The sequence below is a fragment of the Adiantum capillus-veneris genome, chromosome 13 (assembly GCF_014529385.1).
Source record: "Adiantum capillus-veneris isolate H3 chromosome 13, ASM1452938v2, whole genome shotgun sequence".
Taxonomy (NCBI): Eukaryota; Viridiplantae; Streptophyta; class Polypodiopsida; order Polypodiales; family Pteridaceae; genus Adiantum; species Adiantum capillus-veneris.
The window spans coordinates 17,911,524-18,165,169 of record NC_140943.1 but is presented as its reverse complement, the minus strand read 5'-3'; the positions used below and the strand labels follow the sequence as shown (position 1 = coordinate 18,165,169).

General features: G+C 44.1%; 2 protein-coding genes across 5 annotated transcripts; both read right to left on the bottom strand.

Annotated features, from left to right (window-relative positions):
• Positions 1–72,259: 72,259 nt before the first annotated feature.
• LOC147443660 (uncharacterized) lies at positions 72,260–72,812 on the bottom strand. Its single transcript, XM_086527708.1, has 2 exons — positions 72,757–72,812; positions 72,260–72,596 (listed from the first exon to the last, which is right to left on the bottom strand). The coding sequence occupies exons 1-2, from the start codon at positions 72,810–72,812 to the stop codon at positions 72,260–72,262; spliced, it is 393 nt and encodes a 130-aa protein (XP_086383834.1).
• Positions 72,813–92,276: 19,464 nt separating this feature from the next.
• Positions 92,277–227,355, bottom strand: LOC147443659 (Glyceraldehyde-3-phosphate dehydrogenase-like family protein). Of its 4 annotated transcripts, none has more exons than XM_086526461.1 (13): positions 227,045–227,354; positions 186,505–186,655; positions 186,286–186,369; positions 186,082–186,197; positions 185,946–185,999; positions 185,762–185,849; positions 178,661–178,753; positions 178,508–178,548; positions 178,377–178,430; positions 177,792–177,955; positions 138,637–138,709; positions 92,670–93,098; positions 92,277–92,582 (listed from the first exon to the last, which is right to left on the bottom strand). In XM_086526461.1, exons 1-12 carry the CDS (start codon positions 227,297–227,299, stop codon positions 92,976–92,978), a joined length of 1,296 nt encoding a protein of 431 aa, XP_086382587.1. In that variant the 5' UTR covers positions 227,300–227,354; the 3' UTR covers positions 92,277–92,582; positions 92,670–92,975. The 4 variants fall into 4 exon arrangements, with proteins under 4 accessions (XP_086382587.1, XP_086382588.1, XP_086382589.1 ...); XM_086526462.1 differs by having other exon boundaries at positions 138,637–138,706; positions 227,045–227,352; XM_086526463.1 differs by lacking the exon at positions 92,277–92,582 and adding an exon at positions 126,052–126,097 and having other exon boundaries at positions 92,962–93,098; positions 227,045–227,355.
• Positions 227,356–253,646: the final 26,291 nt, after the last annotated feature.

Sequence of the window (253,646 nt, the reverse complement as noted above, 5' to 3'; positions counted from 1 at the left end):
CAGCACAATGGAAGAACAACGCCAATCATTTCAAGAAGCCTTGGTGGATTTTACCAAGGTCTTCACCCTTTCTTGGGATTGTTTTTATTAAATAATGTGGATCATTTACTCATATGAACAACATATCTTGTTTGCGCATGGTGCATTTTTAATGCATAAGTATGGATCGCTTGAAATTTTTAGCACTCAAGGCATGGAGAAGTCCCATTATCGAGCAAGGGGAGTGTACTTCAAAAATACTTGACATGGTGGTGGAATTGTGCAATCCAATTATTTGGAGGAGATGTTCAACTGGTTTTTTCACACAACATTTGCTCGTAAGCTCACAATGCAGGAGCGTGTGCGACAATCCAAGATTGCTATTGAAGTGCGGAAATGGAGTCGTCAAGAGCATAGCAACAAGTGGCAAATGTCACAAGGTCCCACCAAGCATGCTGCATGGTGGCGATGCAGAGTACGACAAGGATCAAAGTGGATACTATGCGAGTTACTAAACGTGAACGCAGGGTCCAACTCTTAGCGACATGTTTATTTAAAAAATAATAGTGGCTTTTTTCAAAATTAGTGTGAACAAGGCCCTTATAAATATTGCATGCTCTCATAAATCACTCATTTCTTAAGAACTCTTACCAACGAAATGGCGCACACCAAAAAAACCGCGAAAGAGCATCCGCCCGCCAACAAAAACACCCTCCAAGGATGTGAGAAGCCGGCATGGCTTAAAGGCACAAGAAAACGGCCACGAACACCTGGCCGTTCCAGGAACTCTTTTGGCAGTGGGCATGGTGGTAGGGCATGAGAGTCATCGAGGACTGTTGAATCTCCACCTCCTCAAGATATAACACCTAGAAAAAGAATGCAGCAACGTGCCCAGTGCTAAAGAGAAGAACATGGCCAGCAAACAACAGAGTCTGATAGGGAGCAGCCGTCGCACCACCAATCACAAGCAGGACCATCCAGGACTTGGGTGGTCCATACAGACACTGAATCAGAGAGTGAGCCACCATGGCTACGAGTTAAAATACCGCGCACACACCGGGTGGTCGTTGGGGGGAAGACACTGCTTTGAGGCCAGGGAGCTCTCCCACACAACAAGATCGGCAGCCAAGGGAAGAGGATGAATTAGAAGAGGCTGCAGAACCAGCCCCTAAGCATGTAAACAGGTGCAAGTTTAAGTTTTTCAAGAAGCCTAAACGCCGCCCGCCAGAAAATGTGCAAGTGCCCCCAAGACAACCGCAGCGGCACCGAAAAATAGCAAGGGCATTTGCAGAAATCCTCCACTACCAGAAGACTACGGAGCTTTTGATTCGACGCGCCCCCTTTGCTCGCACAGTGAAGGAGGTGCTTCAAAGCTATGGAAATCAGTATAGAATGCAAACAATAGCGCTAGAGGCTATTCAAGAATCTGCAGAGGCCCACATCATTTCGGTGTTGGAAGATCTCAACCTATGCTCCATTCATGCAAATCGAGTGACAATACAACCAAAAGATATGCAGCTTGCATGTTGATTGCGACGAGACTTCGAGCATTAGCCGAAGTTACCCCTCTTTTTGTATTGCACACCCTTATCTTTGTAATGTTTTGACTTTCCAATGACAATATGATCAACAATTGTGTCTACTGTGTCTATTATCTGTGTAATGAGATGACTTTGTCATTTCAAGTTCTGTGTGTAATTTCAGTTAATTTCAGTAAATCTGTGCTTTTTAAGTACCCTGGGGGGTAGATAAGCCTACCAGGGGCAAAAAAGAACCTGGCAACAAGGGCGGGCAAATGGCCCATCCATAATTGATGGTGGGGCCATTTGCCCGCCCTTGTGGCCAGGTTTTTTTTTGCCCCTGTAAGGCTTATCTACCCCCCAGGGTACTTAAAAAGCACAAATTTACTAAAAGCAATTGGTTTTGCAACATTATTTTAGATGGAGCCTTGTGGCCACCCTTTTTTGGCCATTTCAAGCTTTGAATTCCCCATAGGATATCAAAAAAGTTAACATATTGTGAAACCAAGTGTCTATGCAACATTAATTTGGATTTTTCAAATGTCCAATATAATTGGGCTTTTTGGTGCAGGGGTGTACTAGGTAGAGCTAAAGCAGGTGATAGTGTGCTGGAAACTTAAATTCAGAATTGATTTCACCTTTTCTAGTGTCCTTGAGTGTGAACATATACTGAAATTTCCATAAAAAGGGTGCATCTAAATTAATGATGCAAAACCAATTGATTTCAATAAATTTGTGCTTTGTAAGTATCCTAGGGGGTAGATAAGCCTACCAGGGGCAAAAAAAAAGCCTGGCCATAAGGGCGCGCAAATGGCCCATCCAAAACTGATGGATGGGCCATTTGCGCGCCCTTGTGGCCAGGCTTTTTTTTGCTGCAGGTAAGCTTATCTACCCCCCAGGGTACTTAAAATACCTAAATTTACTGAAATTAATTGAAATTACATACAAAACTTGACATTACAAAGTCACCAATTAAAACAATTTTCATATCACCAATTGAAACAATTTTCAAGATTGACAAATCACATTCAAAAGAATTTGCAAGATAGAGAGACAATTCCAAATATTTTTTATTACTTCCAAAACGGTGATTTTACATCATGTATCTAAGGAGTTCATAATTTTCTTGACCATTTCCTGGCGCCTATTTTGCGCGTAAGACAACTCCCCAATCAAGAGGGATTGCGCTATGGCCTTTGGGTTAGTTGAGCCAATGGAGCATGTATCCCTATCTGGGCCAGCACTTTACCACGAAAGCCAGTGCCAAACGTTGTGCATACAAGGGATCTACGCACTAGGAACACTTGATGCGCAGTTTGAGCAATGGCGCTCAAACACAAAAACTTGCTCAAAGCTTCCAACGACCAAGTCATAAAATGGGCTTGGGGAGTAAATTCATTATGGATAATGGCCACATCGCCAGGGGGGAGTTTCCCTAGGTAATGCGCAAGGGAAGCTTGAGGTCCAAAGCCCGTCCGCTTGCCACCCATCCTTGCAACAAAATCATCAAGCTCCACGACATCCTGTCATAAACCGATGAAGGTTGAGAAAAAAGACAATGAAGGATAAAATAGTAACATGAAAATTAGGATACAATTTACCTCCTGCTCCTTGTCGCCCTCCTCCTTGTTGCCCTTTGCATCCAAGTCAATGCTCCCATGCACCACAAATACGATCTTTGGATCATCAGATGGGAGGTTGCAGAATGGCATAGGCATCCTAGCAGCCTTAACCTTGGCTTGCGTGGCTTGGAATTCTTCCTCAGCCACGTGCAACTACTCTGCTGCCAGGACCTCCGCACATACAACTACAATAGTGTCAGCAATAGAGTCCCCAACTCGCAAGAGCTTGCTTTCTAGGGCATCTGGTGTATTATCTAAGGGACATTTGGTGATGTTGCATAGCACGCTCAAGCATTCATCCATGCGCATGCCAAATGCTTTCTCCAAATCATGCAGAAACACATACTCCTCCCCATCCACTACCACCAAGGAGAAGCGGTTGATTTCTACCTCTGGGATAGCCACATCTGTCAGTGGTAGTGGCACTGGAGTGTCACTAGGGCTAGCCACAACTATGGATTTCTCAACCACTTCCTCGAGACCCCTGGCGTACTCGAGCCGGAGTGTCTTTCCTTCCGTTGCAAGGTTCATGGGGATAACCTGCTACTCCTTGGTGTCCTTGATAAAGGACCCAACCTAAAGGTGTGGTAAGCGGAGCTCCTCCAAATCAGGTTCCTCGCTCACCAAGAAGATAAATGTTGCAAGCCAAGAAAGGTACTCTACCCCCAACTTGCGCTTCTTAAGTGCTGACACCCCTGGGGCTTGCTCGTCCAAGTAATGGCCTGCATCGATTGCAATTTCTTGGAATCGTTGCAACCGCTTGAAGAATGGGCGATCACCTTTGTGTATATAGCGCAAAAGATGCAAGGCACCCACATCCCTGCATGTGGGGGGATAGATAAAGAATATTTTATGATGTGCTCCTCCATGAACGCAAAAATCTCGGCAAATGCATCCATGTGAAGGGCAGTTGTGGTGTCAAGGTCAGGGAGACGAGTAAAAAAGGTGTGGAGGTCCAACTTCCATTTGTATTTGGTATCCTCGAGGAAGAGGATGAAGCATGACAAAGGGGTGGATGTGGCTGCAGATGTAGAGGCTGTGGAAGCATCCATGTCTAGCCTGGAGTGCAGATAGAGAGTGGAGGAGATCAAGAGTTGCAAAAGTGAAAATAGTGAATGAGTTAGGTGGCCCCCATTTTATAATGGACCCCTTTTTAAAGACATAAAAAAAAGGCACTTTCACCAAAAAATGATTTCTCATCTCAATGCGAAAAATTGTATTCAAAGGCATGATTTGCCGAAGCAAATCATTTTGATTACATCGGGGATCGTTTTAAAAATTTCAAGAGTTACAAAGTTATAAGATCAATAGCATAGTTCCATCCATCCCCCAGTCCTCCTCGACCTTCAATTTGTCTTCCATTCTCTTCCCAATCTGCGGACATTCATTACAATAAGCATCCAATGATCGACAAACCATGATGTATTGAAAATGTGGTGGAAGGATTCTCACCTTGTGACCTTGTAAACAAAATTGTGCTTGTTGAAGGGCCTCAAAACCCATAATAACCAAATTTTCTCTCACATTACTGAGAGTCAAATGCTTGTTCACTTGGACTGCCTCCAAAGCATCGTTGGGCATCTTCACTGCAATGTCAAAGCTTGCAATAGCGTCGTATACAATCTGTAAGGAAGTCCACACTCCAAGCTTGCACATCCAACAATTATAGTGAAATTGCACAAGGAGGTGTGGGATTTCAAATAGCGCATTCCAATACCTGAAGCTCCAACCTTACAACCGTACCGGTCCCCGTCGTGCATGCCCTCCACAAAACCCCAGTCCTCTTCTAAAAGCCTTCCTAATTCCTTGTAATGCACATCTTTACATACAAGCATTGTGGTAGTCTCCACAAATCCAAACTCTTTAAGAATGTGCACAAAACAATGAATAGGCAAACACCAACTCAAGCCCACAGGCCTAGAAGCTTTAGAGTATTTCAAAGAGTTTTGGACATCTCTTATCATCTTTTGCTTGAAAGATGCTACCGACTACAAATCTGGCACCGGCTACTCCATACTTAATAAGGAAGTTACTTTGATGGGTTCAAGCGTTCCAAATGCTTGTAGAAGTAGGGACAATATAGGAGTGAGAATAGAAGAAAATTCTTCTTTGAACCAATTTGGTTGGGCAAAGATGTGGGAACATTGTTGCTCCAATATCCGCATGTATAGCATTGAATGTGCTGGAGAGACTATGTAGTGGCTGCTCCTCCACCAACGTGGATGGAAATATGACTATAAATGCATGAAAAATCTTAAGTATGAATCCATAATAACATTACACTGTGATTTCACACCTACCTTTTGTATTCTCAAAACATGTACTTACAATGTGTTGGAAATCGAGGTGGTTGTTGCAAATGCATGGTTGACATTGAGAAAACATGTTGCACAATGGCTACGGTCCCCTTGTCTTTGCGGTTCTTGAAGCCAAGGAGATTTCCTTTCCAATGAAGATCCAAGTTTGCACGATTCCGCACACGATGAGGGCCAATACCAGATGGTTGCATGTATACCCAAGCACCTTTGGTGAACTCTTGTGGCACCCACTCATTATCTACATCTCTAGTATTGTGGCATGCAAGTGCTGTGACCTCATCCTTTGGCCGCCTTTGCGAAGTAGAGTTGACCATGGTTGAGCAAAGAAAATTAGGAGCAGGAGCAGGACCTTTCTTGTTGCTACAATGTAGGTGGAATAAAGTGATATGAGAAGGTGGTTAACCCTTGTGGCAATGGGAGGAGAAGGTGGATAACCCTTACTTGGTGTGGCCATGGAAGGTGGTAGGGGAGGAGAGAGGAGCTTCCTTGTTGCAGCAATGGAGATGGTGTAGAGAGCAGGGATTTTAATTACGCGATGACGCATTTTGTTAAATGTTAATTATTGTTGTTATTATCACTATTTTTTTCATGTTAATAACATATCTAATGTCATGACCTACGAAAACCGGTAGAAAACGTAGAACCGGCGGGACAACCAACAATCCCGGCAGGCCCGCAGGGACAAGCAAGAATCCCGCCGGGCCCTTCGTGTACCCTCTCCATATTTGGCAGCTCTATAGAACCCTTCACATCACATCACATCACATCACCTTTTCCTCTAAATTTGGTCATCCTTTAAAATTTAGAAGAAAAACTAAAGGTAAAAAAATGAATAGTCTTTAAAAAAAATTAAAACTTAATGTAACTCTGATCATGGATCATTAGTTCTTTTTTGGACTGAACTGATTCTTGAAAGGAGGTAGAAAGGTGAATCTTTGGGTCGGTATCTCTACATTTGGGATGGATCAATCTCATGTTTGGTTCACCGTTATATTTGCTAAATTGATTGCTATATTGATTAGAACTTCTATCATGGGTCATTAGTTCTTTTTTGGACTGAACTGATTCTTGAAAAAAGATAGAAAGGTGAATCTTTGGGTCGATATCTCTACTTTTGGGATGGATTGATTACATGTTTGATTCACCGTATTTGCTTGCTATTCCGATTAGAGATCCAATCATGGGTCATTAGTTCTTTTTTGGACTGGACTGATTCATGAAAGGAGGTAGAAAGGTGAATCTTTGGGTCGATATCTCTACTTTTGGGATGGACTAATCACATGTTTGATTCACCGCTGTATTTGCTTGCTATTCCAATTAGAGCTCCAATCATGGGTCATTAGTTCTTTTTTGGACTGGACTAATTCGTGAAAGGAGGTAGGAAGGTGAATCTTTGGGTCGATATCTCTACTTTTGGGATGGACTGATCACATGTTTGATTCACCGTTGTATTTGCTTGCTATTTCGATTAGAGCTCCAATCATGGGTCATTAGTTCTTTTTTGGACTGGATTGATTCATGAAAGGAGGTAGGAAGGTGAATCTTTGGGTCGATATCTCTACTTTTGGGATGGACTGATCACATATTTGATTCACCGTTGTATTTTCTTGCTCATGTTTTAGTAGATTGAGGTTTATTCCCTTCAGGCTTCACTACTACGCTTGTGTGTGATATTGATTATAACACTAATGTTTGGTTTGAATAATACTTGAAAGAAGAGATAGTATACTGAGCTAGAGCGGGCCTGGCGGGCAAATAGCTTTACCCGGCGTGACCACTGGGAAGACTCACTAGCCCGGCGGGCCAACTAATTAGCCCGGCGGGCTACGAGCCGGTCTCCAGGTCTCCCTGGAGGTCAAAAAAGATGAATGTCAATTAACAAAATATTTGTTATTTTGCATTTTTATTGTTATTAACCTAAAATTATAGTGTGATCACGTCATTTTGAAATCCCTGGTAGAGAGAGAGTGTGTTGGAGTAGAGGATGAGTGTGATGGTTGCAACCAAGGAGGGGTTGGAAAAGGGGTTCTAGAGAGAGAAAATAACTTTTTGCCTAAGGACTACTTTTGGGAGAGCTTTGGATAGTAAAAAAGATTTTTCAATTGAATTTTAGGGTTTTTGGGTGCACGTTTTGACTTTTTGAGGTCAAAAAATGTTTTCTTGACCATAAAATAGATTTAGGGGGGTTTTAAGAAGATAAAATTTGAGTTTTGAAAATTTTGAAAAACTTCAAATTTTTGGGATTTTTTCATAACCGGATCAAAAAGGAGGGAAGTTGGAGGTTCCATATGGCCCACCCCCCCCTACCCCTCCCCACGCCACCTTCTCACTAGGTAAGAGCCCATTTAAGAAGTGTAAGACTACTTTGTCCCTCTACATTTTTGAGGGCATAGAGTGTGTCCACCACCCTCTTCTCATTGGCTGGCCTATAATTAACTTTAATCCCAAAGGGCCCCTAAAGGGTTCATATTTTTATAAAACAATACAACAAATAGAAAAGAGTAAACCCTAATACTAACCATGCCACTGTGAGAACTCAGAATGTTCATCAGGGTGTTTAAGCCCTTCCTGCCTACGTACTCGCGCTCGTACGGTGTGGGGTCACGTCCTGTCATCGACCACTGTCAAAACATACAAAGAATCCATTATGTTAGAATTTAGAAAACCCTAAACCCTAAAATATCAAACCTAAAGAGCAATGAGAAAACACTTACAAAATCGGCCTCAAATGATGCCCACCCGCCGCTCCCCAAGTGGTGCGAGATCCCTACCTGTACTCGCGCTCTGGCTGACTACTTTTGTTGCTTCCACTTGTCGGGATTCTCGCTTGTTTCTTTGTTCCCATTCTTCCAATATTCTTTGATCAGCCAATCTGGTCTGTTCCACCGATGTTTAATTGCTTTTTGCACTTCGAAACACTTCTGCTTGCAGTATTCGCGCATTCGAACCTTCATCGGGTCTTCATTGAAGCGGTCATCCCGTGTTGAAACGAAAAATTCATCATGCAGCATGCTGATGACTCTGTCTTTTAAATCACTTGGTACTTCACTCCACGTGTTTAGTATGTAGTGTCCAAACACCTGAGAGCAAAGACCGCGCATGCGTGAGATCACCTTCTTACCTTCATCATACAAGATGATGTCGCCGCTGAAGTTAACAGAGTAAGGGAAGCCCTCTCGCCGGTGACGCGTGAACCTGGGTGTCCCAGCAGGGGTCTCTAGCAACGTGTCGATGTGGGTACGGACGTCAGGTGTATCCACTGGAGTCTGGGCCACGAAAGGAGGAGTGTCGACTGGAGTGATTCTTGGAGGAGTAGCTAGTGGTGTGTAGCCGATAGAAATGGCCATCAGCGGCGCAAAACCTGGTGTAGATGGCAATGCTGTGGCTGGTGTGGGGGCGGGCAAAGAAGGGGAGGGTAAAGAGACTCGTCGAACACAAGGCGGTGTCGATGCATCGGTGGCGGCATTTCCACAACAACCGCCACCGCCACCACTAGAGCGTCGGTGCCTAGACGAGTGTGAAGATCGTCTCGTCGACACCGAAGCTTCGGAGCACGCTGAATGCTCCGGAAGAGAGGAAGATGCTAAGGAGTAGGAACGCGTCATGGTGCTCCATAATGATGACGCTCCACGTACCACTATCTCTGCTCGGGTGAATGGAGAAGAAAACATGGACAAGTATAGAGAGAGAGAGAGAGAGAGAGAGAGAGAGAGAGAGAGAGAGAGAGAGAGAGAGAGAGAGAGAGAGAGAGAGAGAGAGAGAGAGAGAGAGAGAGAGAGAGAGAGAGAGAGAGAGAGAGGACTCATAAAGGGGGAGGGATCCCTATGTAGAGAGATTTCGTTGAATTTCTATGAATCTGTAAAAGCACTACACTCCGGGTGCGATGGAAACTGAAGCTACATCACGAAGGTCTATTCATAGAAGTTGCTTGCCCCACCACTAAATCTAATTTATCGGGTGAAAGAGACATTGAGAAGCAGTAGTAGTGATTCTTAGTGTCTCTTTCACCAGATTAACTAGATCTAGCGGTGGGACGATCAACATCTATATTGAGCAGACCAGCAGCTTCAGTCTCCATCTCACTCCGAGCACAATGCTCATCGTCCCTGCTTGTGAGAACATACCTAGAGCATGCGTACCTTGAGTGGACGCAAAGAACATTAAATACAATGATGGAATGACACATATAGACAAAATGGACAAAAAAACACGTGAATACAATATACATTATAAAACGGAGCTAAATTGTTCAAATACAATAAGTATGGCTTTAAGAGGTCTCTCTCTCATCCTTGCAAAGCTCAGCATAACTTTCTACATCTATATAGAGCTCTCCGTTTAAACAGAGGATGCAGAGGATCGACAAAACGAAATGGAGGACATCCTCTCGTATTTGATCGACAAGTCCGGTACCTAAAATCTACCAAATAAATAATACGGTGTCCGTTTTAGGTGATAGGAATGTGCGGTTAACATGTCCCCCTTCCTGATGTAGATTCCGCCCTTGGAAGCTCTTGAGTTGAAGCTCGCTTGTCGAGGTGGAAGAGCGTTTGAGATGAATGTCCTTAGCCTTCTTCATTCATTGCAAAATCAAACAACATTGGCACAGTAATTGCATTCTCATATACATTTGAAAAGCATATGCAGTTGTAGGCAGACAATTTGATCGGTAACAAAATTTTAAACCATTTGTCAGCAATAAACGTTAAGTTTCAATATAATCAAACGCATAAACAATTGTAAAGGTAAAAAATTAAACAAGTATGGGGTTGCTAATTTAACGATAGAAAGGCACTAAAGATCGACTATTAATACCATGGGCAAGCTTCTTAATTTTCTCTTGTCAATTAAGTTGTTTAATCGCAAGAGCCAAGTATTGCATGTCTGAGGGCTGACTAGAGGCTATACCTAGAAGACCTAATAGTTAAGCTACGATAAAAGGAATTGCTCATGAAATCATCGCCTGACTTATTTCCTTTTTTTTAACCCCCTAAAGTCTTGTGTGTGCTTATTGTGTATGCCTGGAGTTTTTTTCTTTTCAAGGAAAAGCACCCACATTGGGAACCTCTAGGGCTCTAGTACCATAGGCGATACATGTGAGTGGAGTACCAAATCAAGCTGAGGTTTCTCTTCCAGCTTAAGATTTTATATTGTGGCACTTTGATTTTTTGTTTGTTCGTTTTCAGCATTTTAATTTTGTAACTTTGGGGGGTCATATAACATTGTTACCCTCCCCAGACTCATCACCCTAGTAAACTCCCTTTATAATACTTAAGCTAAAGGTCAATAGGGACTAAGCCCACTAGAAAGCCCTAGTACATTTCACACAATGCTGCCTAAATCGGATTAAGAACCTAAGTGACCATTGATAATTAGGAAGGCATTCCCCATGGTATTAAGAGAATATCACTAACGCTTAGCTTGGTCAAACTAGCTTAGTCAGAGTGCTTGATTTTTAAACCTAGACAATTGATTATGACAAAAAAGTCCCCCAGAAATTAATGTTTGATACTAAGAAAATGTGTTGAATATTATGCTACCAATCACAATTAAAGTAAACAAACATGGATGCAAAAAGATAAGGGGCAATGCTAATGGACAAGAAACACCTTTTTGTGTTGATGGCCGTGCTTGATTTGAAGTGTGAACGAGAGAAAGATTCCATGAAGGTCCAAACCTAACAACAGCAACACGTTCCTGTACACACTAGGAAACACAAAGAATACCTCTAGGAGGCACATCAGTGGGAAGAAATAACTTTGCTAATCACTCAACTCTAAAACAGAAAACACTCCTATTGTAATTATCTTACCTACCGTCCATCACTCGAGTGATAAGGATCAAAGGTGTTTGATGACATAGATTTCTGTTTCAGTGTACCGGATGTGAATGTGTAGGTCTAATGTTTGACTTTTATTGTGTATTCTCGTTTGCTAATTGCTCTTGCTCTTTATTGTTTTTGTTTTTTGTGAGTATAAGGCTTTATATATACATTCCCTAAGATTGGGAGATTAAGAGGTTAGGGAGGAAGGTTGAGAGGGGAGTGAGTGAATGATGACTGTCAGCAACACTCTCCCCTTCCTTGGGTGCTCGTCACCCTTTGAAACCAATTGTTCCATTTGGTAATAGGTGAGGATTTTTTCCAGTAGTTTTCTATTACCTAAAACTACTACCTTAGGTGCCCCGTCCAGTTGCAAGGGTGGTAAGGTACTCTCCCAGGATCGAACTTGAAGTGGTTCATCAGGTGATTCTTTAACACTCGGAGGTGTGGATTCTTTTGTAGCTTTATGGAGGTCCATTATTGTCGGTGAAGGTTGTGGAGAAGCTTTTACCTCTATGGATTCTGCATTACATGAGGAGCTAGAAGCTTCATGAGACTCCCCCCTTCCTGAGCTAGGTAGAACAAATCGTTCTTTCTTCGATATCCAAACTAGATCTGGAGCGGGTGTATAGCATTTTGTGATTTTTTTCTTTCCGTGATTGTTGATTTGTTTTGGAGCTACGGGATTGGGATCACATGGGTCAAGTGACAAGTAAGAACACAATCTACGTTTTGGCACCCAGATTTGATTATTTCCTTGATAGTAGCCTTGGGCTTCCAATAGTCGTTTAGGAATCCAACGCCACGTTTCCTTACATTTCTTGGAGCGAGTGGGATGTTTCTTACAAAGCTTCTATTTTTTAGCCGCTAAAGAAGCTTTAGGGACCCACTCGTATGTTTTCTTTGTTATATGAGGATGAGTCTTGACAGAAGCTATATACATTGCTTCTAGCATATTTAAGGGTACGAGTGATGGCATTTCATCCCCCTCAGGTGTTACCCAGGTCATCCCCCTATTTCCCCAAGTGTCTATGGTTGCTGCTAGGTGGACCCAATGCACATTGTCCGACTCATCATCCTAAGTAGTACTTCCATATAAGGAGAATCTTTCCCAACATCAATGTTTTCTTTACACGTGTAACAATACTACAATGGGGTTGAGTGAACTGTGGTGTCAGATCTATGATCGATTATAAACCTGTTTCCTAGGGGATGTGCTCGATCAATTACAAGATCCACTCGAATGACAGAATCTTGGAACTGCAGGTAGACGTGGTTTTTAGACCAATCATGCACCATTCTTGCTTCCCTCATGAAAGGACGTCCTAAGATCATCTCCGATGCCATAGTGTGTTTGGAGAAATCCATAACAGTGAAGATAATCCTTATTTTCTAACCAAAGACCCTTATCTTCAGATCTTCTAGCATCCCAATAGGTAACAATAGACCCATTGGACATTTTCACTACTATAGTTGTGGTCGCAAGGTGAGGTCTTCCCATAGTTTCCCATCAATTTTTAGTCACAATGCTAACCCCAGCGCCACCATCAAGGATTCCCTTCAGAGTTAATCCCTTGGTAGTGATTGGTATGATCACATTGGATTCATCACCCTCAAAGTATTGTCCCAACTTGTTTAACAGGTATTTCTATAACAAGGTTCTCATCTAAGTTGGGTTGTGCCAGATCTAAGTGTTCCTCCTCTATTGGCATCTCCCCAGCTCCATTTATCTGGGCAAATTGTGGTAGCCCAAACTTCAGTTCTCCATTGAGGAAGGCTCGAAGAGCTGAGACTAGCTCAGGGTCTTTATATAGTTTGGACATGATGGTGGTTCTAACTTCTGAAGACTTGAAATCCATCAATTTGGCAATGTTTAACGGCACCTTTTGGGCTTTAGTCCCTTGACGTGTGGAAGATGGGAACTCCATTTATTTGATAGGATCAGGTAGTCCCTCTGTAAACATTCTTTCCATCAAGAAGTGAGTACGCCCACTTTCCCATGACTTTAAGTCACTTTTTTCTTGGATGACACTAGGTATGGCTAAGGGATGTGGACCTCCACACTCATAGCATTGAAGAGGTGGTCTCTTAGCAGTGTAATTGATATTTTGGTCTCTTGCCGCAAGAGTAGCTACTTGATAGATAGGTTTGACTTGTCCCCAATAGTCCTCCATGTAGTATTGTGGACTTTCTTCAAGCATATCCATCCCATAGGAAATATTAGGATCTATATCTTCCTCACAGCCTTCCAAACCAGCAATAGATGACTCACAATCCACTTGATTCACATGAGTGATTCTCGGATGTGGTGGTTGCGGTCCTAGCACTGGAGGTGTAAGGGTGTTGTTTGAACAACATTTTGGTCCCTAGGGACCATGTGTTGTGACATTTGTTCAAGAGGTGGGGCCGGCATCAATGCAGACACTCGAGGTGTGTCGGTCCATGCTAAGGTTGGTCTATTGGCCATCGTGTGCTTAAATACTATGCAATCCTTAGCTTGATGACCATACCTCCCCCATAGGCATTGCAGTTCCCATTGAATTTTACTCTAAAAGTAGGGCATTGGCATTCACTGGTACTATGCGGTCCATAGCATATTGAGAACCATTGTTGATCCCTTCTTGGATACATATTATTGTTTTGCGGAGCACGATTGTCTCTAAGAATCTCTTGAATAGCCTTGGTGAGATCTGCGAAAGTCATCTAAGATATCTTTGGCTCCTTAGCAATAGGCTTTAGGGTCATTGGTTGATGCCCTGATGCTTGCGAGCTAATAGATTTAGGCTCAACAGACACTCTTTCTCCTTGAATCATTAAATTATCCTCCAATTGGATCGCATTGGTGGTGATACCTCTAATGACTAGGCCATTGTAGATATCCTCATGTCGTAATCCCCTAATGAATCTATCAAACAATTGGTTATTGTTGAAGCGTTCATTTGGATTACAACGAGAATTCAAATGCTTCAAGCGACTAATAAAGTCTCTCACCGACTCTCCTTCCTCTCGTTGGGCTTTCTGGAGCTGAGAGGCTACACCCTAAAGTACTCCCTCTCGTATGTATTCTTTCAAGAACAGTCTCCTAAGAGTAGGGTAAATCGTTTTTTCTTCCACCCTTAGGTTTCTATACCAATCCCCTGCCTTCCCACTTAAGGTTAGTCTTAAAGCATTACTCTTATGCAGGTCATTGTGTTCTCCTAGAGAATCACATATTTGTTCAAACACTTTGATATGCTTTCTCACATCCCCATCTCCACTAAATTTTTGTGTGAGCTTGGCTATTTGTATTGCCTTACTTCTAGGTTCTCTATCAGGCATGTTACACATATTCTCAGCAATAGATTGACCAATAGCTTGAGCAAATGTTGCCAAGTCACCTAAGTGAGCAGGTACCGTGGGTGAAGGTACTCCCGAGACTACATGTCGAGTAGGTATTGGCATTGGGCTTGGCGCATAGGAAGCCCTTGGGTTCCACGTTGGGTACGATGTTGTGCCATGTGGTGGCCCAAAGTTCATATGTGTGGCCCTAGGCATAGCAGACGTCAGATGTGACATGCTAATGCTAGCCGGTATAGTCCCATGGAAATAAGAGCTTGGGTGTTGTGGTTGTGGAGTATAGGTAGTTGAAACAATGGGAGAGTTAGGGACTACATGAGTACGAGGACCCATGGGTGTATACGATTGCTATAGACGTGTAGGTACTCTTGCAGGCATTGAGCTACCATGTAGCGGTGCTTTACTAACAAATGAGGTCCATGGCATGTTTCTCGGCATGCCCATCATTGGGGTATTCATCATAGCCGTGCTGTCATCAAGGGAAAGATGAGCTAGACTTGGCAAGGTAAAGCTATCACTTGTGGGCTTAGTTTTCATTGAGACCCCTGGCGAAACAACATATGGGGGATCCATCGGACTTACTGAGGGAGTCTCCATATTCAATAAGGATGGTTGTTTAGCCTTCCCTGTATCCAAGAATCTCATGAGACCCGTTGAAGGCATGTGGATCCCCTTGTTCTGTCTCTCTAACTCAATGACCCTATGGATGACCTCACAAACTCTTTGTTGTTGATCCTCCACACTAGTAGCACCCATTGTGGATTGTAGGATATCTAACCAACCCACGTGATAGGTGTGACTCGTGTATAGGTCTGTTAGAGTTTCAATTTGTGTTCGTACTCCCAGTTCTCATTTAAGAACGCTCCATCTAAGCTTGAGGTGCTAGGGGTGTCCTTTGAGCCCGGGGCGGTCACTTTTTAGAATGTGTATGATATGACGTGAGTTAACTGGAGAGGATTATTAAAAGACCAAAATGTATAAAAATGTATACGTACAGAGGGGGGTGGGGGTTTTTTGAATAGGCTCACAGTGTAAGTATAGTATGTATATTGGGGTATTATTAATTACCTCTTGAACGCACGTGATATAGGGGTATTTTGATAAGTAACTACCCCGGGCCTTTGAGCTAGATGCAATGTTTCTTTCTAGGGGTTGGCCCTTAGCGGTTGCTAAGTCAGGAGCACTCGATTGCTCTCTTAGCAAGGATATTGACATAGGTTCTTTCGCTTTTAACCCTCTTCATTGCTCCGCCTTGCGTAAGCTCTCGACTTCCTTTTCCCTAGCCGCAATGATATATCGCTCAACCTCTTGCACTTTGGCAAGGCTTCTACCATTGAGTAATATGACCTCGGAGAGGAATAGCTTTGAAGAGTCAGGAGGTGCAGTGAATGAAGTATTCATGTCCACATTCTCTAAGGGCATAGGGTCTACGTTGGTCATGAATGGAGAATTTACTTCCCCACCCCCCTCATTTTCATCACTAGATCCATGTTCGCAAGTGGCTCTACTAAAGGTTTCCTTCAAGCGGCTAAGCACGCTCGGTCCGGACCGCGGGCCCATGGCATGCATGTCTTGTCTTGAGCTATCGGGATTAGGCATTGGGAAACCCTCCATGACGTCGTAGTCAGAGGAAGAGTCACTAGCCGCTATGTTCGGGTCTTGGTTTGTACTACCTTGGGTCCCCGTCGAGGGCCCAGAACCTAAGGTAGGTGGATATTGAGAACTTGCATAAGTCAAGATTCTCTCTAGTTGCTTCGTCTCTAGCACATGACTAGAGCACAGATGCATGTGCCTTTGGCACCCTACAACTGTCGTTGAATAACCTCGAAGGTTAACCGCTTACTTTTTTAAGCGTCCGTTTTCACTCGTTTTTTTATGTTTTTTAATGATCGGTTTTTTGATTAAAATGTATGATAGCTCAAAATAAGCGTATCACTCAAAGGGGCACCGTGTGCTTTACATCACAACGTTTGGTCACCTGAAGCTCTGTCGATCCTCAAAAAAGTCGATTTTTAGCTACATGTAAAGCTAAAATACGTAATTTTAAAGGGCAATTGAGGCCTAAGCCTGAGTGTGAGCTTGGGCTTGGGTCTGAGCTTGGGTCTGAGCTTGGGTCTGGGAGATATTTCCAATCCCGGTCCTACCTTTGAATTTTTTATTTATTATTTTAATTTAATTTAATTTATGTTTTTTTGGATAAGGTCGCCGCGGCCTGCGCGCGAGCACACACACACTCTACCTACCTACTTACAACTAATACACCTAGTGTTACACACTAACACACTTCATTCGTTCTAACAGATCTACTTCCTACTTACTGTACTTTACATTACATAGAACTAACAACCTTAATACTAACACCTTATCACAGAGAAAACACAGTACCTTTCAAAACTTCATTAACAAAGAAATACACAGTAGCAAAACAAAATCCTTCTTCTCAACACACACACCTTCCTTCCCTACCTTTCCTGGAATTGAAATTGTACCACAAAGAAGCACAGAGTGCCACTCAAGCTTAGTGTATGGCATTTCCTGGGCTGCAAAAATGTGCGCGTTTGTCGCACGTGTCAATGCAAGGAACTTGTCGATACACTGTGTGCGAGCCACAAATGGCTCCAAGCACGCAACTAGCCTAAACTAGTAAGCTCAAAGATGGCAATGGTGTGTCGCTCACCGCTCTATGCTTGCTGTCGTGGAGTATTCCTCGTCGCGAAGAAGAAGGAGTCGTCACTGGGCCGCGCTCAACCGCTTCGCCGCCGCCGTGCCATTGTCTCAATGCTCAATCGCACACACACACACTCTCTCTCTCTCTCTCTCACGCATACACACACACACAAAGAGGTGAAGAAGAAGAAGATGGAGATAGAGCAAGAGCACTCTTCAATTGCACAAATGAAAGAATGAGTGAATTTTAGGTTTAGTTGACTTTTATATGAGCTCGCCCCATTCACAGCTGGGCACCCATGCTTAGCCAGCTAATCCCTTGAATGTTCCAGTTAGAGTGAGCCTCTCATCGACGATCACTCTTACCCTTTTCCTATTGGACCGACAAGCCCGGTACCTGACTCTACCAAATAAGTAATACGGTGTCTGTCTTAGGTGATAGGAATGTGCGTGAGGGTTAACAATGCTCGTTTGGCACCACCTCAGCGGCTTCTGACTGAGCATGTTCTCTGATCTCCTCCATTGATGCCGCTATGATTGGCACATGGTAGCCTTATTACGTCCATGCACTACGAGGGGCTACCTCTATGATGTACCACCAGTTTGATGCAAACTTTGTAGGATGAAATATTACCTGCCAGAGCCACATAACTTACATGAGAGCTTCCAAACACATAACTTCTAAAATTGGATGTTAAATATTTACATACTTACTTGTTCACAATGCTCGGGTAGTATGAAAGTGTCTCTCAAGTCAGTCCATTTCTTAATTGAATCCACCTCAAGAAAAATCTCTTGTAGCGTGTCAAAGTAAGTGAGTTCCGCCACCACAGGATCTGCATCAGAGGACCGTCGTCGACTAGACTGTTCAAATTTTGCCATGATTCCACAATCGTGAATAAAATGCTTTTTGTCGATCCGTTCCACCCTAAAATGTCGACCTTTACACCATGCTATTGTGTATGACTTATACTACAACCAACAAAGATTATGAGTGGCCGTTCAAACATCTAGAAAGTCACTAGTCGTACATTGCAAACTTACCCTGGTCGCACAACCCCGAGAGTACTCCCACTCCTCCTTAGTCACTTCTTCACCGCACTATTGTGCGCTTTTCAATTGGTTGTGCAACCATCTTAAGCTCATAAATGTTGGTAGGCTCTCCATACCCGTCGGATAGTGCATCGGTGGTCGTCTTCCCCATCTCCACTCAATTTGTGCCCTTTGTCGCTCTTGCTTTGCATCCTCATATTGTGAAATCCACCTTTGCATCATTGGATTGTGAAGCATACAAACTTGGTTAATTTTAACCTGTAGATCTTCCATCATCTTCTTCTCAACACCTTGATTGCACATGACAATCCTAGATATGCGCTCATCATCTATGGTTCGCCATAGCATGTCCCGAGCTTTATCAAATCCGTCAGCCACTCTCCAATGTACACTAGGGACTCTGATACCAGCCAACCTTCTGCCATGCTACCCTCTGGACGTGCCTTCTGACGCACATATCCCTTGAGCGTTTTCATGAAACGTTCTAAAAAGAACATCCATCTGGAATGTACTATGCCAGCTATTTCCACCTCATCAACTCTGTGAACAAGAAGATGCACCTGAATGGTTAGCATGGTAGTAGGGATGTGTTTCTCAAACATGCACACAACCTCCGCAGCATTTGGTTTGGCGAATGGTATGGAGTCTACGTTGATCTCCTTTTGTGAGATCCATTGCACCAACATCGCAAGTTTGTAGATTGTGTTACGGACGTCAAGAGACAAACATTCCTCAATGGCCACAGGTAAAATAAATTGCAAAACACGTGCAGCAATGATATTAAAGTCCACACATGAATTTGTTGCACAATTCCCACTATGAACATACCTGGCACATTTTATGTCAGTCGTGTGACTTCAAACCGATTTCTTTAGTAAAACACATTTGGAGCGAGTGCATTACTCCAGTGGGGGTCCACAAAGATCGAATGGTCTCTTTTACTTTGCGTTCTTGGGCTCCTGTGAAAACCCATGGCGCTTTAGGGAGTTTTAGTGATCCATCGAATGCTGTCTACGGCCAATATTGCTCCATACGACACATTTCTAAGGTCAACCATGGCTCCCAAAGTATCTTTCTTGCCGGTCAGATGGTCCCATAGCAGATTACCCACATTCTTGAATATGTGCATTGGATTGAGCAAGTGATTGATCATGAGTTGGGGCTAATATGGTAACTCGTACCATAGAGAGAGTCTCTTCATCCCTTGGGGCAAACCGTCATCACACATCTCCTTCTGCTCTAACCATGCTTGTGCAGACATCCTCGGTGGCTCTCTTCCCAAACAGCCATCGCATAACACATGATTCTCTGGAAGATACGCTTGATGACCTTCATAGATTTTCTTCTTCAATGAGGGTGCCCGACGTGCATTCAGTCTAGGTCCACATGTGACACATGCTCTGTATCCGCTTGTTTGAATCCCTGCATGTATACACATGCTAATAGATAAGCTTGAGAAAAACCAAGATTTATAGTGTTTGAGTTTAAGTGTAAATCACATGAGCATTCTGTTAGTCCGAGATAGTCATGCATGGTCCACATTAGAATGCCTCTGATCAAAGCATTCCGTCAACCTGTGTGTCGGCTCATATCCACCACTTCTATGCCAATCCACAATTGTTGTATCTCTTCCAATAGTGGACAAAGATACAATCCATATTCTTCACTTTATACCGCCCCGACACAATCAAGCTTAGCCATAGGTGCCCCTTCTTCGTAGTCAACCACGGGGGAATGTTGTAGTTGACGATGACAATAGGCCATACACTGTAAGATGTTGATCTTTGACCAAATGGATTTACGCCATCCATAGCCAGGCCTAGGTGCAAATTTTGAGTTTCATGGAAAAATCCGATCATGTTTCATCTATATGTTTCCAGGCTATGCAATCTCCAGGAATCCGTAGCACACCATCCGAAGATTTATTCTCCTCATGCCATGATGCTAGGGCGGCCATGGACTTGCATTCAAAGAAATGCTTGATGCGAGGAAGTAGAGGAAAATGTCGCAAAACGTTTTGTGGAATTTTTGTTCTGTGGAGATCCACTCGATATCTCTCATTTATGACACTTCTCCATGTCTATGTATTCCCCTCTGAAAAGAATGCACTTGTTAGGACAAGCGTGGATCGAATTGTAATCCATCCCCAAGTTTTGCAAGATCTTTCTTGCTTCCTCTCTGGAATCTGGCATCACATTATCAACTGGTAGTATGTGCTCTCTGAGCAATCTACACAATGAAAAAAATACGGTACAATTGTGTAAAAATCTATCAGATCATTATTCATCTAGAGTTTTTTATTAAAGTAAACACATTGTGATAGATCACATGAAAAGCGTTGTGATGCTAGTGTCATTCCATCCAAACTTTGTCTACATGTTGAGAAGAACCAAGAGAGCCTTCAATCTAGAGACACATGCTCCATCATACAATGGCGTATCGGCTTCACTTTTCATATCATCATAGGCAAGCCTTTCTGAATCCATGATCTTCTTGATCATTTCATCAATCTCGGGCTCAAACATTGCCTCGTTGGGAATGTGGTCTACATGATCATCCCCCGAGCTGTCAGAGGCTACATCTTGTGTCCTCACATATGCTGCTTGACCAAAGCACTTGCGAACACGTCTATTGGGTTGCAAGATTGTTGCCTGTTGGCCAGCGGTAGAGTTGACGAGTTATAATTGGCAACAACTCGATCTATAATAGATGGATCGAACTTGCCAAATTCATGACCGTGCTGTAAAGAAACGCGTCTTGTCCGCCACACAGCATGCTTGCATTGAGTACAAGGACATAAGATCCTTGTCGAGAGATAAGTGTTTCGGTTGGACGGCCCCACATCCTCGTCACTACTCATAATGAGGGTAAAATCCTTATAACCTGGACAACAAATTTAATCTTCTATTGGAATTCTTCATCTTCTCTCTCTCTCTCTTCCTCTCTCTTTCTCTCTCTCTCTCTCTCTCTCTCTCTTTGTTCACACTGTAAACTATCTCACATTCTCTAGTCATGTCCAATCCCCGCACACCTGGGTCTAGAGGTGCACGGAGATTAGAACTATCGGGTTATAATCTCGTCTTTATTGGTCAATACCTATATTTGTGGGTACATACCCACGTTTACATGATAGTGCATGTAGTGGACAAAACCCCTTTGCCTCTTCTCTAGTTGTAGCATTTCACATCATCTTAACATCTTTTCATAGTAGATCTTTGTTCAAGGGATTACTCAACACATTATATGTTGGCCTCCAATCTGAGTATCATGTCGTTGAAATATTTTCAGCTTAAGGTCGCATCCGTAGAGAGGAAGAGAGGGATCACCGTTCGTCTCACTCTAATTTTTTTACCATAATCTCGAAGGTAGACTCTAATATAAAAACTCAATCCAAAATCTAACCTAATTGAACATGTGGTGATTAGCTCCATTGAAGGGTAAAAGACATACCAATGGGGCTACTAGCTGCGTAGATATGAATGGGCCTCACTTCATAACACGATTTTAAATTTCAAAAGTTGTTTGCTCTCATGCACGCACGCTCTTGCTCTGTGTGTGTGTGTGTGTGTGTGTGTGTGTGTAATTTAATCTTAAACTCAAAATAAACCTAAATTTAATTTAATCTAACATAAATCTAAATCTAACGTAAATAAACCTAAATTTAATCTAATCTAACCTAAATAAACCTAAATAAACCTAAATCTAATCTAACATAAATCTAAATCTAACATAATCTTAAACTCAACATAAATATAAATCTAAATGTAATCTAACCTAATCTAATTTAGATTTAAACATAATCTCTTTGTCTCTTTGTTTTCTCCCCTTACCTCTCTCTTTCGTCTTCTCCCCCCGCCCCTCTCCCCCTCTCTCTCTCTCTCTCTCTCTCTCTCTCTCTCTCTCTCTCTCTCTCTCTGTTTGGTTTTTTATTCTCTTTCTCTTTCTCTTTGTTCAACAGGTCTTGAGTTCAACTCCTCGTCGGCTAGATCTTTAAGGTCTATTGGGATAGTTTCCTACGACGTTAAAACTTTCTTCTTCTCGGGTGTGTGTGTGTGTGTATGTGTGTGTGTGTGTATGTCAATAAAAAGAGGAAAATGGTATAACCTTTCTATCACCCAAGTGTGGTAGATTGGTTATTCCATTTCCCTCTTGAATAACAGGTCTTGAGTTCAACTCCTCGTTGGCTAGATCTTTAAGGTCTCTTGGGATAGTTTCCTACGACGTTAAAACTCTCTTCTTCTCGGGTGTCTGTGTGTGTGTGCCAATAAAAAGAGGAAAATGGTATAACCTTTCTATAACCCAAGTGTGGTAGATTGGTTATGCCATTTCCCTCTTGAATAATAGGTCTTGAGTTCAACTCCTCGTCGGCTACATCTTTAAGGTCTCTTGGGATAGTTTCCTACGATGTTAAAACTCTCCTCTTCTTCTCTCTTCTTCTTCTTCTCTCTCTCTCTCTCTCTCTCTCTCTCAATGTGTGTGTGTATGCATTCTTTGTTTATGCATGTGTGTGTGTGTGTGTGTGTTTTGTTTATGCATGTACTCTCTCTCTCTCTCTCTCTCTCTCTCTCTCTCTCTCTCTCTCTCTCAAAAACACAATGTGTGTGTGTGAGAGAGAGAGAGAGGTGGAGAGAGAGAGAGAGAGGGGAAGGGAACATGAGAGAGAGGAGAGGTAAGGAGCATACCTAGCTCTCCTTCCTCTCCTTGTGTGTGTGTGTGTGTGTGTGTGTGTGGAGAAGAAAGAGAGAGAGAGACGGAGAGCGCCGGTTATCTTTGCTTGCTTGAGTGCTGAAAACTCAGATCTGAGATCTGAGTTTTCGAGCGCTCTCAGTTTAATTTTTACCCCTGTCGGCATCGCTATGGGCGTCTCTAAGTTACAAGTAAACTAGCGACGACCATAGCAATGCCGTGGGTTTTCACTATTGAGTGTCGCACTGCGAGCGTCGCTAATGTGAAGTACCTCTTGTAGTGTAATTGTTTCTTTAGGATTACTTTGCTTTGTTTACTTTTATCTCCAAACTTTTTTACTTTTTTTTTGTGAAAAGGAGCATCAGACCTTAATCTACAAGTCTAAACAAAGCTATGGTTCAGTTTTGTAAAAATCTGTTATTTGAGTACTTTTCATGCTATTTTTAGTTTTTCATGCCTTTTAATGCTTTTCATCGTCCATTTCCTTGTTCAGGTGGACAAAGAGAAGCCACGGTTTAATTTTAAAAAGAACTGCTTTTTTCTTGCTTCTTATGCTATTTTTAGCTTTTCATGATTTTCGGCGTTTTCAAAAAGCAATGTGCTTTTTAAAATGGACAAAATCTAAAAATGATAATTTTAGTGACCGTTTCGGTTGAAAACATTCATATGATAAAAAGACGTGGTTAAACGAGATTTTTACAATAACTATTTTGATGAAAAGCGACATCGTCAATACATTAGGACAGTACGGGATGTCATAATTTTGCTAGAGTATCGTGGTGTAGCCTACTTTATTCATGGTCACATCAGGACAGATTCACAGACATCCACGGTCAAGTGTGCGGACCTCCTCAACATGTCCATCTATGTGGCACTAAAAAGTGCATTTTTTGTCCGCTCACATGCATAAGGCTTTCACAAACAAGTGCCCACACTTCCACCTTTTTTTATGCTCTTGTGTTCAGCCCACAACTTTGTATTTTTGCAACAACAAACTGCCATCAACTAGATGTGTTCCATAAGTGGAATAACCAGTCCATCATCCTCACACATGTTATGCATGTACTATTACACAGTAGTTTGTTGACAAACCAAAGATAAACTGATCAAAAAATATTGTTTTGCTTGCACCATTTCTCTCTTGACTCATCTGTACTTTCAAAAGAAGTACTCTACTCAATAAGATTCAGATTTCCACATTACATTGAAATAAAGAAGAGAGCACCCAAAACATCAATAGAACCTGGCATAGTCAAAACCATTTCATAATTGACATTGAGCCAAAATAGTTTTTGAGGCAAAAGTAAGACAAACTATGACACAACCATAATGAGCATATTGACACATTTCTAACTGGCTTGCTAGCACAACCTTTATGCTTCACAATCAAGATTTTCTTCCTCAAATGCATTGTCATCATGCAAGTGCCTTCTCAAAAACTCTCTATACATAGACTTTGTGAGATTATCACAAATTAAACTCCCTTTCAATAGGCATGTGAGAACTAGACTACACAAAGTTCCAAATCATTTTCTGTCTTGACAACCCTTCCTTTCCTTTGTTGAATGGAGGAAGCATATAGCTTTGAGCTAGATAGGCACAATCTTCCAAGAGACGATAATGTCCAAAGTCCCCTTGCCTACATGCTTGGCCAAGATCACTGCAAGAAAACAACCCAGAGTCATGAAGAGAACCTGCCCATCCAATATCATAATCTGAAACTCGATAATCAGCCATGACAATCATTTGCAGTAAAATGGAGTGAAATTCTTTGCAATTTCAGTAATTAATTGGGTTTTTCTTCGATGTGATGATTGGGATATGGGAGCCATCCACTACCCCAATGACTTATGGAATGCCATGCATAGCCTCAAATGACAAAGAAATCTCTTGCTTTTGTCTTGCATCAGGCCATCTTATGTATAGATCGTGCAATCGTGACTTTCTAATGGTGGGACAAAAGTTCATGACAATGCCACATGTAGTGCTGGTGGCGCATCCATACATATCTCCAATCTCTTGGAGCAATATTTCAATGGCCAACATTTGCATGGTAATATACACGTGCTTTTCCAAGGGAATTGCAGTTCGCATTTGTGTGTCCCTGTGTTGCATATGCGGGGCCACCTTCATGCAAATGAAATTCATTGTGTCTTTGCTCAGACCCTATCGTACCGTGGCACGTATATAGTGTGAAATAAAAACATTCACCTCACTTTGACACTTCTTGATGCATGGAGAAAAGCAATAATGTACATATTGCAATATATGCTAAAGTGGCTACTGCGGTCGTTATCATGTACATAGCTATCCAGGGAATCGTGGGCTTGGATGTGGCACCTTTGCGTGCTTTCCCACTTGATAAGATGCTTACTTTGGCTTGAAAATATACATACTACATGAGTTCTATAGTGGCACACTCATCTTGCCTACAAAGATTGATGCATGTATCCCACGAATTTAGGGATTTGTTTTACTCCGTTTGGGATTTTTTGTATAAAAATTGCATTGTTTAGGTAAAAAAGGAGTTGAAAATGGCCTAGTTTTGGTCCAAAGTGGCAAAATGTCCCAAACATTGACACATCAGCTCATATTAATATGGAGAAGAGGGAGAGGGATTCTTTTTACTGAAGAAAGTTGCAATTTATCAGTACTGTGCAATAGCTTCCATGGTTGCCCAATCTATGTGTATTGTAGTCCTGCCTCTTTGCAATCTTGTATCTGAGCTTGTGAGGGAGTGAATTAGGGTTTCCCCTTATCAAAACGGTGTCGGGTATTCAACTTAGAAGCTCTTAAATCTCTGCAAAATCATAAAATCATAGCCGTGAAGGTGGAAGCTCGAGCATTCCTTTCAATTGTTTGATGTTACGACTATGTAATTGGGGGCGAGGCTACATGATACCATGAAAGAGGTTTGGGTTTTGATTGAGATTTTTTCTTGTATGAGCATTGAGGTCTCATGGGTGAAACTTTAGTGTATTTAAATCGTCTTTTTAAGTGAAATTGAACATGATTTGGTGATCCTCTCATCATAATCTCAACTACAAAAACAAGAAAATTCCAAGCACAATAGGAAAGAGGGTTTGTGACTTTGTTGTCACGAACGCTCTTAGATTTTTAGTCACACTTAAAAAGAGGGTTGGTGATTTTAAATAAACAATTTTCTTAAAGTGTTTGTGACTCTCATCACGAACTGTCACAACCCCACAAGTCTTGCACCTTCCCATCTAGACCGCACAAATTCCAACATTTCTAGTGAACCCGACGCGAAGCACCTGGGATGGGGGTTCTTTTCTTTTTTGAAAGGTTCAAATACAATAATTAAAGCTATGGATCAGCAAGAGCAACAAGGCATGCGTTTTGATATAGTCACAATGCAAACATTTCAAGCATTCACCATGTTTATGCAACAACAACGGGCTTCAGAAAGAAGGGAGGTATCAACAACCAAAGCCCTTTAAGATATTGTGAACAAAATGGAACAATTTGAAAGGAAAGATGTCACAAATTTTCTTTGTGGTTATGTAAAGGCGATGGAGCTACAACGGGTTTCAGAGGTGGACATGATTCATAGTTTTGAGCTTGTTGTGGTCCCCGAGATTAGACACCATGTAAGGGGAATCCGGGAGGAGCATGGAGAAGGTTGGGAGAAATTAAAATTATCCCTAAAGGAAGAATAATTTATGAAGGACTTTGAAAGGGTTACAAAAAGAAACTTCTTGGAATGGGTTACAAAGCCAAAAGAAGGACTTTCCATCACTTATCTTTTGGGAGAGATTGAGCGGCACTATGCTCACTTGTCAAGAATAGAGCGGGCTACTTTAGATAGTGAAAAGAATGAATTGTTTCTTCAACTCATATCCTGATCTTCAATAGAAGCTAGAGCTACTCCTTCAAGATAAAATTACAGAACATGGTCTAAATGCTGAGAGGAAAGAGGTTGCGGATGCAATCTCATTGCTTGCTAAGAGGCAACGTCGTAGGGAGAAGATGGTGGTGATGGTACTACCTATACTACTAGCATGTCAGAGATTCCACCAAAGCCTACTATTGTGAGTTCAAAAGGTGATAATTCACTTCTTGATGAGCTTGTTAAGGGCATGCAAGAAATGAAGTTAAAGCTAACAAGGCTTGAAGAGAAAGGAAAACCTGCAGGACAAAAATCCCAAAGCAAAGAAGGATTTGCACAAATGCATATGGTATGATGGCACAGACCATGGCACAAGGGATTGTTATAGCGTCACTGATGCCTTGAAAAGAGATCTTGTGTTTTTTAAGGATGGCAAGATCCATCTGCAAGAGACAGGTATGCCATTAGGAACTAACTTTGAATAAAGGGGTATGCGGAAGTTAGTGGAGTATATGGCAACCAATCATGCTATTTCTGCAGTGGAGGCTGCTACCTATGGAAAAAAAAAGCTAATTCCAAAGAAATAATTAAAGTCTACTCAAGATTCTTTTGAGGAGGTTGATAGCTTGTGGCCATATGCAGTAGCCTCAATCAAAAAAGGGAAGGTAACTAAACATGTTTTACATAAATCTGGTGATTTCATAAGCCATACAATAGGTTTGGATGACCCTGTGGACTCTTTATCGGTGCAGGCCTATCTTGCAAAATGCTGTCATATGAAGCAATTATAGAAGAGAAGCGTAGAGTGAGAATGGAGATGCAGGTCCTCTACTTCAAAGTGGGTTATAAGAGCGAGAGGCAGAAAGGATCCAGGTCCTTCTGATGAGGCTCCACCACAAGTGCCTCCTCCTCCTTAGATTCCTATGGAGGAATCATCTACAGGGAAGAAGAAAGAGCAAGAAAATCCAAAGCAAAAGGCCCTACATACAAACTACAATCTAGCATTGAAGCTCCCACAAACGTAAAGCAGGTATTGGAGGAAATGATTTTAAGTAGAAAAGTTGAGTTTACCTTGGGTAAAGTTCTTGGCATTGCTAAACACGAGTTTCATGAAGAAATTATAGATATCATAAAAAGAAAGAGGCAAGCACTCACTGAGACTATTTCTCCACAGTCTGAGGGTGAAGGGGAGTCAAGGCACATGGGATACTGGTCCAAGAGAGTGATTGCAATGACAGTGTGGTAGGATACTACCAGTCTTCTCAAAGAGATGTGCATGGTAGATTTGTAGATGATGATGATGATGATGATGATGATGATGAAGCCTCCTATAAAGGCCACTACTCCAAAAGTCATGAGCTATAATAGAAACTTTAGTCAAGGTGGGTGATCTTGAGGAGCCATATGTTGCATAGATCATGGCTGTGAAATCAATCTTATGTCCAAGAGTCTTTACATAAAGGGCAAGTGGTTGATACATATAGACCATGGGTGGATGATTAGAGCAGCAAATAACTCATCAGTAGATTTGTATGGGGATTGTCCAAATGTGAAAGTGACGATTGGTAATGTAAAAGATGAGCAAAACTTCTTCGTTGCAGGAGAAGTCTACCTATCCTCTTATTCTTGGGCAGCCATACATCACAGCCGTTCGCATGGAAACAAAGGTCTTCAATGATGGTTCTGATTATGCTAGGGTAAAGACAAGAGATGGGAAGCGAGCTGTGCAATTTTTAACTATGTGTGAATCACAAGAGGAACCACAATAGTCTTTGTGATTATCCTCTACCAAAAGCGAACAAAGAGTTCAAAGAGTACAAGGGAGACAAGGGGTTTTGGCATGTACCACTATAAAGTGGGATTGCGATGGTATAAAAAGAAAAAGATTCTCGCCTGACCCAAAGCAAGAATAAGATTTTTCTATAGGTTTCCAGGGATTAACACAGCATGGGTTAGTATGTTTTATGAAGCTTGATGATATGAAAATAAGTGCATGACAAATATGTATATAATGTACAAAATTGTATAAAGGAAATTGGTTTCATAGAGGATAGTGAATGCATTTCAAGTTTCTTTGAACAAGTTTCTCATGTAGATACTATTCTTGAGCTTGAGGCTATAATGGACTCTAGTATGCAAGAGGGAACCCACGTCAAGTGGAAGTATGCTCTATGGAAATGTATGATGTGATTGAGGCTTTTGAAGATCCAAAGATTTCAATGCTAATGAAGGACCAGAAATGCATGTGAGACCAAGTACAAATTGGTGGCAAAAAAAGTGAGTCCAATGGCCTTACCTTTACCATTAGATTGTAGGAAAAATCTAGAGCAAGCTTCTTTGCAGCCAAATCTCACGGATCCAAAAAGAACTGGACACAAGTTCACAATGAAATCCCTAAAAGAGATAAAAGTTGGTTGTGAGGAGTTTTTAACAGAAGAAGAGAAGAAATGCTTTCAATACATGGTAAGGCTTTTGCTTTCCAGCCACATGAGATAGGGTATGTTGATCCTAATGTTGTTTCACCTATGGTGATCTTCACTATCCCTCATGTACCTTGGAATCTATGTCCAACCGGTTTCGAAAGCACATTTGCCAAAGTCGATAGAGCTAATCAATGAAAAGATTAGCATGGGTTTTTGGGAGACTTCTTGTGCGCCATATTCAAATAGGTGGTTCACTATGCCTAAGAAGAATGAAGCTTTGCGATTCATACAAGATATGCAACTTGTAAACAAGGTTACCATCAGGAATGTGGGTACAAGACCAATAGTGGATGAATTTATAGAGGCATTTGTAAGAAGGTCAATTTACTCAATGGGGGATCTCTATTCAGGGTACAATCAATTTCAGTTAGATGTTGAGAGTAGAGATCTGACAACTATGGAAACACCTCTATGGCTAGTAAGGATGTTTACCTTACCTCAAGGAGCAAAAAATTCAGTTTCACATATGATGAATGGGATGAACAAGGTTCTACGTGACTTCATACCTCAAATCACAATGCCATTTCTTAATAATGTGTCCATCAAGGATGTGAAGACAGAGACAAAAATGGAGCTACGGATTCAAGGGGGTGCCATAAGTTTGTTACAAACCATATCAAAGACTGTGAGAAGATTTTGTCAAGGTTGAAATAAGTTCTCACCCTCTTAGGACAAAATTCTGTATTTGGGATTAATGATTTGTTACTTGTGGGGCATATGTGTGGTCCTTATGGTTGAAGGCCTTGTCCAAAAAATAAGGATGCAATAAAAAACATGAAAGAAACATACATAAATGTCACTGAAGTTTGAAGATTTCTTGGTGCTTGTGTCATCTATCTTATTTGGATGCCACATTATGCACATGTAGCAAATCTTGTTTATAGGTTGTTGAGAAAGAGTTAAAAGTTTCAATGGGAAAAGGAGCATACAAAAGCCATGAGAAAGCTAAAGAAGCTACTTCTTTCATCACCAACCTTGAGAAAGGTAGACTATACATGTGAGAAACATGTCATTGTGATAATGGACATGAGTCCTATAGGGATAGGATGGACAATAGTGCAAGATGATGACCAAGGAGAAAAGTATGTGGCGAGGTTTGGGGCCAAGGTTTTGAGTTCTCGCCAACGAGGTATGCACAAGTAAAAAGGAAACTATGGGGGGTAGTTACAACATTGAGGTGTGACAAGGAGTACTTGATAGGGGCACCAGTGGTTGTGAAAACTGATTGTTTGCCTCTTATTGGAATGATCACAAGCTGTTCAACTCCTGATATTGCAATGTTGCGATGGATAGCCTACATAAATTCATTGAACTATCAATTCAAGCATATTGCAGGGAAGGACAATCCAATGGAAGATATGGTATCTAGGGCAAGGTATGAAGATGAACAAAACATGATTATTGAGGGAGATGATGTAGGCACAAAATTTTACACTATTTTACACTATTTATCATGCAAAGAGTATTAATGTATGTTTTGTGTCTTCACTTGAGTCCTTTTTGGAGGAATTATATGAGGATGAATGGTCCTTGATAGGTCACTATCTAAGTACTTTGTAGAAGCAAGATGACTAGACTGAGCAAGAATTTAATATAATAAGAAAAAAAGCATATGGATACTTCTTGATGGATGGATACTTATGGAAGCATCCTAAACAAAGAGTTGGAACACAATTTTGGGTAATATTCAATAAAGTTACTCAACAACAAATCATCAAGGAGTTTCATGAAAGTTTATGGGCAGGACATCGAGGTGTATGGGCAACATTTGCCAAGGTAAAAGAAAGTTATTGGTGGAAAGGGATGTATAAGGATGTGGCTGAGTTTGTGGAGTCTTGTATGACATGCCAAATGTATTCAAATGTACGACATTGTGATGGACATCTACAACCTACTTATCCTTGTCCATGCATTACAAATGGGTTGTGGACCTGATCACAATGCCTTTGGGACTTTGGCAAATGAGGTATTTGGTGCTTGAAAGAGAAGATTTTTCTAGTCAAGTTGAAGGGTGTGCATTGAGGACAAAGAAAACACAAGCTATATGTAACTTCTTACTTGATGAAGTGATATGGTGCTATGAATGTGTGGGAAAGATAATTGCACATAGAGCAGAACTAGATGCTGATTAGGCAAGGGAATTCTTCTCTAGAATGGGCATCAAACTGGCTTTAACATTTTCTTATAACCCTGAGGGCGAAGGCAAAAGTGAAAGAGAGCATCCTCCAATAATCAAAGCTTTAGCTAAGGCTTGTGAAGGTAAGCTTGGAGAGTGGCCAAGGTTACTACCATTTGCATTATGGGCTGACCGTAAATGACAAGGACTCTCTCTATCACTTTCTCTCTCTTTCATGCATGTCTCTCTCGTATTGCATGTCCATAATCAGTTCACAATCAGCCAGCAAAGCATCCCTTCCAGCATGTACTACATACATGTCTTCATAAACTTCTTTCAACATATATCAAATATCATCATCAAGATCTCTCTCTCTCTCTCTCTCTCTCTCTCTCTCTCTCTCTCTCTCAGCAGCAGCTAACACATGCTACACCGATTATGCATCAAGCGGGAGATGTGCTATGGATGTGCACAATATTTCCTACTCACTTTCTATAAGGTCTTGAGCTCCTTGGGAGTTCCAAAGTTGTATATGCTAACTAGAGGGCTCAAACTTAAACCCATAATATAAGGGATTGTAGTGCAAGCCTTTATAAGGAAGCCTTTATGCAAGGAGGCTTCATTCTTGAGTATCCACTCTTGAGAGCTCTCTCTCTCTCTCTCTCTCTCTCTCTCTCTCTCTCTCTCGTGTCCACTCTATGGATGGCCTAGCCTTGAGCTTAATGCCCATGCTTAAGAGGCTAGTGCTAATCCATTGTAATTAGAGAAGCTTTTCTTAATCTAATCTCTACTTTATCCATTAGTCTTAATTCTTCTATTCAATTATGTCATGAAGTAGTTTCACCTTCTCATTATTCTAGATTTGAGTTTGTGTGATGACTTCTTGCTTATTGACCACTCCTATCCTTCTATGACCACTTTGTTTGAGATATTTAACATCTCTAGTTAGGTTGATTAAGTTGGTTCTTAATCTTGTGATTAGTGTATGTGTCCTATTGTTTTCTTGTGTGTGGATGGGTTTAATGAAACTCTAGCACCATTCACCTCGTGTGTGTGTGTGTAGATTTTGATGAAGTGCCTTGATTGGCATCATGCATGTGGTGATTGGAGAGGCCAACACCAATGCTATTAGTGTGTGCTTGTCATGAGTGTGCTTTGGGATTCTACTCTATGGTAAGTCGGAATTTTATGGGCTTAATTTGTGTAGGTGATGTTTGATTGATGATGTGATTAGAGTTCGTGTTTCATGGATAATCTCTATTGCATTGGAAGAGTATTCTCTTGAATCCTCTCATTTGATACATTATGCTCGTGCTTACATGCCCTAGCCGGGTTACCGATCCTAGGATTGATAATTTTGTTGGTCTGGGGTTGATTAGTCTATTCTATGATTGCCATCAACATTTGGCTCCGCTACCGAGGATCGATAACCTAAGCTAGTGAGTATAGGATGTTTAGAATAGAGTAATTTCACTACTAATTTCATTGGTTTTGAGTGTGTGTAACTCAATTTTGGTTTGATTTGATGATGTTTGTGCATATAATTGAAGCTAGTTTTTGAGTAAATCCCCAATTCCACCCTCAATTTCACTAATTTCACACTAACCCTTACTAATTTTGCTTCATTTCCATGCTAATTGTACTTCCATGCTAACTTTTACTAATTTTTGACTAGCTTTGCTAACCTAACCGCTAACATTGAAGTATAATGTATGTTCAATCCCCTTATAATAGGTGGAATCAACACTTTTATTAAGTTAAATGTGCTAATCCATGCCTAATTTGATGATTTGAGTGTTTGATTTTTGACCTACAATGGTCAATTTCTGGGCTAATTTGAAAGAGCCACACATGTGTGTGCATGATGGAATAATCGCGTGGAGCAAGGATGAGCTTGGATGCAACCGATTGTAAGTGCATTGACCTACTCCATTCAAATTTTGAGTGATTTATTTGATTCCAATGCGTTGCTAATTTAGTGCTAAAATTAGGTGTGTAAATCAATTGACCTACCCTTTGCACCTAATTTGATTGTTTTGGAATGAAATTGATGGTAAATTTTGACTAATGATTGATGTGTGTCCCAAGATTGATTAAGCTTGATTTGCAACAAGATTTCATGTGTGTGCATAAATATCATTGTGTGTGTAATGCACCAAAGAAGGAAAAAACTGTCAGAAAATTCAAGTGTGTGTGCACCTAATCTTGCGTGTGTGCATGCATAGAATTGATGATATATGAGTGTGCAATCATATAATTGATGTGAATGCTAGGCTAATTCAATCATTTGATATGCCTATTGCCAAAAATTGGGCAAAATTTGAGTGTGTGTGTCCATTCAAGACCACTTGATTTTCAATAATTGATGGTCAATTGGGGCACCCAAATGCCTTTTCATTGTGAAATTTTCATGAAAAATGTGTGCAATCATTAGGTGTAAGCATAAATGCATTGCCAATCAAGCCAAATTTGAACGTTTGTGCTTAATTTTTGAGTGTGTGCATTGCTTGATTGGATCAAAATAGTGTTAATTTTTTAAAGAAATTGAGCATGCATGCATTCATTTATCCTTCATCAAGTTTGCAATTTTAGCATTTCAATGAGAAATTGATGGATTATTTGCATAAAATTTTGGTCTAAATTTGGGTGTGTGTGCCAATCAATGGCATGTACAATCCAATTTGTAAATGAATAATTGGTATTTTTATCAATAATGATGATGAACTGGCCAAATAATAGATGTGCTATGTCAATATTGGCTCAAAGATTGAGATAGATCACTCAATTGATGCTCAAATTATGAAGAATTTTAATGTATTGCCATGCTAATGATGAATCAAGTTGATGAACATGGGAAAAATGCACTAATGTGTGTGCCTACTCAATGACATTGTATCCAAATTGAAGGTGAATGATTGGTCTCAATCACCAATTATGATGACTAGTAGACCAAAAAAAGATTGGTGTGTGCATCAAGGATGACTCAATTGATATGCAATTGGGGATGATTTTGGGTAATACCATTGTCGTATATGTCTTTATGATTGGATATGCTAAGAATTTCTTAATTTGTGCGTCCATGAGTTACCATAATCACGAGCTTGAAGCTCTGCAAAACCGTAAATGACAGGTCCAAAAGGGGTTTGAGTGATTTTGATATTAGATATGAGCAATTTTGCAATGATTGAATCTGAAGTTGGATTGGATGACCAGAACTTGCACGCTCATTTAGTGTGTATGCACTATGCAGTAACAAATTGATAGGTTTGATGTCAAGTTGGTGCATGGAATTAATGCAAACCAAAGAAAGTATGCCTAGATGAGCACAAAATGAATCAATTTCAAATCAATTTATAGCTTATATCGAGCCTAAATGAAGGATTTTGAGAAAATGATTTCGTACAATGGTCAATATGCAAAAAGACTGCAATGGTAACAATGCTTCATTAAGACCAAATCTAAGGAACTTAGAGTGTCATCATTGAGATACACACACACATACTTGTGTTTTTCCCTTTTGTTCTTGGCCATAGCTTCATAACGACTCATAATAACACTGGTGGAATTAGGGTTGCAGAGAAACGCACACAGCTTGGAGAAGATGAAGGAAGCTCAAGGAACACAATAGAGTGTGTTACTTAGTGTGCAATGAAAAGATAGATAGCCCTAGAGTGATCGGAGTATATACATTGCTCGGGGGAAAAAACCTCCTAAAGAGGGAAAAAGTGCCCTGGAGGTCCTAGTGTGTTCACACACATCTCTACCACATGTATATGGTAACAAATCCTCCTTGGAGTGATGCAGTGAACGAGGGTTGGCACATGAGTATGGGGAAGTTCCATGCCCTAAGGACATGATCAATCCACAAAGGGGAGTAAGCCCAAAGCTTTGTGAAAAGATTCAAGATTCTCACGAGACAACACCTTTGTGAAAAGATCTACAAGGTTGTACTATGTTGGAACATAAGCCAAGTTGATCTCTCCTATTGAGAGTCTCTCCCTGACATAGTGTTAATGCACCTCAATGTGCTTTGTGCGAGCATGAAAAATGGGGTTCCTTGCAACTGCCAATGCGCTATGACTGTAAGTGTAGATAGTGCTGGCAGTGTCATGTTCAACACCCAAATCAACCACATAAGGTCTCTGAGCCATACACACTCAACCATAGCTGTGAAGACTTCCCTATACTCTGCCTCACAGCTCGAAGTGGCCACAGTAGGTTTCTTCTTGCTCAAGCATGATATACATGAACTGCCAAGCATGAAACAAAAACCACTTGTGGACACTCACGTGTCAAAACAACCAGCCCAATTTGAGTTCGAAAAAGCATGTAAGTATGGCGGCAATGATCCCCCCTTGGGATACAACAAGCCAAGATGTAAAGTGCCACTAAGGTAGTGAAAAATCCTATTGAGAGCCTCCCAATGCTTAGAACCTGGGCTATGCATAAATTTGCTGACCTGTGAGACTGCAAATTGAATATCTGGCCTCGTGTTGCATACATTAATGAGGCAGCCAACAGCACTTTGGTAAAGAGTGACATCAACAGGATTGCCATCATCATGTAGACTCAACTTCAAACCTGTTTCCATGGGACTGGCAATAGGTTTGCAATCCTCAAGTCCAAACTTACATAGCAATGTCTCTATGAAGATTTTCTAACACAAGGCAATACCACCATCACACTGCTTAAACTATATACCCAAAGTAATGATGCAACATCCCCAAATCTTTCATCTTGAAAGTAGCATTCAAATCAGCCTTAAATTTAGCAATATGTCTCTCATTTGGTCCAGTGATCAGCAAATGATCTAGATAGAGAACCACAATGAGAAGTACATCACCCTCATGCTTTACATACAATGTGCTTTCTGTTGAACTATTACAAAAGCCTCGTTTGTCCAAATGAGTGTCAGATTTCTCATACCAAGCACGAGGAGATTGCTTCAACCCATAAAAATCCTTCTTACATCTTCACACTTTGTCCTCTTGTCCTTTTATGACAAAACCGCGAGGCTGCGTTACATAAACTTCCTCAAATATGTCACCATTCAAGAAAGCAGTAACAATGTCTGATTGATGTACATCCCAACCAAAATGAGCTGCCAATGCACATAGAAAACGCACAGTAGTCATATGACAAGTGGGAGCAAAAGTCTCTTCATAATCTTCATAATCTATGCCTTTGCAACAAGTCGAGCCTTATGGCGATCGATCTCACCATCCGGCTTGCGTTTAAACTTGTAAACCCACTTCGTACCAATGGACTTTTTGCCAGGAGGCAAATCACATAAAGTCCATGTGTCATTTTCTATAAGTGCATCATATTCTGATTGCATGGCAGCCATCCAATTTTTTGAATTCTGTGCTTCATCAAAAGAGAGAGGTTTCTCAACATCATGTAAGCTAGACATAGCCAAAGCATAACAATCTGATGTATAAGATTCATGGTGAGATCCTGAACGAGTACGACTAGACAAAGGTACATCTAATTTACTGTCGCACAATGTATGCTCATTTTTAGCCCTTTCCTCATCAAGTACATCATGTACATCTACATCAGTAATAGGTTGATATGTAACATTTTCGAAAACCCTCATAGGCTATATATTTGTCTCATTGGAATTTACATTTGAACTTCCACCACTGAAAAGGGGAAACAAAGTGTCATAAATGCCTTGTGAGCTTACATTATTGTCTCTAGTACATGACAGCAAGGGCTGAACAGAATCTTCCACAAGCACTACCTCCCGTGAAACCAGAATACGCTTTTTTTGTGGATGATACAACCTGTAACCTTTGCTTTCAGCACTATAACCAGCAAAAATACATTTGAGATCCTTATCATCCAATTTTATGCGCTATGTTTGTGGCCAGGGATTTCAAAATGACGTGGTCACACTATAATTTCAGGTTAATAACAATAGAAATGCAAAATAACAAATATTCTGTTAATTGACATTCATCTTTTTTGACCTCCAGGGAGACCTAGAGAGCGGCTCGTAGCCCGCCGGGCTAGTGAATCTTCCCGGCGGTCACGCCGGGTAAAGCTATTTGCCTGCCGGGCCCGCCGTGGCTATATAAAGGTGACGCCGGTGCTTGTCTTTTCACAAAAGAGGTACATTGAAAAGTCTTCACCAAACTTTCCGGCAGCTTTCCACATTCTCAAAGCAGTGTAGCAGTAATTTTTTAAACTGTTCCTTATTTTATTGATGTTTTTTTGAAACTTAAAGGTTTAAAATTTCTTTTATCAAATCATCGTACGTGGATGCACTAGAACATGGTTGCAATTGTGGCTAGGTGTGTCATTTCAAAAGCGTACGATGATTATGTTTTATATTACTCCCAGTCGTTCATGCTTCGGCACATGGTTGCAATTGCGACTAGGTGTGTTACTGCTAGAATGACAGGAGCATTTGTTTGAAAGAAGTAACTATGTGTGAATGCACTGGCACATGGTTGCAACTGCGGCTAGGTGTATCATTGCAAAAGCGTAGGGTGATTATGTTTTATGTTGCTCCCAGTCATTCATGCTTCAGCACATGGTTGCAATTGCGACTAGGTGTGTTGCTGCTAGAATGACAGGAGCATCTGTTTGAAAGAAGTCACCGTGCGTTGCGGCTAGGTGTGTCATTGCAAAAACGCAAGATGACTATGTTTTATGTTGCTTCCCATCATTCATGCTTCGGCACATGGTTGCAATTGCGACTAGATGTGTTGCTGCTAGATTGACGGTAGCATCTAATGCATGAATGTGTGCTCAAATAATTTCATAATGCTTCATATGCTTGAATCTTGAAAGAAGACATCGTGTGTGGATGCACTGGCACATGGTTGCAATTGCGACTAGGTGTGTCATTGCAAAAGCATAGGATGACTATGTTTTATGTTGCTCCCAGTCATTCATGCTTCGGCACATGGTTGCAATTGCGACTAGGTGTGTTGCTGCTAGAATGACATGAGCATCTGTTTAAAAGAAGTCACCATGCGTGGATGCACTGGCACATGGTTGCAATTGCGGCTAGGTGTGTCATTGCAAAAGCGTAGGATGACTATGTTTTATGTTGCTCCCAGTCATTCATGCTTCGGCACATGGTTGCAATTGCAACGAGGTGTGTTGCTGCTAGAATGACAGGAGCATCTGTTTGAAAGAAGTCACCGTGCGTGGATGCACTGGTACATGGTTGCAATTGCGGCTAGGTGTGTCATTGCAAAAGCATAGGGTGACGATGTTTTATGTTTCTCCCAGTCATTCATGCTTCGGCACATGGTTGCAATTGCGACTAGGTGTGTTGCTGCTAGAATGACAGGAGCATCTGTTTGTAAGTTTTCGTACGGTGAGGCATTGGAACATGGTTGCAATTGAGATTAGGTGTGTCACTGCAAAAGTGTACGAGATCTATGGTCTATATTGCACTTTTTCTTTCACGTAGAAAAGTGCACTGGCACATAGTTATATTTCACAATGTGTTGTTTGCAATAATACCATTGCAGGCAAAATGGATCCTTCTGCTACTTCAATGATAGAGTTCAAAATGAAAATTAGAAAATTGTTGATTACGATCGTCAGTGCACTAGATCCCAAAGATATAGCGCAGATTGTTGCAGATGAGTCTAGATTGCAATAATTATACAGTGATATTGCCCGCAAAATGTTGTTGTTATATTCAGACAAAACAACTGAATCAATAAACTCATTACTGAGCAGTTGGGTGGGCGATTTGCCCAAGATGGCCTCTGATTTGAAAGAGGAATGCCCTCAAGAAGTAGACAAGGGTAAGCTAGAGCATTGGAGCACTAGATGGAGAGCTAAAAAGGAGAGGTCAAGGCGAGCATCCCACATAGACACACAGTTTGGCCTAAGCAAGAAAATGCAAATGGCTGTCTCACCAGAGTTGTGGGGAGCATCCAAGTTGGAGAACCATTTATTGAGGAGGCTGCCATTGAGGGAACATCGGGTTCTACAATGGAGAGCAGTATATACAATTCTGAATGTAGTATGACTCTGGGCATTCCAAATAAGTCCATTAAGAAGATCAAGAAACTTGGGTCAGGGGCTTATGGCACAGGGTGGCAAGTTCAAATCAAAGGGATCATTTTCCTTCCTGCAACGAATACTTATTGTGCCAAGGAGTTCAAAGGACAGGCCAAGCATCATTGGAAAAGCTTTGCATCAAAAAGTGGGGTAGATCTCAACCATAGAGGGATTGTGAGGAGTATTGACCAATTTGTAACGTTGCCATGGTTTCTGATATTCCCCTACCTCAATGGGGGAACTTTAGGTGATCTTATGGAGACAGTGCCCCATCCGCATGGCCCTTTCACGATGCTTGTAGCGCATCAAGAGGGGAAAGGAAAGATCCCTGCAGACTTTAAATGGGAGCAGCCCTCTGAAGACCAGAAAACACGTATCAAGAGCCTGTGCAATCATGCTCCCTGGTTGATCCATGCCTTGGTGAAGGCATTGCAATTCGCACATGACGAGGGAGTGATCCACAATGATCTCCATCCATGGAACATCATGTTGGACTTTACCAAGGATCTAACTCCCCGTATTGGAATAATTGATTGGGGATTGTCTCTGTGTGTTGGCTTAGAGACACAAAAGACCAACAATACCGATGAAAACTGGCAAAAGCTTCATCCTTGGCGAGCTCCTGAGTTACTAGATGGCAATAACCCATGCCCATGGACCAAGGCCACATATGTGTACGCCATAGGATGGGTGATATGGCAATTTTGTAAGTTTTGTGGAGAGTTCTCTGACTACTATAGCACAGATTGGTTCAAACATAAGGTTTCAGTGGAGGTACAAGCCATATCTAGGATTGTTGTGGAAGGTTGGGTGAGGAAGAAATCCACAGAGAGAAAGACCTTGGCACTTTTGGACAAAGAATTAGAAAGATTTGAAGCCCAGCCAGAACGATGCTTACGCCCTCCCTCTGAAATGAGTGTAGCCTTTTTTTTATGAATATATGATGTACTTTATGAAGCAAGGTTTTCTGAGACTTTTGACTTATAAAAGAACTTTTAAAATTTGGGTTTTATGTGCCATGGATGATGTATGAGTAGTAAAAACACTTTGTTATATCTCAATAGACAACAAATTTTCTATGAGTCTTGTTTTTTCTCTTAAGTTTCAAGCAATAGGCCACGTGGAATCACTGATTGTCATTCATTGATTTAAAAAATGGTGGTTACCCTTATATCAATTGATTGTGGTAAGATGGTGGTTATTCTTATATCAATTGATTGTCGTAAAATGATGGTTACTCTTATAGCAATTGATTGTCGTAAAATGGTGGTTACTCTTATAGCAATTGATTATCATTAAGTTTGTAAGCCGTAACTGAAGTATAGTGTTTAATTAGGATATGGATAATGATAATCAAAGGGCTAAGCGCGCTTTTGAGCATCTCAGATCCATGTGTCAAGGCGGTGGAGTGAATGACACCGCTCGAATTGCAGCTCGTTGCTTCCAGTGGGCCAACCCAGTGGGTACACAATGGAAAGAGGTGAACTCTAGGACTGACCGAGAAATGGTCAAATCCATACGGCCAGGCGTTGCAGATGACAACATCAAGAAAGGTCGACTCAAGCTAGCACAATGCATTAATGCAGACATACGAGACAATGGAGAGAACATATATCTCGATGTTATGGGTCATCCTATGCATCATATGGATTGTCCATTGTGGTTTGCCAAGATTTTATACATGCATTATGTCTTGGGTGAAGCAGTGGACTTCAGCTCAAGGACACCTCATATGACGGTTGAGGACATTCGCAGCAATGCAATCACCGTCACACGGCAAGAGATGTCATTGGCACTAGAAGGTGCATCAATGGAAGTGCACCAAGTTAAGGAGGAGCTTCAAACTCAACTCAGGCAAGCATCACAAGCTACACAAGGCTCTCACGAAGAAGTAACCCTAAATAGAGACTTGCAAAGGGAGGTGAAGGTGCTATCTCGCCACGTAATAGAGTTATGTGAGTATGAGATATCCAAAAATCTATATGCAATGTTCAAAATGTCTGAAGACTATAATAAGCTTAAAGGTGAGCGTGAACAGGAGAATGAAGATATTCTCACAAATATTTCACTATCACTTGGATAGTTTTTGTAACATTTGAAAACATTTACTCGTTGTCTTGGGAGAATTTATTAGTGAATTCAAAATTGTGAATTGTCTTCACTTCAGCTTCAATTATGATATGTGATAATGCAAAGATTTGTCAGGGCTTTGTATATTATGAAGTTTTAATAGTGATTTGTGGCCTTGTAAAGGTTTTTAAGGGCTTCGTTTATTATTAAGCAAATGTCTAAACCTTAAACTAAATATAAAAAAAAGCTTATAAGATAAAAAGTTTCTGAACTTAAACAGAAGTCACTCAATGGATTCGATAATCTGTTAATTAAACCACCGTCGCTTGCTGCGATGGGTCAAAGTTGGTTCAATTTCCAAATTCTCTTCAATCTCTTCGAAAGTACATGTAGTTTCTACTTCACGAGATTCCCCTTGCAGCTCACTGTCTTCGTCCACCTCATCATTGGTTACATCATAAGTCCAGCGCGGCATCTCCTCTTTGTAGTTCTCAGCTTGCACTCTTGCCAATAGCCGATGGTTGCAGTACATATACACCAATTTTTCAGCTCTTGAATTTAGAAGGCGGTTTCTGATGGTGGAATGTACATATTTATATGTACTCCAGTTTCTCTCAGAACTTGAATTGGATGCACATTGGTCTAGGATTCTAACAGCTAGGCGTTTAAGGGTGGGTGCACTACCACCATTCATCATCCACCACTTCCACGTTGGTTGCTCCGTGGTAAGTTTCTGCACAAATTCTGTACCAAACTTACCCTCTTTGAGTTTAAACTTCGTAAGATCAGTAAAAGCTGATGTATGCTCATCAGGATCAGCATAAAACCTGCCTATCACATCGTAAAAGTCTTCCAGCACCTCCTCATCAAGTTTGTCTATTTCCATTGCCCAATACTCTGGATCCAATAAGAAAGCTACACTGTGTAGTGGACTATGTGCTCCAACCCATCGACCATGCACATACTTTCTTAGAATTTCTCTCCTCTTTTGACTGAATGGTGTCTTCCAAGGCTTCACAATTGGCTCCTTGGGCTCCTCTGGATTTGCAAGGCTTTCTTGAACACTCCACCTTGAGTGCTTCCATTGGTGCTTCCATCGGTGGGCGTTACACCCAATGATCCCTCGTCCTGGTTTGATCTTATCGATACCGGGATGTGATGGTCGAAAGTAGAGAGTTTTGATCTTTTGCTCATGGAAATTAGCTTATCAATTAAAGCTTTTAAGAGCATAGCTGCTTCTTCTGCACCTAAGCCCTTGCACTTTCCTCCTTGGATTCTGTATTGCCAACTAGCAAATGATCCCTTATTCTTGGTGCTCCTCCAGATTTCTCTTCACCACAAAAGTTACATTTCCAATCTTGATACTTATTTAAATTTGTGGTAAAATTCCACTCGGGTCCTGGACTTTTTCCACCTGCCTTTCGCTTGCCCTGCGAAGTGGTGCCTTGCGAAGCAGGACCTGGCATCAAGGTAGGAGGTCTCCTCAAGGAAGCCAGGCTTGAAACACCAACATCACCGATCACATTCCCGGTGGAAGACATACTTATTGGATGCTTGCAATACCAATAAACATAGCTCAGTATGCTATCTCTTCTTTCAAGTATCATTCAAACCAAACATTATTGTTATAATCAACATCACACACAAGCGTAGTAGTGAAGCCTGAAGGGAATAAACCTCAATCTACTCAAACATGAGCAAGAAAATACAACGATGAATCAAATATGTGACCATTCCATCCCAAAAGTAGAGATATCGACCCAAAGATTCACCTTCCTACCTCCTTTCATGAATCAGTCCAGTCCAAAAAAGAACTAATGACCCATGATTGGAGCTCTAATCGAAATAGCAAGCAAATACATCGGTGAATCAAACATGTGATCAGTCCATCCCAAAAGTAGAGATATCGACCCAAAGATTCACCTTCCTACCTCCTTTCATGAATCAGTCCAGTCCAAAAAAGAACTAATGACCCATGATTGGAGCTCTAATCGGAATAGCAAGCAAATACAGCGGTGAATCAAACATGTGATCAGTCCATCCCAAAAGTAGAGATATCGACCCAAAGATTCACCTTCCTACCTCCTTTCATGAATCAGTCCAGTCCAAAAAAGAACTAATGACCCATGATTGAAGCTCTAATCGGAATAGCAAGAAAATACAACGGTGAATCAAACATGTGATCAGTCCATCCCAAAAGTAGAGATATCGACCCAAAGATTCACCTTTCTATCTCTTTTGAAGAATCAGTTCAGTCCAAAAAAGAACTAATGACCCATGATAGAAGTTCTAATCAATATAGCAAAATATAACGGTGAACCAAACATGAGATCAGTCCATCCCAAATGTAGAGATACCGACCCAAAGATTCACCTTTCCTCCTTTCAAGAATCAGTTCAGTTCAAAAAAGAACTAATGATCCATGATCAGAGTTACATTAAGTTTTAATTTTTTTAAAAGACTATTCATTTTTTAACCTTTAGTTTTTCTTCTAAATTTTTAAGGATGACCAAATTTAGAGGAAGAGGTGATGTGATGTGATGTCTATAAAATGGTTATATAGAGCCGCCAAATATGGAGGGGGTACACGATGGGCCTGGCGGGATTATTGCTTGTCCCGCTGGGCCCGTCGGGTTTCATATTAAACCCGTCGGCCTGCCGGGATTGTTGGTTGTCCCGCCGGTTCTACGTTTTCTACCGGTTTTCGTAGGTCATGACATTAGATATGTTATTAACATGAAAAAAATAGTGATAATAACAACAATAATTAACATTTAACAAAATGCGTCATCGCGTAAGTAAAATCCCTATTTGTGGCACCAAAGCATATGCCAAACAGCCAAAAACACGTATGTGCTCAATAGAAGGCTTTCTATCATGCCATGCTTCATATGGAGTAATAGACTGCAAAGCTTTCCTAGAACACCTGTTAAGTACATAAGTGGCACACATGATGGCCTCAAACCAAAAAGAATGCAGCAAAGCTTGACTTTTGACCATATATAGTGCCATTTCCATAAGTGACCTATTTTTCCTATTAGCAACACCATTTTGTTGAGGTGTATAAGGCACTGTATATTGGTGTTTTATCCCATGACTAGCCAAAAATGCATTAAATTCATGAGACATATACTCCCCCCCCTTGATCGGAATGGAGGGTGCCCATAGTACATTTTGAGACATTTTCAGCCATAGCCAGAAATTTTTGAAGCACATAAAAACTTCAGACTTCGCTTTAAGTGGAAATGCCCATGCATGCCTGGAGTAATCATCAATGAAAGTCACAAAGTACAGGTAATTACCCAAGGATGGAGTTTGCATGGGCCCACAAGCATCACTATGCAGCACAATCTTTCCAACTCCCTGAACCGGATAAGAGGCATTGTTGGCACAAGTGACTGAATTCCCATGAGGGACAGACTCGAGAGATGTGAACAATTCACGATGTGAGGTAATGTGCTTTGTAGCACCACTGTCAAAATACCATACATGTGAATCTACAGCAATTGACATGCATGCATCATGGACAGCACGATTGTAAGTGCACTCTACACTAAAAGCCCATTCTGCATCAACATCAGCAACAGAATCTCCTTTCACAGAAGACTCAACAATGGCTGCATTTGTAGTGGAACCAGCATTTGCTGTGGAACCACCCTCTTTCTTCTTAGCCTCTTTGGCCTTCAACTTAGGACACGACTTGATCAAGTGATCATTACCTTTACAATAATGGCAATGCATTTTCTTTTTGCCCTTATCACGAGAATTTCTAGACGAATTTCTCCCAACAGAAGCATTAAGAACATAATTTTTCCCACTTGCAACAGAACCATAAGAAGTGGTTGTATTGTTGTTACCACCCTTTCTATTAGAAGCAATAAAATCCTCTTCAACTGCATGCTGCCTAGTCCTATTTTTTTTGGAAAGTGACTCTTGCAATAGCAATGTGCATAATGCATCAAACTTGACAACTTCAGGATTTCCTTGGGTCATAAGTCTCCAGGTACTAGCAAAAATCTGGTAAGAATCTGGTAAGGCATCAAGAACAGTCTGCACAAGGGAGCTGTATGAAATGACTTCACCTGCAGAAATAAGTTGCTCAATGATATCCTTGACACCAGCAAGGAAAGTGTCCATATCATCTTTCTCATGCATAATCTTCGATTCTAGCTCTTTACGCAGCAAAGAAATTTTGGCCTCATTGCGGCTTTCATAAAGACCTACTAGAATATCCCAAGCCTGTTTTGCAGATTTTGTTGAACGAATGTGAGGAACAATGGTGCGCTTCATAGACAACACAATCAATGCATGAGCTTGTGCATCCTTTACATCCCAACGAGCTTGTTCTGCCGTAGGCAAAACAACTCTAATAGCAGCAATCCTTGCAGCAAGACCTGCAACATCCTCAACATCGCCTACATCCTCAGAACCAGGACGTACATCAATGCCCTGTACAATGTTCCAGATGCCCTTTGACATAAGAACATGTTGCATCATATATAAGCCCACACAGGGTAATTGTCCCCATCCAACCTGTCCTCAGCATCAAACATCCAACCTGTCCTCAGCAGCAAACATCTTGAACACATCTATGTTGTTGTCAACAATGATAAATGTTGCACTTGATGTGAAAACTGCCCAAAAATAGTAGAAACAAAGCGGGAAGAACACGTGCTATATAGCACAAATAGTAAAAGACTATAAGGTACCTGTTATGCAGAAAATGGCACTGATAAAAATTTTGCACAAATGACGAAATTGCCTGTGCAAACCTGCCTGTAGTGGAAACGGAGGCCGAAATGAGCGCGAATCAGAAATTTGAGCAGACTGAGCTCAATGAGCACACCCAAAATATTTCTTGACTTGCAGACGCTCGCTAAACCTCACTGAAATTGGAGAAAATGAGGAGGCGTGTGCTGGAGAAGCTGACGACTAAGCTTGGGAGGACGCAACCTGCTCTGATACCAATTGTAATAATTAGGGTTGCAGAGAAACATACACAGCTTGGAGAAGATGAAGGAAGTTCAAGGCACACAATAGACAGTGTGTTACTTAGTGTGCAATGAAAAGATAGATAGCCCTAGAGTGATGGGCGTATATACAATGCTCAGGGGGAAAAACCTCCTAATAAAGAGGGAAAAAATGCCCCGGCAGTCCTAGTATGTTCACACACATCACTACCACATGTATATGGTAACAAACACAAATCACTTATCTGCTTGTGATACAAAGCTCGCCTACACATAGGTGCTTGGTGCCATCATGTATTGCTTGCCTTGAACTCAAGCTCGCAACACACATCATTTTTTAATAGGAGCATCCTCTTGGGAGGAGGTTCCAAGTAAACTTTAAAAATAAAAATAAAAAAACCACACACACGCCTGGCTTCAACGCTCGCAGATTTTGACTTGGCTTGGCCAAGCTGGTGCACCCCGCACACACACACATGTGTTGGCCTTATTCTGAGTCATCTGGCCCCGCTATCTACGCTGAGTCTCACTCGCGAGTCGCAGCTCTTGGATTCTTTTGCCTGCTGAGCCGCGCATCACTTTTTGCATTAAAACACACACACACACACACACACACACACACACACACACACACACACACACACACACACAAAATTCCATTTGTGCCAACCTTGGATATTAACCTCACGACCTCGCATATGGTGCAGGTACATATACGCTCGATCTATAACTCACATAAGCTCGCCCGATCTATTTGCCCACATTTTCGTTGGAAGGTACAATGGTACATCCTTGCTCCCTATTCTCTCTCTATATGCTCCACAATTTTCCTTGCTGCACTATGTGTCTGCAAACCGCCTGATCACCAAACTCTAATGCTCTTGGCCTGCTCAGGAGTCGGGACTGCCACACACACAAACACTCTCTACTAAGCTGCTTGGTCGCTTTTGTTGCCTAATAACTAGCCGATCTGAACCTGCACACTTGCCCTTTGATAACCCTACCAACCACGATGGGACTAGCATGTACACACTACACAACCATGCTCCCGATTCTCTCTCTCTCTCTCTCTCTCTCTCTCTCTCTCTCTCTCTCTCTCTCTCTCTCTCTCTCTCTCTCTCTCTCTCTCTCTCTCTCTCTCTCTCTCTCTCTCTCTCTATGTGTGTGTGTGTGTGTGCGCGCGCGCATATGTCGCACGTGTCAATGCAAGGAACCATGCTCTCTCTCTCTCTCTCTCTCTCTCTCTCTCTCTCTCTCTCTCTCTCTCTCTCTCTCTCTCTCTCTCTCTCTCTCTGTGTGTGTGTGTGTGTGTGTGTGTGTGTGTGTGTGTGTGTGTGTGTGTGGGTGTGTGTGCGCACGCGCATATGTCGCACGTGTCAATGCAAGGAAATTTCGGATACACCGCGTGCGAGCCACAAATGGCTCCAAGAACACAACAAGCCTAAACTAGTAAGCTCAAAGATGAGGATGGTGTGTCACTCACCGCTCTACGCTTGCTTCGTGGAGGATTCCTCGCCGCGAAGAAGAGGGAGACACCGCTACGCCGCGCTCAACCGCCTCTCCGCCATCGTGCCGCCGCAATGCTTTCTCTCTCTCTCTCTCTCTCTCTCACGCATACATACACACACAAGGAGATGAAGAAGAAGAAGATGGAGATGGAGCAAGAGCACTCTTCAATTGCACAAATGAGAGAATGAGTGAATTTTAGGTTTAGTTGACTTTTATATGAGCTCGCCCCATTCACACTTGGGCACCCATGCTTAGCCAACTAATCCCTTGAATGTTCCAGTTAGAGTGCGTCTCTCATCGGCGATCACTCTTACCCTTTTCCTATTGGACCAACAAGCCCGGTACCTAACTCTACCAAGTAAATAATACAACGTCGTTGTAGGTGATATGGTGTCCGTGAGTGGTGAGGGTTAACATGCCCCCCTTCCTGATGTAGATTCCGTCCTCAGAAGCTATTGAGTTGAAGCTCGTTCGTCAAGGTGGAAGATAACTTGAGATGAATGTCCTTAGCCTTCTTCAGTCACTGCAAAATCAAACAACATTGGCACAATAATTGCATTCTCATATAGAATTAAAAAGCATATGCAGCTGTAGGCAGACAATGTGATTGGTAACAGAATTTTAAACCATTTGTCAGCAATAAACATTAAATTGCAATATAATCAAATGCATAAACAGTTGTAAAGATAAAAAATCAAACAAGTCTAGGGTCGCTAATTTAACGATCGAAAGGTAGTAAAGATCGACTATTAATACCATGGGTAAGCTTCTCAATTTTCTCTGGTCAATTAAGTTGTTTAATTGCGAGAGCCAAGTATTTCATGTTCAAGGGCTGACTAGAGGCTATACCTAGAAGACCTTGTAGTTAAGCTACGATAAAAGGAATTTCTCATGAGATCATCGCCTGACTGATTACCTTTTCTTTGACCCCCCAAAGTCTTTTCACAGTGATTCAATTTTGATGTGTGTGCTTATTTTGTATGCCTTGGGTTTTTTTCTTTTCAAGGAAAAGCGCCCACACTGGGAACCTCTAGGGCTCTAGTACCATAGGCGATACGTGTGAGTGAAGTACCAAATCAAGCTGAGGTTTCTCTTCCAGCTTAAGATTTTACATTGTGGCACTTTGATTTTTTGTTTGTTCGTTTTTAGCATTTTAATTTTGTAACTTTGGGGGGTCATATGACACTGTTACACCTCCCAAGGCTCATCACACTAGTAAAATCCCTTTATAATACTTAAGCTAAAGGTCAATAGGGACTAAGCCCACGAAAAATCCCTAGTACATTTCACACAATGCTGCCTAAATCGGATTAAGAACCTAAGTAACCATTGATTATAGGAAGGCATTCCCCATGGTATTAAGAGAAGATCTCTAACACCTAGCTTGGTCAAACTAGCTTAGTCGGACTGCTTAATTTTTAAGCCTAGACAAGTGATTATGACAAAAAATTACATTGAATTAAATGTTTGATACTAAGCAAATGCAATGAATATTATGCTACCAATCACAATCAAAGCAGACAAACATGGATGCAAAAAAGATAAGGGGCAATGCTAATGGACAAGAAACACCTGTTTGTGTTGATGGTCACGCTTGATTTGAAGTGTGAACGAGAGAAATATCCCATGAAGGTCCAAATCCTAACCACAACAACACGTTCTTGTACACACTAGGAAACACAAAGAATACCTCTAGGAGACACATCAGTGGGAAAAGGTACCAACACTTATTGACATAACAAAAACCATAAGGAACCCTAACCTAATTATTTGCACTCCCCCTAGAGAGTCAAGGGAATAGGATATTGTAGAGATTGGGGGGAAACCCTAAGGCTAAACCCCTATCCTCGTCGTCGAGATAAACAAAGTCATCATCCATGAGACCATATATGCCATCTGTGTAGTCATATAAATCTTCTTCTTCATCATAGGTACCCATGTTTACTAAGGTCACTAGACGCCTATAGTCATCTTGGTCAAAAGGGTAGGCTTGTGCAATGGGAGATACACTCTCTACTAAGAATGGATCAGTCGTGGTCAAGAGACGTATCAGCCATTCTAACTCCTCGAAATTCCTCTCACATGCTAGCGTACCTACCAAATCCCATTCACAAGCCAGCACCGAAAAGACCATGTGAAACATTTGTGAAAAGTAACGAGGGTACCTCTCACCCAAGGCAGGAGTGGATGACTCTAGCGTACTAGCCATATCTGTACATGATGGTTATAGTGCAAATATTACAAGGGTCGTGTTCTTGTGCATAATGTGTTTTTATGATTTTGTGCTATGGCTCTTGCTCTTTTACTTTTTTATCTTGTTTTTGTGAGTATAAGGATTTATATATACATTCCCTAAGATTGGAGATTAAGAATTCAGGGAGAAAGGTTGAGAGGGGAGTGAGTGAATGATGACTGTCAGTAAACACTCCCCCCTTCCTTGGGTAGATCATACCGTTTGAAATGATGTTGTTACCCTTTGAAACCAGTTGTTCCAAGTTGTTATAGGTGAAGGCTTTAACCAATAGTTTTCGAACGCCCTATGCATTTCATCTAGTTGCAAGGGTGGTAAGGTACTCTCCCATGATTTTATTTGCAGCATTGTTGTAGGTGGTGAACTTACAACGGAGGGTGCAAACTCTTTCTTGCTTGTATGGATATGTACAATGGTAGGTGGAGGTTGTGTTGAAGCTTGTATTTCCGTATAGGAATTAATTGAAGAGCAAGAAGCTTCATTTGATTTCCCTGTTCTTGAGCTAGGTGGAACAAATCGTTCTTTCTTTGATACCCAAACTAGCTGTAGAGCAGGTGTGTAGCATTCCGTGATTTTTTCCTTTCCACAATCTTGAATTTGTTTTGGAGCGACAGGATTGAGATCACATGGGCCCGGTGACAAGTAAGAGCACAATTTACGTTTTAGCACCCATATTTGATCATTTCCTTTATAGTAGCCTTGGGCTTCCAATAGTTTTTTAGGAATCCAATGCAACGTTTCTTTACATTTCTTGGGGAGAATGGGACGTCTCTTACTAGGATCCTGTCTTTTAGCATTGGCTATGGTCGCTAAAGAAGCTTTAAGGACCCACTTGTATGTTTTCTTTGTTATATTGGGATGGGTCTTGTGTGTCTCAAGCTTTATTTCAGCTACATCAGTTGAAGATCTAGAGAGTTGGGCTATGGGGACATATGGTTCAACCTCTTGAACATGCAATGTTTTGGTTTTTATTTCCTTAAGAGGCAATATCTCAGGGACTATGGCTTGAGTGGCAGGGCTAAGAGTTGGTTTCTGTGTTGTGACACCCCCTGTCCCCCAGTCAATAGTGCATTTGGTGGCTATCATCCACGTGCGTCCTAGATTTATATTACCCTCCATAGTTCCAATAGGCATGACCAAAAAGTCTTGAGCTACAACCCCATTGTCATAACTGACAGAAGTGTGCCAGATTCCAAAGCCCGAAGTTTTTTTCTTGTTGACACCCTTGACTTGGATAATACTTTCAGATAGAGGTGGCTTCCCTAACTGACACCACACCCCATATGATAGCAGATTATATTTAGCACCCGTGTCCAATAAGGCGTTATATAGCACTTTTCCATAGGTGTTGTTTAGCTCAATAGGGTATCGTAGAGGTGTGCCAGATTCCAACCAATCCTCATCGGTTTCAACGTGGAATGCATGTGTGACTCCAAGGTTAGCCTCTCGTTTTCGTCTTATGAGTTGTTGTCGCTCCTTAGCCTCAGCTTGAGCTTGTATCTTCTTCAACTGTTTGTGCCTTGGCTGCCTTTTTCGTATGGATGGCACGTAGCTCCTCTTGGCTTAAAGGATCATAGTATCTTTTAAATTTTCTCCCATTGAGGAATCCAATGGTTTCAACTCCATCAAGAGTCTCCACACGAATGGTTCCTTGTGGGGTTATCTCACATACTCTATATGGTCCTTTTCCCACATATTTCAACTTTTTCTTTTCGTTACGCACTCCCTACATAAGGACTTTATCACCAACATTGATATCTTTGTTCTTTAGATGACGATCAAACCATTTCTTCCTCCTATCTTTCTCCACAAGTGCATTTTGCACAACTAATTGCCTCTCTTCATCTAGCCTTTCAAGGATATATAATCGCTCAACTAAGGGGTTACCATCCCAACCTTCTTGAGAAGCTACTCGAAGACTAGGAACGACAAACTCCCATGGCATAACCGCTTCTTGGCCATACACCATCTTGAATGGTGTGCAGTTAATGGCAACTTTGTACGCAGTATGATAAGACCATAGAGCTGATGTAAGCTTTAAATCCCAATCTGTACGATGAGCTTCCACCGTTTTGGTTAAGATAGAGAACAAGGTCTTATTGGTGCTCTCAGCTTGGCCATTTTCTTGTGGATAATAAGGTGTGGACTTATGGTGAGCTATCATAAAGTTGGTAGTGAGTTCTTTTATTACTCCATTTATAAAATGAGTACCATTGTCACTAACAATCTCAAAGGGACAACCAAATCTTGTAATAATGTTCTCAAAGAGAAAATTGGCAGTTGATTTCGCATCGGCCTTACGTGTCGCCCTGGTTTCCGCCCACTTTGTCACAGTCAGTGGCAATGATAATATATCGAGATTGAGTGCTACGAGCTACCGGACTAATTGGGCCTACAAAATCCAAACCCCATTTTTCAAATGGTTGAGTCACTTTAACAGAATATAGGGATATCCTATCCTTTCGTTGTGTGATCTTGTAACGTTGGCATTCATCACATCCTTTTGAAAAAAGTGATGCATCCTTGAATAAGGTAGGCCACCAATAGCCTGATTGCAACACCTTTCTAGTTGTTAGTTCCCCTGAGAAATGTCCGCCGGCTATACCCATGTGGGCTTCTTGCAGTATGTATAAATACTCATCCTCACGGGCACAACGTCTAAGAATATAATCCTTCCCTAGCCTGTAGAGAGTTCCTACAATGAGAGAGTAAGGTTCACATTCTTTTAACAGTTTTCGAGCTATGTCTTTACGAAGCTCTTTGGGGGGAAAACCATTAACTAGAAAGTTCACAATCTTCTCACTCCATTCAGGTATGGTTTCGACTAAGAATAGAGAAGTATAGGGCAACTCATCATCGACTCCAGTAGGGGCTTCACCATTGGGTATGCAAGACAAATGATCCGCCATGACATGTCTTTTACAAGGTCTCACCACAACGGTAAAATCAAACTAAAGGAGAATTAACAACCATCGTGTAATTCTTCCCGTTGAACAAGGTTTATTTACTAGATACAACAAGGCTTGATGATCGACATAGAACACAAACTTGTTGGCCAGAAGGTAGTAGAAAAATTTCTTCACTGCATAAATCATACCTAAACCTTCTCGCTTTGTAGTGGTGTAGTTTCTTTCGGCATCATTCAACTGACGACTTGCAAAGCTAATGGGGTAGTCCAATTTATGTTCTCCTGGTTGAGCTAGAATACACCCAATAGCAAAGTTCGATGCATCAATATGCACATGAAAAATTACATTCCAATCGGGCACTCGTAGAATAGGAGCGCTAGTCAAGTTCTTTTTCAATGACTCATAAGCATGGTCACACTCCGTAGTCCATTGGAACTCAATAAGAAGCTTGTACAAAGGACGAGCTATCTCGGCAAAGTTTAAAATAAACCGTCGGGTAATAACCAACATGACCCATGAACCTTTGAACTCCTTTATAGTTTGTAGGTGGTGGCAATTCAACAATGGCTTTAATTTTGCTCTCATTTGTGGAAATCCCATTTTTGGACACTATATGCCCTAAAATGACTCCATGTTTAACCCAAAATCGGCATTTGAAAGGGTTTAAGGAGATGCGATACAATCTACACTTCTCAAACACTTTTTGTAAGCATGATAGATGTTCTTTCCAAGAGGAATAAACACAAAGGTCATCTAGAAAGCTTCACAAAACTCCCTCAAAATATTATCTAAAAGCAGTGTTTATTAATCTTTGAAAGGTAGCTGGGGCATTGGTTAAGCCAAAATCCATAACACGAAATGCGAACACTCCAAATTCGGTTATAAAGGTTGTTTTAGCTTGGTCCTCCAGCGCAATTGTGATTTGATTGTAGCCAGAGTACCCATCTAAAAATCTATAAGCTTCCTTCCCTGCAACTCTTTCAAGCACATGTCTGAATATGGCAAGGGGTAATGGTCCCTCCTAGTGGCGGCATTGACCTTCTTGAGATCCACGCACACTCTAGGTTTCCCATTCTTTTTTGGCACAATCACTATTGGAGAAACCCATTCTGAGTGCTCAATAGGGTATATGAATCCGCATTCCACAAGATTTTCAATCTCTTCTTGAACGATTTTTGCATATTTAGGATTCATTGGGTAGGGTCGTTGTTGAACTGGTTTAGCCATGCTATTCATGGGGATTGTCTGTTGCACCACGAAAGGTGGAACACCTTTCATATCATGATATGTCTAGGCAAATATATCCCTGAATTCCTTGAGAACTTCTTTAAGTACACACTCCTCAGTCTCGGTCAAATCCTGGGCAATGAAAACAGGTTTAGACTCTTCTCCTGGGTGTGCTAACTCTATTTCCTTAACTATCACTGGACCGTCATAGACTCCATTGCTCCCATCGATAGGTTTTCTTTGAGCCTTTTTATACACAACCTTACGTTCCTTTGTGGTATAGGATTTGAAATGTTCAGGTGCAGGGTGTAAGTGTGTGGAGTCCTGTTGTTCTGTGGACTATGATTTCACTTCCGATTCCTTTTGTTGTTGAGCTAACTCTCGATTTTGTCGTCTCCTTACAGTACGGCTCAACTTTAGCTTCTCTGTAGCCTCTAGTTGTGTGATGTCAATGGGTTGTGGACTACACCACATAACGCTTTGAAGGTATTCACCCCAGTTGTCTACCAACTTCCGATGAGCATCACATGCCCCTATATAATTAAGCCATTCTATGGTATATTTCTTTTCACTTATTCTAGCACACACATTTTCTCGATATCATCGCCTCTTATATCTCTTACACTTCTTGTTTAATTCTCGCTTACGGCCGATCTCTAGTGAAGAGTCACTAGATGAATCACTACTTGTGTCTTCTGCTCCCTTGGATAGATTGTCATCTAGGGTACCACTGGGCCCTAAATGGTTTGTCCCCACATTTGCACTAAGATTTAACTCAGATTCTTCGTCCTCAGAGTCAATTTCAACTAATGATTTTGACCCCAAATCGTGTGGGCTATAGTCTTGTGAGGCGCTACTGGTTCCAATGCCAGTCAAACTTTCATCTTGTAGATCATCATAAGCTATATGCATTGCTTCTAGCATACTTAAGGGTACAAGTGGTGGTATTTCATCCCCCTCAGGTGTTACCCAGGTTGTCCCCCTATTTCCCCAAGTGTCTATGGTTGCTGCTAGGTGGACCCAATACACATTGTTCGACTCAGTCATCCCAGGGAGTACATCCATATAAGGAGAATCTTCCCCAACATCAGTGTCCGCTTTACACGTGTACCAATACTGCAACGGGGCCGAGTGAACTGCTGTCAGATCTATGATAAATTATAAACCTGTTTCCTAGAGGATGTGCTCGACCCGTCACAAGATCCACTCGAATGACAGAATCTTGGAACTGCAGGTAGACATGGTTCTTAGACCAGTCATGCACCATTTTTGCTTCCCTCATGAAAGGACGTCCTAAGATCATTTCCAATTGCCATAGTGTGTTTGGAGAAATTCATAACAATGAAGGTAATGCTTATTTTTATGTCCAAAGACCTTGATCTTGAGATCTTCTAGCATCCCAATAGGTTTAACAATAGACCCATTGGCCATCTTCACTACTATGGTTGTGGTCGCAAGGTGAGGTCTTCCTATAGTTTCCCAGCAATTTTTAGTCACAAGGCTAACCCCAGCGCCACCATCAAGGATTCCCTTCACAGTTAATCCCTTAGTAGTGATTGGTATGGTCGCGTTGGGTTCATCACCCTCAAAGTATTGTCCCAACTTGTTAACAGGTATTTCTATAACAAGGTTCTCATCTAGGTTGGGTTGTGGATCTAAGTGTTCCTCCTCTGTTGGCATCTCCCTAGCTTCATCCATCTGGGCAAATTGTGGTAGCCCAAACTTCAGTTCTCCATTGAGGAAGGCTCGAAGAGCTGAGACTAGCTCAGGGTCTTTATATAGTTTGGACATGATGGTGGTTCTAACTTCTGAAGACATGAAATCCATCAATTTGGCAATGTTTAACGGCACCTTTTGGACTTGAGTCCCTTGACGTGGGGAAGATGGGATCTCGATTTCTTTGATAGGATCAAGTAGGCCCTCTGTAAACATTCTTTCCATCAAGAAGTGAGTACGCGCACTTTCCCATGACTTTAAGTCACTTTCTTCTTGGATGACACTAGGTATGGCTAAGGGTCTATGGACTTGGTGAGGTTGTTGCTGCGTAGGGAACACCGTGTCTGTAATCTGGATCTGTCTAGGTGCTGGTTCTAGATCCCTTTGGGTATCTTTTATCAAACTCCTTAATTGCTTCACTCGCTCAATCTCCTCTGTAGGGTTTGGATAAGTTCCTATCTTCTTATTGGATCATGGCCATTGTGGCTCATGAAGATCTTCCTTGTTGGTTTCTATCTTAGTGGTCATTTTGGTCTCCATGGTTTCACCTGAATCAGAATCTTCTTCAGCGTCGTTCATATACACGGGGTCGTCACCAATCCCTATGTTGGTCTCTGAACTGGGGTCTGACTTTGCTCCTTTTTGCGATCTCTTTCTTCGTGTTTTATTCTTTTTCTGAGATTGGCCAATTGATGCCGTGTCTCTTTCCTCAAGAATATAATTATGTTTTTGGAGCATCAATCGTGTGAGTACATTTACTGGTACCACAGGTGTTCTTTGTGATGGCTCCTCGGTAACTTCAATCAAGTTTAAGGGCGTGTCTTCGGTGCATTTGGATTATTTGGACATTGGGCAATCAAATGATCTATGCCACATCGATTACACATGAGTATCGGCATTGTAGACATGTTCGCTTGATTGGTTTGCATTAGTGTGGCGTTCTTTTGTAGCCTAATAGGACACTCGTCTACATGATGTGGACCTCCACACTCATAGCATTGAAGAGGTGGTCTCTTAGCAGTGTAATTGATATTTTGGCCTCTTGCCGCGAGAGGAGCTACTTGATATACAGGTTTGACTTGTCCCCAATAGTCCTCCATGTAGTATTGTGGACTTTCTTCAAGCACATCCATCCCATAGGCAATATTAGGATCTATATCTTCCTCACCGCCTTCCAAACAAGAAATAGATGACTCACAACCCACTTGATTCACGCACTGGAGGTGGTAAATGTGTTGTTTGAACAACATTTTGGGCCCTAGGGACCATGTGTTGTGATGTTTGTTCAAGAGGTGGGGCCGGCATCAATGCATTTTGCGGAGTACGATTGTCTCTAAGACTCTCTTGAATAGCCTTGGTGAGATCTGCTAAAGTCATCTTAGATATCTTTGGCTCCTTAGCAATAGGCTTTAGGGTCATAGGCTAATGCCCTGATGCTTGCGAGCTAATAGATTTAGTCTCAACAGACACTCTTTCTCCTTGAATCATTAAATTATCCTCCAATTGGATTGCATTGGTGGTGATTGCTTCCCAAGTGGTGATACCTCTAATGACTAGGCCATTGTAGATATCCTCATGTCATAATCCCTGAATGAATGTATCGATCAATTGGTTATTGTTGAAGCGTTCATTTGGAGTACAACGAGAATTCAAATGCTTCAAGCGACTTATAAAGTCTCTCACCGACTCTCCTTCCTCTCATTGGGCTTTCTAGCGCTGAGAGGCTACACCCCAAAGCACTCCCTCTCGTATGTATTCTTTCAAGAATAGTCTCCTAAGAGTAGGGTAAATCGTTTTTTCTTTCACCCTTAGGGTTTTATACCAATCCCCAGTCTTTCCACTTAAGGTTAGGCTTAAATCATTTCTCTTATGTAGGTCATTGTGTTCTCCTAGAGAATCGCATATTTGTTCAAACACTTCAATATGATTTCTCACATCCCCGTCTCCACTAAATTTTTGTGTGAGCTTGGCTATTTGTACTGCCTTACTTCTAGGCTCTCTATCAGGCGTGTTACGCATATTCTCAGCAATAGATCGACCGATAGCTTCAGCAAATGTTGCCAAGTCACCTAAGTGAGCAGGCACCGTGGGTGAAGGTGCTCCAGAGACTACATATGGAGTAGTTATTGGCATTGGTCTTGGCACATAGGAAGCCCTTGGGTTCCACATTGGGTACGGTGTTGTGCCATGTGGCGGCCCAAATTTCATATGTGTGGCCCTAGGCATAGCAGACGTCGGATGTGACATGCTAATACTAGCCGGTATAGTCCCATGGCAATAAGAGCTTGGATGTTGTGGTTGTGGAGCATAGGTTGTTGAAACAATGGGAGGAGTAGAGACTACATGAGTACGATGACCCATAGGTGCATACGATTGGTACACACTTGTAGGTACTGTTGCAGGGATTGAGCTACCATGTAGCGGTGCTTTACTAACAAATGAGGTCCATGGCGTGTTTCTCGGCATGTCCATCATTGGGGTAGGCATGGTAGCCGTGGTGTCATCAAGGGAAAGATGAGCTAGACTTGGAAGGTGAAGCTATCACTTGTGGGCTCAGATTGCACTGAGACCCCGAGAGAAACAACATATGGAGGATCCATCGGACTTACCGAGGGAGTCTCTATTTGCGATGAGGTCGGTTGTTTAGCCTTTCCTATATCTAAGAATCTCATGAGACCCGTTGAAGGCATGTTGATCCCCTTGTTCTGTCTCTCTAACTCAATGACCCTATGGATGACCTCACAAACTCTTTGTTGATCCTCCACACTAGTAGCACCTATTGTGGATTGTAGGACATCTAACCAACCCACGTGATAGGTGTGACCTGTGTATAGGTCGGTCAGAGTTTCCATTTGTAGTTCGTACTCCCAGTTCTCATTTAAGAACACTCCATCTAGGATTGAGGTGCTAGGTGCAATGTTGCTTTCTAGGGTTTGGCCCTTAGCGGTTGCTAAGTCAGGAGCACTTGATTGCTCTCTTAGCAAGGATATCTACATAGGGGCTTTCACTTTTAACTCTCTTCGTTTCTCCGCCTTGCGTAAGGTCTCGATTTCCTTTTCCTTGCTGCAAGGATATACCGCTCAACCTCTTGCACTTCGGTAAGGCTTCTACCATCGGGTAATATGACCTCGGAGGGAAATAACTCTGAAGAATCAGGAGGTGCAGTGAATGAAGTATTCACGTGCACATTCTCTAAGGGTATAGGGTCTACGTTGGTCACGAATGGAGAATTTACTTCCCTACCCCCGTCATTCACATCATTAGCTCCATGTTCGGAGTGAGTGGCTCTACTAAAGGTTTCCTTCATGCGGCTAAGCACGCTCGGCCCGGACCGCGGGCCCATGGCATGCATGTCTTGGCTTGAGCTATCGGGATTAGGCATTGGGAAACCCTCCATGACTTCGTAGTCAGAGGGAGAGTCACTAGCCGCTATGTTAGGGTCTAGGTTTGTACTACCTTGGGTCCCCGCCGAGGGCTCGGAACCTAAAGTAGGTGGATATTGAGAACTTGCGTAAGTCGAAATTCTCTCTAGTTGCGCCATCTCTAGTACATGACCAGAGAACAGATGCATGTGCCTTTGGCACCCTACAAGCAACGGCGAATAACCTCGAAGGTTAACCGCTTACCTTTTTTAAGCGTCCGTTTTCACTCGTGTTTTTTACATTTTTAATGTTTTTTAATGTTTGATTTTTTTGATTAAAGTGTGTGATAGCTCGAAACGAGCGTATCACTTAGAGGGTCGCTGTGTACTTTTCAACACAATTTTCGGGCATCTAAAGTTCCATTGGTCCTCAAAAAATTGATTTTTAGCTACGTGTGAAGCTAACATTTGTAATTTTAAAAGGCGACCGAGGCCTAGGCCTGAGCGTGAGCTTGGGCTTGGGTATGGGCTTGGGTCTGGGAGATATTCCCGATCCCGGTCCTACCTTTTTTTAAAAACTTATATTTATTTTATTTTATTTTATTTTATTATTTTTTTAAAGGATAAGGTCACCGCGGCCTGCACGAGAGCACACACACACTCTATCTACCTACTTCTAACTAATACACCTACTGTTACACACTAACACACTCTATTAGCTCTCACAGATCTACTTCCTACTTATCACAGTACCTTTGACAACTCCATTAATAAAGAAAACTAACAACCTTAATACACAGAGAATAAACACAGTACCTTTGAAAACTCCATTAACAAAAAAAAACACAGTATAACACAAAATCCTTCTTCTCAACACACACATCCTCCTTCCTTACCTTTCCTACAATTGAAATTGCACCACAAAAGAAGCATAGAGTGCCATTCAAGCTTAGTGTATGACATTCCCCGACAACAGCGCCAAAAATGTGCGCGTAAGTCGCACGTGTCAATGCAAGGAACTTGCCGATACACCGCGTGCGAGCCACAAATGGCTCCAAGCACACAACAAACCTAAACTAGTAAGCTCAAAGATGACGATGGTGTGTCACTCACCGCTCTATGCTTGCTTCGTGGAGGATTCCTCGCCGTGAAGAAGAGGGAGACGCCGCTACGCCACGCTCAACCACCTCGCCGCCGCAATGCTTGATCGCACTCTTCAATTGCACAAATGAGAGAATGAGTGAATTTTAGGTTTAGTTGACTTTTATATGAGCTCGCCCCATTCACACTTGGGCGCCCATGCTTAGCCAACTAATCCCTTGAATGTTCGAGTTAGAGTGGGTCTCTCATCGGCAATCACTCTTATCCTTTTCCTATTGGACCGACAAGCCCGGTACCTGACTCTACCAAGTAAATAATACAACGTCCGTCGTAGGTGATATGGTGTCCGTGAGCGGTGAGGGTTAACACTTTCTCTCTCGCACCGGCTCCACAGGCCCCGCCACACAACCCACCAAGCTTGGCTATGTCAACTTGACACACACACTCACACATAGCCATTCACACAGTGTGATCTCCTAAGGTGTGAGCCCCTCCTACTACTCACACTTCAGATTGCCCGAAAAGCTATGAAGAATTTTTTAAAAATAAAAATAAAAGAAAACCAAGCCTTTAAAAAGAGGGTGTTTCCACCTCCCACCATGCAGCTTCTTGGGTTGACAGAATGAAAATCTTTTGCATTGAAAACAAGTAGGGGCAACACATTTTTGATTAGCTATAAATGGGTCTCATAAAAATTGCCATTAGGAAGAGGATGGGGTGTAGGATGGCCTCTTTATTTGCCATGAGCTGATGGAGGTGGTTAACATTTTGATGAATAGGTGTACGCCATGTGTGCAAAAATGGTGGGTGTGTAAGAGATGTGTAAGAGTGGTCAAAGGATACACTTTTTCCCCCAAAAAAGAGGTGAACAACATTATGATGGTCAGCCTCCCATAAGTTCCACATATGATCTTTGATTTGAGCGGAGATCATAGATCTATAATCTACGCATCGAGCTCTTTCCATAGATATCCTACATGATATGGTTTTACCCGTTAGATTTTAAATTCCATTTTGGGGGGAAACTTTAAATTCAAATAAACTAGCTGTTTTGCCTGTTTGAATTCAAAAGTTGTCCTTTGATTACTTTCTTAATACAAAAGGTTTGACTTCCTTAAACTGCCAAATAAAGAGGCCCTCCTAGACCCCATTCTCTTTGTAATGTAGGGCTTATGGTTCGTGATAAGATTTTTATGCTTGGTTTAATTGGGAGCTTCTTTTATGCATAATCTTTTGATTTGTATGCTAAAATTGCTTCATGCGATTGTGAAAAATCAAAATTTGTGCATTTCATTATGATAATTTTCTCATAGATTTGCATAAACAATGAAAGCTTTGTGTATCATGCCAACTTAATACTTGTTTTGAATGTAAACATTCGGCACTAACTTGGAGATTTTGGCATTGGAATGAAAATTCATTGATCACCTCAAGAGAATTGAAAACTCATTTCATCAATTTCTTTTCTCTCTTTTCTTAGAGATATATCTGATATGCATGAGCAAAGGTTTGAGCAACGATTGAGCGCCTTGATTGAGCTAGTTGAGACTTTAGTGGTTAAATTGAATGAAAAATCATGGGAAAGCACTAAAATTGAAATTCTTGATAGCAAAAGGAGATCACTAAAGTTTGGGCTTCACATTGATTGTGCATTTTTAGTGCTTGATATTAATATAAAATCATTGCATAGCACTAATTGGGCTTCTTGAATGACCATGGGATAGCCTTAAAGTTTGGTTTTGTGGTTGATCTTGAGTTCTTTTAGTGCTTGTGTTAAATTTCCATATTCTTAAGAGCACTAATAATTGGCTTCATTTTTGAAGAGTGATTGGCAAAGTGGAATTCCATTGCAGATACGGGATGTCGGCATTGCATCATATTGCAAAACTTCGCTATTTAGAGCCATTCAATTCTTTGGATTAAAGGTTGTATACATGCTAGCTCATAGCTTGGTCTAAAGTGGAAATGTTTTCATTTGAGCTAGTGTTTACCCAACTTTTTTGAGAGCTTTCAAGTACAAAATTTGGCCATTGAGAGCCATTCACTTTCATTCCATTAAAAATTGCAATCATCTCTAGCTCATAGATTGCTCTTAAATTGTAAATTTCATGTGAGCTAGTTGTTAGCCAACTTTTTGGAGGCCTTTGAAAATGTAAAATTTGGCTTTCAAGAGTAGCTTCAAATTCATTCAAACATTTCATTATTTCTAGCTCATGGCTTGCTTTAAATCTTCACTTTCATTTGAGCTAGAAATCAATCGACTTTTGAATTATGCATGAAAGGTTTTTAAAGTAAATTTGCTTATGTAGAAGATCATTCTCTCTCATTTTGATATGTATGCATAAATTTTTCATCAAAGAGAACAATGTGCATAACCAAAGACACTTTTTTCCCTTGGGTTTTTTACCTTTGGCAAAATTGGGTATTGGAGATACTAGCATTAGGATTTGTTAATGTTTTTTGTGTGTTTTTGGATTTCAAATGGCCTTTGGAGCTTGTGTTTACACTTAGCTTCAATCAGCTTGGATTGTGATAAAAAGATCAAGAGACTTATTTACCAAGTGGATGTTTGCTCAAGGATGCACAAAGAGCATGAATAGATGAAATCCTTTCATAATTTTGCTCTTTTGTTCATCTCTCCATTCTCTATGCTTGGCTTAACGAATTTTTGCTTCTAAGCTATGGTTCTTCCATGTTCAAAAACTAGTCATACTAAAGTTTCAACACTTTTCTTTGTGAATATTAACTCATCAAAAAAATAGGTTTTATGTGTGCTAATCATTGGTAACTCGACCTTAGGTTAATGTAGGATCATTTCTCATTAGTCCTAGACTCTTAGTGATAGTCTTAATACTCCATTCATTTTTTACATGACCTAGGACTATGATTAGGCTTTAGTCCTTTAGTCCATCTTCCATTAGCATCTCATGTTGGAAGAAATAAAAAAGGTGCTAAAAAAATGAAGCAATGAAGCAAAAAAGTGTCAAGAAAAAGTAGCAAAATGCTACTAGAAACATAAAAAGAAAAGTTCTATTATGTTGTGTCTTGTGAGGCCTAGCACCTTATTGACACTTGGCAAGCGAGGGGAATCACCTTGGCTCGCTTAGTCAAGTCCCTAAACCAATGCCTTGGGCTGATAGGGGTTAGCCGTCACCTTGGTAGGTTAGTAGGCTTTTGGAACACCTTCTTGAGGGCTCAAGGAGCCGAGAGTCGTTCCTAAACTTTCCTTGGGGTGGTAGCCTTGTATTGTGCTTTAATGTTTCCTATGAATGACCAAAAAAAAACTTCCATGAGCTTCAAAAAATCTGTGACAATGTACTAATAGATTAGAAGCTTTTTTATAGCCCTAGACATGATAGACTTGAATGATTTATTAAAATTGTTCACATAGTTTTTAGGCTGATAGGTTTACAAACTTTCATTAGCCTAGGGTCTTAATTGATTGCTTGTGTTTCATGCATAAAATTGAAATTTTAAGTGGTTTAATCTTCACAATAGTCTAGGTGTATTTTTTTGCTTTATGTTGTTTAGTTTTTGACTATGATTCACCCATCTTTTAGGAGAAAATAATTACTTTGCATGATTGTTCACTGTACTTCATGTTTTATTTATCCTTGTTGGCCTTTGATGCTCATTACTTGTTCTTATGTTTTGTAGCTCAACATTTCTTCCATGGACTTGCTTCTACCATGTCACCGTGTTTTTCTTCATCGGAACACAAGGACATGCATCAAATTAGAAAGGGGGGAATGTTAACAACAGCTAACATAGGCTACACCAATTATGCATCAAGCGGGAGATGTGCTATGGATGTGTACAATATTTCCTAATGACTTTGTATAAGTTCTTCGGCTCAATGGGAGTTCCAAAGTTGTATATGCTAACTAGAGGGCTCAAACCTAAACCTGTAGTACAAGGGATTGTGGTGCAAGCCTTTATAAGGAAGCATTTATGCAAGGAGGCTTCATTCTTGAGTATCCACTCTTGAGGATCCATTCTTGAGAGCTCTCTCTCTCTCTCTTGAGTGTCCACTCTATGGATGGTTTAGACTTGAGCTTAATGCCCATGCTTAAGAGGCTAGTGCTAATCCATTGTAATTAGAGAAGCTTTTCTTAATTCAATCTCTACTTTCTCCATTAGTCTTAATTCTTCTATTCCATTATTTCATGAAGTAGTTTCACCTTCTCATTATTCTAGATTTGAGTTTGTGTGATGACTTCTTACTTATTGACCACTCCTATCCTTCTATGAGATATTCAACATCTCTAATTAGGTTGATTAAGTTGGTTCTTCATCTTGTGATTGGTGTATGTGCCCTATTTTTTGTCTGTGTGTGGATGGGTTTAATAAAACTCTAGCACCATTCACCTTGTGTATGTAGCTTTTGATGAAGTTCCTTGATTGGCATGTGGGGATTGGAGAGGCCAACACCAATGCAATTAGTGTGTGCTTGTCATGAGTGTGCTTTGGGATTCTAATCATTCTAGTCTATGGTAAGGTGGACTTTGGTGGGCTGAATGTATGTAGGTGATACTTGATTGATGATGTGATTAGAGTTAGTGATTCATGGCTAGTCTCTATTGCATTGGAAGAGCATTCTCTTGAATCCTCTCATTTGATACATTCGATGCTCGTGCTTCCATGCCCTAGCCGGCGGGTTGCCGATCCTAGGATTGATAATTTTGTTGGTCCTGGGTTGATTAGGATATTCTATGATTTCCGCCAACTCTCTCTCTCTCTCTCTCTCTCTCTCCCCCCCCCCCCCCCAAGACGACCTGCAAACAAATTCAAACAGAAAAAGAGCAATATTAACTAGATCTTTACGTACAGGAAGCAAAGACTCAACAACAATGCTTGTGTAGTGAGAGAGGGAGTTGCAAATGGTGGTGTGATTTAGTGGTTCAAAACAATTAGCCGTGTGATATTTTCTTGGCAGGAGTCACGTAGAGCTACTTGTCAATGCCCATCACTTGGGCGAGGTGTGCCCTAAAGTGGAATCACGAGAGGGGCATGTGCTAGAAGTCTACACAGTGCCCATTTTCTTATTTGTAAATGCTTTTAAGGATGTCCGCTTGTATGGAGCTTTATCATTTGATAAATTTTAAATTTGGAGAGTGTCCATGGATGTTTGTGAATCCGCCCTTAGTCAATTTGCAACAAAAACTAAAGGGAAAGGGTGAGATTTAACTTCCAATATCAATTCCTTGTTTTTACCAAAGTTCCCAAACGCAAAGACCTATATCTAGCTAAGAAGGGGATGCTACCTGGTGGCTTGGGGAACACTCCAACCTGGCAAACATTGCATAAAAAAGGCTAGAGTGCGTAGTTTTTAGTGCCGATAGCTGCATAGGCTACCACAAGACTATACATACGTATTATATGGAGTGGTGAAAGATCTCCATCACCATATCCATAAGAGATTCTCTCTTGTTTGTGGGAAGAAGAAGAAGAAGAAGAAGAAGAACACACTCTCTCTAATTTCTTTTTATATTCTCTGCTCATTTTATGGTGTATGCATTCTACATCAACTTCATGGCAAAAACCTATATTTAGCTTTCATCATCGCTCTCTTGTAGCAAAGCCAGAAGCATTTTGACCTACGATGATCACTTCTTGATCACAATAAGAAGCTCTAAACTCCATAGCCATCATCTCTTTCTCTCTCTACTTTTGTTTCTGAGAGACTATGCTCTGGACGATGATTGGTTTTTTGTGTACATAAACATGTTTGGGCTTTTTGAATGTATAAGAGGATGCTCCATGCTTGTTTCATCATGTGTAGCATGTTGATATATACATAAGGTGTGTTTATGATCATGTAGGTGAATAAAAAGTTCTTTTTGGTTCACGTCACATAGGCAATAGAGACATTGTCATAAAATCTAATATCTAACCAACGCCAATGATTTTCTCATATTAAACTGATCATTTATTGCAGGAGAATAGAGGGGAACAAGGGTTAGAATATAGACATGTGCTTACATATCTATCTCAACACAGGGCCAATGGTAAAGGGATCCAAATGAGACATGGTTTGTCAAAGAGCAAGGCTCGTCAATGGAGCCTAAAGACCTTAGGGTTAGCTTCATCAAAGACCTCCAAAGGTTAATGTTAAAAGTCCTTTGACCTTAAGTAATCTAGGGCTGTGCTTGAGGTGAGAACCCGGCCCAAGATTGAGGTGCTTTTAGTGCTTGCTAACTAAGGTGGTTGAGGTGCTTGTCGTGCTTGTTGAGTAAGGTGCTTGAGGTGCTTAGCGTGATTGCTGACTAAGGTGCTTGAAGTGCTTAATGACTAAGGTGCTTGAGGGGATAAGGTGTTCAAAGTCATGGCATATCCCTACACAAGGGGGCCAAGCCCTCATTGTAGGGGCTAGAGAGACAACACACACACCCTCACACAAGGCAAGCTTGATACAAAGAAAACAAATAGGACACTTTTCAAGCTCCTTCTCATGTTGCCCTCATAGTGTGCCTAAAGCCTATTGGTTGGCCTCGCAAGGGGTCCACTGATAATTTAGAATGTTTATTCATTTATCAAGTCCTCTCTCACAAAGGGAAAAGGGGGACACTTGTCCCAAGGCTAGCCTTGTTGCTTGATATGCACTAAGCATGTGACTGGCCAGGCTTGAGGAGGTCCAATCAAGTGTCATATAGTGCTAGAAGAGGGGGTTGACCAAAGCAAGGAGGGGGCTACCTTGAGGGGTATACTCTCCCACTCTCTCTCTCTCTCTCTCTCTCTCTCTCTCTCTCTCTCTCTCTCTCCCCCCCCCCCCCCCCCCCCCCCCCCCCCCCTCATTGTGTGGGTTGCAAGTGCAAGAGATTCATATCCTTCTCCAAGCTAGAAGGGAAGTTGAGAGCCTACACCAACACTCTTGTCTATGGAATGCAAATCCAACCAAGAGCCTTGCTTCAATGCTTAAGCTTATCATCTTCTCCAGCTTCATTACAATGCTATTATCTATGCTAGAAAGAAGAGTGATGATACTTCTTCCTCTTCCCTACCCTCATTCCCTGCTAGCTCTCTCCACCTTTGAAGGTGTTGAGGCCTTGGGACTAAGGCTGGGAATAATTAATGCTTTTTACAAAGTCTATCTTATGCTCGTGATGCATGAAGCTTTCCATTTTCATTGCATCATCTAGGTCACAAGGAAAACAAAGATAGTATGTTATCGAGTCTCTCTTGATGGGAGAATCTATAATACAAAAGCCTATTTTGGAGGGGGGACCAGCTCCACATAAATTTGTTCCTCAACTGTTGTCAAGTTCTCTAAACTCTCTCTCTTGCAAAAGTATTATTCATGCCAAGTTAATCAAGTATTATGGTTAAGTTTCTACCGTTCAATAATTATTTCCATTACATTGGTATCAGAGCGATTGGTTTCTCTTTTCTTTCTTAAGAAAAGACGTCCTTAAGTTTTTCATGAAAGGTTGTACCTATTTATTGCAATAGGGTAAGTGGGAAAGGGATCTATTATCTTGGTTGAGAAGGACTTAGTTCAAGGTATACCGTTGGGAACTATAGTCTTAATAATGGAGCCTCTCGAGGCTTGCCTTTGGCTTAACCATTATTGAGCTATGAGCAGAGCTATGAGCAAGCTCAATAGGAACCATAATCAACCGAGCAATGTTAGACCCTCTCCACTAGTCTTTGCAATCAATAGTGTCTAAACCACAAGTGTGTCTACTTGAGAACTGATTTTCAAAGGTAAAGAAGAGTAGCGACTAAGGTTTTTGAGGGTACCAAAGCACAAAGTAGTCTTATACTTAAGTTTAACTAGAAGCTGACAATAACCAAGAGAGTAGAATGAACATTGATAAATTTGATTTTGCACATGAAGGTGCTAAAGATGATGCCCCCATGTTTGTCAGTTATCTCGTTACTAAGTTGCAGCAAGCTATGGGCAACCCTGCTTTGCAAGCCAAAGTTACTCAACAACTTCGTGCTTATAGGATTTCCCTTCCTATCCAAGAGGAGAGAGAGCTTAGGAGGCCTCTTGATGAGACCCCCAAAACAAGACTCTCTCCCATACGAGAGGAGGAATCCAAATAACGAGAAAGTAATGAATCCCTAAGTCCCTCTAAAGATGTGGCTCCACAAAGACAACGATCTAGACGGTCACCAACTCCTCCAAGGAAAAAGTCAACCCATAGTCCTTCTCCTTGTCACTCCAAAAAGGAAGAGAGGAAACAAAGGAAGAAAAGGGCAAGAAAGAGTTCACCCTCTTCTCCTTCTTCCTTACCTTCCTCCTCTTCTGACGAAAGCTATTGCTATTCTCCTAGAGAATACAAGAGGGGAGGACATCACAAATCTTACCCTGCATAGCAAAGGTCCCAAAATCTCAAGAAGTTCAAAGAGGGAGGAAAGTGTATCTCTTTTCTCACCTACATTTGTCAAGAGCTAATTCATGCTTTCAACCCTCACCCAATGACCTTGATGCTCATCACATTCGGTTGGAGTCCATCTTCAAGTTCCAACTACCAGACATCTACTACTTGCCATCATCACACCAGTGACATCAGCTCAGTTAGATCTCCCAATCAAAGCGTGGTGCATAGGCTGCCTGCACACACATGAAAGATCTTATAAGAACTTTCATCATCATCTTGTAGGGCTCTTCATCCCTACTCAGCTATTCAATGCAACTAGCTACCTCATGCTACCACTCCTGGCCCGTACTTGTCACCACTCGGCTGCCACATGAGTCCTCCAATTGTAGTCTCGTGTGCCACATCATCCCTCTCTTTGTCCTTAGTTCCCACGACCAAATTGTCCCAAATTCCCAATCCATTCACAACATAAGGGCCTATTCCCACACATTAAAAGGCAACAAGTAGCTCTTGTAGAGGGGGCATTCCCGCCAGTGTCCACCTACTTTGAATTCTAAGAGCTCCAAGATCATTTTTTTCAAAGCACAAGGTCTTGAGCTTCCAACAAAAGTAGGATTTTTTGGGCATTCAATCAAGGCTTCAAGGTCTCAAGATAAGGCATCAAAGAACATCGGCGGACCCAAAATCAACAAGGAGTTTTGCAAGTTTCTCAAGGCATTGTCACTATTGAAATGTATGCCTACATATATCTATAAGGCCTTGATTGTGCCAATCTTTGTTAGAGGATTCGACACTGCCATTATAAATGGTAAGACCTTTCTCAAGCGGTGAATGAAAGTGCACTCACACAAGAGCCACACATTGACACTCACATGACGAACACTACACTTGATATGTATTTTATTTTGGATTATGAAATTACCCAAGACGACTACATCCTCTCAAGAATGGACCAATGACATGACAAATGATAACAATGTCACTAACTAGCATCATCATCAGCATGACAATTCTAACATGATGAACGAGAATCACATTACGTAAAGGATGTACAAAGAATCCCTACACACTAAAACTACCCTCTACACTTGCATGATGTATCCAAATGTGAGCAAAACATGATGTGTCAAGTTTGAGAACCATGTTTGTGCATTCAAATTTGAACCCATGCATCTACTTAAGGAAGCCTTGTATGAATCATAACATTGTTGAATCCATTGAGATCCAGGATGATGTATAATAGGTAATACTAGGATGAAATCACGTCTAAGGGGGAAATAGTTGGGGTTAAATCTACATCCAAAATATGCCTATGTGAACTACTCCTAATGGTGCTACTCTCACACACTTTAGTGGAAAGCAACCCTACATTTTTCATGACTACCTATGTGCCACCTACATGCCATTACCTCTCACATAAGAGTGCCACCTCGTATGCCATGTATTATGGCATGTGGCTCAACATGTGGCTTGATGCTACACTCTCATAAGTGCTATATAAGCACACAACTCATTGTACAAAATATGTATCTAGGTCAAAGATCCATTGTTGTTAATAATCGTGATTTTTGCACTTGACCTAAAGTGGGATTTGAGACCATAGCATGTGTGCTTAGGTCTCATAAACATGTCCTATAAGTTTTTCTACGTTTGAATGTCATTTGATGCTATAACGGATGTGATTTGTTTGCCGAAGAGCGATTGGCTTTTGGTGATTTCAGTCACTTGAGTGTAGCTTGAGTTAGATGCAAGTTGTTTGTTGTTTTCCAAGAGATTCACAACCTCTTGTAGCCTCTATGCTACCTCTACAATAAGATAGGAGTGAGGTTAGACACCTGTCCCACACTCACTCACAACTCTCCTTGCTCCTAAAGAGTAAAACTGGTCAATCCTTGACTCAAGTCTTTACCAAGCGCTAAACCCCCTTCTAGATGCTTTACTGCCTAAGTGTAAATGGAATGGGTGTCAAAATCTGTGAAAAAGAAAACTTTTTTGTATGACTAGGTCACTCACTACCTAAGGATCGAATCCCCAACAACGGTGCCAATTTTAGAGGTTCATCGTGACGGATGTCTACAACATAGCTATCTGGCAATAACATATGTCAATACTCAAGGAAGCAACTCGAGATGGCGCACATAGACTCTTTGAGGTTTTCAATCTGAAGAAATGACCCTACGGAACTATGCAATCGACTACTATAGAAAATCTATCACTCTCTAGTCCGAAAATCTACCTATGTCCAGTCTCACTGCTCTAGGTCATCATGCCTTTTTGACTTCCAAACTGTGTTGGTATACAACAAAACTTAAGAGGGAGTAGTACACCACCTAAGGACACGATCCTACCAAGTTTTGTGATCATCAAAGGAGGTACCGAATTCACGATCCATCCCTTAAAATGTGCAAAAAGCTACTTCAAAACGGTAGCTCTATGGCATAGAAACACTCTTCCAAGGTCAAAACATAAAAAAAATAACCATTTTAGCACTCAAATCCATGCATTTAGCTGACAAATAGGTTGTCGCAAACCACAACAAAACTGAGAATGATTACACTTAGATTCAAGAGCAAGAGACAAGGAACACAATGCACTAATCGGAATTGATTTTTGATTTCTTGACAAAGAGAAGGATTGATTACAAGATGTAGCAGATTTGTAGCTCCCGACGTCCAAAATCTCCCTCTAGATAATGATAATGTCACTTTTGAAACTAAGGGTCTTGACCCAAAGACTTGGGACCCTTTACCACGGCCATTGGCAACTTTACAAGGCTTGTAGGTTCTGAGTGGGAAATAGAGAAAAATGGCTAGATGAAAACACTTAAAGAATTAATACTATATAATTACAATGTTTCTTTGGAAAAAAGATAGAGTACAATGAAGTGTGGCTTGTAGCCGTCTCTTTAGGTGCCCGTCCACTGCATCCTCCAAACATCATCTTTGCTACAACCATGGGTTCTCTGTAATCCAATGCACTAAATTTGAGTATATTCAGCTGATCACTTGCATACAAAATTTATTCTTCCATTGCCTTCAACCATAATTGCTCGTGTGTGTAGTAGCTTCAACATGCTCCATAGTAGAGCTAAGAAGAGTAAAATCACATTGCTTTAAAGGATGGTTTGGGAATTAATTCCCTCTTTGTGGATCTCCTTGCTTGATGGTATGCATCCATCACCATAGCATCCTTGCTTCCTTTGAGCTTGAAGTATTTCTTCCTTCTTCCATGCCAAGATTTTGAAGGTTGCTTGACTCCATGTAGACTCTTTCCTTGCTTGCATATGAAATGCTTTGAACTTGCAACCATGCATCCTTCTAGTTCCTTCTCTTCTTACTCAAGCTGCCTATTGAGGAAGGCATAGTGGACCTCCTTTGTCAAAACTTTATGACTTGAAAGAGGGGTTGATCTTCCCTCATCTCTAGTTGAAAATGCTGAAGAAAATCCCTCCAACTTGAAGAGCTTTCCATACTTCTTTCCTTTGGCAATCACTTTGTAGTGATTCTTTGGATCTCTAATGAGAAATTTGATGCCTTCAAACTCTAGTTTAAGATCTTTCTCTATCGTAGCTTCAACTGAGAGTAGGTTCTTGGTAACGGATGGTACCAAGAGAACATTTCCAAGAGTTTCTTCATTTCTATGGCCAATTGAATGTGCATGTCTCCTTTCCCTGCAATAGCACTAGGAGTACTATCTACTGTGTATATGTTTCCCTTGTGAGCATCATCTAAGAGAATTATTCACCATGTGCGGTCATGTGGGAGCTTGCCCCACTATCTATTCACCATGGTTCCTCTTCACTATGGGCTACCATATCTTTTAAAGATAACAATAATGTATCCTCTTGGAAGAAATGTGAACTTCCTTCTCTATCTTCTTCATCCATGTAATTCCCTAATTTCCATTCCAATCAACTAGGTTGCTCATGCAATAATCAACAAGATGCCCATACCTTGAGCATTTGAAGCATTGTGTTGAATCGTAGTTGCCTCTATCTCTTTCTCTTGCTCTACCTCTAAATGAATGGATTTCTCTACCATATGAGGTGAGTTAGCTCCATAGGATTGTTGATCTTGGTTGTTGTTGAGCGGATGTCTTCCTCTTCCTCTTTTTGTGAAGAGAGCCCTGCCAGTGGTGTTTGGAGGTGATGCTCTTCCTCCATCATGTATTGTCTTCATGGATGCTTTCCTTTTATCTTCATCTTTGAGAATTTTTTCCATCTCATGAAGTGATGTCTTCTCTCTCAAGATAATAAGCCCTTGAACAAAGCCTTCAATCCATCTTTCAATCCATGAATGATGATTGTAGAGAGTTCATTGCCTGACATTTTGTCTCCAATAGCTACTAGTCATTGCTCTTCGACTCATAGATGTGTCCAAGGCCTTCTTGGGAGTCTTCACATCCATTAGATGGAACATATTGTCATCTTTGCTCTCAACTTCATCATGTGGACAAGAAACATAGCCTTCTTGTCCCATTTCTCCATCTGCTCTTGAGTATGATATTCTGCTCTTAGTTTCTCTATAGAAATCATCTCCCAACATTCTTGCAAGAAGAGTAGACACTCCATCTTCAGCTTCCATGTTGCATAGTTGTTGCCATTGAGCTTTTCACCTCCCTTCAAGTGTAGGTTGTGTAGACTTGGTGCCATCTTCAACTTCTCACAAGTGATGTAATGAAGGGGGATTTTTATAATCACTCAAACTTAAGATTTATCTACCTAGGCACCACAACCTGCTCTGATACCATGTGAAAAATGCTTTGAAATCATGTGAAAAAGGACTAGGGGAAGAGAGAGAGAGGAGAAGGACACAACTCCAACTCAAACATGAGAGAGACAGGATATATGTAATGGAAAGATTTATTATTTAGAGAACTACTATAAGATACAATTTAAGTACTTAAAGTACACAAACGGATACTTTAAGGTACATTTGCACACTCTGGAGTACCTTGACATGTACTATAAAAGTACCTATGATACATAGTACATGTACTACTAAGAGATTCAATTTATGATCCCCAAACCCAAGCTAGAGTCTAAAGTCTCAGGTACAATGAGTGTGTTTTTCCAACTAACAACACTCTATACAAGATGATATAATGTCTCACAATGTCTCTCAGCACTCTCTCTATTGTCTTTGTAAACTTGTGTCGTAGCAAAATTTTATATAGTTGTAGCTTTCAAGCTTGAGCATAATTCATGGATTCCTTTGGTAGGTAGATGTGCCATAATGTGGGGAGCATTCCCTCTTTACACTTCATAAGGATATCATGGTTGTATCTTCTAGTAGGTAGCTCCCAAGTTGGTATGTTGGCTTCTTTTTGCATTCTATGGCTTTGCAGGCACCAACTTGGCACCTTTACTAGAAACGGTGGATAAACCCTCAACAAACCTTGTAGTTCATATCTAGCAGTGCAACTTCTCTTTGTATTGCTCCACTAGATCATTGTTGTAGGTGGCTGATATCACTCCTACAAATCTGCTTGCTAACCTCTTGAAATTTCCATTATATCTACATGCATGCGTGTTCTAGATATTTTTGTGCAAGTTGATTCTATGATTGAAGGTAGCCAAAGAATGCAATTCCGATTCTTTAAAGTCATTAGCCTCGTGTATGTACCTAATAGTGAGACCAAAATTGATTCAATTCTCATGTATGTACCTACAATTGACCCAATTGCAAGATATCCTCCCTTTGTATGTACCTACAGTTGACCCAGTTGCAAGATATACTCCCTTTGTGAACTCTAGTCCAGCTATGGAGAATCCATATTCAGACCCTGAGTTGTTCCTTCTCTCTCTCTCTCTCTCTCTCTCTCTCTCTCTCTCTCTCTCTCTCTCTCTCCCCCCCCCCCCCCCCCCCATCCCTCTATCTCCCCCAAGCTCATCATGTGTGGTGGGCGCTAGTGCTCACCATACATGATGAGCTTGAGGGAGATGGAGAGAAAGTGTGTGTGTGTGTGTGTGTGTGTGTGTGTGTGTGTGTGTGTGTGTGTGTGTGTGTGTGTGTGTGTGTGTGTGTGTGTGTGTGTGTGTGTGAGAGAGAGAGAGAGAGAGAGAGAGAGAGAGAGAGAGAGAAGGAACATACCAGGGTGAAAGAGGGAGGGATAGATAGTGAATTTGAAATAGCACACTAGATGTGTTTGAGGGTGGGAGTGGAAACCATCCGTTGCTTGCATGATATAGAGAGAAAGTGAGAGATAGAAAGATAGAGTAGGAAGAGAGAGTTAAACATTGGTATGGAAATAGCGAACAAGAGAGAGAGAGAGAGAGAGAGAGAGAGAGAGAGCTAGAAATTAGTGTATCAACAAAGGATAAGAGAGATTTGGTAGGGATTGATATGAAAGATGATTGAGATAGAGTGAGGGAAAATGCCTATTAGCATGGATGTTTCTTAAGTTATGACAATAGGTTACAAACGATGCATTGTAAGGTAATAATCAACTTGTTTGCTAGAGCATGTGTTTATATTCAAAGACTCTCTACATACCTCTATCAAGCTCTTGTCTGGATGTCCTTATGTGTCTCTCTCTATCCATTACTCGCTCTCCCACTCTCTTCTTTCCTTAAGCTCTACATTAAGGCTGAGCTTAAAGAAGGAAGAGAATGGGAAAGCAAGAGATGGACAGAGAGATAATTATGGTTTTTTCTTTTGGTTTTTTTTGTAGATTTTTATGTCTTTGCATTAACATCTAAGGCGGAAGATGGCTAAGAAAAGTGATGTTGGTGCATACATCAAATTTATTTACAATGTAGAAGCTATTGGCGTTGGAAAAATAGATGAGACTTCAAATTTTACCAACCTTCATGGAACCAGATTGCCGGCTAGATGCTTTTTTGTAGCTGTGATGGAGGTATATGAAGGGAAAGACGCTCCTCTACCTCATGTCCCTTCTGGAAATAAAGACATAACTACTTTGAAGAAGGCGGAGAACAGTTTGTTGCATGGCCTAGAATTGAATTTGTAACTTTTGGTTTCACTACACTAATGGCATGTCATTGATATCCTCTACTGAGAGGACTCATGTTATGTGTATATTTGCAATGGGTTGACTTGTTGAGTGATCTTTTCTTTGCATTTTGTTAAATAGCCGGTCACCAAGACTACAAGGATAGAACCAACACAAATGTCACCATCCTTGTTGTTGGCCATTAGACTAGTAGCCAACCAGTTAGTGTTGTCCCATCACCACCTATTTTGTCGTTGGAAAAATATAAAAAGGATACAAAGGGTAAGAAAAAAGTATAAGAAGGGACATCTTCAGGGTTTGTGAGAGATGATGTCAGCTTGGATGAGGATATTGATGACAGAGAGATGGAGGCTTACATGACAACAGGGGCAAATGTCAAGGGCAAGGGGGGGGGGGGGGGGGGTTATTAATGAGGATGTCATTGTTTGTACGACAGGATATGCTGTCGAAGCATCTTAAAACTTTTGAAGGTGATTGTAATCCTTTGTATTGAACTTAAGCGGTGACTTATGCAAATTGAGTTTTTGGACATAATTTGGTTATTGCAGATAGAACATGAGACTCCGTTGCCATGGGTTTCTTTATGCCGGTTGCTTAAACTAGAGAAAGCAAGACAAGTAAGCTGAGATTCCAAGCGTCTCTAGCCACTAGCAGATACCTTTTTGTTGGAGGGATATTATGAGCCCAAGGGATGCTTCATATGCTCTATCGATGCACCTAGCTATCCTAGTGTCAATGTTGACGACGCTATCATGCAAACATGGGATCCATTGTGGAAAATTGTGAATGAAGAGTTTGAGACCAGGATGAAAGATACATGTTGGGGTGACCTTTGTGGAAAAATGCTACATACGTGGGATGGGAACCATAGATTGACTACTTGGATGGAAGTTGTCAAAGAGAGTGAATTTTGTTATCTATGTAGTTAATTTGAATGCACGTTTTGGGGTGAATTGCTACATGATATTTCCTATGATTGTAGGTGTGGCCTACAATAAATATATCGATTGCATCCAAAGGTTCATGTCAAGCTTGTGGCTGTAGATAATTCAAATGAGGCTGACATGCTGAGCGTAGTGATGCATATAAACAAGTAAGAACCTTTAGGAAGTTTCGATTCAAGTGTTGTCTTCAAAAAAAAAAATTATTGTCATTCTATTGTTATCAGTCCAATGTAGATTGAATGAGACGAGATACGTTGCAACATCCTACAGTGATATGTTATGGATGGTGCGGGCAATGGGGTTTGCTTTAAAGGAGGCAATAATGGAGAAACTGCCATGCGTGGTCTATAGTTGGATGCAAGGAGACATTGACAAGAGGGTAGGGAGAAAAGCATGGTATAATGTGCTTGTGGCTCTGATGTCTCAACTATTACATCTTGTGAGTGCCACTGTGGTTTTTTACAATATATTGCGTTAGATATTGCATCTCGCAATATGTAATTAATTAGAATTCAATACATGCAACAAAAGTACACTCTTGCATTGAAAAACATCATCGCCAAGAAGGATAGAATACTTCCTTTGGAGTTTCAAAGCAATCATAAAAAGGCTTTCTTTGAAACAGGTGCACCATCCAAAAAAATAACAAAACATGCCTTGGCCATTGTTGATCTAGCTTTAGGAGATGATTGGTGGGGGTATATTGTTTTGCCCTCTCATGTGCTCAAAAATATGGAATTGATCCTTGTTGGCTTTAATGCAGGACATTGCGTACAATTGAGTGGACTAGTTGACCAAAGTGGCTAACGGAGGAAAGACTATATGGGTTGGAATGTGCAGATCTTTTGCCTATGAATAAAACATTCATTCTTTGTGCAATGTCTTCTAATGACCATGATAACATTAAGAGTTTGGGCATACCATAGGCAGGTGAGCACATTTGGCCATTGTCTTAATAGTCAACCTCTCTAGCTTGGCATGGAATCCAATTGTCATGACAGATGTTTTCACAAACCAAGAGACTCAACTGTATTTATGGAGTGGCTGCAGGTTGATATTTTTTGGGCATTGATTGCAAGAGAAGCAGGGAACGTACACAACAACATCAGTAGTATACATTTGACATCCATTCGTGGTTTGGACCTTGATTTGTTCATCGAAATGCCAAGTTTGCTCATAGGGGAATCAATTGAAGGTGGCAAAAGCATTGGTGGATGCAGGAAAAAGATGCCTTTGCAGGTTAGAATAATACATATTACTACTTGATAAAAATAAAACAGGTTTTTGAGAGCATGTGATTATGTAACTGTACTAGATGGTTGCGAAAGCGTAAGTTCGACACCAAAGGTGTTGCAATCTTGCAAAAAATACTTGAGATCAGTAAACAGAGGAAGTGTTCAACCCTTTACAACTGGCTTGCAACTTCAAGGGAAGAGTTTACCAAGACCTACCTTGGTTCTTGGAGTATGATGAGGGATGTTTCCCTGTAAGCGAGGAAAAAGCACACAATGATGCAGTGAGAGAAAAACAAGAAAGAGCACATGCAGATAGAGAAATGTCCATAGCAGTAGAGTCTAGTGCAATTGCCTGGTGGAGAGGGATTAGATATGACCTCACAGATACCATCATTCCATTGTTTCTGCACTCTTCATTGATCAATTTAGATTTGTTATGAAGATTGAACAGTCCGATCGCTCTTCGGACTCACAACAAGAGGCTTGAATGAAAGAGAAACATGAGTTCTATCAATTTACGTAAGAATTATAGTCTTGATTGTTTAGCTTGTTAATATGGCCTTGCTGTTCAGGTAAAAGAAGTGAGATGTCTGCAGAGGAGGTGTTGGACTTTGCCACGAGTCTAGAAACAAAAATATTGCATGCTCAGACTTGCCACTAGTTACAATACCATCTACTGGTAATTTATAATCTTGGGTGAATGGGTAACCGTTTAAGTATTATTCAAGAGCATGCTTGCTTAGTATATGTTTTGGTTTTGCAGCTAGCAGTGGCAAGCATGTCCAGATTCTGCATCTTGGCTGGGACAAGACAAAGGAAGAGTTGAAAAATGCATTGTTGAGCAATGACAGGTCTCACATGGTTGAGAAGTGTCTCATGCCAATGCAAGATGGGTCGGCCTCTGATGCATCTGTGAACGCATCTATTGTTTTCTTGCCATCAAACGTGCCTATGTAAGGGATATCTAAAACATAGGTCCGTAATTCGAACGAGATGGAAGCATGCCATTTTGGACAACTCGCACGACTTGCATTGGCAATTGTCGATGACAAAGGTGTGTTCGTGGTTGTTTGTCCATTAGAGAATGGTGCATGATATGGCATTAGCTATTGGTTGGTGAGAAGACCACTTGAATGTTGTGTGTAAGACACCTGTGTGCAAGACAAAGAGTAGAACCATGCACATGTTGTTGGTGTCAACTATGAGAAAAGAGAAGACTTGGACTTCAAAGGCCATTGACATTCCATCAGATGATTCTTGGTATGATTCGCTGCAAGAGGATGAGTGGACACGAGAGAAGGATGGGACACCAATGCGAGGTATGGTTCGTCTATCATTGGCTCCTAGTGTAGTTTTCCTTTGTCAAGTTAGTAAATCCTTTGACAAATATTTGTTGTGTAGGGGGCATGGTACGTGGGCATTGGTTCCTTTGGCAATTGCTTGCACAATACACTAATGAGAACGGCATTGTTGTTCAATACGGGGGTGATTGCAACGCATTGTCCTTAATGGGTAGCCAGATGGGACGTTTGATGACAGTATTTGAGAGCAATGAGATGTCTCCAACAAACTAAACAATGTTTTAGAGATTCAATCCCATTGACTACGAGAGATTCAGGAGCAAGACAAGAGACTAGCAGATGAGGTCGAGCGTTCCCTAATAGAAGTATCTCTTGTGGAGCCACATCTAGAAATTGTGAAATGAGATGCACCATCCCATCCCATATAGTAGACTAGTAACAAGATAGCTCAAATTATGTAGAAGATGCTATTTGTGGTCTTCCACTGTATACTCATGCTTTGAACATTTTGTGAATAAATAGATGTGTTCCATTTTCTCGCAAATACTTGTAAAGATGATTTTTATTTGTTGTCGTAAACTATATCATTTACTTTTTGTACAAACTTGTATGTTTTTTGTTTCTTGAGTGTATGTGTATTTTTGGCTACTTTGTAAGCTATGTTAGTCACTATGGTTGTCCTGAGTAGGTGATGTGTAGACCAGAAAGAGACCTTTTTTGTCTATTTGACTCAATCCACTAGAACAAGCATAGAGAAGTCTTTTTTGTAAAAATAAACAATTCTTCTATTTTTTAAGAAAAGCTCCCTCATAAAGCTTCTTCCAATCCTCTACTCGCCTTACCTCAGATATGACTAGATTTGAAACCACCACAGCCTTTGACTTTTCATCTTCAAATGCCTCTTCATAAACATCCAAAATTGACTCAATGTGATGAATCATTTGATTTTTCACTGCATCAGGTTCTTGCTCACTTGGTATTTGACGTTTCCTCTTGATAATGTCAATAATCTCCTCATGAAACTCACGGTTGGAAATTCCCAAGATGTCACCCAATGTGAGCTTCATCTTGCTATTGAGAATGCGCTCTTCAGAAACTTTCTTTAGATATGTAGCCAACTTATGATATTTCAGTTTATAAGAAGGTCCCTTGGGCTTACCTTGCTTCTTATCTTTTGATGCCTTTTCCATAACTACTTCAGGAGTGGATTTGGGAGCAGGCCCCTCATCTTGCTTACTGCTAGATCTGGTTGCTCTTTTTGATGTTCTTGCAATATCTTCATATCTTTTGCTCTTCTCTTCACTATGGATTCATTAGCTTGAGACCTAGCAACAAATGCATATACAAAAAGTGAATATACCGGATCTACCCATCCCGTAGTTCCCTAATGCAATTACCAACCTGACATAATTTTCCATGAGTCACCTTGCCTGCCTCTGCAAGCTTCAAAGCATAAGGCCACAAATCACCTTTTAGTTCTTGCACCTTAATCATATGCATTATTGTATACTTGCAACCCATATGTAGGTGCTTCTACCATAGCAACATTATGTTGTATTTCCTCCGCTAACTTCTTCATACCACCCCTCCCGAAATTCAAGCGGAGCGGCTCACATGTTGCTTTGAGATGAATCTTCTTGTCGTTCCAAAAGACCATATTTTTCTTGTAAGCTTCATCAAAATCTTCATAGTCTCGGTGTTCATGGTCTTTACTATCACACCACATGTAGTGGTCATTGGAATCCTTGCGTGGAGGTCATTGCCTGGGCTCTGAAGTGGAACCCTTGGTGCTAACCTCTTCAAGCTTAATTGCTTTCAAGTTTAGATTTAATTCTTGTATACCTTTTATTAGATCATCAAGAATAGGCCCTTTCATTTTTTGTTTCCTAGTGGCTGAATTTCCCTTAATATCCTCATCTATCGTCTCCATGGGATCGATCACAATCATCTTATCCACCATCATCTGCCGCAACCCTTTCCGGTTTCAATGATCGTTGCTCTCCTATAGATAGCTACTCAAATTTCTTTTCAAATTCTCGTGCAGATAAGTCCTTGTTTTTTTTTGGATCCACTTCATTCAACTTTGCTTAGTTTACCAAGCCCATGCATTCCCTTCATCCCTGATCCCTCATCTGCAGTTGTCCAATCCGGTATAGATCTGCAATCAATCCCAACTTCAAACTCACATAACTTCTTCACCGTAGCTCCGATTGATGAGCCGTAAAGACATGCTCGTGTAGTACCTTGATCACTACAATTCTAGCCCATAAACTTCCATTTTTAATCACCTTAGACATAGAACTCTATCACATTGCACTCTTAACAAGCTTAATGTGATATTCCTTAGGCGCCTTGCAATGAAGTGATACCTCACATCAATTTGCTTTATCTTTGCATGGAACTCTCAATATGGTGCCAAGTTTTTTGGTCTATTTTCATGCTTTGATTGAGTGCATTTTTGTTTCTCTTTCTATCTTTCCTCCAATTTCTTTGTTTCATTAGGATGAAAACCTATCATGAATAGTTGTTTGATCTTGGTTATCTAGAGTATTTTATTGGATCAAAACGAAGCAACCATAGCAATGTTTTCTTGAACACAAGTTCAGTACAAATATGTTTGCTTTCTTCCAATGGAAACAACAACACCTCTTCATTGTGATAAACAAAGTTGCATGGCCATTATAAAAAATGTTGTTTCCATGCATGCACAAAGCACATTGAGATTCATTATGTAAGAGAGCTTGTTTAAGATGAAATTTTAGAGCTTGGGTACTCCTCCACTGAAGACAATTGTGTAGATATCTTCACCAAGTCTCTTAAGAAAGACCAACTACTTACATCTTCATTGATTTAGAGTTTCTCCTACGTCAACTTAGTTCATCTTTGCCTAGACAACGAGGGGGTGTGCTAGTATAAACCAAGGTATAAAATCAAAGACAATCTCAAAACATGTATTTCACTTAGTTGCATATTGTTCATTTATGTTTGCCCCCAATATGAAGAGAAGCCATTAGTACACATATCTTTAGTAGGATTCTGGGTTAAACACAAAGTAACTTTATAATTTCAGATAAAATCCCCATGTGTATGCACTCTATACTAGTGAACGACTGAAAAATGGCCACTAGCCAATTGGTCAATGGTGGTTGATGGACGATGGCTAGTGACCATGGGGGCCGGTGCACAATTAAGGCCACCCTTGCTCAACACTATAAATAGAGGCCATTTCCATGAGCCAAAGCATCCTATGATGGGGACATTTAGCCCTTGCTACTTGCATGTGTTACTAGCTCGAATTACCTAAGTTGCCTTCTAGGATCTATCTTGAGAACTCATGGGTGGACAATGCCATCACATTGTATTTAGTAAGTAATCAAATTTTTTTATTCTCTCCATTATCTAAGCTGTAGTGCTTCTCTACTTTTTTTTATTACGAGATCCCACTTCGATGTTATTTTGACTTATAACTTGTATGAGTAAAAGATTGCAATCATTATTTCTCTCCAAATGGCATAGTCATTATTCAACTACAAATCCATAGGAAATGTGGGTAAAGGAGGAATCTTAATTGGTAGATCTTCAACATTGGATCAAAATTGCGACCAATCTCCCCACTTCTCTTTAATATTTGTTTCATCATTGAAAACCTTGCTAGATAATTCTTCACCAAAAAAATGAATTCTTCTTAGAACCCCCCTCATCTCCATAATTAAATTTCTTTTGGGCATGTGAATCCGCTAGGACTGGTTGAAATGAAGAGATTTCTCTAAATCAACCCAAAACATCATAAACTTGGCCTCAAGAGGGTGAAAAACAACAGCAACTAGCCATATGTTCCTTTTTCTATGACCAAAAAACCCATATAGATCCAATATATGGCTTGCACTAGCAAAAAGGTTTGTCTATCTCAAATACAACTAATTGCAACACGAAGGGAGGCACCACAAGAGTAAATTTGACAAACCATGATCATCAAGATGTGGCAAGGCTACCAACCACAAAGTTCTAGTTAGCCTTTAGCTCTAGGCAGATGGGAGTATAGGGGTTCCAACTTAAAATGTATAAGTGTAGCAGGTGAGTGCACCTAAAGGGTTTATTTGATTTCAAAGAGTTTAAAAATTACATTTACATAACGGTTAAAAGATGGAAATTTGTAAAGAATTTACAAATTTATGAAGGAAAAAAGACGCTTACTTCATGGTGGCGTATATGCAGAGGATTTTAAAAATGCCTCTCTGATCGCATGTGCTATAAGCAATTTTTGGAAGGTGGACCTCAAAAGGAAGTGATACTCAAATCATGGTTAACAAGGTGAGAAAAACTTTTCAAACTTGGGGTTACATAATGAAAATAAGAATTCAATATTGGTGTCGTGCTTTAAATCCTCCTAGATATTGGTGAAAACATAATTGAATTCTCTATTGTCGACTATGGGCAAATGAGTAGATAAAGATTACAAGGACTCATTCATTTGTATGTTAGGATGTGGGCCCAAAAGTTCCCATAAGAGAATAACATGTAAGCCAAATCTATTTGCTAAAGTGCTGTAAGGAGAATATAAACTTGAATAGAAGGAACTTAAGAGGACTAATAAACATAGTGAGGGTTTCTAATTTTGTGTCAATTTTAACCAAAAGCCACTATTTTGTCCCAAAGTAGTTGCAACTATCCAAAGCCCTATTACTCACCAATCCAATTCATAAAACCCTATTTTTTAATTAAGAAGCCTCGGTAAAGGATCAAGAAGCCCAAACCAAGAAGCCATACCATTTTTGAACGCTTTTTGATCCGCTTAGTGTGAACCTTAGATTTTAAGCTTATTATGATATATATCCCATTTCAAGTCATTTGGAGGGTTTAGGGAGCTTGTCATCACAACTTGAGCTTGAGAGATTTGTGAACATCAATGAGATCCATAGCTTACATATCCTCTCATGAGCTCTAGTCTATTTGTATTTCTTGACTCCCACATGCTCCCTCATGCTTTTTGGTTGAGCATCCATTGATAGCACCAATGATTTACTTGATTTCCAGTGTTACGATGTGTTTTGAAGTAGCTAATCAAGGATGCTTGCCTATCTTGTTGTGTGCTATGGTGCCGTTTGAAGTTTCATTTTGCTATTAGGTTGTGTGCTACTTTAGGAGTAGAGTAGAGAACGGCATTCTTGAGATTCATCTTGTGTGTGCACCTACATTGGCTCATATTACATTCAAGAAGAAGCTACATCTCTCTTTCCTTGCATAGAGTTAAATTGCATTGCATTGAAGAAAGGAGCATTGTATAGGTTTTCAAGTTGATTAAGCAAGAGAGTGAGAGCGGTTCAACTTGCAAAGTTAACATGGTGATTATCTCAAAGGCTTCAATGTAATGGATTTCATAAATAGATTCTATGCTCTAAATTAGGCTTAACTTCCTCGTTGATCGTATTGAGTTATACTAGGTCTATTGCAAGCACTATGGTATGATGAAATCATAGCCTTCTAGATTTTCAATCTATGTTCTAGATTCTATGCTCTAGATTAGGCTCAACTTCCTCATTGATCAAATTGAAATCTAGTGCAAACACTATGCTATGATGAAAAAATCACCTTCTTTTGATGCCGTTGTAGATGAATGGGAAAGAACAAGACATATGAGACAACCATAACTTGCATTTGGATTGCTGGTCATATTCTCATTTAGAGATTAGGATTAAATCATGCATTTTCATAATAATCATCTTTGTGAGTTGGGGGAGGCTCCAAAATCCTCACCAAACCTTGCCATTGAGATTCTTTTGAAGTCAACAAGGAGTAAGAGTAAGGACGATTAGGAGTGAGATTAGAACAGGATAAGGTCTAGGGTTAGGTAGCACCTAAGAATATGTAGTGCAAAGTGTCCTAGGTTAGGTAGCACCTAAGAATGTATCCAAAGTGTCCATTCAACTTTTTTACTTTATTAAGTTGTGCATTTTTCTAGGAAATTTTTTCTTGTTTTATTTACAACTTCTAATATAGGGGTTTAAGGGTCTTTATCACTAGTAAGGCTTGCCCTTTGAACTGCAATGTCTAATACATGGGGTTAAGGGTCTTTGTTTTTCTAGTTTTTTGTACTCTACTTTTCATGCAGGGGGTTAAGGGTCTTTATCACCACTAAAATTTTGCCTTTTGCCAACTACAAAGATCCCAAAATCACTCTATGTTGCTCAAATTGTTTTGGCAAGGACAACACTGGGATCTACAGTGGGCGGCGAGGGGTTCTAAGGATTTTCAGGACAAATGTCCCCAATGTTGCAAAGATTGTGGAGAGGTAATATTGCTCCCCCAAAAATCTTGAGACTTCATAAAAGTGTCAAAGTTATGATACCATTCCCGCAATGCCTACTTCAACCATAGAGGCTCCTCTTAATCTTACCCACCAACTTGTCTTTGTCGTTCGCAAACAAAACAAGTTGGGCATCACTTGGTGAATGCCATCTTAAGCCTCACTTTCCATGTAAATGTTCATAATAAGAACATTTGTAGTAACCCCATGTCTTCTTTGGAAACCAAAGCAAATATTGTTTGCAAGGTTGTCATTTTTAGGATTGGCAGTCTTGTACTTTGGCTTCCCATCATTAGGCACGATCGTCAACTTGTAAACTCATTTACATGGAAAATCGTTCTTTCCTTTTGGCAAAGGTAATAAGTTTAAAGTCTTATTATTCTTTAAAGAATCTATCTCTCATTTCATAGCACTCTCCCAGTGAAGTCTATCATCTTTTAACATAGCCTCATCTTGGGAAGATGGCCCACCACAATCCATCAACATAGCATAATATAAGCTCATCACAAACCTCTCAGATGGCCTAGAAACCCTTGTTGACCTTCTCAATGCAATAGGCATGAGGAATATATTGTTCCACTAGTATTTTAACACCACTTGATGTATTGCCACGACTATGTGCATGGTCAAAACTACTGGGAGTACCAGTTTGCACACTTTCTTCATCATGTAGTGCATGGAAACCTCTTGCCTTCTTTCATGAGCAAGTGGTGTAACATCTTGAAATGTAACCTTCTCACCTCAACCTCTTTGGGAGGATTCTTAGGCGTTTTCTTCTCTTTGAAATATCAAATTGCTACTTTGGCTCTAGGTTCTTTCTAAGCTTGTTGGGCACATGTACAAATGCCTCACAACCAAAGATTCACAAAAGATCATATGATGTCTTTTAAGTTCCTACCCAAATGTATGCGTCCATGTGTCCTACAAGAAAAGGTAATTAAGAATTCTCTATGAGTTGCAACATGAATTGATAACCCAACATCCAACAACCAATCTTGGGTAAAAGAGCCATCTTTAATTGTCAAAAAACATGCAGGTATTGAAGAGGCATTTGGATATTCTGCCATCACTAGTGATAGTATTTATTTCCTTTATCTTAGCCTTGCATTTTTTCTCTTTCTTTCCATCTCACTTCGTAAAATATGAGATATATTCAGAACAACAATGCTATCTGGTAGAAGATGCATTAAAGTAGGTGCCAAATAGAGTAAGACATTCAAAATCTGTTAAAGCTTTGTCAAGCTCCCACCTAAATGAAAAGCCGCTTGAATCAAGCATGAGAGGCATAGGAGACAAAAAAAAAAGCCAAAATTACATCAAATGACCATAAGCTAGTAGGTGCTACTATTGTTAAAAAAGAAAATAGGAGTCGAAGCAAAGAAGATACGTGAAGCAGGGGAGTAAAATTGAAAGGGGATTCCCTTTTCGGGCGTCGAAGTAGACATAGAGCAGGAAAGGGCGAGCAAGTATAAGAGGTGACAATGTTTGATGGTGATAGGCAGAGGAGTGTGCGCATGCGATCCACTTGTTGTGCAATTTTCCTTTTAGTTATTATGCTTGCCATTTGCAGCAGCATCACATGGAAGGTTGGTCGGTTATGAGGGTCGCCGTGAATCATTGGCTTCTATGGGTTCAACACTCCTACCTAACACTTTTAGAGGTGGGAGGAATGAGTTCCTCGGTAGTTGTTGAAGGCAAGGATTCAGGGAATCTCCTCAAGAAATGAATAAAATAAATAGAGAGCTAGTATGCATACCTTAGTGATAAGGATGGAAACAATGTAGTGCCGCAATGCATAAACAAGACTATAAGTTGGCTTAAACAATCATAAGTGTAATGTCTCTGTCCCACAACATCAAGAGCATATAAACTGGCATAAAAGTGACAGTTATTAGCTCAACTCACTGAGCATAGCATTTCCATACACTAGCAGAGCTGCATCAATTGCCATAGATGAGCACAATCACCATAACCATGCCATAAATCGGATAAAGCATCAAAATGGTATCAACTCACTTTAAATGCTAAAATCTCATATCATAACCATGTGTATACCATAAACCCGCATCAAATCTCGCCCATCTTGCCATACGATTATAAACAAGAAATATTGCACCCAAAATCAATGCACAGAAGCTGCAAACAAACTGCATCAAAACAAGATGCTCAAAGCATCATACATGGCTCAAAAACTCCGCATAGCATAAAATGCATCAACTTTGTAATAGATGCATAAACAATGCCAATTACAAGAGGGCCCAATGTGATGTGTAATCTTCGGCGATGACAAATGCTAACCTCTTTTGGCAATAACAACAAGAAGCATACTCGAGAATCAACACATAATGTACAAAGCTTGCCAAGTAGCCGATTGCTTTCCGTAAGCACCACACTTGTTATACAAGATCATTATAGCATTTCTCAATCCCTACATACTCATCTTAGATCTTAAACTTCAAACACATGTAGTGCTTCCAAAAGCACATTACATTTACACAACGCAATAAACATATTTTTTGCACCTAGCTAGTACAAAATGGTGCGGAATCCAAAGAATTTTGGAAATTTGTAGATCTCATTGAAATGCATCGGCATTTTGGGAAAAAATTTTAGATTTATATTCTACGAAGAGATCTTTGACCTACAAAACAGGGATGCTATACACACATGCTTTTCAACTCATATCCATGTGAAGTACTGTACCAAACTCTCTATTGGGTTTTCACAAGAACATACATCCATATGTTGATGAGTTTCTCTCATGTCACTTGTTTGGTTGTGTGTGTGTGTGTGTGTGTGTGTGTGTGTGTGTGTGTGTGTGTGTGTGTGTGTGTGTGTGAGAGAGAGAGAGAGAGAGAGAGAGAGAGAGAGAGAGAGAGAGAGACAGACAGAGAGAGAGAGAGAGATGGTAGAGCAAGCCTTCAATCCTATAATCACTGTAGATAGGCTTTACTACGTACTTTTTCTTCACTATGTAGAGACAAGAATAATGGAATGATTAGTGAGGTTAGCAATGAGTGGATGGTCCATTATGGTATCTTCTATGAACGGACAAAGTGTCTAAGGACATTTCATAGACCCTCCTATGTGATAGTGGTCAAATAGTCTACCTCAAATTGATTAGCACTAATTTGGTACAAAAAATGGCACTTTAGTGTCCTTTTTTACGAATCTAAATAGAATGATACACAAGAAATGCTTTTTCAAAATTATAAAATATCAGCCAAAGCACTTATAAAAATTATAATCCCCACTTTTGTACACAACCTCAATAGTAACTACACTCATGAAAAGCACTTATGCAAAACAACAGTTAATGTTTCACTAAAACACGCACCCTAGCCTACGAAAAAAATGAGCAAGGTGCATGCAATAATCCATGGTAACTACTTATGTATGGGCTTGACATTTTTGCAACTCTCATGATTCTTTGTGGCTATAGTAAAATATAGAAAGTCATGTGGGTCAAATGTGCAACAAGTGTGGATTCAATTAAAGGCCACATAAAACATTTCGTTCATCTAAATTTGCATTGTCTTATGTGATATATATACAAGATCTACCACTCCATTACTTAAGGTGATCCTATTTGATCGTTATGCACCACATTTGGTGATTTAAGTCATATCCCAAAAATTGCTCTTATTTTTTAATTTATCAGAGGCTAGTCTCAAAATAAAGTCCACTTTTGGATTTGTTCATTCATTTCATTTATTTTGTATACAAATACTTCATATAGACACAATTGGGGAATGTATATATGCACACTTTCATTGGTTTTTCATAGCAATGGTTGTTGAGTTGATTAACCTAATGTCTTGTAAGCTTGACCCCTAATTGATATGTAATTTTTGACCTTAAGTACATGAATAAGTTTTCACAAGTTTAAAACTAGACTATGAATCCCGACCTCTTATTAACGAAGTTGATGTTTTCCCTTGATGGTTCAGGGGCTTCCTTCTAGGCTCACCTAATTGTCAAGAGTATATAGCCTATAAGGGATCCTTCAGTATCTTCTTAACCTTTCCATCATTGAGCTACAACATCATTGAGTTGTGCTATTTTTTCCACAAAACCTTCACATGCATGAGAGAATTCTAGGCTTTTAGAGAACGCAACCTTTGCATGGGTGAGAAAATTCATGATGTGATTGCTAGTCGAGGGCTAAAACTACAAGTGAAACTTGATTGTCATGAACTACTCTAACCAACTAATTTTTTTGCTTCTAAATGGGAACACTTTGTATTTTCTCCACCTTTGATAGCTTTCATTGCTATCCAAATGTGGGTGCCTTACCAAATGCATCCTTCTCCCACTCTAGCAAGTAATATATATACAAAGTCCTACAACACGAAGTTCCTGAGTAAGATTTCCCTCACCAGGTTCTAGCCAAGGATCTTCCCAAAAATGATTCAAATCCTTTGGGATGGAATCAAGCATAGTCCTTTTTTGTTAATCTTGCAACACTCTCCTCTCTTTGCCTAAAGCAGATTGCAACTCTCAAAATTGAACCATCTAGATTTCTTGTGATTTTGATAGATGACAGAGCAATGGAGTATCTTGTTGGTTCATTCTCATTGAGGTCAATTCCAAGCTTCTCTTCAATGCCTTCTTCTTAATATAAGACTTTGAATCCATCAACATCATTATTGGGGGAATCGCTGACATGCACGACCCCTAATGTTGTTAGTTGCTTAGCCTCCCATTTCTAGTGAGGATTTTCTCTTCAATGGTCACCTAGGAGAGCCGTTTCATCCTTTGTGATGATAATTTGAGAAAGCCCTTCATGACCTGCTCAAGGTTGATTCATTCTAGACAGATTAGATTCCTCATCCAAAGAGCTTCTTTTCCTTGCTAGAAGATCTTGCCCTATCTTTTGATCCACATCTCTCATGGAAAAGCTACATTCGTACGAAAACCTAGTTCTCATGGACTACTCTAACAAGCTCATTTTTCTCTTGTAAATGAGAAGAATTTGTCTTTTCTGTGCTTTGATAGCTTACCAATTGCATCCTTCTCCCACTCCGATATGTCACATGCAGAGAGTCCTACACCACAAAGTTCTTGGTGAGATTCCGCTCTCAAGTTTCTGGCATGAGATCTTCCCAAGGACGATTGAAATCCTTTGCGATGAAATCAAGCATAGTTCTTTGTTGTTGCTCTTGCAACACTCTCTCTCTCTCTCTCTGCCTAAAGTAGATTTTGTCAATGCATCTTTGAAATGAACCATTTGGATTTCTTATGATTTTCACAAAAACTAAAAAATCAATGAAGGTTGGTTCATCCTCATTGGTCTGGTTGACTACTGATTCATACTAATGGGATTACACTCATCCAAACAGCTACGTTTCTTCAACAGAAGATCTTGCCCTCTCTTTGTGGTCCCGTGGTTTAAGGATGGTCAAGAAAACAAAACAAGAAAAATAAAATAACAATAACTAAACAATCTTGTTTTCAAAGCAACACAGTCCTAACATCTTAGGCCTAACGCAAGACAACTGCATGGATGTGAGAATTCACCAATAAGATTGCTATTTGTGGCTACTCAAGATAAAAGTCGTTTTTACCAATGCTTTGGTCAATATGTATACCAAATGTGATGCCATCATGTAACCAAAAACTCTCTTTTTGTACACGATCTCTTGCAATCTGTTGTTTCCAAGATATGTCTCACTTTGTTGTGGCAAGGAAGCTCTAGACCATTATAACCCGATGTGAAGTGAGTATTGATGGCACCATTTCATAGATTATGACAATTGACAAACCTATGTTGTGAAATTGCATTGAACTTTGAATAGTGCAAATACTTGCAAATCTTTTCTTTTTTGATTTTGACCAAAAAAGTTCCAAATGTAGGAAAACATTCATGTATGCATCCTATTCAAATTTAAGACCTTCATCATGTTATTGGTTTCATTGTAATCAACGTACAAAAAAGGTTAGACACAACGCGTACATTTGCAAAGGGAATATTTGATTGTACAATAGTTAAGCAAAACCATATTTTACTCTTGATCACTAAGAACACAGAGATTGAACACAATGGAATTTGCATGTTGTCATGGAAAAGACATGTTCCCACACATTGTAAAAATTGGGGAGGACTCCGCAAACACTAGTGCAAGGAAAATTGTATGTTTTAAAATAAAAAATAAAAAATTGTAACATTAGCATAGAAGCACACACAACAATAATGAGGATACGACCCTTCAAAACTATACTACATTTTTTTCTAACCGGATGTACTTGTTTCTCTACAAGATACACCAGAGCAAGAATTCATCGCCCACAATTCATTGATTGCAACACCGGTGCAAGCAGGATGACTTTCTTCTTGTGCTTTCCTTTCTTCTCTTTCTCTCTCTCTCTCTCTCTCTCTCTCTCTCTCATGCGGCTAACGAAGCGCTCTAGTTAAATGATTTTTGACTAAACTTTATGATTTGTGTGCACCTACTCGAGGTGTTTGTGAGCATATCTGAATTACATATATACACCTTTCACCAATTCTGAAGCCAGTTTGTTGATTTATGTTGAAATTGTGCTCTTAAACTAATTTGCAATTTTTGGTATGCACATCAATCAAGAACAAGCTTCTGCAATTTTCTAAATTTTTATAAAATTTTGGTAATTTTCACTAGTTTTAGAACTTTTTTGGCGCTCCCAAGCAAATCGGTGAGAAGATGAGTCGCAGATCATTAGAGATGGAAACATACTCAATGTAATGCAATGCCAGCATATAGAGATAGAGCATTAAGTTCAGACTGCTTGGCAGAATTTTGACTGCTAAGGAGAGCCCTTTGCTGTCTATGTGACTTAAAATGCACGTCTAGTACTCTTGTGCACTACAAAGCTGTCTGTTCTTCGATTGCTTGCCTGCAGTCGGCAAGCATTTATGCGCTGAAAATAGAGAATCCAAAGATCAATGATGATTCCAGATAAACATTAAAGCCAGAAAAATGGGATGCAAGATATGATTCCACTCACCAGCTGGCTGGATGAATGCCATATGTGGTCATTGATTCCCAAAGGAAGTGTTAAAATTCAATGTTACAGCATCTGTAAGGTATATGCTCTGACAATGTGTATAATGAGTCAAATTGTTGTCACACTATAGCATCTCCAAGGTTAATACTGTGAAAATTCAGCTCTAAGGCATCTCCAAGGTAAAAGATGTGAAAATTCAACTCTAAGGCATCTCCAAGGTATATGCTGTGGAAATTCAACTCTTAAGGCATCTCCAAGGTAAATGCTGTGAAAATTGGTATAATGAAGCAAGTCTTATCACTCTTTTCAAAACAGATCCTGCAGATCCAAAATATCTGCTAAGACTCCACAAGCCGTGGTGTCATTTCCAGCTCCAGCTCCTTGCATAACAAATGGGGATTCCTTGTAGCATCTACTGTAAACCTCAATCTGTCAACATAAAAGCAGCCTCAGCCCAAGGAATATGGAATGCTTGTTAATTTTTTTGACTGAAGGCCCTAAACCAGGCAACCTAATCTGCAGATCTAACGATTATGTGTTCAAAAAACACACAGGCATGCAGAGAGAGAGAGAGAGAGAGAGAGAGAGAGAGATGAAATGATACATAAACGCCTTCAAAAGGCCAAAATGACCTATGAGACCAGACTGATACAAATTGGTGAATCTGATACCATGACTGGGTACAAAAAAAGAGATGCTAAAAATGAAAATGAATGAAACTAGGAGTGCTACTAGTTGGTGCTGTGTGGGATATGTGTGATCACTGATACAATGGGTGCCTAGAGCAAGAGGGTGATATAATGGGTCATGAGTCTATCCTCATCTGTACTCTGAATGTCGAGACAGTATGGCTCGAATCCTCAGCTGCAGTCTCCGTCGTAGCTGTGAAGCTCCTTTCCTTATTCGCGGGCGTCTCAATCTCCCTATCTCCAATGCTCAATGAGAGTACCACGAGTGTGAGTAAGAGCTGAGCTTTGCAGCTCCTCTGTGAGTCCAGTGTTTGATGTGAAGAAATTGGTAATCTGTCTCTAGGATTGTCTCTCTTTAGATCTCCTCAGTAAGATGTCTCTGTGTCTGTGTAACTCAAGTAGATACAATCCAAGGCATCTCTGGTCCTGATAGCTCATGACTCTAGAGAGGGGTCCGAAGCCGTCTCTGAATAGACAGTGGAAGCGACCCCATATCTCGTTGTACGCTGTGCACTCACATATATAATGCATCTCCGTCTCTAGCTCTGTATGGCATAGGCGGCATATCCTGCTGACTGCTGGTATCCCTTTGAATCTACAAGTCTGAATCTCGAGCTAGTGGGAAGATGTCCGCATCTGACCGATGGCACACCGTAACCCATGAGAAAGATGTGTATCCATATAGCTGGGTCGAATCACAAACCCATCCCTTGTGAGTTGGAGAAGATGCTCTTTATAGAAAGCCATCTTCGTACCCAACTCCTTTGTCGGTTCTATCCATGTCCTCTTGGGCATTAGGTCCTCACAAATGAGTCTAGCAATCTCCACCCCTATAACAGACAACGATGGTGCATCCAAGGAGTACTGGAAGGGGGGGCTAACATTCTAAAGGACCCCAGGGCCAATTGGACATATCTATCTCTGGTAGTATCCCATAAGCTGTGCATAAATGAGACTGATCTGGTAAGCGTCTCTATCTCCATGGTGGTGGTGTGGGGGGGGTTTGGGTGGGTGGGTGGGGGGGGCTAACTCCGCTGTAATCATCTCACGTGGTACGGAGGCCTTGGCTCTAATCAACCAAGAGATCATAGATATCAGGGGCCTCTGCATACCTCTCCACCCATCCTGACCTACGGAGGGTCCCCGAACCCGAACCCCATAGAGCATAGCTGAAGCTACTAAGGCATCAAAGAGCCAACGTTTTGTTCAGGGTTCCTAGAATTGAACCTGTGAGCACATCCTCTCCAATCCTCCCAAGGCCACACGCTCCGGTAAGTCTAGTCTTTGCTGCTCTCTTCAATGAAAACCTTGGCCCAATAAAGACTACCCCAAGGTAAGTGTATGCATCTGTGTACTCCACAATCTCTTGACCATATGTGAATGTAGGTGCTGATCTCTTGATCCACTGCAGTGTGGTGTTAAACACCATAACCTTGGTTTTACCAAGGTTTACAAAATATCCACTATCCTTTGCAAAGCTATGTAATGCATCCAAATGTCGTTACATACCCTCCGGTGAGTCCACTATCAACACAATATCATCAGCATAAAGAAACAATGGAATCCATATCCTTGCCAGCTGGGCACCTCTGTCACCCTCTCTGTCACTATAATCAAAAACCTCATCTACATACCAAATATTGTAGGGGACAATAGACAGCCTTGTTTCACTCCAATGGTGGAGTGCACTAAATTAGATATCCCCTTTGGAATGCGTACATGTCCCACCACTGATTTGTATAGAGCCATGATCCACCAAATCAACTCATTGGACACTCCCATCTCCTGTAGTCTGCACATCAATCTGTCTTTGGACACCATGTCAAATGCTTTTCGGAAATCCACAAAGCTACAGTAAATTCATCGCTCATGTGCCCTCCCCTCCTTGATGATAGCTCTTAGTGTCAGAATGTGGTCAAGAGTGGAGAAGCCTCTCCTAAAATTGGCTGGTCCCGCTACCCGTACACCCTCACTCTCTGCCCATCTGCTCAACAGCTGCTCAAGGATATATGTATACAACCGTGCCAATGTGTGTCCAATCATAATAGTACGGTAGTTTCTAGGCTCCGTAGGATCACCTGCCTTGCAGATAGGCACAATAGTAGACAATCTTCAAGTCTCAGCTAGACCCTGACACGACACGATTGAACAGGACTGTAGTGCTCTGCTACTAGGCCATTCTGATCATATGCCCCCCTGGTCTTCATCCTGTCAATAGCAGTCTTTACCATCTCATTGGTAAAGAAGGTACTTGCACATGGGCATGGCTCAGGAGGATATGGAAGGGGTGTCTGTCCAAGGACCATATATAAGGATGTTGCATACTGGCCCCATACATCGGGGGAAGTGATCACTAGGGGAGGGGAGTGCTCACGAAAGAGATGCCATGCCTCTCCCGAATCTCTGCTCAAGAATAGCTGGTATAAGTCCCGCTCCAATTGAGCTAGGAACGCTCACTTCTTCCGTTGCACAAGACGCCAGAAAGGCACATTGAAGAAGATTCATCCTCATGAAGGGCCATACCTACGGGGGCTAATAACTCTCAGTTTGAAGGTATTTTTTCTAGCAAGTAAAGGCTTAGCAAACACACAAGATATATGCTTTCATCATTATGTCAAAGCTAAGGGGAGGGTGAAAATGGAGATCAACGTAATTATCAGAGATAATTTTCTCCACCTGAATTTGAAAACTGGTGGTGTGCATATTGGGAGATTTTTAGCCTTTGAAGGTTTTCCTACCACTTGGTGTTGCTTTTTTGTGTATAAATTGCGAGGCACGGCTACCTGCCTACCTTAGCCCGCAAGCACAGTAGCTTGCCTCAACCTACTTTTGAGCCACACCAGAAATCTGTTTGCATCAAAGCCAACCCTCTTCAGCGTCTCTATATTTGGCTGCCCTCATCAAGCCTCCTACAACACAAACTATGCATGTGCTCGACCTCAAGAAGGTCGATCCCCCTATAGATTCCACTTCCTCAACCCTTGCTGTCATGGTAATTAGCTGGTTGGTTGGCTCATTCACAGCGCCAGCTTTTGGTCCCTGACTGCCATCACCAAGTTATGGTATCTTGGACTGTAAGGATTCCTTTTCAGCTCATAAAGCTCTAGGAAATAAATAGGCTGCCTCAAAGGTGGCGTTTCCACTACCTCATCTACCTGCGGCCAATACAGAAAGTGCAGTCCTGAAGCTTGTTGGTGCTGCTTTGTGCCCTCCTATCTTGTGCCGTGATTGACAGCAGCTTCTTTGTGGAGGTCTGCAAAGCCATATAGACATTGTCTCCTCGGCTCTGGAATCTACCTACTACCAATGACCATCAATGTACTTCCTTCTTTTATGCTCATCTCAGAAGCGAATAGAGTCGGGTCACCAACTATTGCACCAACTCTTCTCTGTCAACTGTCAAATTTCCACCTAGCAATTTGTCTTCCACATAACACCCAGCCCTTCAAATGACAAGATCAGAAGACTACATGAGGGCATTGATGTAAAAAGCTATCCACGAAACTTTCCTCTCATTTGAAGTGGCATAGACTGCACTCCATGCACATGATCTACAGAAGGAAAAAAATTGATATGAACACAGCATCTTTTGAAAACATCATTAAGAACACCTCATTTATAATTTATGTCATATTTGTTCATCAAAGAACTATGGAGATCGGATTGAACTTCTACCCTGATATTTACTCAAGCTTCAAAAATATGTACTTGGATGCTATATTCCATGCAAAGATCTTCAAGATAAAACTTTTTGCAAAGATTGTCCCCTCGCTACACAAACAATGATCATAATCCTTAGGCATCTAAATCCCCTCTCAGGTGCAATGGAATTGAAATGGTGACAAGATTTAGCTCTACACTTCCACAAATCTGTACCATTTTCCTTGCTTTGATGTGTGCTACTTAGCATGAATGATGGTTCTTCTTTTAGAGAGAGAGAGAGAGAGAGAGAGAGAGAGAGAGAGAGAGAGAGAGAGAGAGAAATGAAATGTAATATTAACGTCTTCAAAAGGCCAAAATGACCCATGCGACCTAAAGGTTACATGTGGTGAATCTAATACCAGGTCTAAGTACAAAAAGTAGAAAGAATTGAAAAGAAAATAGTGGGTAGGGGTGGGGTGAAAGCTGATACAAAGGGAATACAAAGGGTGAGCTGATACAATGGAGCTCTCTGACAGTCAAGGCACCATACACATATACATCAGTATCCGGGACGGCACCTATGTTGCGCCAGTATGGTATGGATCCTCTGTCGCAATCTGCGCCGATATCGAGAGGGTCCTCTCATCCGTGGGCGACGGGACCGCCCCAACTCTATCGCCCGATCAAGCAATATGCCTCTGGTGCCTCTGGTTTTGTTATGCTATGGGGGCTGCTCGAACTCCTCTGTCTGTGACTGAAAGAAATCTGTAATCTTCCGCTATCGCTGGATCTCTCTCATTGTGCCCCTCTTCAAGAGGTCCTCTCTGTGTTTGCGAATCTCCAAGTAAGTTTAATCTGAGGCATCTCTGATCCTGGTATCCAATGACTCTAGAAAGTGGCCCAAAACCAGAGAGAGAGAGAGAGAGAGAGAGAGAGAGAGAGAGAGAGAGAGAGAGAGAGAGAGAGAGAGAAATGAAATGAAATGTTATATTAACGTCTTCAAAAGGCCAAAATGACCTATGAGACCAATCAGTTACAAAATAGTGAATCTAATACCATGTCTGGGTACAAAAGAACTAGAAAAGAACTAGAAGTGGAACAAAATACTACTACTACTACTACAATCTAAAACTACGTGGGTGTAGCAGCTGATACAATAGGTACCCGGTAAACTGGATGTAACAGTGTGTGAAACAAAGATGGAAGAAATGGTGAGGATCCATCCTCATCTGCACTCTGGATGTCGAGAGAGTATGGCTCGAATCTTCTGTTGTAGTCTCCGTCGATGCTGTGTAGCTCCTCTCCTCAGTCGCGGTCGTCTGTATCTCTGTAGCTCCAATGCTCGGTCGATGAGAGTGCCAGTAGTGGTCGAATGAGTGTGGGACGAGCTCTGCAGTGGTGGCTGCTCCTCTGGCTGTCCCATATCTAGTGAAAAGAAATCTGTAATGTGTCTCTGGGACTGCCTCTCTCTAGCTCTCCCCAGTAAAGTGTCTCTATACCTGTGTAACTCAAGTAGATATAGTCCAAGACATCTCTGATCCTCATAACTCATGACCCTAGATAGAGGACCAAAACCCTCTCTGAATAAGCAGTGGAAACGCCCCCGTATCTCATAGAACACTGTGCAATGACATATGTAGTGCAACTCTGTCTCTGGCTCTCTCTGGCATAATCGGCATATCCTGCTGTCTGCTTTTATCCCTCTGAATCTACCAGTCTCAATCTCGAGCTGATGTGAGGATGTGCGTATCTGACCAATGGCACAACGCAAACCATGAGACATATGTGTGTCCATGTAGCTGGGTCGAATCACAAACCCATCTCCTGTGAGGTGGAGAAGATGCTCTCTATAGAAAGCCATCTTCGTGCTCAACTCCTGAGGCGGCTCTATCCATGTCCTCCTGGTGTCGAGCTGGATCAGGTCCTGACGAATGAGTCTAGTGATCTCCACCCGTGTAAGAGACAGCGAGGGTGCCTGAAGAGAATACTGGAAAGGGGGCAACCTGTCCATGGTGAAGCCATGCGTCTGAAACCATGAAGTCATCTGTGCATACCAGCATGAAGTGTCCCCCTGTAGAGCTAACTGTCTGGAAGACTCAAGGGCCAGTCTAGCATATCTATCTCTAGTAGTATCCCATAGGCTGTGCACAAAGGACACTGATCTGGTAAGCGCCTCAATCTCCATGGGGGGGGCAGCTAGCTCTGCTCGAATGATCGCGTGAGGTACGGAGGCCTTGGCTCTAATCAATCGGGAGATCATAGATACCAAGGGCCTCTCCATACGTCTCCAACCATCCTGGCCTACAGAAGGTCCCCATACCTGTACCCCATACATCATAGCTGAGGCTACTTAAGTATCAAAGAGCCATAACTTTGTCCGAGGTTCCTGGAACTGAACCTGCGAACACATCCTCTCCAAGCCTCCCAAGGCCGCATAAGCTCTGGTCAGTCTAGTCTCTGCTGCTCTCCCCAAAGAAAACCTCGGCCCAGTGAAGACTATCCCAAGGTAAGTGTATGCATCTGTATACTCCACAATCTCTTGATCATACGTGAAGGTCGGTGCCGATCTCCTGATCCACTGCGGTGTGGTGTTAAACACCATGACCTTGGTTTTACCAAGGTTTACAGACAATCCACTATCCTCTGCAAAACTGTGTAATGCATCCAATTGTCGCTGCATACCCTCTGGTGAGAGAGAGAGAGAGAGAGAGAGAGAGAGAGAGAGAGAGAGAGAGAGAGAGAGAGAGAGAGAGAGAGAGAGAGAGAGAAATGAAATGATATATTAACGTCTTCAAAAGGCCAAAATGACCTATGAGACCAAGCTGTTACAACATAGTGAATCTGAGTCCATGTTCGGAATCAAAAAGAACTGAAACAAAAGATACAACTACTACAAGCCCGGACTGTATGGATGTGCCAGCTAATACAAAGGTGCCTAGTACAATGTATAGTACAATGAGAGAGGGGGGGGAGGGGGGGGGGGGGGGGGGGGGGGGTTATGGTAGAGATCCATCCTCATCTGCACTCTAGACGTCGAGAAAGTATGGCTCGAATCCTCTGCTGTAGTCTCCATCGATACTGTGTAGCTCCTCTCCTCAATCGCGGTTGTCTAGATCTCCCTAGCTCCAATGCTCGGTCTATGAGAATGCTAGTAGTGGTAGTATGAGTGCGGGCAGAGCTCTGCAATGGTGGCTGCTCCTTTGGGTGTCCAATATCTAGTGTAAAGAAATCTGTAATCTGCCTCTAGGACTGTCTCTCTCCAACTCTCCGTAGTAAAGTGTCTCTATGCCTGTGTAACTCAAGTAGATACACTCCAAGACATCTCTGATCCTCATAACTCATGACCCTAGATAGAGGCCCAAAACCCTCTCTGAATAGACAATGAAAACGGCCTTGTATCTCATAGTACACTGTGCAATGACATATGTAATGTAACTCTGTCTCTGGCTCTAGATGATATAAGCGGCATATCCTATTATTTGCTGGTATCCCTCTGAATCTGCCAGTCTCAATCTCGAGCAGATGTGAGGATGTGCGTATCTGGCCAATGGCACAACGCAAACCATGAGAAAGATGTATGTCCATATAGCTAGGTCGAATCACAAACCCATCCCCTGTGAGGTAAAGAAGATGCTCTCTATAGAAAGCCATCTTCGTGCTCAACTCCTGTACCAGCTCTATCCATGTCCTCCTCGTGTCCAGCTGGATCAGATCCTGACGAATGAGTCTAGTAATCTCCACCCGTGTCAGAGACATCAAGGGTGTCTGTAGAGAGAAGGAGGCAGCCTGTCCATGGTGAAGCCATGTGTCTGAAACCATGATGTCATCTGTACATACCAGCATGATGTATCCCCCTGTAGAGCTAACTATCTGGAGGACTCTAGGGCCAACCTGGCATATCTACTCTAGTAGTATCCCATAGGTTGTGTACAAAGGAGACTGATCTGGTAAGCCCCTCAATCTCCATAAGGGGGGAGGGGCAGCTAACTCCGCTCGAATGATATCATGAGGTACGGAGGCCTTGGCTCTAATCAGTCAAGAGATCATAGATACCAAGGGCCTCTGATCTGGTAAGCACCTCAATCTCCATAGGGGGGCCAGCTAACTCCGCTTGAATGATATCATGAGGTATGGAGGCCTTGGCTTGGCTTTAATCAGCCGAGAGATCATAGATACCAAGGGCCTCTCCATACGTCTCCAACCATCCTGGCCTACAGAAGGTCCCCAAACCTGCACCCAATATAGCATAGTAGAGGCAACCAAAGTATCAAAGAGCCATAACTTCGTCCTAGGTTCCTAGAACTGAACCTGCGAACACATCCTCTCCAATCCTCCCAAAGCCGCATAAGCTCTAGAGAGAGAGAGAGAGAGAGACCCGATAGAGTCCCAACCAACCCTCTCAAGGACACCTCACAGCGTTGCCGATGTGGTATTTGCTTTTGATTGCATAAATGGAATGTACACACATGCAATACCTCAATGCAAACTCTACTAACTCGAATGAAGAATGTCGCTGCAGTAACTCTTCAAAATGAAGCACCTTTGGCCCTGATTTGATGCACCTTTGGAACCGTCTCAATGAGGGGTTGTTGATGGCCACCAAAGGGTAGATCTGGGGCTGATTTGTGCTCTTGATGTGAGAGGAATCAAGGGCTGAAAGCTGGCTGCAAAAAAGGAGATTTGGCTACAAAAACGTAGCCGATCCGTCGTGCAAAGCAAGACTAAAAACGCTGATGATGATGGACAGCAACAGGAGCACTCAATGCGGTGAGGGAATGGCCGAGAAGAGATATGGGCTGTCAAAGGTCCGGGTTGCAATGGAGAGATGAGTGTTAGCAAATCTATGGCGTTCTAGCGAGGGAGAAGACATCAAAAGCTGAAAACGCTAGGCTGAGTTGCAAGCCCTAGGGCTGATCTACGATCTGGGAGCAAAACGCCAGGACATGCAAAAACGTTGGGGCTAGACCTCGCACTGGCTCATCTGATCCAAGACTTTGGTTGAGTTGCTCCCTATATAGGGCAAAATACTGGTTATAAACTTTTTAAGACTTAAGTAGGGCAAGCTTGAAAGACAAAGTTATTAAAATAAATCATTAAAATGATTTATTAATAAACTTGACTTCGGTAAAAGTTTCTGGGTGAGATCGTCACACATTTGACTACCCTGGAATTCGATTGACGCGGGAAATGGCTCCTTGGATTCCTAACCTGAAGCTACATGCACGTCATGCCAAATGCCCACCGTAGTGTAACAACACCTGTCAAAATGCTTGTACGATAGGGTTCCAAAACTGGAAAACCTAATCTCCTTCATACATGCAAGCCCTATGAACATGCTCACAAAATTGCCAGTACTAATCCTCCTAGGATTCTAGACACTCCTATTCTAGGGATAGGTGCAAAATTGGCCCTCGAAGTCGATGAACCATGCCCACATGGCACACAGAGCCATGTGTATCTGACATTCCCTCCTGCTTAAGGTGAGGTATAAGTACCGAAATCCATGCATGCCATAAGATGATCTCGAATGAATGGCCTTCTAGATGATGTCCTCCACGACTACTTTTGAGAGAGAAGCTCCCCCCGTGATGTGAAAATGTCTAAAAGAGACGGATGGTGGTGATACATCTACTTGCAAACATTGGACTGCCTCCTGGATCAAGGATTCCCTTGTTGGTTAATGGCCAACCTTTGCTGCCCCAACTCGGATGGTGTGAACCAAACTGCAAACCAGATAGATGCTCCTAGAGCGAATGGTTGGATACACATACGCTAATGCTCACGAAGGTTACCGGCGGCCAGCCTATGCCGCCCCTACACGGGAAGTTTGGTGAGAGCAACGCCGAATGGGAGATGATGATGGATATGTCCTTTGGAATACCCACGAACCATGGCAGGTCCTCTGTATGATGTCTCACAAAACCACTAAATAACTCCTCAAAGATAGAGGGCTTAGACTAGATTGCAGTATGATGGAAGCTTTAGATGAATCCTTGTCTCTGCAACGGATGTGGCTACGAATGTAGGCTCATGATGCCAGCGAACTCCCACGGTGGTTGCCTCAAATTAGAACCCTTTGGCTCCCGATTAATGGCTACCTATTGCTAAGATGCATATCATGTGGACCCAAAGTGCTACCAAAGATGTGTATAGATCAATGACGATGCAATGCCTCTTCTGGAATGATGAAATTGTCCAAGCAGATGTAGGAGATGGTTGTTCAAACAATGCCAAGACTCCAAAGCTAATAGGCTCATCTAGATGACGTTCCTTTGTCGTCATAGACCGCTAGAAAAACCAGATCCGAAGTGCTACCAAAGATGTGTACAAATCGATGACAATGCAATGCCTCTTCTGGAATGATGAATTCTCCAAGCAGATGGAGGAGATAATTGTTCAAACAATGCCAAGACTCCAAAGCTAATAGGTTGATATGGATGGCGCCTTCCTTTGTCGTCATAGACCGCTAACAAATCTTGATACTTGCAATCAACATCTTCATGTTTCCAAAGCATGTCTTCAATGATGCGATTGGTCATGTAGAAGAAGTCATGTCTGCACACATCCATGCTAGAATTTCTTTATGTCGAGGTGGTCAACCATGCACACCAAGTTAATTACCCTCTCTTAGGTGCACCACAACGATAACCCCTAATATAGGATGTTTGCATTTCCTACACTCAAGGCACACGGCCCTATGCGTAGTGGCAGGTTGTCAGTGAGAGAAGCGACCTTGGGTGAAACGCTACTACACACTCAAACACTAGAGAGAAAAAAACTTTCCAAAGATTCACAAAGCTCTCATACCAATGTCGGGTGCAGCCTGATTGAAATGGTGACAAGATCTAGACTTTACACTTCCACAAATCTTTACTTCTTTCCTTGCTTTGATGTGTGTTACTTAGCACGAATGATAGTTTCTTTTAGAGAGGAAATGAGAGAGAGAGAGAGAGAGAGAGAGAGAGAGAGACTCAATGGGGTCCCAACCAACCCTCTCAAGGGCCCCCCACACCATTGCCAATATGGTATTTGCTTTTGATTGCGTAATTGGAATGTATACACATGTAATACCTCAATGCAGACTCTACTAACTTGAATGGAGAATGTCAATGCGATAACTCTTCAAAATGAAGCACCTTCAAGCCTGATTTGATGCACCTTTGGATCCATCTCAATGATGGGCTGTTGATGGCCACCAAGGGGCTGATTTGCGCTTCTGATGTGAGAGGAATCAAGGGCTGAAAGTTGGCTGCAAAACTCAGCCGATCCGTCGCGCAAAGTAGAGCTGAAAACGCAGATGATGATGAAGCCAATGATGGATAGCAATGGGAGCACTTGATGCGATAAGGGAATGGTCAGAAGAGGCTCAATGGGTTGCCGAAGGTCTGGGCTGCAACGAAGAGATGAGCACTAGCAAATCTGTGGCGTTCCAGTGAGGGAAAAGATGCCAAAAGCTAAAAACGCTAGGCTGAGTTGCAAGCACTAGGGCTGACCTACGATCAGGGAGCAAAAACACAAAGGCATGCAAAAATGTTGAGGCTAGATCTCGCATTGGCTCAGCTAATCCAAAATGCTAGCTGAGCTGCTCCATTTATAGGGCAAAATACTGGTTATAACCTTTTTAAGACTTAGGTAGGGCAAGTTTGGTTGACAAAGTTATAAAAATAAATCATTAAAATGACTTATTAAATGACTTGAATTGGAAAACTTTCTTGGTGAAGCTGTCACACATTTGCCCACCTAGGAATTAGATTGATGTGGGGAATGGCTCATTGGATTCCTCTAACCTAAAACTACATGCAGATCATGTCAGATGCCCACCGTAGTGTATTAACATCTATCAAAACGCTTGTACAATCCATTTATGAGGGTTGCAAAACTCAAAAATATAATCTAATGGACTCATCCTGACATGCAAGTCCTGCAAACAGGCTCACAAAATTGACAGTACTAATCCTCCTAGGATTCTAGACACTCCTATCTAGGGATAGGTGTAAAATTGGCCCTGGAAGTCGATTTTCGAAATTCTAGTGATGAATCATCGAGATGGCCAATACCTATGGCCTTCGAGACAATGCATATGCCACTGAATACTTCTTTCCCGTAACATGAACAGTCTGGAGATGGTACTGCGACAAAATGTTCACCCATTTCATTTGCTTATCCAAAAGCTTCTTCTAGGACAAGAATTATCTTAACTCTAATGATCACTAAACACTGTGAAATTGGCCCCAAGCAGGAAATGTCTCCATTGAGTTAGAGCATGTATCACTGTTAACAACTCCTTCTCATAGATCTGTGCAACTCACTCTAGTCTAAAAAACATTTTACTCTCATAGGCTACAATGTGGCCCTCCTGCATTAAGAGTGCTAGCAGACTGCAACCACACGCATCACAATAAACCTCAAAATGTTTTTGCAAATCTGGTAAAATCAATACATGGCCAGTTGTCAACTTTTCCATAGGAGTCATGAACACTGCAATTTCTCATAGTCCCGAAGCAAAGGAAACTCCTTTTTGAGTCAAGATATGCAATGGAGAAGCATATCTGCAAACTTTCGAATGACTGCCTATAGTAAGAACACAATCCAAAAAATCTTTGAACCTCTTGTACACTCTTCAAATCTGGTCAATCCTTGATGGTTTCTATCTTGATGACTGCCTATAGTAAGAACACAGTCCCAAAAATCTTTGAACCTCTTGTACACTCTTCAAATCTGGTCAATCCTTGATGGTTTCTATCTTGGCCAAGTCCATCAGTACACCCTCTACTAAGACGATAAGTCCCAAAAAGTGTATCTCAGGCAAGAAAAACTCGCTCTTTTTCCCGTTGACCACCAATCTGTGCTTCGTAATGCATTAAAAGCTGTAAGAGATGGTGCCAATAATCTGCCTCAATCTTGGAGAATACGATGATGTCGTCAAAAAAGGTGCTCACAAATGATCTATACTCTCTAAAGATCCAATCCATCATCCTGTTGAACGTTGCAGGAGCATTTGTGAGACCAAAAGGCATCACCAAATACTCATACAATCCGAAGGATGTCTTGAACACGGTCTTGTATACATCTTTAGGAGTGATCCTAATCTAGTGATAGCCACTTTTCAGGTCGATTCTACTAAAACACATGAAACCCTGTAGCCTGTCAAGTACATTATCAATCCTGGGCATTGGAAACCTATTCTTGATAGTGATTTTATTGAGAGCTCAGTAGTCGACGCACATTCTTCATGATCCATCCTTCTTTAAAACTAGAAGCACTCGTGACCAATAAGGTGATGTATTGAGCTGAATTAGACTTCTTTCAACAAGTTCTTTCACTTCTCGGCTTTGCTAACTCTATAAGGCGGCCGGTTTAGTGGCGTGCTATTGGGAATCAAATCAATTGTATGATCTTCAGGTCTCTCACAAGCTAGCTCTCCAAGCAAACCTATGAGAAACAGTCCGCTTAAGCTTGCTCAAAATCTTGTCGTTCTTTTTCCAAGTTGGAGATTCGAGTTCTTATTTTCATTAAGTTCATTCAAGTAGATCAATAGACTAGATTTTACTAATTTTGAAATGGCCGAAGCCAATGCAAGCAGGACATACTTGCCCTTTAATTTACATCAAGAGTAATTTCTTTGCCTTTCCCACTCTTCAAAGTGGCCTTTCTTACCTGATAATTGACCACGACACGTTCTTGTGGTACCAAGGGATGCCCAAGAGGACGTCACACCCCTCCAGAGGCATGATGTAAAAGTCCTCGTGCCCTAGATATATCCCTGGCAATGCATTCAAAGTTTGCCTACGAGAGGTGTAATCGCAACATCTCGCCCTAGTGGCGCTAGAACTGCCGCCATCCATGGTGCCATTTCCTGAAGTGTGATTCCAAGTCAAGCTGCCAATTCAATCGAGATGAAGTTGGCCTTGGCTCCTCCATCGAAGAATATAAGGATTTCCTGAACGTGTACTTTGCCCCACCCTCTACACAGCTCTATACTCCCATCTATCTGTTATGGGCTTGTCCCCACAAAAGCTAGAACCAATCTTGCATTTGGCTTCCCTTTCCATGCACACTTATTGGCCCCTTTGGAATTCTCAGGTTTGTCCTTTGTCTGCTCCTTTGATGCTTTGTAAGAGCACTTCGGAAGAATGTGCCCCTCCTCCCCACAGCTGTAACACTTTCCCTCTTTGTAGTACTCAGCACGCTGCTCTACTCACAGTTTCGGGCCGGTCGATTTCTTCTTCTATTGCTTCTCCTTATTTCTTTGTTACCGTTGAACGAATCTTGCCCCACTTTAGTGGATACTGGCTCGTTTGAAGGGTATGTTAGTGTGTTGGCATGCAAACCGAAGAAACCCTGTTTGACATGACCCATAAGCCTTTGGATGGGGTCAGACTTCTTTTGTAGGCAATATCGCCGTATCTCTTTGGGTAAACCGCAGCAAAACCGCTCAACTTATTACTTGAAGTTGATTTTCTTAAAAGAAGAGACTCGTAGAAAAGGATCCCAAAAACTCCAACAGGGTAGACCGCCATGTTTAGGCATTTCCTTTGAGATAAGACGACGCTCTTCAAGTGTTCTGGAAAACCACCTCCCACAAACGACCATGTCGAACTGTTGCATTGTGGGTATCCTTATAGCCTAAAAACGTATCAAGCTTGAGTGCTTACCCACCCACCTTAAAATCCTTAGTCTTCCCGCCCTTCTTCTCAAGATGGCCATACTAGTTTAACCGGTACCGGTGTCTTATCTTATTCCCATACATTGATTAGTATGAGTTAGAACTGTCAAAGGACGAGGTGCCCTCGTCGGTACTGTCAAAGTATTTCCGATGCTTTCGAGATTTCTTATGTGGATTTGCTCTTCTTAGTTTTCTTGTTCTTTTTGCTCTTCTGACACTTTCTAGTGCTTCCTGTCCTCTCCGCGGAAATAGAGGAAGAGGAACTCTCCAAGCTATCAGAAGGCGATGATGAATTGGGATCATCCTCAAAGCGAACAAGCTTTTTGGATATGTTGGCTGCCTCGAAACTAGATTTACAACTTTTGCATGTCCGCACTCGGCTTTTGCATTCTGTTTCATGGCCTGCTTGAGAGGTGATTGGATGGAAGAACCCCATAGTGAATGATTTAAAAACATTGCATGTATGTTGCAGGAAAAGGGATTGGATCCTTCGTAGAAGACGAATTGTCTGAGCTTTGATACCACTGTAATAGACTTGGACACTCCAAGCCAAAGATCTACGGCAACACACGTAAGAAAATTGCAAACAAATGAATAAGAGGGAGAGAGGGAGAGAGAGAGAGATTCCACACGGCATGGCGGAGTTCCGAGCCAAGATGCATTGGCCCCAAAGACTGGCGGCGCCCCTTCTCGTATTTCTTTATTTAACTTTGCAACAGTACAATGTCTGTAACAGACTTGGACACTCAAAGCCGGGAATCTACCACAACACATGAGAGCAAACTAAAAGAACTAAACAAAACCGAGAGAGAGAGAGAGACGACACGGCACGACGTAAATCCTTGTCAAGAGAAACTGGCGCCAAAGACTGGCGCCCCTTTCGGTATTTCTTTATTATTAATGCTTCACAAAGTACAATGTCCAAGGGTCCTCGTCTCAAGAGCGCTCCCAAGCTCATCTGCCCGAGACTAAGGCCCTCGCACTTAATTTTTAGGCCCTGGGCTTCCAAAAGCAATACATATGAAAAGCTTCGCGTATAAAAGCATCTTGGCCCAAAAGCTGGCACTAGGGAGAGCTAGTGCGATTTGCGGAAATCCGCATAAGTGCCACATCAGCAACGCAAATCACAGAAGTGTATATGGCTTGCCATGTCATCAACAAAAATCGTGGGCGTTCATATGTCATCAGCCCTTCCATGCCTCTGTAGCCTTTTGTCCCTTGGGCCCCATTGGATAGGACCCCATAAGTTGGTACAACTTATACAATGGACGTCCTCCATTTTTGGCCTCTCGGATTGGTTCTACAAGTTGGTACAACTTCTTATGCATCTTTCAGCAGGGTTTTGACCCCTCTTTGTCTAGAGTCCGTCCTTTAGGTCATGCCACATCCAAACTTGTCCACATGCTTTTTGAGCCTCAGAGAATAGAAAAACCGTTCCACAGCCTTCAAGGTGGTTTCTATGCAGTGATGGCCCAAAAGAGGACATTGGCACTCTGTCAAAACCTTATTCTGCAACGCTTGTGTAACACATAGCAAGTTTTTCCGCATCAAATAGCCTTCCTCGAGAGAATAGCCCGTACCCACTTCCCCACTCTGCAATCGATCAAAAATGTTGCAAAATCCAAATTTGTGGCGTTACTGATCTACCATATCCTCGAAGTTGTGTTGATGAACCGTCGAAATAACAAAAACCAAGGGGCTTACGAGACAGTGCATCCGCCACCACATTCTTCTTTCCCTAAACATGCACAATCTCAAAGTGGAATTGTGACAAAATGTTTGTCCACCGCATCTGCTTATCCGAAAGTTGTTTCTAAGACAAGAAATAGTGCAAACTATGGTGATCGGTGAACACTGTAAAATTGGCTCCGAGTAGAAAGTGTCGCCATTGAGGGAAACTGCCAAAAGCTCTTTCTCATAATTTGTGCAACCCGTTCTGGTCTAGAAAACATTTTGCTCTCATAAGCTATAACATGATCCTCCCGCATTAAGTGTCACAAAGACGGGCACCACGTGCCAATAGAAAAGAACACACTGAACAAACTTTTAGCACTTCAATAACAACTGAACTGAAAGAGAGAGACGACATGCGACACGGAGTGGCGGAATTCCACCGTAGAGAGTATTGGCCCCAAACCTTGGCGCCCCTTTCGGTATTTCTTTATATTGCATCAACATAGTACAAGCCGGTACTCCAGACTCTGCACCTTCTCCAGGAAGCATGCCAGAGAATGAGCCCTAGCCTCTTTTCTAAAGGCCCTTGGCCTGACAAGCAGTTACAGTAAAAAGCCTTTAAAACTCAAAAGCTTTTGGTCCAAAAGCAAAGCCAAAAAGCTGCCAGTGCAATTTACGAAAATCCGTACAACCTGTCACGTCATCAGCCAACGCAAAACGCGGAAATCCGTACAGCATGCCACGTCATCATGTCAACGCAATTTTCAAAAATCTACCACGTCATCAATTTTTGTGTGTGTGCGGATCCTGCTTTATTTTAATCCTTTGTGTCACTTGGGGCCCCATCGGACGGGGTCCCCATAAGTTGGTAGGACTTCTTCTTCTGTTACTTGTTCTTCTTAGGGTTTAGGCCGGCATCTACAAGTTGGCTCCGTTCTTTAGGCTTTGACACGTCAGCAATCTATTACATCTCCCCTTGTTGAAAGAGAGTAATCGTCCGCGATTACAGCATATCTGCAAAACAACTCAAGTTAGCTCAAATTTTTCCGGAAACAATCAGTTTGCTCTTTTTATTAAGGAGTTAGCTTCTCCTTTCTGCTCTTTTGATCAAGAAGTTAGCTTCTCCTTTCGAATGTTTTGATCAAGGAGTTAGCTTCTCCTTTCGGCTCTTTTGATCAAGGAGTTAGCTTCTCCTTTCGTCCAGATCGGAACTCTTGATATTCTGGCGTAGTAAAATTAGCCATCGCACCCAGACCGTATTGATCTTCCACGGGTGTCTTGATGTACTAAAATTACATACCCAGGCAATCTCATCCAATTAGGAATATTCAGTACTTGGCACATCACAATGCAACACAAATGGTCACATATGCATGTTACAAGACATAGAAACATAAAGCCGTCGATGAACACTCCCCCCGTAAATAACCATCCAGGTCCGAGCCATGAGTTGTTCAACGACTCCCTCATCACTCCTCCCGCAAATAACCTAAAAAGGTCCGGGTCATGAGATATAGAGGCCTTTTACAACCAAACGCCCCCCAGACCGCAGCATGCGTCGTTTGGAGGTGTTGAGAGTAACCACTGCTCAGACTTCTTAATACTCCCTCCGCATAACCATCCAAGTCCGGGCCATGAGTAACAACAACAATACTCCCCCCGTAAATAACCACAAGGGTCCGGACCATGAGTAAAAACAGCACTCTTCAATCATTCAATAATCCCCCCGCAAATAACCACAAGGGTCTGGGCCATGAGTATGAACAAGCATTCTCGAACATCATTTCTCACTACTCCACCCGGGAGGAAAATCACCAATCATTGAAACCAGTATTAAAACCAGAGTCAAACAATTCAAATCGGCACCAAAACAGGTTCAAAACAGATACCATCCATTTCAAACAAATTCCAAACAGGATCACCAAACAAGATCAAACAGAACTCAAACTTAAAAAGCAATCTCGACATTAGTCGAGCTCGAAAAGTTGACTGACTTTCCATCTTCAAAATTGCACCAAAAATTAGGGTTAGGTTCCTTCCATGAGGTCATAGCCGAGCACAACATGGTCCATCAGCTCTTGGACAAACAGTGTTTCTTTGGCGGCGATGGTAGTCCCAAGAGATAGCAATCACATCGAACCTCCAAGGTCATCTGCTCGTGAAGAGACATCTACTGAGAGATGTCAAGAAATTTCAAGTTATAATCTGCTAGGGTTTCCATGGCAAGCATTTCAGAATACCCCACTCTGCCAGAAGTTGCACTCCGAAGGAAGATGTCAAAAACCATATAACTTCGAACAAAATTTTTCTTGAAAGCTTGCCAAGTACTTGGAGTATGCTGCTTGGTAGCTATCAACATCTGCATGGCCCTGCCTCTGAGAAAAACAGTGACTCGAAACAAATCTTGGATCCTTCTTTTGCAAGTGATCGTAATGGCTTATGCCCTGTAAGACATGAGCGGTTTGCTTTGTCTGCTATTTCGTAGGACCAGTATGCTTTCAGAAAAGCACACGCCTGATGCTCTCGATACCACTGTCACAAAGACGGGCACCACGTGCCAATAGAAAAGAACAGATTGAACACACTTTTAGCACTTCAATAACAACTAAACTGAAAGAGAGAAACGACACGCGACATGGAGTGGCGGAATTCCACCCCAGAGAGTATTGGCCTCAAACCTTGGCGCCCCTTTCGGTATTTCTTTATATTGCATCAACATAGTACAAGCCAGTACTCCAGACTCTGCAGCTTCTCCAGGTCGCATGCCAGAGAATGAGCCCTAGCCTCATATTTAAAGGCCCTTGGCCTGAAAAGAAGTTACAGTAAAAAGCCTTTAAAACTCAAAAGCTTCTGGTCCAAAATCAAAGCCAAAAAGCTATCAGCGCAATTTACGGAAACCCGTACAACCTGTCACGTCATCAGCCAACGCAAACGTGGAAATCCGTACAGCCTGCCACGTCATCATGTCAGTGCAATTTTCGGAAATCTGCCACATCATCTGTTTGTGTGTGTGCAGGTCCTGCTTTATTTTAATCCTTTGTGTAACTTGGGGCCCCATCGAACGGGGTCCCCATAAGTTGGTAGGACTTCTTCTGTTACTTGTTCTTCTTAGGGTTTAGGCCCCTCGGCCGGCATCTGCAAGTTGGCTCCATTCTTTAGGCTTTGACACGTCAACAATTAAGACCGCTCCCCCACAAGCATCACAAGACCTCAAACGGCTTTTGCAAGTCTGGCGAAACCAACATTGGGCCAATTGTCAACTTCTCCTTGAGAGTCTTGAAGGCTACAATCTCAGATGGTTCCCATGTGAAAGGAACCCCTTTCTGTGTCAAAGCATGTAGAGTAGAAGCAATCTCCGCAAATTTTCGATTGAACAGCCATTGTAAGAACACAAACCAAAAAAGCTTCACATCTCATGAACATTCTTTAAATCTCGCATGGTCTCAACCTTGGCCGGAGCCATTTACCGGGTGTTGTTGGCAACAATGTGGTACATCACGTCCTATTCGATCTTCTCAAGTTCTTGCATCAACCAGCTTCAGCGGTTGATCATGAATTTTTTGTGGTCAGGGCATGATACGCAGTCAGTACGGGCCAAGGTCTCTTGGCAGGTCATTATACTTCCTCGATGTCGGGGAGGCATCGAGATCATTGACCCAACACGACAGAGTAGAGATCTCCTTGGGAAGCTCATTGTCAGAGGACTTCTTCCAGGAGGAGATCCCTAGAAGGAGCCACTACTACAGAGGATTCAGCACAGAGTTCCATAGACAGGCGGCCTATGGGGCCTGTCTACACGATGGATCTCATAGAGATTCGCAGAGTGGGACTGAGCAGAGGCTGGGAGGATCGCTTTGCATTGAGTATACTTCGCTCTTGGGAGTAGCTCAAAGAGAGCTTAGAGCAACATGAGCCGAGATGCTTGGAGAAGCGCTTCAAGCAGCCACTGATCTAGAACCCCTTGGTTCGCACAGAGAGGGGTCATATGGTAGGGAGTCGGCCACATGTTTCTTTGGGGGCCTTAGCAGAGGGCCCTACCAGTAATTTGGGGGATTGGCTGCACTTCAACTCATTGCCAGAGGAGTTAAAGAGTGACAGATTGTGTGGCATGCGTGGAGCCTTGAGTATGTGCCAAGATGTTTTAGAGGCCATTCCTGCTGACTGGCATGCACCTCTTGCACCCATGGCTCCCCATTTGATGAGTGATTCACTAGACTGGAGGTCTTGATTGCAATCAGGGTGTGCTCGGACAGTGGCATTTGTCTCTTCTTCGAGGTTCAGAGTGAGGGCAGATTGCATCGTGTCCTCTCGGAGCCACCAGAGATCTCAAAGTACTGCTTCCAGCGGATCAGAGTGTTGGGCATTACTGCAAGATCATGCGTGCTGGACCCCAACCCAGCCAGCTTAGAGACAGGAGGGTGGAGACTGTGGGCTTGGGAGAGCGGCCCCATAGCCCATGTTCAGTGGGATCTTGGAGAGTGGTTTTGGCGAGATCCCTTCACTGCTAGAGACCACCCAGGGACTCCCTTTTTTCAGTACACAACCCGGCTGGGCCGTCACAGCCTGACTGCTCGAAGTGAGATCTCTCCAGCAGCAGCGGACCACTGGCAGAGGGAGGGCCTCTTACCTGAGTTCTTGACAGACTTTTGGACGTGTCTCTGGGATAGCTGGCAGCCCAGAAGAGGCACGATGTTCCAATGGCTGTTTGCTCACAGGGCCGTAGCAGTGGGCAGCCGGTTGGAGCAAAGTGGCCACCCTTCAACGTGCTCAGTATGTGGTCATCATAGAGAGACAGAGGCATTGCCTATGGGACTGTCCCATGGCACAACAGATATAGATGCGAGTCCTTTGTTTTCTCCCCTCGCTAGGTACAGCTAGACAGTTTACCTGGGGCTCGGCAGCATGGTCCACCCTCACGAGCCCAGCACTCCAGTACGAGACAGTCACTCAGCATGATGATAAAGATACAAAATGGCTAACCACGACTACACCCAGCCTTGGAGGTGACCCCCCAAGACTGGAGACAGGAGGCCGACGGCCGCTGGGCCCTCATCAGCAGCCTGACACTCCTAATACATATGGTGGGCCCGCTGCTTTTGCATTTTTGAGGACAGAGCAGTTCCACCTTCCGAGACAGTACGAGACATTTGGCTAGAGCTCATACACACCCTGCACAGCCAGTTTTACCAGCTTCATGGTGGATCAGATCGCATGAGGGAGGGGAGCGTCGACAGGCCTTCCTATGACTATGGAGTTCGGGCCCCTTCTTCACTATTGAGAAGGGGACCCCTCGATGGCATTACTGCCCTCCACTGTGGTTCTTCCCACCCCCTATTTCCTGATCTCGCCTACATTTGTACATATTTTCAATTGTAGCCCAATGGGCAATTTTTAACTAATAGAAGGATCTCTTTTCTACAAAAAACAAAAAAAGATGCAATGAAGACAAGAACTGGCTCGCAATCCGGTGGACACCTAGACTCTGATCTAGAACACCTGCAATACCACAAACATGAACAAGGCACATGTGGAGAAGAGAGATCACTAGGGTAGAAGGAGACACGACATCTGAGAATGAGAGAGAGAGAGAGAGAGAGAGAGAGAGAGAGAGAGAGAGAGAGAGAGAGAGAGAAGAAGAAGAAGAAGAAGAAGAAGATAGAGAAGAAGAAAAAGAAGAGGATTTTAACGTCATACGAAACTATCCCAAGAAATGAAATGAAATATCCGACGAGAGTTGAGCTCAAGACCTGCTATTCAAGAGGGAAGTGGCATAACCAATCTATCACACTTGGGTGATAGAAAGGTTATACTGTTTTCCTCTTCTTATTAACACATTCACACAACCCACACACACACACACACAAAAAGAAGAGGATTTTAACGTCGTAGGAAACTATCCCAAGAAACCTCGAAGATCTATCCGACGAGAGTTGGAACTCAAGACCTGTTATTCAAGAGGGAAATGGCATAACCAATCTACCACACTTGGGGTGAGAGAGAGAGAGAGAGAGAGAGAGAGAGAGAGAGAGAGAGAGAGAGAGATCTGGGAAAGGCTCTCGATGCTGATAACAAGCAACTCATACAAGTGACCAAAGCTGGTTCGGCATTGAATTGGCATGGCCACTGGATAGAGCCGAGGTACACACAACTACGACTCTTATTGACATTGCCAACTGCTCTTGCACACGAGACCATTGACACGGTCTCCACATGGGTACCACCTCTAAATGCTTTGAGAACATAGATCTGGCCCACATCCTCCTCACTAGATCTAGATCTGGATCTCGGATGAGAAATAGTACGACTGCATGATCACAATGCCTGTGTAAGACTTCCCAGAGGATGCACTCCACCACGGAGATGATCTTCAAGCAAAGCCATTGCTGCCCATGTGAGGTAGTTTTCTCATATCGGGACATTCCAATAATGTTTAACCTTGGGTTTTGGCTTGGTTCCATGGCCATATAGGCTCTTTGAGAGCTTCGGATATTTGATCCCAGCCTCTTATTCTTTGCCTTGAGCCCTATGGGCCTCCGGTGCCCCGTTCCCATTTTTCTCATATTATTCCCCTAATTTCCACGGTCGGGCAGCTTGATGGAGACCCTATATAGGGAGGGGCATGTGTGTGTGTTGGGGGGGGGGGGAGGTACCTCAAACCTCTCCAAAGTAGTGGCGCCACTTGGGTGCCCCAAGGGGGGCTTGTAACAGATGAGCCATAGAGGGAGCCCAACGTTTTTGCTGCAGTTCAGCCTTGCGTTTTTGCTACAGATCAGGCCATCGTTTTTGTTCAAGAGATCAGTCCTGGCCGGACACAGCCACTAAACAGACTTCACTCCCTAACACCTATCCCTGGGAAAAACTCGCATCGACTAGACAAATCCAAAGAGATGCTTGAACTCTAACACCCCCTCTCATCTCTTGGAAATGAAGGTGGACTAGGTAGCTGGAGTAAGCAATCTGCAATTGTAAAGAGAGGGTTTCGTGGATGAGGATATTTGCTACTAAACTTTGAGGTCGAATAGTATTGGCCAATATACCATTTACCCACTACCCCCCAAAAGACATCCGAGAAGTAACATGTTGTCTACTAAAAAATCCAACTGTATCAAGAATCTCCTCAACTCAACCGACTCACATGACGCACAAGCATCATCTCCAAAAGGTACTGATATTGACCACTGCAAGAGAATGCATCAAAATTGATGATAAAGGCATAAACTACTGGTACTTGGATCATTTCCCAACTCTAAAGTGCTCCACCCTCGAGGAAAGAGTCGGAAACCTGCACCTCCGGTCACATACCACAAGCCAAAATCTCCAAGCTCCTACAAGAAGTCCAAAGAACGGGACAACCGAGGCTACTGAAAAATCAAATGTATGATGACAAAGAACCAAAGAGCTGCACCAACCACCATATACAATGATGAACTGCAAACTAAATCTAAAGGAATTTCATTGGAACTGAGAGCGAAATTGCAATTGATCTTATTATGTCTGGAACACATCCTGAGAGGATATCACTCCACCCAAAGTGAATCGGGAACAAACATTCAACAGAAAGGAACACATATCAATATTGAGATTGTAGCTAATCCTACAAGATCAAGAGACCCTGCACCCAAGCTCTGCAAGAGAAGAACGAGGTGCTATAGAAAGCCACCAAATAGATTGTCAATCATGTCCTCTACACATGGAACCACCAAAATTGAAGGAAGTAGGCCCAAAAACTGACTCCCAAGCTGACTCCACGTCCCCCTCTGAAGGGAGAACACTCGGACCATGGATAACTACCATAACTCTCCAACAGTCTCTACCTGTGTGACTCGATCACCCGAGGTAGGTGAATTCAAAAGAAAATATACTTGTGGAACCTGGAACCAAATCTAGGAGATTTGAGAAGAACATCTCACACTTTAAAGAATGCCATGGCTAGTTCCTACTCCAAGAAGGACCATTATCCACTTGTACAAAGTAACATGCCAACCTAGGGATAAGGGAAGTAGGTGTGTCATGGATGGTACAGTCTCTAGAATCAATCTGGAAGACACGACATAGGAACTACTGCTCGTATGCACTAGGAAGAGCAACCATCACACCACAAATCCAAAAGACGAAGCCACCACTGAAATGGCTAAAATAAAACATCCACCAAGATATTCATTCCATTGTGGGCTAAACCACACTATCCAAAGCCACAAGAAATGGACAAGGAAACCAAGGACTAGAAGACACTGTCCATGGCACTCCGTTGAATGGAGCATTGATAGTCGACTGAAGACAATAACCTGGGAGTCCCTTAGGAAGAAAATTATCCTTAAAAGTACGCTCTAAGATAACAACTGACTCAAACCCACCGTCGCCACGACGGAATAGAGCAGACACTGTCACTGAAAGCTCAAGAGCTAAAGCCCGCCGAGAGCTCTCCTTACAATAGTTCTCACTCAATCTTGGGAAAAGAGAACAAGTACCACCAAAAAGAAATTTAAGAGGAAAACTGCTTCCTGTGTAATTGAATAGAAAAACCTGAATCTCAAAGAACTCGAGACTCAAAGAGAATCACACCATCTGTAAATTCGGACTACTAAGAATCCAAAGACCTAAAAGGTCGTCACCTGAGGATCAAGCTTGCCAAAGAAGCCATCAGGGTCCAACAGGATCTAGCTACTCAGGCAAACTCCCTGAAATCAAACCAAATGTCCGCCACTCCTCTCAATCTTCCAAGATCAAACCTGTCGATACAATCCAAGACAATATGCTAAACTCCATAAAAACTCGAAAGAGCAGATATATTCCCAATGTTCTAACTTGCTTCCTTAATATTTTCACCAAAATTGCCCTTTGTACTTATGCTCAAGAGAATATACCCACAATTGAACTATGCAATCAATATCTTATATACAACATGACACCAATACTTGAGGGAAGAATAAAGGAACTACCTGGGGGAACTGAAACATGCCCATGAAAAATGTTGGGGCTGATTTGTAACATGCCAGAAAGCTGGGCGAAAAAAAGTAAGGGAAAGAGCCTGCTATACTTGCCTATCGTGGCAATATCTACACCCAAGGGGCTGTCCCCAAGGTTGGAACTCTCCAAAGGGATGTATGGAAGAAGCATCCAAATGTTGCTAGCTGCGGGAGTAGGAACTATATGTCCCCACCAACTGCCAACACTACGTGCAAGCCTATCATCCGAAGGATCCCAATACATCTACTCTCGACCATCAAGAAAACCGCCCATGAAAGGTTGCAAACGTGTTTAACAATTGGTACTGACAAGCTCATGAAAGGGCAAAGAACTGACCAAATCTATAGGGCCACACTACCACCAGGGAAGGAGAGAACATGGAGATAGGAGAAGTCCACACTCCAACGAAACCTCCTCGAATTGTTGTCATTGTCAGCTAAGCATCCGGCACCACATGCTCCACCTCTAAACCTCATCCATTGTGAAGTCAAATGATCAAACAAGAATTGGTTCTAGATAGAAGTATCCCCCTATGCCTCTCATAGCCAACTCCAACATCTGGTATGTTGCACTTGATCTGCAACATACCGGATGAACAAGAGACTACTGGAGCAGGAACTGGAACTTCCATCCTTGGATAGAAAACAAAATCAAACAACATCCTCTGCTTCAAGGAGGAAAGAGATCCCCCTCTACCATCCATAATCGACAATCCAGCAACCCAATCATCAACCTGCTACCCATTGGTTAGGTAGCTCCATCGACAATTCCAAGAAAGGCGTGCATTTGCAAAAAGTACAACAAATCTCTCAATCCATCTCCTCAAAGAAAACATAGCCATAGAAACCTACTCGAGAAGTGTTGAAGAAGATCCTGCTGTTCAATCTCTGAAGAAGAAGCTGGAAATAAATAGCTCCGCCTCTAGATGCAACAACCGCATGCTTGCTCCCCTTGCGGGAAGGCATGGGAACCAAAGCAATCCAGGACTACCACACATCCTAAAACCTCCATTGAGTTCCCGTAGAGATCGAGGTAAACAAGGGGAAAGGACGGGAAAGTCATAGACAAGGGTCCACAACCTCCACATACCCAAATTTGCTCCAAACTAGAGAAAAACAAGTAAAAAACAGTTAGCTTCTTCTCTCTCAATCAAGTCCAAAACGGCACAGCACTAGCCAAATCCGAGCATCCAAGGTGGTCAAGTCACCTAGGGCTCTGATACCATGTCAAAAGAGGCAACAAAAGATGCAATGAAGACAAGAACTGGCTCGCAATCTGGTGGACACCTCGACTCTAATCTAGAACACCTGCAATGCCACATACATGAACAAGGCACCTCTGGAGAAGAGAGATCACTGAGGTAGAAAGAGACACGACATCTGAGAATAAGAGACAAAGAGATATGGGAAAGGCTCTCGATGCGCATAACAAGCTGCTCATACAAGTGACCAAGGGTGGTTTGGCATAGAACTGACATGCCTACTGGATAGACCTGAGTGACACACAATTGTGACTCCTACTGACACTGCCAACTGCTCCTGCATACGAGACCATTGACACGGTCTCCACCTCCAACATCCTTTGAGAACATAGATCTCGTGCACCTCCTCCTGGCTAGATCTAGATCTGGATCTCAGATGAGAAGCCATACCACTACATGATCACAATGCCTGTGTAAGACTTCCCTGAGGATGCACTGCACCGTGGAGATGATCTCCAAACAATGCCACTACCCATGAAAAACATTGGGGCTGATCTGCTGAGCAAAAGTGATGGCCTGATTTGCAACAGAAACGCCACGTTAAACTCCAGCAAAAACGTTGTGCTACCCTCCATGGCTCATCTGTTACAAGCTCCCCTTGGGGCACCCAAGGGAGGGTGCGCCCCTTTGGGCCCTACTACACTACTCTAGAGAGGTACCCCCCCTGCTCCCTATATAGGGTCTCCATGAAGCTGCATGCTGACCTGAACCTCAAGCTCCATGACCTGGAAAAAAGGGGAATAATATGAGAAAATGGGAAAGGGGCATCAAAGGCCCATAGGGCTCAAGGGAAAAAATAAGGGAGGATGGGATAAAACATCCCAAGCCTCCAGGAGCCTATATCGCCATGGAACCAAGCTAAAACCCAAGGCTAAACATGGTTAGACTGTCCCCATATGAGAAAATTACCTCATATTAGCCAGGCACAACCACAAAACAATCCTCGCTCTCTAACACCTATCCCTTGAAGAAACTCGGATTGACTGGACGAATCCAGAGAGATGCCTAAACTCTAACATAGTTTTGGGATACCTTTTTGCCATTAGTTTCTTTTCGGAAGATCCCTTTTCTAGAGAAAATGGAACGATTTTGTTGGGATTTCCTGAAGAGATTCGGCGATACTACTTAAAGCAAAAGTCCAAGAGCATTCATAAGCTCATGGAACACGCAAACGACGGATTATCCATGCACTAGGCTCCTTGACTTATGCACCGTATGAGCCAATGTCGAAGGCAATAGGAAAAGAGTCTTCCAAGGAGATGAAGAAGGGCAAGAGACACAAGAAGAAATCCACGAGGCAAATTGATACAAGAGCAACGTGCTTAAGTATTTCAAAGAGGGCAAGTGTTATGGTTGTGGTAACCAGGGGCACATCTTCCTTAAGTGTCCAAAGAAAGATACAAAGGAAAGAGTTGATTGTAAATCAGAGAGTTCCGAAGATTAAGAGTAATGTGTTGTTGGACAGGGAGCCCAAGCAACAACCTTCAGGTCCTAGGGCACAAGGAACAGAAATAGAATGGTAAGCTGGTCCACCAATAATTTGGACAAGAGCAAGAGCTATTCGGTTATTGATGCAAAATGGATGGAGGAGGACTTCGCAGATTCTCCTAAATACTAGCCCTATACCTTGAGGCTTTTAGCCCCAGCACAATCTATTCGTTAAGTGCACGTAAAATCCGCGGGTTGAATCTAGTGTGGTGTGTGTTGCACAAGAGAGAAGCCACTTCACACCTTTGTCATCAGAAAAGGAAGACTCGGGCTCTGCATGTGCGGGTAACAGGAGTCAAAGACAAAGAGAATGTAGATGAAGAAGTGAAGGAACTGCTACAACGCATGGGCATCACAGAGCCCACTCACACGAGTGCATGGAGAGTGGGCAAGAAAGGAATCGATGAGAAGGGAAACGTAAAGGATAGGGCACTTATTCTCCGCTTCCCGAATATAGAAATAAGGAAAGAATTTCTAAAGAAGAGGCCAACTCTTAAGAAAACCGGTATTTTCCTGGGAGATGACCTTACATTGGCACAAGTGGCACACATGCAAGAGTTGATGCCAGAGATCAGGGCTGCACGAGAAAAGGGGAAAATCGCCTTTTAAAGAGGAGGGAAAGTAGTGGTTATGGAAAAGCGCTCAGCATGACGGTGCGAGACCTATGGGACGACGCTACAAATAGCGGCGTAGAATTGTAATGGATCATATAGGCTAGATGTAGGTGCCTTTGAAGACAGCTTTAGGGACAGAGACATATTTTTCTACTCAGAGACACACCAGATACCGGGACAGCGTATGCCACATGTGAAGGGTTATTTATGGGAAACAGCTGGTCGACCAGACAAGAGATCTCTACAGGGTAGCCGGGGTTCAGGAGGAGTAGCAGTCTTATTTAAAGAGGAGCTGAAACCACTACTACAGATTATCAGGAAAGATGAGCAAGCAAGGTATATGTGGGTGAGAATGAGAGCCGAGACAGGTAGATTTCTATACATCGCTATATGCTACTTCCCTCCGAATACCTCAGTCTACTCCTCACCTAAAGGACAATCCCCTTTCTCCATATTGAATAATGACATATGGGAGTTCTCTAGAGATGGAGACATCGTTCTCTTAGGAGACTTTAATGCCAGAACGGCCAACTCTCAAGCAGTATTCTATGATACTTCTGAGGAAATGCTTGCAGAAGTGGATTTATCAAAGAGGGGGCTTACTAGAAACTCCCAGGATAAAGAACACACTCAATATGGGAGACATCTCATGGAGATGGCAACTATACATGGTTTGGCCATACTTAATGGTCTAGAGAATTTCCCGTTATCGGGGGGATTCACATGCTTCCCGCACAGGCATGGGGCCAGTACAGTGGATTATGTCATGACTTCACCAAGCTTTATTTCTAGTATCAAGGAATTTAAGGTGGGACCCAGACCGGTTGGGATTGCAGTGGATCATGCTCTATTGACCTTATCAATCTCCTTCCAATACAATGACTCTCAAGTACAAAGGAAGAAGACACACACAAGATATATTTTCACGCCAGAAACTGATTCAGTCTATGTGGAAAAGATCTATAATAGGATGTGGACAGCCGAGCCAGTATATACTGTAGAGGAGATTACTTCTCAATTAACAGAGATACTACATGGAGCAGCACAACAGGCATACCCACATACTCAACCTGATCAGAAGAGAGGAGCTGGGAACATGCCTCAAAACAGCTGGTATGACGAGGAATGCAGAGAGACGAGAACCCAGGTCCAGAAAGAGTTTACACTTGGGATCATTACATATAAGCAGTCTCGGATTGCTCTTCGGCATATAGTACGTCGCAAGAAAAGGGCATTTTTAGCCAAACTAGAGAAGGATTTATATCAGCTCTTCTTGAGTCAGGACTCACATGAGGCATGGCGCTTATTTCACCAGCCCTCACCGCCTCCGACGATTACTTCTCCTGAGATATGGGGTCAATATGTAACATCATTATATATGGTATCTGGACAGCGTCCATTACCAGATCCACTAGAGCCATGCCCTGCTACTAGTACTTTCTTTACTACGGAAATGGTGGGAAAAGCCATTGATAAGATGAAGACAAGAAGAGCATAAGATCATGATGGTTTAGTAGCAGAACATCTGATCCATGCCAGGGATCTACTTTCAGAAGTCCTTGCTCGTCTGTTGAATCGGGTCATGTGTGAAGGATTCCCTGAATCTTGGAAATTATCTACTATCGTACCTATTTTCAAGTCACGGGATCCAATGATACCCGGGAACTACCGTACCATTATGGTAGGTCACACTTTGACCCGACTGTACGCATCCATTCTTGAACAAAAATTGAGTAGATGGGCAGAGAATCAGGGCATAAGGGCAACGGGACAAGCTGGATTCAGAAGGGGTTATTCCACTTTAGATCATATTCTTACGCTCAGAGCCATTATTGAAGAAGGAAGAGCAAATGGGAGAAGAATGTATTGTTGCTTTGTGGATTTTCGGAAAGCTTTTGATACAGTACCAAGGGCCAGATTGATGCGCAGGATGCAAGAGTTAGGGGTCCCCAAAGAGATTATTTGGGGGATCATGGCCTTATACGGATCAGTAACTGGTTATGTACGTACTCCAGAAGGGGATTCCGACATTGTTCACTCCACAGTTGGAGTAAAGCAAGGATGCCCACTGTCCCCAACTTTATTTGGTATGTACATAGATGAGGTATCGGATTACATTGATAGAGAAGGTGACAGAGGTGCTCAACTTGCAGGGTCATGGATCCCGCTGCTACTGTATGCAGATGATATTGTATTGATAGCAGAATCACCAGATGGAATGCAGAGGCAGCTAGATGCTTTACATAAATTCGCGGAGGACAGTGGACTGTCGGTAAACTTGGGTAAAACCAAAGTTATGGTGTTTAACACCACACCGCAGTGGGTTAGGAGATCGGCACCTACATTTGCATATGGCCAGGATACAGTAGAGTACGCAGATGCATACACATACCTTGGGGTGGTATTTGCAGGACCGAAGTTTACTCTTAAGAAAGCAGCGGATGCTAGATTATCCAGAGCCTCTGCAGCCCTTGGAGGGTTGGAGAGGATGTATTCACAAGTGCAGTTTCAAGAACCACGAACAAAACTTTGGCTCTTTGATACTGTGGTGGCTTCGGCTATGCTTTATGGGGTCCAGATTTGAGGACCATCTGTGGATCAGGATAATTGGAAGTCAATGGAGAGACCTTTGGTATCTATGATTTCCCGAATGATTAGAGCCAAGGCCTCCGTACCACACGCGATTACCCGAGCGGAACTAGCGGCCCCTCCTATAGAAATTGAAGCTCTTACCAGATCAATGTCCTTTATACATGGTTTGTGGGATACAAATAATGGCCGATATACTAGACTGGCCCTCGAATCCTCTCGACAATTGGCAATGAAAGGGGATACATCATGCTGGTATGCGCAACTGTCCTCGTGGTTTCAGAGACACGGGTTCAGTGTGGAAAGATTGCCCACCTTCCAATACTCTCTTGAGGCTCCATCACTGGCAATTACACGAAAGGAGATTAATAAAATCATCCGACAGGATCTTATACAGTTGGATACTAAGAGGACATGGGTAGACCCTACACAAGAATTGGGCACGAAGATGGCCGACTACAAAGAAAACTTCCTACAACTATCTGAAGATGGATTTGTGATTCGCCCGAGTTACATGGATACCCACCTGTCTCATGGGGTGAGATGTGCTATTGGTCAGATTCGTACATCCTCACACCAGTTGGAAATTGAATTTGGCAGATTTAGGGGAATCCCACCTGAGAGCAGAATTTGCAAGTTATGCGGAATGGAGCCGGAGACAGAATTACACTATATATGCCACTACACAGTATACTACGAGATACGTGGGCGTTTTCACTGCCTCTTTAAAGAAGGCTTTGGACCTCTAGATAGAATCATGCAATACCAAGATCAAAGATGCTTAGGCTTGTACCTACTGGAACTACATCGGCACAGGGATAATCTAATGAGAAGACAAAGAGCACTACAGCCTCAGAGGCCGATCACAGACTTCTTCGGATCGAGAGAAGCAGGAGTGGAAGGGGAAGCAAGAGGCCAGCAGCCAACACAAAGGAGTACCCACATTCATACCAAAGGCACCCTAATTGACAGAGCAATTGGGCTTAGGAAATCGAGACGACCACGACCAAGATGCAGAAGCACACTTCACCGGAGGAGACTACAACAAAGGATTAGAAGCATTCTAGCTAGACACCTAGAATGATCCTAAGAAGTTTATCTAATACTTTGTATTTAGTTTCACATTTAAATTTCACACTTAGTACTTCAGTACTAAGGTACCTAGACATTGTAACAGATTCACCACTTTTGTATCAGTTTGGTCTCATAGGTCATTCTGGCCTTTTGAAGACGTTAATATAACATTTCATTTCATTTCATTTCTCTCTCTCTCTCTCTCTCTCTCTCTCTCTCTCTCTCTCTCTCTCTCTCTCTCTCTCTCTCTCTCTCTCTCTCTCTCTCTCTCTCTCTCTCTCTTTTTGTATCACATACACCGCATTGTAACTTTCTGGTCTCATAGGTCACTTTGGCCTTTTGAAGACGTTAATATAACATTTCGTTTCATTTCATCTCTATCTCTCTCTCTCTCTCTCTCTCTCTCTCTCTCTCTCTCTCTCTCTCTCTCTCTCTCTCTCTCTCTCTCTCTCTCTCTCTCTCTCTCGCCACCTGCTGCAGCCCCTCATGCCACCTACTGCTCTGTTGAGCGCTGCCCACGCAGCCCACTCAGCCCCACGCGCTCTCTCTCAGCAGGACAGCAGCGCGCTCACTCTCTCACCAGCTGGATTGCGCCTCCCGCCCCCCCCCCCCTGTTGTGACAGTACGTCGCCCCCCCCCCCTACTCGTGGCTGGACAGCGCCCCCCCCCCCCCCCCAAAGCCCGCAGGTGCATTACAGGGCAGATAGCGGGCAGTCACCTGAAATTTTTCGAAAATTTTTCAGACCTGCAAAATTTACTCAGACCTGCAGAATTAGAAAATACAGAATTTACATTCACATTTTTCACGAGTTGCAGACATTTTCAGAATTTTCAGAATTACATAAATTTCAGCATTGACGGAAATTTGCAGAAAAGGAAAATCTCAAAAATGTACGAGCGATATGGGGAACACACATGTATGCATTATGTAGGACAGGGATGTATGTGTGATGTGGACATAGTGGGTTGACTTGGCAGAAGTGCATTTGTATTTGTATTTTTGATGGAGGTCATGACTGCTTCGCCGGTATGTAAGCCCCATCCGAAGGCAACCTTTGTGCTTACAAACAAGCGGATTACACAAATGGAGAAGGAGATGAAAGACTGGAAAGCAGATATGGAGGGATGGTGGAAAGAAAAGGCCAACCTTCTTCAAATGTTTCTCAACGAAGGCGCGCAGTGGAAGAAAGAGAAAGAAGACCTGCACGCAGAGCTACAAGCACTTAAGGCGGACTCCAAAGCACTTAAAGAAGAGGTCTCAGCTCTCAAGCGAGAACTTGCTGATAGAGCAAGCAGTGGACTAGAGGAGGGGGAATTCCAGCCTTCGGTAGTAGAGGAAATCAAGGTCATCAAAGAGCAGGTACGGATTATCAAAGAGGAGGAGAAACAAAAGACGTCTTCGTGGATGGATGTGATCACGAAGACGCAAAAGAAGGCGGATGAGGCCGAGAAGTCGATAGAAGTCATTAAGAAAGGCAAAGGGAAAGAAACCACATCTGTCCCCACTCCTACAATCATCAACATGACTCTAGAGGAAGAACAACGAAGGAAAACTAGAGCTTTGCATATAAGAGTAACCGGTCTAAAAGACCGAGATGAGGTGGAAGGGGAAGTTGAAGAACTTCTCCGCATGATGGGTAGTGAGGCTACTCATACAAAGGCATGGAGGGTGGGGAAGAAGACACAAGGCAATGGGGAGACTTCAAAAGGGAGAGCTCTAATCATCCGTTTCCCATCCATGGAGGCAAAGAAGGACTTCTTGAAGAAGTGTCCTACACTAAAGAAAACGGGCATATTTCTTGGAGATGACCTCACTCTCACACAGCTTGCGCATATGAGAGAGGTAATGCCAGAGATTCAAGCGGCAAGGGAGAAGGGAAAGACGGCCTTCTACAGAGATGGCCGGATTGTGATTGTAGAGCGGCGCTCCACATGACGGTGCGAGACCCATGGGACCACCCTCAAAGTTGCCACATGGAATTGTAATGGATCTATGCGACTTGATGTGGGCACCTTTGAGGATAGTTTCAGGGGAAGAGACATCGTCTTCTACTCTGAGACACATCAGGCCCCTGGGCAGTCTATGCCTCACATTAGTGGATATAGATGGGAGACTGCCTATAGACAGGAGAAACGATCAGAGCGTAGAGGGCGAGGATCAGGAGGAGTGGCAGTGTTATTCAGGGAGGAGTTGCAGCCATTGATACATATAGCCCGCAGAGATGAGCAAGCTAGGTACATGTGGGTGAGACTGAGAGCAGAGACAGACAGATATCTTTACATCGCTATTTGCTACTTTCCCCCGAGCACGTCAGTGTATGCACCACCTAGAGGACAATCCCCTTTCTCTATTTTGGATGATGACATATGGGAGTTCTCTAGAGATGGTGACATCATCATTCTAGGGGATTTCAACGCTAGGACTGCCCATCATCAGACAGTATTTTATGATACTTCAGAGGAGATGCTGAGAGAGCTGGATGCTACAGAAACAGGCCTATCTAGACTATCACAAGATGGAGAACACACCGAGTATGGACGACACTTGATAGACATGGGGACGGCACATGGATTGGCCATCTTGAATGGCCTACAGAGATTTCCCACTTCAGGGGGTTTTACATGCTTTCCACATAGACATGGAGCCAGCACAGTGGATTATGTCATGGCACAGCCGAGCCTCATCTCTAGTATCCAGGATCTCACAGTTGGACCCAGACCTGCTGGTGTGGCAGTGGATCATGCTCTTGTGTCAATGACCATCTCTTTTCAGTTTAGTGTAGCACACAGGCTACGGACAGCAGCCCCTACTCGTTACACCTTCACGCGGGAGATAGACTCTGTATACATAGATGGGATCTACAGACGCCTATGCACAGAGGAGCCAGGGCGACCTCTGGAGGAGCTTACTACTATATTGACACAGACACTACATGATGCAGCAGCAGAGGCATACCCACATACCCAGCCTGAGCAGAGACGCCGTTCGGGGAGCATGCCCCAGAACAGTTGGTATGATGAGGAATGCCGGGACACTAGAGCTAGACTTCAGAGGGAGGTGCTTTTGGGGGACATCACTCACAGACAGTCACAGATTGACTTCCGACGCCTAGTGCGGTGGAAGAAGAGGGCATTTTTGGCTCGGCTAGAGCAGGATCTACATCAGCTGTTCTTGAGTCAGGACTCACGTGAGGCATGGCGCCTCTTTCAGGAGCACTCTCCCCCCCCCCCCCCCCCCGCCATCACTTCTACAGAGGACTGGGGCCAATACGCATCATCTCTGTACACAGTTCCTGAGCAGCCCCCCCTTCCCGCCCCTCCCGATCCATGCCCACACACATGTGCTTTTTTCACCACGGAGATGGTGCGGAAGGCCATTGACAGGATGAGGACTGGGAGAGCATACGATCATGATGGTTTAGTGGCTGAGCATTTCACACATGCCAGAGATCTACTAGCAGTGATGTTTAACCGTGCCATGTGTGAGGGCTTGCCGGATACTTGGAGCCTATCTACTATTGTACCTATCTTCAAGTCGGGAGACCCTATGGAGCCTGGGAATTATCGCACTATCATGATTGGACACACATTGGCACGGTTGTACGCATCTATTCTTGAGCAGCAGCTGAGTAGATGGGCAGAGAGGGAGGGGATACGCGCAGCCGGGCAGGCAGGGTTAAGGAGGGGTTTTTCTACTCTTGACCATATCTTCACACTCAGAGCCATCATTGAGGAGGGTAGATCGCATGGGAGACGGATCTATTGTAGCTTTGTGGATTTCCGCAAAGCATTTGACACAGTGCCTAGAGCTAGATTGATGCGCAGATTATAGCAGATGGGAGTACCCACAGAGCTCATTTGGGGGGTCATGGCATTATACAGGTCAGTAGTGGGACAGGTACGCACCTCAGAGGGTCTATCCACACCGATTCACTCCACTATTGGGGTGAAGAAGGGCTGCCCGCTCTCTCCTACTCTATTTGGTATGTATGTGGATGAGGTTTCTGACTACATTGAGGGAGATGGTGATAGAGGTGCACAGCTGGCAGGGACATGGATTCCATTATTGTTATATGCTGATGATATTGTGTTGATCTCCGACTCTCCGGAGGGGATGCAACGCCACTTGGATGCTTTGAATAGGTTTGCTCAGGAAAGTGGTTTGTCCGTCAACCTTGGTAAAACCAAGGTCATGGTATTCAATACCACCCCACAGTGGATCAGGAGGTCAGCGCCAGCATTCACATACGGCCAGGAGACTGTGGAATATACAGAGGCGTACACTTACCTCGGAGTGGTTTTTAGTGGGCCAGCATTTTCATTGAGGAGGGCAGCAGAGACTAGACTGACCAGAGCCCATGCAGCATTGGGTAGATTGGAAAGGATGTGTTCACAGGTTCAGTTTCAAGAGCCTCGGACGAAGCTCTGGCTCTTTGACACTCTAGTGGCTTCTGCATTGCTTTATGGAGCTAAGATTTGGGGACCTTCATTAGATCATCACGCGAGGACAGGCCGCAGTGATGGATGGGGGGGCATGGAGAAGCCTCTAGTCTCTATGATCTCGCGGCTCATTAGAGCCAAGGCCTCAGTACCACGTGCTATTGTTCGAGCAGAGCTAGCTGCCCCCCCACTAGTGGTTGAGGCGCTCACCAGATCGGTCTCCTTCATACACCGCATGTGGGAACTTCCCAGAGACAGATATGTCCGCCTTGCACTTGAGTCCTCTCGACAGTTAGCCATGCAGGGAGATACAGCATGCTGGTATGGGGAGATGACATCATGGTTTCAGGCGCATGGGTTCAGCATGGACAGATTGCCTCCCTTCCAGTACTCACTGGATGCACCCTCTCTTACTCTTACACAGTCCGAGATCACCGGGCTCATTCACCAGGACTTGACTCAGCTAGACACCAGGAGGACATGGATACAACCAGCACAAGAGCTGGGCACGAAGATGGCTTTTTACAGAGAGCGTCTCCTCCAGCTTACGGTTGATGGTTTTGTGACGAGGCCCAGATACATGGACACCCACTTGTCTCATGGGATACGATGTGCTATCGGCCAGATACGTACATCTTCACACCAGCTGCGGATCGAGACTGGGAGATACATCGAAGTACCAGCAGAGGCTAGGACATGCCCCCTGTGTGACATCGAGCCTGAGACAGAGTTGCACTACACATGCCACTGCCCCGTCTACTACGAGATACGAGGCCGCTTCCATTGCTTGTTCAGAGAGGGCTTTGGACCATTCTCCAGAGTCATGCAATACGAGAATCAGAGATGCTTGGGTTTGTTTTTGCTCGAGCTACGCAGACACAGAGAGAGCCTGATGAGAGGAGAGTCTTGTCAGTCCCACAGACAGATCACAGATTTCTTTAGAGCTGCCACTAGACACTCGGAGGAGTTACTACCATAGCAAAGCTCGTCGTCTCACACCAGAGGCACACTGATCGACCTAGCGACTGAGCTCGGAAGATCCAAACGCCCACGACTGCGGAGGACTACACAGCATCGGCGGAGGCTCCATCAGAGGATTCGGATCACTTTGGCTCGACATGCACGACGCCCCGTCAGACTACTGACCATGGAGGAGATTGATGAGATCCGCCAGCGACCGATGCTGGATCTCTTGTGATCTAGCTATACCAGCTAGCTGCTTAGTTCACACCTAGTAGTTTAGGATTCCATAGTATTTTATTGTGACATTTGTCATTTCATTTTTGTCATTGTTGTCATCTTGTTACTCTGACTCTGACTTTGTATCAGATCCACCACATTGTAACTTTCTGGTCTCATAGGTCACTTTGGCTTTTTGAAGACGTTAATATAATTTCATTTCATTTCATTTCTCTCTCTCTCTCTCTCTCTCTCTCTCTCTCTCTCTCTCTCTCTCTCTCTCTCTCTCTCTCTCTCTCTCTCTCTCGCTCTCTCTCTCATGTCATCCCCAACCTCACCTATGGCAACAAGCAAACTCAAATATATGCTTCACTCCAAACGAATTTCCATCATTGAATTGGAAATGAAAGCATGGAGAAAAGAGATGGAAGATTGGAGGAACGCGAAGACCGTTTTCCTCCGAGAAAATGAAGAAAAGGAGAAGAGGTGGAAGGACGAGAAGGATCATCTTCTCAACAAGATCGCCACGTTGGAGAATAGCATTTTGAACCTCCACAAAGAAGTGTTGGAAACACGGTCAAAAAATGGGCTTGAAGAGGGGGAATTTCAGCCCTCTTTGAGGGAAGAAATTGACAACATCAATGAGGAGAAGAAGTCATGGGCCGCGGTCATATCCGAAACGCAAAAGAAAGTAGAGGAGGCCGGAAAATGGATTGAGGTTGCCAAGAAAGGGAAAGGTAAGGAAGCTCCTTGTACACCCACTCTTATCAACATGACCCTCGAAGAGGAACAAAGAAGGAGGGTGCGGGCTCTACATGTGAGGGTAACCGGCCTCAAGGACATAAACAATGTGGAAAAAGAGGTCACAAGCCTCACATCAATGATGGGGGTGGAGAAGCCTTCACACACAAGGGCATGGAGAGTGGGCAAGAAGAGTGAGGGCCCCGGAGAATCTTCAAAGGAAAGAGCTCTCATACTACGCTTCCCTTCATTGGAAGAGAAGAAGGAATTCTTGAGGAAGAGACCTACTCTCAAGAAGACAGGTATTTTCTTAGGCGATGACCTCACTCTCTCACAACTTGCGCATATGAGAGAAGTAATGCCCGAGATTCAAGCGGCAAGGGAGAAGGGGAAGATGGCCTTTTACAGAGATGGTCGGGTGGTGATTGTAGAGCGGCGCTCTACATGACGGTGCGAGACCTATGGGACCACATTGAGGATGGCGACTTGGAATTGTAATGGGTCTATGAGGTTGGATGTTGGTGCCTTTGAGGACAGTTTCAGAGACAAGGACATTGTTTTCTTTTCAGAGACTCACCAGGCCCCTGGCCAACTGTTGCCACATGTGGTGGGATACAAATGGGAGACAGCCCACAGAACAGTCACGAGATCTGAGCATGGGAGTAGAGGTTCAGGAGGAGTAGCGGTGTTGTTTAGGGAGGAGCTACAGCCACTACTACATATTGTACGGAGAGATGATCAGGCTAGATACACGTGGGTGAGGCTGAGAGCTGACACAGGTCGATTTCTATATATTGCTATATGTTACTTCCCCCCCAGTACGTCAGTATATGCTGTATCTAGAGGGCAGTCGCCTTTCTCAATTCTAGATGATGATATATGGGAGTTTTCTAGGGATGGTGATATCATCCTCCTAGGAGACTTCAATGCTCGAACGGGCAACTGTCAGACAGTCTTCTACGACACTTTAGATAAGATGCTTAGAGAGTTGGATGTGGGTGAGCTGGGGTTTGACAGATGTTCACATGACAGAGAGCAGACTGAGTATGGGAGATACCTCACGGAGATGACGACTACACATGGGCTAGCCATACTTAATGGCTTACAGCGGTTTCCTGGAGCAGCAGGCTTCACATGCTTTCCACACAGACATGGGGCCAGTACAGTGGACTATGTTATGACACAGCCGAGCTTTATTCCTTGTATTCAGGATTTCACAGTGGGAGCCAGACCAATGGGCGTAGCAGTGGATCATGCTCTCTTGACACTGTCCGTATCTTTTCAGTTTAGTACAGCCCAGAAATCAGGAGGCAGGTCACACACCCGTTATACATTTACACCAGAGACTGACTCGGTTTATACAGAGGCGATCTGGGATCGTCTATGCACAGTTGCTCCAGGCCTCTCAGTAGAGGAGTGCACTACTTTACTGACTGAGACACTACATGATGCAGCATCAGAGGCATACCCACACACTCAACCAGATCGGAGGCGACATTCTGGGAGCATGCCCCAGAATAGTTGGTATGATGAGGAGTGCAGAGAGATGAGAGCCCAGCTTCAGAGGGATCTTCATTTAGGAGTCATCACCTACAGACAGTCGCGGATTGCTTTCCGGCGCCTTGTGCGAAAGAAGAAACGAGCTTACTTGGCCCAGATGGAGCGAGACTTGTATCAGTTGTTCTTGAGTAGAGACTCAGGCGAGGCATGGCGACTCTTCCATGAGCACTCCCCTCCCCCAGTGATTACTTCTCTTGATGTGTGGGGCCAGTATGCGACATCGTTATATACGGTTCCTGGGCAGGATCCCCTTCCAAATCCTACAGAGCCATGTCCACCTACGAGCACCTTCTTTACCACTGAGATGGTAAAGAGAGCCATTGACAGGATGAGGACCAGGAGGGCTTACGATCGTGACGGTCTAGTAGCGGAGCACTTTATACATGCTAGGGATATGCTGATGGAGGTTCTTGCAGTGTTGTTCAATCGTGCCATGTGTGAGGGATTACCTGAGACTTGGAGGTTGTCTACTATTGTGCCTATATTCAAGGCAGGTGATCCTACAGAGCCTGGAAATTACCGCACTATTATGGTTGGACACACACTGGCACGATTGTATGCATCCATTATTGAGCAGCAGTTGAGTAACTAGGCAGAGGGTGAGGGTGTACGGGCAAAGGGACAGGCAGGTTTCAGGAGGGGTTTCTCCACTCTTGACCATATTCTGACACTCAGAGCTATCATTGAGGAGGGCAGGTCACATGGGAGACGGATTTATTGTAGCTTTGTGGATTTCCGCAAAGCATTTGACATGGTACCGAGAGCTCGACTGATGCGCAGACTGCAGGAGATGGGGGTGCCCACAGTGTTGATTTGGGGGATTATGGCTTTATACAGATCAGTGATGGGACATGTACGCACCCCAGAGGGGATATCTGACTTAGTTCACTCCACTATCGGGGTGAAACAGGGTTGCCCATTGTCTCCTACTCTATTTGGTATGTATGTTGATGAGGTGTCTGATTACATTGACAGAGAGGGTGATAGAGGTGCCCAGCTGGCAGGGACGTGGATCCCATTGTTGTTATATGCTGATGATATTGTCTTGATCTCTGACTCACCAGAGGGTATGCAGCGACAGTTGGATGCATTACACAGTTTTGCAGAGGATAGTGGATTGTCTGTAAACCTTGGTAAAACCAAGGTCATGGTGTTTAACACCACACCGCAGTGGATCAGGAGATCGGCACCGACCTTCACGTATGGTCAAGAGATTGTGGAGTATACAGATGCATACACTTACCTTGGGATAGTCTTCACTGGGCCGAGGTTTTCTTTGGGGAGAGCAGCAGAGACTAGACTGACCAGAGCTTATGCGGCCTTGGGAGGCTTGGAGAGGATGTGTTCGCAGGTTCAGTTCCAGGAACCTCGGACAAAGTTATGGCTCTTTGATACTTTAGTAGCCTCAGCTATGATGTATGGGGTACAGGTTTGGGGACCTTCTGTAGGCCAGGATGGTTGGAGACGTATGGAGAGGCCCTTGGTATCTATGATCTCCCGATTGATTAGAGCCAAGGCCTCCGTACCTCACGCGATCATTCGAGCAGAGCTAGCTGCCCCCCCCATGGAGATTGAGGCCCTTACCAGATCAGTGTCCCCTTTCCAGTATTCTCTTCAGGGAACCCTCGCTGTCTCTTACACGGGTGGAGATCACTAGACTCATTCGTCAGGACCTGATCCAGCTCGACACCAGGAGGACATGGATAGAGCCGCCTCAGGAGTTGAGCACGAAGATGGCTTTCTATAGAGAGCATCTTCTCCACCTCACAGGAGATGGGTTTGTGATTCGACCCAGCTACATGGACACACATATGTCTCATGGTTTGCGTTGTGCCATTGGTCAGATACGCACATCCTCACATCAGCTCGAGATTGAGACTGGTAGATTCAGAGGGATACCAGCAGACAGCAGGATATGCCGATTATGCCAGAGAGAGCCAGAGACAGAGTTGCACTACATATGTCATTGCACAGTGTTCTATGAGATACGGGGGCGTTTCCACTGCTTATTCAGAGAGGGTTTTGGTCCTCTATCTAGGGTCATGAGTTATGAGGATCAGAGATGTCTTGGACTATATCTACTTGAGTTACACAGGTATAGAGACACTTTACTGGGGAGAGCTAGAGAGAGGCAGTCCCAGAGACACATTACAGATTTCTTTTCACTAGATATGGGACAGCCAGAGGAGCAGCCACCACTGCAGAGCTCGTCCCACACTCATTCGACCACTACTGGCACTCTCATCGACCGAGCATTGGAGCTACAGAGATACAGACGACCACGACTGAGGAGAGGAGCTACACAGCATCGACGGAGACTACAACAGAAGATTCGAGCCATACTCTCTCGACATCCAGAGTGCAGATGAGGATGGATCCTCACCATTTCTTCCATCTTTGTTTCACACACTGTTACATCCAGTTTACCGGGTACCTATTGTATCAGCTGCTACACCCACGTAGTTTTAGATTGTAGTAGTAGTGGTAGTATTTTGTTCCACTTCTAGTTCTTTTCTAGTTCTTTTGTACCCAGACATGGTATTAGATTCACTATTTTGTAACCGATTGGTCTCATAGGTCATTTTGGCCTTTTGAAGACGTTAATATAACATTTCATTTCATTTCATTTCTCTCTCTCTCTCTCTCTCTCTCTCTCTCTCTCTCTCTCTCTCTCTCTCTCTCTCTCTCTCTCTCTCTCTCTCTCAGCCCGTCAACCCTCTCCCTCTCTCAGCGCTGCCCTCAGCCCGTCAGCCCTCACCTCCTCCTTTTCTCTTTCCGCAGACAATAGAGAGAGAACTCAGAAAACCCTTTCCTTTCCCCCTCCCCAAGGGCAAAGGGGGCCCTTGGGGGAGAGGGCTCACCTAGCACCCCTATGTCAGCCCTAATCATATCCAAATGGCATTAAGGAAAACTTTTGCTGCTACCCTAACCCAGCATACCACACCCCCACCGCCCATATCAAAGCAGTCATCATGGGAGATGTACCTACTGCAGGAGATGAAGAAACTTCAAAGTGAGGTAACCTCTATTAAACGAGAACTCGCCACAAAGGATCAGCAGATAACAGACTTACAGACTAAACTACAAGAGGCAGAAACAATTAAAGAAGCACTCAACAACAATACCGTGGAGAATACTGCACAAGAACATGGAGAGACGGCTCCATCGCAGGTAAAATCTCAGAATTTTGCAAAATAAGTCTGGTCAGTTATTCATGAGAAGAAGAGAGTAAAAAAGTACAAAAATACATCAGAGTGGGTGGACTCCCTGAGGGATGGGAGAAGCCTGACCGGGATGAAGAACACAATCCAGATGAAGAATATTCTATAGCAACAGATGTCTTAACAAAAAGACTGTCCAAGGCAGTCCCTTTCATCGATCTAGGGGATCCAATGACTGTGGAGGTTAAAGGCAAGCGGGCCAAAATTTCTTATTTTGATATGAAAGAAAAGATAGCAGTCATGAGACAAACAAAATCACTAAAAGGTACTTCGGTGTGGATCTCAGATGAACTCACCCCCCTTCAGCTTAAAAACCGAGCATCCAAATTAGCCAAAGTCAGAGAAGCCAGGAAGAATGGGAAGTGGGCAGTATACAAAGGAGGAGAAGCTGTGATACGAGACTCTCTCACCAAAGTACCACCCACCTAGCCTATTGATTAAGGCATCATGATTGTGTGTCTCATTTTGTTCGCACACTGTGGATGATACATGTTTGTAACAGTAAGCTCATGACCATGGATCTCTGAGCTACTGAGTGTCTAGATTTTTCCTTTTATGATGCGGAAACACTAAATTGATGTACTCAATTGGTCCAATAGGTCAATTTCGGCCTCCAATGGACGTTAATAAATCTCTCTCTCTCTCTCTCTCTCTCTCTCTCTCTCTCTCTCTCTCTCTCTCCGATGGAGAAGAGGAGCTACACAGTTTCGAAGGAGGCTACAGCAAAGGATTTGAGCCATACTTTTCCGTCGTCCAGAGTGCAGATGAAGATGGATCTCCACTTCCCTCCCATTTTGTATACACATTGTACTGCATAGTTCACACATTTCACGCCTTTCACCTTTCACACCTATCAGCTTAGTTTAGGTTTCCGCAGTATTTATATTTTGTTATCCTAGATTAATTTATTTTGTTAATCTGACTTTGTATCAGATACGCTGCATTGTAACTTTCTGGTCTCATAGGTCACTTTGGCCTTTTGAAGACGTTAATATAACATTTAATTTCATTTCTCTCTCTCTCTCTCTCTCTCTCTCTCTCTCTCTCTCTCTCTCTCTCTCTCTCTCTCTCTCTCATATAACAAGATATGAGTTCAACTCTCCTCATCGGATAGATCTTTAAGGTCTCTTGGGATAGTTTCCTACGACGTTAAAATTCTCTTCTTCTTCTTCTTCTTCTTCTTCTCTCTCATAAGGCTGGTCGGTTGCCACGTCATCACTCAATGACATTAAAAGACCACAAACCACTCCCACATTCACACAAGGCGTACAAACTACCCACACATGGGAGTTGGGAGAGAGAGAGGGGCTGCAAAAGCAGCCCCCTCTTTTTGCATGTAGCCACACACACACACACACACACCCAAAAAAAAGGGGAGAAAACATCCCCCTCTTGCCTTCGCAAGTCGCAACTTTTTAAAGAAAAAAGCAAGAGAAAATTAATCATAGCAACTGTTCTCCCTACATTCTTATGAGAAGAGCTGCTTTTAAACAGAAAAAATCAGGCAGATTCTTAGCAAGTAAAGCAGCAGGTCTAGCGAGAGATCGGAGAAAGAGAACAGTCTAGAAAAAAAATTATTAGATATACAGGGAAAAATTGGCGGAGAGGAAACTAGAGAGAGAAATTCAATGTGCAGTGTGGGAGGATTCTGGCCTTGACTTAAGAGCTTGGCATGGACCAACTTTCTAGAGAGATAGACCCTCCTTTTAATGTTTTTTCTAGAGAGAGACACTTTGACTAGTCGGACGAAGTTCGAACGCAATACCCAACAACTTGTCACACAATCGACACATTGACTTGTCTATGGAGAATCAAAGCCAATATACAAGATTTATGTTCGATTGTTGATTAGGACTGCGTTCAATTTTGATGAAGCATCAAAACTAAGAGGTGATCTTCAACGCATTCAGTAGGCTTTTGCTTTTTAAGGTGGTTAGGGGAATGTTATCAGATTTCAGCAAGCTGGACCTTGGATATTAACTTTCATAAAGGCCATCCAGGAACGAGCCTAATTTAAAGGTTTTTGGCTCCATGTGGTAGCTTCATGACTCTTTTAACTTTGTAGTGAATTATAACATGTGAGACATTCATTTGTGTGTGTGCACATGCACGTGCCTGAGAGAGAGAGAGAGAGAGAGAGAGAGAGAGAGAGAGAGAGTCACCAGATTGTCACTTCCTTTGAGTTGTCCTAAAGGAGAGTCTTGTGAAACTTCAACCATTCCAACATTACATCTGCTGAAGCGAACAAATACCAGTTTTTACTAAGATGATAGCAATCCCACATCATCTTTCATTAAAACAAACAAGAGTTTACTGACCTAACTATTAATAATGGGTCAAGATATTCATACGGGACGTCCCATGTCGAAACGTACAATACATCTCATAACATTTTCTATTCTAGCGTTTACTTGCTCAAAACGTTTTTTATTCTAATGTCTTTTGCTAGTTAATCAAGTGTGTTTTAGAGCTTCATGGTGCTCGTTTATGTATGCTAAGGTAAAACATTGAAGAGTCAATGAGGAGGTGCATCATCCCCCTTCATTTTGTCCTTATTAAAGTATCATATCTAAAAAAGTTGACATGTTTTCAAAAATACATCTAGTATACAAATTAAATATCCTATCTTGTACCTTGGCTGCTATGATGCCAGGTGGCTATATTTTGTAGGAAAGTGGTTGAAAATTGCCTTAAGGTATTTATGTAATTTATCCTTAAGGTATTGACTTTACTTATTTGACATGATATTGGGTTAAAAAACATTCTGAAGGGGGTTACTGCAAGTCCCCCATGCTGGTATAGTAGAAGCACCCACCCCCATTGTATAATAATCTAATTCATTGCCCACTTAGTTGGTTCGAGCAACACTCTCTCTCTCTCTCTCTCTCTCTCTCTCTCTCTCTCTCTCTCTCTCTCTCTCTCTGAAACCAGCCTGTGGGGCGGTAGGCTTTGGCTTTCACCCAAAATTCTTTACTTTAGACACACACACAGAGCACTTTGCAAAAAGAACCTGCGACCAGAATTAACACTTGAATACACACACGGCTTGGAAGCTAGAATGCCCCGAGCAGACGCCGACAACCTGTAGGCCCCAAAATTGGCGCCCCTTTCGGTATTTCTTTATTCTTTAACGGAGGGAATAAAACATGTGATCTCCTACGAGCTGCCTCGCATAATCCAGGCTGAGAAACACCTGTTCTGGCCCGATTTCGGTAGCATAACTTCACTAGGACGCTTCACAATCAGTATCCCCACGTAATAGATGACTTTCTCGACGCATGCGGACACTTTGCAAAACCTGGCGAGAATCTGCAGCACGCTAAATTCTCTGTTTTCTGCCCCGAAAATGCGCCAAATCACCTCTACAGCGGTCCCCTCGCGTCCCCGAACCTTTTGGGGGTATTAGGGACCGTTTACGGCCGAAACCCTAAACCTGCAAAAATACACAGCAGGCTGTAATTCCCTGTTGTGGGCTCCGTTTCGCGTGCCGGGCGCATCTGTAGCAAGTCTGTAACCCAAATAATTCAAGGTAAAGCTGCAATACATTTCGTGAATCTGACAATTCATGCTCTTCCATCCACTTTGCATCCATAGGCGGATAGTTCTTGAACTTCACCACAAAGCGTCTTCCAACCTGTCCTTTAACTTTTCTGTCCCTACGTGCCAAAACTTGCTCAAGTACCAGGATCTCATCAAGTTCCTCAACTTCTGGCTGATCCTCATCTGGCATATCTTCTGGCACATCACCCACGAAGGGTTTTAGAAGACTCATGTGAAACGCATTCTCAATCTTCCACGCATAAGGCAATTTCAGCCTGTAAGCCACATCGCTGATCTTGTCAAGCACTTGAAAAGGCCCATAGTAACGCATGCTAAGCTTAGGAAACAACCGTTCCTTGCCCTTCATCTTCTTTAACCTTGCCTTTTCAAACCTTAATACAAACCAATCACTAGGTGATAACAGCAATTCACGACAGTGACGTTCAGCAGCCTTTTTCTGTTTTGCCTGAGTCTTCTCCAATGCAACTTTAATTTTCTTATACATCTCATCCATGTTCTCAACATATCGATCTGCCTCAAAGTTCTTGTCCTTTGTATGCAAAATGGGAGGAACCTTTTTGCCGCCTTTAACAATCTCAAAAGGTGCTTTGCCAGTAGACGAATGCACCGTATTATTATACGCATATTCAAGCATAGGCAAATATTGTTCCCACTTGCCCTTATTATCTAGCACATAGCATTTCAGCAGGTCTAAGATAGTAGAATTAGCCTCTTCTGACTGTCCATCAGTTTGTGGATGAAACGAAGACGAGAACTTGAGCGTAGTGCCCATGTTCTCAAACAATCCTCTCCATAACAAACTGGTCATGCGACGATCACGATCACTGATAATCGATTGTGGCATACCATGGTACTTAAACACATTACACATGAAAAAGCGTGCCATCTGATCAGATTTTATCTTCTTCCTGACAGGGATAAAATGGGCCTGCTTGCTGGACCTGCAGATAATGGTCCATATATCATCATTCCCTGTTGGCGTTCTTCAAAGATCAAAGATAAAGTCCATATCAATGCTTTCCCATGGCTTATCCGGAATCGGCAGTGGTTGTAACAACCCTAGTGCCTTTTGCCTGTCAAACTTGACCTTTTTGCATGCTCGCACAAAGGCATCCACATCTCTCCTCAAGGTAGGCCAATAGAAGAATGTCTCTACCACTTTAAGCGTCGCATCCATGCCACGACGCCTTGCATACGGTAGGACATGACTCTCTTCCATGACCTTATGTCGCAGTGGCCTTGTGACACAAAGTCTGCCATGCATCAATCATAAAACCATCTCTGAGGAGGTAGTGCTCATGATGTTGCCCCTCTTGTAACTGTTCAAAGATCCTTGCAAAATCTTAATCAACAGTATATTGTTCCTTCATGTCATCTAACTCATGATGATAAGGAATTGACACAGCTGAAATTTGTGGCTTTCTTGATAATGCATCAGCCACAACATTCTTCTTGCCTTCCACACGCATAATCTGCAGTGGAGCATGGAAAGAATGTTTGCCCATCGCATATGCTTTTCGGATAACTTTGACTGTGTCAAGAAGTATCACAAGGTCTGATGGTCTATCTGGACAACAAAATCAGCACATAACAGGCAATGCTTCCAGCTCGAAAGCGCACGAATCACGGCCAAGAGCTCTTTCTCATAGACTTGCACAGTCCTCTCTGGCCCTTGCAGAATTCGGCTTTCATAAGCTGCTACCCGTCCATCTTGCATTAGCACTGCTCCGATGCTACTGCCACACGCGTCACACTGGACCACAAAAAACTTCCTGAGATCTGGCAAAACAATTACTGGATCTGAACTCAACTTTTCCTTTAAGAGACTAAAAGCTGAAATCTCATTTTGAGTCCATCTGAAAGTGACCTCTTTCTTTTGCAAAGCGTGAAGAGGCGATGCTATCTCTACAAAATTTTTGATAAACCTTCTATAGTAGGAACACAATCCCAAGAAGCTTCTGACATCGTGCACAGTCTTCAAGTTTGGCCATGTCTTGATAGTTTCGACCTTTGAGGGATCCATTCTAACACCGTCCTTTGAGAGTATGTGGCCAAGAAAGTGGATCTCTTCCAGGAAGAATTCACTTTTCTTAGGATTACTGTGACTACGCAACTCTTCGAACACAATGGTCCAGTGACGCCTATGCTCCTCTTCATTCTTCGAATAGACTATCATGTCATCAAAGAACGTCCCAACAAACTGTTGATGCGAGTGGAAAATCCGGTCCATCATTCTGTTGAACGTGGCAAGAGCATTAGTTAAGCCAAACGGCATCACTAGAAACTCATAAAGACCAAATGTCGTTCTAAACGCAGTCTTGTGCACATCCTCTGGCCTTATACGAATCTGATGGTACCCACTCTTAAGGTCTATCCTGCTGAAAATTACAGCACCCTCTAAACGATCGAGGATATCATCAATTCGAGGAATAGGAAACCTACTCTTGATGGTATTGTTATTCAACGGACGGTAATCAATACACATGCACCATGAGTTATCCTTCTTCTGCACTAGGAGCACTGGGGAGCAAAAGGGTGAAGAACTAGGCTGAATCAACCCCTTCTCTAATAACTCCTGAGCCTGGCCCATAATCTCTTTCTGTTGCGCCGCGCTTACCCTGCAGAGAGGTCTATTTCGTGGGCTACATCTTGGCACCAAATCTATCCGATGGTCCTCGGGTCTATCTGGCGGCAATTGGGACGGTAATGAATCAGAAAAACAGTCACTAAACTTTTGCAAAAATGCTGACCTTTCTTTATCTAACACAGATAAATTTGACTGATCACTATCTGAGACATGACCTGCAAAAATCAAGTACACAGAAAGATGATTCTTTATTACAGAAGTGATAGCAGAAGCAGATACAATAGGGACTGACTCTCCTTAAGCTTTACATCCAAGATGTGAGTTTTGCCCCTATGCTGTACAGTGATCTTTTTGTTGTAGGCATCCAAGACTCCATGCACTCGGAACATCCACGGGATCCCCAACAAGGCGTCACATCCTTCCAACACCATGATGTAGAACTCTTCTGTGTCCACATACGACTGAATATGCAGACGTAGCTTTCCAATGATGTAAGTAACACGACACTCGCTACTGTTGAACACCCCCCCCCTCTCTTGTTGCGCCATCGCTGCCCCCCCCCCCCCTCCCCCCCTCCCTCCCTCGCACTGCCCCCCACCCCCGCCTTCCCTTGCGCGCGGCAGCCCTGCCCGCCCACCCCCTACTGCGCGTACCCGCCGCTGCTCCCAACTCGCGTTGCCCGCCAGCTACCCCCCTCTCACGCCGCCTGTCAACCCCCCCCCCCCCACCCTCGTCCCCAAAAACCCCACCCGCCCGCTGGCTGCCTCTTGAGGTCCCGCACTCTACCCGCCTTATCCGATCTTCCCCCCCCCCCCCCCCCCCCCGGGCCTTCTTCTCCCCGAAGCCTCGTGCACTTTGGCTCTGGTAGCACTGTTTATTTGGACAGTGCTCAGTGTGCTCGACTGCAGAGTCGCTTCACCGCCCGCTTCTTCGACACAGCAGTAGACACAAATGGAGGCTCCAGCTCCGCCACAGAGGGACTTGTCCGAAGCCCCCTCGCACGACCCCGCTGAGCCCACCATTCGACTTGCTCTTTCGCCGACAGAGCAAGAGAGCCTAGCCGCAGAGGTAGAGCGCTTGCAGGCGACTTCTATCATCTGCAAGATTCTCGGTACCCGACCTAGCAGAGGAGAGCTGTGTGACCTTCTCCAGGCCCGCCTTCTCGTAGAAGTGGGCAAGATCTTGGACGTACAGATACTTGGACGAGGTTCCTATCAGATCGAGTTTGAGACCTCCTAGATGGCGTCCAAGGTCATCGCCACGAGTCCATTTACCATCCGAGCAGCACGAGCCCACTTTCGACAGTGGAGACATGGTTTCGACCCTGCTTCGGATGTTCTAGTGGAGGAGGCAGACATCCCCATCTCCGTCTGCTTTCCGGGTTTGCGGAGGGAGTACTTACCACTTTTGTCCAGGATCGGCTTAGCCATTGGGACTGTGTTGGAGACACCTCGCACGGCACCCTCAGTAGCTGTCAAGGCGGCTGGCATTCCCTCAATTCGCGTTTTGGTCACAGACACTCACACACTCCCGAAGGTTATTCTTCTGCCTCGGGTGAGTGGGGGTTGGTTTAGACAGAGTGGATTATTCGGGCCTCCCGAACCAGTGCTTCATTTGTCGACAGATGGGCCATCTAGCGAAGGCCTGTCCATGGAGGAGGCCTCGACCTACACCACAGCCTTAGCCCCAACGTGCAAGGGCTGGCCAGCAGACACAGACAGAGACACAGTGCACACATGCAGAGCCACCCTCTGAGCCTGGGGCTCCAGCGGAGGAGGGATGGCAGTAGGTCCGTGGTCAACGACGACAAAAGCCACAGCGACAGCCTGGCACTCAAAGTGGTCCTCAGACGCCTACTCAACAGCAGTGGGTTCCCACGAGGAACCGGTTTGGTCCTCTTGAGCAGGATGAGGTCCCTGCTCCAGCCCCCACCCCAACTTCACCCTCGACAGCCCCTCCCCCTCCAGAGTTCCCCCCCTCTTCCTCATCCTCCCCCACGCCTCCTGCTCCCGCCGCCTTTTCCTCCCGCCCCTCTACCTCTACCACCCCCCCCCCCCCCCCCCCCCCCTCTTCTCCACCGCTCCCCCTTGCTCCCTCTCCCCCCCCTCCCGCTTCAGTTCCACAGTCGTCCCAGGGGGCAGGCCTTCTCTGGCTGCTAGGACATCTCTTGGCAACGCCTTTTCCACGAGTCGCTTGGCAAAAGAGGGACGGCCTTTCTTGCGGCCCCCTCTACAAGTGCAGACGCCCCCCCTTGCAAATATCCCTCGAGGTCTGACGAGCATTGACATTCGGCGCCAATGGGATTTCTTCGACTACGACTTCACTCGTTTTCTCGACGACCCCTCAGCAGACCATGAGGCAACCTGCTTCAAGGTCCATGTTTTGTTCCTTGCAACTAGGGGGACAGAGGCCTTGGACTCAGTAGTTGGCTTCTCCTTTCCCCTCTACGGCAGGGACCAGACAGAGTGGATTCTCGACGCAGTGTTGGGATGGTTGCACACACACGTCCTAGAGTTCTCTCATCACATGGGAGAACTAGGAGTTACAGACTTGCTTCAGACTCTGTGGCCATTGGCCAAGTTTGCAGTGACACCTCCAGATTCAGCAGGATGTAGACACGTGGTTTAATTTTTTGCTGATACACACTGCTTGCCATGCTATGTATACATTCATGAGGACTCCTGGACAGAGGAGGTTCCTTTACGTACGGCTCGCTCTGCTTGGGCTTGGACCAGGCACTCGTTGCAGTCACTCCTATCTAGAGGACGTTCGGATGCGGATTACTCCCCATCCAAGCCAGCCTCGAAGATAGCCCGTCTAGCTGCGGCGGCAGCATCTGTTCTCTCTCGCTCCCCATGAGGATCGTCTCATGGAACGTGCAGGGACTAGGTGGACCCAAGTTTCAACATCAGCGGGGCAACTGCGTCAAGAGCTTCCGCGGGGCATTTGCGTCAGGAGCTTCAGCGCTGCCTTGTGGGAGGAGAGATTGATCTCCTTATGCTTCAGGAGCACCATCTGTGTGAGAGCCGCATTAGACGTTGTGGTCAGCTCTTGCGTGGACGATATGACACTTTTTGGTCAGCTGCTTTTGGACCTGGAGGCATCCAGGGTGGGGTATGTATGACTATTGCGGACTCTTTACAGCAGGCCATTGTGGGCAGAGGGATTATTGTGCCAGGCAGGGCTCAGTGGATTACTATGCAGGTTCAGGGTTGCCTAGTGGGCTTCCTGAACATCTATGCGACCAATGTGGCGAGTGCTCGAGCAGAGTTTTGGTCACAGATTGTTGAGTCTCTGCCGCCGCAGGCAGAACACTGGTGGATAGGAGGGGACTTCAACATGTTGGAGGACCCTTCTAACAAGATTGGTGGTAGCCACGCTACTGTGCATGGAGTTGAGCTGGTAGCTTGGGAGAGGTTTTGTATGACTCTGAGGGTCTCGGATGCTTGGCAGCACTCTGGTTTTGTGAGGCCCCTCGACAGCCTTGCCTTCTCTCGTTCGGACCGCAGAGTGGGAGGAGTGAATCTATCGCGGATAGATTGCTTCTACACTAGTGACCATTTCAGTGACTTGGGAGGGACTGGGGCATTCTGGCAGGGACTTCCTTCTCGGACCATGCACCAGTGATCCTCACAGTGCCAGACAGGCAGAGGAGTGGGAGCACGATGCTTCACATCCCAGAGAGGGTCTTGTTGAACTTAGCACTCAGAGAGCGGGTAGAGGCTCTATGGACAGAGAGCTTGGACAGACAGGATTCTCCTACTGACAGAGTGGCCTCAGGCCTAGCTCAGACTAGCCGTTTTTTTCTCCAGGAGTTTCTTGCTCGCCGGGTTGCAGCGGGAGAGGAGGAGCAGCGTCTCAGACGGGGCATTGCTTCGCTACAGAGGATGCAGGAGCAGCATCCAGACAGTCCTTGATTGGAGGAGCAGCTACAGCAGGCTCGTCAGGAGCTTGTTAGCAAAGAGGAGAGGCGATATAAGTTTGCTTTCCACCGATAGGCAGCTCAGTGGACCCAAGTGGGCGACAGAGTGACGGGTGCTTTCTTTGAGGCAGTGGGACCTCGGCATTCGCATGCCAAGGTCAGTCAGTTGAGGAGGCCCGACGGGTCAGTTGCTTCTGAGCCCGAGGATATGCGTGCAGTTGCTACTGACTTTTATCGTGAGTTACTGTCTGCAGAGCCCCAATCATAACGTCAAGATGCATGCAGGGAGCAGATTTGGGCACAAATGCCTTGTCTTGTGAGGAGATGCGTCAGAGGCTTGAGCTACCACTTCATCTTGAGGAGCTTCACACGGCTCTTAGGGCCCTCCCCCGTGGTAGCTGTCCAGGTGAGGATGGACTGACTCCAGTTTTTTCTTGGAGTACTAGGACTTGCTTAGCCCAGATCTCTATAGTGCTTTTTAGTACATTTTGCACACAGGAGTGATGCCTGACAGCATGAGTGAGGACCTGATCTACCTCATTCCCAAGGAGGGTGGCTCCTTGGATGAGATTCGACAGTGGCGCCCCATCACCGTCCTCAACTCAGCCTACAAAATTCTTGCCAAGGCTCTGAGCTTGAGGATTCAGCCACTTCTAGAGAGCCTTATACATGGGACTTAGACAGGTTTTGTCAAGGAACACAGTATCCTTGACAACATCTTTACTTTTTGGGAGGCTTCTGCCCTGGCACAGCTCCGTGATGAGGACCTAGTGATTCTTCTTCTCGATTTTCAGAAGGCATACGACAGAGTTGACTGGGACTTTCTAGAGGGCACTCTACGCAGGATGGGCTTCTCAGATGCTTGGATCAAAGGGGTGTCAGCTTTGTACAAACAGGCTCACAGTCAGGTACTTTTGGCGGGAGGTAGAGGTGATCGCTTCATGCTCACACGATCGGTCAGACAAGGCTGTCCTCTTGCCCCCTTCCTCTTTCTGTTCTATGCGGAGGCGATGAGCAGGTTTTTTGTGTCACAGCAGGTTGGTCTAAGGGGCTTAGCACTCCCTATTCGGGGAGATGATCTTCTGGATGCTGAGTTTGCCGACGACTCAGCCTTGTGCTTAGATGGCTAGGAGGCCAACCTTCACAGGTGTGAGCAGGCTCTGGAGACCTTTTGTTGTGCATCGGGCGCACTGATCAACTGGAGAAAGCCAGTGGCTTTCTCGGTTGGTAGTGCTCCTGTACCCGATTGGATGCCAGGAGAGGGTTTTAGGTGGATTCCCCCAGGGACTGCAATTCGGTACTTGGGCTGTCAGGTTGGTTTGGACTTGTCTCCCGAGCAGCAGATTGCTCCCCTTTTCATGTCTATCAGCAGAAAGTTGTTACATTGGAGCTCAGCACGACTTTCTTTGGCTGGCAGAGTAGTAGTGGCCAACCAGGTGTTGTTGGCGACTATGTGGTACATCACTTCTTGCTGGATCTTCTCGAGTTCTTGTATCAGCCAGGTAGAGAGGCTGATCAGGAACTTCCTTTGGTCAGGACGTGACACTCAGATAGCCCGAACCAAAGTGTCTTGGCAGGTCATCACTCTTCCTTGTTCACAGGGAGGGCTTGGGATCATTGACCCAGCACAACGGAGCAGAGCCCTTCTTGGGAAGTTCATCGTCAGAGGACTTCTTCCAGGTGAGGAGCCCTGGAAGTTCTTGCTACAGCCGCTTCGTGCTAGGGTGCCTCAGGCAAGAGGCCCCTGGCAACCTTCGACCAGATGGATCTTCACAGAGATGCGTAGAGTTGGTTTGAGCAGGAGACTAGAGGACCGCTTCGCTGTGAGTCTGCTTCGATCTTGGGAGCTCTTGCGGCGAGGCCTGGAGCAAAGACAGCCTACTTGCACGGAGGAGTGCCTACGGCAGCCCCTTGTCTGGAACCCCATGGTTAGCTCTCAGAGAGGCCACTTGGTTGGTAGTCGGCCTCATGTTTCCTGTGGTCCCATGGCAACGGGTCCAGCGTACTCTTTAGGTGACTGGTTAGAGTTCACAGGCTTGTCAGAAGAGGTGCAGGGTTTCCAGCTACAGGGCATGAGAGGGGTGCAGAGCATGTGCCAGGACATCTCAAAGGCACTTCCAGCTGAGTGGCTCACGCCTCTCGAGCCATTAGCACCCAGGTGGATGGGAGCCTTCACACGACTAGAGGTTCTCATCTACGTCAGGGCTTGCTCAGAGACTGTTCCATCCCTTTTCTTCAAGCTTCAGGGTGGGGGACACCTACAGCGAGTTGCAGTAGAGGCCCCGTAGGTGGCAGAGTGCTGTTTTCAGAGGATCCAAGTAGTGGGCATCTCTGGGAGGACTTGTGTCATAGATCCTGACCCAGTAGCTCTTGAGACTGGACACTGGAGGTTGTGGCCTTGGGAGTGTTGTCCACTGGCACGAGTACAGTGGGATCCTGGTGAGTGGCTCTGGAGGGACCCCTTCTCTTCGGCAGACCACCCACGAGTCCCTTTCTTTCAGTACGCTGCTCGACTGGGACGTCATATACTAGCATCACAGAGAGAGGCCCGCCCCGCTGCCTGCGGCACCTCATTGGCAGTAGGAGGGTCTCACAGCTGAGTTCTTGGCAGCCTTGTGGGAGAGGTTGTGGAACTCCAGACAGCCGAGGCGAGTCACCTTGTTTCAGTGGCTGGTCGCACACAAAGCTACAACAATTGGGAGCTAGCTAGTGCATAGTGGTCTCTCGGCTGCATGTGCAGCTTGTGACCATCTTGTGAAGAGTCAGTGTCACTGTCTTTGGGACTGTCCCTCGGCCCAGCAGGTGTGGCTACGAGTTCTTCGGCTGATGCTTGCTCTCTCCACGGCTCGACAGTACACTTGGGGAGCAGCGGCTTGGTCCACCCTCACGGGCCCGGCACATCAGTTTGAGCTATCTTCCACCAGCAGGATGAAAGTGATGCAAGAGGGGCGACCTACACTCTAGCCTGCTACAGAGCTTACTCCACAGGAGTGGTGCAGTGAGTGAGAGGAGTGTTGGGAGCTCATCAGTGGCCTGACACTCTCGTTCATCTGGCAGGCCCGTTGCTTCTGTATCTTTGAGGCTCGCCCTGTGCCATTAGCAGAGACTGTTCACGATTCTTGGCTAGAGCTGATCCATACTCTCAGAGGACAGCTTGAGGGACTACAAGGCAGCTCGGACCGCATGCAGGAGCACAGAGATGTCCTGGGCCTTTTTACACCATGGTCCAGGGAGTACTCCAATGGCATTATCGACCACCTGTGTGGCTTTTCCCTCCTCCCATTTCTTGATTTAGCCCCATTGTACATATGCTTGTTTTCCCATTGAGAGTCTCCCATCATGGTTGTTGTAGCCCTCTCTTGAAGAGGTGGTTGTAGCCCTATGGGCAGTTTCAGTAACTAATAGAAGGATCTTTTTCTCGGAAAAAAAAAAATGATGTAAGTAACACACTCTGAGTGGCCAGGACATGCCAAGCCTGCCTCTACTGTGTACCCCATCTCTTCAAGATTAATGCCCAGCTTCATAGCTAACTCTAAGTGAGATAAAGTTGGCTTTGGCACCTGGATCATAGAAGATGAGTGTCGTCTAATCCCTAACTTTACCCCAAGTCCTGCATAACTCACTGGCATCTATACTGGGCCTATCACCCACCATGTCTGGCACCAAACCTGTCGTGGGTTTAGGCTTCTTGCCTTTCTTATCTTCTTTATCCTTTCAGTCAGCTGGTCTTTTCCTTTGTGGACAATTGGTAACAAAGTGACCAGGCTGCTCGCATATAAAGCATTTGTTTTCAGCCATTAGAACCTTCTTTTCCTCGAGCGACTTGCGTACAAAAGGCTTCCTTTTCTGTTTCTTTGCCTGCGCTCCAGAAGTCCCGGCTGAGTCCTTGTCCTTGGTGGCCTTTTCTGACCCCTGTGATGCTTCAGGAGCCATTTTCACAAAGGGCTTCTTTGCTCGATTTTTCTTTTGCTGCCCTCCTTTGTCGTTGCTCAGAAACCCACTGTCCTCTTCTTTCAACAAGGCAAGACCAGTGTTCGCAACTTCCATAAGCTGAGTGAGGGTAGCCACTTTGTTCTTTGTACAGTAATCGGCGAAGCCCTTTAGGCAGCCCACAACAGTACTTCTCTATCTGCTCTGTCAATGGCATAAATCTGTAGGAGGTCACTGAGAGTAACACTTTACAAAACCTCGTATTGTAATCCGGCAAACTCTTGCACGAAGCAAAAGTAAGCTGGTGCCAATCTGTCATGACGTCGGCTTCAAATTCATTTGACAGCCAAGCAGATACAAACATTTTCTTGAAGTAAACCCAAGTGGCGGGTGTCTTTCCTTGCATTAACAATGTCGTCCACCATATAAGCGCATTGTCCTTTAAGAAAGTGGAAGCTTTCCTGACCTTAGAGGCCTCTGTGAAATTCCCTCCTGCATAAGCTGTATCAAACTGCTGGAGGAAAGTGAGAGCCTTTGTCTTATCCTCGAAGCCACTAAAGGTACTGAACTTTACAGCTGTACCACCTTCTTTGTAAGCTTTTGGCTTCTCCAGTGCCCCCAAGTTGTCATAAGGAATGGTCTGCAACATGGGCACTATAGTAGGAATAATCGGGACATCTTGGCCATTCACATTTTGCGTCAGAGGTGCGATATCTGGCAGCTGTCCAGAAAAACAAGACATGCCAAAATGACACTGTGGCAACCCAAACTGGTTGTGGTTGCTCTGAAAACCCTGCTCAAGCCGATACTACCATACATGGGGTTTGGCATCATGCCTTGCATACCCCCAAATGCTGTTCCTAGCATGCACGACTGATTTCTAGGCGCATAACCAACCATACTTTGGAACACTGATCTACCCCCGAAATACCTTGGATGTACCGTGGGTGGTGGAAAAACTGGGTGCATAGCCTGGTATCCAGTTCCCTATCCATTCAAGATAGCATGCGGACTTTGAAAGGTGGCGGGCTGAACTGGCATAACCTGTGGAATAGGCGTTTTAGCCACCTATTCAAGAACGGGAGGAACCTGTTTTGGAGCGCCTGACTCCGCAACATGCGAGTGTTCCCTATCTTCCTGAGCTGATGAAGTACCTCGGCTTGAGCCTCAACAAGCTCCGTACGCGGCGTAGGTTGCCTATTTTGTTGTTGCACTGGTGGCGCTTGCAAGAATATACCTAGATGAATCCAGGATAAGCCCAGATTCACCCTTGAAGGAAAGTGCAAGGTATAGACCCATGGTAGTCACCCACAAGACAATATAACCATCAGCTTCATCATGCATAGTATTGACTAAATACCACGACATCCCCACTAACGTCGTCAATGCCCAATAGTGGGTGTAGAACTAGGTCCTAACATATGCTTCCCAACACAACACACACTACACGCACGCACACATGAGCATACATCAACACAAAGTTCAGCGTACTGAGTTTCTGTCATGACTCCGGAGATCAAGGGCAGACTCAGCCATAATGAAGCCTAGCACTAAAAGAAGCATGAAATCGAAAAAATTAGCACAAATGAGGTAGTTGATAGGGCATACGCACCACAAAAGATAGAAAGAATTAGCACAATATCAACTGGTCGTAACTCGGACGAAAACATCACAATGTGAAGTCTGCATGTCCGCTATACGACTAAAAAATATACCTAGATGAATCCAGGATAAGCCAAGATTCACCCTTGAAGGAACTCCATAAACCTTGGATTCTGCACGAGCTGCGAAAAGACATTCACGGCGGCAACTAACTACGTCCTGAACACATCATCCTCAAGTTTCCCAGTCATAAAGCCCTGTACTAATGGAGGGTTATTCACATTGACAGGACGTACAGACTGACGTGGCCGTGAGCTCTCGCCAATCTCGAAAATCATAACGATTTCCTGTCTGTTCTTTGAAGAGGACCTCTTCCATAATGCCCTTCCCTTTGTCGGCCATAGTGTAATCCCGCGTTCATGTACTCTGTGTCTTTACCCAAAACAACAGAGGCTCACTTCTTGAGGAAAAAGTGATTGATATCCCGGCGATGGAACCATGAAAACAGCCCGTGGGGCAGAAGGCTTTGGCTTTCACCCGAAATTCTTTACTTTAGGCACACGCAGAGCACTATGCAAAAGAACCTACGACCGGAATTAACACTTGAATACACACAGGGCTCGGAAGCTAGAATGCCCCGAGCAGACACCGACAACCTGTAGGCCCCAAAATTGGCGCCCCTTTCGGTATTTCTTTATTCTTTAACAGAGGGAATAAAACCTATGATCTCCTACGAGCTGCCCTGCATAATCCAGGCTGAGAAACACCTGTTCTGGCCCGATTTCGGCAACATAACTGCACTAGGACGCTTCACAATCAGTATCCCCACGTAATAGAAGACTTTCCCCAACGCATACGGACACTTTGCAAAACCTGGCGAGAATCTGCAGCACGCTGAATTCTCTGTTTTCTGCCCCAAAAATGCGCCAGATCACCTCTACAGCGGTCCCCTCGCGTCCCCGAACCTCTTGGGGGTATTAGGGACCATTTAGGGCCGAAACCCTAAACCTGCAAAAATACACAACAGGCTGTAATTCCCTGTTTTGGGCTCCGTTTCCCATGCCGGGCGCATCTGTAGCAAGTCCTCAAGCTCCCGCACCTGTAGGGCTACTTGCCCTTTGAATCGGGCGAGATTTCTCACGTGAAACCTCTCCGAATTCACCTGTACCTGCTGGGGATTAGCCAATAGCTAACCCAGTACCTGTTCAAGAGGCTCTTGCCTCGGCAATCGCGCATAAACCCACACAACTGTACATTAGTCAAATAAAAAGCCCTCTTGTGGGGCATCACATAACTGCACGTAAGGGAGAGAGAGAGAGAGAGAGAGAGAGCAGTGTGTAGCATGCATGGCATCACTCCTGGCACCACACTGTACATAGAGGGAAGTAAGCACTCCATAGCTCTTAACCTGTGGTGGCAGGAAAACCCAAAAATGAGCCTCCCAGCTATAAATTCAGCGCTACCTCTTCTTTGCATTAGGCAAGTGCACAGAAATGTGCCACTTGGCACATTTACAAGCATTTTCCCGTTTCGGATTTGCCGCTTAAAAATCTCCCGATTGGTTGCTCAGTTGACTTCGCGGCAGAGTTGTAAAATGTTCCCCAAGTGATACCGGAGGCAATGACGCAAACACATTTCACGGCTCAAAATAGCAGTTCCCTAAATTTTAGGAAATGATTCCGTTGGGCTCCCACTAGTCATATGACCATCTATCCTCATTGGGACCGCATCCAAAAGTGTAATGTGGCCCAACTGTCGGATACTTTCTGTTGGCAGTCCCACCTTGACTTTGTGCCTTTATTGAGTTCAATTCCTAGTATCCACCAATTTGCTAAGTGCGACGGGGGGGACCTACATGATCTTGCTCTGAGCCTAGACATCCTCTTACTATACGAATTCCAATGCCGACCACTTCCCATTTGCGGGTGAAACTACCGTTCACATTGGCCATACAATGTCCGACCGTTTGCTACTTCAAAAAGAGGGTCTCAAAAATAAAACAAAAATCATTGGAAAGAAACCAACAACTAAAGTCAGCAGTTGCCACGTCCTCGTGACATAGTTAACAGCTGCCACGTCCCCGTGACATACCTCCCTCTTGAAATCGCAAACGTCCTCGATTGCATACTATAAATACACGCCACTGATGATCTTGTGCTATCGACACTCTTTTATCATCGCACGTATCCGCAAGAAAGGTCGCAAGACATAGATACAAATGACTTAAAGAGACCTTCATACTTTTTTCATTTGCATCTATTACATTGAATTCATATGTACATTTGATGTACTAGCTCTATCATTACCCCTGCTTTGCACACGTTGGGTTGGGGCATACGTAGGTTGTAACCCAAAGGCTTCAAGGTAAAGCTGCAATACATTTCGTGACTCTGACAATTCATGCTCTTCCATCCACTTTGCATCCATAGGCGGATAGTCCTTGAACTTCACCAAATAGCGTCTTGCAACCTGTCCTTTAACTTTTCTGTCCTTATGTGCCAAAACTTGCTCAAGTATCAAGATCTTATCAAGTTCCTCAACTTCTGGCTGATCCTCATCTGGCTTATCTTCTGGCACATCACCCACGAAGGGTCTTAGAAGACTCACGTGAAACGCATTATGAATCTTCCACGCATCAGGTAATTTCAGCCTGTAAGCCACATCGCTAATCTTGTCAAGCACTTGAAAAGGCCCATAGTAACGCATGCTGAGCTTACGAAACAACCGTTCCTTGCCCTTCATCTTCTTTAACATTGCCTTTTCAAACCTTAATAGAACCCAATCACCAAGTGATAACAGCAAAGCACGACGGTGACGATCAGCAACCTTTTTCTGTTTTGCCAGAGTCTTCTCCAAGGCAACTTTAATTTTCTTATACATCTCATCCATGTTCTCAACATATCGATCTGCCTCAAAGTTCTTGTCCTTTGTATGCAAAATGGGAGGAACCTTTTTGCCGCCTTCAACAATCTCAAAAGGTGCTTTGCCAGTAAACGAATGCACCGTATTATTGTACGCATATTCAAGCATAGGTAAATATTGTTCCCACTTGCCCTTATTATCTGACACATAGCATCTCAGCAGATCTAAGACAGTAGAATTAGCCTCTTCTGACTGTCCATCAGTTTGTGGATGAAACAAAGACGAGAACTTGAGCGTAGTGCCCATGTTCTCAAACAATCCTCTCCATAACAAACTGGTCATGCGACGATCACGATCACTGATAATCGATTGTGGCATACCATGGTACTTAAACCCATTACACATGAAAAAGCGTGCCATCTGATCAGATTTTATCTTCTTCGTGACAGGGATAAAATGGGCCTGCTTGTTGAACCTGCAGATAATGGTCCATATATCATCATTCCCTGTTGGCGTTCTTCAAAGATCAAAGAGAAAGTCCATATCAATGCTTTCCCATGGCTTATCCGGAATCGGCAGTGGTTGTAACAACCCTACTGCCCTTTGCCTGTCAAACTTGACCTTTTGGCAAATTATGCATGCTCGCACAAAGGCATCCACATCTCTCCTCAAGGTAGGCCAATAGAAGAATGTCTGTACCGCTTTCACTGTCGCATCAATGCCACGACGCCTTGCATACGGTAGGACATGACTCTCTTCCATGACCTTATCTCGTAGTGGACTTGTGACACAAAGTCTGCCATGCATCATCATAAAACCATCTCTGCGGAGGTAGTGCTCATGATGGTGCCTCTCTTGTAACTGTTAAAAGATCCTTGCAAAATCTTCATCATCAGTATATTGTTCCTTCATGTCATCTAACTCATGATGATAAGGAATTGACACAGCTGAAATTTGTGGCTTTCTTGATAACGCATCAACCACAACATTCTTCTTGCCTTCCACATGCATAATCTGGAAGTGGAACATGGAAAGAATGTTTGCCCATCGCATATGCTTTTCGGATAACTTTGACTGTGTCAAGAAGTATCGCAAGGTCTCATGCTCTGTCTGAACAACAAAAACAGCACCTAAGAGGCAATGCTTCCAGCTAGAAAGCGCATGAATCACGGCCAAGAGCTCTTTCTCATAGACTTACTTACATAGTCCTCTCTGGCCCTTGCAAAATTCGACTTTCATAAGCTACTACCCGTCCATCTTGCATTAGCATTGCTCCGATGCTACTGCCACACGCGTCACACTGGACCACGAATGACTTCCCGAGATATGGCAAAACAATTAGTGGATCTGAAGTCAACTTTTCCTTTAAGAGACTAAAAGCTGAAATCTCTTTTTGGGTCCATCTGAAAGTGACCTCTTTCTTTTGCAAAGCGTGAAGAGGCGATGCTATCTCTACAAAAATTTTGATAAACCTTCTATAGTAGGAACACAATCCCAAGAAGCTTCTGACATCGTGCACAGTCTTCAAGTCTGGCCATGTCTTGATAGCTTCGACCTTTGAGGGATCCATTCTAACACCATCCTTTGAGACTATGTGGCCAAGAAAGTGGATCTCTTCCAGGAAGAATTCACTTTTCTTAAGATTGACAAGTAGCCTGTGACTACGCAGCTCTTCGAACACAATGGTCCAGTGACGCCTATGCTCCTCTTCATTCTTCGAATAGACTATCATGTCATCAAAGACCGTCCCGACAAACTGTTGATGCGAGCGGAAAATCCGGTCCATCATTCTGTTGAACATGGCAAGAGCATTAGTTAGCCCAAACGGCATAACTAGAAACTCATGAAGACCAAATGTCGTTCTAAACGCAGTCTTGTGCACATCCTCTGGCCTTATACGAATCTGATGGTACCCACTCTTAAGGTCTATCCTGCTGAAAATTGCAGCACTGTCTAAACGATCGAGGATATCATCAATTCGAGGAATAGGAAACCTACTCTTGATGGTATTCTTATTCAACGCACAGTAATCAATACACATGCGCCATGAGCCATCCTTCTTCTGCACTAGGAGCACTGGGGAGCAAAAGGGTGAAGAACTAGGCTGAATCAGCCCCTTCTCTAATAACTCCTCAACCTGGCCCATAATCTCTTTCTGCTGCACCGCGCTAACCCTGTAGAGAGGTCTATTTCGTGGGCTACACCCTGGCACCAAATCTATCCGATGGTCCTGACGTCTCTCTGGCGGCAATTGCGACGATAATGAATCAGGAAAAACAGTCACTAAACTTTTGCAAAAATGTTGACATTTCTTTATCTAACACAGATAAATTTGACTGATCACTATCTGAGACAACCCGTGCAAAAATCAAGTACACAGAAAGATGATTCTTTATTATAGAAGTGATAGCAGAAGCAGATACAATAGGGACTGACTCTCCTTTAAGCTTTACATCCAAGATGTGAGTTTTTCCCCTATGTTGACATTTCTTTATCTAACACAGATAAATTTGACTGATCATTATCTGAGACAACCCGTGCAAAAATCAAGTACACAGAAAGATGATTCTTTATTATAGAAGTGATAGCAGAAGCAGATACAATAAGGACTGACTCTCCTTTAAGCTTTACATGCAAGATGTGAGTTTTGCCCCTATGTTGTACAGTGATCTTTTTGTTGTAGGCATCCAAGACTCCATGCACTCGGAACATCCACGGGATCCCCAACAAGGTGTCACATCCTTCGAGCGGCATGATGTAGAATTCTTCTGTGTCCACATACGACCGAATATGCAGACGCAGCTTTCCAATGATGTAAGTAACACACTCTAAGTGGCCAGGACATGCCAAGCCTGCCTCTGCTATGTACCCATCTCTTCAGGTCTCATGCCCAGCTTCATAGCTAACTCTGGTGAGACAAAGTTGGCTTTGGCACCTAGATCATAGAAGATGAGTGTCGTCTGATCCCTAACCTTACCCCAAGTCCTACATAACTCACTGGTATCTGTATTTGGCCCGTCACCCACCATGTCTGGCACCGAACCTGCCGTGGGTTTAGGCTTCTTGCCTTTTTTATTTTCTTTATCCTCTCAGTCAGCTGGTCTTTTCCTTTGTGGACAATTCGTAGCAGAGTGACCAGGCTACACGCATATAAAGCATATGTTTTCAGCCATTAGGTCCTTCTTTTCCTCGAGCGACTTGCATACAAAAGGCTTCCTTTTCTGTTTCTTTGCCTGCGCTCCAGAAGTCCCAGCTGAGTCCTTGAACTTGGTGGCCTTTTTTGACCCATGTGACGCTTCAGGAGCCGTTTTCACAAAGGGCTTCTTCGCTGAATTTTTCTTTTGCTGCCCTCCTTTGTCGTTGCTTGGAAACCCACTTTCCTCTCCTTTCAACAAGGCAAAACAGTGTTCGCAACATCCATAAGCTAAGTGAGGATAGCCACTCTGTTCTTTGTACAGTAATCGCGAAGCCCTTTACCTAGCCCACAACAATATTTCTCTATTTGCTCTGTCAATGGCACAAATCTGTAGGAGGTCACTGAGAGTAACGCTTTACAAAATCTCCTATTGTATTCCGGCAAACTCTTGCACGAAGCTGAAGTAAGCTGGTGCCAATCTTTTATGACGTCGGCTTCAAATTCATTTGACAGCCAAGCAGATGCAAACATTTGCTTGAAGTAAACCCAAGTAGCCGGTGCCTTTCCTTGCATTAACAATGTCGTCCACCATGTAAGCGCATTGTCCTTTAAGAAAGTGGCAGCTTTCCTGACTTTAGAGGCCTCTCTGAAATTCCCTCCTGCATAAGCTGTATCAAACTGCTGGAGGAAAGTGAGAGCCTTTGTCTTCTCCTCGAAGCCACTAAAGGTACTGAACTTTACAGTTGCACCACCTTCTTTGTAAGCTTTTGGCTTCTCCAGTGCCCCCAAGTTGTCATAACGAATGGTTTGCAACATGGGCACTATAGTAGGCATGATCGGCACATCTTGGCCATTCACATTTTGCGTCAGAGGTGCGATATCTGGCAGCTGTCCAGAAAAACCAGCCATGCCAAAATGACCCTGTGGCACCCCAAACTCGCCATGGTTGCTCTGAAAATCTTGTTGCATGCCTGTAGTAATGGAGGAACATTCACATTGACAAGACGTACAGACTGACGTGGCCGTGAGCTCTCGCCAATCTCAAAAACCATAGGGATTTCCTATTTGTTCTCTGAAGAGGAACCCTCTTCCATAATGCCCTTCCCTTTGTCGGCCCTAGTGTAATCCTGCGGTCCTGTACCCTGTGTCTTTACCCAAAACAACCAAGGCTCACTTCTTGAGAAAAAAGTGATTGATATCCCAGCAACGGAACCATGAAACCAGCCTATGGGGCGGTAGGCTTTGTCTTTCACCCGACATTCTTTACTATAGACACACAGAGCACTTTGCAAAAAGAACCTACGACGGGAATTAACACTTGAATACACACATGGCTCGGAAGCTAGAATGCCCCGAGCAGACGCCGACAACCTGTAGGCCCCAAAATTGGCGCCCCTTTCGGTATTTCTTTATTCTTTAACAGAGGGAATAAAACCTGTGATCTCCTACGAGGTGCCCCGCATAATCCAAGCTGAGAAACACCTGTTCTGGCCCGATTTCGGCAACATAACTGTACTAGGACGCTTCACAATCAGTATCCCCACGTAATAGATGACTTTCCCGACGCATACAGACACTTTGCAAAACCTGGCAAGAATCTGCAGCCACGAAAATGCACCTGATCACCTCTACAACGGTCCCCTCGCGTCCCCGAACCTCTTGGGGTATTAGGGACCATTTAGGGCCGAAACCCTAAACCTGCAAAAATACACAACAGGCTGTAATTCCCTGTTTTGGGCTCCGTTTCGCGTGCCGGGTGCATCTGTAGCAAGTCCTCAAGCTCCCGCACCTGTAGGGCTACTTGCCCTTTGAATCGGACGAGATTTCTCACATGAAACCTCTCCAAATTCACCTGTAGCTACGGGGGATTAGCCACCAGCTAACCCAGTATCTGTTCAAGAGGCTCTTGCCTCGACAATCGCGCATGAACCCACACCAATGTACATTAGTCAAATGAAAAGCCCTCTTGTGGGGCATCACATAACTGCACGTAAGGGAGAGAGAGAGAGCAGTGTATAGCATGCAGGGCATCACTCCTGGCACCACATTGTACATAGAGGGAAGGAGTCACTCCATACTACATAGCTCTGAACCTGTGGCAGGAAAACCCAAAAATGAGCCTCCCAGCTATAAATTCAGCGCTACCTCTTCTTTGCATTAGGCAAGAGTCACGTGACACATCCCAACCCTATGTGTCCGTGGACAAGCTACACCACAGCAGGGTTCAGTCAGTCCAGTTAGTTTAGATTAGCAGTGATCTGGCACTTTTGTGAGTCTATTCGTAGACCGTGCATGCCAGTCACTTAGCATAGATGCATATCCTACGGTTGCACACAGTAGGATCAACAAAATTCCCATCAGAATCCATTAGAATCAGTTAGGGGAATTTTCCAGTGCATTTAGCCTATTTTCCCTATTGGTTATTTTCACTTATTATTTTTTAAGTGACTTTCCAACAAAAGTAGTAGGGCAATTTTGCTAAGTTAATATATAAGCAAACCCAAGTTAGCACTTTCTGGCAGAAGAGGCAGCAGGAGCTTCCCGCTCAACAGCCAACTTCTCAGCACTACCCCCCAGCACCCCCAGCGGTTTTGGATTCCATCCTCGCCGGGCCAGTTCCCACCATTGGCGTTTTCTCATTTGCAGACCCTCGCCATCAACCTCTGCGTCCTAGCCGTTGCAAATCCCCAGTATCGCCATCAAACTCCATTTGCTAGCGTTTCCACAATTCAGCCATCTCAGCGTTTTTGCAAGAATCAGCGTTTTCGGATTGCAGATGCAGATCAGCCTAGCGTTTTTGGCTAGCAGCAGGACCTATCAGCGTTTTCAGTTTCAGCCCCTTACCGCATCAGAACCATAGTGTTTTCAGCCTATGCCAGAGTAGCAGATCAGCCCCAGATTGGTTGCAGATGTTCCTCATTTTCAGCCATAAAAACGCAGCCAAAACATTCATTTTCAGCCACTGAAACAGTCCCGAAATTCAGCAATTAGAAGTTCTCATATTTCAACCATCAAGTCATCGTCGTCGTTGTCACCATCGTCGTCATCGGCATAGTCCCATTGCATCAGTCCATTGCATTCGCATTGTACACCTTTGTGCAATCAAAGTAGACCACTCTCGCCGACGAGAGTGGGGCCTTCGGAGGAGGGTTTTACAACCTCTCGGGTATCGTATCTCTTCTCTCTCCTTCTCTCAGTCTCATTCACTTACACACACAATATCCACTCACTTTGTTCGTGATCATAGCACTCTCTACAGGACGGAAGGCTCTCTCCTTCCCTAAGAACTAAAAGGAACCTTGAGCAATAAAGATCACTAATCTTTAGAAAATACAACATTCATTCCGCTGCACCTTACATTGGTATCAGAGCTTTGGAAGTGTTCTGCATTACTCAAGGAAAGAACCACAAGAATTTTTTTTTGCTTGTTGAGGTCTCACGAACCCAAGTTTACTTGGGCGTTGCGCTTCCTAATCGTGTTTTGTCGAAGAGTGACAAGAATCCCAAGAAAGAAGGGCTTGTCCAGCCTCCCCTTGTGTCTCTTTTCACTCATTGAGAGCGGACCGTGCACTTAGCGGCCGGTCAATCGACGTGAGGCAGGAAAAAGCAACCTTGGTGTGAGCGCAAGGCCGCCAAGGGGTGCGCCCGCAGAAAGGAGTAGAGCTCGGGTGAAGAGAAGATCCTTCTCAAACGCGATTTGCAAGCGAAAGGAAACCTCAAGAACCCAAGACCCTCAAGACTCAAGAACCTCAAGAACCTCAAGACCCCAAGATTCTCACGAATCAAGGACCTCAAGAACCTCAAGACCCTCAAGAACCTCAAGACCCTCAAGAACCCAAGTTCCTCGCGAGCTTAAGACCCCAAGATCATAGTGCATGGTCGTCACCCAAAGCGGAATGGATACTTCGCATACAGGTGATGAGCATGAGAGAGGGGACGAAGACTCGTCCCCACCCGGAGATGATTTCTTCAACCCTCCCCCTTCGCCATCTATGCCACCAAGTGCACTAAACCCTATGGAGGAAATGGTCAAGCAGATGATGGCCATGATGGATAGACAAGAAGAAAATCGCCTTGCTCAGGAACATGAGCGCCTTGCTCAGGACCGTGAGCGCGATGACAGAATTGCAAGAATGGCCGCCGACCAAGCAGCCAAAGACCGTGAGCGCGACGACAGAATTTCAAGAATGGCCACAGACCAAGCAGCCAAGGACCGCGAGCGCGACGAAAGAAACGCAACATTTGTCGCACAACAAGAAGAAAATCGCATTGCCTTATAACGCGAACGCAACGCAAGAAAAGAAAAAAAAGAACTACGATAGAAGGAAGCGGCAGCACGAGCTGCAGTCTTGGAAGCCGAGCGTGAAGCGCGACGAGAGCTACGCACTCAGGAATTGCTTGCTCAAGTCCTAGCCTCGAAGACCGAACCACCCAAAGATCGTGGGAGTTCGTCAGGTGGCGCAAGCCACGATGCGGATTCCAACCATCCAGTCACAAAGAAGTTGACTTTCAGTAAGTATGACGGTAAGATGGATGCTACAGTTATTCATTCTTGGTTGCATCAATTTAATGCTTATTTTGCGACAACTAAGAAAACAGAAAATAGCAAAGTTTTGACGGCAGCTATGTACCTTGCCGGTGATGCCATTAATTGGTACCACGCATGGCAAGAGGCACAGCTAGCCGCGCACCTAGAGGGAGCCGACGATTTCACGCCCCTCTCTTTTAGTTGGGCTGATTTCCAAGACAAGCTCGAGGCGCTGTTTATGCCACCTCAGTACCTCGCACGATTGAAGAACGATTGGCGCGCTCTCAAGCAAAATGGTATGCCGGTTATGTCTTTTTTTAATCGTGTTTTGCAGCTAGGTACCCAATTACGCATGTCGGATGATGAACACAAAGAGGCATTCCTTTTTGGATTGGACGAGTATATCAAGTACGATGTCGAGGTACTCGATCCAATCGATCTCAATAAGGCGGTAGCGATTGCTCTCGCACAGGAGATGAAGCGCAACAAGGGAAAGCCTAAGGAGAACAAGACTTCCACAAGTACCTCGCAGACTTCTCAGAACCCTCAGAACGGTAAGAACGGTAAGAATGGTAAGAATGATAACTCTTCTAACCAATCTTCCAACAGCCTCTCATCAAAGAATTCTTCCAATGAATCTAAAGGTAAGGCTAACACAACTGCTAAACCTAAGCTTACTCCAGATGAAAAGGTAGCACAAGGAATTGTAGGAGGATACATCACGTCGGAAGAACAAAGCACTTATTCTAAGGAAGGTTGTTGTTTTCATTGTCACATTAAGGGTCACATAAAAAGAACATGTCCTAAGCTTGAATCGAATGAATCTAAAGAACCCACAGCACCCACTACATCTGTCAATGCATTGAATGATAACACGATTGTGCCCAAAGTTTCTCAGGACCCTCCCATTGATGATTCTCTCATTAAATGTTATGGTCGTACATCGGGGCACCGTTTGTCATATTGTTTCACCCGGATAGTATGCATGATGTGATCAGTTCCTCTCTTGTTGAGAGATCCCGCCTCGAAGTTAGTCCGAGATCTCCTATCGAGGTCTCTAGCTTTCGTCCCGGTATGGACGCTCTCATCACAGAGGAGTGCCTTGATGTGTTGTTTGCAATTCAACAGACTGCCTTCACTAGAAGATTTGTTGTTTCTCCTCTCTCAGGATGTGATATGATTTTGGGCATTCGATGGTTTCGTGATAATGACGCTCTCATGAAATTTGAGGCTATAACTATAACTCTCAATGCCGACAGTGATTCTCCTATTGTCATTCACGAAGAGGACATTGCTCCTTCTCCATCTCTCATTGCTAATATGCAAGACAAGGTTGAAAGGATTCGGGAGAAGGAGATCCTCTCAATCTCTTTTTCTCCATAGCATGACACACAGGATTTGCATGATTATGAGAAGCATGATGATTTGAATGATAATTTGCATGATGATTTGGATGACAATGACAAGCATGATGATTTGCATGATCAAGATGTGATTTCTCACAAGCATGATGATTTGCATGATCAAGATGTGATTTCTCACAAGCATGATGAGTTGCGTGAAGAAGATGTGATTGTTCACAAGGATGATGTGTTAGTGGATGCTTTGTCTAGCAAAGCTAACCTCGTTGCAGATTCGATCAATCACGAAGGATCGATCTTCGCTCTCGAGCCTAGGTCCAGAGTACCCTCACAGGAAGTATTATGTGTTCGCATGATTGATACGCACGCATTGTTCGAGTATTTCATTCGTGAAGGTTTCCTGTATTTTAGTCAACATCGTTATGTGATCCCTTTTACTAGGCATGTATGTTGAGCACATTTCTATCATGGATGAGCACGAATGTATGCGGATTGTTCATGAAAAGCTGAAAAGTTTGTATGTAAGGAAGTCGCATTCCATGTCTCTTCCTTGGCATGACACAGTTTCCGAACGAGCACATGAAAGTGTGAGCACCAAGCATGGGCATTTCCATTGTGATTTGCCACAGTTGATTGATTTCGATCAAACAGAAAAGATTCGACCTCATTGTGTGCATGTGTTTGATGAACGGGTTGTCACTCCGTCTCTATGTTCGTCTACATTGCATACACAGTCTTTAGAGAAGACTATTTTTTTCCTTCACTTTACCTGGAATGGGTATGTTCATGGTTTTGTGTTGGAGATGGTTTCAATCATTTTTAGCCATGGACATTCTTGAATACGAAAGAAGCAGCACTCTAAACAAAGTTGACGCAAGAAAGGAGATTCAAACGACTTTGTGTCGCTTTCGGCGCGGCCCAAAGAAGCAAGCGTTGCAAACCTTTATGAAGTTCAAGTACCGCACGACCCACACAGCAGAGTGGGCCAGCGAAGAGTCCCTTCCAGGATTTCGGATGCTGTTGGCGATCTCCCTCGACGCCATACAATTCGGTACCAGTATCTCACTTTGAAAAGGAGGGGATGTCACGTGACACATCCCAACCCTATGTGTCCGTGGACAAGCTACACCACAGCAGGGTTCAATCAGTCCAGTTAGTTTAGATTAGCAGTGATCTGGCACTTTTGTGAGTCTATTCGTTACCCGTGCATGCCCACTCACTTAGCATAGATGCATATCCTCCAGTTGCACACAGCATCATCATCAGAATTCCCATCAGAATCCATTAGAATCAGTTAGGGGAATTTTCCAGTGCATTTAGCCTATTTTCCCTATTTTTGGTTATTTTCACTTATTATTTTTAAGTGACTTTCCAACAAAAGAAGGTAGGGCAATTTTGCTAAGTTAATATATAAGCAAACCCAAGTTAGCACTTTCTAGCAGAAGAGGCACCAAGAGCTTCCCGCTCAACAGCCAACTTCTCAGCAGTACCCCCCAGCACCCCCAGCGTTTTTGGATTCCATCCTCGCCAAGCGAGTTTCCACCATTGGCGTTTTCTCATTTGCAGACCCTCGCCATCAACCTCCGCATCCTAGCCGTTGAAGATCCCCAGTATCGCCATCAAACTCCATTTGCTAGCGTTTCCACAATTCAGCCATCTCAGCGTTTTTGCAAGAATCAGCGTTTTTGGATTGCAGATGCAGATCAGCCTAGCGTTTTTGGCTAGCAGCAGGACCTATCAGCGTTTTCAGTTTCAGCCCCTTACCGCATCAGAACCACAGTGTTTTCAGCCTATGACACAATAGTAGATCAGCCCCAGATTGGTTGCAGATGTTCCCTCATTTGCAGCCATAAAAACGCAGCCAAAACAGTCATTTTCAGCCACCGAAACAGTCCCGAAATTCAGCAATTAGAAGATCTCAGATTTCAACCATCAAGTCGTCGTCATCGGCACAGTCCCATTGCATTCGCATTGTACACCTTTGTGCAATCAAAGTTGAGCGCTCTCGCCGACCAGAGTGGGGCCTTCGGAGGAGGGTTTTACAACCTCTCGGGTGTCGTATCTCTTCTCTCTCCTTCTCTCAGTCTTATTCACTTACACGCACAATATCCACTCACTTTGTTCGTGATCATAACACTCTCTACAGGACGGAAGGCTCTCTCCTTCCCTAAGAACTAAAAGGAACCTTGAGCAATAAAGATCACTAATCTTGAGAAAATACAACATTCATTCCGCTGCACCTTACAGCAAGTGCACAGAAATGTGCCACTTGGCGCATTTACAAGAATTTTCCCGCTTCGGGTTTGCCGCTTAAAAATCTCCCGACTAGTTGCTCAGTTGACTTCGCGGTAGAGTTGTAAAATGTTCCCCTAGTCATACCGGAGGCAATGACGCGAACGCATTTCACGGCCCAAAATAGCAGGTCCCTAAATTTTAGGAAATGATTCTGTTAGGCTCCCACTGGTCATCTGACCATCTATCCTCATTGAGACCGCATCCAAAAGTGTAATGTGGCCCAACTGTCGGATACTTTCTATTGATAGTCCTACCTTGACTTTGTGCCTTTATTGAGTTCACATCCTAGTATCCACCAACTTGCTAAGTGCGACGGGGGGACCTACATGATCTTGCTCTGAGCCTAGACATCCTCTTACTATACGAATTCCAATGCCGACCACTTCCCATCTGCGGTGAAACTACCATTCACATTGGCCATACTATGTCCGGCCGTTTTCTACTTCAAAAAGAGGGTCTTAAAAATAAAACAAAAATCATTGGAAAGAAACCAACAACTAAAGTTAGCAGTTGCCACGTCCTCGTGACATAGTTAACAGCTGCCACGTCCTCGTCTCTCTCTCTCTCTCTCTCTCTCTCTCTCTCTCTCTCTCTCTCTCTCTCTCTCTCTCTCTCTCTCTCTCTCTCTCTCTCTCTCTCTCTCTCTCTAACCCTACTCTTCTGCATCATCGTGAGTTGCTATTGACACAGCATTAACTTTTGGTCGTCGTGAAAGTGCATCAGCCACTTGATTGTGCTTACGAGCAATGTGAGCAATGTGGAAATTAAATTGTGAAAGAAAATTTGCCCACCTCATTTGTTTGTCGGAAAGCTTTGTTTGCGTCATGAAGTACTTGAGACTTTGATGGTTGTTCGTAAAATGAATGGAGTCCCCAATAGATAGTGCTTCCATGTGTCTAGGGCATGTAGAACAGCTAAGAGCTCTTTCTCATAAATGCCTAAGACCCGTTCATCCGTGTTGAGCCTTCGGCTCTCATATGCTATGGCATGCCCTTCTTGAAGCAAGACTGCTCCAAGGCAATCACCACAAGCATCACATTGGACCTCAAATAGCTTTTAGAGATCCGGAAGCATAAGGACTAGTTGGGAGATGAGCTTCTCTTTGAGCTTGTCAAAAGCACTTTGCTCCTTAGCACTCCATGAATACTTAACGTTTTTCTTTGTTAAGTCATGTAATGGTCCTGCTATTTGAGAGAATTTTACTATGAAGCGTCTATAGTATGCACACATATCAATAAAGCTTCTTAGCTCATGTAGAATCCTTGGATTAGGCCATGCTTTTATTACCTCCAACTTTGATGGATCCATACGGATACCAAACTCGAGAGATGATATGACCTAAGTATTGAATCTCTTCAAGAAAAAATTCGCTTTTCTTTTGATTGAGAAAAAGCTTATTCTCCCTTAATGCTTGAGAAATCACTTGGAGATGTTGCTTATGCTCCTCCAAGGAATTGGAGTAGATGATGATATCATCAAAGAACGCTCCAGTGAACATGCGGTAGGGTCTAAAAATTTTCTCCATTAATCGATTGAATGTAGCTGGTGCATTAGTCAAGCCAAAAGGCATGACTAGATATTCATAAAGGCCAAACGTTGTACGAAACGCGGTCTTTAGGATATCTTCATTCACTATCCTTATTTGATGGTAGCCACTTTTAAGGTCAATTCTACTGAAGTAGGTAGAGCCTTGTAGATTATCAAACAGATCTTCTACCCGAGGTACGGGGAATCTGTTTTTGATAGTGATATGGTTTAGTGCGCAATAGTCCACACACATGCGGTATGTACCATCTCTCTTTTGCACTAAAAGGACTGGAGAGCAAAAGGGAGAGGAGCTAGGCCTCACCATTCCTTTGTCTACCAATTCTTGTACTTGCCTCATGATCTCCTCTTGTCGAGCTTGTGAAACTCGATAGGGAGGTTTGTTAGACGGTGAGCTTCCTGATAGGAGCTCAATTCGATGGTCATCATACCTTGTTTTGGAGGTAAGTCCATAGGGATATCATTAATGAACATATCTTGGAATCCTTTTAGAAAGTTAGACAAGTCTAACTCTTCTTGATTCCTACCATTCACCTTTGATAAAACATTAGGAATTTTTAGGGATTCTTTGACAAAAATCATGTACGCAGAAACTGAGCTTTTCATTGATTTATCAAGGGAGAGAGGATTTACAAGTGGTATAGTACGACCGGACTCATTAGCATCTATATACATATTCTTTCCCCTGTAGGTGAAGTAGATTCTCCTTTCAGGGAACTTCATGCTAGCAAGCATGCGGTTGAACCATGGTATCCCTAGGATAGCATCCTCATGTTGGAGAGGAGAGATAAAGAAGTCTTCTTTGTCGACATAGCTTTGGACATGAAGCCTCAACTTCCCAATCAAGGGAGTAATGGAGGCTTGTTGTCCCTTGAAAGCGGCATCGGCAGTCACAGCATCTTCCATCTCAAAAGCTTGAATGCCCAACTTGGTGGCCAACTCCATTGATATGAAGTTGAGAGTAGAACCAGGGTCAAACAAGATGAAGGCATCATGCTCCCTTACCTTTTCCCAAGCATAGGAGAGAGGTGATCTTTTGCAATGAGTATCCTCTTTTGGAGCTTCGATAGTGGAAGCTCTAGGAGTCTCATTGCGAGCATGTCTTTTGGGGCAAGAAAAATAGCGATGTCCTTGCTCCCCACACTTAAAACATTTGTGATCCTTGCGAAAAGTTTCAAGATCTTCAGGAGAGAGTTTATTTTTACCTTTGTAACCTCCTTTCTCCTTGGATCGATTGTTGTTGTTGTTGTTTGTTGAATTGGCCGTGGGAAAAATTTTGGGCATTAATTTTTCCCTTTGCATCACTTTTGTCTTTATTTTCCATGGGTTTGACATTCCGTCTAACCCTTGTTGGAAATTGATGCGTGAAGCAACCATGGTATGGTGGATTACTGCGCTGATAGAGTCAAGCCATATAGAGTTGACATACCCTGCCATCTCTTCGGGTAATCCCGCACAGAATTGTTGTTTTTGCTCAGCAAAGTCTATCTTTTAAAAGACAGTAGCCTTGAGATGTAAATCCCAAAACTTATCCACATATTTGTAAATAGACTCATGAGAGAGAAGCCTTAAACTCCGCCATTCCGTGAGCACTTTGTCCTTTGCATCGCTTGCAAGGAATTGCTTCATGATAGAAACTCGTAGAGTTTTCCATGTCTTTGGGGCTTCGCCATTGCCACAAGGCTAGCCCACCATTGACGAGCCGATTTTTGGAAGTGTATAGCTACATGGCGTAGCTTGGAGGACTCCGTGAAGCCCTCGTCTCCAAAGGCCGCATCAAATTGTTGGATGAAGGCCAATACTTTGTCGGTAGCACCAAAGGTGCCATCATAGGTGAGAAAAGAGATACTATTTCCTCCCTCTTTGAACTTCTAGAGCTTTTGTGACCTTCGCCATGCAGGGTAAGATTTGCGATGTCCTCCCCTCTTATATTCTCTAAGAGAATAGCCATAGCTTTCATCGGTAGAGGAGAAAGGTGAAGAAGAAGGAGAAGAGGGTGACCTCTTTCTTGCCCTTTTCTTCCTTGGTTTCCTCTTTCCCTTTTGGAGTGACGAGGAGGACTATGGGCTAACCGTTTCCTATTGGGAGGAGTTGGCGATCTTTTAGTCCGCCTTCTTCGTGGAGCCACATCTTCGGAGGAATCTAGGAATTCATTGCTTTCTTGATCTTTGGATTCCTCCTCTCGTACGGGAGAGAGTCTTCTTTTGGGGGTCTCTTCAAGAGGCCTCGTAAGCTCTCTCCTTTTGGAGAGAAAAGGAAATCCCATAAGCACGAAGTTGTTGAGTAACTTCGGCTTGCAAAGTGGGGTTGCCCATAGCTTGTTGCAACCTAGTGACAAGATAATTAACAAACATAGGGGCATCATCATTGGCACCTTCATGTGCAAAATCAAATTTATCAATGTTCATTCTACTCTCTTGGTTATTGTCAGCCATGTTAATTAAACTTATATGTTTACTTAGTGTATGCTTTGGCAATTCAGAACCTTAGTTGCTACTCCTCTTAGCCCCTGAAAATAGGCACTTAGGTATCTACATCCACGGCTCGAATTGGTTAATTATAGAGAGTAGTGGAGTAAGTCTAACATAACGAAGTTGCCGAGGGATAGCTCCTTTCGGACTTCTTATGGCTCAATAATGATAAAGCCGTAGGCAAGTCTAAAAAGAATCCATTATTAAGACCAAAGCTCCCGAGGTGTGCACCATATCTCACATAGTGGGCTCAACAAAACCGATAATAGATCCCAAACCCACTTACCCTAATATAATTAACAAAAACAACCATTAATAGGCTACTTAAGGACCTCTCTTCTTAAGCAAAAAAAGAGAAACCAAATGCTCTCATACCAATGTAATGGAAATTACCTATGAACTTTGAGAGTAGCGGAATTAGGAAATTAGGTGAAGCACTTTTGAGAGATTACTTTGTGAGCATAGCGGGTGAACTTAATTGATGGTAGCAACATAAACATTGTACTTAGTTAACTGGGCATGAACAATACTCTTGCAAGAGAGAGAGAGTTTAGAGAACATGACAATAGTTGAGGACTGGATTCATATGGAGCCGGTCCCCCCCTCCAATAGGTATTTGTATTATAGTTTCTCCCATCAAGAGAGACTTGGTACAATACAATCTTTGTGTTCCTTGTGACCTACATGATGCAATGAAGATGGAAAGCTTCATGCATCACAAGCATAACATAAACTTGTAGAAAGTATTAACTATCCAAAGCCTCAGTCCCAAGGCCTCAAACACCTTGAAAGGTGGAGAGAGCTAGCGGGGAATGTGGAAAGGGAAGAGGAAGAAGTAACATTCCATAGGAGAAAGAAATAGTTCCTCACTTATCATTACTCTTCTTGCTAGCATACATAATAGCATAGCAATGGAGATGGAGAAGATGGCAAGCTTAAGCATTGAAGCATGGCTCTTGGTTGGATTTGCATTCCATAGCCAAGAGTGTTGATGTAGGCTCACACTTCTCACAAGCTTGGAGAAGGAGGTGGTGTTCCTCAACTTTCACCAAGTAAGAATCCCTTGCAAAGGAGTGTGTGTGGAGTATATCCCCCTAGCACCCCCCCCTCCTTGCTTTGGGCGAGTGGTAGCTTTTCCACATGCTTCTATCTCATTGAACCCCTCTCCTCCTAGCCAATCACATACAGCATGCAATCAAGTACATAGATAGTCTTTTGACAAGTGTCCTCCTTATCCCTTGGAGAGAAAGAGAGCTTGAAAATATCTAGATATTTGTTGGATGGAAGTAGAAGCTCATAGGACCTCTCTTTAGCCCAACCAATAGCATTCAAGCACCCCATGTGGTTAAGCTTAGTGAGAGTTTGATATGTGTCCCATGTGCTCTTTTAGAAAAGGGGTACCCCTTGGGTGAGTGGAAGGTTAGATCAAAGATACCCCTAACTTTGGGACTTTTATGCATAGGAAGCTTCTCAAGAAACTTCCTCATTAAGTGTGTAGGGTCTCTTTTTGACTCAAGCATCTTACCCGCCATGCATAGGAAGCTTCTCAAGCAACTTTCTCATTAAGTGTATAGGGTCTCTTTTTGACTCAAGCATCTTACCCTCCATGCATAGGACGCTTCTCAAGCAGCTTCCTCATTAAGTGTGTAGGGTCTCTTTTTGACTCAAGCATCTTACATCCCATGCATAGGAAGCTTCTCAAGCAACTTCCTCATTAAGTATGACAAGTACCTCAAGTACCTTACTCATCAAGCATGACAAGCACCTTACGTGGAGTTCCCACCTCAATCTCAGCCCTAGCTTGCCTAAGGTCAAAGGCAAGTTTAGGTCGGGTTCCCACCTCAAGCACAGCCCTAGCTTGCTTAAGGTCAAAGACAAGTTTAGGTCGGGTTCCCACCTCAAGCTCAGCCCTAGCTTGCTTAAGGTCAAAGGACTTTTAACACTAACCATTGGAGGCCTTTAATGAAGCTAACCCTAAGGTCTTTTAAGCTCCATTAGTTAACCTTGCTCTTTGACAGACCATCTCTCATTTGGGCCCCTTTACAATTGGCTCCGTGTTGGGATAGATCCATAAGCACATGTCTATATTCTAACCCTTGTTCCCGTTTATTATCCCACATTAAATGATCAGTTTAATATGAGAAATCATTTGGGTTGGTTAAGATATTAGATATTTAATGACAGGTACTATCTCTGTCAGATTCTCCGCAAAAACCCGTGTGTAATCTGGGGTTCTTTATGGCTATGCCTCGTAAGACAGAGCGATGAAGACGAGCACGTGCGATGCGCGATGAAGTAAGGGTGGGAGTGGATAGTAAGGGGAGTGGCCACGAAGATACTTTAATAAAATTCCTGTCAAGCGCCCTCTTGCTCCGTCTGCCCTTTGGTAGGACCAGTGTGCTTTCAGAAAAGCACACGATTGAAGCTCTAATACCACTGTTACAGACTTGGGCACCCCAAGTCGGAAATTTGGCACGACACACGAGAGAATCACTTAAAATACTTCAAAAATTTATCACACTTTAAAAATTGGATTTGACATGGCCCTGTGTAGTTCCATGCCCAGAGTTATTGGCCCCAAAATCTGGCGCCCCTTTCAGTACTTATTTTTTATATTAATGCTTGAGCAAAGTATAGCACCCGCGGGACCTCTGCTTTCAGACTCTGCGTCCAGATGCTTTGCAAAGTGAGGCCCCAAGGGTTCTATTTATTCTTACAAGGAATGCCCCAAAAGCAGAACCCCAAAAGCATTCAGCTCAAAAGTTGTCAATCCCAAAAGCATCTGGTCTAAAAACTGTCCCCAAAAGCAGCCAGCACAAATACATACAGCCTGCCACGTGACATGTCAGCGCAAAACACGGAGGTCCGTACAATTGCCACGTCAGCACGCCAACGCGATTCACGGAATTCCGTATTGTTGTCCACATCAGTGGGAAAAAATCTGTACTGCTGTCCAGGTCAGCGGGATCAATTTGTCACATAGGATCCCAATTTCAGCACCAGCGAGGTCAGTTGCGACAGGAGCTTCAACAATGCCTTGTGGATGGTGAGATTGATATCCGTATGCTTCAGGAGCATCATCTTTGTGAGAGCCGCATTAGACGATGTGGTGAGATTTTGCACGGTCGCTATTAGACATTTTAATCAGCTGCAATTGAACCTGGTGGTATCCAGGGAGAGGTATGTATGACTATTGCAGACTCATGGCAGCAGACCATTGTGGACAGAGGTATTACTGTGCCAGGCAGGGCTCAATGGATTACTACGCAGGTTCAGGGTTGCCTCATGGGCCTCCCGAACATATATGCACCCAACGCGGTAAGTGCACGAGCAGAGTTTTGGTATCATATTGTACAGTCTCTGCCGCATGCAGAGCAGTGGTGTGTTGGGAGAGGCTTAAACATGCTGGAGGACCCCTCTGACAGGATTGGAGATAGCCATGCTACTGTGCACGGGGCTGAGTTGGCAGCTTGGGAGCGTCTATGTATGACTTTGAGGGTTTCTGATGTTTGGCAACATTAGGCTTTGTGAGGCTCCTAGACAACTTGTCTTTCTCTCGCTCTGACTGCAGAGTAGGAGGAGTGAATCTTTTCGGATAGATCGCTTCTACACCAATGACCACTTCTGTGACATGGGTGAATCTGTTTGCATTCTGGCAAGAACTACTTTTTCCGACCATCACCAATGATCCTCACTGTGACAGTTAGACAGAGGACGGGGAGCACGATGCTGCGCATCCCTGAGAGGATCTTGCTAGATCCAGAGCTTAGAGAGCGATTGGTGGCACTCTGGACCGAGAGCTTGGACGCGCAAGACTTCGCTTCTGGTAGAGTGGCCTCTTGACTTGCTAAGCTTAGTCGCTTCTTCCTCCAGGAGTCTGCAGCGAGGGAGGAGGAGAAGCATCTTAGACGGGGCGTGGTTTGTGCAGAGGATGCAAGAGCATCACCCAAACATTCCTTGGTTGGAGGAGCAGATGCAGCAGGCTCGACAGGAGCTGGCTAAAGTTGAGGAGAGGCGTCATGAGTTTGCCTTCCATCGACAGGCATCTTAGTGGACCTAGGTGGGAGATAGAGTGACTGGGGAGTTCATTGAGACGGTGGGGTTTCCGCCATGCAGACACCAGTTTCAGCCAGTTGAGGAGGCCCGACAGGTTAGTTGCTTCAAAGCTTGAGGATATGCGTGCAGTTGCTACTGACTTTTACCGAGATCTGTTGTCAGCTGAGTCACAATCAGAGCGTCAAGATCCATGCAGAGAGCAGCTTTGGGCACAGATGCCCTGTCTTGTTACTGAGGAGATGCGTCAGAGACTTGAGCTTCCCCTCTAGTTAGAGACGCTCCATGGGGTCCTCAGAGCACTCCCCCGAGGTAGCTATCCGGGGAGAATGGTTGGACGCCCAGTTTCTTCATGGAGTACTCGGACTTTCTTGGTTCAAATCTTTGCAGCGCATTGCAATACATTTTTCACATTGGAGAGATGCCTAACAGCATGAGTGAGGGCTTGATCCACCTCATTCCCAAGGAGGGAGGTTCCTTGGATAAGATTCAACAGTGGCGACCCATGACCATTCTCAACTCAGCCTACAAAATTCTAGCAAAGGCTTTGAGCTTGTGGAGTTAGTCACTACTAGAGAGCATTATACATGGGACCCAGACAGATTTTGTTCAAGGAGCGTAGCATCCTTGACAACATCTTCACTTTTGGGGAGGCGTTTGCCCTTGCATGTCCTCGAGGAGAGGATCTGGTGATACTCGTTCTCGATTTTAAGAAGAGTTACGACAGAGTTGACAGGGACTTTTTGGAGGGCACTCTACGCAGTATGGGTTTCACAGATGCTTGGATCAGAGGTGTGTCAGCTCTCTATAGGCGTGCACACAATCATGTGCTCTTGCTAGGGGGACAAGGGGAGCGCTTCATGCTCACACATTCGGTCAGACAAGGTTGCCCTTTATCCCCCTTCCTCTTTCTGTTCTATGCTGAGGCGATATGCAAATTTTTGACTTCACAGCAGGTTGGCTTGAGTGGTTTAGAGCTCCCTATTAGGGGAGATGAGCTACTGGATGCTGAGTTTGCCGACGAATCAGCTTTGTACTTTGAGGGCCAGAAGGCCAAACTACACAGGTGTGAGCAGGCTCTTGAGGTGTTTTGTTGTGCATCAAGCGCACTAATCAACTGGAGGAAGACAATAGCTTTCTGGGTTGGCAGTGCTCCTACGCCTGATTGGTCGCCAATTGAGGGTTTTAGGTGGATTTCCCGAGGAACTCCAGTTCGCTATCTGGGCTATCGGGTTGACTTGGACTTGTCCCCTGAGCAGCAAACTGCTCCCCTCCTCCTGTCCATTAGGAGGAAGTTGTTGCATTGGAGTTCGGCACAGCTCTCTTTAGCAAGTAGATTTGTAGTGTTAGGTGCAGCGGAATGATGTTTGAACTTTGCTCAAGATGAGTGCTCCGAACTGTGCTCAAGGTTCCTTTTTATTCTTATGGAAGGGAGAGCCTTCCGTTCTTAATGAGAGAGTGCAATGATCACAAACAAGTGAATGGACACTGTGTGTGAAAGTGTATGAGACTGAGAGATAGAGAGAGAAGAAAAAAGGGCACCAAAGACGTTGTAAAACCCTCCTCCGAAGGCCCCACTCTCGTCGGCGAGAGAGGTCTACCATTGATTGCACAAACTAGTACAAAGTGGATGCATGTGACTGATGCAAGTCTAGGCTAGATCGATGTCGACGACGGACTGACGCTTTCTATCTGCTGTTCAAAACCGTTGATAGGCTGAATTCTGCTAGCGGAAACCTGCTCTAAAAACGCTGATTGGGCTGGTTCTTCATTGCTGAATTTCTGCTCCTAAAAACACTGAAATGGCGGGTCTTCATGGCTGAAATCTGTTGGTCTTTACCTGCTGAAAAATGCCATGGCTGAGGGCGATCATATGATGCTGAAAAACGCCATGCAAGGGGGGAACAAAGGCCTGAAGGAATCGCCCAAGGCTGAGATCTGTTGCGACAATGCTTGGATCAAAAACGCTAGGGCTGGGACTGTCTGTCGATGATGCTTGCTAAGGAAAACGCCAAGGCTGAGGGAGTCTTTGCTGGCGATGCTTGATGAAAAAAGCTAGCATGGGGAGTCTTCTGCTTGGAGGGAAAACGCCGCAAAGGGAGTTTCTTGCTGAGAAGTTGCCTGTTGAGCAGTGGTGCTTCTGCTGCCTCTTCTGCCAATTAGTGCCAGTCTAAGTTTGCTTATATACAAACTTACTCAATTTGCCCTAACTACTTTCCAACAAAAGTCAATTAAAAATTATTACGTGAAAAATGTCAAAAATAGGGAAAATAGGCTAAATGCACTGGGAAATTCCCCTGAAGGATTCTGATGGGAATGCTTATGATCATGCTGTGTGCAACCAGAGGATATGCATCTAATCTAAGTGTCTGGACATGCACGGTCTGCGAATAGACTCACAAAAGTGCCATATCACTTCCTAAATCTGGATCGACTGGACTGACTGAACCCTTGTCGTGCTGTAGCTTGTCCACGGACACATAGGGTTGGATGTGTCACGTGACATGTAGTGGCCAACCAAGTGCTGTTGGCTACTATGTGGTACATCACGTCTTGCTGGCTCTTCTTGAGCTCCTGTATTAGTGAGCTAGAGAGGCTGATCAGGAATTTTCTTTGGTCAGGGCGCGACGCCCAGCTCGTCCGGGCCAAAGTATCTTGGCAGGTCATCACCTTACCATGTTCTCGGGGGCGGGGCGGGGGGGGGGGGGGGGGGGGGGGGCGGCTGGGGATCTTCGATTCAGCATAGCAGAGCAGAGCCCTTCTTGGGAAGTTTGTGGTCAGAGGACTGCTTCCAGGGGAAGAGCCCTAGAAGGAGTTGTTGCTTCACCGACTTCGAGATCGAGTGCCTCATGCAGGAGGCCGTTAGAGCCCTTCCATCAGGTGCATTTTTACAGAGATGCGCAGAGCTAAGACGACGAAGACGAATGGAGCAAGGCAAGGCGAAGATGATGAAGTCGAAGCCGAAGCCAAAGCCGTCAGCGAAGCGGGAGGAAAGGGAAGGGAGGTTTGCGGTCACGACGGGGGGGGGTAAGTGGCGATGGCAAAAGGTAAGGGGGCGGTGCGGGAGTGTAACGGACAGCCAGGCCGGCAGGTATTGGACAGCGCGGGCTGGCAGGCAGGGGCAGCGGGAGCGGGAGCGCAGAGGCAGGAGGCAGTGGGGAGGGGGCCGGAGCAGGTGGACTGACGGGCAGGGGGGGAAGGGAGCAGCCATGGCGAGCAGGATCCGCGTAAGCAGCAGCGAGCGTCTTTTAACCTTCCCAAAGTTATAAATGGCTAGGCAGGCTTGTAAATAGTAAGATACGCAGGAGAGCCAAAGTTTCATCAATTAAGAGTCTCGATAAATGTCCCCTCCAATTTGATCCACCCCAGTCTCAGGTGACATGACGATGAGTGGACAAATTTTCCTTCGCAGTAATTTTTGTGAGCAAGACAATCAAAAACAAAACAAATTGAGTGTGGCATACCTGCCATTAGCAACTGTTGCAACATAGCGTAGCACCTTTCCTCCAGTTTTTGCAGAATTTATGCGATCATTTATTCCCGCATTAAGCAACAATAGACCTTCTTTGAGAAACTCCTCTGTAGACATTTTGCTCTGATCCATATGTGTTGGAAATAGGCTCTCTACCTTTAAAATTCATAGCAAAGTGGCTAAAATCAACAAAAGTTAAGTCATTATGTCGTGCACGGAAGTGAGCTATTCTAGAACAATCAAAATAGTCTATGGTGCAGATTGCTTTGAAAAAGACATCATTTTGACTCCCTCATCCCACAACCAGGAGTTGTCCAATACCTTCATATCCAGTTGGAACTATGAGGTATTTATTAACAACTTTGCTGATTTTCTCAAATCTGTCATTTTCTCAAGACAACATCTTTGTAATCACGGGTCAAGATCTCATAGATTCACAATTCCAAATTCCCCTGTGCGCCAATTTTTGAGAATGGAAATAAAAGGCAAGTTTATAAGAAGAATCTCAGAGCAAGCACCCCCACCACAGATTACCACGCACTCGTTGAAAAATTAAACGGTTGAATGTATTCCTTACCATTACATCTTCCATATTGATAGACCATCCTAAGAAGCGGGCTAGAATAAGGGCCTGGAAAAATGAGATCCAAAACACAGTACAGCAGAGAGGCCACAACTTCCACAAAAAAGAATGAAGGGACAAGTTACCTTCCTAGCAACATCCATGCCACTCAAATCATCGCGTGGGTCTGTAAACATGCAAAACTTGAATCCATGTAAACCTCATAAAATAGGCAAGGACCTTAACAAGGCAAGCATCATGTACATTCCTGGAAATTATAATGTTTTTTTTCACACAACCTGGCTCGGTATAACCTAAAGACTTGGCTTGCTGTACCACCATACTAAAAGGCTTCCCTTCCTGCAAGCCATTCATGACATATCCCAGAGTTCCTGTACAACCCACATTACAATAGTTCCATCTGTTTTGTCGGCTTTTCGTGAAAGAAAACTACTCAAACTTTCCCATTAAAATGAAGACAAACCGTCTTTAGCTGCAAGCTCTTAAAAAACAAGGATCAGTGGAAGAACACTTTTACACAGTTTTCGGACTGGCTCGCTGCTGCTCGCACCTCTCCCCCCTTGCGCCATCGCCCTCCCTCACTCCCTCGCGCTGCTCTCCCGCTTGTCCACCTCGCGCTGCCCCCTTCCCCTCGCGCTACCCCTGCTGCTGTCCGCTGCACTGGCAGCCCGCAGCTGCCCGCTGCCCAGCTCAGCCAGCTCTCCCTGCCGCCCCCCCCCCCCCCCCTCGAGCTACCCCCCGTTGCTGCCTGCTGCCCAGCCAGCCCGAAGCAGCTCCCGCAGTCAACCTCGCCAGCCCGCCCCCTCCCACTGTCCGCCCCCCTCGCTTGCTTTTTACCGTTAGCCTTCTCCCTCTCCATTCTTGCTTGACGGGCGTCGCCAGCACCTTTGACGTGCTCGGTCCAGCAGGTCTTCCCCCCCTTTCTTTCGTCGACGATCCTCCGCCTTTTCTTTACCAGTAGCAGACACAGATGGCGGCTCATGCTCCACCGCAGAGGGACTCCAATGAAGCCCCCTCGCCCGACCCCGCTGAGCCCACCATTCGAGTTGCTCTTATGCCGGCAGAGCAAGCGAGCCTTGCCACAGAGGTAGAACGCTTGCAGGCGACTTCTGTCATCTGCAAGGTTCTCGGCACTCGTCCCAGCAGAGGAGAGCTGCGAGACCTTCTCCAGGCCCGCCTCCTCGCAGAGGTGGGCAAGATCTTGGATGTCCAGATTCTCGGGCGGGGGTACTACCAGATTGAGTTCGAGACTTCCGAGATGGCCTCCAAGGTCATAGCTATGAGTCCATTGGCCATCCGAGCATCACGCGCCCACTTTCGACAGTGGCGACATGGTTTTGACCCGTCTTCGGATGTGCTAGAAGAGGAGGCGGACATCCCCATCTCAGTCTGCTTTCCGGGTTTACGGAGGGAGTACCTTCCACTTCTCTCCAGGATTGGCTCCGCCATCGGAACTGTCCTGGAGACACCTCGTACGGCAGCATCAGTATCTGCCAAGGCGGCTGGCATCCCTTCAGTTCGAGTTTTGGTCAGAGATACCCACACTCTCCCGAAGGTCATCCTTCTGCCTCGGGTGAGTGGGGGTTGGTTTAGACAGTGTGGAGTACTCGGGTCTCCCGAACCAGTGCTTCATTTGCAGACAGATGGGCCACCTAGCGAAGGCCTCTCCACGGAGGAGACCACGACCCGCACCCCAGCCTCAGCCCCAGCCTGCCAAGGCTGGGCCGCAGCCACAGCCAGCGACACAGAGCACAGATTCAGCGCCACCCTCCGAGCCTGGGGCTCCAGCGGAGGAGGGGTGGCAGCAGGCCCGTGGCCGTCGACGCCAGGGGCCACAGCGACAGCCTGGCACTCAGAGTGGCCCCCAGGTGCCTACTCAGCAGCAGTGGGTTCCCACGGGGAACCGCTTTGGTCCTCTTGAGCAAGAGGAGCCCCCTACGCCAGCCACCACCTCCGCTTCACCCTCGCCAGCCGCTCCGCCTTCCGATCTCCCCTCCTCCTCCTCATGCCTTCCCCCACCCTCTGCTACCGCTCACTCCCCACCTCGCCCCCCCCCATATCTCTGCCGCCCCACCCCGCTTCTCCTCTCCCCCACCCCCCCCCAACCCCTTCTCCCCCTCCTCCTGCTTCAGTACCACAGTCGGCTCAGGAGACTGGACCCTTGCCGGCGGCCAGGAGATCTCTTGGCAGCGCCTTCGCCACGAGTCGCCTAGCGAGAGAGGGTCAGCCCTTCATGCGGCCCCCACTGCAGATTCAGACTTCTCCTCTTGCAGCTATCCCTCGTGGTTTGACGAGCTTTGACCTCCGACGCCGCTAGGATTTCTTCGATTACGGGTTTACTCGTTTTCTTGGCGATTCCGCAGCAGACCACGAGGCAGCCTGCTTCAGAGTCCACGCTTTCTTCCTCGCCGCTAGGGGGACAAAGGCCTTGGACTCAGCAGTTGGTTTCTCCTTCCCCCTATGTGGCAGGACTGAGACAGAGTGGTCCCTCGACTCAGTGGTGGGATGGTTGCATACACAGGTTCTCGAGTTCTCTCACCACATGGGAGAACTTGGCATTACAGATTTGCTGCAGACTTTGTGGCCACTGGCCAAGTTTGCGGTGACACCCCCAGATTCTGCAGGATGTAGACACATTGTGGTGTACTTTTTTGCTGATACGCAATGTTTGCCTTGCTATGTATTCATTCATGAGGACTCCTGGACAGAGGAGGTTGCTTTACGCACGGCTCGCTCTACTTGGGCTTGGACCAGGCACTCACTGCAGTCTCGCCTATCTAGAGGACGCTCGGATGCGGATTACTCCCCATCCAAGCCTGCTTCGAAGATAGCTCGTCTTGCTGCTGCGGCAGCATCTGTTCTCTCTCGCTCCCCATGAGGATCGTCTCGTGGAACGTGCAGGGACTAGGTGGGCCCCAGTTTCAGCGACAGCGAGGCCGATTGCGTCAGGAGCTTCAGCGTTGCCTTGTGGGAGGAGAGATTGATCTCCTTATGCTTCAGGAGCACCATTTGTCTGAGAGCCGCATTCGGCGATGTGGTCAGATCTTGCGTGGACGCTATGATACCTTTTGGTCAGCTGCTTTTGGACCTGGAGGCATCCAGGGTGGGGTATGTATAACTATTGCGGACTCATTACAGCAGGCCATTGTGGGCAGAGGGATTATTGTACCAGGCAGGGCTCAGTGGATTACTATGCAGGTTCAGGGTAGCCTTGTGGGTTTCCTGAACATCTATGCGCCCAATGTGGCGAGTGCTCGTGCAGAGTTTTGGTCACAGATTATTGAGTCTTTGCCATAGGTTGACCAGTGGTGTGTAGGAGGGGACTTCAACATGTTGGAGGACCCTTCTGACAGGATCGGAGGCAGCCATGCTACTTTGCATGGAGTCGAGTTAGCAGCTTGGGAGAGGTTTTGTATGACGTTGAGGGTCTCGGATACATGGCAGCATTCTGGCTTTGTGAGGCCTCCAGAGAGTCTTGCCTTCTCTAGATCGGACCGCAGAGTGGGAGGAGTGAATCTATCGCGCATAGATCGCTTCTACACTAGTGACCACTTCAGTGACTTGGGGGGATCAGTGGGCATCCTGGCAGGGACAACCTTCTCGGACCATGCACCAGTGATCCTCACAGTGGCAGACAGGCAGAGGAGTGGGAGCACGATGCTTCGCATCCCAGAGGGGTCTTGTTGGACTCAGCACTCAGAGAGAGGATCGATGGACAGAGGGCATGGACAGCCAGGCTCCACCTGCAAACAGAGTGGCCTCAGGCCTAGCTCAGCTTAGCCACTTCTTTCTCCAGGAGTCTTTGGCTCGACGGGCTGCAGCGAGAGAGGAGGAGCAGCGTCTCAGACGAGGCATTGCTTCACTACAGAGGATGCAGGAGCAGCATCCAGACAGTCCATGGTTGGAGGAGCAGCTACAGCAGGCTCGACAAGAGCTTGCTTGCACAGAGGAGAGGCGCCATGAGTTTGCCTTCCACCGACAGGCATCTCAGTGGACTCAGGTGGGTGACAGAGTGACAGGTGTTTTTTTTGAGACAGTGGGACCTCGGCACTCGCATGCCAAGGTCAATCAGTTGAGGAGACCCGATGGGTCAGTTGTCTGTGAGCCAGAGGATATGCGTGCAGTTGCTACTGACTTTTACCGTGAGCTACTGTCGGCTGAGCCCGAGTCAGAGAGACAGGATGCATGCAGGGAGCAGGTCTGGGCACAGATGCCTTGTCTTGTGACTGAGGAGATGCGGCAGAGGCTTGAGTTACCTCTTCAGCTTGAGGAGCTGCACACGGCCCTCAGGGCCCTCCCTCGTGGTAGCTGTCCAGGTGAGGATGGGCTGACTTTCACCTTCTTCTTGGAGTACTGGGACCTGCTTGGCCCAGATCTTTGTAGTGCCTTTCAGTACATTCTACACACAGGAGTGATGCCGGATAGCATGAGTGAGGGCCTGATCTACCTCATTCCAAAGGAGGATGGCTCCTTGGATGAGATTCGACAGTGGCGTCCCATCACCATTCTCAACTCAGCCTACAAAATTCTTGCCAAGGCTCTGAGTTTGAGGATTCAGCCACTTTTGGAGAGCCTTATACATGGGACTCAGACAGGTTTTGTCAAGGAACGCAGTATCCTTGACAACATCTTCACTTTTTGGGAGGCTTCTGCCCTTGCACGGCTCCGTGGGGAGGACCTTGTGATTCTTCTTCTCGATTTTGAGAAGGCATACGACAGAGTTGACTGGGACTTTCTAGAGGGCACGCTACGTAGGATGGGCTTCTCAGAGGCTTGGATCAGAGGGGTGTCAGCTTTGTACAGGCAGGCCCACAGTCAGGTGCTTTTGGCAGGAGGTAGAGGTGAGCGCTTCATGCTCACACGATCGGTCAGACAGGGTTGTCCTCTTGCCCCCTTTCTCTTTCTGTTCTATGCGGAGGCGATGAGCAGATTTTTGGTGTCACAGTAGGTTGGTTTGAGGGGCTTAGCACTCCCTATACGGGGAGATGAGCTTCTGGACGTTGAGTTTGCCGACGACTCAGCCTTGTACTTAGAGGGCCAGGAGGCCAATTTACACAGATGTGGGCAAGCCTTGGAGACCTTCTGCTGTGCATCGGGCGCACTGATCAACTGGAGAAAGACAGTGGCTTTCTCAGTTGGTAGTGCTCCTGTGCCAGATTGGATGCCAGGAGAGGGTTTCAGGTGGATTCCTCCAGGGACTGCAGTTCGGTACTTGGGTTGTCAGGTTGGTTTGGATTTGTCCCCCGAGCAGCAGATTGCTCCTCTTCTCCTGTCCATCAGGAGAAAGCTGTTACATTGGAGCTCAGCACGACTTTCGCTGGCTGGTAGAGTAGTAGTTGCCAACCAGGTGTTGTTGGCGACTATGTGGTACATCACTTCTTGCTGGATCTTCTCGAGTTCTTGCATCAGCCAGGTAGAGAGGTTGATCAGGAACTTTCTTTCGTATGGTCGCGACACTCAGATTGCCCGAGCCAAGGTGGCTTGGTCGGTCATCACACTTCCTTGTTCTCAGGGAGGGCTTGGGATCATTGATCCAGCACAGCAGAGCAGAGCCCTTCTTGGGAAGTTCGTCGTCAGAGGACTTCTTCCAGGCGAGGAGCCCTGGAAGGAGTTCTTGTTGCAGAGGCTTCGTGCCAGGGTGCCTCAGTCAGGAGGCCCTTGGCAACCTTCGACCAGATGGATCTTTACAGAGTTGCGCCGAGTTGGTTTGAGCAGGAGACTGGAGGACCGATTCGCTGTGAGTTTGCTTCGTTCTTGGGAGCTATTGCGGCGTGGCCTAGAGCAGCGGCAGCCGACGTGCACGGAGGAGCGCCTACGGCAGCCCCTCGTCTGGAACCCCATGGTTAGCACTCAGAGAGGCCACTTGGTCGGGAGTAGGCCTCATGTTTCTTGGGGTCCCATGGCAGCAGGTCCAGCGCGCTCTCTAGGTGACTGGCTAGAGTTCACACGTTTGTCAGAGGAGGTGCAGGTTGTCCAGCTACAGGGCATGAGAGGGGTTCAGAGCATGTGTCAGGACATCTCAGAGTCAGTTCCAGCTGATTGGCTCACGCCTCTCGAGCCAGTAGCACCCCGGTGGATGGGAGCCTTCACACGACTGGAGGTTCTCATTTCAGTCAGGGCTTGCTCAGAGACTGTCCCAGCCCTGTTCTTCGAGCTTCAGGGTGGGGGACGATTACAGAGAGTTGCAGTAGAGGCCCCGCAGGTAGCAGAGTGTTGTTTCCAGAGGATCCGAGTTGTGAGCATCTGTGGGAGGACTTGCGTCATAGACCCTGACCCAGCAGCTCTTGAGACAGGACACTGGAGGCTATGGGCTTGGGAGTGCTGTCCACTGGCACGAGTACAGTGGGATCCTGGTGAGTGGCTATGGAGGGACCCATTCTCTTCTGCAGACCGCCCAGGAGTCCCTTTCTTTCAGTACACTGTTCGGCTTGGACGTCATATACTTGCAGCACAGAGAGAGGCCCGCCCCGCTGCAGCACGTCATTGGCAGGAGGAGGGTCTCACAGTTGAGTTCTTGGCAGCTTTTTGGCAGAGGCTGTGGGACTCCAGACAGCCGAGGCGCGTCACCTTGTTCCAGTGGTTGGTTGCACACAGAGCCACAGCAGTAGGGAGCTGGCTTGTACATAGTGGTCTCTCGGCCGCATGTACAGCCTGTGACCAGTTGGTGGAGAGTCAGCGACACTGTCTTTGGGACTGCCCCTCGGCCCAGCAGGTGTGGCTACGAGTTCTTCAGCTGATGCCTGCCCTCTCCACGGCTCGACAGTACACTTGGGGGGCGGCGGCTTGGTCCACCCTCACGGGCCCGGCACTTCAGTTTGAGCTATCTTCCACCAGCAGGATGATAGTGATAAGGGGGGTCGACCTACACTCCAGCCTGCTACAGACCTTACTCCACAGGAGTGGAGCAGTGAGAGAGCGGAGTGTTGGGAGCTCATCAACGGCCTAGCTCTCTGGTTCATCTGGCGGGCCCGTTGTTTCCGCATCTTTGAGGCTCGCCCTGTACCACCAGCGGAGACTGTTCGTGACTTTTGGCTACGCTGATCCACACTCTCAGAGGACAGCTTGAGGGACTACAGGGCAGCTCCGACCGCATGCGGGAGCGCCGCGAGGCTTTCCTTCGTCTCTGGCGCCCTGGGCCGTTTTACTCCATGGTCCAGGGGGTGCTCAGATGGCACTATTGTCCACCTGTGTGGCTCTTCCCTCCTCCCATCTCTTGATTTAGCCCCATTGTATATATGCTGTTTTTTCATTGGGAGAGTCTCCCCATCATGTTTGTTGTAGCCCTCTCTTGCAGAGGTGGATGTAGCCCTATGGGCAGCTTTCATTAACTAATAGAGGGATCTTTTTCTCGGAAAAAAAAAAAAAAAAGGAAGACAAACCACTCAAAGCACCAACAACTCGATGAACAGGATCTCCTGCCATTAAGAAGCGTGTCAAGGTGGCAATGACCGGGAGGCCTGCTCCAACCTGCTCCCACCAGAATTCAGCGAATAAATACATTCACTTATGCTCTAATATTTAAAATCTGCAACCTTAATTTGAATAGTAGGCGGGTTGTTTTACCGTGGATTCATAGCGAAGATGGCGTTGTTTCTTGCACAATGTTTCATAGGTTTCCTAGGACAAACAGAAGCACTACCTGCATCATGATTAGATTCAACATATCCACACACGGAATGATAGCATCAGCAGATCTTACCATAGAGGAGGTTAGAGGTTTCTTATTTGCTAGGACAATGGAATGACCCAACTCTACTACTCTTGTGAGCACTATGGATGTTTCTTTGCTGGCAGTGCAATCAACCACAATCAGACCTGCAGAATCAGCCTCTACCCAATAAAGAAGAAAGGTTTTGAAATACTTAGATCGTCACTACAAACAAAGTGCAACAAACACCAATACCCTTGCAACTTTGGAGCTGCTCAATATGCTCTAGTAAATCTCTTGTTTTTGAATCGCTTCGCAGAGCTTTGACGGTATATGCATCTGAATAGTCCAAGCCATTACAATTAGAAAAAATAATGGACGGTCATCGGGCTGAAAGCTTGAAATCATTGGCAAATGGTATTCCAGCATTTTGTTTCATGATATTACAAAGCCTTATAGAAAAATAATAATTACCTGATGGTGACAGGCTAGAAAGAGGCAAATTTGATGACTTTGTCAGCTGTATTTGGTTGAGAGCGACATCACTGAGCTCAGCATGTTGAGCAGGTTCCCTTATGGCCAGTGAGTTACTGTCACAAATGGCTTGCACTGAGATGTGTACTCCCTGTTGTAAAAGATTTTCGAACAGAACAAGTCCAAAAGAAATTAATCTTTGTGAATCCAAAATAGCAAACTAAGTGGTTTCATAATAAAGAATCAGAAAACACAGAGAACGCCATCCTGCCCACAACCCCCTTCCCTCCTGCCTTTCAATCTGAGATCAAGCAACACAAAGACGACAAATTGCTCTACCCAAAATCGAATAACATAAAGAGTAACACCACCTTGCAGATGCACCTCCTCCATATTGCTTATATCACCTTCTCCTCTTTTCCCTGAACGGTCTTAAGATTCCCTAGCCAGTTTTCAATATCTTGAGGCGTGGCCGCCAAAGTCTTAAGCATTCCTTCGTTTTTGTAAACGGTGTTCAATAAGTTGAGAAATGATCATTGGCAGTTGACTGCGGCAATCCCAAAGTCAACGATAGTAGCAAGATAATTATAGGATGGAAGTCACTGATCATAAGTTCAACGTAAGAGTTGAACAAAGAGAGGTCTTTCCTCAAAAGCCTCAAAACAAGAGGGGCCCAATCGTTGCCATAGTGCACCTCTCAGACATGAAGCCATGATTACACTACTAGATTAAACAGTTGTCAAAATTCAAACAAGATCGACAAAGATTTCATTCTCTTAACAGTGTAAGTGAGCCATAACACTTCAATCAATCCAACTCCCAGAGTGCAATGGATCCCTACATAACCGACCTGCAAGTGCAGTTGAGCCGTGGCTCTCAAAATGGGATCGATGTTTTTATTTGTGTTAGATACATGACGATGAGGCAAAAATAAAGCATGCCACATACAATTTGTTGGATGTAGCACTCCAATGATGGCTAAAATTGAGCAAGCCAAACTTGTGCCAATCGCTTGGCAAAATTTTAAATTCATGTTGACTAACAACTTTGTACCTGTTGATGAGCGCAGTAGAGCTCTAGATGCATGGTTTCATGTCACTGAAAAGTTTAACTGTGCAATGATATCCAGATAAATACAAGGAGGTAGCACTTAAGGTTCTTGAACACATACTTGATTTTCTTCAAGTGCACAAGTTTGATTTGGGGTTAATAAAAACTCTACAACTGTTGGTGCAAAAAGAAAAATGTGAGACACTCAAGGAAGCCACTGAACTTGCCTTAGTTCTAAAGGATGGAAGGAGGGGACCGTGTGTGCCTGGCCAAAGATCCTCTTGGAACAGATTTTGTCGTTCGGCAATGTGACGTGCACATCTAACCCTATGTGCATGTGGACAAGTTGTAACTCCTATCTCTAGGGTTTAGAAACAGCCTAGGAAGTGTTCTAGCACCATTGTGAGCCTGTACACAAGACTTGCATGTCCAAACACTTTAGATTAGTTGCATACCCTCTGATTGCACATGAGCATAGTGTCCGCTAGGTGTAGGCACTCAGGAGTGTTCCTGTATAGTTGCATTAGTACCAAGCCTAGGTAATAACTGCATACGAAGAAACTCTTATTACTTATCACGTGCACATCTAACCCTATGTGTACGTGGACAAGCTACTTCATGACATGGGTTCGGTTCAGTTAGCTTAGGAAGTGATCTGGCACTTGTGTGAGTCTGTTCGCAAACCATGCATGCCCAGAAACTAAGAGTAGCTGCATATCCTCTGGTTGCACACAGCATGACCATCAGATTACAGTCAGAACCCATCAGGAGCATTTTACAGTGCATAGACCTATTTTCCCTATTTTAGCCAATTTTCACTTATTATTTTTAAGTGACTTTTGTTGGAAACTAGGTAGGGCAAATTTAGCAAGCAAGTATAGAAGTAAAGCTAGCGCTAGCACTTTCTGGCAGAAGAGGCAATAGGAACCAAGTGTTCAGCAGGCACCTTCTCAGCAAGACCCCCCCGGCAGTCAACACAGCGTTTTCAACCAAAGACCAGCCTAGTGTTTTTGCCAAGGACAGCCAGCGTTTTTGCATTGCAGCAGCCTGGCGACAGCAGACAGATCAAGATCACTAGCATTTTTGCAGCAATACCCCAAATCAGCCCTAGCATTTTTGGATCAGCACAGCCCCCTAGCATTTGCAGATTCAGCCCGGAAAACGCAGATTTCAGCATCTGTGTTTTCAGCGTGTCGTCGTTGCATCATCACCGACATAGAGTCAGAATTCAGTAGATAAAGATTTGCAGATTTCAGCCATTAGAGTTTTCAGATTTCAGCCCATCTCGTCGTCGTCCTCATCGTCGGCAAGTCCAAAGCATTGTAGAGATTCGTGCAATCAATAGTAGACCGCTCTCGCCATAGAGAGTGAGGCCTTCGGAGGAGGGTTCGACAACCTTCTCCTGTCGTATTCTTCCCTCTCTATCTCTCAATCTCACAACCTTCATTCACAGCGTTCACCACTTTGTTTGTGTTCATTGCACTCTCTCACTAAAGGAACGGAAGGCTCTCCCTTCCGTAAGTAAAAGGAACCCTTGAGCACAGTTCGGAGCACTTATCTTGAGCAAAGTTCAACATTCACTTCCGCTCCACCTTACATTGGTATCAGAGCTTTGGCAGTGTTCTGTATCACTCAAGGAAAGAACCACAAGAATTTGTTTTGCTTGTTGCGATCGCACGTAACCCAAGTCCTCTTGGGCGTGTTGGTTCCTAATCGTATTTTTGAAGAGTGACAGGAAACCCAAGAAAGAAGGGCTTGTCACTCATTAAGAGTGGACCGTGCACTTAGCGGCCAGGTGAGGTGGAAAAAAGCAACCTTGGTGTGAGCACAAGGCCGCCAAGGGGTGCGCCCGCGGGAAAGAGAAGAGCTCGGGTAAGAGAAGATCCTTCTCTAACACAAATTGCAAGCGAAAGAAGAACCTCAAGAACTCAAGACCCTCAAGACCCTCAAGAACCTCAAGGACTCAAGACCCTCAAGAACCCAAGAACCGCAAGAACCCAAGTTCCTCATGAACTTAAGAACCCACGACTTCAGTGTATGGTCATCACCCGAAGCGGAATGGATACTTCACATGGAGGTGATGAGCATGGAAGAGGCGAAAAATAATTTTCCCCACCAGGAGGTTTTTCCAACCCTCCCCCTTCCCCATCTACGCCAAGGATTGCACCAACTCCTAGTTGATGGACATGATGGAACGTCAAGGTAGACAACAAGAAGTGTGGCACGAAGAAAGAATGGTAGCCATAGAGCGTGAGTGCGAGCAAGCACGCTTGGCGGCCATAGAAAGAAACGCAGAATTGGATCGTGAGCCCACAAAATGACTAGCCGAATTGGCTCGCGAGCGCAAAGAAAGACGGTTAGAGCATGAAGCGCAGACAGACCAACGCATACAAGAGTTTGTCCTACTATTCTCTAATGTGCAGGTGCAGATTGAAGAAAATCAGGAAAAGGAGACTCTCTCAATCTCGTCTTCTCCAAAGCACGACAAGTATGTTTGCATGATCAAGATGTGATTATTCACGGACATGATGATTTGCATGATCAAGAGGTGATTTATTCACGAGCATGATGATTTCCATAATAAAGATGTGATTGTTCACAAGGATGATAGTTTAGTTGATACTTTTTCTAGTGAAGCTAACCTCATTGCAGATTCGATAGATCACGAAGAACCGATCTTGGCTCTCAAGTCGAGGTCCAAAGAACCCCCACACGAAGTATTATGTGTTCGAATGATTAGTCGGCTGAAATCTGCAAACGCTAGCTGATCTCTACCAAAAATGCCAAGGCTGAGCTGGAGATGGTGAGCTGGAGATGGAAAACGCTAGGCTTGACTATTGCTCTGCTAGCCCTCCTCAACTTATGATCAATCGATGGGTCACTTGCCGCTTTACAGGACAATTTTTACTATTTACAAACCCCTTTGGGTTGAGGTAGGGCAAAACCTTTGTCAAATTCTGAAAAATAAATCCATAAGATGATTTATTAATAAGTTTGACAAAAGCTCATTTTCTGGGTGAAAATGTTGCACATCTACCCACCGCAAATCCGATCGACGCAGGGAATGGCTCGTTGGATCCCTCTAACCTAGAACTATATGCACAGCATGCCAGATGCCCACCTTAGTGTAACAACACTTGTCAAAACGCATGTACAAACCATTTATGCAAGAGGGTTCCAAAACTCGAAAACCTAATCTATTAGACTCGTCCGGACATGCAAGACCTGCATACAGGCTCACAAAATTGCCAACATTAATCCTCCTAGGACTCTACACACTCCTATCTAGAAAGAAGTGGAAAACTGGCTCTGGAAGTCGATGAAGCATGTCTATGTGGCATATAGAGCCATGTGCACGTGACAACTATCAAGGAAGAGGATTGGGTGTATCTTAGAATCATGAAGCAACGGCTGAAGCAAGTAGGAGAGAAGTGTCCAAAGTTGTCTTTTTAGAATGTACGGTCCATTTCCAGCCATTAAAAAGATAAATGATGTGTCTATGAAATTGAAATTGTTTAACTCATTGTCAATGCACATTGTTTTCCATGTTTCTTGGTTAAATTGTTCCACAAAGACACCCCAAAGGAGATTTCTCCAGAGGACGGACCCAAAATCGTAGACAAAGCTGAAATCATGAAGCCGGATGTCACGTGACACATCCAACCCTATGTGCCCGTGGACAACGCATGACCAGGGTTCAGTTCACTTAAGCCAGTATAGAATAAAAAGTGATCTAACACTTTTGTGAGTATGTCCGTAGACCGTCCATGACCAGTCACTTAGATTAGATGCATATATCCTCTAGTTGCACACAGCATGATCATCAGCATTCACATCAGAATCCATCAAAATCCATTAGGGGAATTTTCCAGTGCATTAAACCTATTTTCCCTATTTTTGACATTTTTCACTTATTATTTTTAAGTGACTTTTGTTGGGAACTAGGTAGGGCAATTTTGCTAAGATAATATATAAGCAACCTAAGGCTAGCACTATTTGGCAGAAGAGGAGGAAAGTGCACAAGCAAGGTCCCCTTGCAAGCAGGCGTCTCCCTCTCCCTCTCAGCAAGAATAGAAACCCCCTTATGCCAGCGTTTTGATCAGCCTCAGCCTGGCGTTTTCAGCAGCCATCTTCATCGCCCATACCCTCAGCCATCAGCGCTTGTGAAGCCCTGCAAAACAGCTTTTTCTTTGCACCTTTTGGACAGCGTTTTGGTGAGCAAGATCAGCGACAAAACAGCCAGCATCACAGAGTTTTTGTAGCCATGAACCTGCGTTTTTGAAAAGCCTTAAACCAGCGTTTTTGGAAGGCCAGCATAGCAGCGTTTCGTCGGCAGCTAAAGGACCACAAACTTCGCGTTTTTCATTCAGCCGAACCAGCATTTTGCATCAGCAGATTTTCAGCAATCTAGCGTTTTTAGACAGCAGAGCAAGCAGCAATTTCAGCGTACACTTTAGCAAGCAAAACAATAGCAAATCAGCCCGACGACTTCGACCTCTCGCAGATTCACCAAGCACTCAGTTTTCAGCCTTAGCATCGTCCTCGTCGTCCACTCCGTCGACATCGACATAGCCCATTAGATTTGTGTAGCGCGGATAATGTGTCGTGCTCTCTACAGTGTGGGTGTCCCCCAGTGCAATGTGCGTGACAATCTCACTCAACAAACAGAAACTCCCTCAACAGAATGAATACAAGAAACAATGGATAATAACAGAGACACATCAGTAGACCAGAACATGTGGACTCGACTAACTCAAAGGACCATGTACAGACTCTGGAGTGGCAGCACACTCAGCTCCAGCCCAAGACTCACAGGTACAAAATAGGGTGTCGAGGCTCAGATGTGCATGGATGGTGTAGCAGTGCTCTGTGTAAGACTCTCTAGACGACTACGTGCAAGATAAGCTGGAACTGTCCCAAAACGACTACTCATATGTACAACCATAGGAGCCACCAACGGCCCATAAATGTCCAGCCAGCTAAGTCTATCTCCAAACTGAGTGGTGGTGGTGACCTGGCCACGACGTCCGCTAGACCACCATAGGTACCCTGCCACGTGTCACTCCCAGCCAAAGGGTCCGTCCAGTGTGAACCAGACCAACTGTAGCTAACTGTCCAACTGCCTGTCCTGTGAAGTGACATTGTAGCAGGCTACAGGTTGCCCGCCACAAGACTGGTCACCGTCTCGGTGAGCCAAAACTGAATGAAACTGCAAAAGTAACTATATGTACCATGAAAGATGAGGTAAGAGCACAGTCCTGTCACCCAAGGGAAAGGGTCGTCCCCACTGCTGCTCCAGAAGCTTCCGGATCGGGAGGAGCCATCAGATCAATAGTGTAACCATGCGGTTGCTGTCCTGTGCTTTGCATACCTTGATTTCCTGTGGTTGTAGCAGCCATCTGCTGCACAACGGATGGGAGTACCTGCCCTGAAGTGAACTCCGGACGCCTAGTAACGCAACCATGGCGGTGTGCACCAGTAACACCGTCACAGCAAGGAACACTCTGGCTCTGCATGTGTGGCATCTGGATCTGAGACTCTTGCTGAGTGAAGTACTGGACCTGGGGCTGTGGGTAGTGTCCCATGAACTGCTGAGAGGGCTGAGAGGGACCAGCTGGGTAGTGTCCCATGAACTGCTGAGAGGGCTGAGAGGGACCTGCTGGGTAGTGTCCCATGAACTGTTGAGAGGGCTGAGAGAGACCTGCTGGCGCTGCAAAGGTGGCTGGACTCTGGACCTGTATCCCTGGCCTAGTCCATCCATATCCCACAGTAGCCTGGGTAGACCTGTTATCATACATAAGCATTTCTTGAAATCCTTGCACCTATGCTTTGAGGTCATCAATAATTCTCGACTTTATCTTCAATGCCTGCTGTAGTGCAAAAATCGTTGCATCTCGATCTGCGATGGCACTCTCGGCAACTCGCAGGGATCCCTCCATAGCTGCGTATGTGGCGGAGTGATGCTGGTGGGTTGCAGCTAGCTGCTCCACGCCTAGCTCGATGGTGGCAATAGCAGCTCTGGAGTCCTGAAGCAACTTCTCTGAAAGCTGAAACAGAGAAGTGGAGTCGGTCCTACCTGAAGATCCCTCAGATGGATGTGATGCTGGAGGGCGCACATGTGGCATTGCCGGCGAGCTAAAAGTAGGTGCAGATGGCGGCACAACCGGCGAGCTAGAAGTAGGGACACTCGGTGTAGAAGGTGCTTCAGAGATTGTTGTTGTAGGTGCAGCGAGTGATATGTTGACCGGTGTATGAGCGAAGATGGGAGAAGAAGGAAGAGGATCCTGTATGGGTGAAGTGACCATCCTGTCCTGAGGAGCGGCAGTAGACACTCGTGTCGGCACAGCAGAACCAGATGTAGCAGTAGACGTATGACGCTGAAGATGTACCCTAGTCTGCTGTCTCTCAGAAATTGGCAAGGAGAGTAGAGACTTCACTGTATCCTTCATCACTTTCGCCTTGATCTTCTTTTTCTTGGTGACTGTGGGGTCTACTTGCATGCTCACGGGTTTCCTTTTCCCTTTCGAGGTTCCCTGTTCCTCATCCACTTCATTTATGTTGATAGGTATGTTTATGATCCATGCCAAGAGAGGCGCCGCAAAACATCTAAAAGTTAACTGCACAGACTGCACTTGAGCCCGAAATCTTTTAGCCCTAGACTACAGAGAGTTGAAGAGAATTTGGTGGAATCCACATGGGATAGTGTGGATTAAACAGTATAGCCCGTCGCAGCGGGAGAATGTAGTGAGAATATCTGTTTGTACCTTGTCTTCTTTGGCATCCTGAGCCAGAAAGTAATACTTGAAGATTGCGAGAAGCCATCTGTTTCGCTCATAATTTGGGTGATCCGAGCTCAATAGCTCTTTACATGCTTGAATTGTCGCGTCCTTGGACAACAAAGAGAAAGTGCGAGTAGTAGACTTCACAGCTAGAAAGTTGGTCATACCCATGGCATGGCAAAGCCTTGTAGCTGTTAGCTTGTGGCCCCGGACCTTTGGAAAGTTTTTCAGCAGTTGATGTATCAGTTCTGCTGGAATAGTATCAGGTAAATTTGCATCAGCCAATTCTGTGAGACCCAGAGTCCGTAGCTGAGCAGTCGAAAGCACCTCACTGAGAGATGGTCGAGGTTGCTGCATATGAAAATGTAATGAAGATGCTGTGCGATTTTTTGAAGAAGCAGGCCTCTTGATTTCATGAGTGATAATTTGCGGCTTTTCTTTTTTCTGAGCCACCTTTGATTGTTCCTCTGGATCACTGGAAACTGAATTTACATCTGAATCCTCAGATGCTGCTGAGTCTGCTTTGTAGCTTTCATCACTTGGGTCACTGGAGGTAAAGTCATCTATGTCATGGCTGCTGCCGCTTGCAGATACTTCATCTGCTTCGCTCTCTGATTGTTCAACCCGAGCTTTTCTCCTCTTCATCTCTACCTTTTTCTTGCTACTTCCTTCTTGCTACCCCTGCCATGGTGAGGTCTGATGACAAACAGAGGATGACAAACAAAGCCGCTGAGTAGCCAATGGAAAAGTAGTAGGATGCAGACAAGTTAGATTTCTTCTGCTAAATCGTTAGGCTGGGCGAGTAATTTAAGGTAGGGTAAATTCGAACCAGGCGAAAGTGGGCGGTTAGGGCGAGAGGGTGCTGGGAGAGGGTAGAGGTGAGAGGGGAGGATAGGGGCGAGAGGGGGGGATAGGGGCGAGAGGGGGTGTGGGAGAGGGTAGGGGGCGAGAGGTTTGGATAGGGGCGAGAGGGGAGGATAGGAGAGGGTAGGGGCGAGAGGTGAGGATAGGGACGAGAGGGGGGATAGGGGCGAGAGGGGGTGTGGGAGAGGATAGGGGCGAGAGGGGAGGGTAGGGGGCAAGTTTTAGGATAGGGGCGAGAGGGGGTGGGTAGGGGCGAGGGTATAGGGTAGGGGCGAGAGGGGAGGGTAGGGGGCGAGGGTATAGGGTAGGGGCGAGAGGGGAAGCTGGGAGAGGGTAGGGGCTAGAGGGGTTTAAGTAAGGGTAGGAGGCAGTAGGGTAGGTAGGGGCGAGGGGTTGGGAGACTATGGTTTATTAAGGCCTAATGAGAGTGAGCACAACAGTAGCAAAGTGCTAGCAGACACAAAGATAGGATAATTTTGAGCAGGTACGAAGAGAGGACTCAGATAAAGAAGGGTATTAAGGCTTGCAATGATTATTAGTAGCCAGCTTTGGAGCACCAAAGAGTACTTTCCCCCTTTCTTTCTTTCTGCAGCAAAGCTGAAAGTTTAGTTGCACCAAAGGTTTTTTGCTGGTATTGGAATCAAAAAGTTCTTTGACATAAACTCTGCCATATTTTTTATATAGACAGCCTCAATCGTCGTCTAAGCAGAATCCCTAAGCAGAATCCCCAAGCAGATTCCACTTTTTCAAACTGAACAAAAAACACTTTCACTAGAAGCTTGACTGATAGCAGTTTGGAAGGACCTTAATACTTAACTGCAAATAACACTTAGGATAGAAACAATTAGAGGAGTGACTGAACTGTTGAAGTTCCGATAATACCCAATTACCAAGAGGACTTAGTGGAGAAAAGATATCTTAGAGGAAAGGTGGAAACTTACAAACATAGCAAAAACTGAGACAGTAACAGAACATCTATTCTGGTGGAAAGCTCGAGGGGAGGAGAGAGATGGGCCATAGAACCTACAGATGGCGGAAAGTTGCATACCCTTTACTCAGATGAGTAATAGCACTTGATTCTGGAGCCATTTACCAGTGGCAAAGGGACGCCTTCCAAAGTGACTAACTGGACAGCCCCCTGTGGCAAAACCTCCTGTACTCTAAAGGGCCCTTGCCAAGCTGGAACCAGCTTCTTTGCTTTTTTCAAATATTTTGCCTGATAGAGTAGCACCAATGTGCCTTGTGTTATTTTTGGCTTTCTGAGGTGGCGATCATGCCACGCTTTGCGACGAAGTTGTTCCGCTTGCAGAGCACGAGAAGCTAAAAGGCGGCTTTCATCCAATAAGGTGAGACGGGAGATAGAGGCAGATTCCATGCCCCAACTTACACGCAGACTGCCCACCCTAGGGGAACCGGAGTTGAACTCAAATGGAGCTAAGGCTTCCAAACCGAAAGCGAGTTGAAAAGGCGTTTGATTCGTTGTTGCTTTGAAAGATGTGCGGTATGCCCAAAGAGTGCCGTGCACAGCCTGAGCCCACGATGCTGGATGGAGATGACATGCTTTCCTCAGTAGAGCAATCACAAACCTTGTTGGTGCTCTCGGCCTGTCCATTGGCTCTAGGGTAATAAGAGCACGACTTGCGATGAAAAATCTTGTAATTGGCCAGCAAATTTGAGATCATGTCATTGACAAAATGACTGCCTCTATCACTGGTGATCTCTAAGGGACATCCAAATCTGCATAAAATATTTTCATATAAAAATTTGGCCACTGTATTCCCGGTGCAATCTACTGTCGCTAGTACCTCTGCCCACTTTGTTGCATAGTCTGTAGCCACTAGCAGATATTTGCGATTACCTGGTTGAGCCGGGGGATATATTGGTCCCACAAAGTCCAAACCCCATCTCTCAAAAGGTAGCCACGCCATCGAGACCTACAAAGGACGGTTGGATTGCTTACTCGGCTTCGGCCCACATCTCTGGCACACATCACAAACCTTAGAATATGCTATTGCATCCTTAAAAATGTAGGGCCACCACAGACCACTCTGTAGTATCTTCTGAGCAGTGATGTGACCAGGGTAATGGCCACCAGTGGGACCATTTAGGGCATCCTCCAAAATATGCTCCACCTCATGAGGCGAGACACAACGCTTCAGAACACCATCTGGTCCCGCTTTGTAGAGCTGACCCCCGATCAAAGTGAAAGGCCTGGACTTCAACAGCAATCTCCTCTTTTGCAGTGGGGATGCCCTCTCTGGGTACAGCCCAGTAGATAGAAAATGTAGGACCTCGCCGTACCATTCCGGTGTTGTATCTATTTTAAAAAGACTGCTATCTGGAAAGTCATCCGCAATCCCGGTAGCTTCTTCGCCTGTGTAAATGCGAGAGAGGTGGTCAGCCATTACATGATGCTTACCAGGACGGAGTACCACTTCAAAATCAAACTCCTGGAATAGGAGGAGCCATCGCCATACTCGACCTGCAACCTGTGGCTTATTAAGCAGATAGCGCAAGGCATGGTGATCAGTGATAACTGTGAAGTGGACCCCTAGCAAATAGTGACGAAATTTGTGTAGAGCATACACTATAGCCAATCCTTCCCTCTCTATGGTGCTATAGTTTCGCTCTGCTTTGGTGAGCAGGCGACTTGCATAATGTACAGGGCGATCCAAGTTGAACTCTTTGCTAGGCTGAGTCAGCACAGCACCCACAGCCAGCAGACTGGCATCTGTATGCACATGAAAAGGTAGGGCCCAATCCGGGGCAACTAGAATAGGCGCTTCAGTGAGATGTTTTTTGAGGTATGCAAATGCTTCGGCCTCAGGTGTTGACCACCGGAAGGGAACAGCAGCACTGGTGAGCCGGGTCAATGGTTGAGCCACCTGTGCATACATACGTATAAACCTGCGATGATAGCCGCTGTGGCCCACAAAGCTCTGAACACCTTTGGGATTTATGGGAGGAGGTAACTTCAAGATGGCCACTATCTTCTCTGGGTCCGGTGCCAAACCTTGAGCAGACACCACATGGCCCAACAGTGTGCCCTCTGTGACCAAAAAATGACATTTGTTCGGATTGAGCTTCAACCGTGCCTCTCTGCACCTGAGGAAGACTACAGAGAGATGAGCAAGATGCTCCTTTAGATTTTCTACTGGGGTCGAACATTGAGCACCCGAGAAGGTGGAAAAGTCATCCATGAATATGCGAAGGTGATCAGTAAGCAGAGGACAAAAGATGAGATATACTATGCGATTGAAAGAAGGCGGTGCATTTTTAAGCCCAAAAGACATTCTAGTGTAGATGAAAATACCCCAAGGAGTCACAAAAGTTGTTTTGATTTGGTCGTCAGGATGTATTCCTAACTGATTGTAGCCGCTGAACCCGTCCATAAAACTATACAGTACATGGCCAGCGACATCTTCGAGGACTCTCTCAGTAAAAGGTGTCGGAAATCCATCCGGGATTGTGACCTTATTCAAAGCCCGATAGTCGGCACAAACTCGAATTTTGTTGGACTGCTTCTTTGGGGCAATAACCATAGGAGACAACCATTCTGAGTGCTCTACTGGTACAATAATACCTGCTTCTTGCATTTTTTCCAACTCGATTTTGACTGCTTCTGCATACTTGGGATTCAGTTTGTAAGCACGTCCTCTGACCGGCTTACCCCCTCAACCAGAGGAATTGTGTCGACTCCTAACTCTGCTGGGATTCCTTCTAAATTGTGGTAAGACCAGGCAAACACATCTTTGAAAGAGCGCACGAAGGAGATTACCAGGTCGAGTAGAGCGGGGTGATCCCATAACCAAGTGGCTAATAAGATGGGCTGATGGCTGTCAAGGCCTCCTAGGTTGACCTCTCTGACTGGGCCAGGCGGTGCAGTGGTCGAGGCTGCGTCAGGTGGAGAAGATTGTGCCGCCTCTGTTAGCCTTTGGACATTATGAGCTGGCGTCTGATCAATGTTGAAATCAGCATACTCTTCTTGCAACCAACCTGATGGAAGCTCTGCAAATGGTAAATCCTCAGATACCTCAAAGTGCTCCGGCATGGGTGGAGAGTCAGATGGAGTAGAGGCTAAGGAGGGAGCTGGGGTGTTGGCCAACTCTTGCAAGGGAGACTTTTTTCCCCTTCTATGGTGGGTTATAGGCTCACCCAGGCCGACGGTTTCCATCAAGGGACCCTCTGAAGGATGGGCACCAGAGACTGGTCCACTTGGTTCTGGCTCACTTGGCTGACTGGGATTCTTGGTCTCAGGTGTAGCTTCAGATGTAGGATCAGGGGGATAGGGTGAATCTGTTGGCAAAGGTTGAAGAGAGACTACATAGCATTGCATCGAAGAGGTGGCTTCTAACCACTGCAGTAAGTCTTCATCGGACCCATCGGGAGGGACCGGCTGGTCCAAGTCAGGGTTGGACTCTACTGACAAAGAGCTATGCTGAACGACCGGATCCATACCTCCTTCGAGACGAATTTGTTGCATTGGAGAGCCAGGAGTATGTATCCACATGGCGTCGGTTCCCCAGTCGTGAAGTGCTTTCGTATGTCGCAGCCATGGCCTACCAATCAGCAAGGGATAACCTCCCTCTACCAGGGGAAGATTAACTACCACAAAATCCAAGTTAAAAGTGAAATCTTGTACCTTCAGAGGCACCTTGTCGACTATGCCCACTGGGTAGACTGTTCTCTGATCAGCCAATGTAACAGTGAAAGGAGCAGGTCGGGTAGGCTTTAGACCTAAGGCCATCATAGTGAATTCGGGCATCAAATTGATTCCAGATCCTCCATCAACGATGACGCCGGATAGCTGGTGCCCAAGAATAGATACAGTGAGGCGAGGACTTTTATAATCGGTGAGGGGAGCAGATGGATAGGAAATCAAATAGGACTCTGAGGGCTGTACAGGGAGGTGCCCGCCACTAGGCCCAGCCCCCGGGTACAGAGACTGAATGACTAACAGGGTGTCACTTCTAAGTGTGGCATCAAGCCTTAGCATGTCATATAGTGACACCTGCTGAAAAGTATTTTTCAAGATGGCTTCTGCTGTGGGCTTGGCGCCTTCGAACTGGGCTCCTTTTGTGACCTTAATCTGTTCCAAGTCAGCCACTGCTTCTAAGAAGGCTCCATCAATGTCAGATAACAAGGAAGTTGGTTTGCTCTGAGCAATTGGGAAGGACTTGTCCTTTGGGTCAGGTAGACCAGAGTGAGGAAGTGGAGACTGGCGAGGTGGACTTGTGGGTAGACCAAGAGCTGCTCTTTGTGCCCAAGTAAGGACACCAGCAGGCTCCTCCACTTGCAGAGGCTTAACCACATGAGTAGCAGGTGAAGGTTGAGGCACGGTGTTCACAGTAATCAAATTTATCTTTGGAAAGGTGAATTCGGGCTGGTTCTGAGTCGAGCCTGAAGACGTGGATGCCCTTTGCTTGGGACAATCTTTACTGTAGTGATCCTTCGAATCAGGGCAATGACGACAAGGAGGGGACCCCTCGGGTAAAGGACACTTGCTCTGATAATGCCCATATTCTCCGCATCTGTAGCAGAGTATGGGCCGATTGGAAGGACGAAACGGGGGACGAGGTGGTTGCTGCATGGAATTTGAGGCTGAGGTGTAGAAACTTTGGGGAACTGGGGGAGTACTGGCATGATAAAAATTGTGGGGTGCAAAGTTGTTGTGCATACCTTGCTGCATAGGGGGTGTTGTCAGCAAAGGAGGCAACTGGTTTTGATGGCCGTAGGGTGAGACCATGTTGGATGCAGGTGCTAGCCCTTGTTGGAGAGAAGGACCAAGATTTTGTTGTATTTGACGCAATCCCTTGAGGTAGTAACAATCCTTATCCTCATGTCCAGCTTTTTCACAGAAGTGGCAGTAAAACCGAAGGGGGCATTCCTGTGGTGGGTGCCCTGGAGAGCGGCATGAGCTACACCAAACCATAGCCTTAGTCTCTTTCTGACACTTGAGCTCTTCTAACTCGCGCTTAATCTGTTCCAATGCCTCATTATGTGTAGGCTTCTCTTGTCTAAGAGAGAAGGACCTCTCCTCTTGAAGAGCTCGTTGTAGCTTTAGGGCTTCCAGTTCCCTACGTAAAGAAGTTAAAGGATCAGTAGGACTACCTTCCGAGAACACAGAGGGAGTATCTATTTGAGGAGAGTTGTTGAAGAGCTTCCTAGCTCCCTCTATTCTAGTAGCAGCTGCGATGAACTCGTCAAGAGTGGCGTCGGGTCGGAGACTCTCTCGGAGTTTTTGCTGAGAAGTTTTGGGAAGCGCCTTCTCCACCCACTTTTTAACCATGAATTCACCGGGTTGTTGGGGAAGCTTGGCCACCAGCGACTTAGTTTTCGTCATAAGCTCCGCAAAAGTCTCCTCAGGTTTGAGCACCATGTTGGCCAACTCATCCAACACCTTCTCCTGGTAGTCACCTGGCCTGAAAGCTGCACAGAACTGCTGTCTTAAGGCTGCCCAAGTTGCAAAATGGTTCTCTGCAAATTGGCTGTACCATTTATCTGCTAGGCCATCCAGGGTGAATGGAAATAGTACCAAGTAAGCATCTTCTCTGTTCAGCCCACGTCCCCTACAGAGAGATACAAATCTCCTTGCATGGTCGTCAGCATCTTCTGAAGACAACCCTTTGAATGTAGGGAACTTGATGTTCACCTTGGCCAAAACACTAGCTAGTGGCTCCATGATTCCTTGCTGAGTCTGTTGCACAATAGCTTGTTGTAGAAGAATAGGAGAGAGCTTTTCTGGAGAAGGTGATCGCGAAGATGGGGAACCTGATGAAGGAATGGGTGATGTGATATGTGGAGGTATAGGTGATGAGGTTGAAGGATTTCTACAAGGTGTCAAAGGTCGTCTTCTGTGATAGTACTTCAGAGGGCTCAGTAGTGGGCTTTGACGCTCGACTGACCTCCTTGTATGTGTCATGCAGTGACCTCCAATCCAACCAAGCTTTGGGCAAGAGAACCTTGAACTGGCTGAAGACTGGTCTAGACTCTACTAGACCAGACGAGTGACTAGACTAGCTCGACCAGGGACGAGGGACGAGGAGGACTAGACCAGGGTCGAGGGGTCTAGACCAGAGACGAGGCAAGTTGGACCAGGGCGAGAGGGGACCAGGCCAGCAAGGCGACAGACTAGACCAGCTAGATTAAGCTATCAAGGGTGAAACTGGACCAGACCAACTGGCTGCACAGGCGAAGCGACCAACAGGCTGCACAGGCGAAGCGAAGAAACTAGCTACTCAACAGAGTGAGACTTCAGTTGAGGTCCCACCGTGATCGCCAAAATGAGAGCACCTGTAGCGCGGATAATGTGTCGTGCTCTCTACAGTGTGGGTGTCCCCCAGTGCAATGTGCGTGACAATCTCACTCAACAAACAGAAACTCCCTCAACAGAATGAAATACAAGAAACAATGGATAATAACAGAGACACAGCAGTAGACCAGAACATGTGGACTCGACTAACTCAAAGGATGTCATAATAATCAATATCTAATTCTCCTAAATGATTTTCTCATATTAAACTGATCATTTAATGTGGGGAAGTGCCAAGGGAGAAAAAGCTAGAATATTGGTTAAGCTAGCAGACCGGCCACAGTAGGGATCCAAAGGAGGGAAAATAGGGATCCAAAGGGGGGGCCATCTGCAAAAGAGCCATGTGAAACAATGGGCCAAAAAGACCCTAAGGTTCAGCCCATTAAGACTTCCAAAATGCTAAGGTTCCAAAATTCAAAGGTTCTGTCCAAAGGTCAACCCTAGGGAAAATTGGATGCTTAGTGTGTGCCCTAAAAAGTCTTTGCACATCCCTACATGGGAGGGGGCGAGCCCCAAAGCTAGGGGATGAGAGAGAAAGCCACACACACACACACAGGCTCCCTTTACACAAAGGGAATGAGGGACACATGTCAGCTCCCTAGGCCAGATGCCCACAAGGTGTGCCCAATTCCTATTGGAAGACCCTTGAAGTGGACCAATGAGAATTAAGCTAGAGTAAATCTAGTTTAATTAATTTAAAAACATTTAATAAAAGAAACCAATGAGAATTAAGTCTCCTAGAAGACTATTGGGCAGTCTCCCAAGGGGTCCAATGAGCATTCAGGAGCCCCATGGCTTGCCTGATTCCTATTGGCCAGGAGGCAAAGGGGTCCAATGAGAGTTTAGTTTAATTATTTAATTACCTAAAGCTCTCACAAAAGGGGAAAGGGGGACACATGTCAGAAGGCTATCACTTATGCTGCTTAATTCCTATTGGCTTGACCTGGGGAGGTCCAATGAGGCAAAAGCCAGACCTAATTAGCAGCTAGGGCTCGCCCAAGAGAGAGGGGGGGCTGATTTTTGCTTGGCATTGACACACACACACTCACACTTGACCATGTGTGAAGGAAGAATACTCTATCTCCTCCCAAGCTTTAATGGAGAGCTCATCACCTACTCCAAGCTTGTGAGATAGAAGCCTACATCAACACTCTCTTGGCATATGGATGCAAATCCAACCAAGAGCCAAGCTTCAATGCATGCTCATCTTCTCTACCAAGCTAATTACTAAGCTAAGCTATGCTAATATGAGTGATTATGTGAGGAGATGTACATCTTTCTCGTAAGATACTTCTTTTTCTTCTCAATCTACTCTCATACCCTGCTAGCTCTCACCATCTTCGAAGGTGTGTGAGGTCTTGGGTCTGAGAACGGGGATAATTCAAGTTGTGTTTGATTAAGTGTTTTGCTTGGTGTATGAAGCTTCCATCTTCATTGCACTAGCTAGTCTTGAAGGAACACAAAGAATTGTATTGTACAATGTCTCTCTTGATGGGAGAAACCATAATACAAAGCCTTTTGGAGGGGGGACCGGCTCCATGCAAATCCGGTCCTCAACTGTTGTCAATAGCTTAATTGCTCTCTCTTTTGAAAGTATTGTCGATGCTATCTAACTAGGTGTTATGCTTTTTGTTGCTCTCTCCACCCAAGCACTCTTGTAATTCTCATTAGGAATCTATTCTAATGAAATGCCCACTATATTCATGCTAATTTCCGCTACACATAAGATTTTAGGCCATTAAATGTTACAAAGGACCATGTACAGACTCTGGAGTGGCAGCACACTCAGCTCCAGCCCAAGACTCACAGGTACAAAATAGGGTGTCGAGGCTCAGATGTGCATGGATGGTGTAGCAGTGCTCTGTGTAAGACTCTCTAGACGACTACATGCAAGATAAGCTGGAACTGTCCCAAAACGATTACTCATATGTACAACCATAGGAGCCACCAACGGCCCATAAATGTCCAGCCAGCTAAGTCTATCTCCAAACTGAGTGGTGGTGGTGACCTGGCCACGACGTCCGCTAATCCACCGTAGGTACCCTGCCACGTGTCACTCCCAGCCAAAGGGTCCGTCCAGTGTGAACCAGACCAACTGTAGCTAACTGTCCAACTGCCTGTCCTGTGAAGTGACACTGTAGCAGGCTACAATTTGCATTCAGCATCTTGTACTAGATTGTGCAATCAATAGTAGACCACTCTCGCCATCGAGATGGGGGCCCTTGGAGGAGGGTTTTATGACGTCTCTGGTGTCGTATTCTCTTCTCTCCATCTCTCAGTCTCATGCACCTTCATTCACAGTGTCTATTCACTTTGTTTGTGTCCATTGCACTCTCTCACCAAAAGGAACAGAAGGCTCTCCCTTCCGTAAGTAAAAGGAACCCTTGAGCACAGTTCGGGGCACTCATCTTGAGCAAAGTTCAACATTCATTTCCGCTCCACCTAACATTGGTATCAGAGCTTTGGCAATGTTCCGTATCACTCAAGAAAAGAACCACAAGAATTTCTTTGCTTATTGTGGTCGCACGTAACCCAAGTCCACTTCGGCGTGTCGATTCCTAATCGTGTTTTTGAAGAGTGACAGGTAACCCAAGAAAGAAGGGCTTGTCCAACCTCCCCTTGTGCCTCTTTTCACTCATTGAGAGCGGACCGTGCACTTAGCGGCCGGCCAATCGACGTGAGGTGGGAAAAATCAACCTTGGTGTGAGCGCAAGGCCGCCAAGGGGTGCACCCGCGGAAAAAAGCAGAACTCGGGTGAAGAGAAGATCCTTCTCTAACACAGATTGCAAGCGAAAGAAGAACCGCAAGAACTCAAGAACCTCAAGACCCTCAAGACCCCCAAGAACCAAGACCCCCAAGAACCCAAGTTCCTCGTGAACTTAAGACCCAAGACCACAAGAACCCACGACTTCAGTGGATGGTCATCACTGGAAGCGGAATGGATACTTTGCTTAGAAGTGATGAGCATGAGAGAGGCGAAGAAGAATTTTCACCACCAGGAGGTTTTTCCAACCCTCCCCCTTCCCCATCTACGACAAGGATTGCACTAACTTCTATGGAGGAGTTGCCGCATTTCTTTATGGACAGGAAGTTAGAACACAAAGAAAGAAGGGCAACCATAGATCGTGACTACGAAGAAAGAAAAGTAGAAATTGAGCGTAAATAGGAAGACAGAATGGAAGCCATAGCGCGTGAGCGCGAAGAAAGAGAAGCCAAATTTGATCGCGAGAACAAAGAAAGAAAAGCTGAATTTGTTCGCGAGAACAAAGCAAGACAAGCAATGAACGACCAACACATGAAAGAGATGTTGCGACTCTTTTCTCAAGTGCAGGCACAGATGCAAGAGATTCAAGAAAAAGAGACTCTCTCAATCTCTTCTTCTCCAGAGCATGAGACACGGGATTTGCCTGATGATAAGCATGATAAAGATATGATTTCTCACAAGCATGATGATTTGTTGATCACGATGTGATTTCTCACGAGCATGATGATTTACATGAAGATGATGTGATTGTTCACAAGCATGATCGGTTAGTTGATATTGTTTCTAGTGAAGCTAACCTCATTGCAGATTCGATCAATCACGAAGAATCGATCTTGGCTTTCGAGTCGAGGTCCAAAGAACCCCCACAGGAATTTTCGATCCCTCTGAAGAACCGATCTTGGCTCTCGCGCCTAGATCCAAAGACCTTCACAGGAAGTACTATGTGTTCGAATGATTCGTCAGCACGCATTGTTCGAGTGTTTCATTCGTGATCGGTTCTGGTATTTTAGTCAGCGTCTTTCTGTGATCCCTTTTCCTAGGCCGGACAGATTGTACGTTGAGCGCGTTTCACTCATGCATGAGCACGGATGTATGCGGATTCTTTATGAAAAGCTAAAAAGTATGCATTCAAGGAAGTCACATTTCATCTCTCTTCCTTGGCACGACACAGTTGTAGAAAGAGCACATGAAAGTATGAGCACCAAGCATGGGCATTTCCATTGTGTTTTGCCACAGTTGATTGATTTAGATCAACAAGACAAGATTCGATCTCGTTGTTTGCATGTGTGTGGTGAACGGTTTGGCACTCCGTCTATTTGTTCATCTACATTGCATACACAATCTTTAAGGAAGAAGAGCTTTTTTCCAGTCACTTTGCATGGAATCGGTATGTTCATGGTTTTGTGTTGGAAGTGGTTTCAGGCATTTTCAGCCTCGGAGATTCTTGAAGAAGGTGGACTTACGTCCATAGAAAAAGTTGAAGCATTGAAGGAACTACCAATGACTGTGTCGCTTTCGGCGCGGCCCAAAGAAGCAAGCGTTGCAGACCTTTATGAAGTTCAAGTATCGCACGACCCACATCCCAGAGTGGGGCCAGCGAATAGTCCTTTCGAGGATTCCGGATACTGTTGGCGATCTCCCTCGACGCCATACAGTTCGGTATTAGTACCTAACTTTGAAAAGGAGGGGATGTCACGTGACACATCCAACCCTATGTGTCCGTGGACAAGCTACAGCATGACCAGGGTTCAGTTCACTCAGTCAGTCTAGAATAGGAAGTGATCTGGCACTTTTGTGAGTCTGTTCGCAGACCGTGCATGACCAGTCACTTATATTAGATGCATATCCTCCGGTTGCACACAGCATGATCATCAGCATTCCCATCAAAATCCATCAGGAATATTTTCCAGTGCATTAAACCTATTTTCCCTATTTTTGACATTTTTCACTTATTATTTTTAAGTGACTTTTGTTGGGAACTAGGTAGGGCAATTTTGCTAAGATAATATATAAGCAACCTAAGGCTAGCACTATTTGGCAGAAGAGGAGGAAAGTGCACAGGCAAGGTCCCCTTGCAGCAGGCGTCTCCCTCTCCCTCTCAGCAAGAATAGAACCCCCCTTATGCCAGCGTTTTGATCAGCCTCAGCCTGGCGTTTTCAGCAGCCATCTTCATCGCCCATACCCTCAGCCATCAGCGCTCGTGAAGCCCTGCAAAACAGCATTTTCTTGCACCTTTTGGACAGCGTTTTGGTGAGCAAGATCAGCGACAAAACAGCCAGCATCACAGCGTTTTTGCAGCCATGAACCTGCGTTTTTGACAAGCTCAAACCAGCATTTTTGGAAGTCCAGCATAGCAGCATTTCGTCGGCAGCTAAAGGACCACAAACTTAGCGTTTTCCATTCAGCCGAACCAGCGTTTTGCATCAGCAGATTTTCAGCAATCTAGCATTTTTGGACAGCAAAGCAAGCAGCAATTTCAGCAGACACTTTAGCAAGCAAAACAGTAGCAGATCAGCCCGACGACTTCGACCTCTCGCAGATTCATCAAGCACTCAGTTTTCAGCCTTAGCATCGTCCTTGTCGTCCACTCCGTCGACATCGACATAGCCCATTAGATTTGCATTCAGCATCTTGTACCAAATTGTGCAATCAATAGTAGACCACTCTCGCCATCGAGAGTGGGGCCCTTGGAGGAGGGTTTTACGTCGTCTCTAGTGTCGTATTCTCTTCTCTCTATCTCTCAGTCTCATACACCTTCATTCACAGTGTCTATTCCCTTTGTTTGTGTCCATTGCACTCTCTCACTAAAGGAACGGAAGGCTCTCCCTTCCGTAAGTAAAAGGAACCCTTGAGCACAGTTCGGAGCACTCATCTTGAGCAAAGTTCAACATTCATTTCCGCTGCACCTTACCTTGGAGCAGATTTTAGTTGCATCGTTTTCACCATGGCTCAAAAAAGCAAGCATGAAAATACTTTTTGAAGTTCAAGGATCAAGGAACCCACGAGGTAGTGTGGGTCAACAAAGATTTCTTCACAACTTACCTAGAGTTGTTGGCAGACTACAAGGAAGCCATGCAACTCGGTATCAGTACCTCACCATAAAAGCAGGGGATGTAACGTGCATATCTAACCCTATGTACATGTGGACAAGTTGTGACTCCTATTTCTAGGGTTTAAGATAACCTAGAAAGTGTTTTGGCACCCTTGTGCACTTGTACGCAGGACGTGCATGTCCAGGTACTTTAGAGTAGTTGCATTGATTGCACATGAGCACAACCAATGTTTGTTAGGTGTAGGCACTAGGGAGTGTTCTCATTACAATTTATAGTAGCCGGCCTAGGTAGTTATCTGCATACGAACCACCTCTTACAAATGAGATTTTAACTTAAATTATCAGCGAGTTGTGGGTGCCTTCTAGCCCTTCCTCTGCTCGACCCAGCCTGTCAGGGGCTGCATATGCAGCCCTTGGCCTCCACTCAAAGCATAAGTTCAGTACCCAGTTTAGTACCAGCAGTACCTCAGCACCCTAGCATATTCAAGTACCCAGGCTACATAGGCAGCCCTTGGCCTCCATGCAAAGCATAAGTTCACTACCCAATTCAATACTTGCAGCACCTCAGCACCCTGGCGTATTCAAGTACCCAAGCGTTTCCCCGAACTTGCAAGCATCAGCGTTTTTACATCAGCATCCATCACGCTTGCAGATCTACACCGTAAAAGCAGATCAGCCCCAACATTTTTGCACATTTCAATCAATGCATCATCGATTCCAGATTCCAGCCCTAGCCTCGTCATCAGTTTGCAAATCCAAGCCAGATCAGCCCTAGCGTTTTTCAACCCTTAGCCTCGCAAATCCAAGCATCCGCCGCAAAATCCCATCCCCATCTCAGCATTTAGGATCATTGTATCAACATTTGTGCAAATCTAAAGCAAATACCTCTCTAGCAATAGAGAGGGGGGCCCTTGGAGGGAGGTTCTTTCCCTCTATCTTCACTCACAGTAACATTCTCTCTTCTTTCTCTAGTCTATTGCACATCTCTCTCATGAAGTAAAAGGAGCCCTTAAGTACGCACTAACCACTCATCCTGAGTTATCACCCAAAATCACTTCCACTACACATTACATTCAAACATGAAGACACAAGGCTTTTCATTTTGTAGCTAAAATTTTCCCAGATATAGCAAGTAACCTCTTGCTTTATGACTCCAAAAGTGTTGCAAAGGCGTTAAGTCAGGAGGTAGATGTTTGGAGCGGAGGGGTCATCTTGTACATACTTCCCTCCTAACTCTATCCTTTTGGGCACGTATTTTGAAAAGGGGAGTAGAGGTAGAGGGAGTGTTTATACACCAAAATAGACAAATAAAGAAACAGGCCATTACCTCCTACATTTGCTTACCATCATATCTTCTTTGTACAAGGGTCGACGATTGTGTTAGACCCCACGACATCAATACATCACATTTTGATTGGTTGCATACAATTACAAGAAAAGGCATGCTTAGGATTCATTTCCATGGCTCGTATAAATTGTCCACTTCTTCTATTTCCCAGCCCGCCATGCCATCTACAGGTGCCTCAAGACATAATTCTTTGCACACAGAGAGAGAGAGAGAGAGAGAGAGAGAGAGAGAGAGAGAGAGAGAGATGAAAATTTATATTAATGTCTTCTAAGGCCAAAATGACCTATGAGATCAAAGAGCTACATCATAATGAATTTGATACAAGGTCTAGATTAAAAGAAAGAAACTTACTTAACAAAAACGTTATTAGAGCTCTTAAAAAGGTGGGTATCAAGAGCCTGAAGGGTACTTATACAAAAGGTGGATGCGTATCTCAAAGAACAGATACAAACTCATGAATATGTATGTATCAGAATCCGGTGATGGCTCGCATCGGTTGGTTCATGATCGTGTCGATGTCCTCCATGGTGAGAGTCTACACAAGGCGTCTCCCATGTCTAGCCAATGTAGATCCCATCCTCTATTGCAACCTCATTCGGCGATGGAAGCATCCCCTCATCCTCGGCCTCCTAGATCTCACCAACTCTACGGCTCGACCACTTTGTATACCTCTACTACTAATATACCATGATCCCTCCTCTCTGGCTACTCGCTCTGCTCAATCTCTTGTAAGGTGCAGCGGAAGTGAATGTTGAACTTTGCTCAAGATGAGTGCTCCGAACTGTGCTCAAGGGTTCCTTTTACTTACGGAAGGGAGAGCCTTCTGTTCCTTTAGTGAGAGAGTGCAATTGTCACGTGACACATCCCAACCCTATGTGTCCGTGGACAAGCTACACCATAGCAGGGTTCAGTCAGTTCAGTCAAGTCTAGATTAGCAGTGATCTGGCACTTTTGTGAGTCTATTCATAGACCGTGCATGCCACGTCACTTAGCTTAGATGCATATCCTCCGGTTGCACACAGCATGATCATCGGAATTCCCATCAGAATCCATTAGCATCCGTTAGGGGAATTTTCCAGTGCATTTAGCCTATTTTCCTATTTATTGGGATTTTCACTTATTATTTTTAAGTGACTTTCCAACAAAAGTAGGTAGGGCAATTTTGCTAAGTTAATATATAAGCAAACCCAAGTTAGCACTTTCTGGCAGAAGAGGTAGCAGGAGCTTCCCGCTCCACAGGCAACTTCTCAGCAGAACCCCCACCCAACAGTAGACCCTCGCCATCCCCATCCCTCCCTTGGCGTTTTCTCTACAGCAGTCAGCTATCGCCATCAGGACCAGTGCTTGGCGTTTTTGGACTCAGACAATTCAGCCAATCAGCGTTTTGCTCACAAATAGCCTGGCCTGTGCAACTTTTTTACTAACGCTAGGCCTTTGCATCAGAGTAGCCCATTTCAGCCCTGCCTTACCAGCGTTTTCAGCATCAGATAGGTTTGCCCCTTCAGCGTTTTTGTCAAGCAACACTAACGCTAGAACACCTGCAGCCTCAACGTTTTTACAGCAGAGATTTCAGCCCTTTACAGACACAGATTCAGCATATAGAACAGTAGCAGATCAGCCCCCATTCAATTGCAGATGTTCCCCCAAGTTTAGCCTCGAAAAACGCAGCCAATACAGTCATTTTCAGCCACCGAAACAGTCCCTGAATTCAGCGATTAGAAGCCTACAGATTTCAGCCATCAAGTCGCCGTCGTCGTCATCGGCATAGTCCAACTTGCATCAGTCCATTGCATACGCATTGTACACCTTTGTGCAATCAAAGTAGACCACTCTCGCCGACGAGAGTGGGGCCTTCGGAGGAGGGTTTTACAACCTCTCGGTATTGTATTTCTTCTCTCTCCTTCTCTCAGTCTCATTCACTTGCACGCACAATCCACTCACTTTGTTCGTGATCATAGCACTCTCCATAAGACGGAAAGCTCTCTCTCTTTCCCTAAGAACTAAAAGGAACCTTGAGCAATAAAGATCACTAATCTTGAGAAAATACAACATTCATTCCGCTGCACCTTACAGCAATGGACACAAACAAAGTGATGAACACTGCGAATGAAGGTGCATGAGACTGAGAGATAGAGAGAGAAGAATACGACACCAGAAAGCTCTCAAACCCTCCTCCAAGGGCCCCTCTCTCGATGGTGAGAGAAGTCTATGCTATTGATTGCACAATCTAGTACAAGATGCTGATGCAAATCTAAGTGATGCTATGTTGAGGTCGACAATGCTAAGGCTGAAAACTAAAGCTATAAGTCGGTTCTTGCCGCGCCTAGTTGGGGCTTTCCCATGTAATTGATGCCTTGCTGAAAACGTTGTCTTACTGTGAAACCGGCCCATGGGACGGTAGGCTTTGGCTTTCACCCGAAATTCTCTACTTTAACCACACACACAGAGCACTTTGCAAAGGGAACCTGCGACGGGAATTAACACTTAAGCGCACACACGACTCGGAAGCTAGAATGCCCCGAGCAGACGCCGACAACTTGTAGGCCCCAAAATTGGCGCCCCTTTCGGTATTTCTTTATACTTTGAGAGGGTAAATTTACAAAGTAGAGTCCTGGGAATCCTTTGTCTATATCCAACTAGATACCACTTGATTTGGCCAAATTTCGGTACCATAACAACCCCAAAACTTGCGCGTAATCCGCTGTATTTATTGGTTTTTGCCTTGTTTTCAGTCCCAAACAGTCCCCTAACTTACCTCTGCTAGTGGGGCACAATTCCCAATGGTTCTGGCGTCTGTATGGCTGAAAAACAGTCAATTTACAGCACATACAGCGCTGAAAACGCACTTGTACGGTGAGGTTATGACCCTCACCGGTGCCTGCTTTGGAGTAGCAGTTAGCTACCCCTGTTCCCGCTCAAGGAAGCTCTTGCCTCAGCACAAAAGCATGAAACCACACAACTGTGCATAAGTCAAATAAAGAGCCCTCTTGTGGGGCATCACATAACTGCACGTAGGGGAGAGAGAGCAGTGTGTAGTGTGCAGGGCATCACTCCTAACACCACACTGTACATGAGAGGGAAAGAAAGCACTCCATAGCTCTTAACCTGTGAGACAGGTTCTCAATGAAGCATCCCCCAAGCATAAATCGAGCGCCCCCTCTTCTATCCTTGACCTGTAATGCATCTGTGAACAAATAGATGCAAAAAGGGAAAGATTTTCATGGCTGCCAAAACCTGCGTATCGCTGAAAACGTAGCAAAACAGCCCTATAAACACGCATCTGATGCCTTCCAATGCTGAAACTGAGCTCCTTGGTCCTAGGTAAAGTCATGGGAAGCTCAAAAGTGGAGAGAAATGGCTGAAAATCATAGTTAACAGCCTCCAAAACTGCTCCAAGAAGTCAATTATTTACGAGTTCTGTTGTCCCAAACTTGGTAAATTGGCCAAAAAGTGTCACTTGGCACTCATACATGCAATTTCCCCGCATTGGGCTTCCCGCTTAAAAGTCTCTCAATTGGTGCATCAATTGACTTTGCAACACAGTAATAAAAGGTTCCCCTGGTCATACCAAAGGTAATGACGCGAACACATTTCACGGCCCAAAATAGCAGTTCCCTAAATTTTAGGAGATGCTTCCGTTGAGCTCCCACTGGTCTTCTGACCATCTATCCTCTCTGGGACCGCATCCAAAAGTGCAATGTGACCCACCTATCGGATGCTTTCAGTTGGTGATCCCACCTTGACTTTATGCCTTTATTGAGTTCACTTCCTAGTATCCACCAACTTGCTAAGTGCGACGGGGGGACCTACATGATCTTGAACTGAGCCTAGACATCCTTTTACTTTACGAGTTCCAGTGCTGACCAACTTCCCGTCTGCGGGTGAAACTACCGTTCACATTGGCCATACAATGTCCGACCATTTGCAACTTCAAAAAGAGGGTCTCAAAAATCAAACAAATATCATTGGAAAGAAACCAACAACTAAGGTTAGCAGTTGCCACGTCCTCGTGACATACTGTCTACAAAAAGGCTATCTCTGCTGGTCCAAAAACGATATCTCTACTGGTCCAAAAACATTGGACATGCTGGTTCAAAAATGCTGGTCATGCTGGTTTAAAAACGCTGGTCATGCTGGTTTAAAAACGCTGGATTTGTAGGCTTCAAATGCTGATCTGCTATTCCTTCAAACGCTGATTTGTTGTCCCTTCAAACGTTGAAGTTAGGGCAGAAAAACACTGAGGTTCTTTGGTCTTGGTTCTTGTTTGAGAAGGTGCTCCAGAGGGCCTGCTGCACTGGGTGCCTGTGCTCTTCTTCCTACTTCTGTCAGAAATGCTAGTGCTAGGGTTTCCTTATATATTAACTTAGGCAATTTGCCCTACCCAGTTTCCCAACAAAAGTCACTTAAATTAATAAGTGAAAAATGTCCAAAATAGAGAAATTAGGTTCTATGGACTGGAAAATGCTCCTGATGGTTTCTGATGGTAATGCTGATGATCATGCTGTGTGCAACCAGAGGATATGCATCTAATCTAAGTGTCTGGACATGCACGGTCTGTGAACAGACTCACAAAAGTGCCAGATCACTTCCTATTCTAGACTGACTTGATTGAACTGAACCCTGGTCATGCTATAGCTTGTCCACGGACACACAACGTTGAATGTGTCACGTGACATTCCCTCCTTTTCAAAGTGAGGTAATGGTACCAAAATGTATGGCGTCAAGGGAGATCGCCAATAGCATCCAGAATCCTGGAAAGAACTCTTCACTGGCCCACTCTTATGCGTGGGTCGTGCGATACTTGAACTTCATAAAGGTCTGCAACGCTTGCTTCTTTCGGCCGTGACGAAAGCGACAGTCTTTTGTGGCTCCTCCAATGCTTGAACTTCGTCGATAGTCATGCGTCTACCTTCTTCAAGAATCTCCAAGGCTGAAAATTCTTGAAACGACTTCCACACAAAAACATGAACATACTCATTTCATGTAAGGTGACTGGAAAAATTCTATCCCTTCAAAAAAACTGTGCATGCAATGCAGATGAACAAAATGACGGAGTGCCAAACCGTTCATCAAACACACGCACACCATGGGGTCGAATCTTGACTTTCTAATCTAAATCAATCAATGCATACTTTTTATCTTTTCATGAGTCGTCCGCATACATCCGTGCTCATTCATGAGTGGATCGTGCTCAACGTACAATATGGCATGCCTATGAAAAGGGATCACATAAAGACGCTGACTAAAATACAGGAAACGATCACGAATGAAACACTCGAACAATGCATGTTGAGTAATCACTCGAATACATAATACTTCCTGTGAGGGTTCTTTGGGCCTCGACTCGAGAGCCAAGATCGGTTCTTCGGGATCTATCGAATCTTCTTGTGGAGGCTCTGTGGACCTCGACTCGAAAGCCAAGATCGGTTCTTCGTGAATGATCAAATCTGCAACGAGGTTAGCTTCGATAGAAAAAGCATCAACTAAACCATCATTCTTGTGAACAATCACATCTATTTCTTGCAAATCATCATGCTTGTGAGTAATCACATCTTGATTATGCAAATCATCATGCTTATCATCATCATGCAATTTATCATGCTTATCATCATCGTTCAAGTCATCATGCAAATCATGTGTGTCATGCTTTGGAAAAGAAGAGACTGAGAGAGTCTCCTTTTCCCGAATCTCTTGCATCTATGCCTGCACTTGAGAAAAGAGTCGCAACATCTCTTGCATTCTTGCTTTGTTCTCGCAATCAAATTTTGCTTCTCTTTCGTCGCGCTCGCGCGCCATGGCTGCCATTCTGTCTTCGTATTTATGCTATATGGCTGCCATGATTTCGTCGCTTTCTAACTTCCTGTCCCATCATCATCTTGTCAAAAGCCTCCATAGGAGTTAGTGCAATCCTTGGCGTAGATGGGAAAGAAAGAGGGTCAGAAAAACCTCTTGGTGGGGAAAATTCTTCTTCGCCACTTCCACGCTCATCACCTTCATGCGAAGTATCCATTCCGCTTCGAGTGATGACTATACACTGAAGTCGTCGGTTCTTAAGTTCACGAGAAACTTGGGTTCTTGTGGGTCTTGGGTTCTTGGGGTTCTCGAGGGTCTTGAGGTTCTTGAGGTTCTTCTTTAGCTTACAATTTGTAATAGAGAAGGATCTTCTCTTCACCTGAGCTCTTCTCTTTTCCGCGGGCGCACCCCTTGGCGGCCTTGCGCTCACACCAAAGTTGTTTTTTCCCACCTCACGTCAATTGGCCGGCCGCTAAGTGCACGGTCCGCTCTCAATGAGCGAAGAGAGGCACAAGGGGAGGCTGGACAAGCCCTTCTCTCTTGAATTTCCTGTCACTCTTCAAAAACACGATTAGGAATCAACACACCCAAGAGGACTTGGGTTACGTGCGACCTCAACAAGCAAAAAAATTATGTGGTTCTTGTGGTTCTTTCCTTGAGTGATACAGAACACTGTTAAAGCCCTGATACCAATGTAAGGTGTAGCGGAAGTGAATGTTGAACTTTGCTCAAGATGAGTGCTCTAAACTTGCTCAAGGGTTCCTTTTACTTACGGAAGAGAGAGCCTTCCGTTCCTTTAATGAGAGAGTGCAATAGACACAAACAAAGTGATGAACACTACAAATGAAGGTGCATGAGACTGAGAGATAGAGAGAGAAGAATACGACACCAGAAAGTTGTCAAACCCTCCTCCAAGGGCCCCTCTCTCGATGGCGAGAGAATTCTATGCTATTGATTGCACAATCTGGTACAAGATGCTAATGCAAATCTAAGTGATGTTATGTCGAGGTCGACAATGCTAAGGATGAAAACTGAATGCTATGAGTCGGTTCCTGCCGCGCCAAGTTGGGGCTTTCCCGTTGTCACGTGACACATCCAACCCTATGTGTCCGTGGACAAGCTACTTCATAACAAGGGTTCCGTCAATCCAGTCAATCTGGATTAGACGTGTTCTGGCACTTTTGTGAGTCTGTTCGCAGACCGTGCATGCCCAGGCACTTAGTGTAGATGCATATCCTCTGGTTGCACACAGCATGATCATAAGCATTCCCATCATAATTCTTCAGGGGAATTTTCCAGTGTATTTTACCTATTTTCCCTATTTTTTAAATTTTTCACTTATTATTTTAAGTGACTTTTGTTGGGAACTAAGTAGGGCAAATTGGGTAAGATAATATATAAGCAAACCAAGGCTAGCACTATTTGGCAGAAGAGGAAGGAGAACACAGGCCACACGCAGCAGGTTCCCCCCCTCTCTCTCAAGCAGGACATTCTCCCCATTGGTGGCATTTTCCTCTCAAGCAAGACCTCCGAGCCTTGGAATTTTCAGCAGACCTCATCGCCATAAGACACCCCAGTACTTGGCGTTTTTCATCAAGAACCCCATCGCCATACAACCCCAACCTTGGCGTTTTCCAGAAACCCAACATCGCCCCCCTTTTTCCTAGCGTTTTCAGCATCGTCTAGCATCAGAAATTCGGTGTTTTGACAGCCCAAAACAGCGTTTTCAGCCAGCAAGAATCAGCCCCAAACCAGCGTTTTTGGTTTTCAGCAGATTTCAGCCATTGGCGTTTTTGGACAGCAGATGAAGTGCATCAATTTTCAGCCCTAGACTCGGTCTCGTCATCCCCGTCCTCGACATCGACATAGCCTAGACTGGCATCAGTTCTCAGTCATCCACTTGTACGAGTTTGTGCAATCAATAATAGACCACTCTCACCAACGAGAGTGGGGCCTTCGGAGGAGGGTTTTACAATGTCTCTGCTGTCGTATTCTCTTCTCTCTCTATCTCTCATTCTCATACACTTTCACGCACAGTGTCCATTCACTTTGTTTCTGTCCATTGCACTCTCTCATTAAGAACGAAAGGCTCTCCCTTCCATAAGAATAAAAAGGAACCTTGAGCACAGATCAGAGCACTCATCTTGAGCAAAGTTCAAACATTCACTCCGCTACACCTTACATTGGTATCAGAGCTTTGGCAATGTTCTGTATCACTCAAGGAAAGAACCACAAAAACCACAGATTTTTTTTTGCTTGTTACGATCGCACGAACCCAAGTTTGCTTGGGCGTGTCGATTCCTAATCGTGTTTTTGAAGAGTGACAGGAATCCCATGAAAGAAGGGCTTGTCCAGCCTCCCCTTGTGCCTCTTTTCACTCATTGAGAGCAAACCGTGCACTTAGCGGCCAACTAATCGACGTGAGGTGGGAAAAAGCAACCTTGGTGTGAGCGCAAGGCCGCCAAGGGGTGAGCCCGTGGAAAAGAGCAGAACTCGGGTGAAGAGAAGATCCTTCTCTAACACAGATTGCAAGCAAAAGAAGAACCTCGAGACCCTCAAGAACTCAAGACCCTCAAGAACCCAAGAACCCAAGACCCACAAGAACCCAAGTTCCTCGTGAACTTAAGAACCCACAACTTCAGTGCATGGTCATCACCCGAAGCGGAATGGATACCGGGCATGAGAGTGATGGGCAAGAAAGTAGTGAAGAAGAATTTCAGCAACAGGGAGGTTTTCCTAAACCTCCCCCTTCGCCATCTACGCCAGGAATTGCACCAAACCCCATGGAAGCTTTGGTTAAGACAATGATGGACATGATGGCAAGCAAGAGGCGACTCGCATTGCCGCGGAGCGTGACCGCCAAGACAAACAGGATGCCGCGGAGCGTGACCGCCAAGACAAACATGTTGCCGAGGAGCGTGACCACCAAGACAAACAGGATCGCGATCGCTTGGCTACCGAGGAACGGAAAGAAAAAAAAGCAGCAAAAAGGCAGACTTGGAGCAAGCTCACTTGGCAGCCGACGCAAGAAGGGAAGCGGCCAAAGAAAGAAAGGCTACTATGGAGTGTGAGCTTGTGCAAGCGCGCTTGGCGGCCAACGCAAGAAGGGAATCGGCCGTAGAAAGAAGGGCTACTTTGGAGTTGTGTGAGGCCCAGAGAGAACAACGCATTAACGACTTGGTACTACATGTCCTCACCTCGAAAACCCGAACTAGCCATCAAGTGGCGCAAGCCGAGATTCGGACTCCAACAACCCCGTCACCGAGAAGTTGACGTTCAGTAAGTATGATGGTAAGATGGACGCTAGTGTTATTCATTCTTGGTTGCATCAATTTAATGCTTATTTTGCGACAACTAAGAAGACAGGAAATAGCAAGGTTTTGACGGCAGCTATGTACCTTGTGGTGATGCCATCAATTGGTACCACGCATGGCAAGCAGCTAGCCACGCACCTAGAGGAAGTCGACGGAGACGCGCCCCTTTCCTTCAATTGGGCCGACTTCCAAGACAAGCTCAAGGCGCGGTTTATGCCTCCTCAGTACCTAGCACGATTGAAAGAAGATTGGCGCAATCTCAAGCAACATGGTATACCAGTCATGTCTTTTTCTAACCGTGTTTTGCAGCTCGGCACTCAATTACGCAAATCGGATGATGAGCGCAAAGAGGCTTTTCTTTTTGGGTTAGACGAATATATCAAGTTTAATGTAGAAGTCTTTGACCCCGCGGATCTCAACAAGGCGGTAGCGAGTGCTCTCTCCCAAGAGATGAAGCACAACAAGGGAAAGCCTAAAGAGAACAAGACTTCTCAAAGAACCTCTCAGAATTCTCAAAACACGCAGAATGGTAAGAACGGTGAGAATGGTAAGAATGGAAACTCCTTTAGCCCATCTTCCTCTAATGCTTCGGAAAAGAACTCTCAAAATGAATCTAAGGGTAAAGCTAAAGCACCTGCAAAACCTAAGCTAACCCCGGATGAAAAAGCTGCACAAGGAATTATAGGAGGATACATCACGGCTGAAGAACAAGTGATTTATGCTAAGGAAGGTAGATGTTATCAATGTCACGTCAAGGGTCACATTAAGAAGACTTGTCTTAAGACAGCCCCACTTAAAGAACCAAAGGCACCCACAGCAACCACAAGCACTTTAATGAATCAAGCTGAATCTTCTCATGTCTCTGACACACATGTTGATGAGTCTCTCATGAAGTGTTATGGTCATGTAAAGGGTCAACGTTTTATCATATTGTTTGATCCAGGCAGTATGCATGATGTGATTAGTGCTTCTCTTGTTGAGAGAGCTCGCCTAGAGGTTAGTCAGAAATCTCCTCTCGAGGTTTCTGGCTTCGCTCCTGATATGGACTCTCTCATCACGAAAGAGTGCTTTGATGTGATGTTTACAGTCCAACAAGCTGCTTTCCGTCGAAAATTTCTTGTGTCTCCTCTTTCAAGATGTGATATGCTTTTGGGCATAAGTTGGTTTCGTGAGATAACCCTCTCATTGATTGGGAGGTTAACACTCTCACATTAAATGCCAAAACTGACTCCCCCCTCATCATTCGTGTTGAGGAGGGCTTGCATTCTTTGCCTCTCATCTCTCATGTGCAGGTAAAGCGTGAATTACGACGAGGAGCACAAGCGGCATTTATCTATGCTCCTCCAGTTTTCCAGAGCATTCGAGCTCTAGCTAAGTATTCAGGTTTGTTTACCAAGTTTAAACATCTCTTTTTGCAGGATAATCTTCCACCTCGTCTCCCACCCGAGCCGCCAGAGGACCATCGCATCGAGCTTATGGAGGGGACACAGTCTGTCAGTAAGGCTCCCTACCCTTTGAACAAGACACGAGGAAGAGTTAGAGCGACAACTCACGGAGTTGGTGGCTAGAGGATTCATACGTCCTAGTGTAAGTCCTTTTGCTGCTCCTATTTTGTCTGTTTGCAAGAAGGATGGTTCATTTCGTTTGTGTGTTGATTACAGGGCATTAAACAAGATGACCGTCAAGAACAAGTTTCCGATGCCTCGCATTGAGTATATCCTAGATAGGCTCAATGGGGCAAAGGTTTTCAGCAAGGTCGATCTCAAGAGTGGATACCATCAGGTACGGGTATTCAAAGGCGACATCTTCGAAACCGCCTTTCGCATCGAGCGAGGACAATGGGAGTATATTGTTATGCCTTTTGGATTGACAGATGCCGTGGGTACATTTAATTGTGTTATGGTAGGTCGTTTCGGCGATATGGTCGGTCTATGTGTGTTCATCCTTTTGGATGATATTCTCATTTTTTCTGCATCGTGGGAACAACATGAAAGGGATGTCAAAAGGGTACTAACCCATTTGGATGAGTGTCAGTTGTACATTGCAGCTAAGAAGTCTGAATTTTTTCTTACTGAAGCCACTTATCTGGGTTATATCATTTCTACAAAAGGCGTCAAGCTAGATCCCGCGAAGGTGAAACAGGTTCGTAATTGGAATTTGCCCAAAACTGCATATAATGTGCGTTCTTTTCTTGGTTTATGTCAAGCATATAGTTCGCACATAGAGAATTTTGCACGCATTGTTGCACCTATGACTGATGTTTTGAAAGGGGTAAAGACTTGCCGTCAGCGCGTAGACTTGCCCGAAGCAGCCATTGAGGCTTTCGCAGCTCTCAAGGTTGGGGTGACAGAAGCACCGTGTCTTATCCTTGCCTTATGGGATGATCCCTTTGAGGTATGGACGGATGCAGAAGGCATCAAGCTAGATCCCGCGAAGGTGAAACAGGTTCGTAATTGGGATTTGCCCAAAACTGCATATGATGTGCGTTCTTTTCTTGGTTTATGTGAAGCATATAGTTCGCACATAGAGAATTTTGCACGCATTGCTGCACCTATGACTGATGTTTTGAAAGGGGTAAAGACTCACCGTCAGCGCGTAGACTTGCCCGAAGCATCCATTAAGGCTTTCACAGCTCTCAAGGTTGCAGTGACAGAAGCACCGTGTCTTATCCTTGCCTTTTGGGATGATCCCTTTGAGGTATGGACGGATGCGAGCAATATCGCCGTAGGCGCTGTGCTTCAGCAACATGGTCGTCCTGTAGCTTTCCTTAGCCGGAAGCTCAATAGTGTGGAAAAAATTAGTATATGATAAAGAACTTTTGTCTGTCATTCACTCTCTTAAGCATTGGAAGCATTTTCTTTATGGTAAAGAGTTTACAATTCGCACAGATCATCAAGCTCTCAAGTGGCTCCAGTCTATGCCTAGTGCACATTGGAGAGATCGCCAGGCACGGTGGTCACAATTTTTTGAGCAATTTGGAGGTTTGACTGAGTATGTGCCTGGAAAAGCTAACCATATTGCAGATGCGTTGAGTCGCAAAGGACAAATTTTGGCTCTTGGGTCAAGATCCACATTTTCTATTCAGGGTGCATCTTTCGACAGCATGAAGCATCAGTATGCGGATTCCAAGTTTGGTAAGCATTGGTTGCAGATTCTTGCTTCCAAAGGGCCAAGCAACTATCTCATTCGTGATGGTTTGTTGTATTTTCGTCAACGTTTATGTGTATTGCCCTCTCTCAGGCAAACCATATTGCATGATGCACATGATTCTCTCACGGGTGGGCACAGGGGAATGAACACCACTTTGGAAAAAATTGAAAGATTCTTTTATTGGCCTGAAATGCGAAAGGATGTGTTTCGTTATATCACTCAGTGCACTATATGTCAAAAGATAAAAGCTCCTCGGGGTAAGCAGTAAGGCCTCTTGCTTCCGCTGCCTATTCCCGATGGACCTTTTCAAGATATTTCCATGGATTTTGTGACTAACCTTCCACCAAGTTTACATTCAACGAACACTCAATGTTTAACAATTGTTGATCGTTTCAGCAAGTTTTGCATGTTGATTCCTTGTAAAGCCACAGTCACTGCACAAGATGTAGCACGGTTGTTCATTAAGCATTGGTACCCCTCTGTGGTTTACCAAAATCAATTGTTTCAGATAGTGATATTAAGTTTAGTCCAATTTTTGGCACGTACTCTTTGAAAATTTTGGCACTAAGTTGAACTTTTCATCGGCTTTTCATCCACAGTCAGATGGTCAGACAGATATTTACAATCAATTGGCTTTTGATGTGTTAAAGTCATATGTGCATGATCAGCAGTCTCAGTGGGAGCTCTATCTCCCATTGGTTCAGGATATTTTGAATGATTCTTTTTCGTATGTCATTGGTCGAACTCCGTGAGGCAGCTTTTGGCCGTCCGTTCCAGTCACTTTTGACTCGCTCGGTCAGTCAAATGCGTGATCCCAATGCTAAAGTCAGTCATTGGATGAGATCTCTGAGAATGTGAAGCTTCGGCTAAGCAAGGCTCAGGAATCTTATTCACAGCAGGCTAAAAAGCATCGTCAGGATGTTTCGATCAAGGAAGGGGATTGGGTGTATTTAAGAATCATGAAGCAACCTCTTAAACAAGTTGAAAAAAAGTGTCCCAAGTTGTCTTTTCGTATGTATGCTCCATTTCCAGTCATTAAAAAGATAAATGAGGTTTCAATGAAATTGCAGTTGCTTAACTCAAAGTCAATGCACAACATTTTCCATGTTTCTTGGTTGAAAGTGTTAACACCTCCAAAGGACTTTTCGTAAGAAGAAGAACCGGAGATCATCGATGAAGCTGAAGTCATGGAGCGAGAGCAAGTGTTGTTGCATCGGTTTCGACATGGTTCGAAGAAGCAAGTGAGACAATACTTTTTGAAGTTCAAGAGTCGAGGGACCCACGAAGCGGTGTGGGTCGACGAAGAGTTTTTCAAGGACTATCCAGAGTTGTTGGCAGACTACAAGGAAGCCATGCAGCTCGGTACCAGTACCTCACTTTAAAAAAGAGGGGATGTCACGTGACACATCCAACCCTATGTGTCCGTGGACAAGCTACTTCATAACAAGGGTTCCGTCAGTCCAGTCAGTCTAGATTAGAAGTTTTCTGGCACTTTTGTGAGTCTGTTCGCAGACCGTGCATGCCCAGGCACTTAGTGTAGATGCATATCCTCTGGTTGCACACAACATGATCATAAGCATTCCCATCAGAATCCTTCGAGGGAATTTTCCAGTGTATTTTACCTATTTTTCCTATTTTTGACAGTTTTCACTTATTATTTTGAGTAACTTTTGTTGGGAACTGAGTAGGGCAAATTGGGTAAGATAATATATAAGCAAACCAAGGCTAGCACTATTTGGCAGAAGAGGAAGGAGAACACAGGCCATAGGCAGCAGGTTCCCCCCCTCTCTCTCAAGCAGGACATTCTTCCCATTGGTAGCGTTTTCCTCTCAAGCAAGACCTCCCAGCCTTGGCGTTTTCAGCAGACCTCATCGCCATAAGACATCCCAGTACTTGGCATTTTTCATCAAGAACCCATCGCCATACAACTCTAGCCTTAGCGTTTTCCAGAAACCCAACATCGCTCCCCTTTTTCCTAGCGTTTCAACATCGTCTAGCATCAGAAATTCAACGTTTTGACAGCCCAAAACAGCATTTCCAGCCAGCAGGAATCAGCCCCAAACCAACGTTTTTGGTTTATAGCAGGTTTCAGCCATTGGCGTTTTCGGACAACAGATGAAGTGCATCAGTTTTCAGCCCTAGAGTCAGTCTCATCATCCCCGGCGTCGACATCGACATAGCCTAGACTTGCATCAGTTCTCAGTCATCCACTTGTACGAGTTTGTGCAATCAATAGTAGACACTCTCGCCAACGAGAGTGGGGCCTTCGGAGGAGGGTTTTACAACGTCTCTGGTATCGTATTCTCTTCTCTCTCTATCTCTCAGTCTCATACACTTTCACGCACAGTGTCCATTCACTTTGTTTGTGTCCATTGCACTCTCTCATTAAGAACGAAAGGCTCTCCCTTCCATAAGAATAAAAAGGAACCTTGAGTTGAGCAAAGTTCAAACATTCACTCCGCTGTACCTTACACCCATGTACTTACTTGATGCCTTGCTGAAAACGTTGTCTAGCTGTCTACAAAAACGCTATCTCTGCTGGTCCAAAAACGTTGGACATGCTGGTTCAAAAACGTTGGTCATGCTGGTTTAAAAACGCTGGTCATGCTGGTTTGAAAACGCTCGATTTGTAGGCTTCAAATGTTAATCTGCTATTCCTTCAAACGCAGATTTGCTCTCCCTTCAATTGTTGAAGTTAGGACAGAAAAACGCTGAGGTTCTTTGGTCTTGGTTCTTGTTTGAGAACGTGCTCCAAAGGGCCTGCTGCACTGGGTGCCTGTGCTCTCCTTCTTGCTTCTGCTAGGAATGCTAGTGCTAGGGTTTCCTTATACATTATATATACCTTCATAAGTTCAGAATAGTCTGAACTCACGAATTATAAGAGAGAATAAAGCACTCATAAAACTATAAAAGCAAGGGACACACGAAAAGAAAAGAAAAACAAAAACAAACAAACTAACTAACTAAATCACTTTGATTGCTTCGAAACAAAACTAGATAAAACAAAACATTATTAACTTAAAAATGTTTTCAGAAAAGGTATGTGTAAAATAAGTTGACGCAACTTACTTGGCTTAAAACAAGTACTCAACTTTAAGCAAAAAAAGGATAAGACATCTTAAAAACTTAATCCTAAAAATCAAACTTCACACAACAACCTATAACGGAACACATTCTTAAGTCCTCAGGTAAGCTAAATATGAAATCGAAAAATGAATACTACTACAAACCTACGAAGAGCAAAGAACCAAACTTGACAATATGTGATCTCAACTTCACTGCTTGTCGAAACAGGAAGAATAAGATTATCACCTTTATCATGCATAGCTTGGACAACAGCTATGACATCCCTACTCACGTCGTCAGTGCCCAAGAGTAGGTGCAGGTTTATATAGAGGTCATTCATGCTTTGAACGTACTCTACAAAACCAACGAGCTGAGTTTCTATCACCCTCCGGAGGTGATGGGCATACTCAGCCATGATAAAGGCTAGCAATTAACTTAAGCAATTTGCCCAACCCAATTTCCCAACAAAAGTCACTTAAATTGATAAGTGAAAAATGTCCAAAATAGAGAAATTAGGTTCTATGCACTGGAAAATGCTCCTGATGGTTTCTGATGGTAATGCTAATGATCATGCTATGTGCAACCATAGGATATGCATCTAATCTAAGTGTCTGGACATGCACGGTTTGCGAGCAAACTCACAAAAGTGCCTCATCACTTTCTATTCTAAACTGACTTGACTGAACTAAACCCTGGTCATGCTGTAGCTTGTCCACGGACACATAGCGTTGGATGTGTCACGTGACATCTCTAGATAGAAGAACATTGTGATCTGTCTTTGGGTGCCTCCCGGTCTCTGAGCCTCTCTCTCTCTCAAGAACCCTGCTCGATGTCGCTTAATCTCCAACAGATAAGAGTTCAAGACATCTCTGATCCTCGTATCTCATAGAGGCCCAAAACCCTCTCTAAAGAGGCAGTGAAAGCGGCCATGTATCTCATAGTATGTACAACTCTTTGACACAACTGGCACAACCTGCCTGTCCGCTCAGATGCCTCAAAATCGGTCGATCTCAATCTCCAATTGGTGTGATGATGTCCAAATCTGTCCAATAGCACATCCTAAACTGTGGGACAAGTGAGTGTCCATGTAGGCCTGCCTAAATAAGAACCCATCCTCTGTGAGCTGGAGAAAATTCCCTTTGTATGTAGTCATCTTTGTACCCAGCTCCTGGATAGACTGTATCCATGCCCTCTAGGTATCCAACTGAAGAATCACTAACGGGACTCGCATCTCAGAAAGAAACTTGTTGGAAGAGAACTCTGTAGACAGCACCTTCCTACACACTATAACAGCGTGTTCTGAGGATCATTCTTCTAGATCAGCCCCGTCTACAACGTAAATGGGCTGAAACAAAGGAAAGCAGAAACTTGTCGTGATGGAAATGACCCTGCACGACTCATCTTCGCGATGGAATCTTCTACTCAATCAAGGCATCATCTAGTACGCCTACGGCAATAGTACGGACTCTCAAGAACATCTTTTTGATGGCTGAAAATCTGCAACAGCTATTGGGCAGCAAGGGTGCCTTCTTCTCATCACACACAAGTACTCAAGACCTTCCCTATGTGATAAACTCAATCTCTAGCACCACTCTTTGAAAGATCCTACAGCCATGTAGTGCAGTAAAACCAATGCTTGGAAGTCCATAGATATGTCGATCTAGCTAGAATCACCAACTCAAACGAGATGAGCTCTCCTCCACGACAGAACATGATTGTCTTCAATGGAAGTCCTTAGAAATGTGCTTCCTTGCACATTGGCTAATACAAGATGAGCTCTCCCACGATAGAACATAATTGTCTTCAATGAAAGTCCGCTTCCTTGCACATTGGCTGATACAAGATGAGATCTCCTCCACGACAGAACATAATTGTCTTCAATGGAAATCCTTAGAAATGTGCTTCCTTGCACATTGACGGGCTCTTAGATGTCATCATTCACTCTTGCCAATAAAACCGAGACACATAGCACCGCAAATCCTGCATACTCAGAAAAGAGAAGCCGAACATACTACGTTCTGCAAAATATGTCCCTTTTAAGATGATACCTGTGTCGCATGAAAAGAGCGGGTGCTGAGAATGTGCGAGATGAGCTGCTGACCAACACCCCCGCAACCCAGAAGGAAGATGGGTAGGACCTTCTTGTACTGTATTAATGACACATCGCCCATGGTCACAACCAGGGGAGTATCAATGTCTCTAAACAGTCCGTCTGCGCGTACGGGCGGAGTGTTGCACACTGCTGTTAACAGGCGATAAAATCCAGTGCCTGAATGGTAATGGCAAAAGATTCTCGAGAGCATACTAAAGATACTCTCTAAGAAACGTGCTTTTGTTCTGGTTACTTGGTATGGTAAGCCGAAGGCTCTTTTCCCCCTATCTGATCGCTAGCAAAAAGCTAACAATAAACGAAGTAAAAAGCCGTCGTGAAACAAGTAATAAATAAAACAACAGCAGCTTTGCACGTAGACTACATCGTTGCAGGTTCACAAGCAAGCAATAGCAGCATACGCAAGTTCATAGCTTCGCAGGTAGACTACACTGTCGTAGATTCGCAGATAAACAATAGCAGCAGACGCAAGTTCACAGGGGTGCACCAGTTTGCACACAGAGCTCAGAAGCACTTCGAACTTCTCCATAGACATCACAGGCAGTTCGCAAATTCCCCAGAAGCAGCAAGTTTGTCTCTATCTACTCTTTGCGAGAGAGAGAGAGAGAGAGAGAGAGAGAGAGGTTCGCAAAGGCACAGCAATTCGGAGACGGAGGTTTGCAAAGGCAACAGTTCGGACTTTCTCTGAAGGCTTGTTTCTGCCGGGGGGAGAGAGAGAGAGAGAGAGAGAGAGAGAGAGAGAGAGGCGCAGCAATTCAGAGATGGAGGTTTGCGAAGGCAACAGTTCGGACTATCTCTAAAGGCTTCTTTATGCCCCCGAGAGAGAGAGAGAGAGAGAGAGAGAGAGAGCCCTCAGAACGAGAAGGTGGTGCAGTGGTTGCTGCTGCATCATGCATGCAATTTGACTTGCTAAGCAAAAGGGAATCCGCATTGTCGCAGGCGAGAAAGCCGAATGCACTCATCAGAAAGCAAGAGGGGCACAAAAGTGTGAGATACAAGTTAATCGCCTTGCGAGTTAACGAGACAAAATCTTGAATTGAGACAAAATCTTAATTATCCTTACCTTGCTATCTTTCATTTTGATTTGCGGATGAATTGCGGCATGTGCAAGCTTACATGAGCTACTACATGTGACGAGGTGTTGAAGGTTCAGATGAGTAGCAGTTTTCCAACTTGTTTTCTTCATCTATTTGAGAGTTGGCTAGCACTTATTCTCCTCATTTCACTTATTTGAGTAACAGACGAAGACAAAATATATCACAAATCCCACCTCGGCTTGGAAAAGGAAACTAGTTTTTCGTCTTCAATCTTAAGAGTAACAAACAAAGACAAAATATATCACAAATTCCACCTTGCCTCAGAAAAGAAAAGTAGTTTGTGACCTCCAAAATGGTGTCAATATCAAGACAAAACCACCAGTCCATCAATGTGCACAACTCAAAGAGGAGTTGTAACCTCCTTGGAAACAACAATTTGGGTTGAATTAGGAGATGGGAGCTTTTTCGGCCATCACCATGCTGCAGTAGGTCATGGAAAGGCCATTGTTTGTCGAGAACCCGAAGTTCGTCAAATTTGTAGCTGATTGGCGAGTATGGTAGCCCGACAAATTGATGGGTTGACAAAAACAAGCGAAACAGTGGAAGCGCTCTTCAATGATAGCAATTTTCCATCACTGTTGTTTTTTCAACGAGTTTCTTTTTGACGATGTTCTTATCAGGCTCAGCTATTGAGCATGCAATAAAATTAGATCTATTTTTCTTTAAGCTTAATCAATATGCTACATGCCTTGTATTTATCCTAATGCATACTTTGTGTCTAGCAGGGAGAACATATACTCGCAATAAAATTAGATATATTTCTCTTTAAGCTTAATCAATATGCTACATGCCCTGTATTTATCCTAATGCGTATTTTCTGTTTGGCACGAAGAACATATACTCACAACACTTGACATTTTGATTGCACATGCATAACTCCAGTTGGACTACACTGCAAGGTTCATTATCTCCATCCAACTCCCCATGACTATGCGTTTGCTTGGCACAACACATAAACGCTACGGGATAGGGCGGCACGGCTTCCGTTTCTTATAATTTTTGGAGCGACGATAGTGCCAACTCTCCACCATACTTTTGCATGACGTGCACTCTATACTTTCACTACAACATGTTATGCGTTTTTCGACGCACCGTACCTTTCCACGTGCTTTTTGACGGGCATATCGCTCGTCGATATACGCGTCGATACAGGCATGGTAATACACGTGGCAATGCCTGTCGAAAGCCGAGTATTTCCACGCGTATTTCCACACGTATATCGACGAAAAAAATTTTGGAAAAAAAAACCAAATCCGCACGCAGGGAGTCATTTTTGCGTGCGGAGCGCGCGCACAGATATGGCCTTTGGAAACCTGCAGCACAGGTATTATTGATCTCTCCCCCCCACCCCTCTCTCTCTCTCTCTCTCTCTCTCTCTCTATCTCAAGCTACATCGTGTGTGTATGTGTGTGTAGGAGAGAGAGAGAGAGAGGTGTGTGTGTGTGTGTGTAGGAAAGAGAGAGAAAGAGAGAGATAAATGTATGTGTGTGTAGGAAAGAGAGAGAGAGAGAGAGAAATGTGTGTGTGTGTGTGTGTGTGTGTAGGAAATCAAAGAGAGAGAGAGAGAGAGAGAGAGAGAGAGAGAGAGAGAGAGAGAGAGAGAGAAATGTGTGTGTGTAGGAAATTAAAGAGAGAGAGAGAGAGAATGAGAGAGAGGAAAATAGAGAGAGAGAGAGAGAGAGATAGGGAAATAGAGAGAGAGAGAGAGAGATAGGGAAATAGATATATATATATATATATATATATATATATATATATATATATATATATAGAGAGAGAGAGAGAGAGAGAGAGAGAGAGAGAGGAAAATAGAGAGAGAGAGAGAGAGAGAGAAATAGAGAGTATAAAGAGTGATATAGAGAGAGAGAGAGAGAAAGAGAGTGATAGAGAGAGAGAGAAAGAGAGAGGAGTATATATATTGAAACAACATTCATAATCATTGTAGATGGCAACGTCATCAACTAACATGGAGGAAAAGATTGCATGCTCGTGCACGCTCTGCAAGTATCAAATCATGCGCAAGCGTAGGATATGTAATGAGCATGTGCACAAGTACGGAGAGTTTGCTAGAGAAACCGTACAGAATCTACGATACGACTCCTACAGAATGGGCATTGATTTTTGCGACATAACACCTACATCTGAGAGAGAGAGAGAGAGAGAAAGGATTATGCGTAAAGGTCCGACCAATCTAGAGCCAAGGACGGAAGCATAGGAGGGCTTACAGACAGAAGACGACGGCATGGAGGAGATGCAGGATGCCTTCTTTCAGACAAGCGAGGAGAACGCTAACGAAGCAGCACCAGAAGACGTGTGTCTATCTCTTGAAGACATATTAAGAAAGTTGGCACATCAACCAATCTATGAAGGCACCAAAATATATGTGCTTCGTACTTGTCTGTCGTTTTTGAATCTGCAATCATTATAAAAGTGATCAGATGCAAGCGTCACTGCTTTGTATAGGTACGTAACTTACAAAAGAGATTTTCCGATTGCAACGGTGACGTGCTTGGGGAGCTTTTAATTTAATGTGGCTTAACACTAGAATGGTAACAGGACACTTTTATGTCCTTGGACACTTTTGTGTCCTATTAAGTGACCATTTTGCTTGAATTATTTGAAGAGTATGAAAATGAATTTCTAGGTGCTATGTATCCACAAAGTTGCCTTATGAGCTGAAAAAAACTTAGCATTTTTTTTTTAGTATCGATCTCACCATTAACCTTACTCTTGCACAACATTTTTGAACCTAAACTGTGTGAAAAAACGGGTCCTGTTTTTAGCCTTTTTTCAATTTTTGGCAACTATACCACTCTAAACTTCATGTTTGTGAGGTTTAGATGGCTAGAGGTTAGGCCTTCATAGTTCTCAGCATGTTTTGATGCTTGTAGGGAGAGCTAAGTGTTAGAATTGAAAGTTATGACCAATTTATAAGAATTGCATAATCCTGTTTTTTTGGCCAAAATTAGCACTTTTATGATTTTTTTTGTGGCTTTCTTGATATCCAAATTCAATTTTGATTGTGTAAGTGTAATGTGTAACATAAAGCTAATCTTCCTTGAGTTTTGGGGGACCTAATATGCTATATAGCATAGTATATGATGATGGTTAAGTTTTTTGATTGCTGAAGAATACGATACATTTTAGAGTAGCAAGTATAACTTTATCAATATTGCTAGTTTCTTAGGCCAATTGTGTGTATTTTGTAGGTAGTAACCATATCTAATCAAAGACTACAAACTTGGCTAGATATTGAGTAGTTTTTATGGGTTTCTAGAGGTCATAATGCTAAACCCAGTTTTTTCATGTTTGCTGTATTTAGCACTTTATCATTGCCCCCAAGGTTCCAATTGTAAGAGATCCATTATCCTTTTGACATGCTCCATGGCTCCTTTTGAATCCAAAGGCCCAAAGGAAACTAAGAAAACATGTATATAGTATCTGTATTGAGCGTGACTATAGAAACTTTGATGATAGGTCCGCAGAATGGCAAAAATGTAACTTTTTTGTACCTTTTTTTTTTACCAAAAAAACATTAGTGAGGTAAAAGCAACCATATGTTTTGGTCACCAACCCATTGAAGTTAACGGGGCATTTTATCTCATGTCCTACAAAAATCCCCAGTCTTATTTATATGCAATCAACCGTAAGAAATTACTGTTTTGGGCAAAATGCACTGGTCCATCAACTTTGGAGGCTTGTAGTGACCAAGGGATGAGAAAAATTACAAGTTTCTCATTTTTTCCATATGTAGTAGTTATTGAACTATAAGCTCATGAATATGTGAGCGACACGTTTGCTCTCCCCGAACATTGCGAGCAAGTGGTCTTTGTACCGGACCCTTAAGAGCGACAATGATGGTTTGTGGTTCAGGTTGCTCCAAGAAATAAACAAGTATTTGAAGGGCAAGAGATCCTGGAGGAAAGTCGGCCAGATGACGCAGATACTACTGTGACAGTAGATGAGATGGACGAAGGTATGGTAGAGGAAGCTGACAGATATACGAGGAATGACGCAGACGAGGCAAATTGACACTTGTAGATGAAGATGCAATGGATGAAGACAATCCACCAGAACGAGTTGGGGGCATAGTTATGTCTGCAGTTAGAGATAGACGATGATATGGTGCAAGATCTTATCAATGATGCCTCACTAGTCAAGGCCTGTAAGTGTTTGTGTGAAGATGTTGATTTAAAATTAAGCTCTTTCTTAATTTAAACAAAGGTGTTCTGACGCTTTCTTTTACTTTCTTTGTGCAGGACTTTAGTATGGTAGACCAATCGCCAGATCCCACTTCTATGAGTGCGGATGCATTTATCGGCTTCATCACACGGATGACGCCCAATCAGATGGCAGATGCGTCTCAGTATTGGATGGCTAGAGGCACGGGTACTGTCATAATAATCAATATCTAATTCTCCTAAATGATTTTCTCATATTAAACTGATCATTTAATGTGGGGAAGTGCCAAGGGAGAAAAAGCTAGAATATTGGTTAAGCTAGCAGACCGGCCACAGTAGGGATCCAAAGGAGGGAAAATAGGGATCCAAAGGGGGGGCCATCTGCAAAAGAGCCATGTGAAACAATGGGCCAAAAAGACCCTAAGGTTCAGCCCATTAAGACTTCCAAAATGCTAAGGTTCCAAAATTCAAAGGTTGTGTCCAAAGGTCAACCCTAGGAAAAATTGGATGCTTTGTGTGTGCCCTAAAAGTCTTTGCACATCCCTACATGGGAGGGGGCGAGCCCCAAAGCTAGGGGATGAGAGAGAAAGCCACACACACACACACACAGGCTCCCTTTACACAAAGGGAATGAGGGACACATGTCAGCTCCCTAGGCCAGATGCCCACAAGGTGTGCCCAGTTCCTATTGGAAGACCCTTGAAGTGGACCAATGAGAATTAAGCTAGAGTAAATCTAGTTTAATTAATTTAAAAACATTTAATAAAAGAAACCAATGAGAATTAAGTCTCCTAGAAGACTATTGGGCAGTCTCCCAAGGGGTCCAATGAGCATTCAGGAGCCCCATGGCTTGCCTAATTCCTATTGGCCAGGAGGCAAAGGGGTCCAATGAGAGTTTAGTTTAATTATTTAATTACCTAAAGCTCTCACAAAAGGGGAAAGGGGGACACATGTCAGAAGGCTATCACTTATGCTGCTTAATTCCTATTGGCTTGACCTGGGGAGGTCCAATGAGGCAAAAGCCAGACCTAATTAGCAGCTAGGGCTCGCCCAAGAGAGAGGGGGGGCTGATTTTTGCTTGGCATCGACACACACACTCTCACACTTGACCATGTGTGAAGGGAAATTACTCTATCTCCTCCCAAGCTTTAATGGAGAGCTCATCACCTACTCCAAGCTTGTGCGATAGAAGCCTACATCAACACTCTCTTGGCATGTGGATGCAAATCCAACCAAGAGCCAAGCTTCAATGCATGCTCATCTTCTCTACCAAGCTAATTACTAAGCTAAGCTATGCTAATATGAGTGATTATGTGAGGAGATGTACATCTTTCTCGTAAGATACTTCTTTTTCTTCTCAATCTACTCTCATACCCTGCTAGCTCTCACCATCTTCGAAGGTGTGTGAGGTCTTGGGTCTGAGAACGGGGATAATTCAAGTTGTGTTTGATTAAGTGTTTTGCTTGGTGTATGAAGCTTCCATCTTCATTGCACTAGCTAGTCTTGAAGGAACACAAAGAATTGTATTGTACAATGTCTCTCTTGATGGGAGAAACCATAATACAAAGCCTTTTGGAGGGGGGACCGGCTCCATGCAAATCCGGTCCTCAACTGTTGTCAATAGCTTAATTTCTCTCTCTTTTGAAAGTATTGTCGATGCTATCTAACTAGGTGTTATGCTTTTTGTTGCTCTCTCCACCCAAGCACGCTTGTAATTCTCATTAGGAATCTATTCTAATGAAATGCCCACTATGTTCATGCTAATTTCCGCTACACATAAGATTATAGGCCATTAAATGTTACATTAGAAGATTATAGGCCATTAAATGTTACATTGGTATCAGAGCTCAAGGTTTCTCTTTTCTTGCTCAAGAAGGGAGGTCCTCAAGCTAGCTACAAATGGTTGGTATTATTAATTGCCTGTGAGTAAGTAGAATAGGGATTTTTCAGCCTTGCAGTGCGCCTGCCTTTGTGCAGTTAACGGGGCATCACCGTCGAGAGCTATGGTCTTAATAGTGGAGTCCTACGGGGCTTGCCTATGGCTTAACCACTATTGAGCTATTAGAAGCTTGACAGGAGCCGGTGCTGTTTTGGTGTCGAAAGACCCTCTCTTCTATTCCTTGCAATTAATGGTATTCGAGCCGCGGGTACAGTAGCTTGAGTGCTTTTTCTAAAGGGGTAAAGAGGAGTAGCAACTAGGGCTTGAAGTGCCAAAGTACACCTAAAAAGTTTATACCTAAAAGTTGTTAGAATGGCTGACAGTAGTAAAGAGAGTGAAATTAATGTTGATAACTTTGATTTTGCTCATGAGCAAGCTACTAATGATGCTTCAATGCTTGTTAACTATCTAGTTTCTAGGCTTCAACAAGCCATGGGCAATCCATCTCTCCAAAGTGAAGTGCAACGGCAGCTCCGTGCTCACGGGATTCTCCAAGCTCATCACCATGACGAGAGAACACCTAGGAAGCCTCCTTGTGAGACTACCAAAAGAGGTCTCTCTCCGATTCGGGAAGAAGAAGAGAATCCATATGAAGGGCTCAAGAACTTACTTCTTGATGATGCATCTCCTTCCCAAAGGAGAACTCAAGAGCCTCCACGGAAGGAACGAGAAAGAAGCGAGTCTCCCGTCACCTCGGCGGAGATGGCTCCACGAAGACGGCGGGCTAAACGCTCTCCATCACCACCAAAGCGGAGAAGACCATTACACTCTTCTCCACGCCATAATTCAAAGAGGGATGATAAAAAGCAAGAGAAGAAAAAGGTGAGAAAGAGGACACCCTCTTCTCCATCTTCTTCATCCTCTTCCTCTTATGAAAGCTATGGTGAAGACGACAAAGATCAAGACAAGAAAAAGGCGAGAAAGAGATCACCCTCTTCTCCACCTTCTTCAAATTCTTCATCTTCTGAAGCAAGTGATGGTGCAACTTTTGAACCATCAAAAAGAAGAGGCCATAGGAAATCCTATGCCGCATGGAAGAGGTCGTCCAAGCTGAAGAAATTCAAAGAGGGAGGGAAGAGCATCTCTTTCCTTACCTATGATGGCACCTTTGGTGCTACAGACAAAGTTTTGGCCTTTATCCAGCAATTCGATGTGGCGTTTGGAGATGAGGGCTTCACGGAGTCCTCTAAGCTATGCCATGTAGCTATGCACTTTCAAAAGTCCGCCAGACAATGGTGGTCTAGCCTACGAGCCAACGGTGAAGCTCCACGAACATGGAAGGCTTTAAGAGCTTCCATTATGAAGCAGTTTTTGGCCACCGATGCCAAAGACAAAGTACTCACCGAATGGCGAAGCTTAAAGCTCTCTCCCAATGAATCCATCCACAAATATGTAGACAAGTTTTGGGACCTACAACTCAAAGCCACTGTCTTCAAAAAGTTGGATTTTGGAGAGCAAAAGCAACAATTTTGTGCGGGCTTAACCGAAGAAATGGCGGAGTATGTCAACTCCCAAAGGCCACGTACCATATCGGCGGTAATACACCATACTATGGTGGCCTCGCGAATCAATTTCCAAACGGGGGGTAAAAGAAATAATAAGCCCCCGAAAAACATGGGTTCCAATGAACCTAAGGGGAAGGACAATGTCCAAAAGTCTCCTAAGGGCAATTCCAACAAAGCTAAAGAGAAGGGAGTTTACAAAGGAAAGAATAAACTCTCTCCTGAAGAGCTTGAGCGTTATCGTAAAGATAACCGGTGTTTCAAGTGCGGCGAACAAGGGCATGCATACCGCGCTTGTCCCCAAAAGAACAACCGCCAAGATCCTCCTAGAGCTTCTTTGGTTGAAATCCAAGAGGAGGAGATTCACCAAACTCACCACAAAGGATCTTCTCTATGCCATGCTTGGGGAAAGGTAAGAGAACATGATGCTTTTATTCTCTTTGACCCTGGTTCTACTCACAATTTCATATCTATGGAGTTAGCCACCAAGCTAGGCATACAATCCTACGAGATGGGAGATATCCTACCCGCAGACAGTGCCTTCAAGGGGCAAGAAGCTTCAGTCACTCCCTTAATCGGGAAATTGAGGCTTCATGTCCAAGGCTATGTGGACAAAGAGGACTTCTTTATCTCTCCTCTCAAGCATGAGGATGTAATCCTAGGGGCACCATGGTTTGACCGCCTGGCTGCCGATGTTAAATTTCCTGAAAGGAGAATCTCCTTTAAGTTCAGGGAAAAGGACATGTATATAGATGCTAAGGAGATGGGTAACACCATCCCCATTGTACATACACCAGCTTTCAACAAGTCAATAAAGAGCTCTATTTCCGTGTACATGATTTTTGTTAAAGATTCTCAAAATGAACCTAATGCTTTAACAAAAGAAAATAAAAGCAACCAAAAGGAATTAGAGTTATCTAATTTTCTCAAGGGGTTTCAAGATGTTTTTATTGACGACATCCCTTGTGAGCTACCTCCTAAACGAGGTAATGACGACCATGCAATTGAACTTCTTCCAGGAAGTTCACCGCCTAACAAACCTCCTTATAGAGTTTCTCAAGCTCAACAAGAGGAGATTATGCGGCAAGTGCATGAGTTAGTTGAGAAGGGCATGGTTAGGCCTAGCTCATCTCCATTTTGCTCACCTGTGCTATTAGTGCAAAAGAAAGACGGCACATATCGTATGTGTGTCGACTATAGAGCACTAAATAGGATCACTATCAAGAATAGGTTTCCCGTTCCAAGGGTAGAAGACCTATTTGATAAGCTACAAGGATCGACCTACTTCAGTAGGATTGACCTAAAAAGTGGCTATCATCAAATAAGGATAGTTGATCAAGACATTGTAAAGACCGCATTTCGTACTACATTTGGTCTTTACGAATACATTGTCATGCCTTTTGGCTTGACCAATGCACCAGCCACATTCAACCGCTTGATGGAGAAGCTGTTCAGGCCTCATCGAACCTTCACTGGAGTGTTCTTTGATGATATTATCATCTACTCTAATTCATTGGAGGAACACAAGCAACACCTCCAGGTAATATTTCAAGTTTTAAGAGAGAATAAACTTTATGTTAATCGAAAGAAAAGTGAATTTTTCTTGCAAGAGATTCAATATTTAGGTCACATTATCTCTCAAGATGGAATCCAAATGGATCCATCCAAGTTAGAGGTAATAAAAGGATGGCCTAAACCAAGGAATCTTCATGAACTAAGAAGCTTTATAGGTATGTGTGCATACTATAGACGCTTCATAGAAAAGTTCTCACAATTGCAGGACCATTACATGACCTAACAAAGAAAAATATTAGGTATACGTGGTCTGCTAAGGAGAACAATGCTTTCGAAAAGCTTAAAGAAAAGCTTATCTCTCAACCTGTGCTTACACTACCGGATCTCTCAAAACCATTTGAGGTCCAATGTGATGCTTGTGGTGATTGCCTTGGGGCTGTTCTGCTCCAAGAAGGGCACGCCATAGGCTATGAGAGTCGAAGGCTCGACCCTATTGAGCAAGCTCTAGGCATATACGAAAAAGAACTCCTTGCATTTCTACATGCCTTAGACTCATGGAAGCACTATTTATTGGGGACTCCTTTCATTCTGCGAACGGATCACCAAAGTCTTAAGTACTTCATGACGCAGACCAAGCTCTCCGACAAACAAATGAGGTGGGCAAATTTTCTTTCGCAATTTCATTTTCATATTGCTCACATTGCTGACAAGCATAATCAAGTAGCCGATGCACTCTCAAGACGACCGAGAGTGAATGCGGTTTCCATAGCAACTCACAATGATCTATCTTCAATGATAGATGAGTATGCTATTGATCCCGATTTTAGAGATGTGATTTCAGCCCTTGCATTAGGGAAGAAAGAAGAACCATTTACTTTACAAGATGGTTATCTTCTCTATGGCAATAGACTATGCGTTACTAACTCACTACGTGAGAAAGTAATGTATGAATCTCATGCTCCCCCATATGCGGGGCATAGAGGGATTCAGTCTACCCTAAAGGGAATTGAAACATATTTCTATTGGCCTACCATGAAAGTGAACATACACGAGTATGTTTCCAAATGTGTGGTATGTCAAAAGACAAAATTTGATAGAGGGAAGCAACTTGGATTGCTTCAACCCTTGCCAATCCCTAATTCACCTTGGGAGAGCATATCCATGGATTTTATCTTTGGATTGCCTAAGTCTATCCATGGGAATACGGGAATATGGACGATAGTAGACAGGTTCAGTAAACAAGCTCATTTTATACCTGTCAAAAAGACTATCAAAGCCCATCAAATGGCAACCCTCTTCATTTCACAAATTTTCAAGTACCATGGCTTGCCAATGTCCATAGTGTCGGATAGAGATCCTAGAATGACCAGTAATTTCTGGAAGGGTCTCTTTGAGAATTTAGGAACAAGGCTAAACTTCTCTTCGGCCTATCATCCACAAACTGATGGCCAAAGTGAAATAGCTAACCTAACCATTCTCGATCTACTAAAAGCCTATGTAACGGAAGTAGATCAAAGATCCCAATGGGAGAAGTACTTACCTTTAGTAGAGTATGCTTACAATAACATTGTACATACTTCCACAGGAAAAGCACCTTTCGAGGTAATTGAGGGAAGATCAAAAAGTCCCTTGCTACTTAAGGTACATGGGAAGATCTTCGCTGCAGATGAGTATAGCCGAGACCTACAAGAATCTTTCCAAAAAATTAAGGATGCTATCTCTATCTCACAGCAAAGGCAAAGGGCTGCTGCTGACAAGCACAGAAGAGCTCAAGCCTTTAAAGAAAACGATTGGGTCTTGTTAAAGTTTCCCAAGGCTCGATTAAGGCACACGACGGGCAAGAATCCTACGGGCCACCAAAAGTACTATGCTAAACTAGCAAAAAGGTACTATGGTCCCTTCCAGATTCTTAGGCCAATCAATGAGATGGCCTATCAACTTAAGTTTCCCAATCATTGGCTCATACACAATGCTTTTCATGTGAGCCTCTTAAAGCCTTACAAAGGAGAGCCACCTCAAGAACCAACTATTGAAGACCCACCGGAGATCGAGGACCACGAGGAGGTGCTGCAGCCCGAGTCCATTCTCCGACATGAAGACAAGGTATTAAGAGGCGGTAAGACTATCCGACGATATCTTATTAAGTTTAAGAATTATCCTTTTGAAGATGCTAGATGGATGCAAGGCATACAATTAAAGGATAACCTAAACCTTGTCAATGCTTACAATGCTTCCCAAGAGTAAGCAAATGTACAAAATGTTAAAAATGAACAAAATTTTTTGTCTTATAAGACTCTCTTTTTCTTTATTTGTGCACAAAAATGAAGTAGTATGCATGCTTAGATCAAGTTTGCGGAGACGACGTCTCCCAAACACCAAGTAGAGCTTGTCACTCTACTATGGAAGACTGATAGGACTAATGTGCAGACATGCTTGCGGCAGCCTCAGGCTCTCAAGCGCCAAATGGACTAGTCATCCATTATGGAATGATGTTGTAGGGTAACATAGGGATCCTCTACCCGCTAAGAAAAGGACTCATGCATATGCTTTATCTTCTCTACACCATAGTCGAGGACGACTATGATTTCAAGAGAGAGGTAATGTCATAATAATCAATATCTAATTCTCCTAAATGATTTTCTCATATTAAATTGATCATTTAATGTGGGGAAGTGCCAAGGGAGAAAAAGCTAGAATATTGGTTAAGCTAGCAGACCGGCCACAGTAGGGATCCAAAGGAGGGAAAATAGGGATCCAAAGGGGGGGCCATCTGCAAAAGAGCCATGTGAAACAATGGGCCAAAAAGACCCTAAGGTTCAGCCCATTAAGACTTCCAAAATGCTAAGGTTCCAAAATTCAAAGGTTGTGTCCAAAGGTCAACCCTAGGAAAAATTGGATGCTTTGTGTGTGCCCTAAAAGTCTTTGCACATCCCTACATGGGAGGGGGCGAGCCCCAAAGCTAGGGGATGAGAGAGAAAGCCACACACACACACACACACAGGCTCCCTTTACACAAAGGGAATGAGGGACACATGTCAGCTCCCTAGGCCAGATGCCCACAAGGTGTGCCCAGTTCCTATTGGAAGACCCTTGAAGTGGACCAATGAGAATTAAGCTAGAGTAAATCTAGTTTAATTAATTTAAAAACATTTAATAAAAGAAACCAATGAGAATTAAGTCTCCTAGAAGACTATTGGGCAGTCTCCCAAGGGGTCCAATGAGCATTCAGGAGCCCCATGGCTTGCCTAATTCCTATTGGCCAGGAGGCAAAGGGGTCCAATGAGAGTTTAGTTTAATTATTTAATTACCTAAAGCTCTCACAAAAGGGAAAAGGGGGACACATGTCAGAAGGCTATCACTTATGCTGCTTAATTCCTATTGGCTTGACCTGGGGAGGTCCAATGAGGCAAAAGCCAGACCTAATTAGCAGCTAGGGCTCGCCCAAGAGAGAGGGGGGGCTGATTTTTGCTTGGCATTGACACACACACTCTCACACTTGACCATGTGTGAAGGGAAATTACTCTATCTCCTCCCAAGCTTTAATGGAGAGCTCATCACCTACTCCAAGCTTGTGAGATAGAAGCCTACATGAACACTCTCTTGGCATGTGGATGCAAATCCAACCAAGAGCCAAGCTTCAATGCATGCTCATCTTCTCTACCAAGCTAATTACTAAGCTAAGCTATGCTAATATGAGTGATTATGTGAGGAGATGTACATCTTTCTCATAAGATACTTCTTTTTCTTCTCAATCTACTCTCATACCCTGCTAGCTCTCACCATCTTCGAAGGTGTGTGAGGTCTTGGGTCTGAGAACGGGGATAATTCAAGTTGTGTTTGATTAAGTGTTTTGCTTGGTGTATGAAGCTTCCATCTTCATTGCACTAGCTAGTCTTGAAGGAACACAAAGAATTGTATTGTACAATGTCTCTCTTGATGGGAGAAACCATAATACAAAGCCTTTTGGAGGGGGGACCGGCTCCATGCAAATCCGGTCCTCAACTGTTGTCAATAGCTTAATTTCTCTCTCTTTTGAAAGTATTGTCGATGCTATCTAACTAGGTGTTATGCTTTTTGTTGCTCTCTCCACCCAAGCACGCTTGTAATTCTCATTAGGAATCTATTCTAATGAAATGCACACTATGTTCATGCTAATTTCCGCTACACATAAGATTATAGGCCATTAAATGTTACATTAGAAGATTATAGGCCATTAAATGTTACAGGTACCACGCCTCCGGGCTTCACACCCGAGGGTCCGACGCTTATGGGGGGGACGCCTATGGTGGAGGGAGGGACGCCTATGGGTACGACGCCTGCGAGGTCTCCCATCATGGCCACTTCAACACCTAGGGGTACGGCAGAGACGGGTACGTCATCATCTCCGCAACACAGACGCACTCGCCGATCTCGACGATAGTCAGGTGGAGGTGGTGGTTGCTGTGGAGAAGGGTCCACAGATGCTTCGACCCCTCCTCGTTCACGACCCCCGTCCTACCCAGGCACACCTCTCGACACACCTCGTAGCACACCTCGGACACCTTGGGGGGCACACGATCCTAGTGCATCCAAGGTTTATATTATACGGGCAAATGGACAAGTCGACATGGATAGAGTCGGGACTGAGATGAGACAGCGGGTTCGCCAGCTCGCGGAGCTACAGTTTTCTACCACCATTATGACGTCTTGGCCTGATCAGGATCGCATCAAAGTCAATTATATACTGGAGACCATCATAAGAGAGTATCAGCCTACTCTGGGTTCATACTCTGGGTTCAAAGGAGCTTCCGAGAAGGTGGATCATGAATATTGCATGGGACAGCGTGAAACAAAGTCGAGATGCAGCTCGTCGAGCTTTCAGGCAGGGCTCACCGAAGCCTTCAGACATCTCACACGAGACGTGGCAGCAGATCAGGGAGGATGAGCAGACAGTGGACACGCGGTTCAGACAGCAACGTCAGGCCGCGGAGGTACGACGGATGATCAGGGGCACATCTCATCTTGGCAACGGAAGCTTCGACACCTTTCGCTATGAGTTTGTGAGTTTCCAATCCAATCCTAGCTATGGAGTTTTTTTTAAAATGCGATGAATCATGTATACTTAATTACTTTGGTTTTTGTATAAACGCAGAATCTTACAATGCATCAAGCCCCGACACGCCAGGAGGAGACATAGGGATATCGAAGAGGCATTTATGAAGTATTGAATGATCTTGCTGCCGGAGAGCCTGTAGACTGGGAGGCCTTAGAGTCTCGCTGATCTATTGAGGTGAGACGTTTGATCGAGACAAATAATATGTGTGAGTTGATTTAATTAATAAAGTATATGTGAAGTAATATCATAGTAATTTTGTGACTTATCCTTTTATGTGTAGGTTGTGACACGCGAGTCATCAGTGGATTTCTATATATGTTTTGTGAGACACAGACACATCTCTGTGTTTCTTTCTTGTATAGACATGGTTATGGTTATTGTTTATTGTTTATGGACGTTATGGTTATGGTTATTGTTTTGTTTATGGTTATGGTTATCGTTATGGTTTTGATCATCAATATGGTTGTGGTTATGGTTTTAATTTGGTTATGGTTTTGCAGAAAGTTCGTTATATATGAAGTTCGTTATGGTTATGGTTTTAATTTGGTTATGGTTTTGCACAAAGTTCGTTTCATTTCTTTCATCAAGTTGTGCCTTAAATCTCATGTGAGATCCTACATGGATATCATGTAGGAGGCGTATACATATGGGCTTTTTTTAAAAGTTTACGTTAAAACGAAGGGAACTCTGCCAAAATTTTTGCGAAAGCACGGTTGATTTTGGTGATGCTCCCTTTCTTGGGCAGAGGACAGGCAGTCTGGCTGTGGCTGTGTCCATCTTTTCACTAGGCACAGACCAGGCTGCCTGTCCTCTGTCTAAGAATTTTTTTTCTGATATGGTCATCGAAATACGCGCTGAAAATAGTACCTTTCGACACAGATATCAACGCGTATTTCAACGACATCACAGGGACGATGATTTCGACGTAGTTATTGACGTCTCGTGTCGAAATCTGCGTCGAAGGCACCTGTTTTTGTTGTAGTGTTTGCATCTTTGATTTATGGCGCTTCATTGCAGGATGAAAGGTTTAGCTATTCATAATTCTTTTCTGTAGCTTGAGTCGAAGATCGGCATGTAGCTTCGACAATTCAAAAACATATGTACAACATTTCAGGTCAGTAAAGCACTTCATTTCAAATTGCAATCCATTGATGCTTTATCAATTTGCTTGTTTTAGAATTTTGTACATTGCTTCCTTCAGTTTGCTTTACCTGCATGATGCTTTCAGAACTATACAATCGATGTCGATCACCATCTGTATATGTTAATTATAAATACAACTCTTTGCATATGGTAGGTAGGCAATACATAATAACATTTTTAACATGTGGTGTATTAAAGAATTAAATACATAAGTAGTAAATGCACGTAGCATATTGCAGTCCTAAATGCACTTTGTGCATCTTTACTTTAGCCCTAAACAATTGATGCCATGCTATATTTGTCCTCATTTCTCCCATACTAAGTGTCAATAGGAATTTCTCAAGGCCTACAAGGTTACATTCCAAGCGTCAAGAAGTAAGGGAGCGAACTGCAACCAAGTTGAAAGATTGGATCATGAAATGTGACATCCTTGCTCACAATCTAGAACTGTGTCCCTCTTGCGCGGGGAAAAATCTCACATACAACGACAAACGAGGCCGTGAGACAGAGGGATTGGAGCATGCTCATCACGACCTAACCATGCCCTATATAGGCCCTTGGCGTGCTGAACATAGGGACCCCCTTGACTGCATGTCTGTCCTGGCCCTTGGCCCTGCACAGTCCTACCCTTGGCATCACATTACTCTCCCCTTGGAGAAGAGTTTTCGTCCTCAAAAACAAGAGTGGTGATACACTAATGTTTTCCACAGTGGCATCCTTCATGGATCTAGTCGTTTGCTTGATATCGGAACACGGTTTAGTAGGTCGTTCAATGAAACCAAGATTAACATCTTGATTTTCCACATTGTTGTCCATTTGCAACTGTCATGTGTTACCGGATCCTATCCAATGTAGTGTGTAGATTCCATTTAGAACGCATACGAGCATGCTAAACGAGCTACCACGGCGAATGTGATGCTCCTAGCACACGTTAAAGAGGAATGTAAATAGTTCTGAAAAGAAACTAAATACTTGCTGCTGGAATCATGTGCAAGCCTTGTTGAAATGTTTGAACCATCATAGAAAGTGAAACATTAATCACTTTTAGGTATAAACAATGAAACCTTTTCATTAACAACTCGTAGCCTTGCTATATGCATAAACAACCATCCATTAATGTTGTTTAGCGGCACTTGTATCTTAACAAGTCATTCTGAGTATCCGACAATTTCTGGCCACTTAAATTGTTCCTGACACGTAGTACTAAAAACGGTTTATAAAACGGATTCGACCAGCACTTAGGGACTTTGTCGTGACACATACTTGAAATAGTGGACACCAATGTCAGTCCCAGAGACTCATATTCTCCACGTGGAATATGTCTCATGTAAGGGTGTCTAAAAAAAGAACATCCTTCAAGTATAAGATGTACTTGTGCGTAGAGGTAATTGCAAACACTCTACAAAGGGAGTAAGAGGGACCCTCATTAGCTTTGCTCCACACTGGCTAAACCAAACTCCTTGAGTTCCTAGACCATGTTGTATCCCATGTGACAACATGGGCCAAATAAAACCCTACAAGTGGGTCCATAACTGTGTAATGCAAAAATTTATTTTGGACACTACATCCCAAATTTCTTGGCTCTTACATGACCTTGTCATCTCTCTGAATAGCAAAAATGGATGAAAGCATTCAAGCTTATTCATCCAACTTGAAAAAGTCAAACAAAGTATATGCAAAAATGGAAATAAACCAATTTATATGCGTACCTGGAGGTTGAACATAGTGTTCACTTATTTGTAGTCAAAGGCACCTGCCCAAAGTTCTCACCTACAAAAGCCTAGGAACACTAATTGAAAATTAGCGAAATTCAAGTAGTATTACACATGTAACCCTGGGTGTTGCCTTTGCAATCCAAAACCCTTGGTTAATATCTACATTATTAAACTCCTTCGTTAGACTGTGTAGGAAAACTACTCAACTAGCAGTCGCGATGTCTGCGACGCCCCTTGGGTTTACCCTTATTACTTTTTTGAAAGTTAAAATTGTCCACTATCCCTTGGCAGTTTGTGTACTTCTTGCCTTGAAGATGCACGTGTGAAGGTTCCAAGAATTGACCATCAATACTTAATAAGTGATTTAATAACCACGAGCTAGGTCTTAACCCCAAAATTGTACTCATATAAACACTCTTAGTGCTATAGAGAAAATAGGAGATCCACTGAAGTTGGAATCGTATTCACAACTAGATCTTCACCAAACCCAAAAATCCATAATCTTGGGTTTTTGTGAACAGATGTGTTGTCTAAAACTATGGCTTCATCTATACACCTTGGTAGATATAAGCCCTTATGACTTTAAGACGTTCAAAAACTCAACTTGACTTTCACACTTAAAGTGTGTAGTGTTAAAATAATGCCCAAATAATCGTGAACGGCAAGACTCTTACTTGTCCATTATAATCAATGGGTACTCAATTGAATAGATTTGTTCAACCTTGAAATCAATCACTGATGGATTACAAACAGATGGCGCTAAGCCATTTTGAAAGAGGTGACAATAGATGGCGCTTAGCCCTTCCTATTACCATATTGACATAGAAAGATGTCAATAAAATCATGCCTAGTTTCACCTTTCCCACAAAGAAGAGAGAGAGAGAGAGAGAGAGAGAGAGAGAGAGAGAGAGAGAGAGAGAGAGAGAGAGAGAGAATGTTGGGATGAGGAAAACTCCTTATTCGAATGTGTTGTATGTCCCTTGCATATGATCCAATGCAAACCATGTCTGTGTCTTAGCTTATCCTATAAGCGTATAACAATGTACTTGTACCACGTCCTTGTAGAGAGAGGTACCATAAGTCACATCTTGACCAACTTACCTTGTATGTGATTGTGATTGTATTAGGGTGCATATGTATGGCACTTTGCCTGTGAATAAACATAAACACAAAATGTTTTAAAATAACAATAATTGAGCGTGTCGTTGACAGAGTAGCTAGTGCTATAGTGAAAGCGTATGCAATGATGGGTGTTGTACGGCCATCGTACTAGTATGCCATGCATACAAAGAAAAAAAATAGAATAATAAGCCCTTGGCTTCAATGACAGTCTCAACCATGTGAGCCTTTGTTATACGTGCCTTGCACAATTACACTGGTATGGATACATCATAGTGCAGTGCTGCCTAAACTGTGAGCTTATATCCATGTAGTGCTAAAGATGTGTGCCATTATCGTTGATCTAAAGTCAATCAATAATACCTGGGCACATACGAGAAGCCTTTCACATGAAATTTGGCAAAGCACTTTGCTTTATACAAAGGCTTCATATGGAGTCTGCCCAAGCACTTTGCTTTGCAAAGCAGAGAGATCTTTTGCAATGCGAACCAGGTTTTTGGAAATTCGCTCGAATCTGGCTCATAGCCATATGTACTCCTTGAGTGAGTTAGCATATGTATTATATACACCCTCGTGGGATGTAAAATGTGCAGACATCTTGGCAAGGGTTCCCAAGTTTGTATGCTCATAGCATATTCCAAACTTTGGAAACCACTATGCCAAATGCTGAAAGGGAAGCCTTGCTTTGCATAAGTACTCATGGAGTTCTGGTTCTCATAGCTAACAGATACTCTTGCCAATTTACAATGGCAGAGCAAAAGAAAATCGACTGTGTCGAACATTCACCGATAATTGACCTTGTCGAACTGTACAATATGCATTGAAAAATAAAAAAATACTTGCAAGTGATGTACCTCGTACCTGCTTGGCTTGCTTATTGTATTCCTAAAGATTTTGTAGACGGAGCCGTGCTCTCGTGATGTCTTAGAAAACTCGTTGGATCATGCAGTCCAACAAGGAGCGGATCATATCCATGTTTGAGTGCATCATGGACAGATAACTTGCCTAGGATCCATGCCCTAGAAAACTTTCTTGACAACTGCTTGCAATTATAGTTAATGGTTGGCCTTGCCAAACAGCTTTGCCTTACATGCCACATGCCTGTGGCTTGTACTTGTATGCCATAGGCCTTGCCTAAACATCATGACATTTATGGGAACAAGCTCCCCTTCCACCATAAGTCATAGTCTCAAAGCTTGCTTTTACGAATGAAATTTTTTTGCAAAATTTAAATGAATGAAAATCATTAATCTCCAATTCATGGTACTTACCGTTCATCAAAGACGTCTATATAAAAAAAACTCCGTCAGATATGAAGTGATTTCTTGAAAGTCATGGCTTCATATCGTTGGCAATGAAGGATAACCGGAAGCCTTGCTTCCCTTGACTCAATTATTGGAATCGATTGACAGCCTTTTGCATGTCAATGCTTCTCAATGACTCCTACCATTCCTTACATGGCTTTCTAAAATAAATTTGCAGCAGCTTGCTGCATGCCTTGCATGATATACTAGGATTCTTAACGTAATGCCCCTGGCATGCGCATCATAGACCTTGAGTGACAAGCCTTGAGATGTCAAACTTGTGATTGTGAACCACACCATCCAAAAGGCTTCTAACTTTCTGTTTGCTGTGTTGAAAGTTTGTTTTTGTCAAGGCTTCGAAACCCCAAGGGCTTTGCATCGATGGTCACTTGCATTCTGCCAATTTTCGAATCTCTGTCGTGGGCTAAGACTCTTAATTGGGGGGTGACCAAATTAGGGTGCCTGTTTGCTCAAAAAATAAACAAACAAAAATAAAAGAAAAACCTTTATTTGCAGTGATGGCGACAGCTCTAAATAGACCTTTCACGCCCACAACGCTTTGTAGAGAGCTCGAGAGCCGGCGGTTCAAAAACGAGCTAGCCTTCTATGCTTCGCGCGCTCCCAACAAGCTCCTCCTTGCCCGATGCCATGCTTAGCTTGTCTCCTCCTTGTGCATGCAAGGGGAGGCTCCCACAGTCCTCGTTGGCCAATTTCGCACTGTGTAACTAAGAGGCCATGCCCACAATTCCTTTGCTTTCATGTCTACCTCGACCTCGACCTCCTTTTGCAACTGAGCATGCATTGCACGCAAGCACGCTCTTCCTCCTCCTTCCAAGCATGAGAGAGAGAGAGAGAGAGAGAGAGAGAGAGAGAGAGAGAGAGAGAGAGAGAGAGAGAGAGAGAGAGAGAGAGAGAGAGAGAGAGAGAGAGAGAGAGAGAGAGAGAGAGAGAGAGAGAGAATACACAAGCAAACTCATGCGTGACCTCGTACCCTTCTCCTTCCCTCCTCCATAGCTTCTCCCTTCCCCTGAGCTCTGATACCAATGTGAGATAGAGGGATTGGAGCATGCTTATCAACACCTAGACATGCCCTATATAGACCCTTAGCTTGCTAAATTATAGGGACGCCCTTGACTGCATGTCTATCCTGGCCCTTGGCCCTGCCCGGTCCTACCCTTGGCATGACACAAATGAAATAAACAGTCCTGTTGTACTCACTTCAGTATTATTGTTGGGCGCTTTGGAACATGCAAAAGTCAAATACTCATGGACGGCTTGTACGTCTTGTAAAACAACTAATTCCCATTAAAAAAAAATTGTCATCCATGCACCTGACTACATACAACGTGTTCTCTCTGCTCGACAACTACATACATAGTTGCTTAGCATTATAGACGTATCGATCAATGTGACAAAAACTACATATGCAATAGCACGAGGATCCCTAGAGCGGAGGTCATTGCTAGATAACCCACTAATATCTTGGTCAAGTGCTGCTAGTCTACACTCTACAAGTCATGAGCTATCCACCTCAACTATTTCAAATATCCTAGCTTTCAATATCAAGAACAATCTCATATTGCAGAGATATAAGTGCATGGTCGAACGATCACACAAAAGAATAGGATTGTGCATACTATCTGAAGAGGTTCTAGGAAAAATGATCCGTCGTCATTCAGAGGTACAACCCTTTGACTTGATGGACCAAGCCGAGAATGAAAACAGCTTCTCGATTTTGGAAACATTGTGTGAGCCATCAAGACGACACGCATATACCACATACGACACACATGAGTTTGGTTCCATATAGCTTCGCAATAGAGATATGCTTCTCATCTGTGTTGCTTTGTTCATGTACAATGGCTTGCCAAGCCGGATATCAGATTTCAAAGACATCACAATAGAGTTAGCTCTTTTCCCATTCTTTTTTCCTTATGGACGTGGCCAATACAATGCACATATTCAATTCAATGATTACATTCGAATGAGAATCCACACCCTATTCTCTTTGTATACATTGTACAAGCCATATCTCCTACTAATGTACCAGTTGAAGCAAGCAATTTTGATCGCAAACAGTATAACAACTACCATTCTGCAGAGAGATATTGACAAGTACAAAAGAGCACACAAGAATGCAAACGACGAGGAAGCCATAAGGAACATATTTTGCTTCTACCTTCCAATGACAATTGCTGGCAGTCCATCCTGGCATAGACGTTAATTAAAGGAATTGATTACCATGGTTGATGCATGGGGTTTGCCAAACATATTCATTACATTCACAGCTGCTCTGATGAAGTGATTGCCACAAAATGGAATGAGATTCGTACAATTGAGAGGATAGCTCAAACGTTCAACGCAAAGTTCTCTTGGAAAGATTGCCCAGTTGAATGCGCATTGCTCTTTCACAATCGACTAAAACAGTTCATGAATCGCTATATCTTGCAAGGAATCCAAATCCTGGGCCGAATTCATCACCACCTTGTACAATATGAGATCCAAAACAAAGGATCTCTTCATGCCTATGTCATCCTATGGGTGGATGAGAACGATATCGAGCAAACAACATCAGAGATTTCTGCTCATATGCCTATTGCACTTGCTAATGAAATGCATGCAAGCACACTCCGCGAGCTCGTCCTCAAGAAACAAATGCATGTATGCCGCGTGCACAACAACAATGGCAAATGTAAGTACGGATTTCCATATGAAATTCAACCAAACCCTTATCCAACTCTTGATCCCCATTCCTTGAAGTGGATGCACTATCGCGAACAACTTACAAAGATCGAAATGTGGTTCCTTACCATGCAACCGTTCTTCTACTTTGGGGGGCTCGTATGAATATCCAACGTGTCACAAACTCATCTTTATCGTATTATCTGCTCAAGTATACAATGAAGACTGAAGATATTGGAACATTAAAAGATATCTGGAGAAGCAGCCACAAAGTTGGGTTCGGAAGAACTCGACAAGATTAAACTACAACCGATAGTTGCTTCTCTTTTCACTAAGCTAATTTCTACCGCAAAAGCTACATTGAACTGCTTACAGATTCCCATCATAACAAAAAGTGACATTGTGTTCTACATAGATTCATCGCCTCCAGAACTTAGACAACATATCATGTCCAAATCACACAATGTTGTGGTGCACCCTGTTGATTTGTATTGTGCTAGACCAACCACCCTTGAAAACTTGCCATTCTTGGAGTACCATAAAAACCACATTGTCAAAAAATGTTCGCAAGGTGCACAATCTACACCTTTGGTGGAAAACTATGGCAATGCCAGCAAACATCAGAAAAGGTTGGTCAGCGAATACCATCCAGGACACCACACAGAGGCCTTCTTCTATAACATCTTGCTACGTCATGTATGCTTCCGAAGAGAGACCAAGCTTCTATCTCTTGATAATACAACGGGCTCTTACGTCGTAGAGTGTCAGACGAGGGATCTGATCCAAAGCAACGAGGACTTGGAGATGTACATTACAAAGTACACACAAAAAAATATGCTAGTCAATGAACAAATCGATCAGCTTGTCCATATGATACTTCAAAAAACTACGTTGCGAAGAGCAAATGAAACAATGAAGTCTTCGACACATAATGACCCAATAATGGACCATCATCGACTAAAGTCACTGGCCATATTAAAGGAGTTCGCTGCTGTCAATGACTCAGAACTCACAACGGAACAATTGAATATATACAACAAATTGTTGAATGCCAAGAATGGCTTGCACGTTGTCATGGGCACACCAGGGAGCGAAAAAACACATCTTATCATACATTTGATATATGAGTATGTCAAACAAAACATGAGCGTCATACTTTCTGCATCCACTGGAGCCGCAACAACAAGACTTAGCGGCATTACATCTACAACCCATTATCAGTTCAAGATACCAACCATGAATCAACAATATCCCCTCTCTATTCACGAGACCGATGAGCAATATTTGGACATAAAAGAGGGAGATATTATAATCATAGACAAGCTGTCTATGTTAACACAAACCACTTTTTACCTTATCGTAAGACAAATTGTCAACGTAACAAGCAGTACATTGGCAGATCCCTTCAACAACAAATGTGTTCTCTTGCTCGATGACCTTGCATAGTTGCCCCCAGTTTGTACTCACGCACGGGAGCTTTGTGACGCATGCCATATCACAAGCTCGGTGCACTGGCTGCATGCAACTTTCTACAAGATGTCATGCTCCATACGACATGCAACGGACCCTGAACCTCTTCAATTCTTGACCATTATTCGTGAAAGAAGATCAACCATAGATGAGATCAATTGTACCTTGAGTGCATGCATTATAGATGAAATGCATGTGCATGACTACATCAACAACTCCCCTACAATAATTTGCACTCATAGACCAGACATCCAAAACTACAACAACCTTGCCTTGAATAGGTTATACAATCAAACTGACATTACAAAAGTTGACATGAAGACGAACGCGGGTAACATAAATGTACTTCAGCATTGGCTCCTAGACCCTAAGTTGAACGAGCTGGATCCGATCGCAATTGGGACTCGTTGCATGATCACTGAAAACATCAACTTAACAATCATCTTCTTCAATGCTTTGTCTTCAATTCTTCATGGTATTTGTCTTTGTATCCTCCCCTCAAACAAGTGCTTCTTTCCCACTTTTGTTGTGCAATCAGGCTTTATTGGAAAAACAAGTGCAATGCGAAAATACTGATGTAAAAGAACTACTAATGCGGATGCTAATGATGCTATTGCCGATTTTCCCTCCCCTCGAAGTGAATTTTGAAATTTTTCCATGGTGCCTTGGAGCGGTCTTTCCACTTGGAGACTCTCCAACGCCAATGACTTGACTCCTTAGAAACTCTTTCTAGTTTGCCTTCAGTGCATATAGGACTCAAAGTGTGCATCTTGTGTGTGCCAATGTGTGTGCTCACCATGTGTAGGAAGGCCTAACCATTTCTTTTGATGGCTGTGTCTAATCTTGTGCTCATTGTGCTTTTGTACACAAATAGTACATACATTTCAATGTTGATGCACATTGTGTGTGCGTGTGTTTTGCCTTCTTACACATTGATGTCATACATTTCTAGCTAGGGTGGATGAAAGAGAAACAACACGCACACAAGTGAGTGTGTGTTGGCTAGATTATCACTCAAGCAAATCAGGTTCCAAGCTCAATTATCTTGGACTCATAAACATGATCTTGAGTAGTTGCTAAGCCATCACAAGCTCACCATAAACAAGAGAGATGTAATGCAAAATGGAATTGGATTTGTTTATTCATGAAATGAGCTTTAAGTAGCTCTATAGCCTTGCACCAATACACGTAGGATGATTCCACATTTTCCCTCCTTGACTCGTACTCTATTGGCTCTAGGACAAAGCTCACACCTTATAGTATAAACAATGCACGGGGGAAAAAACATCCTAGTGAGGAAAAAAATGCCTCAACGGTCCTAAGTGTGTTCACACGCATCACTAACACATGTATATGGTAATCCAAAGAAGGAAGAAGATGAAAGCTTCTTCAACAAGATAACTTTATGAGCCTATGTTTCTAATTGTGCAAAGTCAAAATGCCTACTTGATCATAGAAGGTCAAGGCATGTTGAAAGACCCCCTTGTTTTAGCAAGACGATATATGATGATTTGTATTTAGCTTTGAAGTAAGATTGAAGTGATACAGGAAGCCCTTTTCTTTTTTGGGGGGGGGGGGGGGGGGGGGGTTCGACCATTTTGACCCTCAATTCTTTGTTCTCTCTCTCTCTCTCTCTCTCTCTCTCCTCATTATAGATTGGTATGTCTACTTATACAATTGTTTTTATGTCTTGATCTACCTATGATATAAACATAAAGCTATGAATCTCCTAGTTTGACTATTTGTGAGAGATTGCTTTAGTCTTTCTCCTAATTTTG

Coding starts and splice junctions, on each gene's coding strand:
- LOC147443660 (XM_086527708.1), bottom strand. CDS start 72,812: ATGGATGAAGAAGATAGAGAAGGAAGTTCACATTTCTTCCAAGAGGAT. Junction 72,597..72,756: donor TTCCAAGAGGATACATTATT/GTTATCTTTAAA, acceptor GTGCTATTGCAG/GGAAAGGAGACATGCACATT.
- LOC147443659 (XM_086526461.1), bottom strand. CDS start 227,299: ATGCTCTCGAGAATCTTTTGCCATTACCATTCAGGCACTGGATTTTAT. Junction 186,370..186,504: donor TTCTAGCCTGTCACCATCAG/GTAATTATTATT, acceptor TGGACTATTCAG/ATGCATATACCGTCAAAGCT. Junction 177,956..178,376: donor TCAATATGGAAGATGTAATG/GTAAGGAATACA, acceptor TGAATTTTAAAG/GTAGAGAGCCTATTTCCAAC.